Source organism: Diadema setosum, chromosome 2 (genome assembly GCF_964275005.1).
Source record: "Diadema setosum chromosome 2, eeDiaSeto1, whole genome shotgun sequence".
NCBI lineage: Eukaryota > Metazoa > Echinodermata > Echinoidea > Diadematoida > Diadematidae > Diadema > Diadema setosum.
Genome location: NC_092686.1, coordinates 11,223,565 through 11,466,976, shown reverse-complemented (window position 1 = coordinate 11,466,976; position 243,412 = coordinate 11,223,565). Strand labels below are relative to the sequence as shown.

The window sequence follows — 243,412 nt, the reverse complement described above, 5'->3', positions numbered from 1 at the left end:
ATATGGGATAGCAAGAATGATTTCTATTGAAATAAACACATCTTGATGTCTAATGCATGCAATGTTGCCAAAAGGACAATTTATACTGGACCTGTCTTGACTGGGTCTCAATTTCAGTGTTGTGTTATGATTATGCTTCCTATTATGAGTGACCTCGCTGAGTCAAGTTCACCAGCTGTTCTGTTCGTCCCATTGATCATGCACTTCACTCCGATCCCAGCCATTGATCTCTACACAAACCGGACCGTACAAGTTCAGTGGGTGCAGTGCATGCCTGCTCTAAGCGAACCACACGACATCGACTATGAAACGCCGCAATATTAGCCTCACAAACTTGCATTCTTAAAAAAAAAAAAAAAAAAAAAAAACTAAAATAAAAAAGTTCAGCCATAATGTTGAAAATATTTTATAATAAATTCATTTATTATAATATTGGCACGAGTATGCCATAATATTTTGCATGATTTTTATTCCAAATGAAAACACTCGTGTATTTTGGTATATCATACATTCATGACATCTTGTCGATTGAGATTTATTTTGCTTTCCATGTCCTAACTGCACTTCGCCGCACTACACCTACACACACCATCATACACACGGTTACGGCTTTCGATTATCTGCTTCTTACAGTGATAAAATAAGTGGAGATGAAATGCTGAACGGAGGAGCCATGATTTGATGTCTACGGACCTAGCACAAGGGTTTTAATCTTCTACAATGGCTGGAGAATGGCTTGAACTCGAAAGTGACCCAGGTAACTTAACAGGAAATGAATATCAGAGGCAGAGTTGTAGAGATAATAGTCAGTCAGGGTTGAACACAAAGAGAATTCCCAAATTCCCAAATTTATCGGTCCCACGTATTCGATGACATCTTGCAATATAATGTAGCAGATACTAATTACTAGAATCCTAACGAGTAACGTAGAGTTTTCTAGGTTGATTCGACAAATACACTTGTACGCTCTTCATTATGTCTCTTCGCTCTCTATCCAACGGTTAGACTAAAGTTATGTGTCAGTTTATGTGAAGTGTTCTGTTAAAGAAAAAAAGTGCAAATAAGAAAGGTGCTAGAACGGTTCTATTTGTAAATTTATTTTGTTTTTCTAACTTGATTTATGTAAAGGAAGAAAGATGAATAAACTTGAACTTGAACTTTTTGAGGAAAGTTTTGCTGTGGCCTGTGCATCTTGATCAAGTTGTTGCCCAACATACAAAGGGCCGCTGAGGGGGAGTGACTTCAGTCAATGCAATGCTGAAGTTGGAGATCGATTGGAGGGAGGGAGATTTCAGCTGTTCTGCCCTAGCCTATAAATAGCGCTTCCAATCATTCTGCTTGTTACGCTCATGAGAGCAGAACCGAGTAGTAGACAGAAATCACCCTCATTCGCGTCCACTTGGTACTCGCCGTAGTCAGATTCAAGTCTCACACCACAAAAATACCTGCTCATAAACCTCTCCCACGATCCCTGTCTATTATTTTTCCATCTTGAGCCTAATACTCGGCAAACAAACTACAGTACATTGTTACATGTAGGGTAACATCCCCAGTATTCAGTCACTTAAGCTTTTTTGCAATATTTTTCAAACTAAAATAATACATACGTACGTCATATCTACAGCAATGTATGTGAAATAGATCTACAATTTATATATCAAATTTCTTTAATCTCAACTTTCATTTTGTTAAATATCTCACAGAATTGCACAAAATCCTTAAATATTTCACCTTGAAAAGGCCCCAGAATACGGTCACCGCAACCAGTATTCGATCACGCGATGTGCGCGTTCAAAGTCATTGATGCGTGTTCAAGGCAGCTTAAAAAATGTGCACGCGCGCTACCTTGTTGGCGCAAAATTGCATCGGGGACCGTTGGTGACCGAATACTGGGGCCTCGGCACTTGCATTCAACCCTTGTACATTGAGACACTGTATCGGCACGTACGGAAATTTTGTTTTTCTTTTGCGTTTTTGAGGATACCATTACACTCCAAGCTTGTGATAAGCGAAAAATCCAGCGAGAGAACGGCGTATTTCTCGATTTTTAGTGCTTTTTCGGCGACCCGTACTCTTAAAACTGGGCCTTATCTGCGCGCGCTTTTGGAAAGTAGCGCCGATTCTGCACTTTTGACAGTAAAATTTGGGATTTTGGATGGATTTTTGGAGGGGGCTAAGGGAGTTTCCTGTTGTGAATGAGTGTGCAGGTATGTGAATTGATGTGATTTGCGTGTGTTGTGACAGTTGAACTTGCTGGCTGGTGACTACTGATAAGTGACCGAATACCGGTAGCTGACCGAATACTGGTGCCCTTACCCTAGTAACAAAAAGATACTCACAAAATGAATGAAAATACAAGGATATACTGTATATATGTAGATCATTCCGGGAAGTCCGCTCATGAGGGGGGGGCTCCGTCTCACACAGCACTCTCCCCCTCATGAGCACCTGTGGGGTACTCAAGAGACTCCCTCCCCGCAGTGCTCGATCATGAGGCCTCCTCTTTACTTCTCATCCATCTCACATCTGATATATAAATGGTCGCAAATTCGCACTGTGATTTTTTGTTGCACACACATGTCCGCTCTCCATGATGTGAAGAAGAAAAATTCTATCTACATGTATTTGTTTTGACAGAATTGTAGTTTTAATCAAAACAAATAGATGATTTTTTTTTCTTCTCATCATGGAGAATGGACATGTGTGCATAACAAAAAATTACAGTGCAAACTTGCGACCATTCATATATAAGACGTGAGATGGATGAGAAGTGAAGAGGAGACCTCATGAGCACTGCGGCGAGGGAACTTATTGAACCTTCATGAGCGGATTTTCCAGACTGAGATCTACAGTATGTGCCTGTATCTAGAGTGTACACTTTTTTATGCTAAGACTGTCTGCATTAGTTGGAGCCTTTCATCAGTTGTGCGAGTTTTATACTCTGTGAAGGTTCTGCACAGTATTGGAAGAAGAGAAGAAGAAGAAAAGTGTACGTATGTGTGTCAGTGTGTGACTGTGTGATACAATGAGGTACATTCAAAAAATGTGCCATACATTACTCTCGTGCAAGTGTAAATTCCATTTCAGAGAGTTCATAAGAAATGACTAACTTCAGAGACACACTGGAATGATTTTCCTGCCTGTGAAAGTGAGCAACAGTAACACCTAGATTTAATTTTGACACCATTTATGAAAAGTTGGTGTATATTCATTGCAACTGATTGACAATTGCCCTACATCGACATAAATAAGCACTGAATTGATCAGTGTTTTAGTAGTAGCCATGATAAAAAATCATGTGGGTATATTGTCCAGTTGGAATAAGTCTCTGGGTATTTTGCATTTCTTTCAAGTACAATTGTACACATAGTGACTTTACCTTGTCATGTATCTTTTTTTTTCTGAATAGGAGTCTTCACTCTACTTGTTCAAGAACTTGGTGAGTTTCTCCATGTGACAGTTTTGTCTGAAAGTAACATTGTAATATAAGGATGAAAATATGTCTCTCACAGTTGTGAAAAGTTGTAAAAAATATGCTAGTATTTGTCAATCAATTGTCCCTTAAAATCTCAAATTTGTACCTTCTTTCTTCAGAATTTATTGTTTCATAAAAGCCATTTCATAGTTAATAGACATTGATATTTTTGTATTTGTCATTCAAAAAATGAAATCTAACTGTTTGTGACAATGCATAGTATACAGTGTAAAGTACCCCTGCAAACTGTGTGCTCCTCCAGGTACTAAAGGTGTGCAAGTAGAGGAGGTTTATGACCTCCAGAAGCCCATAGAAGGCCCCGTCTATGGCTTTATATTCCTCTTCAAGTGGATTGAGGAAAGAAGGGCACGGCGCAAAGTGCAGTCTCTGGCTGACGATGCTTACGTCACCAATCCCGCAATCCTCCGCGACATGTTCTTCGCACACCAAGTGAGTTTTAGTCAATCATGTAGTAACTGTATGTGGAATTGTGACTTACAGTGAAAAGAGCAGATCAGGGTCACTACACATGTTCAATGCTCTGATGAGATCTGTGGAAGAAGTGAGAAATGTACAATCACCACTACAAGTATATACCAAAATATGTGTAGCCATGCTGTAAACTGACTACACCTTCCACAATTTTTAAAGGGATATCTTCTAGATCCAAAAACATAATCCATTTGTAAAAACGACTTTTACAGGTCCATTATAGTCTCCAAATTGTCCTGTAAAATAGGAGCCGTCATTCCATGTTTTCATAATACCAGTTTGACTGTTACATGTACTGAAGCAATATTTTCTTCATTCAGACAATATCTTCTTCTTCTTTCTTCTTTGTATGGCTCAATGTGCCTGGTTGATGCCATATGATTATTATTGGTTGTTTATGAATTGGAGTTAACTACTAGAGGGGCTGGCATCATTCACCCAATTTCTGGTGTGGGTATGTGGGTTGATGGGGGTTGGGGGACTGGGTTAGCACCCTGATCTTTGTGATCAATTTATCATACAATGTACATGTATGCACTTTAATACATTCCTTATTCAAATGATATAAAGAGGAGCATATTTAAACTGCACATGATCAGTAATTGTACTCTTAACATCTGTACTGTGTGCCAGGACCATGCAAATGCAGTGTCAAAACATTTGGGGGAACATCATTCAATAAGTTCATGAAAGATTAAAGGGAAATTCCAGACGATTTTCATAATTTCACATCATGTAGTACATAAATCGACAACTCCATGTATAGATTTGTGGAATTTATTGTGGTTCTTGAGCAGAGAAACAATACTTTGAAAAACTTTAAACAAATTACACTGAACAAGGATGATGACATAGGAGGTTCACATATTTCAGAAATGTAGCAGTGTAATTCCATTACAATACCGCTTGCTTGCGAGTTCACCTGTGTATAATCTATGCATGCCTTCTTCTTTTGTTCTGCTTCCTTGAGTCCCAACTCATGCAGTCTTATGGTGACTCTGCCATGTCATCATCCTTGTTCACTGCAATTTGTTCTAAATTTTGAAAATATTCTTATTTTTCATCCCAATCATCACAAATACTGAAACTCTGTCCTCTGTATAACTAATTTATAGTTGTTCAAATGTAAAAATCTGAAAATTATCCGGAGGTCTCCTTTAATGTCAAAGTCTTAGCTATCGCAAGATGGTGAACAAACAGGGAAACAAACATTTTGTAGGAGTGAGGCCTCTGAGCCTCTACCCTCCTTGCTCTTTTTCCATTTAGGGAGAAGGCAGAATTATGTTCCAAATACAGCAAGGCATCTCATTTTCTGTTGCTACATTCATATCATTTCCTAGATTGTTCCAAACTCCTGTGCTACTCATGCTTTGCTGAGTGTGCTCCTGAACTGTCCTGACATCTCCCTTGGCAAAACATTGTCTAACTTCAAGGATTTTACCAAGAGTTTCAGTCCCGAGGTATGAAGTTTGTAATGGAATGTTTAGTCTGCATTTGTTTAAAAATCTGTGTATTAATGATGTTCCTGTAGATAGTGCTGTTACAAGGCTGTTTTACGTGGATTAATCTCAAAGATGGAATATGAAAAATGAGTTAAAAGGCAGTTGACGAGGAGTGGCTGAAACAAATTATTTAACTAAACAACTTGTGCCCATGCTTACAATTTCAAAATTGTCTTTGGTTGATGTACATTTATGTCATTACATTATATCTGCTCCTTCATATTCAGCAATTACAATGTGTATCGTGTTGAAGTTTCCACAATGTATCAATCAACAACTTAGGGAAAACAACAACAAGGAGTTGATCTGTCAGCTAAATCTCGTACTTTGGCCAGAGGTTGTAACCTATGTGCACAATTTCTCAGTGAATTGTCTGTAAGTCTCAAGTGAAATGAGCTTCCTTACATTTCTCTTGGAAAATTCTGTATTTTGATAGTGCATCCTATCATTGAAGTGGAATTTTTGTATTCTTCATAATTACTATATATTCCAATTTCCTGTGAACACACTTGACTATATATTGATGTTATCATATAATCATTGAACAGTGAAATGAACAGTATTGAAGGTTCAGTTACAAAGAAGAAGAGTTTAGAAGTTTGCCTTCAATTTTATTCCACAGGATCGGGGTGAGGCAATAGGGAATGTCCCAGAGATAGCCCGGGCCCACAATGCCCATGCTCATCCGGAGCCTCCCCGTCTCCCGGAGAAACAGACTGGTGTCATCACAAGGGCCGGGGAGACATTCCATTTTGTCAGCTACGTGCCAATAGAGGGCAGGCTTTATGAGCTAGATGGCCTCAAACCTGGACCTCTTGATCACGGTATGCACCAGGCTATAGGTGTATCATTTCCAGCAATAATTTCAGATATTACACTTCATATAGTGAATACACTTATGTAGGCAATCATTCAGTCTTTCAGTTATGTATTACCTCATCAGTCGTGCAATTGAAATTTTGATGTGCAAGATCATTAGTGATATGTTCCATCACTGTCCAAATCATATTATGCAGAATAGTTGAAATCTGAATTTGAAAGTCAGGTCATTATAAAAGAGGTGTGAAGTGAGATCAAAATATTTGTTTTTAGGGTTGGGTTTTTTGGGTTGGTTTTTTTTTTTTCATAGTTTTTTAAGTGATTGGTGATGAGGAATCACAATTGTAATGAGACCATGGTCTTACTTTGTTGTGAAAAGAACATCACTCCATTTTCCAGGCATAATGTTCTGGATGAAAGCATTTGCTGACTTTAGCCAGTCATCTTTATAAAAATTGATATCAGATTGATATTGATATTAGACCCTGCTCTTTATGAGTATTTTGATGAGGTCTTCTATATCTAAGTTGTGACTCTTTCATCCAATCTGAGGGACAGTGTTTGCCTTTTATAATAGAGACTACATGTAGCTCAATGAAACTCCACATTGCATATCTGGTTTCATTGGGCCTTGAACCAGGGACCTGCCAATTTGAAAGCAGCAATGCTTCCAACACTTCCAGCCACTTCACTGCATGTTGCACCAGAGCTTTGAGAGCACCACAGCAAGACTTGATTCAACTAAAATAAATTTAGCACAAATCAAACATCAAAAGTTAAAAGATAATAAATTTTGGTTGTCCTTTGCTTTACTTCATTCCAGGCCCATGGGGTGAAAAAGAAGAATGGACCGCCAAATTCCAGAGGGTCATTGCTGAACGGCTTGAGAATGAAGGGTAAGTTAAGGGTTAATTGCAAGGAAATTTGCTATATTTTTTTTTCTATCTATCTCTTTCATTGCTGAGATGTGATAAAATTTCAAGCTATTGCTAGTCAGGTTAAACCCTATGTGTCAAAAAGATATGCTCACTATGACAAGGGGAAATTTGTGTTGTAATTTGTAAAGTCAAAATACACTGCAAATAATACAAAGCAGTCAAGCGAGCTGATAAGATGAATAGAGCATGCGCTGGGTTCACAAAATCTTTTCTTATACACTTTAAGGGCACCACAGTGTGGTCAGCAAAAGTCAAAATCTTGTGAGCTTAGTCATTACTTCTACAATTTTACCTACATGTACAGATGAGATTTGCAGCAAAATACACACACTACTACAATATTGTACTTTGGAAAACATAAATTTCACAAAAATACTCGCAATTCTGAGACAGAAAAAGAATAGATATTGATAGCAGAAAATCTGATCTTGCCCGGTTCCCATCTATAAGTTGATACAATGGGAACTGGTATACTTAATTTTGCGGAAGGAATGGGTTAATTTTATGTCAATATTTTTGTCTTATTTGTTGTTGTTGGTCCAGAGGGTCGTCGGACATCAGGTTCAGTCTGATGGCAGTGGTGGCAGACAAGAAGATGGCCATTGAACAGAAGCTGTTCACGCTTCGATCCAATCGACAAATCCTGCTGCAGACCTTGAACTCGGTCAGTCCTTGTGTTGCCAATTTGCCCACTTAAAGATTCCCCTCCTGCAGGGATTTCCCATTGATATACACCTCTGATGTAAAGTATGGCAAAATATGTATGCAGTGAAATGATAAAAATGTTCCAGGAATGGCAATCTCTGATGTGAAAGATGTATTAAAATCCATGTTTGTATTTGTGGTTGATTTTGTCTTTTTGATATGTTGTGGTATGACAATTTTCTCAGTTGATTTGTAATATGTGACGTGGCAGCATGAGCTCAATGCAACAAATCTGTTGTGAGTTAAAAAATAATCGAACACTTAATGGTTGGGTATTATTATTGAATTAAATTTGTTAATTATGGAGTGATGATTATGGCCCCTCCTTGTAATAATGTACACTAGAATGAATTAATACCAGAGGCAATCTGATGCTTTATAATAACAAGAACAGAATTAGGGTTGAAACTGTCAAAATGGCAAAGAATGTGTTGCGTTGACACAAACAGTTATGGTCATTGTAGACTGAAGGTTCAAATGTGAATCACTGGTCGAGAGTTAGGTACAATTGTAACTACATGTATGTGACACTTCAGCTACCAGCAAAAGGATAATAATCTGTTGTCACCCTGTTTTGAATCCTATTTTGAGTGCACAACAGAGTAGCATGCTGGCTGGTGGAATAAAAAATTAGTATTGCCTGGTACACCATAGAATTAACATTCTATGGTGTACCAGGCAATATCAATTTTTTTTTTTCATAATGTTCAGACTGCACCTCTCCCAGAATGGTGCCATGTGTGCATCAGCAAAGAGTTTGATTATGCTCTTCTCTCTATTTATCTATCTATCTGTCTATCTGTCTACATTGTATCTATCTACCAATCTATCCATCCATCCATCTCTCTCTCCATCTATTTATCTATCTATCTATCTATCTATCTATCTACCTATCTATCTATCTATCTATCTATCTATCTATCTATCTATCTATCTATCTATCTATCTATCTATCTATTTATCTATCTATCTATATTGGCTGTTCCCAACCTATATCCTAGATGTGTTTGTCTTGCCTAATCATTTCAGTTGGTTGAGTCGACTCAGAGACCATCAGGAGATGCGTCGGCAGGCGCAAGGCTTTCCAGTGCTGGCCCCGTAGCCTCCTCCGAGAAGCCAGCAGGTCAGGTGAAAGAAGAGAGACAGTCCGTCCCAGACACTGACCACCACCCAGACTCTGCTCCATTTCCTCCTCCACTGCCACCTCCACCACTGCCATCATCAGTATCAGAGGCGGGGAGGAGCTCCCTGGAGGCAGAGTCAAGCAGGGAGAAGGAAGACGGGGCTCATAGGGAACATTCCTCAGGTAAAAAGAAGAAGAAGAAAAAGAAGAAGAAAAAGAAGCAGATCTCGAGGGACAAGGGGCCGAGTCCAACACCAACGTACAAGTATGTGCCTTCTCAGCATAACCTCAATTTCTCTCAGCCCAGTCTATCTATATCTCTCAATCTGTGTTAAGATTGTCATACATTCACTTGTTTTTTAGTATTTTTTTGTTTGTTTATACCTCATTGTTCACCCATTTTAAGGCAGAAATTAAGTGTGCTTGAAGCCACTGTGCAAGTTTCCTTATAGTTTTGAGTCTTATCGCTTAATTTGTCAATTTGTTTTGAAATAGACAAAATTGTGGTGTTTAAATTCCTCAGTAGGTATTGAAGACAGGTGAAAACAAGGGAGATCTTCTATTAACCATGACAAATATTTTCTTTCATATTTCAAATCCAAGATCCAGAAAAATTCTGGAGAGTTGCCACTGTGCATATAATTAATGGGGATGCGGACTGAACTTGTAAAGCAAAAATGAATAAATGAATAAATAAATAAATACATGCAAATCAGGTATGGGTACCTTCTACTTTAATAGTAACTCTGCAACTACTAATTGAAAGTCTGTTTAAGGATATTGCGGTGACATTGCATGATCAAAGACTGATGCACAGCTGTGTCACTGAATGTCCTCTTTAATTCTTCATACTCCTCTTCCTACACAGACTACCAGCAGCCTTGGATACCCATAATTATTGCAAGTCACCTTTGTCCTGTGACGAATTGTCGGCTTCCAGCCTCAACAGTGAATCGCCAGACTCAGAGAGTGATGAGGAGAAAGGTGGTGAGAGACATCCAGAGCAGAAGAGCCTGAACAGTGTCAAGGAACACATAGATGAGGATGAGGAGCAGGGACTGCAAGCCCTCCCCTCATCAACGTCATCATCATCCACATCCTCATCGTCGGCTCCAGAAGGCGGTGATGAGATCGCTGTGAAGGAGGAGGAAGAGGTTGACGTGGTCAGCATCAATTCCAGCCCAGCAGACTCCAAGGGGGATGTGCTGCTGGTCACAGCAAATGAAGAAAAAGCCGGGATTTGTGCCGACAGTGAGGTGTGTGAGGATCCTTCGAAAGACTCTGAGGAGACGAAGGGAGTGGAGAGCACGAGTGCAGTGGAGGGCATCAAAGTGGAGCCTACCCCCTTTGCTACCAGTAGACCACTGCTTTCCTTCACCGCCAAAATCCCTCCAGACCTCTGCCAGCCCCTCACCATCCACACCGCTCCTGAACGAATGTCGCCAGGCTCCCTGTCGCCTAGCAACTACAGTACGGACACGGCCTCGGAGGCGGGCAGTGCCTTCAACTCACCGCTGGTCAAGTCGGCCAGCCAGTCACGCTCCAATAGTCCCACGGCGAGCAAGCTCGGTAAGTTCCAGCAGTGGAAAGCCGGCGCCAACGCAGATGAGCGGAACAAGCTGGAGGCTGCCATCGCGAAGATAGAGGATGAGCGAAAGCAGGCCATCATTGATGAGGGCGGTGACATCGGAGGACTGGATATCAACAGGTATCCCTTCAAAGAAATTATGAAATTGTTGTTTCATAGAGAGCACTTGCAATTACAGTGTACAAACACCTGTTTTGCCAAAACTCTTCGCTTATGAGGTGGCATGAGGGAGCTTTAGATTTGCAACGCAGACGTTTGAGACGATTGTGTTGGACGTTCTCCTCTCTCCCTGCGTCATGCTGAAAAGTAGCTTTAGATTACACGAGAATGCAACCTACAAAAAAAACCATTTTTTCACTTTAGAAATCACAGTATAAGTACAGATCAATCAGTGTGATGTTTACAGAGAGCTGCAGACAAACACATATTTGCAAAGTTTTCATGCCATCACCAAACTTCATGCATCGTCAGTCTGTATGCAATCTTGCCTCTCAGAGCATATGTCAAAACAGTATATTCAGTTTGTTTCTTGTTGTTAAGAAGTATGTTTATTGCTTCTTTTTTATATTGTTTTGTTTTTGTAAACAAGTCGATTCGAGCTATGTTGTTAAGGCCAAGAAACCTTAAATTGTGTTTAATTATTTTGTATATTTTAGTAATGTATCTATTACCATCGTGCTTGATCAAACAGGCTGAAGTCATTGAGGAAGAGACCTGGTGTTGACTTTGATGATGCAGACGTTCAGGCCAAGAGGCAGCTCTTCAACAAGGATGGATCAGGGGGGCGTGGCTCCGGTAAGCGGGAGGCAGGGGTGTGGACCAAGATCAAGAGGGCCGCCAACAAACAGGATGACACCCAGCACTTCACCCCTGGGGTAAGCCTCCTGTTCACAATGGGATGGGAAAAGGGAGCTGTGGCAAACAAGATCCTGACAATTTTTCACTCCAGTGTTTTAGTCAGGAATTAACATTAGCATTTGCACTGCACCACTAAGAATCTATTTTGGGCCACCAAATTCCCAGAATACTATCTTTTGGTAGTGTGATCAGGCACTTAAGACTGAAAATGGATTGTAATGTTTCCATTTATTTTGGGCCACGAAATTTCAGATTTAAACTTAGATTGTAATTGAGAAAAGTTGTTGTCAAGATCTGTTTTAGTGACTTCACAACTGACGGAGTTCACAGTAGACTTATCAATAACTGCTACAACGTAGCGCCCATTTCAATAGCAAAGAGTTTTCTAAAAGTTATTCAATTTTTTGATCCTGTATACAAGTTGTAGGACAGTGGGATTACAATGTATGCTTATTTCAGATCATGATTTAAGGAACAAAATTTTAGGATGCCTGATTCTTATCTTCATGTATTGTTACAGAATATTTGGTATGTGACTAATTTTGAGATTTACTTTATTATGTATTTTGTTGTAGACAAACTTTCCTCTTTTCAGACACAGCATACTTCTTAGAATGTATTTCTCTTTGCAAAGAATCATGTCAGAAGGTACAATGTATGTAACCAGTCATTATTACATTAATTGTGTAACACACTTTAAAAGAATTGGCATGTGTTCATGTGAAATTACTTTCCTATCATTCCATCAGGAACTGCTTGATGTTCTGAAGGGAGTAGAGAGTGAGATAAGTGTATATGAGCAGAAACTACAGGATGAAAAGGAAAAGAGAAACAAATACAAGGTGAGTTCATCTTTTTAAAATGCATTAACTGATATATCAAAGTAGAGCAAGACAATAATAAGCTATCAACCAGGTTAGAATGTTGATAATGCACATCTTATTCTTACTACGTCAGTTTCAGTTTTATTTTATTTTGCATTTCATCATGAGAATCAGACATAAAAAAATACAGCACAATTTATAATTTGAACAGCAGGGAAAGCATTACATTTGTGATAAATATTCATGAGCAGAATCATGTGAACAATTCAAAACCAACAGCAGATTTTATATGTAATTCTTTTGTATACAGGCAAACGATGTAATTGTTTGCTAGATCGTAAATTAGTATATGGCTCAAAAGGTTGAAAACAGTGACTGAAGAATTTGTGTGTTTATCTGTCTTGTGCTGTTTTAATTGTCAATACATATTGAGTAATGCTTTATTCACATTTAATAGTGAAAATCATATCATCAATTTTTCAAGATCTCACATTCAAACAAGTGTAGATTCCCATACATTATTCCTTTTTCTTCTCTGCTTTACTTGTTTTAATGTAAATCGACATTGTGCTGATGTTGTTATCACTCTGAGCGATTATTTTACCACACCAATTACACACTGGTGTAAAATAGAAGTTGGCACATGTGCCTGTCATTGAATTATGATAGTAAACAATCAGTTTTCTCTTTCAATGCTACCACAGGTGGACGACAACAGACGCACCCACAACTACGACCCCTTCATCTTCACCTTCCTCTCCATGCTGGCGGAGCAGGGCAAGCTTGCGCCCCTGGTGGAAAAGCACGCCCTCATCAAGCGCCGCCAGGGCATCTCGCTGGGGCGCCTCCAGAGGAACCGAAAGCCGGACCGGCGGCGCAGGAAGCAGCGATCCCGGGGTATTCGCAAGAAGTCGGGCAAATACAAGTAGAAACCCCCACAATGCTGTGAGCTTGAATTGGCTCAGACTTGTGTGTGACCTTTGACCCATATTGAATGGTGCACGTGCAACTCGCTGTAACATCAACATGTTGATAGTATCATATATTGAATGTCAAAAAAAAAGGTGTCACAATTAGAGATGCACATATGGCAAGGGTTTGCATAGCAGCATGTTACCAAGCTGGACACGTACACACACACACGCTAGTATATATACCGCACGTTATTGTATAATGATATATGCAACACCCAACTTCATTACCAAAGGCTCTGTGTGTGATCTGTGTTCTACTGTGATCTGGTTGTGTCACCATTTGTGAATGCTACAGCTTGAGGTACGGTAGTCTGAAGAAATATTTCTGAAATACGCAATTCCCTCAGTGTAAAAAAAAAAAAAAAAATGGATGCACAATTATTGTTACACCTGAGAATTTAGGTGTGCATGTGGTCTGGTGTTTGCTTTCCAAAGTATATCAGATGCATGAATTGAATAATTGTCTACAGACCCATCAATCATGGTGAGTTGCAAATTCGCTAACTGTATTGATGGTGTACCAGGTACATGTATGTTGATATTGGGTCTTTCCATTATCCTATAATGCTGAAAGTGCTTTTAAAGCTGTAGGAAAACCCAGCATAGTGTCCTGCACATCGCCATAGATGTGTTTGCGTAGTTTGTACACATGACGTCACTACAATTCTATAAAACTCTGCTCATGTACAAGAAAAATATTGAAGATTCCTATGGAATCACATATTCAGTAACCACTGTGTTGCCATGGTAATAGGATGATTGCGTAGAGTATGGGAATTGTTGATTTCACAGTACTTAAAATCATTTAAAGGACAAGTCCACCTTCATATACATAAGGAATGAGAGAATGCAGCAATATTAGTAGAACATATTAGTGAAAGTTTGAGGAAAATCAGACAATCCGTTTAAAAGTTATGAATTTTTGAAATATCTGCGCAGTCACTGCTGGATGAGAAGACTACTACAGTGTATGATGTCACATGCGTACAACGATATAAGGGAAATAAAAAGAGAAGTTCACAAAACTTAACTTTCTTAATAAAGTGCACATTTCTTTGACTTGTCACTGACGTATATTAAGGGTAATATTATTCCCCCTGCCTTCTGAAAGAGAGAAGTTGAGTATTCTTTCATTATGCGAGAAAAATGGAAATATGTTGAATTTTCTTTATTCTTTCTTTATATCATTGTACTCATGTGACATCACAAGCCATAGTAGTCTTCTTATCCAGTCGTGACTGAGCAGAAACTTCAAAAATTCATAACTTTTGAACGGATTGTCTGATTTTCCTCAAACTCTCACCGATGTGTTTTACTAATATTGCTGCATTCACTAAACCCACATGTCTATGAAGGTGAACTTGTCCTTTAATATTGCTGGTAAGCCTGTTTCAGCTTCTCTAGCTGATTGAGTGTATCTGGTTTTCTTAAAGGGGCATTCCGGACGATTTTCATAATTTCACATCATGTAGTACATAAATCAACAGCTTCATGTATAGATTTGTAGAATTTATTGTGGTTCTTGAGCAGAGAAACAGTACTTTCAAAAACCTTAAACAAATTACACTGAACAAAGATGATGACATAGGAGCCTCACATATCTCAGAAATGTAGCAGTGTCATTCCATTACAATACCGCATGCTTGCAAGCTCACCTGTGTGTAATCTATGCATGCCTTCTTCTTTTGTGCTGCTTCCTTGAGCCACATCTCATGCATTCTTATGGTGAGGCTGCCATGTCATCATCCTTGTTCATTGCAATTTGTTATAAACTTGGAAAACATTCTTATTTTTCATCCCAGTCATTATAAATCCTCAAACTCTGTACCCAGTATAACTAATTTATATATGTTCAAATGTAAAAATTTGAAAATCATCCGGAGGTCTCCTTTAATGACAGTAACAGTTTGCAAATGTAATCAAAGGTTACCAAGATGTAAACTTACCCCAGGATCTTGATCGTTGCGATTGCTGCTGTCATTTAAATTGTTGAGTGTGAGAGCACGACCCTATGTAATTAAACATTCTGCAGAAATGAAGCATAAGATGAATGCAGATACCCTGAAAGCGGCAAACCAGCAACAAATAGGCTTTGAGCAGTTCAGTGGTTGTCATGGCAACTGCCATTATTGCAATTTATGACATTGTGGAGGCTAATGTAAAACAGTCCTGTAACTGTTGTAACCAAAGTTTTGCACATGAAACTGTACCCCTGCCAGCCCCCCCATAGTGTACACCATGCGTTCTGAAACTGGTTTTTCATCATAGAATGTTTTGTGCCAACTCTTCCTACTAGTTATTTTAGATGGCTGGTGTACGACATTCAAGACATACACTGTAGATTTGTCTTAACTGTTGTCAAGTGACCACAGGTGTGTGCTGCTCATCCTTTGCCTGAAAAATCATGTAATAAGATTGTACATGTATATGCACTTGTATATCTGTGAATAAATTATGTACTATATATGCAGTCAAACTTGTATTCAGTCCTGGAATTCCCACATGCTGTGATTTAGTCATGATGTTGCTGCTGTTCTACGTACGTATCCACTATTCACACTTGAATATAATTAATGACATTATATTGTTTGCAGAAAGTTTACTTTGTGCACAAAATATAAAATTTTCTGCATCTACATAAATAATCACATACAGCATGATCCAGTGCATGCTTCTTTGTTAAAATTGGACACTTGGAGTTGTACCATAAATGTGCTGGTCATTTTGTTGGTGCATTCAAACCCAAAGTTTCAGACCAGTGGGCCGTAGGGACAGAATATTCCTGTCAAACTAGTGCAACATTTCTTAATACTGAGTAATCTGTTGAGGATGAGTCCCGAGTATACTTGGGCAGGTGTCTGTCGGAAATACGTGTTGTAGCAAAATCAGTCTGTCCTCAATAGGTCAATATCTCGGAGTATCGGGACTAACAGTAGCTGGCACAATCACTCATAAATTTGTAGCTCCAACCTGTGCATATCTCTTTTTCCTCTCTCTCTCTCTCACTACTTCCATCTTTCTTCATGTCTTCCTCTTTTTTTCCACCTTCTTTCTCTCTCTCTCCCAACAATTGTTGACTTCAAGATCAAACAAAGATAGAAATCAACCAAAGGTCATTTTCATTCAGTAGTAGCCATCTATTTTTAATTTACAAATAAAATAGGTGTTTTGTTTTTTTCAGGTTGGTAGTACCATCCCATAATCACACTGTACAAATAATTTAGAGTATTTTTTTTTTTTACCATAATCATAAATAGAAGATATACAGTATAGACACTCCATTAAAAAAATATCTGAAATAATGAGTAACATTCACGGGGACACAACATATTCCATCATAGGTGAACGACACACGAGCATATGGTCACAGAATAACAAAAGTTACACAAAAATGTCTGTGAATAAGTACAAAACAAACACACACTCAGAAACGGTTACAACTTTGCTACCACTGAACAGTAGTGAGTACTGAATGTAGAGAAAGTACAGTATGACACGATGAAGAGACACTGCAATTTGAGGAATATCTTCTGGTGTTGATCACACCCACAAATGCACTGGAGTACGCAGTAGCTTCTACTCCGCATTTGCAATCTTGTTGAATGCAAGATAATTTAGAATACACCAAAGTAACATCGTTAAGGGGAAGTTTGTATGATAGTTACAATGGCTGGCAGTGACCAGTACAAAAAGGACGGAGTCAATATAACCCTTGTACTTTTAAAGAGGATATTTGGACTTGGTTTCCTGCATAGAGAGCTACACACATCAAATGGTGTAGCGAACAACAAAAAATGGAAAAGAAAAGAACTGAGAAAACACAACAAATGAAATAAGAGTGTATTGTGCTTAGTGTCTATAAATGTATGTGTGCCTGTGTCTGTGTGTGTGTGTATGTGTGTGTGTGTGTGTGTGTGTATGAATGGGATCAATAAATACTCCTTCAACATTAAAAAAAAAAAGTATTTCACGTATATTACAGTCTTTCTCTCATGAGAAACAAAAGTGCATCAGAAACATTTTCAACAAAGCCTTACGATCATTACAATTATCACAAATATCACTGAATTTTTGGTTATTTGTATATTATCCATCCAGGTCACACATTCCATTCATGCATGTAATGGGACTCTCAAGGAAAAACAGGTTTCTCCTTACTATCATCAATAGATTTGCGAAAAAGTTAGAAATTTGTCCAATTCGTGGAAGCAGCATAAATGGTGCATAGAGTTGATAAAAGGCAGCTATATACACATTGCATGATTGAGGAAAAATAAAAGCAACCAAATATTCTGCTGATATAGTATTTACAACATACAAATTTATATGTTCATAATTTATACTATATAAAAAAAATAGTAGAAATAATTTGGGCACTGTACAGCTAAAGATGAGCATTGTGTTATCTTTCTCAATCAACAAGGTGCATGTTGAGTACATTCTATAGACAACAAGGCAAAAAGGGAATGCTAAAGAATGTACACAGACAGTCAAAATAGTAAACTTTACATCAAATTGAAAATCACACATCTCAAGTAATTAAGAAAGTCTACATTAAACAGAAAAATGGCACACAAGTTTTCAACTGGATACAAGATCTTAGGAATGTTGCAGAAATGTGGTTGATATAACCAAGAGTTTATAAACAGCACAGTAATTGCAACAAATGTAGCTCATGCTGGATACATGTATGTGTAATAAATTATACACAGTGATTAGCACATTTAGTGGTCAAAGCATAAAATGACAGATATGTAAATGCAGGTAACTTGTGGCAGAAACATATCAATATTCTTTTTCCCTACCCTGCCATGCCCCCTCCTTTTGAGAAGATGTAACCAACTACAACATATATCTGACGTATATTTGGCACTACATGGTGTCTACATCTTTAAGCCAGAGCTCTGCAAAAGTCCTATGTAGTTGGCAAGAGTGGTGATACACCTACTCACTCATTACAAGACTTTTGCAGATCTATTACCCAGTCTCTCAAAGTGGAGCTAGCATTAAAGAATAGGAAACATATTACTGCCTTAATCTAATTTGGTGTGAGATATTTTCATGTAAAGCCTATGGCCACTTTCAAAATAGTTACCAGGTATTCATAAATAATCAGAGACTGCTAAAAATCAATACAAGTTTATTTATCTGCCTTTTTCATACTGTCAATCCACATCCAAAGAATATGCAAATTCAATTTCCCCATGAAAATTGTTTGCATGTCATATGCTTTGAATTCTACAAGCAACATGAATATGAAAAATAACCCTGTTTTTCTTGGAAATCCTTTCACACAAATGCAAGTGCAAAATTACTGAAAGCTCTATCAAAATGCATGCATATTATTGTACCTCCCCTTTTTTCCAGGCCAATGGAAAAAGAATCGACAAAGATGGTTTCTTATTGATCAAGAGGCTGATGAATAAAGGGTTGCTTACTCAACACATTTATCATAAGGTAAAATTAGTCCAACAAAAATGACTTCCATATGGCATGACTGGAATGATTCCATACTACTGTAAAAGTGGAAATTTTCGCGGTGTTGAAATTTTCGCGCATTTCGCGCAACCAGAAACTAGCGCGAAAATAAAAACACGCGAATATTTTTGCTTGCCATACGTTCCTGTGCGTGATGTCTTGATTCCGCGGAATTAAAAACACGCGAAACTCTTCTGACCCGGCCTAGCGCGAAAAATTAGTCGCACGAAAATATCCACTTTTACAGTAAGCTAAACTGGTCTCGCACTTTCCAAAGAAAATGCATACACCCAATATCTGACGGAGATATTCCCTTACGCAGGTTGTAAACATACAATGTATCTATACATTCCAATGAGTATTAAAGGCATGAAAACATTCAACAAAAATTTTACCATGCAGAAAGTGCACCCACTTAACCCTGATTGCGACATTAATGAGATCATAATTGATATACAGCTGAGTATTATTATCATTCCACTTTTCTTTCTCCAAACTCACCTAACCTACTTGTATCTACAAAACTATCAAGGTTGAGTATGAGTTGCCAATTTATAGGTTTTCAAGCATGATTTTCACCAGGAAAAATGAATGCAGCAGAATCCATGAAAATAGTAGAAAAGGGAATTTAAAAAAAATCTTGGCATATTAAATTTATGAAAGTAGCATGATTTAGTTATCTGATGAGTTTGACATATACATTGGCTAACATGATTGATTACAAATGATTTCTTTTCTCTGATCCAAGCAGAATTCCACTTCACTCTGAATTGCAGACCTGTAAAATATACATGACATGATGTGATCATTATATCTCTACGACCAAAACTAATCACTACAACAAAATGCACTGTCTGTTCACATATTTATTTCGCCAAGACTATCAAGGCAAAGTTTTGGTGGCCCTGTTAGAATGCCTACTTGTTGGGTACACTGTCAAATTCATATCTGTTCATATTAATCATACCATACTCTTCAGTTAAAAGCTGAGAAAAATAATTAAGTTCAGCATTGTTCCTGACTCATAAAATTTTTATATGATTTAAAGTATAATCACACAATATTCAATGAGGCCACAGTTCACAAGGCAAAGTGAGAATTCAATCATTCGCAAATTTCCTGGCAATCTCCAAGCAAAGATGTGATAGTTTCTGAAAGACATATTTTTTCTTTTTATTCTTCTTAATTTCTTTACATTGCTTTATACATGTAAAGCTTTCATGATTGAGCAAAGGAAGGGCTTAATGCTCCACACCTTGACAAGCATTAACCCTATTCTAACTGGGCTATTTGAGACCAAGTTTTTACTGAGGGGGGGTCAATTTGACCCCCCCCTTCAGATCTCGGCCGCCGATCGCGCGATCACCGCGAAATTTTGCCTTAAGATAGAGCTGGATGTCAACTACAAGATTACATCGTCATACAATAGAAAAATATAGCCTTTCTTTTTTTAATAAATTAATTATGCAAATTTGTGCATGAAATCATATTTTCACCTATAACTCCATTAAAAAGACTGGAGGATTGCTAAATTTTTGTGTCAGAATTCCTCAATACACATCAAACAATTTTTGTGTAAAAAAAATAGCTCAATTGAAATTAATTTCTTTTGTTTTTATTGTTTTGTTAATTTCTTATGTATTTTATTGTTTTTTCAACCTTTTGTTTTCCATTGTTTTTTTGCCAAAACTTGTTGCAGGCACTTTTTCAGGCTTATCTACACTAGAATTGATTAATTTCAATGGTTAAAAGTTGAAATAATCTAATTTATATCAATTTAACCAAAAAACACAATTTGCATTGGATTTGCACACGATACCATGAATTTGAGCTGTTTTTTGGTTGACATGCATATGCAAAACATTACGTAACTTCAAAACAGTGTACCCGGACGTCGCAAATTTGGTCTCAAAATATGCGGGAGACTTCAATGAAAAAAGTCATGAAACGACGCGGCAAAAGCTTTGCGCGTTGCGAAATCGTGGCACGAAACGTCGAGGGGGGGGGTCAATTTGACCCCCCCCCCCCCAGTTAGAATAGGGTTAATTCATGAAATACAAGTTTACTGCTGATGCCTTGGCAGAACACTTTGAATAAGAACTCTAACTGATCTAAAGCTCTACTCTGAAGAAGACTAGGTCTCACATCCACAGCTACAGCATGTAGTCTGTTGACATGATTGCACACTGCCGTACATGGCATCTATAGTAGTGTCAAGGCATGGCAATTAAGGATACAATTAATACACATTACAAAGGACATTAGTAAGAATTATTCACTGAAGTCTAACTTTGGATAGCAGGATAATTTTACTATTGCCCGACCAAATAATGTGCATTATTTGTTTTATGGAATGGTGACATGATTTAAATTCTCGAGCAGCAATTTTTGCAAGATGCCCAAGGCCAGCACCGTGCAGCTGCAAGTTCACTTAATCGCACACACAAACTATTGCAATGCAGCTGAGAGCAGACAAACAGTCGTTAATACCAGTCATTAGTAAACTAATGCCCAGTGAATATTAAAATTTGGGCCTTCTGGCAAAAAGAATAGACTCGCCATGTGATAGCTCTCAGACACTCACTTGATTCAGATCCATGTCACCATTTTACGATTTAAAGAATTCTTTCCTCTTTCTTATGATAGACAGTAAAGGTGATTTGCTTTTGTGAAAGAAAAAAAGAACACAAAAAAAAAAAAATATGTTTCAATGCATTCTTCAGGAAATATGGCATTGAAACCATATTTTTTTTAAATGCAAAGAGCTAAAGACCTGGGCCCAGTTGTATGAAACAGTGGTTGCCCTGATCTGAAGTGAAAAACACCTTCACTAAATCAATGCAATCTGTTACTATTTCAAAAGCTCTACTGACCCAAAGCACACCATTGATGAACACTCCTCACCTCATATCATTAGCCTCATCAAATCCCATTGGGCTTTGGAGGACTACACAACCTGATCTTTTGACTGTAGAAGGAAAGCACAGCAACTCTTGGGGGCTATAACTTTCCTTTATGCACCCAGGACTCCACAGGGTACATTTTAGTAGGCTGCAATAATTCAGACACAATGGAGTATGAAACCTGTCATACAGATGCCTTTAGATACCAATAATGTCATGCAATACATGTATCCAATACTGGCACTGAGATGAGTGGTCTATGGGGAGATTTAACATCATCCATAGATCTGGAGTTCTTTTAGTTCTGTAGTTAATAGATGGCTTGAAATTGCAGCCCAACAAATTTGACCACAAGCCATTTTTGTCTGGAGTCACCCTTGGGTGTAGAGATTAGCCCTGGGTGCCCGTAGATGGCAGCAACATTGAAATAACCTCACACCAGTGCTGGACACAGTTCTCTTCTACCTCAGCAGCTCAGCTCAAAAAGAGAAAGAGGGTATGCTGCCCTTGTCTGTTCTCAGTTGTCTAGTTGACACAGCATGGCCACACCCCTGTTGATCCAGTGGTTTGGTTTCCGTGACGACGGCAGCTGCATCTCCAGGACAAAGTTGGTAGAGTGGCCGGTGGTGGACAAAGTGCCCCGCCTCACGCTAGTCTTGTACACTGCAAAATCCAAGAAACATAGAATGAACACTTCATGTGTGTCTCTGTTGAACAAGTCTCTCAATGAATCTTTGCCACGCATCGACATAAAATCTATGAACATGGTTACTGCTGCTTGATAGCTCTTGTATTTGCATGACAGCAAAACCTAACTATGCATCTCTTCGGCACCTGATACTGCTGTCTCTCTTGTGAAGTTGTCAAATTTGAAAGACAAAGCTACTGAAGGACTACTAAAATCCAGAAGTACTCATAATAATCATCCATTGCATGTTCAGGACTGCTGTCTTTGATGTAATCATGAGGCATATTGCATTACTGTTTTACTTATATGAAAGACACTTACCTGGACATGAATATGACTGCCTGGTCTTCAAGTTGGACTTCTCTGTTGGCTTCACCCAGATCTGATGGTCAGAGGTGATGATGGTCAAGGAAATTGACAAATCTATGTGGCATGCCACAACTGAGCTTTATAGACATCCACAGGGCAAAGCAAACTTTACTCATAACCCAGCTAAAGTATTGCCATATCTGACAAGTTTACAAATAAGCACTATGTACATGTACAATCAAAACTCAACAGTAGAGTCTAACTTGTAATTGTTTAACAGATTTGAATATGCTTCATTAATGTCTGATTCTAAACTCTGAAACTAGGAGACAAAAGCTCTTTTACGAATCATGACCATCACTTCTATCACTATCAACATCACAGTAATCTTTTCTTACATCATCATTCATTTTGGGACTACAAATGGTAATTTGTACAATGTACATGACAACTCTTCTCATTTTTGTTTGGTGCATCTGTGTCCACACGAATGATGACATATTCAGTGTCAGTTACATCACTGCTCACACTATATCTTCTACAGCAAAGTGATAAAGAAATCTTTTTTAAAAATCTCTTTCTGCCCATAATTGGCAATCATTCTAATATGGTAAATTACCATTGACTACATTCACAGACTTCAAAATGAATACTGTAAAACACAGAATGTTCGCATGCATTTTAATTTCGCAAATTTTGGAAGCGCCGACATTTGCAAAATTAAATTGCATGCGAAAGTTCTTGCCTACACAATATGCATTGGATGCCAGTGGCATTTTGCGAAAATTTCATGCCGCGAGAAAGGCCATCGGCTCCAATTCGCGAAATTTTCATGCAACGAATATATCATGATGTTTTACAGTACACCACCATCACAGAAAACCCATTTGCAATCCTCTACATGTGTCACAAATAACTACAGCCATCCACACAGAATATTTTTAAGAAAGGATACAACTGGCAACGTATCATAGAGAATCTTGGGCAGCGATTCGGCCAGGAGTTGAGTTGGCCGATCCCATCTTGCTCCTTCGATGAACAGGCCCTTCACATACACACCATCACTCTGGAACCAGCAAATATGAGACATGTGTGAAACATCATGGATGTACAAGCCAATGCATATGTGGGTGTTGGCAAATACATATGTGTCAGTATTTTAATGCACATACACAAACTTACTTATCTAAAGGTTTACATAAATTGAAATAATATCTTCATTTCTAAACCACAAAATTTGTGCATGAATAAAAAAAAATAAAATTCAATTATAATGGCACAAATCGACTGTTGAGAATGAGAAGGGCGTTAAGTTGTCTTGAACACCATGAGTTTAGTGGCAACTTTACGCCCTTATTATTCTCAACAGACGAAATGGACCCACACGCATGAATTATCAAAGTTTGCCCATAGTAAATTCCTGCTATCAGGAGGCTTTTTACTGTCCTAAACAGCTCACCAAATCAACCTTTTCCAAACAGTATGAGCCAATCATCAGAGTTACAAACATCATAAACAAACAAACAGTATGCTGTGGGAAATGAAGAGTTCTGGAATATTACTGGCGAGGTCAAGAACTGATCTCTACCAACCGGCTTGGACGCCATGTCGGTCTCCTTCTTCATGACCTCAAAGTCTAGGACCAGCTGGTCGATGGGGATCTTGTAGCGGCGGGCAAAGTTCTGCATGGTTCCCGTCAGGAAGGAGTGTGTGAAGTAGAACCCTGACAACCAGAAAACTGTTGGCACTCCGTCTCTGATCCACTCCTGAAATAAAAATACAGCATGTTTGATATTTATTAAAATCAGCATTGACCTTAACATCTGACTATAAGGGGATTTGCTATTAACCTGCTGAAGACTAGTCCCAAGTATACTCGGGCAGGAGTCTGTGGAAAATGAGTGTTTACTGTTATAGAAAACTCAGATAGTCGTCAATGGGTTAAAATGTTTTCATGAATATGTGTTTGAGGGGAAGATCAATTCAAGTGGAAAACTTTTATTCCTATGTGAGCAATGTCAGCAAAACTAAACATGCATAACATTCAGGGTCATATTGAATGAATGGATGCCTTGCAATTATAACATGACTGTGATACTGGTAAGTGGTAGCTCTCACCTTGTTGATTCATATCACATATGACAAGATAGGCTTGTCGAATAGAAGTCATCTGATATACACCCAATGTAAAAAGTCCAGACACATACGTTCTAAATGAAAAGTAGCTGATCATAACAAAACATACAATTAAAATTTCCAGCCAAAGACGATCACTGTCAATCAGAAGGCACAAAACTTCCTCTAAACATGTAATATCTCAAACAAACTGAGACCTTATCTGAAATAATCTCACCTTGAAGAACTGGAGTCTGGCCAGGAGGTCGGTGATGTAGCTACCAAGAGGTTTCAGGGATGGGTACGACTTGGCTGCCCACATTCCGGGAACCTAGAAATAAAAACCAATAATGAGTGAAAAATACCACTAGATCTACTCAGGACAGCTGCTTCTGTGAGAGCACTGTCACCAGCCCTGCCCCTGTATTGGTGCCAAAACATTCCCAGGGACCCAAATAGACACCTTGGTCAAGGGAGACCTGGTGAATTAATATACATCTTGTCTGAACATTCATGCATGTGATAGGATTTGAGCCCTGGATCTCGTGTTAACAAGCTCAGAAATCTTTAACCACTGCACCACAGTGTTCACTAAGAGTCACATACTGTGTGAATATGTACTGTTAATGTCTAAAGTGCCCACATCCAAATTGCTGTTTCTTTTATCAAACCACATAACTTAATCATCACTTCATCAAATGGTGTATACATTCTGACAGCAACTGTCAATTAACAGTTGGAGTTGACCCATCGCTATGGCTACACCTGCATCTCCTTGTCCTCACCTTGCCGACCATCATGCTGTCGAAGACGTCCTCCAGCTCGGCCGACATGACGACCAGACCCTTCATGGCCTTGCGAATGTCTTGCAGACTGACCCGGACCACCTCGATCAGTCGGTTGAATCGGATGAGCTCCTGCACCAGCACTGTGTTCATGGATTCCTCGTAGCTCACAGGGTACTTGGCCTGTGTACACGTGTGACAAGGAGAAAAATGTTCATTGGGAGAAAAATGTCACATGAGGGAGACATTTATTTTAGAAAACAAGGAAATCATATCTATGTAAAATCCAGTCGGGATGTATCCATCTTTCTACTGCAGACTGTATTCTACCGCAGTGAGAAAAATTCACTGACGTAACAACTAACCGTTACCCATTTTACTTCTCAAAGGGCATTTTTGGACTTCCTATGCAGAAAAGATAGTATCAGCACTATAGTTGGCTATTGCTGTCACCTTAAATTTGCACATCAGTCATGCTCTCAATAAAGAGGACATGAGAAACAAAAAGAAGAAAAAAAAAAAACATGTATCACATTGAGAGAGTGTATTCATTTTCACTGGCCTACAATATTTTGCAACTGAAGGTTACCTGGTAGTTACAACATGCTTGAGTTGAGACAAGAAACATGGAAACTGGAACAATTGAAGGTTTAAAGACATAATTTACCATTTGCAGATGAAACAAAAACCCAGCATTAGTGCTTTGAAATAGTTCTAAAATGTAAGTTACGGATAGAAACAACCACAGTAAAAAATTGAATCGGTAAAATTGATGTTAAGTATTGTTAAATATACAAAATGTGAACAATTGTTATAATAAAAATGCTTCCAGACTAAACCGTCTACAGTTACGGTGTAATGAGAAAAATACAGATATCTCCATATATTGTAGGCTTTATCGTGAAATTTTGTATGATAGGATGTTTTGTGGTACAACAGACCTACACATATGCATTGAATGTCATATATCTTGAAAATTTTTAAAACCACTGTTCCAAAAGATAAATAGGACCTTTAATAGTATGACACTTGAACTGTGACAAGTTTGAGTCATGACAAGAAAGATGAAAACTCAACAACCTACCTGCACCTCTTCCAGGTTGTAATTTGGTGGAATCTTGGACAGGATGTCCGAGGCAAGGTCCTCGATTACTTGCTGGGAAGATTTACCTCCTCCCGCAGCCTGAAGATACAAAGACATTTTTAGTGAAATCTGATTCCTGTACAGATTTCTGAGGGCAGTGGCATAATGTAACACTACAGTGATTTTATATTTGAGTTCATTAAAGCATAGAATACTGGGGTGTGAGATATTGAAGGATTTTTATAAGTTCAATTTGAACAATTTTTACTGGTGATTAGTGACTGCTACTGTCTTTCTTTTTGATGGGCAAAGTATGAACGACAAGAAAACATGACTGAAGTGCTGACTTACCTTTCCATATACCTGTGTAAGAATGCGTCTGTACCATTATGTATAACAGCTACATGTAGGAGAACTTTTCCTTGAAGACTATAAAAAAAAAATGGCTACCTTCCATGCAGAAGGTTAAGCTAAATCATATCCCTTTAGTGATATTCAATTTTTATTTCCTTTCTTAAAGGAAGTGGACTATGGGAAATTACCATGCCTCAAAAGCAAGAGTATGATTTTTTTTTACTTTCAAAAACATAAACTTCACTCACAGGAATAACATTTATGGACTGCCTGAAAAACTGCACAAGAGAAACTATAGATGAATCATAACAAAACAAAACAAAAAAAAAAGAATAATGTTGCACCAAAGTAGCTAGATTTATGCCTACACCTTTTAACATGTTTAAGATGACACGAAAATGTGACATACATGAACATTGTATACATACGACTATTAAGCAAACGCATAATATGTGAGCATTTATGACATTAAGGACAACATCTCACCCACATCCTGGGCATGGAATAGCATGAAACTACACAGATGATGCAATACAGTCAATCTACAATGTTAGTCACTTACAACTTACATGTAATTTACACTGTTAGCAAAATGTGATGAAATAACACCTTACTGCATACATGCTGCACATTTTGAAGCTGATGAAACTTTGTCGATGTGAACATGACTCAAAGATGGTTCCACTGTAAACCATCACATATTCAATATACAGTTGAACCTCTATTATCCAGCCTCCCTTTATCCGGATCTCTCTATTATCCGGACGCAATCTCGCCTTGATTTTTTTTTTTTTATAATTACGGGAAGAAAGGGGGATTCCCAACTTCTTGAGAACTCCTACCCAAACACACATGAATTACATATTACTTCCAATATGATTAACATACATTGCATCAAATTTCCTTCCAAACTGCTTACCTTCAGACATTTCAACATCCCGAAACATCCCCAAATGTAACAATGAAAAGGTTGCAGTATACACATTGCTACATGTAGCACTACAATGGGCTACATCAGTACATGTGTATGTATATGTACATGTATAAAGCATTGAGTCTCCCGAATCCGGCCAAATCCCTTATCCGGATGAGCCCCGGTCCCGACTTGTCCGGATATGAGAGGTTCAACTGTAACAGGATTTCCTTTGGTAGCAGACACAAATCAATGGTCTACACTTCTCACAGTGGTGAACACAATACAGTATTGTGAGGTTACTACATGTACAATGTACTAAAATCATGCACTACACACCATGTACAATGCAGATCGCATATCCGTTCATGTCTAATTTCTAAACTAATCTCATCTAATCCAATCTAATCTAATCTAATCTAAACTAATCTAATCAATTATACATACATACTAATCAGTCAACATTTCTGACACATACATTGTAGGTTGGAATAAGATATTCATGTCAACGACAAAAAAGTGAAAAAAAAAAATGTATGGCACCAGCACAGTCACTGTTTAATATTTCAACACTTTAAAAGTGATTGATTGACAGGTGCCATGGATTCAGGTCTGTGTTTCAAATGACTGTAGGCTCAGTCATTCAGTTCTTTTGATCTTCAGAGCATCAATATGCAGTTTACATGTGTGCATACATTGTATATGCAAGTATTGTCTAAAGCAATGAAATGAATCTGTTTACTGGGATGCTTTGAGGTCAGGAAAGCTCAGATATCAGTCACTATTTTCTATGTTTACATTCCACAAGCGTGCTACATCTTTGAATAAGAAGTATCAAGGGAATTTATGATGAGACTTCTGCTGGTCCTCACTTTGATTATATATTGCTGTTTAAAATCTGTGGAAGTCTCAAAATATGAACTAATCCATCATGTACACTGCAGATTAGTATGACAAAAGTTCTGTTCTAGGGAGCCAATTAAAATGTTATATGTGCTATTCATAAAACAAATATTGATATCAAATATAGTGCTATATTTAGTGTGGTTAGAAAAGGTAGAACTTTCCAAGATTAGAATGTGCTATTAAAGACAAATACATGCAGACTATGGAAAGGAAGGAATATGTGTGTGTTATGTAATATATATTTCTCAAATATACTGAATGATGCTTTGTAACTGGGTACGGCATGAGAACAACTTAGATTGTAGCTAAAATATACTGATCACATACATGTGTGATGAAGAATGAGATAAAGATGACGAACACTGGATAGATGTTCCATCGTGAAGACATGGAATTACATGTACATGGTGTAACTCACTCTTTTTTTGGATTGCTGCTTTCCAATTCGCTGAATAGGAACCTGCATTATGAGCAAGACTTCTTGCCATAACATCACTTTAATACTAGCTCATGCTGGTATATCCAGCATCATAAAGTTTACAAATCTAATGACTTTCATTGAAACATCACATTGTGTGTTAGATTGATGTAGAGTGATTTTTTTTTCTCCATGCATCAAAATTCATTATTGGTGGTTGCTTAAAAACTGCACTTTGCTCCGAAATTTTAGGCAAAAATTGTGAAAGGATTTTTCACTCAGCCCATAAGCAGAAACTTAACAACAAATTTAATTTCAAAAGGTAAGTCTATGGTCATTAGTACTCAAAGCTAGAGCATAATGGAAAAACATGTGTCACCATGCATGCATGAGATGACACAAATTATTTTTATCAATTACTATAAATACACTGAGCATCACTAGGTTTTTAGCTTATAAAACTGAAATGTCAACACAGGGCACTTCTGTTCAATTTTTCTACACTTTTACACCAGCACTTTGCATAATTCAACAACAATATTCAATCTGATCTATGTACACAAGCACATATAGGCCATGTAGTCATGCTACCTAAAGAACTACAGCAACATTTAAGTCATTTCTTTTTCTCGCTGGTTTATTGCATGATCACTTGATGAGCCATTCCTATAATGCAACCTATTTTGCCGTGCTTGAATTTACTCTTTCACTAAACTGTGTGGTTTTGCAATGAATGAATACTTTGAGGGCACATAACTGATTTTGGATGGGTTTTTTTTTTTTTCTTCTAATTTGCTGCATCATAATTTGCATGACAGACAAAAACATATTGCCATGAAATATTGTGGAAGTGAGCTGGAATTCAAAGGATCATTTATTATAATGTGTAAAGACAGGATATGTTAAAATGGTGCACATGACAACTCTATTCTTTCCAACTAAAATTGTGTATCAAGCTAATTTTCAAATGGTGTAGGATCACTTTTATTTTCTAAAGCAGAGGGTTTCATACGAAGGTGCAGAATTGCATCATCTGAAAGATAGTACAAAATTGTGCGAGGAATAAAGCACACTAGAAATAAAACCTTTTTTCTTCTGTTATGTTACAAAGCAAAATTAAATTACCAGATCACTGCAAACACATTATCATGCTAAAATGTTACAATTTTGGTAGCTTATTTGAGATTTTAAAAACTATGATTTCAAGTCTGGCATACATTTTTGACAGATGAAAACTAGTAAAAAGATGTTGAATGTAAAATATGGATCTCACATTCTTTTACATCATATAATTTAGTACATAATGTCAAATAAGCCACCATTATTATTGGAAAGGAGTTAAGAATTAAAGGGTGCAATATGCAGGCAGTGCAGTTGAAGGTTGCAGCATTCTCAGTCAGTAAAGTGAGAGAGAATCAGTAAACTGTAGAAATATACCTCTCCCGACTGAAGTCATATATAATACGAAGCAAAGCAAACAGAAAAATATTTGTTTGGAATTAACACCTCTGACAGCATTTTTCCAAGTAACAAAAATTTTCAGGTTAAAATATTTTTTAAAAAGACAACAAATGCATGTACAACTGTACCACTACATCATCAAATGCAAGATAACAGCCTATGATGCAAGCTTTTTTCCTCAAAGATAGGTCCAATTCCATTCAAGAGCATGTTCATGATATGAAGGATGCATGACAATGCCTAAGTATTTTGCTATTGTCCCTTGCTCTTTTCATGATTGTGTATTGAAAATGGCAAGAAACAGAAGATGTATTATATTTTCTTCAGAGAACACAGTATGATCATTTCAACAGTATTATTTAGAGGGTCCAAAAAGAAATCACATTTTGGGCTAAAACTGCAGCTTAAAAATCAAAACAAGGCCAAAAAACATTCCTGGATATCTCAGCTGCTTCAATCTCATGGATCTGATTTAGATATTAGCTACTCAAGTTAATATCATTTCAATTCCATGGCTTTGCCAAACAGGAAGATTTAAACAACTTTAATACAGTAGCGGAAATTTCACTTCATTCACCATACTGATTCAAATATTACTTCATTCACCATATTCAGTCCAATATTCATCATGAACATCACATTATGACACTGAAACGAACTTGGGAAATAAGGAATCAGCATTTCAATACTTGACACAAATTAAGAGAAGTGATTACATATATTAGTTAATTCAAAATTGCATAAAGACAGTCAGACGTCAGACACACGTTGGAAAAATGGAAAATGCCTCATCTTTATAATGACTGTATTCAATTCAGGTGGCAGAAATTCATCATATCAATAAGACTCAGTAAGCAATGCATTATGGGTAACACAAGAAGGTTGGAGGCATGTTAGCACACTGAGAGGATGGCTTACCTGACGTGGCAGGGTGAGTAAGATGCCGTCAAACAGCTGTTGTGTCTCCTTCTGATCCTTAGTGATGTCAGCATTCTCATGGAGACCAAACACCTGGATCAAGGAGGGGAAAATAGTTGCCTCTTATTGGTTCTCTACCTTTTCTACTACTATCATGATATCGTCGGTTGAGAATGATAAGGGCGTTAAGTTGCCTCTAAACCCATAGTGTTCGGGACAACTTAACGCCCTTCTCATTCTCAACAGACGATATATTGATCATTTACGAGGCTTTGGCAGGCATTGAAATTATGTGGGAACCAATAATCATTTTACTGAAAGAATATCATCAAACACTTCAAACATAATATTTGATTAATTCCATTCACAGTTTTGTACAGGTTCTGTTTTCAACAACACATCATATGATTGAAAAAAAAATCTTCGATTGAGTAGTAGAACTAGTAGCTATCTTGCAAAAAAGGAAACAACTTCAAAAAAAGAAACACATTTCTTTCTCTTGCCACATCAAACATCAATGTAGCCACAATATGCTCCAACCAGTGATCAAAGTGACAGAAGTATTGAAAAACTACAACACCAAAAAATGTTGCATTCTCCACAGAGGCAGTTAAACTGACCAATATTGCTTTTCCTCAGGTGCAAAATAAAGACTGATAGTTTGAGAATCTCTTTCAAAAAATGAAACATCTTTCCCCAAAACTCTGGATGACAATCCCCCAGCAACGGCTACCAAGGGCGCCATTTCATAAAAGATGTTAAGATGACAACTCTTGCTGAAATGGCAACTTCCCACAGCAATAGCAATAGCAAATCAGGAAGCTGGATTTTTGTCATTACTATGACAATTGCCATTCCAGCAAAATGTTGCTATCATATCAACTTTTTTGAAATGGGGCCCAGAACATAGACTGACATTAATATTAAAGTCACAATAAGTTGGTGATGGTTGATATTTGTGAACTATTTGGAGTGGCATAATGCTGTAGGGTGTCAAATTCAATACCTCGGGGTGGGGTATGAGTGGAAGGCTCTTGATGTACTCCGTGTAGCTCTCATGGGGGCCGGAGGGTGGACATCGGTAGTTGCCGCTCTCAGAGAAACTGTAGCCTTCCTCAGCAATGATCTCCTCGTCGTAGAAGATGGCCAGGAGGCTGTTGAGAAGGCAGCGGTCGTGGTAGTCCGTCACCCTGCCACCGTAGTTACACTCCCCCGTCAGATATGTCAGGGCCTCCAGGGGAATCACGTCGTAGTCATTCAGGAACATCTGGGGGGAAGAGGGAGGGGCAGTTCCATGGTAACACAAAGGCATCCTTTCAACAGTGGAAGATGCAAATTTAAATGTCACTAATAGTTTGTACATCCTGGTTTGTTTAGTGTTCAGCACTATTCAGGTGGCTAGCCAGAGGCCTTTGTTCACTTTACACCTTTGCCGACATTCTGCTCTGCAGACGCCAGCAAGGATGGTTACAGAATACAAATGAAGTAAAGGAGGTGTTGCCCTAGTAACCTACATACACCTCATCATGTTAACAGTCATCAATGCTCAATTCTTGTCACATTCTGCATGGTCAAGCTCACAGACACCCTCTTTCACAAGTCTCCTAACCATCATCATCATCATCATCATCATCATCAATATACAATTATTCCTAGAGCATGTCGTAAAAGGACATGATCTGACATAGTGACTGTACAATACTTATCCACTTCCCTCATAAGTGAGGTGAGATGCAAATAAAACCAGGTTTTTGGCTATGTCACCATGCTAAAGAGGCAGCTCCAATACAGTACGGTAACACAAACATACAAATAATTCATGAAATGTGACAAGCTTGTGTCCATCCATTTCTCTATAGAAGGTTATGGAATCATCTCTAAATGGGATAAAAACAACTGGTATCTTTAATACCTACATTATGGAAGTATTTGGTGTGTACTGGCAAATTAGAAATGTGGAGCAAAGACAGAGGGGGGAGGCAGTGAGAGTGAAAATGAGTGCATGTTACCTGCTGCTGCCTGACACTGATCCTGAGGTCCGATTCGTTGAACTCGTAGGGCGTGTTCCAACCCAGGGGTCCAAACTGGCGCCTCTCTTGGACCAAGGCGTGAAAGAAGCACAGACTGAAGAGCAGCTTCCTCCACAGCTACATAGAAATCAGACAAACATCCATCAATTTGACTTTTTAAAATCACACATCACCAATCTGACTTTTAACCCCTTGAGGACGAGTCCTGAGTATACTCGGGGAGGAGTCTATGGGAAATGCATGTTGTAGCAAAATCAGCCCGTCCTCAATGGGTTAAAAATCACATGCCATCAATGTGATTTTTAAAAATCACATTCTACTTTATCATGAACGTGGAAAACGCTTCATAAGTCCTCTACTCAAGTGCGGACAATGTGGAACTCAATCACACCACAAAGTGAAAGGAAAATTTTTGACTAATGACGAGAGGAATTCTCATACTGATCTATACCATCAACCAATCTTCTATCTCAACACAACTGTGACATGAAAATCAGGATCAAGGTAAAATATGAATTCTGAATTGCTTTGCATAAACTTTACTACACAAAGATTGACAGCATTCCATATTTCTATTTAAGCCCTATAGATGGATGCAATACATTATGTTTGTGAATTCAATCATCATTTCAATGGCAGCAATAGACATTGGAGGAAGAAAATCAGGGGGGCATTTCATGAAGGAACTTGTCGCATAAAATGTCCGACAAGTCAATTATATCCGACAAGATCAGAGAAATCAGCCAATCAGAGTAAAGAATTTCTCAAAACTTGTCGGATATAATTGACTTGTCAGATATTTTGTCCGACAAGTTCCTTCATGAAATGCCCCCCAGGTGTACCAAGGCACATGTACATTGTCATTAGGTGACAGAGACATATGTTCTGTTCATATGGTCAGGTCTTCTGGTGAATATTCCTGGACAATAATCCCTATAACCCATCATTTCCAAGGATCAGTACCCTCTGTGATAATCACACGCTCCCATAACTACCATGAGAATGATGTCCCTAGCAGATCCTGGAGATATTTGTCCTGGTCAGTAATTGTCCTTGTAGGCCACCTAGGAGTACCAGGTAAGTTCTGGGGTTGCAATAAGACCTGGGGGTAACTCTTAAAAACTGTACTTATTCAGGATGTACACTGTAATTGTTCTGAGGAATTTGTCTGGATGTGGTATAATCAGTTCCTGAGAACTCAATCATTTCATATGATGTATGAGAACAGAGAAAAGGGAACTTACATCAGGCTTGGTGCAGCCATTGAAGAATTCGGGATCTGAGATGGGATCGTTGAGGTAGGAGCGAAGCAGGTTGGCACGGAGGCCCTTGGGGGGCTCATTGGTCATCTTGATTCCGTTCTGGAGGATAGAGACGGGGAAGGTGGGCGTGGGGTAGCTGGTCAGCCAGAGACGGAAGGATGGGCGTGTCCGCTCGGCATCGGTGATAAGCTCCTCGCAGATCTTCTCCAGGGTGGGCAACCAAGAGAGAGCCAGGTGGCAGTTCTGTAGGACTACCCATGTCCCGTTCTCAACCGCCTACAGAGGGCAGCAACCAACAACCATGAGTCAGACTTGGAGCACTGATTGACAACATAAACACATATTCAGAAAGCCAAGACTGACATGAATAGATGGGAGATAAACAAATCTGTGTATATGCAGGGACAAGAGAAGAAAACGGCACTTCAGCAGGACTGCTGAGGCCCCATTCTGCAGAGTGACCAGTAAACAAGGTACCTGGCTATGATATAAGCATAGATTGATACGTAGATACAAATATACTGACAGTGACAAAGACAGATACAATTTGTAAACAGACAGACAGACATGAAAGACAGAGAGGAAAATATGAAAAAATTTGGCATATACTGGGAACCAGATGGCCATTATGTGTCATACCACCAGTGTCCCATTCCAAATAACAGCCTTGATCATCTTTAATGAATACATAGAGAGCTCCTATGCATTCTACAACTGAAATACTACATACAGTGTATGGTACATATAACCATGTGCATCAATGCTACATGTTCACACAAATCTGTACTCTGCAGTAGTCATTCCTGCACCACTTCATGTAACCACTTAATGAATGGAATGCATGCTGCACCTATTCTTTTTTATTCACAAAAAGAAAGTTTTTGATGAATTTCTGCAGGAAATGTGTTCATTTGTGTAGTTGAAATATAATTGAACAAATCTCACGTCATCAATCAGCTTGGATGCAATTGGTCCCTGTCCCTGTCCTAGAGACACAGTCTGTAGTCCAGGACCACCCATGCCTAGAATAGAAGAGTGTGTAGTGAAGTGTGAATGAAATATTCTTTCCCACGATGCATATATTATAGTGTGTTTACATATGATATATGAAAAAAAAAAATAAGATTTTATTAAATCAAGTTGAATAATGACATGACAGCTTATATACCATAAATACTTTTTTGCATGTACTTCCATAACTCTTTCCTTGCATGTGATATGCATTTCTTTGGTCAAGCAGCATTACTGAATAAGATCGAGTTGAACAGTGAAGGAAGAGTTATGTATAATCATATACATATATGTTGTTGCATGCCTACATTGTATGTATAATTATATCTTTGCATTGATCGATGCAAAATACTTGCTTTGCCCATGCATTTATGCGACCTGCAGTCTTAATGAATGGAATGCATGCTGCACCTATTCTTTTTTTTTTTCAGTGTTATTTTCATCATGGATATGATTGCTAAAGCACTGAATAGAACTAAAATGAAATTCACAATAACAAATACATAAAGACATATTTAATATTCCTAATTCCCTTCTCTCCCTCCCCAACAAAAACCAAACAAACAAACAAACAAAAAGAGAGGACACCAGATCATATCTCATCAGCTACAATACCAGCACAAATAAAGATTTAACCAGAATTTTGGTGGTGAATTTGTCTTCATTATTTCTTCTTCAAAACACTCTTTTTCAATGAAATCCATCTTTTAACATTTGGCAGTATAGCAAATCTCATATTTACAGCATGTCTCTAAGCTCTTGTCAATTAATAAGAGGAAATAATGTCTAGAAATATTGCAGCAGGTATTCATGTAATAACTGGTTCTGGTTTGTTCCAAATCAGATTTTGAAATAGTAGACTGCAAAGGAGGGTAAATCAATATTGAGATCTCTTTACTGCATTAAAAAACAAACAAATAAACAAACAAAAGACAATAACACATGAGAAAAAAAAAGAGAATGATATGAATGTGGTCATCAAAAATGCTAACTTTGAAACATAACCCAGGTTAGAAATTCAGTAAGCAGTTAAACCATAAGCTAAATTCAATAGATACAATTTTTTTTATTGGAAATACATGTGCATGATATAATGATTACAGGGCAATGTTTTTGTTACGAATCACCACTCCAATGAATAACATTTAAAATTGATCAATATAATTTGTTAGCACAACAGTCATTAGCACACAATCATATAGGATTAGATAACCATGTACAGGTGCATTGTGTGAAGCATGCCGTTAGTGTTAAATCTAACACATCATGCCAACAGAATATTAATTTTCAAAAAAATTCATGCAATATCATAAATTAGTGAACCGATAGCAATTATTCACAAAATCAGTCATATAAAATGTAGGTCCTAATTGTGCATGTAAAGTATGTATGAATTATTTCAATTTTTCTCCCATTTTTTTCAATCTACTTTTGAGGGAGAAAAATATTAATCACATCAAAAGATTAAAACAAAGAAGGCAAGACTCTGATATAAAAGTCGAAACAATTTTCTTTAGCAATCTTTTTTTTTAATTTATACTTGAATGTATTCCACAATCATATAAACATGACTGATTTTGTGGTTTGTTTTCGTGAATGTGCAGATCGAGTGTTATAACCAGATATTTTGCATGGTTATGCGTAACTAGAAAAAAATAAAAAGGTCTTACTAAAATGAAATATTACATTAGGAATGACTCATTGGTTAGCACATTTCCAACATGCCATGCACATGCAATCATAATATATGACCTGAAGAGGAGAATGCAAGGTGCTGGGAAAGAAATAAATGTTTTCTAGAAAAACAAAATTGAGATGTATGGGTCATTTCAAGATACAAAACACAGAACGATCGAATTAAATTGAAGACCTGCTTGAATGAATGCAGTAAACTCTCATTTTCATTATTTTGCTATTAGATATATTTATCTTTCCAAAGGATGCAGTAGAGTGTATGAACATTGCTTGACCATATAAATATGACTTTTAAATGAAGAAATATCTAAAATACAGGATGCATCTACGGCTCCCCGTTGCAGCTTTTGCAAGACAAAAAAGAAAATAATAAGTCCATGCTTTCCTTTTGTGAATGCAGAACAAGATATGCTTTCATCATGTTTGGATGCATGTGAAATGAGCTAAAAGATACAAATGAATTTGATGGAAGACCCTATCTTCTGCCATGTCATCACTTCCAAACAGGGCTTCTTCTCGATTTGTTTATTTGTTTCTTCTTCTTCTTCATTTTTTGGCATGCAGGTGTTATTGCACTGGTCCAAAATACACAAAGCCTATAAATCTAAAAGCTTAATTGTACCAATATTATATTTGTGATTGGTATAATTTAAAACATCAAAACTCAACCAACTTCTTTGCTACTCCGTTTGTCGAAACACTAAACTGGGCTTCAGAAGATACTAATCTACATACTATACTGCATGAATAATCTTCGCTGATCCTTTGTTACTCTGACAGACTGGCATAATTCACAAATGAATACAATTTCTTTAAGTAAAAATCTGTTCAATCCTGCTTTTTCATGTGTATAAACAATGTAGCTTAAACTTGATTTGGTACCAATTGTCGATCGGCACTTAGAGTGACACAAACAAAATAAAATTTAAGGAATGTAAAAATACACTAAATACTGGAATATGATTGGGAATATTGTTTTATTACAGTATGGTTCATGGCTTTAAAGCTCAAACTCAGGATTAGTTGATGATCTGCAGTCATGAGCACAATATCTGCACTTTTTTGGCATGGTTATAAACATGGCAACCCAGCTGTCTATATCTAAATGCTGCATCATGATCACATATCTCTACGAATCGACCCCTGCTTAAACCGGTTGAAAACAAAACTCCATAAGTACAATTAAAAAAAGATTGAAAGGATGAACATCAATCTTAAGTATTTGACAATTATAATCCAGCAATAAACTCTTAGAATAATAATCAGAAGTACGCTTAATATGTGATACAATTTAAAGACAAACAGAAACTAGAAATGTCGCTACGGCGACTGGTGTATGCCTCCGCCATAATGCACGGTTCTCCTAATAGGTCTATAGTACAATGTCTTGACAATGTGTGATGAAAGTTTCACACAATTGGCAAAATATTAAAATGACAGGTTTGCCACAAATGTGCTGAATGTTCACTTTCCTAGAACTAGGTTTAATTGGATGAATGATTAAAACGTCAGAGTGCAGGTATTTGGGGGAAATGATGATTTTTACTTGACTTTTGACCCTTTTATAAGTTTATGCATTGAGTAATTTTCAAGGTATTGAGAAAGAGTATAATTTCAGTATCAAATGGTAAAATAGTATTATCTAAACCTGGCCTTTGACCTTTGACTTCACAGTTCCAAAGAGAATCACTGTTAGGTAGAACATGCATAAATATGTAAGTTTCATGATAATACCTTGAGTTACTTTTGAGATATGGAGGAAGAATTGCAATTTAGCACTTTCACTTGACCTTTGACCTTTTGACCTTTGACCTTTTGGCAAGAAACTTCCCACAGAATATATATTGGGTTATACATGCATACTCAAGTTAAAAAAAAAAATCCTTCAGGCATTGCATAAATATAAGGAAAGCAGTGATATATAGAGGAGTTGACCTTGACCTTTGACCCCTTGACCTTTGACCCATGACCCCCAACTTCCCTAGATAATCACTGCCCATCGGTACATGCATATATACTAAGTTCCATGAAGATACCTTGAACCATTTGCGAGATATGGAGAAAAACATGAAATTTCAACCTTTTTTTCACAAAATAACCTGTGACCTTTGACCTTTGACCCCGAGACCCTAAAATCCAAACAAAGTATTATCCCCCCAGGATATACCCTCATACCAAGTTTGATGCAAAACCACCTCACGGTTCTTGAGATATCGACAAAAACAAAACGGGACGGACGTACGGACGTATGGACGGACGGACGACCCAAAAACATAATGCCTCCAGCCACTTCGTTGGCGGAGGCTTAAAAAAAATAGAACAGAGGGAATGAACTGCAACAGAGGGAAAAGAAGGGTATAATATCTGCAAAAGAAGATGATGATATATATGAATATATTTCAAAGAAAGAAAGAGATGAACGAAAGGAAAAAAAAGAGGCAATCAATTGAAGAGTTTTCACTCTCTCTAGGGTTTTTGCGGGACATACTGCTGAGGGATCTGGTCACAGGAGGGCGGTAGACAGTTGACCTCCGACGATGGCGACTAGCATCTCCGAGGTATTCCAGACCAGCCGCCTCAACGGGGTCAAGGGGCGTCGGTGAAGCCTCCCCGTCAGTCTGGGGGACTTGCTGAGGGGGATGGTCTGGATTCTCCTCTGTGGAGGTTTTGGGGCGTGGCTCCCCAGGACCACTCTCATTCTCACACGGAGACAGTGAAGAAGATGGAGATGGAGAGATGGGGGAGGCAGCTTTGGGCGGGGCAGCCAGAGGGTGAATGCGGCATGAGGATGCAAGCATGGGATTGGGAGCATTATATTGGGTGTCGGGAGTGGGTTCACGGTCTGTCTCGGCAGAGCTCTCTGCCTCCGGAATGACAGAAAGAGCGCGTGCAGTGGGGTAGATGTCTACTAAATCTTCAGCGACAAGCTCAAACTGGGAGTCCTCATGCATGCCTACCGGTCCGGGGGAGCTGCTGCCCGACTCCACCCGGACCCAAAGGGGGTTAGTGCTGACATTGAACGTTGGCTGGGTAGGGCTAGGCGATAGTGAGCCGCTATCACTACTGCCGGTGGGCTGCTGTGCTGTGCTAGGAAGCATGCGGGCAGAGCCAATCTCCTCCTTGTCTGCATCACCACTACTACCACGCCCATCACCACCACTACCATCACCTGCACACATCTCCTCCAGCAAGACTGTGGAGTCTCTCGTTAATAGTTTTGGCCTCCTCTCGGCCGCGCTCCTTGCGCTGCCCACCCCGGCAGTGGTCGGCGACTGGCTCAGACCAGACTTGAGGGTCAGCGTCTCTTGCTTCGGTGGCTTGAGAAAACCTGTTATCATTTTCATTTCATAGATACATGCATTTATTTGGGGAAGACAGAAATTGTACATGGTGGCAGAGGAATCACATGGCATGAATTCAAGTCATGTGACATGCTTAACCTACCTCTCTCTCTCTCTCACACATACAAACTGGCATATCACTTTCAACCTTGTGTATGAAAGCTGACAAATCTCCATTTTAGTCGGATTTATCAAGACAAACTGCCAGCATAAACATCGGCACAGACAATCCCATCTCACCGCTTTAAGATCTGTTGTGGCTTATCTTGTGTCACATGTGCTCATATAGAACATACATCATGCATGGTGACTGTGAACATGCGTACACCCCTTTCATTTTTTTTTTTACAGATAACCTCTAATTTACACACAAATGGTAGGTTTATCTAACTGCATGGTCATTTTTGGAAGAAAAAAAAATGCTTTTGTCCATGTGCAACCAGAAGTGGTGTGCATTCATCACAATAAAGCTCCCCTAATAAATCTGACCAAACACTTTTTTTTTTTTGGGGGGGGGGAACAAACATCAAGAATCCTTCACAAGACTGGAATAAGAATATGATTAGTGCACTCAGCAACAGGGTATTCATGCCAAAGATACTTGAAGGGTAATTTAGGCATGCTGGGAAGGATTCACAAGACAATTATCCCACACATGCACCAACTACATCAGTAAAGGACAAGTAAATGCACAAAAAAAAGGGGTTGCACTCATTAGAGGGGGATTCTACTTCTACAAGAACCATGCAATGTAATCCTCCAGCAACATCACCCTCATACACAATTCACATGTTATCTTCAGTAACTGGTTAACAGATTGTCTACTGTTAGTCCGTGCACCCATCTAGTTGTGTTTCCATGGTATATTATTTGTGCAAAGTGCAGTAAGGGTAATAGCACCAGCACTTTCAGCAAAAACACAATATCATGCTTAACTTGGTTAAGTGAGGTTCAAAGCATCCTACCCTATTCCTCCGATGCCATACAAGCACTTTTTTTTTCCCAAGCATACTTGGTTAAAATTGGAAAGCAATATCTGAGTCTTCCCCACAGATTCTTAAACATTATGGCCCGAATTCACGAAAGTGGTACAAATGAAACCATGGTTTAAACCATGGACAAAAACCACGGAGCACCAAGTGTCGCACAGAATATTTCGTTACAAAATTGGTCATTTCGTCGACAAAATGACTGTTTTGTTAACGAAATTATCATTTCGCGGACGAAATGTTCATTTAGTTACAAAATGTTGTCATTTTGTTACAAAATAATCATTTCATCGACGAAATGACTGATTTCATAATGAAATACTCCATGCGACTTTTGGTGCTCCATGGTTTTTGTCGTTGGTTTAAACCATGGTTTCATTTGTACTACCTTCGTGAATTCGGGCCTATGTCTTTGGTTGCAATTGCCACTGTATGGAGATACACTTCATGCAAGCTTGACATGTGGAAGATCATTATAATGCATGTTCAAACATATGTTGCAGCTATTCATAAACACCATGTTATCTTCAGATGAGAAATAAAAAGGTGTTATATTCATAGTTTTAAAAGCGTTTATGACCCTGTGCTTCTGAGCTGATAGTGAATACACACAATTAATGAATGACAGCATGTTCCTGTGACAAAACTTTCTTGAAATTCTTGCTTAAAACACAGTACTTGAAGCATGTGAACTTTGTAACATTTCGAGCTACAACACACACAGTGCATCTCACAACAAAATAATCAGTTGAAGTGACTTTACCACATAAATTTTCACGACTGCAAAGTGTGTGCGCATAATGCAACGTGGTGTGTGCTGGGCATGAAAACTTTGAAAATTAACTTCAAATTGTGACATAACAATTGCCATATGATTAATTGCATAATTTCTGGCACCAGTGCAAAAGCGATGTGCTTCAAAATATGTTTCTGTGTATAAAAAAAAAAAAAAAAAAAAAAAAACACCCTTTAAGAGCACCAATTACCAGAAACACTATGTTGCATGACCAAGGTACTGTATGAATGCCATGCCACCGGTATGAATGTAAAATTTGATATCAATCAATATTTTTTTTAAATCCCCCAAAATTCCCCCAAATCCAGTTAGTAAACTGTCTTAGGTGTTATCAGTATTCCTTTCTTTGCTATTTTACACTCAACCAAGCATATCAACCTTGAAAGCAGACATTGTATCTGTTCCATGGTCAAGGAAGACCTCACCTTTTTCCACAGCAAACTTCATGAGGACGTTCATGGGGTCGGCCCCCGGCGACAGCACGAAGATGAGGGGGGTGAAATACGAGGAGTCTCCGTAGCTCTTGGCGAGGTCAAAGGTCGGCGGCTCAATGTATGCCTGACCCATGGCCTTAATGATGAAGTTCTGGACAGCTGGAACAATCTGCATGAAATATCATCAGGTGTACCACATCACCAAAAAGGTCAATTTATATTGTTGAGCCACACCACTTTGTCTACATAAAATATCTTTACAGATATTTGGCCAAGATTGTGATAAAATTATACTTTTATTCTTGTGAGTGAGTACATAATCATAAGTTTCATCTGTCAATGTTTCTGCCAGTGAACTGGAGACAAAAAATTAAAAAAAAATCAAACATATGATGAGATGCATTGATGTTTAAAGTTCACCTTAATTGATAGGCTAAGAGTTACAGAGGTGAACAGCAGGACTATGATTATACAATGTCATCGTTAATGTCATCGAAATTATGGTAAGAAATGATTTTTGACCTCAGACTGAAACTATGAAAATATGCCACTACACAAACACTAGTAGTCTGAAAAAAAAAAAAAAAAACAGAGAGAGAGAGAACATAGTGTTCTCAGTTTGTCTAATAAACAATTAATGTCATCTACATCAGGATTTGAATTCTGGATCCCTTGTGTTTACAAGGTCCGGAACCATACTCATTACACACCATGGCACTCCAAGAACTTTACGTAAGATACACATACCTGAAATATTCCTGGATACCCAGTGGGATGAAAAAAAAAAAAAAAGAGAAAGAAGGATTATTTACCTTGTCTGGTCTGATGATCCTGAGAATGATGAGTTTCTCAATGTCACTGAGACAGAGTTCCCAAGGCTCGGGTAATTTGTCCGTGTGGGGTGTGTGTGAGTCGTAAAGCTTCTTCCAGTCTGATATCTGGGATCGATCAGAGGAAAAGATTTATCACAAATGATACATGTCCCTTTAATTCACAAAGAAAAATCCACACAGCACAAACTGCCTAGGCTTGAGTTACACGCTTCTATATTTTTTGTAAAATTGTGTAACACAAAGGCCTTCCAATGCCAGCTGTCTTATGACTGGTGTGCTTTTTAGTAAATATGAAGAAATAAAATACACTACACTAAAATTACACAAACACTCGGGATATGATATTTGGACTTACTACTCGAATTATTTCATGCTGCTCTTTGATTGAAACAAGAAATTATATTTTATTTCCTCTTTGCAATATTTGTAACACATTAAAATATTATATTGAGCTCATTCTTTGCTTTCTAGTAGACATATTGCTCAAACTACCTTAATCTAGAATATGAGAATTTGAATTTTTCGTCAATATGAAAATTGCATAAGAAAAAAAAAAACTTTCCTACTCACATGGGTTCTGAAGTTTAGCATGAAGCCATCAAAGGCATCCAGTTGAGATACCCTGACCACTTCTGCCCATGATTTGTCAGTCAGCCAGTTGGGGGCGGGGTTTGGGAAGGGGTTCTCCAGAGCCACGCCCCCTGTCAACAGGAACCTCCACTCACGATCATCAATGTCACCCCTGGGATAATCAAGATAACAAACAGGATTTTGCAAAACTTATCACAGAAGAACTGACAAGCTTCAGTGACTACTCCTATGGAAAAATTATGTACTAATTACTGAGATGCCCACAAATAACTTTCATTTCGAAGGCATACATGGAATTTGAATATTAAGTTAATAAACTCCTCTATATTAAAGCATAAAATTAGATTCTTACCTTCCCTTGGCGATCCCAATACAGAGAATAAAGGAGAAGAGGAGTTTGTCCTTCTCAAAGAGAGATCGACAGACGTTCTGGTAGATGCTGTAGGTGAAGTGATCGTTTAGGCTCTTGATGCGACGCTCAAGGTCCGTAGAGGGCTCACTCTGGGTGATGGACTGGAGAGAGGATTGTGGGAGCAAAAATCGCATAAATCAAAATCATAGCATCACTAACAGTTGGAGTAAAGCTCCTTCATTATCTATGTAGTTACTAGCTTCTTTTGCATTCTCATCACATACATATGGTGACAATACACCACTTCAGATTGTGCAGCAACAATTAGCACATGTTCATTTAGTATTCATGTATGCCCGTAATATCATACCTAAAACATTACTGCTGATAATTACAATGCTGCATGATGCTCTCACAGTAAAGATCAAATCTAATGAAAGGCTTTACAAGCAGAGGTTTTCAGAATCACATGACAGCTGCCTGTTGCAGGGATAGGAGCAAGTTGAGTCTGTAGAAACAAAGTTGTGGGTTTTAAACACTTGATGCAGTATCAATTTTTTTTTTTTAATTGAAAGGTGAATTTCAATTATGGGCTCCCTTGTAGACTTCACAGAGGAAATGAATCCAAGGTGGAAAAGACTTTATTGATGCACTGGAACTGGACTAGAAATGTCAACAATGGAAGGGGGCAGGGGATAAAAGGTTGAGGACATTTTACACCTATGATACTCCATATATGGAATGTAACGATTAATAATCAAATGTGACAGACATGGGATTGCTTGAATGGAAAGAATTCATAAGTACAAGTGCAAAGTATATCAAAGACATCAATTTGAGCAATTATAAAAAGTCACAGGGGTTGAATGGGTAAGAGATTCCTGAGATATTCCTATCAACCATGGCTTCTGTGGGGTAACCATGCAGAATTCTTTCATCATTTTTCTTCTCTCTTTTTTTGTTTTTTTGAGGGGAGGTAAGAAGCACTGTGTCATCTTGTTTGCCACTTTCACATCAGAACAATAAGTCAAAGACAATATGCATCACTCAATTCATGATACATTGCACCATTCACACAACAACACTTTTTACTGTGCATGTTGCCAGAAAAAAAAGGCATCTCTGCCTTTCTATGCCTTGTCCTTTCAAAACTGGTGTGCTTTTATCTTTTGCTGTCAGGGTTGTTGTTCCATCTATCATTTAGGGATAAGGCATGAATCATAGAGTGTGAATAGATTATTAAAAGTGCAGCAAACATAGACGAAAAACTGGAAGAGCAAAGACATCTTCACAGTTATCAATTTGCTCTGCACAACACAAAACCCAAAACATGAAAGTGCCACTTTTCACGACGCAAAGTAAGAAAAAAAAAAAGGATATGTAAGGGGCAATCCCTGCAAATAAAAGACAACTAGTTTATGCAAGTGCAAAAAGATAAAATGACTGCAGTGCAACACAGCTGAAATTATTTACTGCTGAATATGCTCAACGAAATACAATATCTCGATATCGATAAATAATATCGATTTACAATTATCTCCATAAACCCAAACCAAAAGATATTGAATGTTTCTTTTAAGAATATGTGTCTTTCTTCTTCAAACTGTTCCTTTATTCTATAAATATATATCCACCACCACAACAAACTGTTAGTAACATTTATTTGGCAATCTAATTTGTCTTACAGAAATGGAACCAAATGATTGCTTGTGTCATTTAGCAGAAATGAACAAAATATATTGTAACGGTCAATGAAACATACAAACAACCCCACATGCCCACATGATGGAAATAACACGTGATGAAGCAACCACATTGTGCTAATTTCTGAAGCCGGACATCAAATCACAGAGAGAAAGCTACACTGTATATCTGACTTTGACATATCAGCACAGATGAAATATATTTCATTACATCTGTAGTACAAGTATGTCTGTGTGGTTAATAAAATTTCCTCTCTCCGTATGAAAATCTTATAATATATCTAATGCACTATGCAGTTATCTTTAAAACTATATTACACAGAAAATACCATTTTAATGACACACCACACATTAAATGCAATAGACATAATCACTGCATCTTCCAGGACTTAGATATGATTATGGAAAATTCAAAAGTCATCTTCAGTTATTTGCCCCCATTCACAATGGTAGTTAAGTCAAATCCATGTCTAAACTTTGGTTCATGAATTGAAACAAGTGAAAAATATGCATACCCTATAGATGCGTGTGTTAGCCTCTGGTCATAATTAGTTGTCTAGTGGTGTACAAATGTGTTATGCATTTACAGTGTACGTAGTCAATATTTTCTTAATCCACAAGACTACTTTTGATTCTAAACTACCTTTGGTGGATTCAAGCCATTGTCTGCAGGGAACATGACACAATGTGTAATTTGCTGCTAAATTCCTGATTTATTTATGAATTGGCACCAAAACCAACAGAAGTTCCCAAACTTCACATTTATAACATAGGTATGTACGGTAAGTGATTATTTTCATTAAACAGAAAAACAAACACGCACATGAACACACACACACACACATATACGTTGTAGATGCAAACACACAGACAAAAGGAGAAAACCTTTAAAGAAAATTAGTAAGACCACCTTTACAACATTAACATGGCTTCATGAGTGCTCAGGTGCTGATGACATCGCTGTAAAAACTTCTGCTTGCTTTAAAAAAAAAAAATCCTTCACCAAAATGCACAGCACGAGAGAAAAAAGACTTACTGGAATCTCAGCCAACATTTCAGGGGTCATTTCCTTTGTGTCAAACACAGACTGTGAAGCGGTTCCAGGAAATCAAATAACATCAACATTTCATTCACAATGTCACTATGAGCCGTATGATGAAAAGTGCATTGAGAATCAAGACATGGTGGAAGAATGCTATAAGAACAACATTAGCACCTGGTATCGTGAAGGACGATCCGCCATTTCAGGCTAACAAATTACAACTTTCTGCATCATATACATGTAGGCTATATTTCTGTGAATTACAGTAATTACAAATACTATCATACGCACACAGTGAAGGGTGTTTCAACAAATGACTTATATCACTTAGTAAGAATGATCTAAAGCTGTTGTGGAGCTGATGTACAGTTTTTCCTAAAAATCTCTCTATGATAACAGTATAAAATATGATAAATAAATGAATATAAATTGCTTCAAAAGAAAATATGGTGTTTTGATATCACTAGATGGTATTTCTTTTCACATCTCCTCATGAAATGCAAACATTTGATTTAAACTATGATTGACCATGTCACTCTATCTCTTTATCCCACTGGTAACATAATAGCTCTGAAGCAAAAGACCAGACTGGTGAAGTGCAACTGCATAAAATTTGAAGCTGTTAATACCTTTGTTTGCGAACAAAAGTTCCTGAAGGTTATTCATATTCATATACATTTGTATGTGTTCAATTGCTACAAACTATTTTAGTTTGTTTTGTTTTGTTTTGTTTTGATTTGTTTTGTAACGGTTTTGTTTTGTTTTCTATATAAAGCAGAAACATAAAATCTGGTCTTACCTGTAGATAGAGATTTATAAACCAGGCTAGGGAGTACTGGTACATGGGCTCTATGTTTGCCAAGTCAGAGATGGTGAAGAACAGAATGGATGAGTGCTTAGCCACCTGGAAAAAAGAAAAGCCAAGAGTCCATATGAATTTCATGCAGGGAGTTCATGAGATATATTGCACTCTTGGTCAGAATTCACATCAATGCTGTATGGTCTATCAGTTCAAATATCAAGTTCAAATCCAAAAATATCCACATAGAGAGCTCTTAAACAAATCAAGACAAAACAAATATAATGTAGCTTTGATTGTCACTGACTGTACCCATATCATTAGTTTACAAATACACCATATGACACAGAATGCACATCTGGAAAGAGAATTGATATGCTCCTTATCACTCTTTGCCACAGAACTAGGCAAAAGTCCAACAGCTGATCCCAAGAGGGCTCCTTGGTACAATATATCAGTGGCAGATCCAGAGGGGGGTGCAACCGGCATATGCCCCCCCCCCTTATTTTTCGTTAAAAACAAAATAAATTTAAAAAAATGAAATGAAACCAGGAAGTGGCACCAGAAATAATAGTCGCCCACCCCCCCCCCCTTTACAGAATTCCTATGGATCCGCCCCTGTATATTCATCATACATAAAACATGCAGAGGATCTTCGCACGAATGAGCTATATACTAAAACGGAATTTTGGTAAGAACTCACAGGTTTGTATCCATCTCTCGTCTCATCAATCTCTTTCTCCGTCTTGCTGGCGACCTCCTGCTTCTCCGAGATCTCCTTGGACAGGACCTTGGATGAGGAGAGGATCTCAATGGCTGTCTCGTCCTCCAGGATGTTCCCTTGTGATGATGACAACACCTTTGTGGGATGGAAAAATGAGGGCCGCAAAATGATCAGTATTGTTTGGAGGCTTCACTTTAATAGTATATGTATGTGTTTCATTCAAAGGTTAATTGACCATGGAATACAGGGTGTATATCGTGTGGAAGGTAAATTTGAGGCCGCTACTTTTTAGGAAGGTCACACAACTGGTCTGACTTAAAGGTTGAAAAAAAAAGGAAAAAGAAATGCTTCACTAAAACTTCAAAGGGAAATGCCCCATTCCTAGATTCTCATGAATTCATTATCACGGCATACAGGACTTTCTTTACTTAGCTGGCTATTTCATTTGTAATCATTTGTAAAGCTAGATATACACTGTATCTACACCATTTTTTTCTTGACAGCACAGCATGGCAGAATATATTTTGGATTGCAGCTGCTGCGCTTTCAAAGTTTATTTTCCATTACGTGCATTAGCATTATGCACAAGGGTATGCATGCACAGGAAAACATGCTACTGCAAATGTTATCAATTTCATCAAGGATGATTACATGAAAATAAGTACGGAGAAAAAAGCTGGAAAATCTGACGAACTCTAGTCACATGAAGACAACAATCAAGTGAACAAAAGAACAAAGAGATTATTGATTGACTGTGTCAAAACTATTTGGTATACAGCTGGTAAACAATAGCAAAAATTCCACACCCAGTGGTACAAGTGCTAGCACCTGTCATGCCAATCTATTTTGGTATACTGGTAATAAAGGACAAAAACAAAATACCACCAGTATACTAGCACCTGTCATATCAATCTATATTTGGTTCAGTGGTAATAAACAACAAAAACAAAATACACAACAGTGTGCTAGCACCTGTCATACCAATCTATATTTGGCACACTGGTGGTAAACAATTAAAACAAAATACACTGCAGGTGTACTATCACCTGTCATGTCAATCCTTATTTGGTACAGCGTACACTGGTGGCAAACAACAAAAACAGAGTTCATGCCAGGCCAGCCTTTCATGAAACTTGTTAGTCACTGACAACTGTTTTAAGCTACTGAAATCCTTGCACCTGATTGGCTGAGAGCAAATCTGTCAGTAAAAGCCACTGAACAAAAACATTTTATGAAATGTTTATGACTAATAAACAAAAGACAAAATACTCACCAGGTGTACTAGCACCTGTTGTGCCAATCTATATTTGGTATACAGTTGGTAAACAATGAACAGCAAATGCACACCCTGGTGTACTAGCACCTGACATGTATACATAATCACATTTCAGGCAAGACAAGTCTGGAACCTACCTCAAGGATCTTGTCCTCAATCTCTTTGAGTTGTTTCTTGTTCTTGGCACTCTCAAGGATCAGCTGGTTCTTCTTTTCTTCCAGGTCTGGCTTCTCTTTGGCCGCTACCAAGCCCAACAGCTGGTCCTCCAAGCCCAAAGGAGTGATCATGAAGTTCAGAAGAGTGACCTGAGTAATCAAACAAAAGACAAAAAGAGAAGAAAATGTTTAAATTGAAAAAAGTTTGGTCTGCAAAGATACAACATCCAAATAACATTGTTACTTTGCTTTGTTTGCACAATGAAAAACATGTTTTACATGATTTAGTTATGCTATGGTGCAACACATGTATCAAACTTTATATGTGGACAGTGATAACTTTGGCAATGAAATAGGCCTATATTTGTACAATCACTTTGCATTGCAAAGTGATCTTAGCAAACGGTTTGATAAAATTTGATCAAACCATCACTGATATTTATATGACTTAGCAGTGACATTCTAAATGACATATCACTTCATAGCCAGTGCGTAAACTCCAACCAATTTGACACAAACAGGGTTGGTAAGTATGTCTGTAGAATTGCTAGCTTGATAAATATCAGAATTTGATGAAGAGTTTTTCATCACAGATGCAGTACTGGTGGGAAGAGAGATTGCTGCATAAAAACTAGATGAATCAGCAGCAAATACTGAACTTTCATACTTTAAGTCCATCCCTCATCAAATATGGAGGATGGCAAGAGCAGAGAACATGTAAAGTTTGTTATTTCAAACCAATCCGGTCTGTCATGAGTTGACCAACGAACCTTGACAGAGACTTCAGGCAGGTAGTGTGGGTTACGCAGCCTCGTGGTGACGTAGAACTTGAAGTCACGGCTGAACTCCACAACGTTGTCACCAAGTCGTATGTAGTCCAGTCCATTCTGAAAGAGAGAGGCAGATATGGAAAAAAAAAAGTTACATATTCATCAATATTGATGACAATCAATGTTCAAGTTTCCTGTTCTTCTTGTTGAGATTTTCCAGAATTCTCTCAAACCAAATCAATCGCATGCCATTTTACAAGCAACTTATACAAGTTATATCACCATTGTAGGAGAAGATGTATTACTTTTGCAATTGCTTTTCATTTATTACATTCTTCCACTCTATCACATAAATATCAAACTTTGGTACATTATTACCTGAACATATGATTGTATATTCTAATACACATCTGCCACATTACAAATGCCCAAATAAAACCAGTTCATATGGTACATGTATGTCAAAAATGGTTGAAATGATGTCAATTTCAGTTCGTCTCCTGATTCAACGGCCGGTCCTGGCTGGCTCAGCTTACTACTGTATAACTCTTCAAAGAGAATGCTTGCATGCTAGCCAGCCATGAAAACTTTTTGAATAAATAAGTAATCTAATTGACAGTGAATTGGCTTCACATCAGCAATCTCTGTAATAAAGATGGCTGTGATCATCGCACTATCAAACAGTGCCCTCTTGAATTAGAGGCCTGTACCTATAAAAGATGTTAACTATTCCCACCCTACCAACCCAAGAAAAAAGCAAGGACAAAAGAAATATGATGCACCGAGTATTAGCAAACATGCAGTGACATCAACTATACTACATGGCTAAAAATGTCTCATATGTTTAAGGCAATGTCTTACCTGCTTAAATGTCTGCTTCAGAAGAAGTGGTTCCAGGACAGGATCCAGTTCTTCTCCAACATTTTCAAGCAAACATGGCTGACCAAACTACACAGAGAGGCATGAAAAGGGGAATTAAATGACTTTAGTGATGTTAGAGAACAAAATATGATCACGGCATGGAATATTCTATCTCCAATCACATACAAAATTATGTATGAATGCTTAGGCAGAAGCACAGTGAAAGATGAAACTGCACAAAATTTTCAGTCACAGCACTTCTGACTCATTATGGACATTTAAAGGCAAGCGAACAGTCACACTAGAAGCATCTTAAGATCAAATACAAGGTCAGCCATAACATTATCATTAATAGCACACTATGTTAGAGAGTTTGCCTCTCTATTCCCCATGTTGAAGAAAATGAATGAACAGCAATATTTCACACCAAAGTACATTTTATTTTCTTTCAATGATTGACCAGTTTATCAACGTCTCATAAACTGATGAAGTAAATCCAACCCTCATTACGTAGAGCTACATTTTATACAAAAATAAAAGAACACTTTTACACCTATGAAAAGCCAATTTGACTGTAGGTGGAAGGCAACAACACATGTACATGTGACAGAGAGGTCTGAAAATCAAAAAAAAAAAAAAAAAAAAAAAAAAACTACTGTTTGAGGCAGCATTGAGCCTATGGTCAGCAGGAGGGGTCACTGACCTGCATACAGTTCTCCAGGGTCCTGGTATAGGTTGGGTCCGAGAGTTTGATGACCTGAAGTTTGTTCGGCTTCTCCATGTTTTTGACCCACTTGTTGGCCTGACCCTGAGGGTCAATCATCAGTGGCCAGCGATTGGCATTGGTCACTATCAAGGCATTGTCGGTTGAGAAGCTGAAGAGAAAGTAACAAAAAATGACGGAGGAAAATAGACCAATAATGAAAAATGCTTCTTGCAGTGAGCATGTTACATTAATCCAAAACGTGCAAAAAACCTCTTATTTTCTTCTTTTATGCAATGTGTGCTCTTGTTTTGTCAGGGCTCAAACATAACAAGAGAACTCACTTATCCACTGGAAGTCCAGCCAGCTGCCAGTCCCTAATCTTGACTGGGTCACCTAGGGTCGCTGAAAGGGAGAAGACACTGGAGACTGGGATGTCCCTCTCCTCACACATGTCATACCACTCCTTGAGACATTCCTGAGGGGGAAAATACAAAGAACAACTGACAGTTGATTTGAAACACTTTGATTACAAAGCTATAACTGCACAGATGTCCATGACATTTACTTGATGAGTGGCTAGATGTGAGATATACATTGTATGGTCAGATATAACACCTGCTAAACATCTGGAGAAGTTCCTTGGAATTCACTACGCTTCTCCTATGATCAAATTTTTCATAGCAGCATGCAACAGGCTCTGTCAACTTCATAGTTTTATGCCATGTACTGAATTCTCTCTCCAAATCAGTCCTCATCCTTGTAAGGGTCTACACTCTTGATGCTAAGACCAGTGTGTATGTTATCTAGACATTCATGAGAACACACCAGTCAAAAGGTCAAGTGCATATATTCGTATTGGAACCACTACTTATCTGAAGAAAGAATTCAATGCATGATAAATTGGTCAAATGCCAAATTCTAGCCCTTTCTTGCATTTCACTGAACAATCGCTATGAAAGATTGACAGACTACATGTATCATCTTATAAGATATTTTCTGCTTATACAATGAATGTTCCACTTATGTTGATTTTATTTTATTTAGTATTTACACTGGTCTCCAGGAGACACTGGACATCACTGAGATAATCAAAGACAAGTACTGCCAGCAAGTTCTTGTTTTACCTAAATTGAATTTGATTTGATTGATTGATTGATTGATTGATTGATTGATTGATTGATTGATGGATGGGTGGATGGATTGATTGATTGATTGATCGATTGATTGACTGATTGACCTTTAAAAAGTTTCCTAGCATCACATCGCAAAGCATGTCTCACCTGTCTGAAAGAGACAGTGAAGGGTCCGAGGTAGGCGACCACACCCGCCGACAGGAGCACATCTCCCACGATGTTGATGTAGGTCTCACTCAGCTCCTCCGTCAGCTGCATCCATCTCTCCTTCTCACCACCCAGACCAGCGATCAACTTCTCCGCTCTGATCAGCTTCAGCTTTGTCAGCTCAATGTTGTCTTCCAATTCCTATTCAAGAATGTCACAAAAGGATTTATGAAACCAGTTACAGTTAATCAGTTATGAATATCACTCTGTTTCGAAAACACACTCTGTCTCCCCTCGCACTGCATTGGAATTCCAGTCTGTGTACTTCTCTTGCTTCTGCAGTACCAATATGTGACTGGTAGATATATAACACATGTAGACTCTCTCTCCCTATCTCAACATCCCATAAAACAATCATTCTACACTGTTCAAAATAGTCTGTCAGAAGCAAGTATGTGAAAGCAGTTCTCAAAGGAAACAGAATAATGGATGTACATTGCAAGTGGTAAAAGTAATACCCAGTGCCTTACATTTTATGAGCACCTATCAAGGTGGTCTTGGTTTTTTAACTAGATTTTGACACTGTGTAATACCACGGAAAACTTATTGCACTGTCTAAAATTTCCTTCATGGCTTTGCAAGAGACTAGTAATGGGCATCTTCTCATTTTGAATCCCCCATAACATCGAAGGCAATTCCCTCACACAACTTCAAGACATGCCTCTCTTCTGTCTTGAGTTTAACATTGTCTTCACACTGAATTCTCCCTACGGTGTATCTACGTATTGCTCCCCTTCCCTTCTCCCATCCTTCAACTTCTCTCCCCTTGGTACCTTCTTCTCTCCTTCTTTCCTGGCCAGCTGGTCGTTGAGTGCCTGCAGCTTGCCCATGATCTCCTTCAGCACTCCCCGCTTCTCGTTCAGATGAGCCTGCTGCTCTGCCAGACGCGACTCGGCGTCCTGGAGACGGGCTCTCTTGGGGGCAACAACCTGTGACAAGGAGGAGCACATTTCATAAACATATGTCAGTACCTCAGAAATTCATCTCAACATACTATCGAGTTAATGGTGGTAATGAAGATAGACCTAGTATCTCTCTCCCATTGTTGTTTTCTTGAGCACATTCCTCTGTCATCAACAGGTCATTCTCAAAACTGTGATGACAGAATAGCCAAAACTACAAATTCTGAGAGACAGAGTTCTTCTTTTTTAGATAGATTAAGGATATTGTTCACTTCATCATGAAGATATCATTACCTACATGTACTCTCCATGGTAAGATGGGGAATAAACAAGAGACAGTCTATAAAGATGCATGACACAAAATAAACACTCAAGTTCAATTGATACAAGCATTTCAGAAACAACAACAGGAACAATTGTATTAAATTTCAAAAGGATACATATCAGCAAGACTCAATAGTATCGTAACAAATCTTGCGAAAACTCACAATAGAGACTGATGATGCAGAGCTGTTCACACCAAGAAAGAACATTCGTAATAAAGTACTAGAAAAAAAAAAAAAACATGAATGAGCACACCGATGGGGGCAGTACAGTCTACAGTACCTTGGCCACTCTGTCGTAGACCTCAACGGCTCTCACCCAGCTACACAGACCCTCACAGGCTGAAGAAACCTTCTTCACCACCTCTGGGTTGAAATCTGGGTTGTTGATGTAGCCGTCCCGGATCTTCTTGATGGTGGGTGCTGGGATGTTGTCTTTGTCGTATTCCTTGAGAGACTCGAGGAACTTCAGGTCCCCCAACATCTGAAGATTTGAATCATGGTGTGGATAATGATTACCCCGTATCGATACTCATCGTTTACACAATTACCTTTTTCTTCCGGTAAAACTTGGCTCATAATGACAACTATTGTTCACAAAAAGTTCTTATGTGGGTAGCACAGACAAGAGTCATATTCTTTAAATTGTAGTATGTAAGCAAATACACTTCTACAAATAAGCATGTTTTGACTTTTGTGATGAAGGTACATTTTGCATCGCTGAAGTTAGTTTGTTTGAAACAGCAATCTAAAATTTCCACCTGGGATGCATCCTGTTTCAAAATCAAGTAAGAAAATATATTTACTTCTTTCTGAAAACACAACACTGAAAGTAGTACTAAGGTTATTTTTGTGTGTGCTTTTGTCTTTGTTTTTATTTTTTAAACAATGGTGGAGATGATAAGTTTGCATCGCTACTAAAAACTTGAAGACAATGACACACGTTGTTCTCATTCTTATACACGGATTGAGAACCCGACACTCAAGAGACATATAGCAGGCACTGGAGTCTTAAACTAAATAACTGTCACCACAGAATACATGCTTCAATAAGAGAGACATGCACTTCTCTGGTCTGAACACGTACCCTCTTAGCAGCTGGCCAGAAGTCATCAAACGGCTTTCCCTGGTCGTTGGTCTTCCTGTCACCTTTTATTCCCTGTGCACACAGATGCAAATACAGACACAGTTTTTTTTATTTTTTGTTTTGGGTTTTGGTTTCTTTTTAGCATTCTGCCTCACAAATCACATGCATTCAGTACATTGTCGTTACAAAAAGAGAAAAGTCCAAAAAGCATTCCAACACAAACTACATAATACATTTTGTCCATTGGCATTTGCAAACTCCAGAGATTCTTCAACACAAGATCTGTATGAATTATCAAAGTTTATTTTATGACCCCACAGTTTCTTGCACATTTTCATCATAATTGCACACATATCTATTTGAGACAGTCTTCTGTATATCATCATCTTCACACAATCATAATCTTACCATCATTTTTATACCATCATCTTAACACCATCACCTATATTACATTAATTCTATGCCATCATATTAATACCATCATTTTTAAAACATCATCTTTACACAATCACCTTTATACCATCATTTCTATGCCATCACCTTAATACCATCACTTTTACACCATCATTTTTACACAATTGCCTTTATACCATCATTTCTATGCCATCATCTTCATGATGGCATCATTTTCATTCCATCAACTTTACACCATCACATTTACAATATCATTTGTATGCCATTATCTTCATACGATAGTCTTAATACAATCATATATACTGTATATACGATCATATTTATACCATCATTTTAATATCATCATCATCTTTATATCATCATCTTTATAAATCCACATCATTGAGACAGTGTTACTATCTATCTCAGTAAGCTGACCTTCATGATGCAGATGGCTTCCATCACCAGCCGGACACCTGCGGGAGGATTGGTCATTGTCTTGACAATGGTAATATCCTGCTGCTTCAGGGTGTCCAGAGCCCTGACCGCTGCATCCAGTGCTGGCATGGCAACGGCAAGGTTGGCCTCACAGTCTTCCTGCAATTTTTAAGACCAGACAGGCAATACTAATTCATATTGCAGTGAATAAGGGCTGAGACTATATTTCATACAACTTTAAAAAGTTGAAAAAATATACATTTACTCAAAGTAGGAGGCGAGGCAAAGTGCTTGACAGGAACAAAAACAAGGAGCAAAATGTGCCTAAAAAGTTTCACACTGATTCAGGACTTTGACACTTAATAGAAGAATAGGAATGGTGAATAGAGAATACGGTTAAAGGGGGAAAAGAGGAGGAAAGCCTTGGGAAGATGTAACAGTGTGAATTCATCAATAGTACTAGATAATACAGATTCACGTTGTTGATATGTTCCTTGGAATGGAAGGAGGAATCAAACATGCCATGGAGATGGAATTGACATTACACAAATGACAGATTGAGCTGCAGGTGCAGAGAGAGACTGACAGAAGAAGAGCTGAAAGAAGTTCTGTCCTTGGAGGGGTCAAACAGAAAGTGATTTGAACCACCAACCTTGATGGCCTGAGCCTCTTTGGCTGCGGCGTTTGCCTCCGCCTCATCCGCGGCCACGATCTGTCGCTTGGCGTCCACCTCCAGCGTCTCCTTCTGGACGATCTCGATGAGTTTGTCAGTCTCCTTGCTGTTCTCGATCAGCTTGGGCTGCAGGGCGGTCAGCTCTTCCTGCATCACGGAGATCTGCAAGTTGTGGAGGAAGGAGAATCAAGACGTTTCAAGTTTCAGGAAACCATTCAAGAACAGAGCTTTCTCATTCTAAGCGACTTGACAATACTGTACGAGCTGAAATTTTCGCGGTGGTTTTATTTTCGCGAATTTGGCGAATCGCCTTTGAATCGGGAAAATAACAACACGCGAAAATAACAACGCTCAAATAACTAAGTTCAGTTAGACCCTCGCAACCGCGAAATTAACAACACGCGAAAATGTCCTCGAAGTACCAATTCGCGAAAATATCTGTACGCGAAAATTTCAGCTCGTACAGTATGTTAGTGCCATTCAATGTATTACCATTTTTGTTCCTAATGAGCATTATGCACCCTCAAATTATGTACCAGTTTGTGTAACATTTAGACAATGAAGACAAAATAGCCTAAATATTAGACATGGACAGATCATCAAGTTTTCAAGTTTCAGGAGACCATTTTACAAACAGAGATTTTCTCATAAGCAACTTGTCAATTTGCTTTTTTCACTTCATGATTCACTTCAATTTTGTTTCCGATGAATATTAGGCACTCTTGATACCTCAAGTTATGAACCAGGTGCGTAACAGACAATTAAGACAATATAGCTTAGAAAATAAAATGTTTTCCATTATTTTCATCACTTTTAATTTTTTTTTTTTTTTTGGGGGGGGGGAGGGGGTTCACTGAACATATGCAAATGGTAGTATGCAACATCAGACCTAGAATGTGACTCAATATTGCAGCAATCAAAGGTACAGTTCAGAAATGTGGCAGTTACAATTTGGATTGACACACTAGCCTCTTGGTCATATTTTGTTATCATGTATTTTTTGCCTTATTCTTACACAATGTACTGCATTCTTTAAATATTTTTCTTGCACATTTCTACGCATGGGAAGGAATCAAAGGCAAATGTACTAGCACAGCAAAAAATTCTAGTAGTGGTGTATAATGGATCATGAAGTTTTGTAGGTGTTTTTTTAATGAAAGTGAGGATAATATCGTGGGTACCTGTGAAGCAGCAAAGTCCAGTTTCTCCAGTCCGACCATGTAGCGGTTCTTGAGTGTCAAGATTTCCATCCTCTTCCTGTTGAGGAGTGTCTTAAAGGTCTTAATCAGCTCTAGGTAAGATGTCGGAGTCACATAGTTGGCCCTCCGCAAGATACTGTAAAACCTGGAAGAGGTGGGAAAATGGTACAAAAATGAAATATTCTCTGCAGAACTTTAACCCTAATCCCACTGGGGGGGGGGGGGGGATGCTCTCGCCGCAACATTTTTTTTTTTTTTCTTTCAAGTCTCGCGCAACTTTTTAGACCAAATTTGTCGCTCCCGGGCATACCGTTTTGAAGCCACGCCCCTTTGAAAAAAGTTTTTTGACCCAAAAATTGCTCAAAAACATGATTTTGTGTACAAATCCAATGTAAATTATGTTTTTGCAATCAATTCATATAACAATAAATATTTATACTTTTAATGGCTGATAATGATTTATTTTAGCCTGATTATGCTTCATAAAGTTTCTGCGACAAATTTTGATGGAAAAACAACAAAAACAAATAGTAAAAAAAACAAAGAAATACATAAGAAATTCAATAAACAATAAAATACATACAAAATAATTATGAAGCCGAATTTTTGCTTCAATATTATTGTTAAGGATATTGAAAAGAATATGTTCACCAAAAATTAGAAGTCTTGGAGATTTTTTTTTTATTTATAGGCCAAAAAATGATTAGGATAAATTAGCATAATATAAAATACATAAATTAAAATTTGAAAAATCTAACTATACAGTCTTGTAGATTACATTGGCTTCTACCTTGGTGCAAATTTTCGCGAAGATCGTGCAATCCACGACCAAGATCTGAAAGGGGGGGGCCAAAAAGGCCCCCCCCCGGTGGTTTTACATAATGTAAGTCCCTCAAAAAAACCGGTGGGATTAGGGTTAAAGTGAACAGTAAATGAAAACTAGACTTGGTATTTATACAGATGCTCTGCATCTGACAGAGATATTTAGCACTAGCAACTGAGCATATATCTCAACTTCCTAGAGAGTTCCTGTGGCTAGCTAAGGATGTAACCACTGAACCAGTAAATTGATGCAAATGAACACAACTACATACAGTACGATCAATGTAACATATATAATGCACCATGCACACAAAGAGGGTGTTAGTATTTACACAATTTAGAGCACATTTCTGTCAAGTACTGATATTTGCATTGGCCATTTCTCTATCATTAGGGTACACTTCAAACACTTTCACCGAAATCAACTTACTTTTTCATTAGAAATATTCAATATTCATCAATGCATGCATATGACATTGGAAAGCAGATAAAATGATCTTTCACTTATCTGACTATTTGCTAGCCATCACTGATAATGGTCTACACAACTCCTACTGCACCATAGTTCACAGTTCACCAAAGTTTATGCCAAATGTCACCTTACCTGTCTGACATTGCTCTCACACTCTCGTGAAAGTGCTTGCACATGACCACCGTCTCCGCCCGTATTTCGTCAGACATCTCCACGTCGTCAAGGAACTTGTGAGCCACCCTTTCCAGAGCATCCTCCGGCCACGCCTGTGCATGGAGGAGATCATAGATCAAAAAGACGTGAGGATATGAGACAACAGCAGCTAAACTCGGGGTTACATCTCCATGTGACTTGCTACAAAGGGTCTGTTGTTAGACACACGTACAGCAGCGTTACTGTTTTTTCTTTAGAAAAAGGGTGATATTTTTTTCTCTCTCTATTGCCATTTACAAGTCCTACCTTGTATTTCACAAAGAGGGTTCTTGACATTCAGCACATGTTAGTGTTGTGGATTAAATACACTAAAGTCTGACATCTGTTTAATTGAATTCGTTACTATATTTCAGGAAAGTATCATTTTGCTGTTTTCTCCCATCTCCTGTAAGAATTACTTATTCAAAACATCATGAGGGGTATTTTACTTGGCACTACAATGAAATACACCATATAAAGTATGTGATGGCCCAATTACCTTGAACCAGTCTATGGTGCAGCAGTTAATGAGGGATGGGAACATCCGCAGCCGGTTGCGGAAGGCGTCCCCGATGGGGCTGAAGGTGAGCACAACGTGCAGGTTGCGGCGGATGCGCTCAATAAACTTGTTGTACATGTTGAGCGGCGTCATCTCCAGTTGGGAATTCTCTGCAACGCACACTTGCTGCATCTGGGGTCAAGGGTCACAGTGAGGGAAGATAGTGCACATTATTACGGAGAATGAGTCAAGCCTCATGGGATTGTAAATATTGTTCATGTCCCATGATCCTGTCAAAGCTACAGAGAAACACTATTTCACATTCTAGTAGACTTTCATCAATGGTGGAAAGTTGAGTTAGCATAAACAGTTGAGGATCCACTTATGGTGGAAAGTTGAGTTAGCATAAGCAGTTGAGGATCCACTTAAACATTATAAAAAGCAGGATATAATTAAGTTATGGGATTTCAAAGTTATCAATGTTTGCAAGAAGTGGTGATCTGAGTCACATTTTCTAATGTAAGTAAAGTGAGGTGACGTCATCACCTATCACCTCATGAGTATCCCATTCCCTTAACCTGTTGAAGACAACTGATTTTTCTAAAACACGCATTTCCCATTTACCCCAGCCTGAGAATACTCGGGACTAGTCTCCAATGGGTTAAACAAAATCTTCATTATTTCCTTTCTTGAAATGGATGTGGAAGAAGTAGAATCAACACATTCTGCTTCAAAGTATTCTAGAGTTGCAATAAACTGTCAGTGTTCACTATTTAACCCTTTGTGTGCTTTGAGTGCCTATTGGGGCAGAAAACTCCATAGCATTGTACACATTGTCTGAAGTCACTGGCACAGGAATGATGAAAGACAGCATCAATGAAAAGATGAAACAGATTACCAATTTGGAGGCAAATTGATATGGCTCACCCTTTCGATGATCTCCAGTCGCTCCTCATTCTCAAAAAGGTTGGGGATGTCGCCAGTGTTCAGGATCATGTTGATGTCCTCAAGAAATGATTCCTCCTACAAGGTGGATCAGGTGCAGACAGACACAAAGATTTTAAATACATGTACCTGCAACAGTCATCAACCTTTCAATTCAAATCCTCTTAACTAGCAATTCCCTCCTCTCTGTTTGGGGTGATACCTGTGATATGCGTTCATATCCCATGTATATATGTATGTATATATATATTACCGTAAGGTCACGACAATGTGACTTGATCATGAAGGAAAATACTTCATCCCTTATTCATCCCATTGCAAAATGTAAAACCTTTTTCATCTGAGCTAAACCAACCTTTTTGTGTGCTTTTTGTGATTCCTCCATTATCATTTGTATGTCTGTTGTTTGTATAGCAATGTTGTTGTTTGTTTTTTTTTTATACCTGATGTGGAAATAAATTCAATACAATTCAGATTCAATATAACGTGGTGAGAGGGTCTGGTTCTTCATTCTCTAACCCCTCCCCCTCCTCCTCCCCCATATCATCCAATCAAACATCAACACCAACCTTGATTTGGTGGTCTCCAAAGAGGAAGACGGTCGAGAGGCCCTCATCTCCAGCTTTCCGCATCAGCTGCCTGATGTCATCCCTCCAGTCAGCCTGGGTGTAGTTCTTGGTGATCTCGATGTTGAAGAGTTCGTACATTGCCATGAAGGCAGCTAGCCTAGCAGCACTGGCTCTACCGCTACCTCCGATACCTTTGGTTTCAGAGAGATGGTGCACATTTTAAGTTTATCAATAGACAAAGAGATTTTTTGAGGTATGGTCGTATTATATCCATTAACCAGAGAGATGTATTTGGAGAGAGAGGAAAAAAATGCTTGGGTTCAGTTTTTGTAACAGAATGATATGCAGCTTTGAGCCAGAAAGAGGTATCTCTGGGTTCAGTTTTGTAAAAGAATGAAATGCACCTTATGAAGTCAGAAAGAGGTACATGCATGCATCTATCAAAGGTAGCAAAATCAATCAAGAAGGGCGCGGCCTCGAAAGAGAAGACCTAACAAGGAGGAGTGTGTCACCTTGAGATGGTACATGTACCAACCATTAACAACAAAGTGAGATTAAGTCAAGATAACCTAGATGGATCTTCAAACAAAATAAAAAATTGTATGTCCTCCTTAGATGATGGAACAACATACACTGTATAGAGAGGCGTATGTCCAACCCTGATGATACCATCTACCAACAAAAATCTGTGCAACATGACAGAAAGAGGGTGGTTCACTCAACACAGTAAGATCTTTCCAGATAGACTATTGAGGGCATCAGCTAAAACTAGCACTTTCTGCAAAACACATACACAAATAAAAACAAAAACAGTCAGGAATGTCCACCCATGATGCAAAGATCTTGAGATGGTGGAAGAGCCCTTCTATTTGAATTAAAGAGCCCTTCATAAGAATGACAATTGTGCAGAAAAGGATGTACCATTTTCTAACAAGGAATGGCCATAACAGGAAGCTCAGTTTTCATAACAAAGAAGATAATTGACCAACTTTGATAGATGAGGAAACTTACCGACTAGGAGGGCGTGTCCATTGGGTTGCTTGAGCACCCTGCTGATCCTGGAGATGTGTTCAATGGCGAAGCGGAACATGACAAGGTCCATAGGGGCCTTGGTCATCGTGTTGTACTCTTCAAGATACTTCTCAACGGTCTGGAAGAAAAAGAGAAAGACAATAAACCATTCACTTTCATTAAGCAATATCCCTGGGCCACACATTAACTCTACTTGTATGTGTGCCAAGTTCTTGTGAAAGCATGAGTAATCAAGACCAAGAACACAATTTTGCTGTCTTTTTTTTTCTAGACTTATGTTCTTAATACTGGCTATTCACATAAAGAAAAAAAAATAGCCATACCTTTGTCATGACATTTACACTGAAACAAAGGAGATCATTGGTTTGAATCCAATCCGAGTATGTATGTCCATGACTTCTTATCATGGATACTCTATTAAAACTCTGAATAATCAGTGCTTCTTTATATTGCTGAAGAGCAATTTGATGATCAATTGCAATAAAAACAACTCCACACAAGAATTCATAGATTTGAATAGATATGCAGTACCCACTGCATAAGGATAAGAACCAGCACTGGTTGCCAGGCAGAAACTCAAAAGTTTATTCAATACAATGCCAGTCAGGTAATCAGATTGTTGGTTCAAATCCAACCTAAGTGTGTATGCTCATGGCTACTACTAAATCACTGAACAATCAGTGCTTATTTACGTTTATTGAAGGGCAATTTGTCAGTTGTAATAAAGTAAAATAATAGTGTATTCATAATAAGATTTTTGCTTGTTTAAATACGTAGGTACCACATGGCATATATTGATTTTGTAATAGTTCACAGTCATGAACAACACATTTTGATTCTTGTGCAGGGAAACCCAAAAGCCAATATAGACAATTCAATACTGTATATATACACATCATTTACTATAACAAATGATCTATGCACTTTCATGCACTATTCTAGCCCATACACTCAGAATGCATTATCAGCCCTCATGCAATTCTATTTCACTGCAGCCTTTGGCATAGGTGAAATAAAACTGCACTTGGTCTTATTATGCAATTGTTGTGCACATAATCTAGAATAGTGCATTAAAGATCATGTACTATTTGTATAAAAGACTGATATATCAACCATTATAAAATGGGTTCAAGAATGTAGCCAATAGGAAGCGTTGAAATGAGTCACGTGTGCACGTATTAATTTCTCACTAACATGCACGGCCTGACGTCACAATGTTTACACTAGCAGTGCGCACTCAATCAGTTGTTACAAGTGCGTCGTGCGCTACTATACGCGCTGTCAATCCTGTAAACAAGTTTGGGCTGCCGGCCGGCCTTTCTTGTGTGCATAACATGTGTGGCGTACGTATACTCTTATACGTACAGTACTTATATGTGCAGGATTTCCGAGTGCGACGTGCGTAAATGTTTGGGATGAATATCTCCGGACATCTTGACTCTTGAGCGAGTGCTACATGTAGCTGACTGGCATTGACCCACAAAGGTATGTGAAAAATGCTGTAAGTTTTTGACCCATTTTATAAAACAAATGATGCACAGGATTATTTTGTGGCGTTAGTGGAGATGCAGCTCACTCTTGGGTATTTACAATGTAGTGCAACACGCACTCGGCTTCGCCTCGTGCATGTTTCACAATTGTAAATACCCTCGAGTGCGCTACATCTCCACTAACGCACTCTATCCTGTGCATCATTTGTATACTAACCTCTCTCAGCTGCTCCATGTTGGTGATCTCATCATATATCTTCTCCTCCTCCTTCACCTGCATGTAGTCTCCGAAGAACAAGCTGCACAATCGCAGGAGTATACATACATCCAGTAAAAAATTCAGGATTCAGTCATACTTATAACACCTCTCAAAGCTATTTCCAGCAGTCAAGGGTAGGTTATTTGAGCAACGATTTGTATTCATTTGGCTTCATGTGGATATCTCGGCATTGTATGTATAAAATTTGAAACCAAACATCAAACGATATGAGAATAACTGATTTCTATTTTTGTATCTAAAAATCTCCTTTTCTTTATCATTCAAACAATGTTTATGATATCTACATCTGCCTTTCTACACTAGGCAGGGAAGAATAATTCAATTTACAACACATTATACAAGAATTGCAAATGAAAATTGAAAATGATGTTGTATGTACTTTGTCAAATTAAAACAATACTTACCTTTTCTTCATGAAAGTCTACTGTCAAAAACATTTTAATGTGGACAAAATGTAGAAAAGTCAATTTTTATAGAAGATGTTCAATTGGAAGTGGTCTGCACTTGAAGCCTTGCTGAACCACCAATAAAATTTTTTATTCATATTTGTTGGTAGATAGCAGTTGAATTCAAATAAATCATCATCCATTTGTTTTTGGGTTTTTGTTTTTTTTACAAGTTTGCAATGAAAGGCATCAAATCAGAACGATGAAACCAAATATGAATGAATTAAACTAAAATTGAAGAATAAAGGCACATTTGTCTGAATTGATTGAAAGGACAAAAATACAATGCCATTAGTCACAGACTAAATATCAGTTCAAAATCAATGTCTGCTTTCTCAATTCATTTGTCTCATTTTTTGTCAGTGAACATCAGGATTTTGTTAATTATCCTATAGTAAGCATAATTTAATTCATGGACTGTGAACCATGCAAATGCAAAGGTAAGATGAAACATTTTTCACACCGGGACCAATTCTTCATTGCTGCTTCTAATGATTATATATGGTCGTGGTGCTTTTATCCATCAGGAGTTAGTCTTCCTTTGTTTGTGCCATGGGAGGAATAGATTCAACTCACTCCATTCCAGGGACTCTTACATGAAAACAAAACTACATCTCCTCGATAGCAGGCATCTCTCTGATGACTTCAAAATATGGAGGCACATGAACAACATAATGACTGCATGCACACCTAATCTACAATGCAACGTCAGAGTCATGCATGCTGAGCATAAACTTTGTGAGCATCGATTCCTCATGCAGCATGCAAGCGAGACCAAAAAAAAACAAACAGCTGCTACATCTACGTTAGAACTGAGTACATAGTGCTATGATCTACCAGAGAGGATATGGTGCTTCTTACATGCAAGGATGCAAATATAAAGAATGAAGATATTGTAGTATGATGATTTAAAAAAAAAAAAAAGAAAGCTGTAAGAAGGCAAAGAGAAAAGAATCAAGAGAAATGTGCACACTCTCCAACAGCAATGTGAAAATCAATGTAAATGACTGGGTGTTTATTCTTTTTTTTTTCATACACCATTCAGCCTTTACGTGGTTTGAATGCCAATTAGCAGAGAAAACCCCTCAGTGTTGTACACACTGTCTAACACAGAAAGGGTAAATTTTGCATGCATCCATCTTACAATTCTTAAATATGTGTTGATATAGATTTTAATGTTCATATGAGATGAGAACGAAGAATCAAATTTACAAAATGATAATAATAATAAAGTGTGGTGCTCAAACCATGGAAATGATTATTTTTCTATGCTCACAGCAACAATCTTGCATTTCAAAAAAAAGAAGAAAAAAAAGAAAAAATGAATCTGTTTATTAGAGCCAAATACAACATAATGGACCAAAAGCAAGACTCTCAACCCACCATTACCCTTGCATTTTGTGGCATTAACAAAAACCAAGTTGAATTAAATTGCACAAAATCAAAAAGCATTTAATGACAGAGGGTGTATCAAAATATTTCCAAGGTTTTTTAAAGTGAAAATGAAGCCTCCTGGCATGACCAAAGTTAAAGTTGTGTCTAACAGATCACTCTGCATGCTGATGGTGCATTAAAAACACAACATAATCAAAAGTTGAGAACAAAAGTGCAGTATTTCAAGGATTTGGGAAAAGTGATATGAGGAAGACAGCGGAAAAACAGAGATTAAATCAAAGACAGAATGGCCAGCAAAGTGACAGGTGCGAGGGGGATAAGCGCAAGGGTTCTACCTTCGTAAATGTTCATCACGTATTTCAGGATGAGCGCTACTGCTGCATTGTGGGAATTGCACGAGAGGGAGGGAGGATGCGACATTTTTTTTGCATTACAACATGTACATAATCAACAAACACAGCTGCTGTACAAGCAGGGCTTAAGCAGGGGATAGACACTTCTATCTACCTACTACAGTATACAAGTCACTAGATTCTACTCCAAATAGACCACTTCCATCGTGTCAAAAATGGCAAGTAGGTATAATGGACTAGGTACTCAATTCTCTTGGGTATCACAGGTTGAATGACACATGCACTGCACTTCAAAAATATGTTTTTGTTTGGTTTTTATTTTATAATATGCCATTTCTTCACTTGCTCTGTAGTTTGTCTACAACTCTTTTTGTAAAGTGAGTCTGAATTATTTTACATTCTGCAGTTGCCATTAACTAAGACAATTCTTTTTATGTGTCAAACAAACAAACAAAAATCAATATAGTGTACATGTACATTAAATTCAAATGATTAGAAACAAAATCAATTAAACAAATTACCATATAGCTAGTTGTTACAAAATAATCAAGTAGCAAAAATCAATTTTTGCACTTCAAAGTTATTGTCTTCACTACTTTGATTACTTTATTTATTTCATGATGCTTACTGCTTTGTGCCAATCTTGAAGGCTCAACTTAATTGGATGTTACAAAGTTGACATCATGAAGTTAAGTATTTGTGCAATATATTATAGACATTTTGGAAGCCTTGGAGAGTGGTCTATTGTGGAAATGAGCACACTGTGTAGACACACTATTTGAATGCTTAGTAGCTGTATATGAGAATCTAAAACTATGATGGTCAAATAAGTATTATGGCATTGTTCATAAAATACATCCAGATGTCAAAATGAAATGTCCTTTTTTTAATCTGGAAGATCCATATTTCTCTGACAAATTGCTGAGCGAATTTTGGAGGAGTTTGATGAGGTTAAGGAGTCTATATGTCAAGGTAAAATTCTGAACATGTAATCTAAACAAAAAATATCTAACACACTATCTATCATTTTTAAAAAGTTATAGAGAAATCATACTGATCACTTCTCAAGCATTGACCATTGTTTATCTGATCTGATTTTGCAGTTTTGGGAAACTGCCAAGACCTGATCATCTTCACAAAATGTAGACACTGTTGTTACAATAAATGATGGTGCATGTACACTGTATGTGTGTTTACAATGAGAAGATGATGCGTATATAAACCTGAGGACAAGAAATCTAACGTGACATGGATGACTAAATACTGATGATTGTGTGCGGAATACATACAGCTCTCAATGTTCTAACCTAACAAATCAAATCCTTGATATTTCAATGCTAATTTCACAAATCATTTCAGAGATATTCCCAGCATACACATTCTCCTGTTTCACTACCTCAAAAATCACATCACAAACCCAAGCACAATGTACAGCATAAACTTCCAAATGAATTGGCACATCCAAATACAGAATTCAAATAGTTTTAAGACACATAGGTTGCATGTCTCCTGCAGATCAATTCTACAGCCAATTACTCATTGACAATACACATTTACTTTTTTTTCTACATCTTAATGCAGCACAGGTTGATGCACATCGTATATACCAAACATATAGCAGTCTACAAGATTTTGCTCAACATCAAACTACACCACACCAGGACATTTTACTACTACGCTCCTCTGGTTACCTAGCAACAGCAGAAGGGGAAAGTGTTCAATACATACCTCCTGATGTTTGTGTCAGTGACTTCCCTGCCCGTTGACAGGTGAGAGAAGACATTGTTCATTTTCTCCTTGAATTGACTCTGTACCACCGTCTGGATTCATGTAAAGAGGTTCAGAAAGGGACAGTTTGGTCGATATGAAAATCTGCATGCACATGTGTGCATCCATGTAATTTTCTATTGGATGACAGGGATTTAACCTTTAGCCTTCATCATGGAATGCTTTGCCCCAGCCACCAATTTACTTGCATATGTCATAATTCTGCAAAGCACTGACTGCATAACAGAATGTCTCTTGTATCTTTTAAGATGCAGATATTTTAATTAGTTTATCGCATGTTTATTCTTCTTCCGTCTCAGTATTTCATATTCCTCTCCTATGTAAATATATGCCAGCAATAACCAAATTTTTCCTGCTTGTATTCTATAACCAACAAAGTGCTTCACATAAATTCTCTCATATGAATCACTTATTACATATAATTTATATATTGCTTATGAAATAACAAAGATTTGAAATCATAAGCAAAGACCTCAGAGACTATATTTTTGTGATGTACATACATTTACTGGGTAATATTTCAAGACTATACCCTGGGATCTCATGAACATTTAATTTATCTTATATTATCACATTATCATCTCAATTAAAATATCTGAACTCTTCCTCTGAGTTCATATCATCTGTACACCATACATATATGCTGTTTTGTTTTGTTTTCTTTAGGGGATTCATCATTCTATTTCACTGGCACCTTTCGGAAAAATATTCTGTTGAAAAAGATTTAAGAGATTCAAGATTCAAGAACTAGATGCAGACATCCCGTCTACTGTAGATGTGAATATCCTGTCTCATTCATACTTAATAGACCCAGTAGCATGGGGAATTCATGGAGCGGGAAGGCTGGCCCAGCTTGGAAATATCCAAGAATCCCCGTAACCAAAAGCTTCATCACCGATCTCTATGTACCTACGCACACAGCTGAAGAATTTTGATTTGAGTCAATAGACACCGATAGCATACCATCGCTGGGGTGACAAGACCTTGTATCTGCAATTTTGGTGAAAATGACTTTTTTGGATTAATGGTCAAATAATGGGTTAAGTGATATCCTGTCCAAATCCCAACTGTCTTACTCCAAAAATGAAGCCACCATGGCATGTCAAAGGAAAGGCTATCCCATTCACCACAGTGCTTTGGCCGCCATGTTTTTTGGCTCTCCTGAACATTTGACATTTTGTAGATACGAGGTCTTGTCGCCCCAGCGACGATACATATATGTTTTGATGCACAAATTTGCTGATGGGTGCCATTCATGGTTTTCAAATGTACCCCAGTGGGCATCAAATAAAAATCGATTCAATAAGCCAACTCATTAATCCCACGCTACCCAGTCTTTAAATAAAGAAAAGGAGATAGAGAGAGAACTCACTTTGACCATGCTGAAGAAAGTCTGCCTGTCCTCATCGTCGACCAGGCGGTCATAGAAGACGCGGTAGACTTCATGGACCCAGAGCCGGATGAGCTTCTTGGAGCCGTCGATGCCGGCGGGGATGCAGGTGGGCTTGATGAGCAGGATGCCCTGCACCACACGGGCAAAGTCTCTGAGGTTGAAGACGTAGTGAGACTTGGATGGGGTGGGGAGGAAGCTGGAGATAGCCTGGGTGTAGACCTCAGTGGTGGAGAAAACCATGATCTGGGAGAGATATAGGGATATATGACTCATAAGAACTAAAGAGGTGCTTACTACAGTAAAGTAAACATACTCTATCTCTTTTTCTCTTGCTGACATTTTGATGTTTATTATTGATAACATAAGCTAAAATTGAATATCCTTATCCTTATGGAGAATCTATGGAGAATACCATGATCTGGGAGAGACATAGGGATATATGACTCATAAAAATTAAAGAAGTGCTTACTACTGTAAAGTAAACATAGTACTTTCTACCCTATCTTTTTTTTTCTCTTGCTGCCATTTTGATGTTTATCATTGATAACATAAGCTATATGAATATCTTTATCCTTATGGATAATCAATGTTTCAAGAATTTTGTTCTATATCATTTCATCGAAGGATGCACTCAAAAGAAGGAACCGACAAATACTTTCAACAGCCACTGCTTTTAGTTTGTTGCAACACATTTCACACTCTTAATCTGTTTGTTTGTTTGTTTGTTTGTTCATTTTTCCATCTGAGAAGATGACTGGATAGTCCATATTCAGCTACATTAAGCTGGTCTTCCATGGGGTCCAGTTGGATGTGAGGTGGGACCACTTCACCGGGTTAAACACCCTGCTCTTTGCGATGAATGAATGAAGCGGGATCTTTTACGTGCATGAGTTGTTACTCTCTCACACACGGGACCTCCCTTTTATGTCCTATCCGAGGGACAGAGTGTTTTGCCTCTTGCTAGAGGGGACGGTATGCTTACACACAACATTGCTCAGTCCAGACTCGGGTTCGAACCCGGGCCGCGTGATCGTGAGGCAGACGCGCTACCGACTGAGCCAACTCACCGTAAAGCTTTGGTTCCATCACTTACAATGTAATGCAAACCCACCCTCCGTCACTTACAAACCCTCCATCACTTACAATGTAATGCAAACCTGGTGTTTTCTACTGGTATCTGCTCATTAATCATTCCAGCTACTTTGAAATTTCATTTCTACATTTCAAACAGTTTTTGATAATATTGATATTGTTTTGTCAAGTGCTATTTACTATATCTTGTAGTGAAATATTAAAAACAAATTCAATTCAAATTCAATCAAAATATTAGAACATACAGAGCAAATACTGTATACGCCAAATATTTCGCGAAGTTTTTATTTTCGCGAATTTCGCGAGTCAGCTGCTATTTGCAAAATTAAAGGGTGTGTACAGTTCTGGTCGAGGTGAGGATTTAGCTTTTAACGTTTTGCGAGATATTCAGAAACCACTCTATGAGATGTCAAAGAGCATGCAGTTCTAAGGGGTATCAAAAGTTTATTCGATGGAAATCGGTTTTGAAATGGCTGAGATATCCAAAAACAAGGTGAAACAAAGAGATCCTAACAAAGTTGAGGCATGTCGCCTTTTATTATTAGCACTTTTTTGGATATCTCAGCCATTTGAAAACCAATTTTCATCAAATAAACGTTGAATCCTTCTTAAAATTACATGCTCTTTCATATTTCATAAGAGGCTTTTTATTATCTTACTTAGGAATGTTCAAAACATGAATCCCCCCCTCAACCAGTACTGTACAGTCCCTTTAACCCGTTGAGGACGAGTCCCGAGTATACTCGGGCAGGTGTCTATGGGAAATGCGTGTTGTTGCAAAATCAGTCCGTCCTCAACGGGTTAAAAGCACATGAAAATGTTGACTCTAATGCCAATGTGAATGCGACGTACACATATAAATTTCTCCGTTCAGTACAAGACGCCACGATTGCGAATTTAACCGCTCGCGAAATTGTTGTGAAGTCCCGATTCGCGAAAATTTAGACTCGCGAAATATACACGTGTATGGCGTTATACCATAGACTCCCTACAGTAAGAGGGCCTGTGTAAACTGGACTGAGTAAAATTTGGGATAATCACTCTTGAGAAAAAAAAAATACATATAGGTATACATGCATGTGTATCATACTGTAATGTATGATACAGCCTTATTTTTCCTAACACCGTCAAATGTAAATTGGTACAACAGATCCATGGTAATTAATAAAAGTCTATGTCATAACTGGGACAGAAGTTACACTACAATACTGATCACATGACAGACAAACAGACAGATAGACAGTCTCCCTCACCCTGGAGTAGCGTCTGTGCGCTGTCTCAAAGCCACGGTTGAAGTGCCAGTCCAGAAGCGGTGTGAAGATGTGCTTCATTGTCTCCTCCGTGAACGTGTCGATGGTGATGAGGTTGAAGTGGCGGAGGAAGCGAGGCGTGACAGTGTTACGGCCACCGCCCGGTGGGCCCATCGCCGACACCAACATGACGTCTTCCAGGTATTGCAAACTCGTGTCTTTCCTGAAGTGAAGGCACACAAAAGCATCAAATAACAGACTGAGTGGAATTACTTGTTTCTTCTGCACAAAATTCAAATTGAAACAATAAGGCTGCAAATATCAAATCAGAATATATTATAAACCATTTGTTGACACCAGGAGGTCATTAATATTTCAAGATGTCTACATAGCCAATAGAATACTCTTTTCTTTTTCTCACATGAGGAATCATTTCAACAAAAATTAGTTACTATTAAGCAAATGTCCATATGATGGAGGTGATGTATTCAACTGAAAGATGATTGTAAAAATGAATGTATAATAAAATAATGAGAGCAAGGCACACAAAGTAGATAGGGAGGAGATACAAAGTAGATTGAAATAAGTAGATAGATGGATAATACATAGAAAGAAAGATAGGACAGATAGACTGACAAACAGTCAGATAGATAGATAGATATAGACAGATAGATAGCTAGATAAAGATGGATAGATGATAGACAGATAGATAGATAGATAGATAGATAGATAGATAGATAAATAGATAGATAGATAGATAGATAAATAGATAGATAGATAGATAGATAGATAGATAGATAGATAAATAGATAGATAGATAGATAGATAGATAGACAACTAGATCGATAGATAGACAGATATATAGATAGATAGATAGATAAATAGACAAATAGATAGATAGATAACTAGATCGATAGATAGATAGATAGATAGATAGATAGATAGATGGATGGATAGATAGATAGAGTGTTTGATATTTGAATCGATACACGGATGGATAAAGAGAAAAATGGTAGGGCACAACCCACAGGATCTTCAGTGAACTCACCTGTCAAACCAGTATCCATGGTCCACCCAGTGTCTGAGTAGTTCAATGGGAGGCTGAGCACCATACTTCTCTTTAGCTGGCATGTTTAGATCATCAACAAACACCACCAGCTTCTTTCCAGGGGTGGGGCCATAGACTCCCTTTTTCCTCCTTTATATGAAAGATAAAGGTACAAATTAAATCACATCATCAAATGATCATATTCATCATTCTTTTTAAGCCTGCTGATCTCCTTCTAAATGTTGATGAAGGATGACATTGAACAAGTCTGTGCAACATATATCTCTAGTGAAGTAACATGAAAGTGACCAATACCTTTGTCATCATTAAAGCAATAAGGGTTAATTACTTTTTAACAGGCTTTATCTTCAGGGTAGTACAGAGAAAACAATACAAGTGAAGATTGCACCTAGTTTCTTATTCACTACAAGGGAATGCCACTGCAAACTCCATTATGGCACATCCTTTGTTTTTTACTCATCAAGTGGTGATATCTACACACTGACCTGAAAGATTCAGATCAAACACAGTACCAACAACAAGGCCATTTTAAGAAATTCTGCTCACATAAGAAACCACCAATATTGAATGAAAAAAGTTTTAGACAAGATAATTTGTGATATCAACAATACTGACCGGTCAAGTTTTGAGAGAATGATGTCCTGTGTCTGATTGGCCGAGGTCTGAGCCGAGAAGTTGATGTTGTTTGGGATGAAATCCCCCTTGGCCAGTTCCAGCAGGAAGGCGTTGGTGATTGCCGACTTGCCCGTTCCCGTCGGTCCGACAAACAGCACTGGCTGCTCCTGAAGCAGCAGCTTGCGCAGGAAAAAAAGCTGTCGCTCTGTGTCCACTGTCTTGATTATTAGTTCATTGACCTGGGAAGACAGAAACCATTTGTGTTATAGGGGTTAGATTTTCTGAAAATATGATCAGATGAAAAAAAAATGTTTTTTCTGCCAACTGCAAATTTTAATCTCTGTAAAAAGTGGAGAGATGTATCACATCCCAATCATCCATGGTCATGTCTGTGCACTGCATTAAAAGGGTTGTGTACAGTTTTTCCATGCCTTCATTCAGTATCCGGCATCTAGTATTCAATTTTCATATGTAGTCCATTCATTTTTTTTTCTTTTTTGCCATATGCAGTTAATAGATGATTGCAACATATGGCCCCTTCAGTACAAACCAATTTTCATGGGTCAGTAATGTTCTATACAAATGTACACGATGGAATACAAAGTGCCATGCCATGCTTCTTCATATACTGCATACAGCATAGCAACAAAATATTATCATAGACTGAGAAAGATAGAACAGGATGCTAATGCACTAGATTAAAAAGAAGACTTCATTTTTTTTTTTGGGGGGGGGGAGCAGGAAGGCTCATTCATAGAAAAAAAAAAAGACTGCACTTGATCATACCACATGGAACCCATCTATTTCTAATTATTCCAATATCTTTTCTTACTATGCATCTACAAATGAACAAAAAAAAAAAGAAGAAAGAATTGATGCCTCCAACTTATGGTAATTAAGTTTTAAAGAATATTCATCAAGCTGTCCAGAGATTAGCAGGTGTTGTGTTGGATAACACATCAGGGTACAGAGAGATTATACAATGTACATACAAATGCAAACAAAACAGACAGTATGAAATGCAAACTGTTTCTGAGTTTTTAAATCATTACAAGCAGAATCTGGCACTGCTTTAACCCTTTCTGTGCCAGAAACTTTGGACAGTGTGTACAATGCAGTGGAGGTTTCTGTGCCAATGAGCACTCAAAGCACACAAAGGGTTAATAAGTCCTCCAAGAGAATGCTATACGGATTCTGCTCTGAATTTCCACTGTCTTTCCTACATATGTTGCAATTCAGCCTACAGGTGGATATAGTCTCACCAAGGGATGGAATAAGCTCTTAAATAGTTAAACACTCTGGAAGTAATGGATGCATCAGAAAGAAACTTTGAGTATTTTTTTTTCAGTATTCTTACCATCATCTATATCAATCGACAAGATTGGTATGAAGTATGGATGAGAGATAGCGTCATGAAGCATGCAAAAATAAAAAGACAGGGAACACAGAAAGAAACTTTGAGTATTTTTTTTTCAATATTCTTACCATCATCTACATCAATCGACAAGATTGGTATGAAGTATGGATGAGAGATAGCGTCATGAAGCATGCAAAAATAAAAAGACAGGGAACACAAAAAAGGTATGAAGCAAGTCATAAAATCATTCAAGAAATTTCATGCAAATCAGTTCAGAAATGATGGTGAAGCGAAACTCAAAATGGAAAGGAGAACAAAGGTGAGACTAGATACAATGTAGGTCTGTCATGAATGTTTAACAGTTATATGTGACCCGCCACAACAAAAGGATCCGAAAGTCGCTGAAGGCTGAGCCGAGAAAATCAAGTTTTATGTCAGATCATCAAAACCGGTCCAAACCATTAAATTTCTGCTTTTGGCATAATTTTGTAGTCTAATGTTTCATCTATCATCTGCCAAAATTTTGAAGCAAAATGACCAAAGGAAAGGTAAGAAAGTTTTTCTGGGCCATGATTTTCTGACTTTCAATGGAACAGAAACGTATCCAAAGATTTGGATTTAGCGCCGCAGACAGACTCCACCCCTAGCAGAGAGGGAGCGATCTTATTGGTCAGTGCGTGGCATCCTGGTTACTGATTGGTCGCGTGTAGACCAGTGGCACTAAGCTTGAATGAACATCGCGGAGGTTGCTAGGAGCATAGCTTCTATATTGTCAAGAGGTGAAAACTGTCTTACCTCCCCTTGATCACGATTGCATCAGTAGGAAACCTTTGAAGGCGGTTTTCTCGACATGCTCATTTCTTAGACCACTCAACATAACCTCATAAAATTGTTGATATCTCCGCAACCAAGTACTTTTATGAGTCTTGATATATATGGAATTAAAGCGGAAGAGTAAGGGAATAATGTCACGTCATTTTTAGAAAATTGACCTCCCCCGACTTTCAGATCCTTTTGTGATAGCGGGTCACATATATGTGAACAGGATAAGGAAATGACAGTGGTATTTGTTGGACTGCAGGCATATGGTGTCATGTCTTTTGTATTCAGTGTAATGAAGCATCAGTTCATTTATGTATGCCATGGTGTAGCATTGATCAGTCTGTAGATTGTAATGCTGTGAAAATACGCAGCGCCTTGTTTATTTTCTTGCATCTTGTATAATCCCATGATTCCAAATCATTTCATCAGCGCTTTGCTCAAATCTACAAGGATGATTCAACTAGTGGCTTTGACAATGTACTGATTTTTATCATTCAGGAAGAAATGATATGAAATGAGCAGGATTGGTAATATGTGTTTACAGTCGATGGTCTAATATGGGCAATCAGCAATGACACACATGTTAGATATGATCACTACTACATGTACATGATCACTAGCGCTATGTGCAGAGTCCAAATCAATCAATCAGGATTTTCTTTACACAGAACTCACTGCAACATGTCTTGTGTATGAGGTTTTAGTAGACAATGCTCACAGCATTTACCAGACATGTAGTCTCCTTTTCTGCACCATCTCAAATCTCCTCCTAAGGTGATACTTTGTACGAGAACAGCTCATGTCAAATCTAGACTGATACTAAGAATTGTTTGAGCACCAGAGAATGAAAGCATTTGATATTTCTGCACTTTCTTTAACAGCTTGCTTCATCTCTAGTGTTGAATTGAGATGAGATAATAAACAGGGATGAATTTGTTATAACTTCCAGTCAAACCTGCCCTAGGGGCCACCTGTCTATAACAGCTATCTGTCATATATGGCCACTAAAAAAACTCCCTCCAAAAGAAAAACAATATTAAAGATCCTGTTTATAGCAGCCACCACTAATATAGACAGGTTTGACTGTAGTTATGATTTTTTTTTAATGTAGTTATAAGTAATGAGTATACCTCATCAGTGATCAGTTAAGATCAATAGGAAAATATTTCTGCCCAAGAAATACAACAGCATTCTGCTATGATGGCATAATTATCACTGAGAAGTCTATAAACAGAGGGTCGTTTAACCATACTGATATGAAATAAACGCAAACTCTCGCTTTACCTGTGTGCTCTCTGCAATCTCAGTAGGTGTGACTAGCGTCTCCCACCGGTTCCAGGCACCGAAGGTCTTTCTGGTGTAGACGTAGTCAAAGACCGAGCCTCTCTTTGGGATGAGGAGACTGCGGGCAAACTTGAGGTCCTTGGGGCGGGGATGTTTCCCCGAGCTGTCCATGTCACAAAGCTGCTTAAAGAACTCACTGAAACTGTGAAGAGACAAAGTGGGACGCCATGATACTCACAGAGATTTCAAATGAATGATTCTTGCTTTGAGCTCTTTTCATTGCAACTGATTGCCAACTGCCCTTTATCTTCATAAATAAACACTGATGATTTAGTGTTTGAGATAAAAACCATGGGCATACATTTAAATCAATTTGAATAAATACACAGTCCCCACTGCTATAAGGGATCAAAATCATCAATGGCTAATGGGCAAAAATCAGTAGTCTAGTGGACATGACGCCTGTCTAGATATCAGGAGGTTGTTGGTTTAAGTCCAACCTGAGCATGTATGTCAAAGATTTCTGTCATGTTTTCTACAAAACACTCTTAAGCAGTGTTTATTTACGTCAATGAAGAGCCCTTTGTAAATCCGTTACAACCTGTGATTTCTTCTCATCATCAAATTAATTCATGACAATGACAAAAACTTGAAACAGTTTTGGTGATACACTAGTCACAGTATATTTGATGAAGGACAGAAAGCAAATTTTAAGATAACATGCCATTCTATAAAACTATATCAAATTAATGTAAAGAGAGAATGAGTCTAAAACCAAAGGAATTTTCAATTTAAAAAAAAAATGTTTTCATGATTGATTTGAACTGAAATCCTTCCTCTACTTTCAAGTAACCTATCCACAATCATCATCCCAACAGTTTATTTCATAACTGCGTGCTGAAGCACTTTCGTTGAATCACTTGCAATTCAACTTTGGCTGCTTTGGTGATTGTAAACTAGCAAAGATGTCATGACATGATAGGATGGTGGCAGGCAAGAAACCTTACTTGTCCCTGGAGGCTCCGTCCACGGACACGCCCACGGACCAGACCAGAGAGAAGAGAAAGTAACACAGCATCATGTTGGTCCTCTCCTCCAGAACCTTCTGGTCTGAGAGGGTTGTGTCGTCCTTCTCATCGTCCTCATCCTCCACGTCGCTGTCTGCATCCCTCCTGCTCCGCCGAAATCAAGCCATCATATCAGTGTTGAGATAAAGTACCATCTTCCACTATGAAACTTGTTATTTTGTACCTTTTACTAGGATTAAGTGCAGTTTACTTTTAAAGCATAACTCTGATCATACATTTTAGTTCAGTTCATGGCTTCCATACAAATCACTTTTCTGATGTTGCATCCATTGGACTAAATGAAAAAGATCGCCTTAGATGTTAACCCCTGAACACCAACAGGTTAGTTTGTTTGTTCTTGTTATGCTTCTTTTTTTCTTTTTCTTTTTTGCAATGTCATTATTCTCTACTCATCAAAAGAAGCTGTAGGTTTCAAACTATTTTGCCAGACGCATGTTTAGACAAACTGACTGTGCTTTTAGAGAGATTAGCTTGCTGCGAAATATGCTGGAGGAATAATTTCAAACTGACAGAGAAGACATACACAATTTCACACACCTACACCCTACACATGAACACAGAAGAAAGGGAGCGGCCGTGGTCAATTGAGGTTCGAAAGAGTTCAGATTGTTACTGCAGTCTCAACCATAATTTTCATCAGTGGTAAAAACAGACGTCTACTTTTAGACAAATTTAATGATTGCAGCCTTTTGCTTTTCCTACTGGCACATAGTGCAGTTCAGAGAAAAGTACAACATAGCTGCTTAGCATACATATTCTACAACATAACAGCATAGGCATGGGACACCTACATCTGTGCACTGTTTAATAAATGCTGTTAGCTGATCCAAACACAAATGTCCAACATGATTTCAGATATAGTGCATGGGCAAAAGCTCGTATGTCAACTCCTTTTCATACTGAGCTGAGATAAGAAGGAAAGGGGTACAGAACTATTCATCATGATATTAAAAAACAGCTTTTATAGGATCAAAACAGCTAGACAATCAAAATGGCAATACTTGCACCATCAAAATCTTTTCATGTACTACAGGATGAGGAAGGCTGATAGATATCTGCGATAGATATTTGATTCTGCAAAGAATATATATTCAAAAGAATGCATACTAACATCCCACAGAATTTGTTATCTAGATATAATATAAAAACTTTTCATATGGTGTTCCAAGCTATTCAGAAGCTGTAGGTTTAATATACAACAATGATATTCACTGTGGGGCGGCATTCAACATGTTCTGTAAAGAGGTTACTGCTTAGTAGAAATTCAATGCATCTATGAGCTGTGGCAATGCAATTAGTGGGCATAAATGCACAAAGCTTCAATCACACCATACCTTTGCTTTATGGCCCTGGGTTAGAAGGGTTGGTTCACCAGCAACAAAGGGAGGTTAAAGGTCATTGTGCAGGAAGGGGTCAAGTGTCATGCAGCAAAATCACCATTGCAAAAGAGAAGAAACATTAGTAATATGCTCAGATCATTGCTCATTAAAAAATAATCTGGTTTGAAATTTGTTTTGAATGGAACAGAAAGTATTTAATCATCAAAAGTTAGCAAACTATGGGCAGCCAATGAAACTGCTTGTTTAAAACAGGAATCCAATCATATAATATGGCTGAATATGTGTGCCAACCTCCAGCAACAATCAGGAAACAATCAACTCCTGGTATGCCTGTAGGCCTTTCACCATGTACGAGCTGATATATACACATACATTGTATGTGAACATATCTTCACAGTACAATGTAGTTTAGTGTGTGCAAGTGCTATATTAGATTTCAACATGTACAGTCATGTTAAACACATTTAAACATTCACAACCCTATCACAATGTGTACAGTGACAATTTTGTTGGATTCACAAAATGAATTTAGTGTGCATATGCTACATTAGACTTTGACAAGTACAATCATGTTAAACATCAAAAACGCATTAAAAAATTCACACTCCTATAACAATGTGTAAATTGACACTTGTTGCATTAACATAACCAATTTAGTGTGTGCAGTTGCTACATTAAACTTCAACAAGTACAATCATGTTAAACATTAAACACATCTAAAAATTCACGCTCCTATCACAATGCGTACAGTGACACTTATTAAGTTGAATTCATTATAAGGTGCAATCACACACATATCAGAAAATCTTCACATAACTTACACAGTTTCATATGTTCCACAAAACTATTTATCAATGATTCTATAATCAGTACATTAAGAAATAGTAATTCCCAGGTATATTTGAAACAATATAATAAGAAAACCATCCGCTCAAAATAAGCTACGTATTAAAGTGTCAATAAGGCTCTGGAAATCAAGAGTCCAAAACAAATTAAGTTGAGGTAGAGAGGAGTGCTCTCCCTGTAAAATTTCTATGCACACTACACCCTTTTCCTTTTCAATCAGCAATACATGTGCTTTGAGTGACAAAGAAATTTTAAGTGAAGGTACAGTACTTTTTTGGCACTGGAATAAGATTTGCCACAGTTTAGATGAATAAACTGAAGTAGTTTGGTGATGAGAAATGAAAGCATAAATTCTATTCCTTTTTATTTACAATGTAGGCTTACGGCATCACTTCAAGTTTGTCAATTTCCATTTCCCCCGGGTTCAAGTTAAACCTTACTGTGCTTTGCTTGCTGATCTACATGCACAGTGAAGTGCTGTCTTCACAAATCAGCACAGATGTCTGGATACTAATTGTATTAAGAACAGAGATGACTGTAAAACGAGGAATGTTCACATGCATTTTAATTTCGCGAGAGCCAATATTCGTGAAATTAAAATGCATGCGAAAATGCTTGTTTACACTACACTTGTATATGCATTGAATGTTTAGAGGCAACTCACGAAAATTTCATGCGGCGAAAAAGGCTGTTGGCTCCAATTCACGAAAATTTCATGCCACGAAAACATCGTGTTTTACAGTATCTCATTCCCGTAGTCCCTATAGTGTGTCACCATTGCTATCCCATTTGACTGAGGCATACTGCTGCAACTGAGTGGGCTTGCTACCTCAATTTACAACGAGGTTAAAGTTTGCACGGAATCACTGAGTGCTGATAAAAAAAATTTGGCAAGTTAGGCAAAGTGTCTGGGCACAAAGTAAGCGTTAATATTAAAGTGGGGATAGCATGAAAAATAAGGGCCTTACCCGACATCTGCCAAGAGACATTTGTACAGCTTCAACATGGACATAGTCATGTGCATTGGTGACATGGGCACGAGCTGACGACAGACCCGGCTGGCGTGGTGCAAGCAAGGTGGCAGCAACCACTCAAACAACAACTGCAAGTCAGAATGGCACACAGGCGGCAACGAGAATTGGACACATGAGTACATGATCAAACAAACAAACAAAAATAAACCTCTGTTGAGAGTGGTGTTGTAACATCCATTCCAGCTACACAACACAGTCATAGAATATTCACAATCAATGAACTTTTACACAGTGTCCACAAATACATTTCTCGACACAAATTCCTTTTCTTCTCTTTTCTGTTCTTTTTTTTTCTTTTTTCTTTTTTCTTTTTTGCTTCAGCTGTCTCCCTTACCAACATGCATCAATGGATGAAGAGTGCAGTCCGGCACCACACCACAAAATTGCAAAAAGTGGTTGACAAGATCACCCTCAAACAGATCACACTAAATGGAACTATCAACTGATAGACAACTGACATACAGTGTATAAAACATGGAAAATAACTTGAGTAGTACTAGTCTGCTATTTCTACTTACAGGACAAAATGCTAGTGCTCCAAAATCAAAACACAAAAGTGAAATCCATCATTAATCATTCCAAGGCCATCCAAATGAATTACAATAAATCATTGAAGGCACTGTACTTGCAGGCATGGTTTATCACATTTCTGGCTTTTCTTTTGAATACATAATTATATGCGTGTTCATTTGGCAAAGTGCATTCTGAGCACATGATGTACTTCTGACACACTATCTTACTCTAATATCTGGTGTTTTTGACACATTCACTACCTTATGAAAGATACGATCGTGGGATAAAAGTATTTGCAAAAATTCTCTGAGGTGTGCAGTGAAAGAAATCTTGACAAATTTGTGATACATGAAGTGCTGTGGCTCTTTCTCTTTTTCTTCATCTTTCGATGTCACTGCAAGCTAGTGCTTTCACCTAAAATGAATTTGAATACATTCAAATTTTCCAAAACCCTACAGGTGATAATGCACAATTTATCTCAATGCATCTTTTTACTAATGCTGTGCTGGGTGAGTTTTTGATGTTCACATCATGCCTCAAATGACAAGTAACATCATTACACTTTGCCTAACATTAAAAATGACTTCAAACATGGATACAGAACAAGAAACACTGTGCCAAATTACATTCAAATGTGTATGTGTACCATTTATAATTTTTGTTGGTAGTTTTTTGTTTGTTTTGTTGCTTTTTTTTGTTTGTTTGTTTATTTGTTAGTTTGTGGTTTTGGGGTGCTTTTTTTTTTTGGGGGGGGGGGGGGAAACGCAGCAACACTCCAATTCACAGAATTCTAACATTGACTTATTACCACTAGAAATTTCCACTTGATTGTAATAGAACAACACAGATGAGAGTCAAAAACAACAAAAAAAAATCAAAAATACTGACAGACTTTTGTACTAAAACAACACATTTTCATGTGATTGTTTACTACAAACAAGAACCATATGCAAATTAAGTTACACAGAATTTGATTGACTTGTGGCTCATTAGCTTATATACTGAAATTATTTTTTATGGGTTTTGCTGCTGCTGCCGCTGCTGCTGCTGCTGCTGTTGTTGTTGTTGTTATTATTATTATTGTTATTATTATTGCTGTTTTTGTTTTGTTTTGTTTTGTTTTTCTGTTTTTTCAGGCAATGGGTCCTGGGAATGGAAGGAGGAACACCAGGTCCTGTCACATACCTGCATGGTGTCCCTCTGGGCTTTGGTGATGAAGTCTGGACACTCATGCTCCAGCCAGGATGCCACAAGTGGCTGCCAGCCCAGCTGAGAAGGCTCCATGTAGATCATCCCACACCTAGGGGAGGGGCAAGACAGGGCAGAGTAGAGCAGGGCGGGGTAGAGTAGGGCAGGGTGGAATAAGTTGAGGAAGAATGGGGCAGGGGCCGTGTCGGGCAAGGTGGGGCAGGGAGTCAAGACATGAAAAGGGAGCTTCTACACGTGTACATTGCAAACAATGTTACTTTACTTTCAGATTTAGTCTCCTATTCAGACTTGCTTCATCCAGAGTCAATCATTACTTCTATAGTTCATCATTTTTTTTTAACAACACAGTTATAACAGTAGAGCATAAGGAGAGGAGCTATTCAGATTTCTTGTGTGAAATCATTTCATCTGTAGTCTGAAAATGCTTTCTGAGTTCATCAAAGTTGTTCCAGTAACATAAGTATGGTACTGAAGTAGAATTAACTGTAGTATTATTTTGATTTCTTGAACAGTCTATTGCACTTTATATCAACCTCTTTTACTTTTCAATGTGCTGGAGTTGAATTCTCTTCCATAACTTTATTCTCTCATTAAATATCAATCAAGGAATTGCTGTGACACAAAAACTTGCAAAACTACCAACTTCTTGTGGGCTGCGAAACAGAAAGATAAATTGACATTTGCTTTCTATCATGACTACACACAGCATGACTAACTCTGCCATAAGTGATAAGGCTAGAGACAAGACTAATTTCCCTACCTGCTGACAGTCGCTGGGGAAGCCTGCTCCAAGTCTTTGGGTTCAAAGATCATGTTCTGCTTGTTGTTCATCTGTATGATTTCACCGCTCATCAGACACAGCTGTCAGGAGAAAACGTAACGAGATGAGATAAGAAACATATAAATATATGAAGCAGGCATATGCATCCTGAAGTCCCACAAGTGAGACAGTGAATCATTCAACAGATTACCTTTCTCTGTTTGCTTCAGTTTTGTTAATGCCCAACATGTTTCCTTCACAGTACTTCTTGGAGCAAGTACACTTCATACAATTTTTTGGCAACTCATTTTAATATTGTCACTTTCTTAAGGGTAGATGTTCTCTATATTCTTCTGCACACTGCATAACACTCCATACTATCATTGGTAAATTGTTACAAACAGGTGAAAATACAGAGTTCATTCAAGGGTCCAGCATCTCTTGCAAAAAACGGGAATATATACAAGACTATTTCACTATTGAAATGGTTAAACATGAGACAAAATCATACCAACTCTGAAATTATGATGGACATAATTCCTCAATCTATTCTTTTTGAAGACCATACCCAAATTTAAGCAACATGTGTGATTCAACATCCTTTGGCATGAAAGCTCTAAAAGACTTGTCAAGGAGTCTACCTTCTTGTTGTCATCCAGGACAGTGTTCATGTTTTCGATCCAGACCGCGTCCACTGGGCCATCAAATATGCACCACTTCCTGGCGTCCGACGTACTGGAGGCATGCTCCCTGAACGTGTTGGCCAGCACACCATCCGACCACTCGTGAGAGATGGGGTCAAACCGACCGTAGAGCTGACCCATGGTGATTGCCTTGGGGTTGATGATTCGATGTTCCACCTTCAGTGAAAGAAAATATTGAATAGTAAGTCTAGAAGCAATATGTTTTTAGTGTATTTATTTATTTATTTATTTATTCAGTCTTTTTTCAACAGGGTAGCCCCATCAGTAGGCAGGTACTGCTCTTACTGGGGGCCCTGCACAAACAAACATTACAGTTGACAAAACAAAGACATACATCAAATAGAACACACTGTATGTGGACAAGTACAATTCTTCCACTGAGTCCCCTGCATACAGTCACACAATAACTATACACTGACAATTACCCGCTTACTAGTCAAACAAGCAATAATAACATGGTGGGCCTATGTATCTATTATAACCAAACAATTAACCACACATTTCATCAAAAATTAAAACTGTCACTGAAAGTGATAAATACCCCCACCCAAAAACAGAAAGAAATGAGCCCAAACAGCAAACGTCTTATTATATTCTTACTAATAAAAAAAATTATTAACATAACAATATATTACTCAACATTAAACAAGGAAAAGTAGAAATTACGCGGTGCGTAAAATATGTCCCCGCCGGAAGTAGCATTCAGAAGCAAAATGTACAATATCGATAAAAAATCAAGGTCAAAGGTCAAAGAAGTCAAAGGTCAAAATTCTGTGTAGAAGTTTTTAAGCCCTCACCTAGTGCCACCACAAAAAGCAAACGGAATCGAAATCGGGTTTTGATAGAAATGGCGAAGGAGTAGCATTTTGTAGCCAATTTATAATATAGGTCAAAAATCAAGGTCAAAGGTCAAAGAAGTCAAAGGCCAAAATTCTGTGTAGAAGTTTTGAAGCCCTCACCTAGTGCCATCACATAAAGAAAACGGAATCGAAATCGGGTTAGAAATGGCAAAGGAGGAGCATTTTGTAGCCAATGTACAATATAGGTCAAAAATCGAGGTCAAAGGTCAAAGAAGTCCAGGGTCAAAATTCTGTGTAGAAGTTTTGAAGCCCTCACCTACAGACTGTAGTGCCATCACATAAAGCAAATGGAAATGAAATTGGGTTAGAAATGGCAAAGGAGTAGCATTTTGTAGCAAAATGTACAAGGTACGTGTAGGTCAAAAATCAAGGTCAAAGGTCAAAGAAGTCAAAGGTCAAAATTCTGTGTAGAAGTTTTGAAGCCCTCACCTAGTAACATCACATAAAGCACACGGAATCGAAATCGGGTTAGAAATGGCGAAGGAGTAGCATTTTGTAGCAAAATGTACAATATAGGTCAAAAATCAAGGTCAAAGGTCAAAGAAGTCAAAGGTCAAAATTCTGTGTAGAAGTTTTGAAGCCCTCACCTAGTGCCATCACATAAAGCAAACGGAATCGAAATCGGGTTAGAAATGGCGAAGGAGTAGCATTTTGTAGCCAATGTACAATATAGGTCAAAAATCAAGGTCAAAGGTCAAAGAAGTCAAAGGTCAAATTTCTGTGTAGAAGTTTTGAAGCCCTCACTTAGTGCCATCACATAAAGCAAACGGAATCGAAATCGGGTTAGAAATGGCAAAGGAGTAGCATTTTGAAGCAAAATGTACAATATAGGTCAAAGGTCAAGGTCAAAGGTCACAACTGAAATTCTGTGTAGAAGTTTCAAAGCTCCCATGTAGTGCTATCATATAAAGCAAACAGAATCAAAATTGGCTCATAAATGACAGAGAAGTAGCAAATTGAACATTTTGATCACACACGGACGCACAGACAGACAGACAGACGGACGGACGGACGGACAGACGGACACACGGACACACACACGTACGGAGCCCGTTTCATAGTCCCCTGCTCGAACTCGTTCGGCGGGGACAATAAGTATATACTGCCCACTGACATTCACATAATTATACAGCTGTATATCATATCTCTTGTCGAATGCTCAAAATCTGAGAAAAACAAATATATCATTAATTTCTGTGATTGTCAGTAAAAATGCTGTTGTCATGGTAACACAATGTATAACATGAGAAAAAAATGAATTCTACACAACTATGATATCATAGATCATATCATATCCCAAATTGTAAATCAAATTCTCAAAAGCTAAAAAAAAAAAACATATTATTCTATAATTTTCATACAAATGATGTTGTTACCATGGCAACACTCTTTTCAGCTATAATAAATTTTAAACATCTAAATCGTATAATAATCACATATGCCAAATTTCAAACCAAATACTCAAAACTCATATAATGAGTTATCGATATCCATAATTTTTATATGATTTTTCATTCAAAATATACTGTTACCATGGCAACACATTGTTCAACAGTTAACCAGAAAGCCTATCTCATCCACTGGCAATTTGAATGACCTTAAGTAACTATTCATTTTTTTTTAAAAATAGGAACTGCAAAAGTATTTTGAATGACATAATGGGGCTTGTAAATCCTATCAAGACGAAGTTTGTAAAAATCATTGTCAAAGGAATCTTGAACAGACGAGCTGTGAATTGCTACATGTAACATTTATATTACTATCCCTTTAGAGGAAAAGTCAAGATCTTGTAGATGTTAACCTGTTCCTTCCACAATTCTCTGAGAACCTTCAATACCTGCAAATGAGATTCTTTTTAGACAGGCTGATAAACTGCCTGTGTGAAAGCAGTCAAGAAGTACATGTATATATGTATCTCCTTTTCACAGTCAACTGCATGTGCCATCAAACAATGGGAAATATTGATTAGACATGAGATTTTGGATAGAGCATGAGCTGATGAGCTAACAAACTCTTTTATTATACACTGTAAGGGCACCCGAATGGGGTCAGTGAAAATCAAAACCTACTGAGCTCAGCCTTGCTTGCTATGTTCATCTTCATAGAGGTTTTATAGCAAATCAAGCCCACTTCTACACTGAAAAAGGTACATTACACAAAAATACATGCCATTTTGATACAGAAAAAGAACAGACAATGACAGAGGAAACTTAAATCTTTCAATCAAAGTCATTTTTCTGGTCAGCATACACACATACAAAAAAACAAAACAAAACAAAACAAAACAAAATTAATTCAGGCCATGAATGCAGACAGTACTGTCTACATCTAGGAAACCTGGTAAACTAGGTTTCCGTATATGAGTTAATGCCACAACTGGTATCAATACACAATGATACCACAAAAGTAAAAAAGAAAATAAGTTTCCTTTATTTTCGTTCATTGACCACTTTCTAGTCAATGAAGAAAACTTCACTATCAACAGTCTTTGAAAACTGACCCTCCTCTGAAATGGTTTTACAAGAGACAAAAATTAAATTTCTCTTGTTATATATGTAAGTACAAAGTTAGTCAGAGATATTCCTTGGGAAGCTTTCCACTCAAACTTTTCAGTCTTACCAGCAGTGACAGAAATCTAATAGAAGGCAGCTTCCTGAGTGTGAGAATGTTGTGTGAATGTGATCGAAAAACACAGACCTTCCATACCATTTCGTTATAAGCTACAATTATGTGCTTGTTTATCAGCAGTCATTCGGTTGAAAGCTATCATGAAGTATGTCACATTGTCAACTCTTCTTCTGTAGCTTTTAACAGTTTATTATGATCCACCATCTTCACAGATATTTGTAGTTTTTAACAAGTACATGTATTTACAAGCAAACAACCTGATTGGCTGACAAATAAACATCATCAATAGCATTCCTGTGTCAGGTGCAAAGTGAAATTCACATCAACCCCTTTTCTTTAGCTTTTAACAGTTTATTTTGCACCACAATCTTTGCAAATTCTTTGTAGCTTTTAACAGGTGTTTCCAAACAAAAGACCTGATTGGCTGACAAATAAACACCATCAATGATCAATAGCATTTCTGTGTCAGGTGCCCCTGAGTAAATTTCACATCAACTGAGCCAGTCAACAACAAACTTACAGAATGCTTCAAAAAGCAGGTGTTGCATGTACATTGCACAATGTCTATTGTCAAGAAATAATGAACTATTGTTTTCTCAATTCTTTTGTTTGGTTTCAATAACATGAAATGAACCATCAAGTTGGAGAACTGTTGTTTGTTGACAGCATACCTGACTCACCATATTGCACAGGTCATCAAACTTTACTATCTCAAGCATGAACTACCAGTTTGTCTACTTTTAATTTTTCAGCAAACAACTATCAAATCAAATTAAACCTTAGAACCAAATAAATTCTGTTAACCTCAAATCTTTATCATTTACCAAAGTCAATGATAAGGAATAATGATTAGCATACCTCACAAGGGTTCAAAATCAGCTGTTTCCCTTGAGGCCTAGTAACAATAATGTCAGTAATCTGATTAGGGAGCCAAAAATCAAGTTTGTGGTATGAAAATGCATATTTCTTTGATTGTTCAGCTTCAAATCTTTGGTATTCTTACATGCATTAAAAAGCCTATTTGGTAATCCCATAGCACACCATTCTCATTCTGTTACAAACAGTATAATTCACAGATAGCACTTTTTAAAGGCTACAAGTTGTTTACCTTAAAAAAAACACACACACACACACACACACTTTTGTTTTATGCTTTATTTTGGGCACATTTCTAGTACAATGAAAGAGCATCATGATTTCATGGATAAATTTGCATAATGAATTTACTAAAATAGAAAATAAATATTTTTCTATCGCATGACCATATAATCTTGTGGGTGACATCTGGCTCTTTGTTCATGCAAAATTTTGCAACAATTGTGCCATCGATGGCTAAGATCTGAAGGGGGAGGGGGTCAAATTGACCTCCCCCCAGTAAAAACTTGGTCTCAAACAGCCCAGTTAGAATAGGGTCAAGACATTGACAGGGGATTTTGCCTCTCACCCTGTTTTCATCCATCAGCTTGGCCTTGTGGAGGTCTCCCAGGGCGTCGGCTAGCACCTTAAAGGCGCTGGTCTTCCCTCCAATGGTGTCTCCTACTATCATGAGGCCGTGCCGGACCAGTATCATCTCGTAGATCTGGGAGAATAAAAAGATACCATTGAGGATAAGTCATGGCACTCTTCATAAAAAGAAAACAATTATTTTGAGAGTCAAACCTATGAATGATAAGCACAAAAGTCCAACTACATCAAACTATGCTCCTAAAAAAAAAGCATGAAATACTGTTGTGTACAATACTAGAATACCTGAATTGTTTTAAATCTTTCTTGGCCATATTTGAGGCACAAGAACTTCTTAACATCAGCTCTGTGAATACAAGTGGGAAAATTAAGACAACATTCCGTGCAATCTTTCTCACAGTTTATATTTTTTCACTGGTGCATACATGTACACTTGTATATGTTGCAACGGAATGAGCGTCCTACATTAAAAATGCCTTCTCACTTGTATAAATTCATCCCCTGAACTCCAATGGGTAAGAACAGTTGATATAATAATGTCTTTTCAGATCGGGCAGCCTATACATCTGTGAGTTTTTTGGGGGGGTTTTGCGATACATAAGGAGTTATATGGAAGATTTGGCAATGGATGGTTACTCTATTTCTCACCACTGAATATAATGACTTTGATGTGTTATTGACAACAATATGTGAATATTGAACATATCTAGAACATTAGAAATTGAGTGGGATCCTGGAAAGGGACATATCTAAGTCTCATATACCTGGATGATCTTGTCAATGAACCATGGAACGGCCTGCAGCTTGCGCCTAGCTATGTTGATCCTGAGAGCCTCTTCTAGCACGCTGTAGTCGGGGCGTGGCAGGGCCACACCCGGAAACAGGTCGGAGATGATGCCCTCAAAGAGTGGGATGTCATGGGACAAAAACTGCAGCAGGAAAGAATAATAGTTGCCAATTGGTTAGATCGTTTGCTGTATCTACATACAAGCAGAAATTACAAATTTCTTAAAGCATCTACATGTACAGTGAATACTGCCAGTGCAGAGTGTCAGTGGACTGTGTTTGACATCCATTTCAGAAAAAAAAAAAAAAAAACTCTACCAATCATAATCTGAGTTGTATACATGTACCCTTATGTTTGTAGTTAACTATCAAAGACCTTCTTTGCTTTTGAAACCTAAAATCTCCTTAAATCAGGGCACCAGCCCTTCACTATCACAAAATAGAAGTTGAGTTCGATGACTTACTTTTGAGTATTTCAAAACAGTTATGTACAAAGCTCACATGAAAATAACATAAATTCGGTTTCAAGGAATAGTGTCTTTAGGCTGTAAGTGAGTAAAACAATATCAATCCTTGCAATCAATTTAAAGAATAAGTGAGGTGGAATTTTAGCCAGACCCATGCATTCATGGTTGTGTATGCTTGCTTACCTTTGGCAGGTTGACATCCTTGATGGATCGTAGAACGAGAATATCCTCAGCCTGGTCTGGAAACTTCAGCTTCAAGTTTCCCGCAGCAGTGAGGACCGACTTGACCGCTCTCATGCCATAGTCGTAGTGATGCTGGGATGACAGCTATGGATAGATAACAGGAAGAATTACATTTACTTAGTGGAATACACTCTTCCCATACTCTGCTCTTTGTACTGAAGCTCTAAATGTTTGCTGTTTCAACCACTTTCTTTGTGATAAAAGCACTAAACAATACTGCAATGTAATGAATTCACTCACAGTGATGACATTTTTTTCAATGTACATTGTACCAAGAGAAAGAAAGATCCTGTAATTTCACATCTAAGCTAGATCCATGGGCTCACTGACAATGCACTCTAATTGGCATTTCCTAGCATAAGAAACTCTTGCCACTGACTGTCCCCATGCATGCCCAATAAAGAATTCTATGGAAATTCTAGCAAGGGTAAAAACCTTGCCAACATTTATCTAAAAAACAACAAAAAAAAAAAAGAGAACAAATGATAACATATTAATCAGACGATGATAAAACCTCATAGAAGGGATAAGCTGTACACATCCAGTTCTTTATCAGATAATCAAGTAACCGTTTGAAGATGATTTGATTTTGCTGCGACACACTTTCTCCATTGACACCATCCAACATACACTCTAGAAGTAGTCCATAACATATCAGAAAGAAATGGCTCACAATTACAGTAATAATTCAATTATGAGAAAGGATGGTCTGTACAAGCGGTGCTGACTGAAAAGTTCTGCATCATAAAGAAAAGAAAAGTTGTTTACCTGTTCTGAGCAGAGTTTGTATGTAGCTACAATCTTTGTGGAGAGGGACCGCGCGTTCACGAACCCCATGGAGTACAGACTGATTTCAGCGATGAGGGCGTAATCCGGAACCATCATGGCCACTGTGCGAAACAAGACCTGAGGAAGGGAGGGGGGATACCGAAAATTTCCCTTAACAGAATAGAAATACACCTAAGTCATCTGGAAATTGACAAACATGTACCAGTTTCTTTCTCTTAATGAAATCTAAGGAGATATATTGTTCCCACCTATGATTATCATCATTCAAATATGGATTTCTTTACGACAATATCCAACTTATTTGGTGGAAAGAGTATATCAATCATATAACCTAACACAAGCTGAGCACACAGTAAACTGGGCAGATAACATTCTTTGAGTGTAGACTACATGCTGATATATTTCTAGTTCTGTCATGTTTGTGGTAAGACTGCGCCTTCATGAACAATGTAAGCAAGTGTCTCACTAAGGCTACCAACAAAGAGCATTTTATTCACATCAAAATCTACAATGCTGGGTCTCATTCATCAAGACATCCCCCACCCAGGTACCTTGAGGTTGTCAGGGAGCTCCGCCCTGCCGGCATAACCAGGATTCATGGTGATGAACATGGTGCAGGAGGGGTCCAGCGAGATTTCCGTCCCCTCAAAGACAAACGTCTTCAGCTGCTCGGCCACGGCTCGCTGGATGCTCTGGATCTGCTGGGCCACCACAGATAGCACCTGGTTTCCATGGAAACACAAATGGACTTGAATCATCATTTGTCTGCTGTGGCCACTTACGATGCAATGAATACTTGTCAGTGAACAACCACAGGAATGACAGCTTTAAGTCCCCCCCCCCCCCCCCCCGAACAAGGCAGTGAGGATAAAGTGCGTTGCCTAGAAGTACAACTGCCAGAATACCACTAAATTAAAGGTAATCTTCATAATGATTTCCTTCACTCATATGCTGCAATGTAAACCAAATAAGTTACATCAACATTGATCTGTGCTCTGGTACCCAAGGTATATTCCTTTCCATCTGTGATTGGCTTATCTTCTGGGTAATTTTAAATCACACATCTCTGAATTCTGCCAACTTATGATATAAGGCAAAACAGGTTTACCACTTTGCACAGTTAATACAACACTGGTATGAACATACATTGTGTATCAGGTGCCTTCTTTGACTTTCCCTGAATGGGAAGGTTATAATCTAATTGAACAATGTAAATTTATGCAATATATAGAGTACAAGCAAGAACCATGATGTCTTTGTCTGCGACATTTGAATACTGATGAGATTGCCCATGAGATCAATGGCTATGGTAGTCATGATTACCTCAAGCTCAATTCTGTTGAACTCGTCGAAGCAGGCCCAGGCCCCAGACTGGGCCAGACCCTTGAAGAATTTGCCCATGGCCTTGTAGTCCAAACCATCGGAACAGTTGAAGACCACGCACTGGATATGAGAACAAACAAAGAGACAAGATGAATCCAGTGCCACCTTAATACAATGTACATGGCTATTCCGTGGCAGCCACGTGGTTCCTTTATGCACACAAGACCAAACAGGGGACACAGGAGCACATAAAATCAAATCTAAGCTGTGCTTTTGTACTACATGACTCTACTTTATGGACATAAGTGATAAATTCATACAAGACCACACACTGAGCACAGAAAGACAGATAAAACTCAGGTGTGATTATTGTTACTGGATTACATTTTACTTTTGTGCCAAAGTAGTCCTTTCAAACACGGACCTCACAAAGGATGCAGGAATACCATGGTAATCAAGTAAACTAGAAAGGACAGGGGTAAGAATCACAATTTCTCAACTCAATTACTCAAATTCAGTGTTACAGCCCTGAAGCAATGGTATATAGAGTCTCTACTAACATTGTCTTGCATAATGATAAACCACATCACATAAAATTTGTAAAATAATCAATTAAAACATTACCTGTAAATCAAGACTTATATTTCAGTTAAATTTTGTGTTACTGTCCTTTTATTAGCCTCACTATAATTGACAACTTCCTGCTCTGGTTTGCATTTATGTGCATTAATAGTGACCAATGGTCTGACTTGAAGCTTTAATCTCAAGTCCAGCTCCTGTGACCAAGTGGCATGAAGTGCCCTGTTCAGATACCCACCTGTTTTGCTACGGCCTTGGCCAGGTCCTTACAGGTCTCGGTCTTCCCTGTACCGGCGGGTCCCTCCGGGGCACCCCCAAGGTTGAGAAGCAGAGCCCCCATGAGGGTCCTGGGGAGGAGCAAATACGGCAGAGAGTGACCCACAGAGTGAGGATTGAGGAAAACACTTGAGAAGGTATACAGAGGAGTACAGTTACAATCTAGTGATATACAAATCATTACTCATACACAGTGACAGTAAAGCCACAAAGGAGAAGCTAATACAGACAGTCACAACTCATGCACGTAAAAGATCCCATTTCATTTATTCATCCCAAAGAGCAGGGTGTTTAACCAGGTGAAGTGGTCCCGCCTTACATCCAACTGGACCCCAAAGAAGACCAACTATTGCAGCTGAATATGGGCTATCCAGCCATCTTCTCAGGTGGAAATGAAACAAACAAATTCACACATTCATACAGGTAATATTCTAGGGTGAAGATGAGCTATAAAGAAGAGTGTAGAAAGGGGTAGAGGGGAGTATATAACCATAATGTCTTGAAAACATGACACAACATTTCCACATATACTACGCTCTATCATCAATCATATATCCAGAAATATGCTGTTGGATAGGAAGAACAAATACAGTGGCCCCCACTTGAATGAGAGGGGTTGGGATATGAGTTTTTCTCCCAGTTACGTGGGGCTCCAGTAGCAGATACAGGAAAACCTCATTTTAATGAGCTGCCTGGGACCACTGAAGTTTCCTCGTTATAGCTCTTGTTATATCAGGGATAAAACCAAAAGAATATAAAAGGAATGGGACCTGCAAATTTAGCTCATAATATCAGGTACATACATATATATCTCACTCTATCCAACCTCATTATAACACGGTTCCATTGCAGTAAAAAGAGCACTTTCTGGCTCCAATTAAGCATGAATATAACAATTAAAAAGCTTGATGCATTGAATTTTGTTGTGCCATTTCTATTAAAGTGGTTCCCGCTTATCCAGTGTGCACTGTACATTAGAATAACGGATCTACAATACGTTGACATACTGGCCTCATTTTCAATCCTGATCTTAATTCTCACCTGTAACACCTGTCGGTGAGGGGCGTGATGACAAGCCGCCCCGTGTTGCCGAGATACTCGTAGCCGTAGGGCACCGTGGTGGTGATCATTCTCACCATGGAGCTTCCCTCCTCAAAGTAGTATCGCAGCTGGCTGATCCACTGGAAGTTGAGGGGGTCGCTGATGTTCTCATTGAAGAGGCTCGACACCACATCTCTCGCTGAAGGGATGGAGAAGAGGTAAGAGAGAGGGAGCATGGTCAACTTACAGCAGGAATTTTTCAAAAGTCCTAAGCTCATAATGCATCTATTGTGTCTCCATACTGCACAAGGAAGTATGAAAATGGGGCATTCCTTTGCAAACTAGAGTGATCGAGTACCACTTTCATGCTATTTCCAGCGAACAAAGGTTTCTAAAGTTTTTCCATTCAAACAAAATATCAAAGCTGATGGCAAATATTGAAAATACTCTTTATATATTCACAGTTTCAGACATCAACTGCTTGATTTTGCTACAATATCATTTGCCATCTTCTTGACATCACACGTAGTAATTTACACTTGTAACACGGGAGACTTGTATAGTGACCTGCCTTGCAATATGAAATAACTCTGGTGCAGCATATTGATGCTCTAAAAATGAATACTGGATATCAAGCCACTCACCATGAACATCAACGACTGTCAAAGCCCCAAGGGTGATGCGAGCCATCTTGGTTAACTTTCCTCGGACCAGCTCTACAATCTCATCGATCTGACGGTTGCATGTCTGAAGGTACTTCTTCAGTCCGTCTTTCTCCAAAATTGCCTGAAAATATTAGAAATTTCTAGTCAGTACAATATTCTTAATCTTTCACGTACATGCCATGCACAAATAAATTTGTCATTGAATAATCATACTAATCTTTTACACTATCCCAGCTTGGGTTTCTTGACTTGTACAAAGAATACTTCAATCCATGTTCCTCTTCTTTGTCTTTGATTATCAACATGAATTCAAGTCCTGATACCAACATCTTTGGTGGCCAAAGATTGTGACTTCATAACTCTATTCTGAAACCCTGTTACCACAGTAACTTTCCATCACTATCACAAAAACTCTGCTAAAATGGAACCTCCAGACTTCTCATCATCCACATAAAGTTTGTCTCCATGGCAACAATACATCGTAACCATACAGCTCTTGTTACCTTGGTAACTTCAGCCGTCCAGTAGATGGAGCTGGCAGCGATGACTATCTGGCCTGGCCAGTTCAGCACCCAGGCCTTGCGGGGTGTCTTGGGGTAGGCCACCACTGCCTTGGCGTTCACCTGCCTCAAACTCTTCTTCATCAGGTCTTCCACCTAGACACAAAGCGATATTTTTTTTTTAAGACTATGATAAGAATATGATTCCGCAGTAAACTCCTCAATTCAGGGAGACTGCTGGATCTTACGTTACACAGACATAAATGAAACACAGCACATGGCATCACAGAAAGTTCATTATCTTACAGTAAACTAGTGGGCTAAGCTCTCTGAATATAGCTTACTTCAAAGCTATCTTGTTCCCCACTTCAACATTAAAAGACAACATAAAGAGACTGCAAAGTCATGTGCATCTAGCGATTATACATTTCCTGCAGTATTGGGGTCACTGGAGATGACTATTGAGAATAGGGTGTGGTATCTCTGCTCTACAGTTTCTTAATGATAGCATCACTATAAACCAGTTGTAGGGTATTCTGACACTGTGTCAATACATCTCAGATTCAAGATAGAGATACTCTGACACCAGAAAGGTGAGTTTGACACTGTGTTAATACATCACGATGTTGATATGTGCACTTGGAAACAAACCTGTATGAGCCACATCTCCACCAGCCCGTGGGCGTCAGCTGGAATGATGCGGGAGCAGAGGTCGACCTTCTCGTTCTCCGCAGACTCCATGGCGACAATCTCCTTCTCCGGAGTGAAGGTCAGCTGAGCGATACCCTCAAAGCACTTCTTGAGATGGGGCTGGACTCGAAGAGGGTCCTTGGTCTCTGACAGGATCTCAAGCAACTCATCATTGGACAGGAAGAAGAATCTATGCAACAACAACAAAAATACCAATATAGGTATTTTGATATTTGTACAATAAAGAGAAGTTAGACCAATGTAGAGGATTGTGACAGAGAATGAAAACCCAAGGATTTCTGCCGCTTGATGTTGGTGATGATTTGAATCCTAAAGCTCTTTCAATGCTTTTCAACAGCATCAAATCATTAATTACTATACACAGACTCATCCACTCTGCCCATCTGAGTTTTCTCAACAGAACAGCCCAATTGTTTTGCTTGCACTATTTTCTGACCTTCGGTGTCAAGTAGAATACAGCAAAAAGTGATCATCTGATCACCAGAAATCATTTTAAGAACTTGTGACAGTGACAGACATTTAAAAAAAAAATTATACAGCACAATCTGTTCTAACTTCAAGAAGATAAAAACAAGCTCACACACTTGATTCCATGCAAACAGATACACACACATTAATTCCATCTTAACTAATTAAGGACGGTCTGATTTTGCTACAACACACATTTCCCACAGACACTTGTCTGAGTATACTCGGTACTCGTCCTCAATGGAGTAATAATACTCTGCTAAAATTAACATAATTTTTAAAGGATATTGTTGTATTTGGATCAAAGTTTCACTATCATGCTTGACTTTCCTCGTATAATAAGAGTCCATTTACATGTAGATTTGACTTTCCCCTTTAAAGAACAACCAGACAGACATGAAAGATTGGTGGATTGAGACAGACCTTGGGAAGAAGAGTCTCTTCTTCTCCAGGTAGTCATTGAGACCCTTCTGGATGGTGTCCAGGAGGCCTTCAGAATGCTGTAGGTTCTCTAACATGTCCTTCTGTGATGTCACCACCAGAGCCTTGGTGTTCTTCACTGATGTCGCCATGATCTTTTTCCTGTTGGGGTGGAAAAAACAGTACGAAAAATTTATCACTTATAGAATACCATGAAAGGGCAGATCAAGAACACAAGCAATTTGTAAAAAAAAGTCAGATGAAAACTCAGGAAGATATAAACATTTCATTGTCACTAAATCACCAATTACGGCATCTTTTTTATCCACTGCGGCCACACAACCATGCAGTATGCAGACATATGATTTTTTGTTCAAATTATTCTAAGGCATTGACTTCCTGTTGTAACTTGGAAAATGCACAAAAACTTACTTTCTGTGGTTCATTTGGGGGAAAAGTTTCTTTCAAGATTCTGTGAAAATTGTGATATTTGATGTGGATTAAAGCATAAATGTTTAGATAGACTGGTATATATTTGTTGGAGTAGATGGATTGACTGGATGGAATGACCCTTGGAGGTGTTAGGAACAATTACATCCAAAGTCCCTTTATCTCTCTATACTTCATCAGTGGTCACATTATCATTCATGATTAACTTTACGGACGATGTATTAACTTACCAGTGCCCATCGACAGTTGTGAACATAGCGCCCTCTACGGGAATCTGCCGCCTGATGTCCTCCGAGCCAAAGATGGGTTCAAGGTACAGCCATGCTGCCTGAACTTTCAGCCAGGAGTCCAGGATGTTCTTAATCCGATGCTGGGATTCAAGGAAAGCAGGCACAAAATGATGGCATTAGTCATCGTGAGTAGAGCTAATCTGTGTAATCAGTGTCCCACTAATGTGATTACTGGCACAAGGCACATACTCTGCATCTATGTTTAATCATATAAAGAAGGACAGTGAAAAAAAAAAGGAAAAAGAGCTGTGCTAGAACGACCTACCATCAAGTGGTTGGTAACAGCAACAGCTGGTACACCTAAAGCTGTGATACACCATTATTCAATTCAGCCCATTGTGATAAAAAGCTGCAACCTTTGATAGTCAGCTGGCATGAACACATTTACTGGTACTTAAATCTAGTCTAATAATCAAGCACAAAACCTATGCATAAAATCAACAGAAAAGAAATGGCATAAGCATGATCATGACATGTAGGAAAGAATTTACAGATACAAGACGCAAATAAACACAAGAACATTTCCATCCATGAGTGTTGCTCACTGTAGGAAGAGACTAAAAACTATTAAGACCCCTGACCGATGTTTCACCCCTTCAGCCCTTTCACAAATTCCTGTAATGGCTGCACTCACCAGTCTCGTCTCCCATTCTTTGAGCTCGGCTTCAAAGGGGGCGATGAATGGAGAGCCCCTCATCGTCGCTGTCTTCACCACGTGGTCTTCCAAGAGGACCTGGACATCGTCCGGTGAGGCCAAAATGGCCAGACCAGTGTCCTTGTACCCGGTGAAGGTGAAGTGAACAGACTGCCAGTCACTCTTCATCTTGGTCAGTGCCTGCAAAAGTGACCATAGAGGGCAGCAGCTGTTAGACCATTGATGACTTATCCAACTCCTATCTCCTCCTACCTAACTCCTATCTTTTCTATCTTTCCTCTCTTTTCATTTCTTCTCTATAGTGATAACAAGTATCAACAACAACAATGACTTAAGTAAACACAATATCAATAATGATTGTAAGAAGGTGAACAAAAGGAAAAAGAATAACATAATTATCATATGGATTGTTGTTGTTGTTGGTGGTGGTGGTGTTTTGTTTTTGTTGTCTTGTTTGTATGTTTGTTTTTTGTTCAACTAAAAATATCCCTCTCGACCAAGAAGTTAAGGGGAAATCCCATACCCTCCACTTCATGTTTAAGTTGACTGCAATGCAAAAGACATGTTTAGTGTGCTAGAAGATTTCACTGAAATTAATAAAAGATTAGAATTTTATGGAATGAATAAATGAACAAAATATGCATCTCATTGTGTGTAAAACCAGCTGCACAAATCTCACCTTCTCCATGGCATACTCTTTGCTGGCCTGGGAGCTGATCTCACTGAGGTCCTCTAGGTACTTCTCTAGCCCCATCTGTAGCATCTCCACCAGGGGCGTGTCCTCCTGGGGGGTCATGTTGAACCCCACCTGATGGCAATAGCAGAGCAAATGAAAGCATGTTTACGGTGGGTTATTCAAAGTCTGTCTGCCAATTGGTCTTGTAAGCATGCTGAACTACACACTCTCTGTTACTGTTGTGAAAGATTTTTAGTAGGATTCTTTCCCAGCTTTGTAGTACAAGCCTTCTATTAAAAACATGTTCGTACAATGTTTGATCCTTGCTTGACAGTGGCATTATCCCAGAATAATTCCATGTGATAATATTTAGCAAAAGCAATATCCGGCACAGCAAAAAACAAAAACAAAAACAAACAAACAAAAACAAAGACACCAACTAAAACTAAATGAGACATAATAATAATAATACATTTATATAGCGCATTTTCCATAAACATACATGTTCAAATGCTTCCCACCAATCAAATTGCTAAGATTCTAAATCCAATCTGACACCAGAGTGGTCGTCAATGGCACACTTTCTGAGAGATTCTTGCATGTTTCATCCTTACCTTCTCACTCATCATATCCCAGTGTCGCCGCTTGATACCAGGGTTACAGAGGGCATTGATCAGGGGCATGTTGATCTTAAACTTCTCCAGTTTGGCCTTGATGGTGGTTGCTGCCCTCATGGGGCCCATCATGTCTGGGTGAGCAAACGTCTTCGTCAGCTTGTAGCTAGTCCGCCACAGGTTCTGAACCTATAGACAACGTAAATGAACATGAACGAACGTAATAAGTTTGTGCACAGTTAAAAGAAGAGGTATATGAAAGAAGAAAATCCTCATAGTTGTATATTTATTATTTTGTAAAATAATGCTTCAAGTATGTAAACACAAAAATAATGTTCTTCACGACAAATTTCGAGTGTTGTGAATGTCTACCAATCCTTCCCATGAGAGGATTTGGAAGTCACTGTGATGCAATGTATTATTACTCACCTCTTCTTCCACCACCTCGGCGTTGACTTCCAGCAGTGGTCCGTTCATCCACCTGTCGTACATGTCGTGAAACTTGACGGCGGCGCTCCAGAGCTTGTCGTAGGGCTCCTTCTTCTCCTTGATGACCTCCAGCTCTGGGTAGGGGCTGATGTGACCTACATCCAGCAGCTTCTGCTCACGGTTCACTTCGGCTTTCTAAGGGTGCAGGAGTTGAGAAAATAAGACTTGAAACAAGACTACACATGAGTTAGGGTACAGAAGGAGATGAGAAGGTAGGACTTGAAACAAGGCTGCATATGAATGAAAAAACTCATGTACACTCATGAAAATGCCTAAATATTCATAACTGAATGATATGCACTTTAACAACATAACAACTTCCTAGGTCATGTGACCATCTAATTTCTTAGAAGAGCTGAGGTGAGATTACAAGTCTTCCAACATCAAACAGTATATCCCTTTTGTTGCTCTCAAACATTTTAGGCTACAGCAAGAGGATATCCTTGTAACATATCATGACCTACATTTCAAGAACAGTTTACTCCCCAATCCTCGATATTCAATGCTATTTTGCTCAAATTCCACAGGAATCCTTGGTCTACCAAATGATATGCCATGAAAACAAGTAATTTTACAACACATGTGATAATCCAACAGACATAGATATTAGAAGAGTTAAACAGGGAGATACCATTTTTGTGTAACTTTTTAGATTATTATTAGTTTATCACTTCCAGACATCACAGATGTCACTGGGAGTGAAATAATGAAACATCATCACTTCTAGATGAGGCTGTTCATTGCTAAGATTTTGCATGGAACTTAATTCCTTCTGGCTTTCAACTGTTGATATCTTGACATCACTCGGTTCGCTTTGTGAGGACTCACTTCAGCATAGAAGTCGTCCAGCTTGAGTTGGATGTCGATGAGCTTGTTGAGGTAGTCCTGGGCCTCCGACATGCGGTCCTTGGTGCGGAATGTCTTGACCTGGTCCATGACCTCCTTGATGCGGGCGGCAAACTTCTTCTGCCAGTCCCTCAGCTTGGACACGGCCATGTCATGTTCCTTCTGCAGCTTCATCTCACTGCAGGGTGGGGCAAAATTGAAGACAGGGAGACATATCAACCCAATGAGAGAGCAAAAGAAGGAGATATGACATTCAAAGGGAGAGCAGATTGATCAAAGCACAAAACCTAGATTGATCAGAACTATGGCTACATGACAGTACAACAACATGAAAAGTACAATTATGAGAGCAGAATTAGATGGTGTGGAAAATCATCATTGAAAAAAAAAAAAAAAAAAAAATTGAAGTTCACCGACAGATTTGGAACACAACCATCAACACTAATTGAACAACAACTTGGACTGATTTACAAAAAGCAGCAATGCAAGACGACAACAGACTAAATCTTCTGGCTAAAATACCATCTCAAGAAATTATTTTAATGTTCCATGAAATCAGTGAAAAGAAGAAGAAAAGATATCTAAACAATTTACATCAATATCCAACATACCATAGGCCATTGACTCGTCTGATTTTGATCAAGTATATATATATATATATATTTTTTTTTTTTTTTTTTTTTATAAACTGCATAACTTCGAATGTTTTGATTAAGCAAAAAAAAATAATCTTGTTGTTGGGCTACATTGTCCTTCCACTGTGCCCCAATAGACACGTCACAAATCAGTTCCACAGCATTTGCTCCTGCGACTACTGCTCCTATGAAATATCTGCACACTAAACCAAACATAAATTCTATCCACAAAATTAACCCTAACCCTTATCCTAATCCTCATGTCAAACTAAACCTAAAACCCTATCACAACCCTAATGCTAAGTCCTTGGAGAAAATAAGACTGAGCAACTGCCACAGGAGTAAATGTTGTGTCATCCCCTGAATCATCCCCTAGTGACCACACCTATTCCTGATGATTGGCATGATTCTGTCCGGCCAGGTGAACGTCTGGTCATTAAGCATGATGTCATCCTTGACGAGGTAGGCATAGTCCATCAGGAACATCAAGTTACCCGCCGCCACCTCCAGCTTTTTCTGCATGGACAGACCAACAATGAAAGTGACTATCAGCTCGGCAATGACAATCTCTCAAAAATCTACTAATGAAGATTGTGTCTTATAGGTGTATTGTGACATCACAATGACTAACATGAATATAATAGATGTTGTATACGACTTAATCATTGTACACATGGACCATACGACATCTCGTGATGGCATGAACATGGAATCAGACATAAGTAATTACTCCTGTCCGGAGTGTCATTATTTATCTCTTTTTCACACAAGCCCACGCATTACAAAATATAACAGAAATGCTGTACAATTCCATTTGAGAAGAGGAGGGACATTAAATCTATACTTTGTAAATGCATCATTGGGAAATGCAGTGTGTAATGGGATTATGTCCCTTTCTCTTCATTGGTCTGCTAGGTAGTACCATTATTTCAAACCATGGTTTAGTCCACAAATATGATCAATATTATTTATTCAGCATTTCAGGCAACGTTTTGTCATAGAAAGTCACAAGTCAATTTCAATCCAGCATAACAAAGAAACAAAATGAAATATAAAAACGGTATTATTACAGGTAAACATCATTTCACAGTTCGGATCAGGACAATATTCAATCACATTGCATTACATTTGTATTGTGCTCACCTTGAGTTGCAACAGTTCCCCTGTTGTCAGCCTATCCACATATTCCTGCAACTTGACCAGCTGGTGGGTGGTCTCCGAGTGGGTTGTGATCTTGCGGACGATGCCGTCGTACTGACCACAGATTGCACGGTTGAAGACACGACTCGTGTTGGTGATCTTTGTGATCATGATGTCGGCTAAATCTCTTGACCTCAGAATCAGCCACTGAAGGGGATAAAAAAAAACAGAGAGAATGTAGGTTATGCAAGTACCATGGAAACAAAAGTATACAAGGACATAACGTCAGCTGAGAACAAGAAGGGCACTATCGTATTCTTAGATTTGAGTGTAAATAAACACAAAACCATCACCTTTCATGAAATAAAGAGTTTATCTAATCAAAAATGGGCATATTTATTAGCATTATTCCGAATAAAGATTACAAAAAGTGTCCTTGTGGTTTTAATTTGTAACATTTTTTTTTTTTTACTGAAAATGAAAATAATTTCAAATTGACACAATAATGTAGAGGAGATTGAGCTCTAAAACATGAAAGCAATAACTCAATACTCCCCCCCCCCCCCAAAAAAAAAAAAAAAAAAATGTGATTAAGCCTTTCTGATTCTCGGCCAATGATATATGAATCACCAAGATGGAACAAAGCATGACTTGAGTATCATAATCAATGTCTGATAAAGTACTATGCAATACACATTGCACAACAAGACAATAAACTGGTTGAGAAAGAGAGGTCTGCAGTAACACCGTGTGTGTATGTAGTCCTTGAAAGGACTGCTGTTTGGCAAAAGAAGACCCTCAAAAGATGGAGGAATGCAACATAGGGAAAGTGTAAGGAAGGCAAAAAGTGACATTCTCCTTTTTCACAGGTCTTCTTTTGCCAAACAACAGTCCTTTCAAGGACTACATTGTATATACACACAATGATACCACAAAACCTCTCTTCCTCATTTACATCACCACGCAAACTTTAAAACAACACACAAACTGGTTTTCAAAAAGTTCAGAAAGTAGTCCATTTACTGAATTACTTGAATAATGCAACGACAAAAGGATTTACTAATAATCCATACAATTTGTCAAGGTTAAAGCTAGGGTATATCATTTTTTCCAATATCATTACAGGTTGAACACCAGGAAAATCTGACAAAGAAATTAAGAGCCTTAAAGGGTGTGTACAGTTCTGGTCGAGGTGAGGATTTAGCTTTTAACGCTTTGCGAGATATTCAGAAACCACTCTATGAGATGTCACGGAGCATGCAGTTCTAAGAGGTATCAAAAGTTTATTCGATGAAAATCGGTTTTGAAATGGCTGAGATATCCAAAAACAAGGTGAAACAAAGAGATCCTAATAAAGTTGTGGCATGTCGCCTTTTATTATTAGCACTTTTTGGGATATCTCAGCCATTTGAAAACCAATTTTCATCAAATAAACGTTGAATCCTTCTTAAAATTACATGCTCTTTCATATTTCATAAGAGGCTTTTTCATTATCTCACTTAGGAATGTTCAAAACATCAATCCCCACCTCAACCAGTACTGTACAGTCCCTTTAATCAATGCATGGTATGCGTGCACAGTAATATTCTCACAAAAAAAACAAGCATTTTCCTATTCTACCCAAGTTTCACCTCTTCTAGATCCTTAAAGCCTTTTTAGTGTCCTGACTTCTGTGACCGCCAAAATTTTGTGATCTCAAACTTAGCAGTACAGTGCAACGTCTGAACAGGAATCTATTCAGGGAAGTGTTTGATCACATAACAGGCTAAGCATAATTTTAAACCATTTTAAAGTATATGTATCTATATGTACTATTATTGGATAGGGAAAAATATAACCTTTCCCATCATACCTTACTTGTTGCATAATAAGGAATATTTTTGACTCTGTGATATCCCCTATTTTCCTGCTATTTTCTCTCTTTTTCTAGGAGGTTTAATTGCAAATATCTCAAACTGCCAAGAATGGAGTTAAGTCGTTTTGCAATGAAACTCTTTGTATATCCCCCAACCCATGACCTGTGCTGCGTCAAGGGATCCCGCACTCACGCTGTTGATGTCATTGCAGTCCAGCTGGAACAGGTGCATGGGAACGGTGAGGGGGAGGAGCGCCACCTCAGCTGCCATCGTCTTCAGCTTCTCAATCTCCCTGATGTAGTCCCTCAAGTGCTGCTCCTTGTTGACAAACTTCTCCACCTGTGCGTCCGAGGAGGCCTTGAGGAGGTAGGCGTAGGGGGCATACACCGTCTTGTACCTAGGATGGAGGAGCGAACAGAATAAGATGTGAATATATGCTACACACAGTACACACAGTGTTGGAGTCAAATGGATTTTACATTACCCTTCTCATAAGCTGGTTTAGGGTTCAAGCCCAGCATGTGTCCGAGAGCGAAACGCTCACATCAATAATGCTTATCTGTACCCAACTGCATGAATGGGTGTCCGGAGGGGCACTGAATATTAATGCAATTAGATTTAGCAGGAGTGGGCTGGAAAAGTGACAGCTCGGTTGAAAAGTCACCAAAGATGTGAATGGAGGACATTATTAGAGCAGGTGCGATTTAAATGACAATAGTAATAAGAAGCTGTACAGGATTTTGAACACTGCGACTATGGTGGAAATGCACTATAAAAGAGCACTACCTTTGAATACTCAATGAGATACCACCCTATGGCATTTTTGATAACATGTTTTCTCATTTTCCCTAACTAATAACGATTATTTTCACCAATTCTTCTAAACTCTATTAATTCTTGATCAACCATGATTTACTAGCATTTGTTTGGTTTCTTTTCCCAATGTCCACCCATGAGGATCACATAAACTTCAACCACATGTGAGGTGTCACTCATAGCATTTTTCTGCCAACATCACAACAGTTAAATATTGTGTTCTCTTTCATAACCATGTCCAAACGTATAACATAAAGCAATAGCACACTAAAAAACCCACATCTCCCTTAACCCTCTGCAAGCTACAGTAATTTCTTGTCCATAGGTATTTGTGTGAAATTTGATCACATTTGACTCATTGACACAGAAAGGGTTAAAGACACCAGTACCTGACAGGGCCATGATAGTTGCAGTAGATGATGTCCCTCAGCTTCACCTTTGCCATCTCCACCACCTCCTCCTCCTCCCTCACCGTGGCGATGTGGGTCACGCCCAGGGCCTCCACCCGGTGGAAGAGCTGGTTCTCCACCCGCACCAACTCCTTGGCCCCGTCGACCATCACTTGAACGCACTGGAAGATGATGTCCACCACCCCGTCCACATCGGGGGTGAACTTGCAGGACACTCTCTCCATGTTGGGGCCCTGGAAAAGTGATCAACACAATGCACCTTGCATATTAACATGGATGTACAAACAATGCCCATTAAATAAGGCATTAGTAAGATTTATCCCCCAGATTGTAACTTTGAAATGGTCTGAAACACACTCAGCCTCACCTCACATGTTTGGGACTATTCGAAAGTTACCGAGGGTGGAATATTTTACTAAATGCCCAACAAAAAATGTGCATTGTTAATTTCATAAAAAGATGTACTGATTCAAAATCCATGGCAACCCTTTTCCCAAGATTCCCAGGCCAGAACCAGCTCCAAACTAACTGAATCCTCTGTCTGCAAGAGACAAGATGAACACATGGAAAATCTAGAGGGAGAGCAAAAGATATTAGAGATCGCATCAAGCTATATTACAGTGGAGGCAAGAGACCAAGGAATTGAGTTGTGATCTGTCAGCAAGAACAGCAGCAAGATAAAGTGATTGAGGTGACCAGGAAGTCAGACAGGATCATCGGCATGAAACTGGTGACTCCCCAGCAGACATAAAACATCATGTCCGCTTACGCACTCCAGCAGGGCTGGAGTGCGGAAGAAAAGGACAGGTTCTAGGCCCAGCTATACAGTATCAGATGGCATACCTGCTTCAGAAATGCTCACAGTTCAAATACCTTGGTACGACCATTCACCAAGATGGAGGCTGTCGCAAGGAGGTTGAACTCAGGAACTCTAAAGGCATGGTACAAATGACACAAGCTGAGTAGAGTGCTCTATGATATGAATATGCCAACCAATCTCTAGGTACTCCATTACAAAACAGCAATAAAGACCAGCACTGCCATGCTGTAATGAGACTCGGCCTGCCACAAGAGCATTAACCGACAAGATGAGTGCCTCTAAGATGTGTATGCTAAGATATTGCATGGAAACAAGTCTAAAAGAACACAGGGGGAATGTAGGCGCAACAAATGAAGCGAAAGTCATGCCCATCAAAGATCTCATGAGAAAGAGTCGGCTAGAATGGTATGGTCATGTATACCGCCAAGGGAGGGAGAAGACATTAGAAGAGTATTTGAAATGAAAGTAAAAGGAAGCAAGGAATGTGGAAAGACCAAAAAAGAGGTGGTCTGACACTACGAACTCTCGACTTACTCTGGCTTTACAAGGGAGCTGTAAATGATAGAAGCAGATGGCACAGTCTGATTTCAACTGACTGTAAACATGGCAAGTGGTATCCAGGAATGTTGGGGTTTTTTTGTGCGAGTGTGTGGGTTTTTTTTTTTTCTTTAAGACTCACATCCAGAATGAAACAGTGTATTATATTCTTAATTAATCTTCACTTGAGATGTAATTTGTACAGTCTCAAAGTGTTTGCAATTACATTTTACTGTCAATGATGGCATAAGCCTAACACTCGATCCTCTAATAAATTATGCATGTGCTAATCTGTCTGTCATAACACTTGTGTCAGTGTGTGTGATTCTGTGTGAAACCTAAAAGGGAATGTGTGTTGGTAATCTTCATGCGATACATTACATTCGTGTTGAAAAATATGATAGTCACATACGATGTAGACAACAAAAATCAAAATCATCTTGGTCCTGGTTACCATGGAGATGGTGATGGGCTGGGGCATGACCGGCAGGCTGAGTTCGGTCTCGCCGTAGTCGCAGTCGTAGTAGTTACCAGCCTCGTACATCTCAAACCAGCTGACCAGGTCGTGGATGGACTTCTCCACACAGCTGCGGAGGCAGAGGGACATCAGCGTTGCCACGGAGTTGAAGAAGTGCTCCATCTGAGTCATCCTTCCATCCTGTCGGAGCAGAGAGTCAACAAAAGAGGGCGACATTTCAATACAGACATCATGACTGGCACTCAATGGACATACATGAGTACATAGTGGACGAAAGGCAACCAGCACATTGAAAATATGATTTGCAAAATATTGAGGGACATGTATACAAGAAATAAGGAACATGTCTTTTGTGACCCAAGCATTTACATTCATCATAAAGATTAACTCCATCCATCAATATTCAAATTATGTAAATCATTAATAGAACAACCTCATACAAAGAAAAAGTAAACATGGTAAACACATATCAATGTGTCTAAAATGATACACTTGTCCAACTTCACCTTCAAAAAGAATATCTAGTTAGGATTTGCTTATAGGAAACTAAACTTCAGAGGTCATGACATTGTTGCTTTGTCTACCTTTACACATGTACATCAGTGATTATGTTTTGAGAAAACAAGAGAAGATTTAAAATTTAAAACTGTCTTACCATTTATCAACTGTTCCAAAAGAAATTTTTTTTAATTGTTTGTTCGCTTTGATTCTTTTTACCCTAATCAGCTTCAACATAAAACTGGGTTTCTCTTAGAAATTCCCCACTTTGCCTACATTTCTAGTTCAGATGTCATACTTGAGAAAGCGTTATGTTGGTCTTGAATGTCTGTCATCTTAATCCTCTCACACCCACCTGATTATGTGGCATCCACACTTCAATGTGATCCCTCTCGTTGTCAATGAGGGCGACACACTCCTCCAACCACTCATTGACCAACACTGCCCTGGTCTGCGACGTCACCCGCTTGACCTCATCAAGGAATGCTTGGGGAGTCAGAGGGACGACGTCCACCATGTGTGCTCGGTCAAGCATCCTCAGGTGGGAGTACCTTGGAGTAACAAGAAATATCAAGTTGTAAAGTAATGTCCGGCAAGAACTAAAAAGTTTCGGGAGATGTAGCCCTCCCTTGTTTGCACCAATCTACATCAATTCAATTTCATCTTTACTTAATATTCAGCACATGACTCAGGCTGCATTACACTAAATAGTCAAAGTCCATGATACTAGTATATCTGCTTATTCAATTACCAGCATTCTTCAATTCCAGTTGCCAACAAAACAGAGGTAAATTTTCTATATGCTAATGCTACATTGTTTGTATGAATAGAATCTGACATGAAAACCTCCATGGAAACTTGGTAATGAAACAATTTTTAGTGAAACACTGTTCAATTTATGTAATAAACTGTTCTTTAAGTTATTTCACTAGAGAACTAAAATCAGGATATCAAACGTTTTATGTGACAGTAAGAATGATGTGATTTTCTTGTGCTGTACATGATGAGCAAGTAGACCAAATCACAACAAATGATATTCAATGACGTCCAATACATTCTGGATTTCAGTCAATGAGCAAAAATTCAACAAAATTACAAAACCAGATGAGGCCTATCATAATCATTAAAAGCTGCTAGTATGGAGACTGGAATATGTGACTTATCATTACAATACCTACAAACATTCACCTATGAAGAGTGACAGCAGTGTTACATATATCATCAACTTTGTGCCTAACATCATGTTCCCATCTGAAATATCAATGGCACATGTAATATTCACTCTGTGTTGTAACTGTGTGTAATGGTGCCATTTGTTGTTGTTGTTGTTGTGTTTTATTTATCTATTTATTCATGTACAGCGTCATTATGAAATAAAAGGCAACACTCTGCATTATTAGCTTTCCTTTTGTGGTTAACCAAGACTGTAGCAGGACTTTAGAACATCGAGAGATTCTTTGCAATGATCTCCTTAGCATCCCATTGTGGAATGAGTTAGGATACAGATAGGGCCCAAAACGATCTAAGTCTAAAAATAGCTCTGCACATGCACACATGACACAAATGCAGAATACAAGTTTTCTCATTCCTCAATGTAAAACATAAGCGCAGGCGCATTTGCAAAGCAGTTGATACTACACCAAGGATATTCTTAAGACTCTCCATCTTGGGGAAAGGTCATAGAGGATTATTTTGGAGAGCCAGGTAAGTACCTGTGCTAGGCAACACACTCATGGCAACAATGGCACTTAATGATTTCTCTATATATTGTTCACATATTAAACACCCTTCCCCATCCCTTTTTTTTGGGGGGGGGGGGGGAGGGGGGTCACATTTCTATTCAATTTTTTTTTTCATATTCTGGCAAAACTCCACTCAAAAGAATTAGCATTATTTTGACAGTTGGTAAACACTACAAATATTGTAGTTCACGCATGTGGATCATCTGCACATTTCATCCAGTGGCAGCCTTTCATGCATGAATACAATGTTGTCATGTCTCATGCCAGGAGAGAAGAGACATTGTACGCAAGGGAGAAAATCATCAAATACTCAATTAACTTAATAATTTTTTCACCATTTAAAGGGATGGTATAGTATTGGTTGAGGCGAGGATTCAGCTTTTAACTTTTTGCGAGATACTTAGAAACCACTTTATTGAAATGTTAAAAGAGCATGTAGCAATCTAAGAGTTATTCAAAGTTTATTTGATGAAAACTGGTTTTGAAATGGCTGAGCTATCCAAAAACAAAGTAAAACAAAACAATTCTAATAAAAGGGGGGTCCCACCTTTTATTGGGATGGCTTTGTTTTGGATAGTTCAGCCATTTTAAAACCATTTTTCAACAAATAAACTTTTAATTCCTCTTAGAATTAAATGCTCTTTCATATTCCATAAGAGATTTTTCATTATCTACAAAATCATCAGCAAAAAAACGTTAAAAACCTGAAGCCCCATCTCAACCAAAACTGTACCATCCCTGTCAATATTGACTGACTTTTGACATCGGAGAAGTATTGAAATCATGAATGCTAAAAACATGACAGCATGTCATCCATATCATCCCTTTATATATAATGTGTGTATATGTAGGAGGGAGAAATAATGACTTGTGGTAGTAGAGATAAATATGGTTTCCAAGAGACAGAGGATTAAGGCTTGAAACAGTGCAAATAGCAGGGAGCATTCTCAAGAATTAGCCCATTACTGATGTTTGTGGAGACTCTTGTTACACAGCAGCTACCATTAAGGAAAATACTCCATATGAGCAGATGAGGAGGGGACACATGTGTGGTGTCTGGATGTCAAAGTCTATCTATTGACTCAATTGCACCCTGTCATACACTCAGATACTGTGAAACCAGAAATATTTGCGGCATGAAACTTTCATAAATTGGATGGAGCCAACAGATCTTTTTGTCGGCATGAAATTCAAACAACTTGCCACCGGCATTCAATGCAATATGTAGAAAAAACCTTTTCTGTGCATTTTCCTTTTGGGAATCTAGGCTCCTCGTGAAATTAGCAAAAGTTTCATGCATGCAAAAATTTCCGATTTTACAGTATGACTATACAAACATACTTATATTTTATGCATACCCATGTAGCAGCAACTAATAAATGCAAGCAGGATCCCCAGTATGGAAATGTAATTCATATGAGCAGGTAAAATTGCCTAGCTTGTTACTAGGTCCTCCTATGAATAAATACAGATAACTCTGAGTGCATGAGTACACCTGCCTACTAAAACAGACAAGAATAGTTGCCATCATCACCATATAGTTGCATCTCATTAAAGGGATGGTACAGTATTGGTGGAGATGAGAACTGGGCTTTTAACTTTTTGCGAGATACCAGGAAAACACTTATGATATAGTACAGAGCATACCATTTTAAGAGGAATTCAAAGTTTATTTGATGAAAATCGGGTTTGGAATGACTGAAACATCCAAAAACAAAGTGAAACAAAGCGATCGTAATAAAGTGTGGGTCCCACACTTTATCAGAATCGCTCTTTTTTGGATATCTCAGCCATTTCAAAACCAATTTTCATCAAATAAACATTGAATTCCTCGTAGAATTACATGCTCTTTCATATTTCATAAGAGGTTTCTCATTATCTCACAAAAAAATGTTAGAAACCTGAAATTAGGTCTCAACCAAAACTGTACAATCCCTCTAAAGGGTATCCTCACCTCGTCTCCCACCGGTATAGGATGTTGGTCATGATGGAGTGAGTGACAAAGAGCTCGTTCTCCATGAACTCTCGGCTGGCATCCACGGTCTCGCTCCACGGATACCACTCGCGACCGGCGGGGTTGGACAGCTTGACCGGCATGGGGATGCCCAGCCGCTCCTGCTCCACCGCATCCTTGAGGATGTAGTCCATGATGCCCTTCTTGACGCTCTGCATGTATGCACTCCTCGCCTCCTGGAGTGCGGATAATGGAATGGATCAGAGAATATGTGACCGTGCATCACAAAACGAACAAATAGTCGCGCCGCTTGATTTTATGTGAGGACTCAAAAAAGGTGAAATTAGTCAACTGAGTCAATCTTGACTATTTCATATTTTCTGAAAGAGCCATCCTACATTATTCTTTAATTTGGGATCATAACATGAATGCGAAAGTGTATTTTCAGCAGTTTTTCTACAACCTTTTTGGGGGAGAATAGAATGAACATGTATGTCTTAGAGTCCCCTTTTCATTCCTTGAAATCCTTCACACACTCCTCACTTTCAAGTCTAATAACTTTTGAAAGGATAATGCTACTGCTTTGCAAGTTGGCGTTAATCATGGACAGAATGTGTTAATAGAACATGCTTTATTTCAACTTAATCTGATAATCCCTTCATTGTTATTGCTCAGGTGGTTTACATCCTGTGTTTTGTCCCTTTCATTGCACAGCTAGCACGGCATGGTAAAGATTAAATGCTTGAATAGACCCTGTACTTCAGAGCCTCTTTACTCAGTTCACACTTTTCCACAGTGTGTGCTTTCTTTCCAATATTTAGAAAGGTTTGGGGAGTCCATTTGAATTGAGTTATACATCATCTTAAAGCTTAGAGTCTGCTCTTTCAGAATTTGCCCTTAACTAAAAATCCTTGTCTGGCGATTTTTTTTTTGTTTTTGTTTTTGTTTTTTTTTTTTTTGTGGTGCAGGGTCACATATGAGGAGGAAGCTAGGGACAATTTTGTTTTCTTGTTTGCTTGTTTGTTAGTTGGCTAGTAAGTTATCATCTGTGTTTATTTGTTTGTCTCTCTCAAGATTTGTTTGTTTGGATAGTATAAACTTCAGACAAAATTGAAGACTGTAAAATTCATTGTGACAGTAAGTCAAATCAGGTTTTGCATTGTTAATGTTTGGCATCAGTTCCAGTATCTCGTTCTGCGTGCTTACAAGAACTCATGTATTTCATATCTTGGAAAAACACTAACCGTGTAAGCAATATCACATTTCTTGCAGTAATATAGGGTACTTTGCATTATGTTCAAAATGTGCATTATCTATCAAATGATGTTACACAAAAGTATCAATGTGTTATCCATGTCCTAACAAAGTCTATGTGTAGAACTTTGTCATTACTGATTGTGTCATGAATACAATTGATAGCCATAATAAATGGCCAGTCAGGTTTTACTTCTTATTTCTCAAAAAAAATGCAAGATCTTGTGACTGATTACTCTAAATGGGTCAAAGCAAACCAGCAAAGCAAGAGAGATAAACCTACAAACACACAACCTTACAAAATCTGTCAATTACAATGTAACTGCTCCACCCACACTCTCATTTGTCACTGACAAACCAAAAGAAGACATGAAATAAATAGGGGTCTACCCCATACTGATCCATGATCTGATTGCCATGTGTGGGTAGAGATAACAGATACAGATATATCAGACCTGGTGAGCATCTCTCACAACTGAAGTGATAATTCAAAAAACAAAAAGAAGCAACAAAGAACCAACAGAAAAAGTAAAAGCACAATCCTAGATTGTGAGACAGAGTTGGGAGATATTCAGGTGTATTCATAGCTCTGTGATCTTGTGGGTTTTCTTCCTTTTTTGTCCCCACATAGAAGGGAACCCTCCTGAAGCCATACATATGCCCTAATCTCTCAGTTAAAAGGGGAGCACAACTATAAAGGAATTTGAGCCATCACTCCCGGGGATTCCAGATTCTCCCCTGCCATTTCTGGACTGAATGGGGACAGTAATTGACTGAAAGAGTTTGTAACTAAATTTGTTTGAATCCAATCTAAACGGTCTACATACAACCTCTATTGGTAAAGAAGTGTGGGTATGTGTGAGCCATTTTTTGGCAGACTAATTCAAAGTAAACAAACTTAAAGAAAGTGGGAATCATGGTACAACAACTCTTTTGGAATCAAGAAAATAAGTTGAAAATCAATTTGATGTCCTAGAAAAGCTATCTGTGGCTACAATGAATTTTCTCTTTTATGACCAAATCACAGTGAACACAACTGTGGAGCACACGGCACTGTGAATGGATAAATGAGTCATCATAGGCGGTTGCTTTGCATCCTATACTACTATGCCAGTGAAGCTGTCTCTAAGTAAGCAGCAGAAAATGGCACAAACAAGCTCTGGAGCATTTAATTGCTGCATTGTTCATGACAAGGCCATAACATGGACCGTAAGAGGCATCTTGCACTTGTATAAACACATTGAAGCTGTCACTTGCTCTAATTTCTTTCCATTGATTGACCTTTGGGGTCAGCACAAGGAAGTCCCAATACAAAAATGCTTTCATTTGATTTTACACTTACCGACCCTCCCCCCCCCCCCCCCCCCGCCAAAAAATGAATAAATGAATAAATAAATAAATGAATAAAATGAATAAAATGAATGAATACAAATTTGTAAGAGCATTATCACTGGTCCAAATTGGAACACAGAGTACTCACACTGTGAGCAGACTGTGTTATGTCTCATGTTTGACAGATGATAATATCATGGTGATAAAATGACAGAAATGATTAGACTCAAGTAAAAATACTGACTTAAGAAGTAGGAAGACATGACAGTAGATGGAGCGACAGAAGAAGGGTACCAAGATTGGAGTGTGAGCAAGAGCACACATCTCTATACAGCAGCATCAACACTCATGGATGGGGCAGGCTTAGAGAAAAAGGAGGAAAAAGGAGAAGATACAGAAGATGAGAAAAGAGGAAGAAGGAGAAAAAGAAGGAGGAGGAGATCAAGAATGAGCTGAAGAAGCAGATAATAGAGAAGAAAAAGGAGAAAGGAGAAGACTTAGAAGGAGAAAGGGGAAGAAAACAGAAGAGAAATAGAAGAAAACTAAGGAAGCAGTCTGAGAGCACAGAGCCCATTTCCACCCGCACTGATCTTGTTCTTCCACAGAGATCAGTGATTTCCACCCATACGTACTGCATTGTGTGCTGAGAGTCGCCCGATTTCCCAATATAGAAGCCTTTGTTACGTCATAAACCCTCAGCTGCACGGCGCGCCTCGCCCTAGCAGAAACTAGAGCACGCACTTTTAATAGTGTACGCGCATGCAAACCTCAAATACGCGCAGCCTGAACTCCCAAGTTCACTGACCCTACCTGCCAAAATATCAAAAATCCTTCATAAATTCCCCAAAAGTTCTCGGATCACTACCAAAATTTAATCATCTGTTACTTGCGTCATTCTAAACCTTTTCTGCAAGTTTCATCCAAATCAGTTAACTAATTTTTGAGTTATTTTGCACATGGACAAAGTAACTAAATTAACTAACAAACAAACAAACAAACTTTAACGAAAATATAACCTCCTCCCTTGGCAGAGGTAATGAGGAAGAGAGAAAGGGAGGATTGAAAGCCTACGATCACATCCAAATGCATACTTTTTTCAAAAGTTTCAGATTACTTTGAAGTGACATCAAAATGGTGTTTATTTGCTTACTTCGACGACAATTTTTGTTAAGAAAGATGGCAAACTTGCATTTGAATAAGCTGCTTGCAGACAGACCTTCCGACACTAGAGCTGCATGATATAACAATGTCAAATGAAAAGGACAGATGGAAGAATAGCAAGATGTTAAGGGACCATCATACAAACAGGGGCATGAAATGGCACGAGAAGAGGTGACCAGTGTTTGACCATTGAATGAGATGGTCAGCCTACCTCAGTGACCTCCATGATGCACTTTTTGAGATGGTCAGCTTTCAGTCTGCTCGGGATGAAGTTGTAGACTTCTTTCAGCCACTCCTTGCTCAGGGGCGCCACGGCCGCATCTGGTATCGAATGCTCTATAAGGCCGTAGAACCTGCCACCAAAATCAAGACAGAATAGCCATTTTACTTCCCAGTCTGAATTGTTTACAGTACATGGAAAATCAATGCCCAACTTGGAATTTGTCCTTTTCTATTACCATAAAATATTTTTGATTCAGTGAATATCCACAAAAATAAGCAATCAATTCTGTAGATTTTGCATATCTATTCTGTACACATTTATGCCAAAAGCTTGGGTATACTCATTCATTCTGTATTATCAATCATCCCGTAATCGTAAAGAATACCTTAAAATAGCTATTTAAAAATCGGAGAAGTAGATTCGTACAAATTTGTGGAAAAAAGCTGAGACAAACAAAAAAAATGTTATAAAGGTGTTTTAAAAGTTTAGAGAGTGAGAAAAATGGGCAACTCTGTATGGTGTAGGCATTGAGCACCTCTCCATTCAGTTGGTAAAACAGATGAAAAAAGAACAATTTCTTGAGAAAAATACAAATCTTCAGATCTGTTCTTGTATATCTTGAGAGTGATATGTGTTTGTGTGTCCTTAGAATATGTTCTGTCGGTGCTCAAATATCTAAGAAATATGAATAGAATATGTTCTGTCGGTGCTCAAATATCTAAGAAATACGAAACTTAGTGACATTTTGTGTACAGAATAAATAGAGAGCTACTCAACATCTACATTACACACAGTTGCCAATTTGAATTCAATACTCTGTATATTTTTAAAAGTTCAAAACTTTTTTTGTGTGTGTCTGATATCATTTCTAATTTTTTTCACTGATCCACTTCTCTGATTTCTCAGACAAACAAATATATCAGGATGGAATATCATCTATTAAGGTTTGGTCTGTCATTTGGTCAATTACACGGTACTATACCGTATGTCAAAAAAAAATTACAGCGGGACCCTCTGCAATGATAACTTTAAAAATAGACAATCAATCCAAATGCAATTTCAGGATACAAAACTATAACTCATTGCATACATCTTGCAGAAAACCCCATTCGATTTGCTTCAGTGGTCAAAGAGAAGTGAGGAATTTTGTAGAGCATGTCAGGAATCTCTTTCCTCCAAGTTTTGTCTATTGTGTTCACACACAATAACATCCAACTGCTAAACTTGAAAGAATCAGACTCATGACATGCTTTACAACAATCCACATTTCTCTGTGACTGCTAAAACCAAATTGAATGGGGTTTTCTGCAAAATAGAGCTAAGATGTTACATAATTATTAAAACCCTGAAGAAGCATTTAGACAGTTTAATCATATTGGGTGTTATCAATGCGAAAATCTGATTGTAATTTTTGGGGGGACATACTGTACATGTGAATGCACCTTGTTTTATCCTGTTCCTCTGGTGTGGGAGGCCTTGACAGGCCATGTGTGGAGAAAGTGTACGATGGAAACTCAACACTGAGAACCGCCTCCGTCTCCAAGTCGTGCATTCGCATGCACGGTGGCAGATCAACATCATCTGTTGTGGGGTACACACATTTTAAGAAACTCAGTCACTTTTTCTGGCAAGTTTGACCCAGAAAATAGCGTTGGCATGATCCAAGAACTGATGATTAATAGTATGGCTGCCAAATATGGTAATTTCTGAAATATGATTATGCGAAGTGCTGAGGAAGCATTTTTGGAAATATAATATTTATGCAGAGACTCTGAGAACAATGAAATAAAATATCCAAATTAATCTTCTTTGAATAATTCTTTTAATGTGTCATCTGAACGTTATTACTGTCGATATCACCTTTTCACTCATGTGTGATAACAGCAAGTTCTTGATGCAAAACTTAGAGAATTCTCATTAAAACAGACTGATTTTTTAGAGACAAATCCATGTGCCAAAATTTTACACACTTTACATTAAAAGACAATACCTGTACATCCTTTAGCTAACTCTTGGCTCATGTTTGCATTCCACAACCATTATTATATTATGTTACATCTTTGGTAGCTATAGCAAATTTCATCAAAGTTTGCATCATATCATTTTCCTTTTGTACAAATCAAACAGGCTATTGCTGGTTTTCACATTTTGTAAACATTGCTGTATGTGTGGCAATCATGACAGAAAAGTTCTTTGTACATTGGAGGTGTTGATAATCAGAAAAAAAAAAAAAAATTCTTTCAGCATCACTCTCCCAGACTGTGGATTGATTAAAAACAGATAGTGTTTCTCCTTGAATCCATTAAGCAGTGCTCACCGAAACTGTTCTCTGAACTTGTGGTTGTTGCCGATCTCAGATCAAGTTTCGGCACCCCATTAACTAGAATCGGTGACGACTGAACCGCGTTCAACGACCCATGGCCGCTGTCAGCCATGACGCCGTCACTGCCTGCACTGCCATTCAAAGTCGCTCCCGTCCCGTGCCGCCCATCCCTGGAGGTGAGTGGTCTGGTCCGTTCGTGCCCATTGACTGCCTGTTCTGCGTGGGCCCTGGGGCTCTCTGGAGGGGTCTTGATAGGGGGGAGTGGGTTGTTTCTACTGGAGGCACTGTTTGAGTGGGACTGCTGGGAAACTGGGGGTACCATGGAGGGACTATTGCTGTGACTAGACATCTGACTAGGGCTTCTTCTCAGGTCACTGTGGCTAGGAGGTACTGTTCTTGATCTTGGGCTACAAGGTGAGAAAACACATATCCAAAGAAAAGAAGCACATTACAACAACTTCATCAATTTGTCTTATAGACTCATTCAGTTCAAACTTGTGTATTCTACCCATAACTTCATCAGTCCAACATGATAAAAGCAGCACATTCTCGCTTTGGGGAACAAAATTCACTTTGAGAAAAACTAGATGAGTACATTTATTGTCACTTTAAAAAAGTACTAGATTATGTAAAGTCATATGCTTCTACATCCTTACTTGTGTAAACTGGCCAAAGTCATTAAAAAAACTCCTTAAATCCAGGTATACTGCAAAAAACTATCGGGGGAAGACTAGTGTGAAATTTGATCTGAGTAAACAGGTATTAGTAATTCAGTTAACAATAAAGGTTTTTTTTAATGATTTTCTTTCTAACTTCATGTACATGTAGTTAAGTTTTAAAGGGGAGACTTAATCCCAATACATATGTGGATTCAATGAATGCAGAGATATCAGCAGAACACATGAGCAAAGTTTGAGATAAATCACACAACCATTTAGAAGATACACATTTTTGATTCAGTTAAATAAATGTACTATCATCGCTGGCCAAGAAGACTATAACAATCTGTGATGTCACAGTAGTAGAATGCTATCTGGAAGAAAATATAGAATCTCACATATTTTCATATTTCTGGCTATATATGCATAATAAAAGAGCATTTGATTGCCCCCTTCAGAAGGCAGTTGGAATAATATCACCCTTGACTGTCAGTAACAAATGGAGAAAATGTATACTTTTCAGAGAAGATAATGATTTGAATTTACACACACAGTGAATGTTTGGGGTAAATTGAACTTAAATGACTTTCTCTTTCTAATAATGAATACACATAAATCGTAGCGGAAGATTTTAACCCTTTCAGTACTAGGGACTTTGTACAGTGTGTACAATGCTATGGGGTTTTCTGTACCAATCAGCACTCAAATGATTAATCACTGAGACAATGAACATATCACTTCAAATCACAACCTGCCACCTTCAAAGGCAAATAAGAAAGTCGTACTTAAAGGGCATCATATCTTCAGGGTATGATCTAGGGAGGGGATCGTTGAAAGGTTCCACCTAATTGCATTCTATGATGCCGCATCATTACCATGACTTCCTCAAGGTGCTTTAAACTCATAACATGTCTGGAGATTCCTAATTGAAAATCTTTTGAGGTTTCGGTTCCATTCAAACATATAGAAACCCTTAACACTGAGTACACTATACTCCAAAATTTATGCTTACATCCTTGATGTTCTGTGCTCTCTCAATGTGCTCTCTCACTGAGGATGTTCCCTAGATGATTTTCTTTGATCAATACAGCAAATATATATTAAATTAATGCAACATAATGGTCAAATGTGAAATTTCCACACAAGTTCGTGAACCATGAAAATGACAAAGTTACCTTAATGATAATAATGATAATAATGACCATCATCAGAACCTGGATTTTTAAATCAGTAGCTGCCACTTCCCTCTGTTTCTCTCATCAATCATTTGGAGGACAACACCACCACTAATAACAGATACTTTGCTAGCATTAATGTAACAAAGACAAAGGAAGTCTCCCTTGCAATATATGTACGAGTGATTAATGATGGCGTTATCTTAAACTGGGTCACTCTTTTTTCACTTCTGCCAAGGGCACTGTCTGAGCTAAAAGTAGTATGCAAATAAGACCTCGTCTTGGGAGGGCATCTTGAGTGGGAGCACCTTAACAGGTTTTGGCACCCCCTTAGGTTGGAACGGAGGCCAGAACTGAATAGCTAGCAAACAGAGACAACGCTTGAGACATCTTAGCCCAACACCCTAGTCCATCCTCTTGTACATCGCTCATTATTAGGGAGCTTTAGATTTTGATGCGCGGACTTTCAGAAGGGAAAAAAACATGTTCTGAGCATGTGCAGAAGCGCCTGTCAAGTCGATCTATCTTTAGCTTGCGTCGCCTGAGTTTTTCACTACATGTACTGGGCTATTTTTACGTCTGCACAGTTTGCAACGTAGAGAGCTACTTCCTGCACCGATCATATGGGGGCACGATTTTATTTTTTATACGTTGCGTCCCAGCGTAATCTAAAGCTACTTCTCAGCACGACACAGGGGAGAGGAGAACGTTCAACGCAAGCTTTGTCTCAAATGTCCGCGCGTCAAAATCTAAAGCTCCCTACTATAGGATAACAGCAGCACCCTCCATTTGACCCTCCATGTCCTCCCCCCCCCCCCAACCCATGTTAGAGTGGTATATGATAGAGTCACTCTTAAAGGCCCAGTTTACCTTTGGGAGCAGTGATTTAAAAAAAAAAAAAAATTGTTCAAGATATCACATTTGATGCATATGTGTAGGTCTGCTGTGTCACAAAACATCCTACCATATAACATTTTTGCAATAAAGCCTAAAATATAAGGAGATATCAGTGTTTTTCTCAATAAACCATAACTGAAGATGGTTAAGTCTGGAAACATTCTTATCATAACTACTGTTCACATTTTGTGTATTTTAGCAACACGTAACATTGATTATATGGATTCAGGTTTTTACAGCGGTTGTTTCTATCAATGACTCACATTCTAGAACTATTTTAAAGCACTGAAGCTGAGTTTTTGTTTCATCTGCAAATGGTAAATTATGCCTTTAACTTTCTCATTATCATTGGCATCTTTGCATACAATGTGACTGATGTTTTGGAGCTTTGAACATGAGAGGGGTATAAAGAGTACATTGTACCTACGCAGAAAAAAAAAAAAAAAAAACTTTGCTCTTGGTATGTATGTCAGGGTCCGTGACATTTGCTCCTGTGACAATTGCTCCCATGAAATATCTGCACGCCAAGCCAAACATGAATTCTATCCACAAACACAAATAACCCGAGCCCTAATGCTTGTCCTCACATCAAACTAAACCTATAACCTTATCACAACCCTAACCCTAACTCTAAGACCATGAAGAAAAAACAAGACCTGAGCACTTATTGCAGGAGCAAATGCCATGTTACTATGTCAGATTATATACCATTTATTTATTTAAAAAAAAAAACATATTATTACACCCATTTTTTCTCTACAAAAATTCCTACCAACTCCATAAAATGGACAACATCTGTGCAATCTTTCACCAGAGTGATGCTTTGTAATAATACATCGCTCAGTGCAATGGATGTATAGAGCAATCTATAGCATCTCCATCTATGTCTTATCATATAGCCATTCTATACCAACTGTATGCTCATGTGTGCAGCCACTGCTTTACAATTATCTCATAGTGCATTCGATAGTTTAGAAGCAATAAGCACTCAACATACATAATATATCAGTAAAATGAAAAAATGGCTAAATTTAGCTGAAACATGAAGCATGCCTCTTAAGCAAAATCAAATTTCACATCATTTACATGCAGTTCCATCAGAACTTATATTCTTTGTTTCAAATGTAAAGCTGATATGATACAATATACCTCTCAGTTACAATCAACAAAAATAAATATTCTGGTCTAAAACACATTCATTGAATCTCTATGGTACCTTCTCATTGCCTTGTGGGAGAAGAAAAAATAAATTATGGTGATAGAAATTGATCTTTAATTAAACATCTCAGCTTTAAACTGATCATATGGCTGTCTTGGGCAATAAACTGGTAAACTTGTGGACAACATACTTTGCAGCTTGGTGCTGCTACTTGTACTCACTGGTTTGTTAATCAATGGTATGTTTGCCTGTTGTGTTGTTAGATCATGAACCCTAATCAAATGGACAAGATCTATGTTTTACAACAGCCATTACATGCCATTCCAGCAAGGGCACTGGGTTTGTACAGGCCATCTTATCGTGCTGATTTGCCCATCAGTAGCTGTTGATGGTTCATGTTTGATGGTGGTCGTCATGAGGAATGTAAACATGAAGGCAAATACCTCTTTGTCAAACTATGACCTTACATCGTAAAATGTATTTACCAAGTAGACTGATGGGTACATTATGTCCCTTCGCTGTGACCAAATTCTATCATTCGAGTTTTCTCCCTTCATAGAAATGGATCATGCAGTGACGTATGAAGTCTATAGTTTGCAACTCAGTGACAAGGCCACAATGCAAAATGCCATTTTCCATCAACCACTGATGTGCAAACACAGTTTTCATTCATTACATATCCACAGTAGTTGAGATAAAATGTGAGATGTCTAAAGTCCGCATAAAATTCCTGGTAAATTAAACCTTCAAGACGCACAGACTGTGCAATTCTTTTGGATTCACCTACATGTATCTTCGCTTCTACACATACATTTTTCTGCTAAAAATTTAGCAATTTGAATGATTCAATGGCTTGATATTCACAAAGCACATTCTAGCACATAATCCTTAGTCCTTTCAGAATACTAAAATCCTGCAATAAGATTAAAATCACCTATTTTGTTGTCTTGGGTAACTTGTAACAGAATAGATTTTTGACTGCGACAAAAATTATCAGTGCACAAAAGGTACCAAAAGTATACAGCTGAATGATTATTCTGAAGTATGTCTTTTGGATTTATACATCTCACAACCTCATCTTGTGGTTTATCTTATCTTTTTCTATCTCCTCAGTTGCACTGTCTTTCCCCTGTCACTTTTTGTCATGTGAGTGCTGTGTTTTCATGATTAGCAAACAAACCTGGTTAACTCTGTGAGTACCACTGGCAGCTTGTTTGCACACAAACCCCATTGGCATTTTGACATCATGGTGATGAAAAGGTTAAGGCCTAGCTCATAGTCTGGAGATACTTCTTGACTTCAAAATGCTGTGCTCGTCTTACTTCAAGCACTGGCCAATTCTGTGAGTTACAAATTGCACACATTTCCTTCCAAGAGAAAAAAAAAATTCAAACTTTCACTTAAATTTTTCGTTAACAAACTTAAAATTTTAAGGATCAATACATACTGGAAAGAGAATAACATTGAGAGCATGATGGATGATATGGGATTTTCAGTTGCTCTGTGTCTGAATTATCAAGACTACAGCAGCTCAATCTATGACGAACACTCCTGGATCCCATCAGGTTGTTTAGCCCATAACAACAATGGGGAAAGACTTGCGAGGATGAAGAAGGGTTAACTCTGGCTGGCCGTCAAATGTCTAAGAACCCATTTAGGATAAGGAAGAGGGCAAATAGCACAAGTTTTTTTTTATTTCTATTTTTGGAGACGGAGAGCTCGAGGGGAAGATTTTCTCTCAATGGGCGTCGGTGGGGTTGAGCAAATATTGGACCCCACTCAGACTCTACCTAACAATCCTCCACTGACCTCCACGGGAATGGCTCTAAACTGTGAGCAAAGTGAGGCCTGTAAGATGCTCAAAACATCCTTATCTGAAGTCAGTATCCAAATGATGGCAAATTGAAAACATCTTGACCCTCTGCAGATACATGAATATATTCAACATGATGCTGGACCAGAGAGTGATGCCTTGCTCTGCAACCTCTCCACTTTTACCAGAGGGAATTAGTGGGACAACAATAGATGTAGGTTCCTGGATAATGGGTCACCACCAGCACGAAGCACAACAAATCATCAATGCATACAGTTGTGCCACAACTTCAATGGGGACTTTCTCTACAAGATATTCATATCAATAGGGCTTGGGCATAAGATGATTCACAAAATCTAGAAATGAGCTGGAAAGTATTTACCTTTCTATCAAAGTGGTGTTTTTACAAATCTAGAGGAAGACTTAACATTCTTCCAGTTACAAGTATAACATATTAATGTTTAATGTGTCCATTAGTTTTCTTACAATTCTACTGTTTCTTACTTTTGGTGTTTTCACTATCAACTCAACAGAGGTTTGGCCATGTTTTTGTATTACAAGTAAAGTTATTAATGGATAAACCTCAGCTAGTGTTTGTGTGCAATTTTTTGATCATTTGAATATCACCTGGTATTGCTCTTTTACTTGATAGTTGTGTTGCATTGTATGATATTCTTAAAGTTCTCAAGTTATAAAAATAATTTGAAATTGATAAAAAAAATAGAAAACTATTATATTTGTAAGTCAGAAAGATGAATCATATTCATCCTAAACAAGATTCATCATTGACAGCAGCCAATACTGTTTCTATCACAAAACACTCCTAACGTCTTGCTTCATTTTCTCTGCTCATTATACAAAGCCAACTAGAAACTAATTTGTTTTCATGATAACAAGGCTTGAGAGCCTTTAATTACACTATTCCAGGACCAGAAGGCATTTGATTACATGTTCATTATCCCAGCACAGGCGGACAAGTTCATATTTCAAAGACAAGACAGTGTTCAGGGTCTCCTCAGAAATTTACAAGTAATTGGTCAGAAATTATCACAACCTTCTAAACGAACCAGGCAGTTGCAGCCTTGCCATCACAATATACCCATGGCATTGCCACCATCATCAATATTCGCAGTACGGTACTTTTTTGCCAGCACTGGTGATGATGCTGTTTGCTCAAGTCATTATTGGACCACGGCTATCATCCTGTCCCGAACATGAATGGAACTGAATATTAATCATTAATCAACACAGCTGGAAGATAGGGAGGGATGAAGGATAAAATCCTGCATACTCCTCAGGAAAACCATTCAATATGCCAATACTTAAAGACTCGTCGGGAATCTCATTTTGACATGCAAATGAGCCATCAAGACTGCCGAGAAGTCCACTTTGCCGTGACCACTCCATACTCTACAGCCCACTTAATTCCTCGTTAATTGATATCAAGACACAAGTGGCTGTGTATTCTTGACTCTTGGTCAGTGTTGGTTTATGGGCAGCCTCAGAAGCGCAAAATACACACAAGGAGTGCTGTACAATGTGTGTCAAAAAAACAAACTCAATAGATTAGATCCTGCAGTAGAGGAAACAACTCACTCTGTAAATCTGAACCATTTTTATATATTTCACTGTAGGTAATTTGCTATCACTTTGGATATCTATGACAAATTATTTACAATTTAAAATGATTTTTTTTTTCATTGGAGTACTGGAAAGTTCCTTTTCTGAAAAGATGACAATGCAGCTACAACACGCACAATTTGTCTGCTCTTCTTTTGATAACATGATGTATTTTTCATATTGCAGAGTGCAATATACTCCACACATGAATGATGTTTTTAGAGTTCGGTATTACCGTATTAGAGAATAAATTCATCAGCAATGAAGCTACACATATTTCATTTCCATGTTTCTATCTAAATCTAAATTAAAGTTGTTCACTCTTGTATACCTGGTTGATCCCTGATTTTCCTTCATTCACCATGCAACCCTTGTTATGTTAAAAAAAAAAAAAGGTGAAAATCATTTTTATCTTCACCCAATCACTTTACTTCACCTATAGTTACCTCCACCGCAGTATTCAGTCACATTTGTCATGTCAAATTGATTCTGTTTTCTGTTGTTTGTTTGATATTTGTTCCTTCCATACTTCTGGCTGTCTGCACACTGACGACACTATGAACTCTAGTTCAAGATGTAAATAATAGTTTAAAGTAGCCAAAAGAAAGCACCACAATGATATCAAAAGTTAATCAATACATAACAAGACAACAGACATTATTCTCTTCTAGGTCTCAACAAAACAAGAATTCATCTATAATACAAGACACAACTTCAGAGCTCTCCTGTTACAGAATTGATGAAAATTGCTGATTAACCCTCTACTATCAGTTGCTGTTTTTGTACACTTTTTTATCTGAAAGGATCACTGCAAATCTAATGACACAAAATCTGTACACTGATCTCTTGTTCTATAGTAATAGAAATAAGCAAAACTTTTTGTTATCATAAAACAATCACAGAATTTGGCAGCTCTGAACTATCTATAGTGTATCATCACAGATAACAAGCTAACATGCAACCTCTTGACAATACCCCACTCCCAACCCCATCCCCCCCCCCAAAAAAAAAAAAAAAAAAAAAAAAAAATCTGAATGACTTCTTATCATGAAACAATCATAAAATTTTGCAGCTCAGAGTTATCTACAAACAAAGATGTGTCGTCAACATGTGACCTGAGTCACAATATCTAAAGGCTGGCTCACAGAGAAAGGATTGATTTATGGTATCACAGAAATCACAACGGACAGATACAATCTGTTTCTTCCCGCACAGAGTACACAAATCAATTGGGAAACATTAGAAAGAGAGAGAGGGGAAAAAAGCAAACCTTACATCGTCAGTGCAGCTAAGATGAAGCTTACATTGTGAAGATTGCACTCTAATGAATTACATCCTACTACTACATTCTGCACTTTTAAGGTCTATGAGGTATAAATTACATCAGAAAACATTGTGGTTGTATGCTACACTGACTGTACACCTGACGAGACCCTATTTTCACGCTTCCAAGATAATGCAGCTGCAGTGTGCTGTATTCTGAAGGTTTCGGCGGACCCCAGCGTCCATCACAATGGGCCCACACAGCACAATATTTGCCGTAACTATTTAGCAACCAGGCAAGAAGGCAGCCAAAGATTCCAAGCCCCATAAAAGACATGGAGCAAGCATCAATGATTGTGCTCAATACAATAGCGATCACTTGCTTCAAATTGAGAAAAGCTACTACAAGAACCCGGACGTGAGGATGGGGGGTAGACGGAGGGGGTTGAAGGTCTGTGAGGGTAACAATTATATTTGTAGCTAGCAAATGCAGCATGTTGACTTAGATATCGCACTCAATAATCATACTGAATTGGGTTGATTACCTCCTCTATATATCTTATAACTGCTGGTACTTGGAATCAAGGGGGCAGTATTGGCTTGAAGTGATGATTTACTAAACATTGTTTCATCAGTCAAATGCCACTCAAGCAATGTCATTCTCAAATTTAGTATCCCCTGTAGAGTGAAGCCTTTCCACAACAACATGTGACAATGTTCAGCAAACATGTATATACTATACTTTGTCAGGAGCCAACTGACTTCAAAAAAAAAAAAAAAAGGACCACAAATTCATTAGGCAGTTGACTTCAAAGAAATTCTTCATACTGCTTATCTTTCAATGAGAGTTTGTCAGCACCATTATGAGGACCACTCTCATCTGGAAAATATCTCAACACTAAAGACAGCAATACTTTTCCTTTCCAATCACACTCCTTCAAAAACTTGTTAGGTTATGGAAATAAAGTTCAAGTACAAGTTGTATCAAAGTTTTTGCCACAATAATGTGCATGCACACTAAGCTTGGCAGTCTGCTGTAGCAATGCAAATGACATAGTAACATTATCTTGGCTGGGTCACTGCACATTTTGTGTCACCACAAGGCAGAATCCAAACATCAAGTTGAAGTCATGTGACAAATAATTTGATTTTTCAGTGGTGAGCATGCTCAGTGCAAGTAAATCCAGCAAACTTCAAGCTGAGTTGGGAAAATTGCACGCAGGGCTGCAATCATTTTTTTTTTTTTTTTTTTTTTTTTGGCAATGCCTCGGGTGGCCTTCATAACAGTCACCTGGTAATATTCTCCGAAATGTTACATCATGGAAATGTTATGTCATTTCTACTGCATTTTTGTTTTTACTGCCAATGTCAATGGCCCTATACAAGATTCATCTCACACATCTCTAGGGTAATTCAGATGTGAAAGTTGAGCATCACTGACCTTTTCCTCGGGGACGGCGTGGTGCGACTGGTGTACTTGTCGGGCGACATGCGTTCAGTAGTGACATGGTGTGATAAGTGTGCTTTGCTGGGGGTAGCGGATGAAATCCTGTGGTTCGGTGATGGGGATCTCCTTCCATTTCTTATGTGTGGTCGATCTGATATAAAAACATTGGGCAAATTACAAACAGTGTTTAGTACCTTTCATCAAAGCAGACATCATTCACAGTGTTATTATGAAGATCATAAAACTGCTTAACCATGACCAACAGAAAAACTTAAATCGTATCCCATAATAAAAGTCCCTTCTCTAATCAAATGGCAACAAATCATTGTGCATTCAAAAATATGTTTTGGTTGCACAATCATTTAGATTTTTTCTGCACATCATTATCCATATTTAAACTAAATAAGCACTCTGAGAGTGCAGACCTCCGCCAAGCAGCTACGTACTTTCCAATGATGATCTTGCTCTTCCATAGAGATCAGTGATTTCCACCCATACATATGCGTGCTGAAAAATCGTCCAATTTCCCAATATAGAAGCCTTTGTTTCGTCATAAACCCTCAGCTGCGCGGCGCGCCTCACCCTAGCAGAAACCAAAGACGCTTACAGAAACTAGAGCACGCACGAAAATGCAAACCTCTTATATGCGCAGCCTGAACTCCCAAGTTCATTGACCCTACCTGCGAAAATATCAAAAATCCTTCATAAATTCCCCAAAAATTCTCGGATCACTACCAAAATTTAATCATCTGTTACTTGTATTATTTTCAACCTTTCCTGCAAGTTTCATCTAAATCCATTAACTACTTTTTGAGTTATTTTGCACACGGTCAAACTAACTAACTAACAAGCAAACAAACGGTAACGAAAACATAACCTCCTCCCTTGGCGGAAGTAATAAGAAATATATAATCATTTCACATTTCTTTGAGCTTAGAAAAAAAAATGTGCATTGTACAAATATAACTTTCCCACTTGCTTACTTACCCTGTACACAGCAAGGGGAAAAATTGCCTTTCACAAAATGGATACAGGATTTTTAAAAATGTATGTAATCATAGTAAAATGGCACTGACTTAGTAATGGTGCTGCTGATAGAACAAATGCTCACTACAATTCATCAAGTATTAAAGGACAAGTTCACCTTCATATACATGTGGATTGAGATGATGCAGCAATATGAGTAGAACACAACAGTGAAAGTTTGAGGAAAATCAGACAATCCATTCAAAAGCTATGAATTTTTTAAGTTTCTGTGCAGTCACTGCTGGATAGGAAGACTACTGCAGTTGATGATGTCACATGCATAGGTAAGCATAAGGAAAATATAAAGAGAATTCCACAATTTTTTTTTTTTTTTTTTTTTTGGGGGGGGGGGAAGTACACATTCCCTCAACTTGTAAGTGACATATAAAAGGGTGATATTAATCCCCCTGCCTTCTAAAAGAGGCAAGTCATGTGCTCTTTTATTATGAGAGAAAAGTGAAAATATGTTGAATTTTATATACATTTTCTTTATGTTGTTTTACACATATGACATCACAAGCTGTGGTATTCTTCACATCCAGTGATCCATAAGTTTTGAACGGACTGTTGATTTTCCTCAAAACTTTACTAATGTGATCTACAGTACTTGACTAATATTGCTGCATTCTCTCAATTCCCATGTTAATGAAATATATGATCATAATGATATATGGGATATTATATGTAAACAAAGTATAATGTATTAGATATTCCCAAGTGCAAAATAATCCCGCTTTTATATCAAGCCATCCCACATGCTCACATTCATACTAGTGCTTTTAAAAGTACATGAGGTTTTTATTTTCCATCTGTGTTGTTAACTGGTTTTCTAAAATTGATTTTGAGGATTTGCATCATGCATTAAATCATACAGAATAATGTTTGCAAAGCTTTTCTTCAAAGACAATGCCATTATCAAAACTACGCTCTGGCTTCAACACAATCATATATTCAAAGTGTTGCTGCTGAAATGAAAAAGTTGGGGCTTTCACTACCTTGTAGGAGTCTCCAACTGTCTTTAATAAGACACAGCCCTGAGCATTCAAAGACAGGTGTCGTCTATTCAATCAACACCCACAAACACCACCTGTTGCACCAAACTCCATCTCCTTTTAATTAAGACGCACACAGGCATGCATTAACGAGAGTGCAAATGCCTCATTAATCATTTACCGTGTCTCCGTGCAATCTCGTAGATGTATGACGTAGTCAGGTTGCGCGCTGATGGGGTGTAGTTGTTGGCGATGGCGTCGCTCACCCGCCGGCTGTGTTTCACCTCTTTGGTAGGAGCGGCTTTGGTGAAGGCTCCAGGTTGCACAATCTTTGGTTTCTCGCTGAATGCCGGCTACATTCAGATTCAAAACACAATACATTGTCAATATCACTTTTTTGTAGCATTTCACTCTTTCCACCTTTTTGAAAGTGAATTTACACCATACCCAAAAAGCACATGTATCATCAACATTATTTGAATTTGACCATATATTCACTCCTTCATTCTCTTCATACCATACATTTGTTTAACAACTCTCACTTTTTGAGCCCTCCCCTCTCAAGTCACTGCCTTACATTTGGGAGGATTCAGTGACTCCAAGCAACACATCCTCAATTTAAAGGGGTTGCATAGTTTTGGTTAAGACCTAACTTCAGGTTTCTAACATTTTTTGTGAGATAATAAGAAACCTCTTATGAAATATGAAGGAGTATGTCATTCCAAGAGGAAATTAAGGATTATTTGTAGAAAATTATTTTAAAATGGCTGAGATATTCAAAACAGAGCAATCCTAATAAAAGGTGGGGTCTGCTTTCTAGTAAGATTGCTTTGTTTTACTTTGTTATTGGATGTCTCTGCCATACCAAAACAAATTTTCATCTAATAAACTTTGAATTCCTCTTAACATGGTATGGTAAGTGGTTTCTTGGTATCTCGCAAAAAGGTAAAAGCCCAATCATCATCTCCACCAATACTATATATACAATGTACCATCCCTTTAACTAATTCCCACCAGCAAAGGAGTCACCTCAAATGACCCACTGAACATTTCAGAAGGTACAGTACAGACAGAACATTTAGCAAGCTCAAAATACCTTGGAGCTCATGGCACAAGTCATTTAAAAGAATGAAAGGAAGAGATTTAAAACACACACACACACACACACACACACACACATAGAGAACAGCAGACAAAGTAAGACAGAGGGCATGAGAAGAAAAGATAAAATTCAACAAAAATGAAACGGAAAGTAGCTTTTACATTTTTCCAGGAATTCTGTTTGTATTCCATTCCATTCAATTTCTATAAACATATACAAAATACTTATTGAAAGGAGCATGTAATTTCTATCATATACGGATAGTTTCATTCAGCTCCAGTATGGTTATTCAACATTTATTCTTTTTTTTTTTTCAAGTTTCCAGAATCTATGGAGCATGTCTGGGAGCCACTGAGTCATAAAATTTTGATAAGGCTGGGTAATTCATTGGTTGCTATGGGAACAGAGTAAACCACCAACAGAAAGACAGCCTGAGGCACGACCATGGCATGAGAGTAACCTTTGAATCTATGCAGACTCACATTCTGTAACAAATGTATGTTGAGACATGCAGTTGGTGATTCTGTTGAAGTTGAAAGGTGTGCAGCTAGTCTGATATGATATGATTTTAAAGGTTACTTCTTCCCTCAGAGTGACTTACTTGACCTACATAATACTTGGTATTTGATTCATACACATATCATTCAAATTTACTGTCACAGGTAGTTAAAAAGAACAAATTTTACCACCTATTATGTTATTTTTCGCCTGCAAAATAAAAATAGCTTGTACATGTAATTATGATGAATTCTGTGCATTGTCATCAAATGTCAGATGATACAGTACAATAAAATCTATTTCTTGGCCGTTTTCCTCAATGAAACAATTTAGTCTTCAAATCTATTAATAACAATAATGATTATCATCATTACTGGTACATCAATTGATGTACACTGTAACATTATATCTAACCTGCCTCAAATTTCATTTACATTGTAATGTCACATATTATGCTGCAAGTATCATTCTATTTAATTAGCATTATCTTCACTTCAGTCAAAATACAATCTTCTCGAGCAAGTTGCTACAGAAATTCATATTCACAACTTGCATCTGCTTCAAATATAACAATGCCTGTACAGGCAACAAAACATTCTCATTCCAACATGTTGTATGATTCCAGGATTGTTTTTCAGACTTTTTTTATTTTGCAAGATATATTAATTGGCTCAACTTTAGAAAGAAATGACCGTGAACAAAGAGATGTCTGTTATAAGATAATTTCAACAACAGACCCTCTTTTGGGCCCATGTAAAGAACCAATCTCCAGTCAAAACTTGATATTATGCATGCGCGATGTAATTAATTGAGACAGTGCTCTTGAAAATAATCTTGAGAATTCATGGTTCAGGTGATAGTCACAGAATTAATAGCATATATCCCAAGTTTATATAAACTAGCCAAACTTTGGACTCTGAAATCCCAGTGTCACGCGTGAGTTTGCAGTGTAAATGTTGGTGAGATGATAATGCTTTAATCTATGGTGTGTACACACATTACAGCATGTCTGGCACACAGGGTACACGTATGGAAGTACATTGTAATTATCAAAAACAAATTACCAGTACCTAGTGACATCTGTGCAAATTATGTGATGTGTGTATGTGTATGAGTCCATGTTTTTTTCACATTACTATTACATGTATGCTCAAACTAGTGCACACATTTTACACAAGTTTATCGAACAACAGTAAACATCTGAAGCAGTTTCTTGGTACAACTCAAGAATATGGTACTTTGCTTTGGGAGTGGGATAATAATAATAGCTACAACAACATTAATAATAGCTATATATATAGTAATAATACTATCATTATTATCATCATTATCATTATCATTATTATTATTATTATTATTATCATCATCATCATCATCATTATCATTATTATCATCATCATTATTATTATTATTATTATTATTATTATTATTATTATTATTATTATTATTATCATCATCATCATTATCATCATTAATACTATCATTAATCATGATAATAGGGTCCTACTGAAGTAACTTGATATAATTCATATAGCTCCTTTTCCACTGGAAAGAAAGACCTTTAAAATGTCGTCCTTGGGTCACAACTGGGAGTCAAAATAAGCTACTTCAATGAGGGTATGTTTTTTAGACTGAATAGGATGCCTTCAAACTGTATTTGAATTATCTAACTGTAAGTGAAGAGTTCAAACAAGAAGGGAATCTGTTCCACAGTTTTGGAGCAGTAGAAAAGAAAGCTGCATCACAAGCAACTGTATGCATGGTATAGTTGGACATTTTATTTTCTGCAAATTTTGCAAGTCCACTGATATTTGCGAAATAAACCCCTTATAATTTTCACCATCCCTTAACAAAAGCAGCATATACCTGCAAGAGTGAAATCATTCACTTTTCTCTTGAAGATGGCAAATATCGAAATGCCTAATTCCATCACTTAAGTTCTCCAGTATGAATGTACCGGTATACTAATAGTGACTTGCAAAATTGTCTATGCACATCCCAATTCACAAAATATTACAGAGTATACTTAAAAAATAAAAAAATAAAATATGTTGCATTTATATAGTAGTTTGTTGTTCAATGGTTGCACAAAAGTCATTGTCAATATTTCTTTTCCATGGGACTGTCAAGGATTTAGTGAGTCCTGGACATTTCCAAGTTTGTTTTAAAGAATCATTTATAGGTACACCGTGTGCAACATAACACATGTATAATTTGTGCTTACACCAAAGAGAGACAACCAATTACAAACAATATGAAAATCAATAACATATTTCTCTTTAAAAAAAATGTATTCATCAGTTCATAAAACATTGACATGCTTGCATTTCCACAATCCATGCTTCAAGCTATAGAAGTATAGGGTAAAGAGCACATTCTCATGGCTTGTCTTGGCTAATATAATTAACATAGATTAACATAGATAATTAACATTCCTATAGAACTATAAAAAGTAATTTATGAAAAATACTGTGCATGTAAGATGTACTTTCAAGTAGCTCATCTATAAACTACCTTGGTTATCAACCTATTCAAACTCTTTCGTTAAATGGCAGGTGTTTTCAGAGATATACCACGCCAACTTTCAGGACACACTACTCAGCAGAATAAATTGTTACCATCGAAAGAGAAAATGTATATCACCAGCATTGACCTAATGAATCCAAACACTTTTCAGTTGATCACATGAACATTGAAATGTCAGAAATTGACCTTTGAATGCTTACTATCAGTAGTTTTTAAACTAAAACTCATCTGTGAATTATCTGTAACTGTGTAACTAGCAACATATGCAATGACTTCATGTGTACATCATGCCAGTAGTTGAATAGAATTGTCTAAAATTATTTTGGGGTGATTGCGAACTTGAAGAATGTGATCTTGACCTCATGGCTTGATCTTATTTCTTCTCAAAAGTACAGGAGGACAGTTCCCCCTGTGCCACTACACGCAGTACATGTGCATTGTTGGAATAACTACATTGTATTTCTGAAGTCACTGTGAAAACAGTAAAATTTTACATTGATCCTTGATGCTAAGCTTACAGCAGATTTTGAGCACTCTCAGGGCACTGCAAGTCATATTCCATACTTAAACTTTGGATGAAACCCATGAAACACTAAATTTAAACATGAGAAAGAAAAAAAAAAGGTACTTCAATTATCAGAAAAGGAGTGACATCATGAAATATGATCAGTAAAACTCTGAGAACCATTCTACTGATTTTTCCCAAACCTCTGATAATTCAAAGGCCCCATCATCCTTCATCTGTATAACAAATTTGATGTAATTTTTGTGCACTATTTTTTTTTTTTTTGGTCAGCCTTTACATTGAAGATGACAAATTACAATAATTGTAAAGTGATGCAGACAAGCTGATATTTTGAATGCCCTTGGCACAATTGGCTCGGAAGCATACATTATTTTTTTTAAATCGAATCTGCAGTTGACATTACGAAGTCACTTCAAGGTTCATTGGGCGAGTTCAGTGGTACAACAAGTTCCCACAAAACCATATCAATGGACTTTCACAATGGTTCCATTATCACTGCTCCATGTGCATGCTTGAGTGGTTGAAAGCATACGAAAATCATTCAATTGCATCAGTCCTAACACTTTGACAAACATCAGAGAAAAAAAGAATTGATATAAATCACCACCTGTTATCTTCCGGGACTGGAAGACACTAAAGATATTTATCTCTGTAATTTGCATAAATGTGCCTATTTATTCCCTTAAAATTCATATTACAGATAATGTAAAAATAAATTCGGTTTAATATGTTTATAAATGCTCAGATATAAAGATTACTCCTCAGGCACTTTATTTACTGAAGGTCTTAATAAAACAGAATGTTGACAACTTAGGGTTACAGCAGAAACATGAAGGAAAAACAAATTCGTTGGGTGCCCGCACAAAGGCCGCTATCGCGCAACACGGATAACAAGTTAGTATATAGACCGATTCTGTGACGCGCTATGTGTATTTTTGGCATCAGCGCCATTACTGCGGTGTCTCAGCCGACCCCCCCTCCTCTCTCCCCACCCTTCTCACGCGCACGGAATGAAAAACTGATGCATGGTTGTTTTAGCCAATGGGCGTCTCGTACTGAGTGCGCGCATGCTTGCTTAGTGTGCAAACCTTTGTTTCAAGTGCGCGGTAAACATGTCGCCCGTGGGGTGGGGGAGAGGGGGGGGGGTAGGCTGGGACACCGCAAAATGAGCTAATGGCTGCGCCCAGTGCCACAAATTGTCTGCTGCCCTCAATGAACCCGAATCGGTCTATATGCCACATTTGCCAATAGCGACCTTTGTGCGGGCACCCGACGAATTAATGCTGTCTTATAAAATATGAGATGGAAAGGTATGACATGATCAAAGGAGACTTCAGAACTTCTAGTCTAATTGTAGCAGTATGACCAGAATCACTGCACAGGACTGTGTTGTTGACTTATGGTACATGACTCAAGTGCCATAAATGTGCACTTATCAAATTTACATTATTTTATACTCCATTTCGATGAATCTGTTGACGTCACAAACATACAAACATGCATTAACCCACATAACTACTCACACACACGCAGAGAACAAGAGAGAGTCATTGTGGACCCTTGTGATTCATGTACAGAAATAGACTGCAATCCACTGCACAACAGAATCATGACTTCATACCTCAATTAAGTCTTATAACCCCAATTGATTTCTCTATGAAACAATAATTTCCCACATGATTTTAAAGTCTCTCACCACCAGAGTTAATCTACTGTATCTACCGTAAAAACAAACATTTTTGTGTGCAAGAAACTTTGACTGTCAGTGGCAATTTGCAAAAGTTTTATGCAGTAAAAAAATTAAAAAAATAAATAAAAAATATGCTGTTGGCTCCAACTTGCAAAAGTTTTGTGCTGCAAATGTTTCTGGTTTTACATTATGTCTGTTATCATTGAAATTTTGGGATGGTGGCCCTGACGAAGTTAAGAATATCATCAGTTGATAAAGTTACAAAATACATTTAGCAAGGTGCTACATAAGTGGTTGCCTGATTGCCCATGTCAAGTGAAAATCAAAGTCGGGCAAGTGTTTTAGAACAATCAGAAAAAAAAATTTTTGCCCAAGTTGGGCAGGCAAAAAGTATTAAAGCCACCTGTTTTTTGTTGTTTTTTTTTACTTTTTCCCCCCTACAAACTTACAAAGTCAACCATACAAAAGCCCACAGATGATGACTGTTTAGTGATGCAAAGCACTTTAATTTCAGCAACAGAAGTGTGTGAATCAACAACATAATGCACGCTATTTATTCAGTTGTGTTTTACTAAGCCCTTGACCTCAAAGAGATCTTTATTACCATTTTCTTATATTTTTTGACTTTTTTTTTTTGGGGGGGGCAAGTAAAATTCATGTTTGAGTGAGTGTTCTGGACCACTTTGAAAATCTGCTTGCCTGACTGGGCAAGTGGTAAAAAAAAAAACAAAGTTTTGTAGCACCCTGTATCTAGTGATACTCACTTGATGGGCACTGAGGGGAGGAAGATGTGACATCACACTGGGCCGGTATTGAACCTCAAACTCATTGGGCTGAGCCGGGAGGTGCCTCACAGACATCTATTATAAGCAGAAATAGAGAGAAAAAAAAATGCAATATGACATATTCAACAATCCATTACAATGGAACAAACAATGATTTAATAGGGAAAAATCATAACAGCCAATTATGCAGATTTACATATGTGCAGATTAGAAAGATAAAATCCAGTATCAAATCTTTGAAATAATAGTGGTGTACTAAGCAATTGCTAAACACCATTTGCACTGAAATTATTAGATCAGTAGAGTTGTTGACCAGTCTATATGACTAGCACAGTAGCACCATCATTTTAGCTTGTTTTTGTTGTTGTTTTTTTTTGTGAGGTGCATGTTCTATGGGAAAATTGGAAAGAAAATGAAGGATGGGGAAATCTGGTTGAAAAATGGTAAGAAATGTTTATGTTGTAGATATACTCTTTTATAGCTGTATGTATTTATGCGCAGCATATAAGCTATATATCTGTACACAAGTGTATAGATTTTTTAATCATAATTTGGTGGGTTGTTTTTTATCATTTGGCAATACGGAAATGAGTTTACATTCGAAATTCTATTCTCCACATCACAGTGATTCAATCGTTTGTATGATTCTCAATCAGGCCAGCCTCTGCGGGCAATCTTGCCGGCACAGATACACTTGTTGTGGTATTCTCCCTATTCATAGCGCAGCATCCAAGGTTGCTCCCCTCCTCCAGACGTCGATAAAAGCCTTGTACGCTGACGTCTGTGACATACATCTCAACAAAAAAAAAAAACCATGGCCGGCTTTCATCTCCCGGTCTTCTCCCCTTTCCTTTTTGGGAAGGCTGCGAATCAATACGCGATTATATGCCTATAAAACAGGCGCCCCCGTACGAATCAACGTGCGGTTGGTGCGCAGACCAATCGAAGTCTCATTGGCCTGGTGCATTCAGCCATGCCGACATTTGCCACAGGTATTGATCCCAAGCCCCTCAGGCCTAGGAAGAAGAGACACTGCAGTCACTATAAGAGCACTTATGAATGTCATATCCTGGTGCTCTAAGTATCATGTGCCTTTTTGTTTCTTCATGCATAAGAGCAATTCCTGTTACAGTAATTCGTTGAATGGCTTACCAATGGTTGACATTGATCCACAAATCTATAGCCTTGGCATGTTTTGCACGACACACAGTGTGAAGATGAACCAAAGATTAAAAACCAAGACAAAAGACAGCACAGTGTGCAGAACAATGCCCATTTCATCTTGATTCCATGTTTCCCTTTAAAAGACTAGGGGACATGTAGTTTACCCTTTAAAAGAGCAGTAGTCCTCTATACCCCTATAAACATTGCCCAGGGTCAAACAACATTGTTGGGCTGTTGATGCAGATTCCCTGCATGCTTTGTAGCTTGAAAGGATGGCAATGTGGTAGTTTTTACATCAATCAATCAATGGTTGATGAATGACGTCAGACGACAGATGATGAATTTAACATACTGTATAAACATTCCATTCAGAAGGTGATTAAAAGATGCATGGGAAGACATTATTTTTTTTCATTTTTTTTTCAAATTCAAAAATTATTGATTCTCCTAGTGCTGAATGAGTACAAGCATTCAGATTTTAGTTAAAATGGAGAACAGTTTTTTATGCATTCCAAATGCCCTTAAAATGGTTTTGTTCCAAATTGCATAACATTTCTCCATATCATCAAGCAGGTCAGTGAGATATGAAGGCACAGTGGTTTAGTGGGACAAGGCTTGGGATTTGTAAACAGAATGTACAATTTGTATAGGGTTCAAATCTTGTCTTGTGCATTCATCCTTGAACAAGATATTTTGCCCGAATGTCCCTCTTTGGGTGTAGCACTGGCTACCTGGCAACGCTGGAATAATGATAGAACCCTCTGGGAGAACATTAACTCTGAGGAGGCTGCCCTTGTATTATGAAGGACCTTCAAGAAGCTCCTTGGTATTCTCATCCTGACACTGTCCCAACAACAAAACTGGTGTTACTGGTGGTACAGCATTCCAAAGAGCTGGATCACATTACAGCAACATCTGAGGATAACTTCCTGAGCTCAAGTGGTGGTTCAGATGCTGAAGACCTTTGCTGCTTGTGACGGACTTTTTGCACAAATTCAAATGTGCTCTTGCTTCCAACTCTCCTCATACCAGGAGCCATTTTCCTACATTTGTGACATCAATCACATTGACCTCTGATGTACTTGTTGTATACATGTACATTGCATAAAGTTGATAACACCCTATGATGACAGCACTATCTGGAGTTCCCATTTTGCTCCTCAGTCACAAAGGAGTATCAAACACCACCTGTAACTTGTACATTGTGCACATACACGTAAAATGTAGCATTAGTACCACAAATGAGCGCCTGACTTGGCGGATACCGGCGCTATACAAGACTTCATCATCATCATCATCATCATCATCATCTTTCTTGTTTAGGTAAAGGATGGATTTGAAGCCTACAGAATTACAGCAAATCTGCATACAGGTCCATGTGTACAAGTCTTTTCCAGAGCAATTTTATCAGCATGATATCTCCATTTTATTCACAGCATCCTCACCTCTCTCATTTCTCTCATTAAAAGGGGGATGGGGAGATTTTGAGGGAAACTTAAGTCCTCCATTTCTGTTCTGACCCCAAGAACAGTGCAGTTTATAGCACCAAATCTGATCAGATGAGCATCACCATTGACAATACTTGTAGTACAGACTGTTGTACTCTCCAGCCACTGTCAGTATACATGAAAGAATGCCACATTTCGGTGATTTTCTTGACACTGAAATTTAAGGCAGACTGACCCTCCTGATCTGAGCGCAAACAAGATTCAAGAGGAGACCGAGGTCTGCATCATCTCTTGGGAGTGCTGAGAACAAAATCTTGGCAAAGTGGGACAGGTCACCTCCTGTAGAGTGGGTCGGATTTCACAAGCATAAAGAAAGATATGTCAGGAACAGTTAGCTAAATAACACTGTCCTGCAGAGTGGCTGAATTCCATTCTTGGTTTTTGTTGTGCAACAGTGATATTGGCATACCTTTTCCAAAGACAAATATTTCACCATGGAGCTCCATGGTTTCACACATCTAAAGATTATTACAGATGGTACTGGTACCAAACTCATGCAGGTCATCCATTTCGGTGAAATTGAGTAAATACAGAGTTTTTGTGACCATATTTCCTTCTAAAGGCATAACAACTAACACTGGCTGACTATAGATGGATGTACAATCATAGATGGTAACAAGTATGGTACAAGGTGTGTGTAAGCTGCTATTTTTGAGAGGGTTGAATTTATGTGAATTTCCCCAGAGTCACAGATGGATCGCGAATTCAACAACACACAAAAACATTGCCATACGCTTGGGTAACTAGTGCATTTACAATATATTAGCCTCGGTGTCAATTCGCAATTTTAAACAACATATCAAGAAAACGTCTGTGACCTCCCAATTCGCGAAAACATCTGTAAGCAAAAATATGAACAAATTCCATCAATCATATTAACCTTCCATTATAATTTGTAAGTACTTTGCATCAAATGCAAAATCATGGACGGTTGCTAGGCAATAGTGAGCATTCTTTTGCAGTGGCGCTCCTCTTTAAATACAGTTGAACCTCTCGTATCCGGACAAGTCGGGACCGGGGCTCATCCAGATAAGGGATTTGGCCGGATATGGGAGACTCAATGTTTTATACATGTACATATACATACACATGTACTGATGTAGCCCATTGTAGTACCACATGTAGCAATGTGTATACTGCAACCTTTTCATTGTTACATTTAGGGATGTTTCGGGATGTTGAAATGTCTGCAGGTAAGCAATTTGGAAGGAAATTTGATGCAATGTATGTTAATCATATTGGAAGTATATGTAATTCATGTGTGTTTGGGTAGGAGTTCTCAAGGAGTTCGGAATCCCCCTTTCTTCCCGTAATTATTTTAAAAAAATCACGGCGAGATTGCGTCCGGATAATAGAGAGATCCGGATAAAGGGAGGCCGGATAATAGAGGTTCAACTGTAGTCTACTACTTCCAAACTATGTAGATATCCAAAGATTTACTCAGATACCAATGCAACATGGACAGGTTCCTCACTTGGCCATGGGTATACCCCTCTCTGAACCACCATTTCAAATGCCATTGGCATTGTAAACCAGCAGCTCACCAACAGGAATGAGCAAACTACAAAGGCTCTCCTTCTTACTTAGTGCTTGAGAATACAGTGTAGATAAGCTTCATTGTGTTGCTCTAATAAGAGCCCCCACTGTTTGTTATGATTTTGTTATTTGGTATTCATGCACAGACAATGGGTGAGTTTGATCAACCCAGTCTACAGGGGGTACTTAACAGTGAATGGACTATTCACTTGAACATGAATGACCTGTAGAGATTAGTGACAGAGTTAAGCAACTAATACACAGAATAGTACTTCTAGGGACAGGCCCTCTTAAAGAGACAGTTAGTACGTAATATTCAATTGCTGTTATGTGTGAAGCAGATCCAAAGATTGCCATAGCTCACAAAGTAAGACTTGTGCCCTATGCAGAAGCATTTGTTTCAATTTCAATTTTCAAGCTACAGTATACTGTACGAGCTGAAATTTTCGCGTACAGATATTTTCGCGAATTGCTACTTGGAGGAAATTTGCGCGTGTTGTTAATTTCGCGGTTGCGACGGTCTAACTGAACGTAACTATTTGCGCGTTGTTATTTTCGCGTGTTGTTATTTTCGCGGTTCAAAGGCGATTCGCGAATTTCGCGAAAATAAAACCACCGCGAAAATTTCAGCTCGTACAGTAGTATACTGTGATGTTACAGACTGCTTGAGATCTTTGTTGTTGGTTTTTCCAGGAAGGGGGTGTTTTGTTTTGTACTTGTGGGAGATGGTTTTTAAACAACAAAAAAGTAGGAAGTACATGTAGGTTGTCAATGAGATGTGATGATCTTGTTCTATTTTGTTTTTGTTGTCTGATGGAAGGCTTTCAAATAACAATGTAGGAGGTACATGTACACATGTATTAGTATGATGATATGGTGCTTGTAAACAAGCACTTTTGCTGTTTTCTCCAAACCCTACAAATATCTGCATTTGGAAATTTTAATATTGCTGTATCTGGTTGCCTACGAAACGATAGATACATCATGGACTATTTCTAGTTTGCATACATATATTTTGAGGCTTGTTACTCCAGAGTAATATATATCACAACATAAAGCTGGCTGTGTTAGTACATCGTGTAGCTTTCTATAAACTGAAGGATTGAAGTTTCATCATATTAAGACCTAACATGAAAGTAATGAAATTTATGTGTCCATTCAATATCAATACTGTGATATCACAGTGCGATAATCTTCAAAACTTGAAGCTGCAATCTACCTGGAAGAAGAAGAAGAAGAATACTGGTTGCAACCTTGTAGAGCACATTAGAAGAGATGCTGATGTCGTCGAATCCCAACTCTCCTCATGTTTCATTGTATACATTTTATATCAAACATAAAAATCATGTTTTTCGTGAACAATGACAAATCACAACTCCTTTCCCCCTTTAAAGGAAAATCATCATGTAATTGGTAGGGTATTGCGGCACTCAATGCAGTTTCAAACTCCCTAAATATCATCTCATATATAGTCCCGCACACACATACTCCAGGGCAGAGTCCAAGAATTACAGTCTGTAGGGTTATGGTTTGTTGTGGCACCGAGTATTAGAGTGTCAATGGAGTATGAATATGATACGTTGTATTCTTATTGGCATCATGCCAAATATGGTGGTCTATAAAAGGTTTAGGCACAGGTCAGTGGGGACTTGTGAGATGATTACAACTCACCTCCTCCAAATAGCATACAAATAATACTTGCTACTCAGTTCAGTAGTTTTCCCTCTAAAATACCCCTGATGGAGTTTTGACTGGAGTTAGTATAGCAACTAAACTCTCTGTTGTACAAACATGTAGGCACTAAAACTTCAATAATTCATTTTTTTTTTTTAATGTACGAAGGTTCGACATCCCATGCCAAATTCGACCACATGCAAAAGTATAGGTTTTATTTACATACATTGTACATGAAGTAACTTAGTCAGCGGTCAAATTTTGGACGGCACTATGGTCGACTTATGGCAATGGGCTGCTTACTTTTACTTGTGCCATATAAAGTTTTATATTAAATCAAACCTGTTACCATTCTGACTTTCCTCTATTATTCACTCTTTTAATCAAACCCAAACTGAACACAGCACAGGTTTGTGCTTGAAGCACAAGGTTCATTTGCATCACTTTATTTAAACTCTCAGAAATCGTTTTACCTCTTTCATCTTGCTTCCCATCATGATTTGCTAGTTTTCCACTTGTCCTAGAATTGGCATCACTCCTGGTTTTTTTTGAAGGACCAAGGTTTCAACTTGCTGTTAAAATGTTCCCCTTTTCCTGTGTGGATACCTTTTGCAGGATTGTTGTAGAGCTCCGTGTACGTTACGCTTCAAAAACCAAGATCTTCAAGAATGTCCTCATTTTCACACATCATTGTGACATGGATGTCCCGTTAGTGCAGTCATGCCAATTTCACTAAAAGCAAATGTTCCTCTCGTTTTCATATTTCATCTCGTTTCACGCTTTTCACGTCATTTTGGCACCAGATTGTAATTCCAATTCAGCATATCACCACATCAAATCCGTAATAAACCCAAAGTTACCGCAATTAATAGCTATAGGCCTAAACTTCTTGGGTACGATCAATCCGGAAGCTCAGCGGCTGACAAGTGGCTACGCAGCAATGCCTGGTGCTTGGCCCGAACCGGCGGCTGAGAAGTGGGGAGCGTCACGTTGCTGGGCGACAGCGAGTCCTTGTTGACTTACGGCGTAAAATGACACAGTCATAGCTACTTTGATCCACTTTGCTGAAATTCATAGGAAATTGTTGTGAGTCTTAGACGATGTGTACATTTTGTACATGTCGACGACTTCAACGAAAGTTGATCAGCAGATTGTCAACCTCATTCTCGAAGAAAGTAAAACGTATCATAAAATGGCCCTGCTCTGCTGCTCTGTCCTCCACTTGGAAAATCTTCACCGCACACTTTACACACATCGCATTGTATTGAATGCAACGGATTATCTGACGCCAGCATGTAGCGGGTACACACACAACTAAACTTTGCTGAGGTCCATTCAGTGAAAATTGATCAACCATCGACCCGCTGCATGCGGAGTGCGGCAGGTACTCTGATATGGCCCAAAAATTACTGCTCGGGACCACTGTCATGCGTGGTCGAGCATGTGCGGGATAAACGGTTCCCGCACTGATCGTTACTGGTACCGTTATCAGAGAAAGAACTACAGCTGTATATTTTGTCACATTACAATTGGATTTACATATTTTGCCATTTGCACTTTCTGTGGCTGTTATTACTGATATCTATGTCCCCTATTGGCCTCATGTAATGCAAGATCAGCAGTACTTAAGTACTATTATTATTTTATTATTATTATTATCATTGTTATTATTATTAGTAGTAGTATAGTTAGTATTAGTATTATTTAGTTACAGTTTGTAATTTCTGTACCTTATCTCTTTCTGCATTTACTGAACTTCATGTTTTTTAATGTTGTGAAATATCAATTACTGTATTTTTTTTTACTGAAAGCACAGGAGTAAAGTTCTTCCTGAAATAAAGAAGCAAATCGAATCAATCAGATAAAAAGAATCATATACATTATATAGCCAACTTTAGCTGTTTGAATAAGCTGCGTCTATATCTAAAAATAGGTAATACAAAACTTTGGTTAATTCCATGTGTCGCCCTATCTAGACGAGAACGCAACAACGGCGATATCATCATGTAACATGAAAATAATAAATAATACAACTTTATTAAAAACCAAACGTCGGCGGGCAGCATTTTGAATTTTTACCAAAAGAAAGTGCGGTTATTTTCCATATATCACTTCAGGTTTTGATCTCTCTTCTTTCTGGAGGAGCTAGGTGAAGTTTTTGTTTTTTGGGATGAAAGAATAAAATTGTGTCCAAAGGAAGAACAAAAAAAAAACAAAAAAAAACATATCGAACTCCAAGTTTATAGAGCAACTAAACCTTATTATTTCCTATCTTATTTCTATTTTACAATCGCAGTTAGAGAAATAATTCCGAGAATCAAGACATCAGACGAGGGAATATAATGGTAACCATCTAATTCCAACCAACAGAGAAGGTATACGCCGATGCGAGCAGAATATACCTACTGTTGTTTGGTGTGGATGGTTCCAAACAATCGTTTGAGGGTTCACTCTGGCCTGAATGATCTGTTCCGAAGTTTTTCATTGATTTACCAAGCTGTTGACTTCCCGTCCTCTGTGCAGCTGCTAATTACAGTTCTTGTCTTCGAGGTTCAAGTCAGCATTGCAAGACGGTCATTTCTGTCACATTATCTTTTTCTTTAAGATTATTGATTTTTCTCTTCTGCTTCTTCTTCTACCTCACCTGCGATACTTCTTCTTCCTCATTCTCCTTCTTGTGAAAGTATCTAAATATCATTAAAAATGTGGGAATAGGTAAAATTTCATATGCGTTCATGACTGTGCGCATGTGCACATTTTTGTATCTCCCATGTGTGTGTTTTTTATTGTTTTATTTATGTTATTATGTAAAATAAATCTTATTTTGTGTAATCGTTTCGCTTTATTTTTTTCAACATAATCCAAGGGTGATTGTGTACGTTTCATTTGCATTAAGATGGAATCAGAAATAAAAAGAAAACAAATTACACAAAAGAAGGCGAGTGTGTATGTGTGTGTGTGCACGGTGTGTGTGTGTGTGCGTGCTTGTTTGTGTTCGGGAGTTGTTTAGAACCGTTCTTCATGTATTTTTTGTTTTTGACCACCTTGGTGGACAAAATATTAACCCTATATAGGCTGGGCTATATAACTATAGAGCGGGGAGGGGGGAGGGGGGGGGGGAGAGACTCCCAGGTCACCCCCCCCCCCCCACACACACACACACACACACCCATCTCTGCTGTCGACCTCGCGATCGCTATGAAAATGGGCGCACACATCGCCTGTGACGGAATCTACAAAACTGTGATAATTGATTTAACAAATATGATTATAGTTTACAGCGGTGGATCCAGGGGGAGCGCACCAGCCCTCCCCTTTATTTTCTCTGTTATTAGAACAAAAGAAAGAAAAGGAAACTGGCGGGGGGGGGGTACGCCTCCCCCTTTTACGGAATTCCTAAATCCACTCATGCTTTATGCTCATAGTTTATGTAATGCATGTGTGAAATCAGACTATACTTTGCTATTACTCACTGAATAGATCTCCGAAAAGGTGTATTTTTGGTGTATATAATTCCTATGGTTTCTAGAATCCTTAGCAAACGTTAGTGAAAAGAATATAGTGCCATCAAAAAAAAAAGTCTGATATGTTTTTTTCAATTTCTAAGTAATATACTCTCTTAAAAAATCGAGTGAAAATATTCACTCTTAAAGGAGTGAAAAAAAGAGTGAAATTCGAGTGAATTTTGAGTGAAAATGTTCATTTTCACTCGTTTTAGAGTGACCTCAGGGATCACTCCAAAATCTTCGAGTGATCCTTGAGGTCACTCCAAAATGAGTGAAAAATGAACATTTTCACTCAAAATTCACTCCAATTTCACTCTAAATTCACTCTTTTTTGTATTCACTCCTTTAAGAGTGAATATTTTCACTCGATTTTTTAAAGAGTAGTATTTCTTTGATTTGACACTGTTCAGAGCATGAAAATGTGTTAAAATTGATTTTAATCAATAAAAGCAAATTAGTGATAATGATAATGATAATGATAATCATGCTTTTATGAAATTCGACTGAAGGCACATGTGCATTTAAATTTTTGGGCCAACACGCATGTAATAATGCATAACTTCGAAACTGCGTGCTCGGGCGTCGCAAATTTGGTGTCAAAAGATGCGGGAAACTGGAAAGAAAAATGTCGTGAAACAACGTCATAATTTGGGACGGCGATATTTTACAAGGAGGGGGGGGGGGGACTTCCCAGCGCCCCCCGCCCAGTTGGATTGTATAATGCATGATTATAATGGATGTAGTAATTTTATGCATGCAGGATCGGGTATTTGGATTATGATCTGTCTCCCCTTCCTTGTTACTCACCAAATAAGAGTGCAGTATTTCTGGCGACATTCATGCAAAATCATTTCTTTCGTATAGTAATGAAGAGATCTTCATAACTTTCTCTCGTGATATTGTTTAAAGAGATGGACCTGTAGTACAGGCCTTGAATGATCTTGGTCTGTGACAAGCCAATTAGTTTGTATGTTTGTTATCGTTCTCTTGCGATTTAGCTGAAACTACACTCCACTTTCAAATCAAATTTAAAGAGAAAATTAATTCAAAAAGATAAGGAAGGGTAAAAGTTTCTTTTTAGGCCCACAATTAATGACAAGATCGGAAATGAAGAAATGTGTAATACCATATTATATTTCATGAAAAAACATATTTTCGGGCCACCAGCAGTCAAAAGTTAGTCTGATAAGGTCAAAGTAAAACTCTATAAACAGGGAAAATTTAGTCAGAATTGGATAAAAGGAATTTATGACATTGTGAAGTTTCGCTATTTATTTTTTTAAACAAAAGTCTGACTGAACATATCCAAATGAGTGAGTCGATGATGTCATTGCTCCACAACTTGCACATGGTTTATACACACAAATTGGAAATGTCCATTTTTTTTTTCTGTTCAAACGCAAATTGCCCCAGTCTCAAATCGTAGTACCATCTGACTGATCATTTAAATTTTGAAGTTATTCACCAAGGAATAATATTATGTTTCACTTATAGAGCACGAAACATTCTGTCATAGATTGTTTGTACTCAAAAATATTTTGAGATGATGACATCATCTGCGCACTAATTTGCATTGTAATATTAACATTTACTATTCGAGAACTAATTTGCAAAAATTAGCGAAACTTCACAATTTCACTACTTCCCTAATTTTTATTCGATTTTGATCAAACGCTGATGTACTCCATAATTTCCATTCTTTTTTCCATTTTGAAGACTACACTGTTAACTCTGTGTAATCGTGTCTTCTCAATATCCAGCGATGGCTGTTAACTTTGAAAATGCATATTTATACCTCCTGAACGGATTGTCTGACTATAATTTGTCAAACTTTCACTGATATGTATTTTATACCAATATTGCTGCACTCACTCAATGCACATGAAATCACTGGTATACAGTAAACTGTGAATCGGCCGAATTCTAAAATCTTTGACAAAAGTATTAGGAAATGCCAAAGAGTTTATAAGGAGGAGGAGAAAAATCTCTTTGAAAAATGCACACTGGAAAACCACAGAACTCTACATAGAGTATAGAGTTTTGTGTGGAAAACACATTGCGCATGAACAGTGGCCCGTTGCATAAAACTTACCGTTGAATTTCAATGGTAACTATACCGTCAAAATTAGGCGTCACAGCCAATCAGCATCAAGGATTATAAGCTTTACCGCTAATTTGAAGACTTACCGCTAGAAAGGAGCGGTAGTCCAGCGGTAAGATTTTTATGCAACAGGGGCACAGATCTAAAACAGTGATAGATGGCGCTAGACGGAGACAGATTTCATGCGTTACCGTGCCAAAGACGTGATTTCAACCTGTCCGTATAATAGTAGGCCCACGACAATTTAGTCCACGAGCTCGAGTCCAAAGCTACAGATTGACACCTTTTGTTGTGTGTGGAAGCTTTGATGATAATGATTATTAAAATGCTCTTTCATATGCGATTTAAGACCAAAAAATGGCTATAATAATAGGAGAATCAGAGCAACAATTCGCCAACCGATGTCAGATTCAGCATTTTAATGGTGGAAGTATTTTATTCATTCATTCATTCATTCATTCATTCATTCATTCATTCATTCATTCATTCATTCATTCATCCATCCATTCATTCATTCATTCATTTATTCATTCATTCATTCATTCATTCATACATTCGTTCGTTTGTTCATTCATTCATTCATTCATTCATTCGTTTATCTATTTACAACAGCTATTTTTTTTTTTACAGAAATAAATCGCAATACAATGCACAATAAACGACATTGATAACTTTGAAAAAACTATGCCAATAGGCTGGAAATGGGAGGAATGCTAAAATACAATGCTTGTGCAGTCATCCTCATCGCACATAATACAATAAAATTATCTGATGCTTTGCTGTTATACATAGAGAGGGAATTACAAAACAAAGCTAAGACATGGATACCTATAGCTAACCCTGAACAAAACACTCTGGACAAACCCCTACACTAAGTCGCTGTCATGCAGTAGAAAAGGAGGAGGAGGGGGAGAGAGAGACCAATTACGTTGTATGAGGATAAAAAGGTCGGGGACTGTATTGATATGACATTTTAAAAATTCAAACTCAAATCAAATTTCATTTCTAATATCACATTATTATTTTCAATCCAATCTCAATTCGGAAAACAAACGAACAATGATATTATAGCAATACATTGTTGTAAACATGAATGAAATTGTTTGTTCAAAATAATTGTACTATACCTGTGGAAAAGAGAGGCCCGCATAAAAGACAAGATTGTAGAGATGTGGGCCACTCAGTAAATTTAAGATGAAATACTGAGTATACAATACGAAAACAAAAAGTATAAAGGAACGGAAGCATAATACACATGCAGGCACAGAGACGCTCCGGGAAAACAAAGACGTAGACATGCAGGATAAATTACAAGAGACAATGGAAAGGGGCAGTTTTAGAGAGAAGGAAGGAAGGAAGTGAGGGAAGAAGGAAGGAAAGAATGGATGATGGACTGAGCCACTGAGCAATTGCTTGATTTTAATTTGATGAGTATAACTGCTATTGATTAAAGTAATGTGGTAATATCGTTTTGTTTTGTTTTGTTTTAACCATTCGATGTGATATGCAACGTGTATACGTTCCCGTTTAGAGCACATAATCATCATACAATAAAAACTGATTTTCTGGAGAGGCGATCGCGTGTGCAACATCATGCCGTTGCGGTATTCTGTGTTCTTTCTTTTCTTTAGTTTCTCGTATTTGGACAGACACACATGTTCATATACAAATTCCACGATGCTGATTGCCTTATGTTTGCTGTAATACCCCTTGAAATTACTTGAATACAGTGCATGCAACAGAAAAATGGTTGATTGACATATACGCAATTGCTAGATGTGTTGAAATCGTTTGTGGGTTTTTTTTTTCAATTTTTGTAATTTTTATTCCAAAGTTGTTTTTTTTTAATAATAACTGCAACAGAGAAAAGGATTTCACATAATGTATGATAAGAAAGAGCATTGTTTTGAAATGGGAATGTCTGTTTCATTTTCTTTTTTCCAGCAGCTCTTTCCGAATGTAAAACAATATCGCCAATCTGCTGCTTTGGACACAATCTTAAAATAATTATCAGGAAAGTTAGAACGTCAGCCCGGAATGTTAGAAAGTTAGTCACGGTGTACAGCATGAAGAGTCGGAAATTTGTCGCCTTGATAACGTTTCTTTGATATTGCTTGCAAAAGAAAAAAAAAAGAATTAATATATAAAAAAGGACAATTTGAAACTGACGACAAGAAATGGATGATTGCAATGCAGACACCTCTGTATACGTAAATAAATGAATAAATGAATAAGATCATAATTATGTTTTCTACTTTTTTAAAGGAACCTTTAACGACTGTAACTAAAGAGGGAGACAATCCTATTTGCCCGCCAGAATGATTGTAGATGCAATAATACCAAAGAGTATAAAGCTAGCGTGAGTGAGCTTCTATATTCTTCGCAATATACTTCGCAATATAGATTTGCCATTCAGGTATAGTATGATGATATTTATAAATACGCGATATAGAAATTACATGTATGTTTATCATTACTTAAAAAAAAAAAATCATAGCACTGTGCCCTTAACGCATTTTAAGACTTTCAAGTTCATGTTGTTCTCACGTTTCACTTTACCGCAATGAATCTTGTCTCGTTCCTGGTGGGTTCTTTTGGGTGGGTAACTTACATTTCGGTCAGCAAACACCGTCATGTTATAGATTTCTACATTATCTCCTGCAGTTAACGCTAAGTATCCCCCCCCCCCCTCTCTCTCTCTCTCTCTCTCTCTCTCTTCTCCGAAGGATTTCACCCCTTGAATTTCTAGCTTACTGGTCCCTCTTTCCACCTTATTTATTATGGTGATACACTTTACGTTTGGGTTATAGTGTCGTCATCATGAATTTGAATAATTTTCCATTGATCTATGATATCTTACGTAAAATACATACCAGTAAACTGAAATGACTTGAACCAAATCAAAAGTCAAATCCTTCTTAAATCTATCATACGCGACAAGAATAATCACTGTGTGAATCATGTCAGGCTAATTCTGATCAGTATCATTCTAATTTTGCTGTGTCTGTTTCATGTCATAAAAAACTTTGTATTCCAAAATAAAAGCCTGTGGAATTTTAAGAAAGCAACAACTTCCACCTCCCCCCCCCCCCACACACACACACGCACACAAACATTTACAGTAAACCGCCCATATTCCTGAAACAAAAGTCTCGTGTTGCAATTGCCAGTGAAAGAAGTGAACTTTAAAAATAATCTTTCTTCGCTTATTGAGGTGTTTAGGTAGATGACGTCATGTGGATGTCGTAAAATAATGATACAGTGTACATTCGATCGACGGCGGGCTCAACGGAGATACTAGATAGTTACAGTATTCCTCGAGTGCGTAATGCATCTCTCAATAAGAGGCAAATTCTGAGTTCATTGCCAATGCTGCTTGACGCTTCCCCCTTCGTTGGGTCCTTGGACGAAAGTCTTGCAGTGCGCGCTGGCGTGACTGCAGAAAATTTCCTCAGTGTACACCTGTTTGTCTTGGATGATCGAAAAGCTGACTATACGACATTCGTCATGTGGTTGAACTGCTAGGTGGACATGCGCCCTATAAATACGATAAGCTCTTATTGTTTCACGATCTCCTAAGTCAGTTCGACGCATGCAAGAACAGAAAGTGCATAGAACCAGTCATTTCATCAAGACATTCGCGTGATTGCTTTGTCATGGATGTGCACTCAAGGGTTAGCTCCATCCGCAACTGATCGCATCTTTTTGCATCCATGTGTGAGTAGATGTGAGGAGCAGTGTTTGCTTCTCAGCTCAATACGTGCGTGCGCAGAAAGTGAGCGAGTCTCGAAGGCAGAGCGTCGCGGCCTTCGTTGTCGCTGTATCTCGCATGAGCATACCCGCTGGCGGGACGGTCGGTGCATTTACGGTAGGACGATCCAAGAGCAGCGTGTGTGTGGAACCGTGTACGATACGTGTACCTCCACAAAAGACTTGACTCCCATCAGGCTCGCATCGGGAACTAACTGAACAGATTGCTGCTTGGAGAGAAAAGGCCGGCTAAAAACTTATAGAACAGAATTGTCAGCATTAGATCATGGAGTATACTTGGATCACAGCTCTGCTTTTGGTGGCTGCTTGCTCAGTTCGTGTCGGTGAGTGAAAGCATCCATGAGAAACCTCTTAAAAATATTTTAGTAGGAAACTATGTTTATCTGCAGACGATGTGGCGTGGATGTTGCTGAACAGCATTTCGCGAGAGATTGGTAACTTTCTGATCTGCAACTTTTATAGGCCTACATTTCTTTCGGTCAGATTAAACTTATGTCGAGCGAAATCCTTATCATGCACATGTAGGAGTATACAATAGTTTTCATACTTGGGTAAACTCTCATGGCTCTAATTCGATGTAAGACTCTTAGTCTTAAAAAGAGAATGAATGGCTTCATGTTGTGAAGCTGAAAATGGGAACTAACTGTAAACTGTTAGTACATGTATTGTAGTCGGGTGGAGATATTCCAGTGGCCCGTTGCATAAAAGTTACTATTATGATAACTTTGCCATCCAATGGTAACTTCCATGGAATTCTTGATTTTGATTGGCTGTTCAGTATTGTTGCCATGGTAGTTACCATTAGATTGCAAAGTTACCATAATTGTAACTTTTATGCAACGGGCCTCAGGTCCAGAAAAATCTATCTCAAAACCAGACTAAGACTAATAATAAGAGTCAAACAGCTCAAATTAGAAACATAATGCATAGGACCTGGAGGTTCCCATCCTTCCTTGAGTTTGCTGTTTAGGTGAACATCACCTTGTTCTGATTGCCATTATACAGTTGATAAAACTTTCATTTAATAGTTAGGCTCCTATGTTTCTATAAATCTGAATATTTGTATTTTTGAATAGAGACCATCCACAGTCTAGTTGAAAATGTTTCAACTGACACAGAACAGCAGGGGTGTATCCAGGATTTTTTCTGGGGGGGTCGTAATCAAAATTTTTGGACCTTTACCTTTGCGAGGGAGCGGAGCGACCGAGCGGGGGGGGGGGGTGTGGGAGGGGGGTGTCCATGGGTGTATGCAAGGGGGGGTCGGGAGGGTCGTACGACCCCCCCAAATTTTCAAAAGGTCCACTTTTTGTAAAAGACATTTTTGTTTTTTGAGGGCTTTTTACTTAAGTATAGGCCTACAACAGGGGAAAAAAAGTGACCGGTGTTCCAGCAATTTGTCAAAAACCTCGTAAGTTTCGTAACTTAGTTTTAATATGCCATAATTTACCTTATTTCTAAGCCGCACTGCCATGCCGAAAAAGTCACTTTTGTATGCACCAAATGGCCCCATTTTAAGATATAAAATTCAAAAACTCCCTACCGTGGGAGGGGGGACACCCCCCCCCCCCCCACACCCTCCCCCCGCTCGGTCGCTCCGCTCCCTCGCAAAGGTAAAGGTCCAAAAATTTTGATTACGACCCCCCCAGAAAAAATCCTGGATACACCCCTGGTGTCCCCCCTCCCACGGTAGGGAGTTTTTGAATTTTATATTTTGAAATGGGGCCATTTGGTGCATACAAAAGTGACTTTTTCGGCATGGCAGTGCGGCTTAGAAATAAGGTATGGCATATTAAAACTAAGTTACAAAATTTTCGAGGTTTTTGACAATTTGCTGGAACACCACCTGGTCACTTTTTTTCCTGTTGTATATAGGGTAAAAACAAAAATGTCTTTTACAAAAAGTGGACCTTTTGAAAATTTGGGGGGGGGGTCGTACGACCCTCCAGACCCCCCCCCCCCCTTGCATACACCCATGAACAGAGCTAGTGTCCATTGTTAGCAAGTGGCTGTTCCCATCCTACTATGATTGGGTTTGAAGTAGCTGTTGAACGTTGCTGTTTCAATCAGAACAGAGTAACTAAACAGTGCTAAAAGGAATGAATTACCAGTACTACCCCAGTACTAAAGATGTCCTGCTTCTTTATTCACTAACTCAGGGTCTGTTATTTCCTTCTTCTTCCAAATCTCTGAAGTTTTAAAATCTAAATACCGAGACCGGTTAGACCTACCGCAAGTTAGAAAAAGAAAGAACTTATAGCCTATATGTCCATATGAGACATGATTTCTCTCTGTTGGAATGAGAGGCCATCAAACATCAAGAGTTCCTATGAAAGATTCAGATGCTTTTCACTCCAGTCAGGGCACAAGGAAAGCAATCACTTTGTATCACCTAAAACAAATTGTATTTTTTTTTTTTTCATTTTCTTTGAGGGGGAGCTAACTTAAAAGGTCTGAATCCTCTCCCTTTTTGGATCACTGAGATTTCAGCACTGAGACAGTTTTGGACTAGGAGTGGGCCTATCAATGATAAAGGATAACACTGAAAGAAATGATCCAACAATTCAAAGGTGTCTGAGCAAGGTTTACAAGTCTGTGTCTTGTGGGAAACAAGACACCAAAGCAAAACACAAACTAATTTGAAAAAGAGAGAATGAAAGAACTGGGGAATACAGTATCCAGTGTTCCATTTCATTTTATTTAATTTCCAACACATATAATTACAACATTTGAATTCCCATAATGATACAGCAATGCAATGAAAAAAACAAACAAACTATGAACTGTACATTTTGTAAGTTTTGTAACCAGAGATACAGTATTTTATGAGGGGACCGCAGACTACAAGCTCTGCTTTTAGCAGTCCCCTCCATTTCCAATCATTTCTTTTTCTGTACAGTGGGTATCCATTTTCAAACTAAATGTCAAAACACAAGCACACTCTTCATGAATTTGTAAAGCAAATCTTAGTGAAGATTCTAATAGTATAGTATTGGAACCTAACACAAGTGATTGCTTGAAATCCATGATTACAGTAAGTGTTGTAGGAATGCCTTGCCCCCTTAGACCCATCTCAGGTAAATTGTTTCCATCTAGTGAAATACATGTACCACTACAGAATGCAGGGTGGTCCACAACTTGAAATTTTAGCATGTTGCAAGCTCAGAATCTGAGAATATTGCAGAAATTGAATATAAATGCGCGGAGCGCACACGATGAGTACATAGTACGCAATATTTTGCTGCTTATCTCTCTTTGTGCTGCTTACATTCAATGTTCTCTCTCATGTTTTGCACACAAATATCTAAAGTACCTGGTAGTTTGATGTTTCTTATGTTATGCACATGTTTCGCACATTTTTGAATACTTTTACTTTGAGCTTGTTGCAAATTCTTGAGGATGTTGCATAGCATGTTGCTGGCTTTTTAGGATGTTGCACAAGAATTTTAGCATGTTGCAGCGACATGCTAAAACCCCTCGTGGACCACCCTGAGTGAATGTACTAGTACATCTTAATAATGTGCTTCTAAATCAAACACAACAGTGATATCTAGACTGTGCCATTATTGATGGGTACATTAAATGTAAGATGTCTGAAAGATTTGTGCAGTGTCTGAATCTCTTTTTAGCACATTTCTTGTTCATGACATTGAAGGCACAGGTAGTACTGAATATAGTGGGAATGCCAGCAATAGATTTTGAGCCAAGATAGGCACTGTGTAAGCATGGGAAGGATTTTTTTGTTTCCTCCCCCCCCCCCCCCCCCACCCTCTCCTCCACCTTTCTCTTTTCTAGGAACCAGAAGTGATGCATGGGAGCTAGCCAGAAGGGATGTTTACTTTCCATGTTTCCACAATGGGGGGATTTATTTACCTACTCACACTGTGCATATTGTGTTTCTCTATTCAGCTTGTGTAATGAAGGAAGTTATTTATTTGCCCAGGTAAATAGTGATAAGAATCTGTGATTGGCTTATTGAGATCTCTATGACCATGGACCATTTTGTGTCAAATGGGCTGAGAAAGGGTTGTGTTTGAGTTGTGGAGATTTGTAGTAAATTTGGCTAGTCAGCATATTGTAGGACAGTAAATATTGACCTCTTGTACTGAACTTGAACTGTCATAGATATCTGTGAATCTCGCGGTCAGAACTTAATTTGTTTGGGTTAGTTTGTGGTTCAATTGTAACTGCAACATTCTGTTTGTCAAAGGTACATGTATACAGAGGTCAGGTACTCCATTGTTCAAGATTTGGAGCAAGTTTCTTTAACTAGTAACAGCTTTTTAACTATAAATAACAACACTTGTTGTTGTTGGGTTTTTTTTTCTCAGGTAGCAATTTATACTTATGGTTGATTGGTAGTTACTTGCTGCTGCCAATCACATTTATTTTTTAAACAATACGATTGTGACATAATACTTCATGAAATAGAGTTTTGCTTTAAACTCATTGATGAAGATATGGAAGTGCTGAAGAGGAGATTTTGAAGCATCCCTAGAAAAAGGTTGTATTCAACACAATTGCATTTGAAGATATTATGAATACCTGAGATGTGAATGCAAGCACTTTAACTTCCTAATGAATTAAATTTTTAGATGACATAAAATGTGAGCATTACTTTGAGCCCTCAATACCCATCAATTGAATTTCCAGACAGGAATTCAAACATTTCAAAAATATTCCTGTTATTTGAAAAAGATAAACAATTTATAAGAATGTTACACTTTGATGATAGGGTTGCAAAATCTGGAATAGTGGAAATCTTATTATGTAACCCTATGAATTCAATGTTTATATTTGAAGTATAATGAATTCAATATTTAGATGACATAAAATGTGAGCATTACTTTGAGCCCTCAATACCCATCAATTGAATTTCCAGACAGGAATTCAAACATTTCAAAAATATTCCTGTTATTTGAAAAAGATAAACAATTTATAAGAATGTTACACTTTGATGATAGGGTTGCAAAATCTGGAAATCTTATTATGTAACCGTATGAATTCATTGTTTATATTTGAAGTAGGAAGGGGGAATCTCAGTACCGGTATGTACATATAACTGTGAAATAAACGTTTATATTTGAAGTAGGAAGTATTGTGCATTGTTACAGGCAATGAAAATTGTTGACATTGAAGTGAATTATTTGAATTATGTCATTTTCATAATGGTAAGTATTGTAGACTTTACCAGCCACAATCAATTTGATGTTTTTGTCCATGATTTAAAATCCTACCATTCTTGGAAAGCTACGTAGCTCAGTCATATTGAGTAGGTCTATATGTTCCGCCAGTGAAGAAAGCCCTACCCCCCCCCCCTCTTGATTTGTTTGGTTTATTTATGCATTTAAACATGAATTAAAACTCCAGTTCCAGAAATACAAACAATGACAAATGCAATTGTCATAATACTCATCAAAAGTATTACACAAGTAGAAAAATATAGGCAACAGCAATGATATTAGTAAAAACATTTGAAACATATAAATGAAAAGTTGTTCACATTGTTGTACTTGTAGATTTTTTTAGCTCACCTGAGCCAAAGGCTCAAGTGAGCTATTGCGATCGCCCTTCGTCCGGCGTCCGGCGTCCGTCGTCCGTCGTGCGTAAACTCTTTACATTTTCATCTTCTTCTTGAAAACTCCAGGACCGATTTTCATCAAACTTGGCAGGTAGCATCCCTAGGGGGTTAGGAACTCAATTTGTTAAAATGGGCACCATGCCCCACCCAGGGGGCCCCCAGGGGGGCCCAAAATTAAGGAATCTGTAAAAATCTTCTTCTCTAGAACCAGAAGTGATAGAGCTAAGTTGATACTATGAGTTAGTACATTGATGACTGTAGTTTCAAGTTTGTTCATGGCAGAATCAGGGGTGCCCCCCTTGGGATCCAGGGGGGGGGGGGGAGGGGTCCTAATGGGGCCTAAATTATACATTTTCATCTTCTTTTTGAGAACCCCATGACCAATTTTCACCAAACTTGGCAGGTAGCATCCCTAGGGGGTTAGGATCTCAATTTGTTAAAATGGGCACCATGCCCCACCCAGGGGCCCCAGGGGGGGGGGGGGGGGGGGCAAACCCCCCAAAATGAAGGAATCTTTAAAAATCTTCTCTAGAATCAGAAGTTATAGAGCTAAGATAATACTATGAGTGAGTACATTAATGACTGTAGTTTCAAGTTTGTTTATAGCAAATCCAGGGGTGCCCCTCTTGGGGGCGGGGGGGGGGGGGGGGGTTGGAAGGTCCAAATGGGGGCCTGAATTGTACATTTTCATCTTCTTCCTGAAAACCTCATGATGGATTTTCGTCAAACTTGGCAGGTAGCATCCCTAGGGGGTCAGGATCTCAATTTATCAAAATGGGCACCATGCCCCACCCAGAGGGCCCCAGGGGGCCCCAATCCCCCCAAATTAAGGAATCTTAAAAAATTTGGGCCCTTATTGTACATTTTCATCTTCTACTTGAGAATGCCTGGTCAAATTTTAGTAGAGCTGTGAATAATTTAGATTAGTGACTGCGTGAAAGGTGAACTTGCGATACTCAGGTGAGCGCTAGACCCGCGGGTCTCTTGTTTTTTCAATAAATGAGATAGAGAGAGAGAGAGAGATAATTGAACACAGGAGACAACCATTTTTAGCTGATAGGCTGGAAATGGATGGGGCATCAAAAAATATCTCTCAATAGATTTCATTTTCTTTTCTTTTTTTTTTTTTGGGGGGGGGGGCATTCAGGAAGAACGACAAGGAAGGGCTTGGATAATGAATGTGTTAATTTATGGAAAAATGAAGTAAAGCATATTCATACAGTCAAGATCTCTTTGAACTCCAAAGTGTGTAGGAGTGATGTTATAGAGGTCATTTTGATTAAGCTGTCCTGGCCTGCTCAGTTCCATAATTTTCCTACTTTTTATTGGCATAATGAAGGAGTTTACATTCCAGGAATTCCAAACTAGGCACATTGTAGCTGCTGAAATGCTGTGCCCTTGTTCTTGTGACCCTTTTAGGCCCCTTTAGAAAATTTTATTGGCTCCTTCATGTGTGTGTGTTTGTGTGTGTGTGTGTGTGATATTTGTTGTATTTATCGTGTGTATTGTCCACCGAGCCTGCAAAACACTTTACTTCATGTTAGTAGTATGACTGTTTCAGTAATGATTTTTTTTTTTAAAGAAATCAAATAATTAAAAGTGGCTGTTCAGCAATGTCATACAGCAAAACAGTTCCTTCAGAATTAACTCTACACCGTGTCTATAGGCCCTAAGTATTTATCAAAAAAGAGATTTCTTCTTCACCAAAAGTGAGTATGCAAGAAAGTGTATGATGTAGGTATGTAGTCAAAGCCAAGTGTTTTTTGTTTTTTTGCAAATGTTTGCAATGCTTGCTGAAATTGAACATATTGGATTATTAGGCTAATACAGTATAATCATAACAAAATTTAATAGGGCACAAGATGCATCACATATTAACTGGTAATTTCTTTCATCTTGTGTTGCACTTTTATGAGATGATTATAAAATAAGTTGGTGTTGCATATCTTGGATCAATCGTAATGTAGGATGTTTGTTTCTTATTACAGCAAGAAAATCCTCCCTATAACCATGGACCAACATTCATTGTAGGTCCATGCTATAACCTATAAGGTCATTATTTCTGACCCCTTTGTTTGTATGCCCCGCCCTGCAACTTGACACAGCTCTCTGCCCTAATCTAATGACCTTTGTGACCTTGTCAGGTGGTGAGGAAAGGTTCACATGATCATGAGTGTGGTGCCTCCAGGTGCAGTCCCCCTGTAATCTGTGTAAAGGGCTTTTTACACTTGTAAATTTTTGCTTAGCCCCGGACTATCGGTGGGGCTAAGGGGGGGCCTTAGCCCCACCGATAGTACGGGACTATCCTTAGCCCACTTTCTGTTTACACTCGTTTTTGCCAAAGTGGGCTAGCCCCACCGATAGTACGGTACTATCTGGCCCTGCAAAATAGCAGGGGTTAGCACCGCAATTGCGGTGCTAGCACCGCAATTGCGGTGCCAAGCAAGTGAGTGTAAACAGAACGAAAAAATAATCCTGGGCTAAGCGACGGAGACGAAGTGCGACCCTCACTGACCAATCAGAAACGAGGTAATCAAGTGCTGCCGGTGCGTGCGTGTACGTGTACAGTACACAGCGTAATTATGAATATTCATGTGGTTTGGAAAGTCCGGGGCTAAGAAAGACGAGTGTAAAAAGGTCAGTTTTCTCCTTAGCCCCGGACAAGAGATAGTACGGGACTAATTGGCGAGTGTAAAAAGCTGAAAAAATTGGTACGGGACTAACGATAGTCCTGGGTCAGAGAAAGTCCGGGGTTAAGAAACACAAGTGTAAAAAGCCCTTAAGAGGTGATGTTGTCTAAAACCATGCAGCTTCCATGGCAATGAATGGCTATGACATCAACTTCGGTAGTCTTTTGCCTCCGATGAGAACAGTTTTCTTTGTTTATGTGTTTGTTTGTTTGTTTGTGTGTGTGTTTATTTTGGGGGCGGGGGTTGCTCATTTCTTTTTTCTTTCTTGCAGAACTACAATGTACTTCTAGTAGATAGGAGAAATGGCTAAAGGATTCAGATTCGATTTGGGATGATTTACATCATCCTGTCATATTAATGGTCATATTAATACTCTCAAGAGCGTTGTCATACTTTAAAAAAAAAAAATATTGGCAAGAGGGAGATAACACTGCAATTTTAGTAGGCCAGAAGAATGAAATGATACAAGAGAATAACTACTGTAAAACATGATATATTCGCGGCATGAATTTTTCACGAAGTGGAGCCGACGGCCTCTTTTGCGGCATGAAATTTTCACGAACTGCCACTGTCATTCAGTGCACATAGTGTAGACACGAACTTTCGCGTGCATTTAAATTTTGCGAATCTTGCCACTCACGAAATTTGCGAAATTAAAATGCACACGAACATTCCTCGCTTTACAGTATAGGCCTACTTGTGTGTATTAATTAACTTCTTTTAAGGGAAACATTTTTAAAGTTGCAGAAGGGTAATTCCATGAAGTTGGGGCACAAAGTGTTACATTCTAGCATAACTCAATACTAATTATGCTATACATATATTGTTTATAGCCTTTACATTTGTATTGAGACCATACATTTTCCTGGAAATTTTGTGCCATTCAGACTCAATTTTGATGAAGTTATTTTTTAAAAATGTAACGGTGTCCTGTAGCATCGTGACGTGTCCATGTAGCATCGTGATAGTTAAAATCTGGTCCTAAAAGACAAATTAATGCAATTAGCTTGACCAAAATTTGATATAATATGCATAATTACTCAATTAGTCAGATAGCTAAATATCTTTACTCTCCATTCAACAGTCTTACTTTTACAAGAAAATTACAAAAAATGTCACTATGCTACGCGGTGTCCACCAAATGTAACAAACAAGGACACCGCGTAGCATCGTGATACATTTTGTAATTTTCTTTTAAAATGAAAACTCTGTACAGGAAATTTGAGATATTTAGCTACCTGACTAATCTAGTAAATATGCATATTACATCAAATTTTGGTCAAGCTGATTGCCATAATTTGTCTCTTAAGACCAAATTTTAAAATATCACGATGCTACATGGACACGTCACGATGCTACAGGACACCGTTACATATTGTTTAATAACTTCATCAAAATTGAGTCTGAATGGCACAAAGTTTCCAAGAAAATGTGTGGCCTCAATGCAAATGTAAAGCCTACTAACAATAAATGTATAGTATAATTAATATTGAGTTATGCTGAAATGTATTTTTCAAATATCACGATGCTACATGGACACTGCCCCAACTTCATGGAATTACCCAGATACATTGAATGAGGTAGGGCCTATATTGAGTCCAGAAAATGATATTAGTATCCAAACAATGAATTTAATATTCATATATGTGAATGAAATGAAACCAACTGAAAAAGAGAAAAAAAGAAATGTAGAAATAGTGCTAGAAGAAAAGGAAGAAGAAGAAGAGGAAATATTAAAGGCCTATGTAGAACTTGTTGTATTGGTGTCCTTGTGTGTGTGTGTGTGTGTGTGTGTGTGTTAACAAAACATGTCATGGAACTACATACTGTAAAACGAGAAATGTTCGCGTGCATTTTAATTTCGCGAATTTCGCGAGCGCCAAGATTCGCGAAATTAAAATGCACGCGAAATTTCTTATCTACACTATATGCATTGAACGCAAGAGGCAATTCGCGAAAATCTCTTGCCGCGAAAATCTCTTGCCACGAAAAAGGACGTCGGCTCCAATTCGCGAAAATTTCGTGCCGCGAATATATTATGTTTTACAGTAAATGATTTATATCTGGATCATTCCATGTCACAAGTATTCTGTCTCATGGTAGAAATCCTACTAGTGGGGCAGACCAAGCAATGTGATAAGACAATGCTTCTAAATGTTCACACACTGTTCCAAGAGGTGACACAGGGTGGGATCCAAACAAGTGTTCTTGGTCTCTTCTATCTTTTTATGTATGCTTGTTGATACAGGATCGTGCCATATAAGTTTAAGACTGTACATAGGCGTACATGTAGTACAGGAGGCATATGTACACACTTGCCATGCTCAGGGATGCCAAGTTCAAAAATTTCTTGTGAGTGAGATTTTCGTGACTCGGCATCTCGGCGAGCGAATGTGCGCGCAAGCGAGGGTGTGGGAGGGGTCCCCTCCCCCGAGGCCTCCCATGGAAGGGAGCTTTTTCAATTTTTAGCTCTTAACGGTTCGATCAGGTGCTTACTTATTTTGAAAGACAAAAGGAAAATATACCTTCAATTGTAACTATCACTTTTATCCTTTGAGCTATGCCCCTTATTATGGGCCCAAATTGCAGACTTTGCCCGATGCGTGAGAAAAATGGGTGTCATGCGTGAGATCGTGAGACAACCCCTAAATGCTTGAGTCTCACTCAGAATGCATGAGACTTGGTAGCTCTGCATGCTCCATGTGGTTTTATAAAGTACGTGTGTATATCTCACTGAAAGGTACATATGAATATTTTTATTGTGGAAGATAATATTTTTTCCTTCACATTTCTGCTTTTTTTTTCTCAAATAGCCTCCTGCCCTTGCACAAGATGCAACAGGGAGACGAATTATGCACATAGTTTGCAAACGTTGCAGTGGTAGGCAAAGACACCCCATCCTTATGTTCACAATCACATAGGCAGACCGAATAACAAAAAATAGAGGGTTTGGCAGTGAAACATGCAAATTTGGTGGTGTCACTAGTAAAAGGATGGGTATCCCTTTCTTGTGTATTTAGAGTGCACCTGTTCGAAATACCCATACTCTTGAAGTTCACTCCTTGTAGACATGGTAGTTAGGTAAAAGACTGTGGATGCAGTTTTTGGTACCTCTCTCAGTTTTTCTTCACCCCCGCCAAACAGAAGCCAGTGATGCCAGTAGTGCCACAAATGAGATATTGTTCCAAATTTGTTCAAGTATTGTATTTGCCTGAGTACTATCAAGACAATTTCATGTGGATCATGGATGTACCTACTGTTTTAAACTTTTATGGGCATAGGCCTAATGATTGCTTCTACTGCATAGTGTGTTTAGAAGTTTCTGTAGCAACGGATGGTGATCTTGAGCAGTTCTTCCTTACACATTACATTACTGCTAGCGGCAGGAAATGGGTTTGTTAGCTGTCAGACTAACACCATAACACTAATGACAATGTGGTAATATGCAATACCAGTATGCCTTCTACAACTGTACTACTCCTAGTGAGAGAATTTCATTCTGCTGTAAATATCACAGAGCTTTGGTTGCAGAGTGAATGAATTTACTGCCGTGGCAGCCGATATTCATGTGTCAAGATGCTTTAACAAGACATGTATTATCAGGCCTCAAATTAACCGACGGCCACCGACGGCCATGGCCGTCGGTGCCCCTCTCGTTGGCCGCAATGCCTTTTGTTTTTTGATCGAAGTTATGGCCAAAAAAAATGTGCCCTTTTTCTTAGGGCCGTGGTGCCCTTCAAGAATTTAAGTTATTATTTATGACGTATGATATGCCCTTTCTCAAAGTCTCTTTAATAAGCTTGAACAACTTTCCTGATCTCAAATATCATACCTTCAGTTCACTCGCGTCCCAATATATCTGATTCAAACTCAAAGTATCTTTCCAAGATACGAGACGACGTGTACGTACATGTACGCCCGACCGGCTTTTACCGTCCCGACTGCCTCCGCAGCGCAGCGGCCGTGAGTATGTACTAGCTAGGCAGCGCATATTCAGATAGAGTAGTAAAGAGTGAACTCCAAGTTCACCAAGAAAAAAGAAAAATCCCACAATGCCAAGGTGTGCCAGACTGGGGAATGGGGAGGGGTGGAGAGAGAGAGAGACCAACCAACAGAAGAAACCGCGCGTACTGGCGCATTCTTGGAGGTCATGAACTGTCTGTCACAGACTAATCATATAGCAATCTACACGCGCAAATTCCTTTGCCTTGTGGTTTTGCCAGCCAGCTGTCGGAATGTGCTTTGAAGTTTCATGGCAGCCTGGCCTGGCTGGCCTGAAAGGGTGTCGAGTTTCAATCAATACCTGCTGTTGTTTTATTCCTGTTTTAAAAAATGTTGTTTCACCTGATAGAAACTCAGAGATCGGGAATGTGTTACAGCTGTAGGGAAGAGGTTTTTGTTGTGTGTTGCACTTTTTGTGTGTGTGTCCTCGCGTTCACATTGTCTCCCGCGCCGCGGGGACATTCTCAAGAGATCTTATCTTTTTTACGACTGACCGTTCACATTGGTATCTCATCTGTCCCCGAGCTGTGGGGGCAATTGGGGCTTGGGGCGAGCTCTGCCGGGCATAGCGCATGCGCACATTTAATGACCACAGCTGGACGCTATCAATTTCACCCCAAGGTCACTCTCCCTTCCAAATCTTGTCCCCGTACCCGACTTGATTCGCGGGGACGAGGGGACAAGTCCCAGCGAGCGTTCACATTATGGTTTTGGAGGAGAAAGTCCCACAGCTCGGGACTTTCCCCGCAGCGCGGTGGACAATGTGAACGCAGGGTGTGTGTGTGTGTGTGTGTGTGTGTTTGTTTGTTTTTCTCGGTTTGTTTTTCTTCTTTCTTTTTTCATTAACACCAAACATGCCCTTTCCAATGTGGCCTTGGTGCCCCTCTGACTGACTTAAGTGCCCTGGCCTCTTGGAATAGTCCAGGCGCAGCGACCCAGAAAAAATGACTTCGTTCAACCCACCCCGCAGAAAAGGTTTGACTGCATGTGGTGGTCGGTTGGACCCTCTGGAACACCCCTAGGTAGTATGTGATATCAAATTGTGGTACAGTGTATCAATGAAATTTTACAGGCCATTTTAGTTGCGACATGACCATATTTTTCGAGGAAGCGTCTGCGCACACTAAGACTACTACACGTACCACTAGCACTGCTACAGGCGCCAATGCCAGTGGTGCGTGTTATAGTCTTAGCGTACAAAGACTTTTTCCGCGACAAACGTCGGTTTTGCCTGTAAACTCACTTTTCACGCTAACCTGGGATCGGTGTAGTGAAGTTTCCAGACGTTTTTATTTCGTCTTTATTTCTCCGAGTTGAAGCAAGCCAAGTGAGAGTGCATACCCAGCGATTGTGACGCCCGAACCGTTTTTTGTGGCAATCATTGAGCATGCACCCTCACTCCGCTTAGTGCAATACAGCGGGCTTCTGCACAATACACAAGCTGTAACTCAGAGAAATAAAGGCGAAATAAAAACAGCTAGAAATTAAGACTAGGGTCGGTAACGCTTGTCGTTATTGGGGCACTGAAAATGACAAAATTATCACAGTTTTTGCATTTATTTCACGAAGGATTCATCGAAACGCCTTAAAACTATATATGTGCATGTTGCTAGAGATGTCAGCAATACAATGGGATACATTGTAAGGTATAATATTGTGCATGGTTACCATGGTTACTGGATGCCTACAGGTGATTGGTAACTCCCAAAAATATCTGGAATTTAGACAGGTTTGTTTCTTTTGCCTTTCGTGCACATCACTCATTGTAGATGAGCTGTACACTGTAAAATTAGTTTGGATAAAAAGGGAAAAGACGCCCAAGATTTTTCCCTCATTCTCTCCTCAGCATTAATTCATTACTGCACGTTTTGAATAAAATTTACGTATGATATTTCATTTTATTCTATATATATATATCGTCGGTGGGGTGACAAAACCTCGTATCTCAATTTTTTTGAGATTTTGAGTTTTTTGCATAATTTTGTACCTAATGGCCTACCGCACCATCTGATAAACCTATGGAACGCCATTCTGCCTTTGTTTTTTCAAAAACGCCTTGAAACTAAACCTCGTAATTTTAACCCACGTCGAAGTTGCACTGACAAAACCTCGTAACTTAAGATACGCAATTCCTTCTCCCTATGTCTCCAAAATCTGTTCTAACAAAACCTCGTATCTCCACACCAACTTCGACCCATATTGGGTTACAAGGTTTATGCAAATAGGAACTGCAAAATATGCGCTGATAATACCTCGTATCTCAATTGCAAATTTCGTTCATCGAGTTACGCGATACTATTACCTGCCGTGATTCCAAATGAACATTGACAAAACGCGTATCTCGTACATTTCGCGCGAAATATTTTTGCGCGCGCTTTCTTATTTATCATTTTATGGAATTGGAAGTCGATGTCATATCGATTTCTGTGCTCTCCCATTGAACAGTTTATAGGAAGGAAGACGCAACAGCCATCACGAACCAAGGTACCAAAAAAACTACCAAATCTTAAATTACTTTTCTTATACTGTGTTTCATAATTAATTATGTAAGGGAGTTTAGCTGAACTTTAATAGTGCCGAGCTAGTTACACTGTGTCATTGTAAAATATCATTATAACATTATGAAATTAGATTTAACTTTTTAATATTATTCATAAAGGTAGGCAAAGTCAGTCCTGCCTGTGTAGGCTGTGAGAGTAAATTAACTGTGATCGGTGTGTCGCTCTGTGCGTGTGTCTGTTTGTGTGTGTGTGTGTGTGTGTGTGCGTGTACGTGTGTGTGTTTTGTGTGTGTGTGTGTGAGTGTTTTGAGTCATGAGTGTTCCTGATTTGGGTTTTATGTTCGGGGAACAGTTGAACTCGAACTTTATGTCAGACTGGTCAAAACCTTGTTAGAAATTAGAGAGTGCAGATGTAATGACTCATAACTTAATTTGGTTTTAGTAGGTCTAGTCTAACTTACAGTAAATTAGGTAATTTGATGCTTTCTTAGGACATTTAGAGACCTAACAGTTAGATCTAACTAGATCTAAATGTAAATCTAACTTGAATTATTCTAAAACTAGTATAAGGTCAAACTTAGTCTATGTAAGTTAGTAGATCTACCAATCTTTGGCATACAGGTACGTGCCAGGACAAAGAGTTTCAATTATGGCCTGTACGTCTACCCTGTTAGGGCTAGCTATCTTTTAGCATATTTTCGTACATGAAGCTCTTGTTATTATTAAATATCGGGTTAGCTAAGCCTAAGTTAGTAAGTAAGGCGTAGAACTTGAGTAGCATGTAAATCTAGACCTTTCTAAGCCGATCGTTTCAAGTTTGTCGGTCCTAGCTGCATGTGTAATAAAGCTAGACTATCATACATTGATTTTATCGTCCCAGCATAGAGTTCATCTTTGACTTTGTATTTTCTATGACTATGTAATCTTTGTAATTATTCTAATGTCAATTTATATTACTTTTATTAGTCTAGATCTATATGTGCATGGCTGTGATCATGGGTACCCTTCATCCTGCAATGTTTTTAACATCCATAGAATTTTGCTGACCGGACCAAGGTGCTATTTTCTGATAAAGATTTAACAAAATAAAGCCAAGGAAGCTGTAAGACTAGTTTCGTATTATTAAGAATAATATTTTTGTATTTACAGCCATTTTTAGATTAAAAATGCATTTTTTTGGCTTTTTCTACGTAACATTAAAAACAGCACAATTTCATGCCCATCATCAAAAGGAAGGATTGTGCTTTTGTTGGACATTGGATGAATGAAATAAGTAGTATAGTGCAAAAATTTCTATATTGAGAGCATGTCATGTGCTCTTTAAATAAAAATATATGGATATATTAATATTTAGGGTTTTTTTCATAACGTTTGGTGTCCACCAAACATATGTGACCCGCTACAACAAAAAGGTCCTAAAGTCGCGCACGGTCGAAGCCGTGAAAATCGAGTTTGAAGTCAGAGCACCATAATTGGTCAAAACTTACGATTTTCTGATTTTGACATATTATTTGAGTCTGACATGTCTTCTATCATCTGTCGAAATTTTGAAGCAAAATGATGAAAGGAAAGACCAAAAAATAGCGTTTTTCTGGGCCATGTTTTTTGGCGTTTCAATGAAGCAGAAACTGGTTCGAAAATTTGGATTGAGCGCCACAGATAAACTCCGCCCCTAACAACGACCGGAGTGATCTCATTGGTCAGTTTGCTGCTTGCCGCTAACCGAAGCGTGAAGCTCGCACACTGCCAAGTCGACTGGAGCGTGCGGGCGGGGTGCGCTATGCCTAGCCGCTTCTCCTGGCATCCTGGTCACTGATTGGTCGGTGAGGAGACGGCCGACGCTGTGCTTGAATGAGCATTTCGGGGGTTGCTAGGGTTTACCTTCTATTGTCCGTAGGTGAAAACTAACTTGCGTGTCCCTTGATCGCGATTGCGTCGCAAGGAAAACTTTCAGGGCGCTTTTTTCGAAACAGTGATTTCCCAGACGTCTCGACATGCTCTCTTTTAAACATCGATATCTCCGCAGCTGATTATTTTCGTAACATGAGTTATATATCAATTTAAAGCAGAAAGATTAGGGAATTTTGTCATGCAATTTTCAAATAATCGACCTCGCCCGACTTTAGGATCATTTTGTTGCAGCGGGTCACATATATAAATAAATCACACAATTGCAGTTGATATTGCAATAGCTGTTTTGTAATATAGCATTCAAAAGAGATCAGAGTAACAGTCCAACAATAAACAAAAAAGGTATTTATTCCCCATTACTCTGATATTAAAAATACACTATCACCTGCAACATCACTTGAATTTTAAGTGTCCACAGTTATGAACATAATACAGCCTTATTCTGAAGTAATGGAAAATCATTTTCTGAACTTTTGTATCACCAGGGATTGCTTTCATAAAAATATATGAAAATATTACTTCATATAAGCATTTACATCTTTTTTTTTTCATCAATTACGAAGGTGGACATGGTTATGAACAAAAGAGTTATGAACGTAAGATTCGGTTTTTATTCAATATCAATGTCAGAGTTATGTAGCTATTTCCTAACAATTCTAAACTATTCTGTCTTTTTCAGTATAAAAACACAAACTACTAATGATTTTATGTGTTGTATACTACATATTGTACTTCCTTTCATCTCTTCCTTATGTTCATAACCTGGACACCACGTCCAACAGTTATGAACATGACAACTTCATAAAATTAAAACATTTATCGTAAAATTAATCTTGTAAAATTAATTTGATTTTAAGTCATTCTTTAGTCTTAACTAGTTTCTTGTAAGTTTTGATGCATAAGAGTAATCTGTTTCTTTGAAATAACCATCAGTAGTGTCCTACAGTTATGAACATACTTTTTTTTGACAACAGCAAATTCTTATAGTGAAAACGAATAAGAATGATTACAACTTAAGTTATGTTATATGTTGGTCCACTCCATTGCCTTTGTTATTGAAATGTTGTTAATGGGATATGACATCAATTCAGGGATGTTTGCTAAATTTCTTCGGCACAGGTCACAAAATCTTTTGTTCATAACTATTATCCATAATGGATTCAATCACTATGCTTTGGTGAAGATGCAAATCCCTGAATTTCTGGTATGATGATAGCCATAGCAATTATCAACTAATATATCACTTAATTTTTTGCTGAAACTGCTTCCATAAATGAACCAAAATAAAAAAAAATAGGAAATGGACATGGAGTTATGAACAAAGACACTTGATGTTTTGATGTTTGATTACATGTGCACTGCCCATGAAACAGCTCTTAAAATTGGGTGTGAGTAATACAGGGTGTAAGGAAGATTGTATGGAGAGAATCAGTTTCATTCCAAGAACTTAATTCTTGAACCCAATATGTTACACTTTGGGTACCCATGATTGGAGCCATGCTCTGACATTTATAAATTCATTCCACTATCACTTTGGGTATACAATATTTCAATTTAGTGATAGACTCTAGGTCTAAATAACTTTTTTGCATAAAATGATTAAGTTAGATTCAGAAATTGAGCACATCTTACTGATAATGGTTGTACTAGACCGCATTTTGATCTACCCACTGTGACAAGCACCTGACCATATTTCAGTCTAAAGTTAGACGATGACGGGTTAAACGTAACATTCAAGAAGGTCTATATTCATAACTTTTACGTGCACGGGACCGCTTCTATTATTATCATTAAAGGGAACGTAAACCCCAAAAACAATGTGGATTGAGTGAAAGCAGTAACATTAGTAGAACACATCAGTGAAAGTTTGAGGAAAATCGGGCAATCGATGCAAAAGTTATGAACTTTTAAAGTTTTGGAGTTGGAACTGCTGGGTAAGGAGACTACTAGAGGGTATGACGTATGAGTGGACTACAATGTAAAGAAAATATAAAGGGAAATCAGTAAAAATTCATTTTTCATGAAAATTACACATTCCATCAACTTGATACTGACATATGTGAGGGGTAGCACTTATTCCCCCTGCTTTCTGAAAGTGGTTAGTCAAGAGCTCTTTCATTTTGGTCGAAAAAGGAATTTTTGTGAAATTCCTTTTATATTTTCTTTATATTGTTGTCCACTAATACGTCATAACCTCTAGTAGTCTCCTCATCCAGCGGTCTCAACACCAAAACGTTAAAAATTCATAACTTTTGCATCGATAGTCCGATTTTTCTCAAATTTTCACTGATGTGTTCTACTATTGATAATGCTTTTACTCAATCCACATTGCTCTTTGGGTTTGCCTTCCCTTTAATACTAGTTAGATCTGTAATGCTTTATTTGTTTTGGTGGGGGGGAGTGCACGCATTACTTTTGGATCCGTTAATCACAGTTCTGTCCAAACTCCATCTGCCCTGAATACCTCGCGGAAGTAGGGGGGGGGGGGATAATGGTTGACTATATAGTTGCCGAAATTGGTTCTACATTTTAGTAATGCTTTAACGTTATTTGTGTTTTTAGTACGTAGACAAAAATAATTGACGGCCAAATCCCCATACACATAAAAAAAAAAAAAGAGAAAATATTTTAATAGGAAATGAGAAAATAAGATCGGTAAGATCTGACAAAATTGTGGTCGGTTTTCTTTCCGAGTTTATACATTTACCGAACACTTGGAAATTTGCCCTAATTCTTCCATCAACATTTATGTATTTGCTTATTTCTATTTTTTTTTGGGGGGGGGGAGGGTGGGGGGAGAGCAAAGGTGCCGGGTAGGGGGAATGGGATGCCCTTCCCTTGTTTTCTACGCTTAGGATATTCATTTTGACAACCTATCCCATTTACTCACTTGCAGGAAAAATGCATAGACTCACGCGAGGGTGGCAAATTCTTGAGCTTAGTAAGAAACAAACAAAAAGACAAGAAAATGAACAAGCTAAAGTCAAAAGAACCCAGGAACCAATCATTCCAATGGACACAGATGAATCACTACAGGACTCCTGGGAGGACTCCGATGATGACGCCCGTGATTTGAAGGGTGCTGTTCGTTATTCCGAAGGTTCGCTATTCCGAAGATTCGTTGTTCCGAAGGGTCGTTAATCCGAAACACGCAAATTCCCTATACCTAGAGGTTCGTTAATCCGAAAATGAAAAGGGGTTCGTTAATCCAAAAATTTGTGGCGTTATTCCGAAGGTTCGTTATTTCGAAGATCGGTTAATCCGAAAATGAAATTCGGAACAATGAACCTTCGGAATAACGAATCTTAGGAATAAAGAGCCTTCAGAATAACGAACCTTCGGAATAACGAGCTGTAACCGATTTGAAGGCCCAAGAGGTGTTCCTTGACATTATTCAAGGGAGGTCAACATTTGGTGAGAATTGGAACAATGGAAAGTAGAAAAAAAATAATGGGAATTGATGATTCTGTCTTTGTTTTTTTCCTTTTTAAAGGTAAGCAGGAATACTGGCAGTAGGTCAATTCACTTTGAAACTGTGTTATCGCAATGAAGATGAAATACGGGTACACAACAAAGCTGTTGAGAATAGGGGAACATGAATTTGAAAATAGATCACTATTTTGGCAAAGTACCAACACAAATAAACAGCCACGGGTGTGTAATGAATAATATTTGCTGAATGGCAAACACAAATTGGTAATGATTTAACTTCAAACTCTGCAAAATTTCAGCAATTCAATGTGAAACGTTTTAATGTATACATTATCAAGATGCTTTCACATGGCAAACAACCAGATCGAAACTGCATCAAAATACTCTTCGTTCAATACTCCACATTAAGTTTACTTTCCTAGCAGTAGCAGGCTGGGGGAAAATTCATTTTTCTCTTCAAAAGACTTTTTTCCACTCAATGGAAACTTACGCGAGCCGCATTTTCATCTTCCACAGCTGTTTTCCCCGGGTACTGTTTCTCTAGAAATTTATTTAATTTGTCTATTTAATACTTAGCACTACTGTCTTACATATTATTTAGAAATATCAATAAATCATATTTCCCCTTTTAGTCCTTTGTGTGTACTGTCTCTTTTATCTAAGAGAAGTTCCATTATGTGTAAAACTAAAATTGAGAGGATGTGTAATGTCTTTATAATAGATACATGTACAGACATTGAAGTCAAGTCATATTCTACAACCTCCCTACCCCTCCTACTTAGTTTCACTATTTCATACTGAGATATTTGAAGTTTTTAAAAGATATTGCATGTGTGATTGTTTTGACTTAAACTTTAAATAGATAATTTTAATTTCCCTCTGGTTAACTTTTATTAGAGGAGGGCATTTTTGTTATACATGTTGTTTTTATTTATGAATGCTTTCCATCCACATTCCCACATTCGCCTGCAATGAACAGGTCTTCTAAAATTAAAGAAAAAAATATAACTATAAACAATGCCCCTGTGTGTCTAACAAAATAATATTCACGATGACTAATGAAAAACAAAAAACAAAACAAAAAACTTAAACCACAATAATATGCGACTGTTTGGGTCCGTGTCAGTGTTCAACATTCAGAGGCATGGCATTTTTAACCTTATCACTCGAGTCCAACTCTATCAAAGAAGCATTTGTAGATATTTTTACGGGTATTCATCTTTATACTCGATTCCTTCCCCATTGCATTTTAAAACACATGACATAAAATTTTTACCAAGAATAGCTGTTGAGAGGGAACATTCAGATTTGTGTCACATAATTATCCATTTAAATAAAATTTTTACCAAGAATAGCTGTTGAGAGGGAACATTCAGATTTGTGTCACATAATTATCCATTTAAATAAAATAAGTGTCTCTCTCTCACGTATATTTCGTCATTCATAGCGCCTTTTATTATAGCGAGCATGTATTCCAGAACAATTATCAGTAAATACAAATATTTTTCAAGTGGATTCACCCCCCAGGCACTTGCTGATGTGTTCCTATTTCAGCCTTGATCAACAGTTGCTTGGCAACTCAATTTGTATAAAAGAAATCCAATGTCAAACGACATTGACATACATGCATTTAAACTTGGGCACTACCGCTGGCCTTGCCTAGACGACTTAAAAACATAACACAAACTAGTTAGCTTTGAATAACAAAATACCCTGTCCCGCTGCTGTAGCATGTGAATCGCCGCCCCTCCCCCCCCCCAAAAAAAAAAAAAAAAATACACGGGTAAACCTTTAGGTGAATGGTATATCTATTTCGGTTTCAGAAGACACAAGTTTAGAAGCAGCAGATCTCGACAACTCTGACGAAGATTACGCACCAGACGTAAAAGATGTCAGTGATGGGGATAGTTCCTCTTCTGATAATAATGCCGGACAACCGTCTCAAACTCAATGACATAGAACAGGCGTGATGTATAAATAGAGCATAGACAATGATACTGCATTTCATTCATAAAGTGATGTACAGTTTGCCGATACATTAGGCAAACTCTGTTGTTGCGATCACAGTCGGTTTGATTCTGTTAGCAAATTTGTGACTCCAAAAATGATCATGTTTTTGCTGATCACTTTGATACCTTCTTGGAAGAACAGGAATATATCTGTGGGTGTTTCATCAAAGTTTGTCGGTGCTGACACGTTGTCATCACTGACAATTTTAGTGAAATCCTTCATTTTGATTGGCTGAAAATACTGGTCACTAACAGTTACTGTGGTAACCATCAGCGAAAGACAACTTGATAAAACTTGATGAACCACCCCTCTGAACAATAAAATGCATTGAATTTAAATTAATTCGATTAATAATTTCAGATTCTATTTAACATTGAATCGATGTTCTAAGACTGAATTTTCAAGGATTCTAAACAAATCCATTTTGATATGTTGGGAATGCGTTGCTTGGATTTTGGATTGAATTGAATGAAATAAAATTTATCTGGCGATTTAAATGATAAATTGTGAATATCTCATTTGTTTTGTCTTAACAATAATCATTAATGCAATCATTAATTTCATCTATAATGTTTGTTTTTTTTTCCACTATGGATATGTGCCGTCAATGTCTCTGTTTTGGGAGATGGGCGTGTGAACGATGGTTCTGTTTTGAAGTTACAGATGAACCGTGTAAAGGAGAAAATTGATATTAGAATGTTGACAAGATTGCAATAATCTTCATAATCACCATGACCATCGATTATCATAACAACGACTCAGCAAAATCCTCGTAACTCATTCAGAGTTGAAACTAAGAGCTCGTATCTCAATTTGAATAAAAGGTAAAAAACTCGTATCTCAATTTCGATAAAAGTCAAAACCTCGTAACTCAATTTCAAGAATCAAAATAACCATTTTATGATATTTCAATAATGATATTTGAAAATTAAGAAATATTCCACTTTTAAAAAGAAAGAACGTTATCACAGCACGTAATTTGTTGTAACAGGAATGTTTTTTCCCTCTCCTGAAAATTCGTGATTTTTGAGATACGAGGTTTTGTCACCCCACCGACGATATATATATATATATATATATTTTTTTTTTTTTTTTGTACAATAGTTAAAGGTAGGGAATCCCATTTGCATGCCTTAAATGAAGAGTTGTATAAATACAGTGGTATGTTGAAGAGAGTATCATTTTAGAAACTCCCATGAAGTATTGAAAGTGGAAGGTAACATTCAGTACATTTTTATTGACCGTTAGATTTTGAATTGAATTTTTTTCGGGGCTCACCGTAAATTCCAGTACATTACTAGGCTACCTTTGCAGACCCATGCACTGCATGTGTGTCCATCATGTATATTTTGTGAAGAAAGTTCATCAAAACTTACAAACATTTCTATATACATTCTTGCCACACACTCTATATGTTATTACATCAGCTCTTATACTTTTAGATTTGTGTTTATAGATAAAAATACAGAAGACTGCGACAAAAAGGCTTAAGTGTGGCTGACACACAGAACTACTGAGGAGTTGAGTTTTGTGCATTATTAAAATAGTAGATAACTGTTGACTTCCAAATTTCTCAGCAGTGGCCTAAACAAGTCCCCTGAGGTTCATATTTAATGTTTTGCTGCATTTTGGGAGGTCTGTAAAAGGTATCCCCTACCTTTAACGAACACAAAAGTACGCTTAATTCTTTGATGGATAATCCAGCGCACGTGTATATTCCTTCTTTAGAAAGGAATTTATCGGTATTCTTGAATAAACTTCCTTTAAGAACATAAACAATCAATTGCTTTCCTCTGCTCTTTTCCAGGATTGTTTTGAATAACCATCGCTCTGTAAATACTCAAAAGAGCTACTATAGAATATTGGCTTTGCTTTCTGCATTCATCTTATTTTTAAGGGAAATTTGTGTCCATACATTATTAAAAACTATATATACATTTGCCTATGCTTTGAAGTCAAATCTGTGTTGAAAGTACGACGGATGCAACTTTTTCATGCATTTTACTATTCGAAAATGATATCTTTCTTTCAATGGCCGTTTATTATGTCTTTGCTTACAAATTTTGCTGTAACTTGAGAATGCTTCAAAATATTCTTCACATATACCTGATGTCGTACACTTTATGCAGAAGGAAGGACATGCTTATTGAGCTTTTTGAAATTATGGGCTTTAGTTTTCGAGTTATTGACAACTAAATTCTGATTGGATAATACTGGTTGCCATGGCAACAGGGGGAAACCTTTTTAACGAAAATCAATAAAAAATTGTGTTTTTTTTATTGCACCTATGAGATTAAAAAAAACCCCAATGTTTTGCAGCAGCAGGAGGCATTTTGGGGGTTACCAGTCACCTTTAGGCATCCGGTTACCATGGTAACCATGCACAATATTATAACTTACAATGAATCCCACTGTATGGATGACATCTCTAGCAACATATATACATATATAGTTTTATGCAGTTTTGATGAATTCTTCATGAAATAAATGCAAAAACTGTGTGAGTTTGTCGTTTTCAGTGCCCCATATAGCGACAAGCATTTACCGACCCTAGTCTTAATTTCTAGCCGTTTTTTTTTTGTCTTTATTTCTCTGAGTTGCAGCTTGTGTATTATGCAGAAGCCCGCTGTATATATTGCGCTAAGTGGAGTGAGAGCACACACCCAGTGATTGCGATTCGGTCGTCACAATCACCGGGTATGCGCTCTCACTCGGCTTGCTTGAACTCTTGAAATAAAGACGAAATAAAAACTGCTAGAAACTACACTACACCAAACCCAGCTTGGCATGAAAAGTTAGTTTGCAGGCAAAACCCTTGTTTATGGAAGAAAAAGTATATGAGCGCTAAGACTACTACACGCAGCACTGGCAATGGCGCCTGTAGCAGTGCTAGTGATGCGTGTAATAGTCTTGGCGTGGGCAGACTCTTTTACGTTTGTTCCAACAAATCATGATGAAAAGTGGCCAGTAAAATTCTACTGACACCACAATTTGGAACCACATACTACCTGGGGATGTTCATAGAGGTCCCATCTACCACCTTGTCTGGTCAAACCTTTTCTGCGGGGTGGGTTGAACGAACTCCTTAACACTTGATGTGCCCCGTTCGCACGTCCGACTCAGTCGACGGCGTGCCAACTTCGCATATTCTGCTCAACAAACAAAGCCGCCAAAACCGATCGATAAATCGCTAATCCCACGATAATCCTCCTCGCGCCTTTGTTCCTCTCACATACAGCTTGCATTCTATGTGGTGATTGACTATCAAGAGCGGTGTTCCCAATTAGATTTCGTGTACATTCTAAGTTTCTGTCACTATTATGTGTAAAAGTCATGCCTTTACAGTAATGTAGCAACTGGTAATTCAAAAGAAAAATTGACAATATGATTGTCATACATGGTATATGGAAGCAAAGTTTGGGCATTCCTCTTTAACCATGCTCACTATTATGTTAGAAATTTGTAGAAGTTATACAAATTGGAAAAAAAAACCAGAATTCTTTCTCAAAACATGACTACCTTCGTGTCTCAGAATAACGTGGCACACAGGGGGTTTCCACCATGGCACATAAAGAGTTAATTAAGCCTCTTACAGGAATTAGCGCCTTGACTAGAAAAAGTGCCCTTTTCTAAATGGCCTTGCCCCTCCAAAATCCTATTTCGAGGCCTGTATTATGCATTCCTTCATTGACATTGACAATGCAATCATGCAAAAGCTTCTAGAAACCCTATGTACAGTATGTCCATCATCAATTGCAGTATGCCAGATGTATTAGTTACACAATTCACTATCCATTCTGGCAATGAGAGCAATTATCGTTTGCATGATCTTGCTTTTTAGCTCACCTGAGCCAAAGGCTCAAGTGAGCTATTGCGATCGTTCTTCGTCCGGCGTGCGTCGTGCGTCGTGCGTAAGCTTTTTACATTTTCATCTTCTTCTTGAAAACCCCAAGACCGATTTTCACCAAACTTGGCAGGTAGCATCCCCAGGGGGTTAGGAACTCAATTTGTTAAAATGGGCACCATGCCCCACCCAGGGGGCCCCCTGGGGCCCAACCTCCCCCCCCCCCCAAAAAAAAAGAAAAAAAATTAACGAATCTTTAAAAATATTCTTCTCTAGAACCAGAAGTGATAGAGCTAAGTTAATACTATGAGTAAGTACATTGATGACTGTAGTTTCAAGTTTGTTCATGGCAGAATCAGGGGTGCCCCCTTGGGACCCAGGGGAGGGGGTTGGGGAGGGGTCCTAATGGCGCCTAAATTGTACATGTTCATCTTCTTCTAGAGAACCCCATGACCCATGGCAGGTAGCATCCCTAGAGGGTTAGGAACTCAATTTGTTAAAATGGGCACCATGCTCCACCCAGGGGGCCCCCAGGGGGGCCCAAACCCCCCAAAATTAATGAATCTTTAAAAATCTTCTTCTCTAGAACCAGAAGTGATAGAGCTAAGTTAATACTATGAGTTAGTACATTAATGACAGTAGTTTCAAGTTTGTTCATGGCGAATCAGGGTGCCCCCCCCCCCCCTTGGGACCCAGGGGAAGGGGTGGGGAGGGGTCCTAATGGGGCCTAAATTGTACATTTTCATCTTCTTCCTGAAAACCTCATGATGGATTTTCATCAAACTTGGCAGGTAGCATCCCTAGGGGGTTAGAATCTCAATTTATCAAAATGGGCACCATGCCCCACCCAGAGGGCCCCAGGAGGCCCCAATCCCCCCAAATTACTGGGAATCTTAAAAAAAATTGGGCCCTTATTGTACATTTTCATCTTCTACCTGAGAATGCCTTGTCAAATTTTGGTAGAGCTGTGAATAATTTAGATTCGTGACTGCGTGAAAGTTGAACTTGCGATACTCAGGTGAGCGCTAGACCCGCGGGTCTCTTGTTCAATTTTCTCCTTGGTAATTCCTCATGGCCACACAACATGTTCACATTTACAGAAAATGTACAGATATCATAATACGCGACGATATACTGATGTACACAAACAGGAAAAAAAAAATGATGTTACAATATTATGAAAATTGTGATTTGTTTTTAATTTTCAGTAACTGGTGCTAGAGGAGATGGAACACTAACGCGATCAACGACCAATGGTAAGAGCACAATACTTCTTCACATGCCCACCTTATCTGTCATAATCTGTCTGTCTGTCTGCCAGTCTCTCTTTCTATTTTCATTGTCTGTTTTTCTTTTACTAGCCTTAGGTAAACATTCAAAATGACAGGCTAACATACATGAGTCATGGATTGCTTTAATTAGGTGATACGCTATCAGCGTATCACCTATTGTGATTGTCAAAATCTCTCTTTATTTTTTTTTATTCTTCTTTCTTTCTGGACAATTTTGTGTCGTCAATATCTCAACAATGACATTACGAAATAACATGACATTTTCAGTCAACATGTCTCATGACAAAATCTAGCCACAGTAAGGTTTTCATGACAGTAACATATCTATGACGTCATCCAGGCGCCATTTTGTGATTTTCGGACCTTGTCACGTGATCGATCATAACTTCATAACTAGATGTCATTTCTGTATCATTTTCGGTGGACATGAAGTTCAGGTCACGCTCTATCTTACTTTTTAATGCTAGTTACCAAGGTCATCATTACGCGCGCTTATGCGCGCGTCAAAATCTTAAAAGACTCAAAACGACTTCCCAATGGGAAATCTCGAAGTTTCAGACAATTTTAAGCGTTTCAAACATTTTCTCGCGTGCGCGTCCGTCCGCGCAATTTCGCGCGCAGAGCCCGTAAGCAACACGAAAATGCATTTTTTTTGACTGATTTTGATTCCTGATACTTTGAGTAACAATATCCATTGATTTCCGATCGATTTCGACCTATAACAAAGGAATGCACTGGCGTCAAAGTTGAAATTCCGCGTGCGCGTCTTTCTGCAAATATAGTGAAAAAACATGTCTTGTTTATTTTGCCATAGCTCTTTAAATCGTCCGTTGACTCTATATTTCTATTGCATGTATATTACAAAAGTATATGAATTGTAAATAACATTCCAAGTATCAATATTACCAGGAAAACGCGATGACGTCATCATATCGTCATTTTGAATAAAAAAAAGTGGAATTGATTTTTTTAAGGTACTGTTTCTGACGTTCATTTGCTCGTATCTCTGTTGTTTAAGCTCAATATTATCCCAAATTCGGATATGTTGTACTTTGAACATTTGCCTCTCAAGTCCATGTGATGGTTTTGAAATATGATGACGTCATCATACTAGAAATTGTGATTAAAGGTAAAGACTCAAAATCAGACAAGTTTACGTGTTATGTCTATGGGAGGTGATTTTTTTTAAAGCCATGCATTGACTTGACAACGTTTAAACACCTTTACCTCATCTGATTTTGCTCCATTTTCTCTGAAACATACGTATGTTGTAGCTGAGACAATAAGCTTTAGTAATCATGCATTTTATGTTTTCAAATCTCCTCATCAGGTTGATAATTTTGTCGTTTAAAACTGAAAATGAGAATGCAATCTGTACAGAACGATTCCCAATTTTTCTTTGCAACTGTATATTGATCGAATCCACGCTGCCACTTGTGAGAAGTTGAATAGCGCCATCACAAGTCAACACATTCACGACAGTATTTAGATTTACGTTTCGCACTCAATATTCAGGACAGCCGTGTGGCATAATCGCTTAGCGTGCTGGGCGTTCATAACGCCTTACCGGAAGGTGAGAAGTTCGACTCCCGCAGGACTTTTTTCCGTTCTTTCTTTTTCTCTCTTTTTTTTTTGGCAGTTCAGCTTTACTCCGATGTCATTTTTCGTATTATTTCATCAAGTGTACGTAACTCGTGAACACGGCTGCTCTATTTCCCTTGTTTTATACTGGAGTTTGGAGTTTGGGTTTGCTTCATTAATTTTGTCACACTTAATGTTGTAAATTGCCCCTTGTTACAGTGTCCCGCTTGCCACATTTGGTTTGCTCTTTCCTTTTCTCTTCATTGGTTAGTGTTATACTGTAACAGGATAGGTAGGAACATGTACATTTAAATAACTTGCAGGAATGGGCGCTGAATTGAATAACTCTAGTCCAGGTGTATGGCGTCTCGCTCATCTCTTTGAAATTCCAGGTTGTTAATGTTTGAGCCAATAACGAAGTTGTAGACAGATTTTATGTTGCTATAGAGGTATCTTGTGCCACATGAGTGGAAGGCATCACTGTTTAGTAGTAGTAATGAACTATTTCATGTTGTAAATGGTATAAAGATATAAATTTCACATCCAATCTTCGGGACAGCCGTGTGGCTTTATAGTCGCTTAGCGCGCTGCATGGTCATTATGCACTACCTTAGGACGAGATGTTCGTGACCTGCAGGACGCTATCATTTTTTTTCTCTCTCTTTCTTTGTTTTTCTTTTGGCAGTTCAGCTTTATTCTGATCGGCGATGTCATTTATCGTATTATCTTATCAAGTATACTACCCCACGACACACAGTCACTCAAGTTCCCCCCTTTTTTTTTGTCGGAGGCTGTCGCTCATCTCTTTGAAATTTCAGGTTGTTATTGCTCGTCTATCGGAGTTGTTGACTGGCTATCTGTTGCTATAGAGGCATCTCGTGCCACATGAGTGGAAGGTATACACTGTTTAGTATTAGTTAAGAGCTCTTTCATGACACACACAGCCAAGTACAGTGTGTTTGAAGGGGTTGTGTGTCATTCTGCCTATAAAAAAGCAAATCTTTATTTTCACCATGGCTGCTTCTCTATTCGTAGCCATGGGTGATGGGTGTTGTTGGCATCTTGGCAGTAAAGAATCGAGTATAATGCTATAATCCCCCTGGTTAGGTTCTAGGCGTTCAATTTGATATATCTTTCTTCTTTACTACAGGTTGTATGTTAATCACTGCTGATGGTATTACAGAATTATGTTACGACACGTTTTACTCATAGCTTACAAAGCAAAGTTTATGCACTATACAAGTAATGGTGCATGAGACCTATACCTTTGATTTTAGATGCGAAATTATGGTATGCCTGTATGTAGGGGTGTCATTGATCAGGAATTAATGAGACGATTAAGCACTCCTTCCACTTCTAATTGTCCCCTTTGAATGTGTGTCTATAACGTGGGATCGTCAAATAAATTATCATTAATGTATTAGCTTACGTTCACTACTCTTGGTTGGAGGAGACCTACAGTTACATGGTTAAAGACGCCGTCTCTTTCGCAGGAGCCGTACGTTTTGGCACGTGAAATTTTAGAATAACCTTATAGGATGATAAGCAAGAATAGTTGAAGAGTTTGTTTGCAAAAACCGATAAGACCATATTTGCCAAATGGAGATATTTGCGATTAAAGGTAAAGAAAAATAAGGAGGATAATAAAGTTTTTACTTCTTCTGACCATTACTTCAAAAATGTACCTTTACTATGTAGTGACCAATATATCATTTAAAAGGTATTATTTTGTACTCTATGACAGAGACCGTACTTCAAAGTCGTCAAAAATGGACTTATCGTTTTTTTTTTGAACAAAGTCTTCAGTTTTTCTTTTGCCCTTTTTTCCTCAATTGAGGTAATGCCATTTAATATTCGTCCAGGTATAAATCACATTCTCATGTAAACAGACACACTTGCTCTATATGCCTTTGTTTTGTATGGGAGGCTTCATTGCTTGTACTGCTGGTAAATCTCACAGGCTTGTAGCTGTAAGAGCTCTCTGAACTGACCAATTATGGTAACAAGATTAGAGGGAATCATATTGGTTATGTGAATAAGTGTCAAAGGTGATGTTTTAAAAGGCCAATGTTAATACCAAGATGATTATTAAAACACTCGTCATGTTTAATTTGTTCGTGTCGAGGATCACTGGGTGAATACACTGTAGCCCTATGTACTCAAAAGCCTGTAAATCGACTTAGTCGCACACGCACAGAATTTCCACTAAGTTTGTGTGACAGAAAAAAAATGATCTGAATAATGTAGGTCCACAAAAAGTTCAACTAAATATCTCAATATAACTTCAAGGTGCTATATCACATTCTTTTCTTTGTCGATCACAGATGACCGACATCTGATGACCCCAGCGTATCACCTAACTCGTCCTCACAGTGACGAGTTTCATATCTCGTTTTTATTTGTTACTTCAATTTTTGTAATTTTCCATTGATTTTAATGTGTGTAAAATGTGTTTCGCTGACCAAATATGGATTTCAAATGCCCTTTTCCTTCATGGACCCACCCCAACCCACCCCCTCCTATTCCTGCATGGAGAGTTGAATTCAACCAGAAGAGGAAAACAAAGAGAAAGATACTTAAACTCCAAAAACCAACCAGAAATTACTTTGTTCAACTATGCTACTGGTGAACTGGTTGATTTTCATGAAACTCTTGAATACTACAAAATTGAATACCTAATGAAATCTAGTCAGAGCCAGAGTATAAATTTTGACTTACAGTTGTATTGACTTTAGCTGTGCAATTAAAAATTATGAAAGACTATGCATGAAAATGAAACACGAAGTGCTGTTCAGTTTTGGGTATTTTGGATTCATTCACACATGGCTGTAAAGTACCAGTGTTTACATTTTTGGACATTTTTGATGGTGTCAAGATTAAATTTGATTATTATCCATAAATGAAAAGTCATGTTTTGTACTGGGTTTTTTTTAAGGATATCATGCTTGTTTTCTTGTATAGATAAATGAATGAATTTGGGAAGTGATAATTTATTTTTAAGCTGGAGTAACGAAAAAAAAAATATGTAGAAAGATATTTCAGATACAATGCTTTGAAGGGGAATGATACGTAAATACAGCTGTATGTAGATGAAGTAAGTGCAGCAATATATAATGTAAGCAGAACAATCAGTGAAGTTAGAGGAAAATCAAACAATTAATTCAAAAGTTATGAAATTGTGAAGTGTTGGTGTCACCATCGCTGGATGAAAAGAGTTTAAGTTTAAAGATGAATAGAAAATTCAACTGTTCATTTCTCTAGTATAGTGATAGAGTGCCTGACTTTCCTCTTTCAGAAAGCAGGAGGAATGACATGGTCCTTAACTTGTCATCATCAAGTAGAGGGAATGAGCACTTTTCATAAGATTGAATTCTGTGGATTTCTCTTTATATCCCATTTTCATGTCATCATGCAATGATGTCACAGCACTGAAACTTAAAAATTTCATTAACTTTTGAACAGATTGTCTGATTTTCCTCAAACTTCACTGATCAGTCTTCTACTAATACAACATTCACACAATCCTTGTTTGTATTTCTGAGGGTATCATTCCCCTTAAAGGCATATGTTTGTAATGATGTACTATTGTTGTTTTGTTTTGCTTTTTATCAGAGCCTACAACTGACAGCACATCACCTCAGTCATCCACATCAGATGCATCATCCCACAGTAATGCAACATCTGCCATTTCAACGTCTTTGTCAACCCAATTAGTAAATTCAACCTCTGAAACACCAATAGATTCATTGAATACTGCAGTAACTTATATAAATGCAAGTGAGACAACTCACCCAGGGACTACACCACAAGTTGCAGCAACTTATATTGTCACAGATGTGATTTCAGATTCACCTCCTCTTGAAAGCAATGCTCCAGCCTCTACTTCAGCTGCTGAGACAAGACATCTAGGGACGACAACACATGTTGCAGCAACTTCTGTTATCACAGCTGTGGTTCCAGACACAACTATTCCTGGGAGCAAAGATTCAGCATCCACTCCCGAGTCTAGGACTACACACCAAGGGATGACAACTCAAGTTGCAGCAACTTCTGTTATCACAGCTGTGGTTCCAGATACAACTATTCCTGGGAGCATAGACTTAGCATCCACTCCAGAGTCTAGGACTATACACCAAGGGATGACAACCCAAGTTGCAGAATCTACTGTTGTCACAACCGCAACTTCTAGCACAGCCCACTCCAGAGCAGAAGCTCAGCCTTCCCCTTCAGAGCTGGAGACAACTAACATGGTGATGACGACTCAAATTGCAGGAACTTCCATTGTCACGGCTGTGGTTCCAGATACAACCTTTCCTGAAAACAAAGGTTTAACATCCACCACAGAGTCTGGGATTATAGACCGGGGAATGACAACCGAGGTTGTAGCAACTGCCATTGTCACAACACCAACTCCCAGCACAGCCCATGCCACAACAGAAACTCAAACAGTCCCTTCTGAGCTTGAGACATCTCAAGCAGGAACTACATCACAAGTTGAGGCAACTTCTATCATCACAGCTGTAGTTTCAGATACAGCTTCTCCTGAAAGCAAAGCTCTTGTTTCCACATCAGAGCCTGGGCCAACAACACAAGTTCTAGCAACTAGCAATGTCACAACTCCTATTCCTAGCTCAGCCACTTCTGGAAGTGAAACTGCATTATCCACTTTAAAGCCTGAGACAACACTCCTACTAACTACAGAAGTTGCAGCAACTAGTTATATCACAACTGCAATTCCAAGCTCACCCACTTCAGAAAGCAACACTGCATTTTCCACTTTAGAACCTGAGACAACACACCTGTTAGAAACAACACAAGTTGGAACAATTACTGATATTGCAACCACAATTCTCACCTCAGCCAGTTTTGAGACAACCAATGTACTGACCACAACACAAGTTGCAGCAACAAGTGATGCCACAAGTACAATTCCTAGCACAGTCCCTCATGATACAAGTATTCCACCTTCCACTTCTGAGTCAACACGTAACATCACAGTAACACCAAAATATCGATCAGGAGGCCGAGGTGACTCTTCAGTAATACTGCGTTCAAGTCCATCTCAGGTGCCAACAAGAGGCAAAACAACAACTCTGCCTGAAACTACAACGGAATCTTCAGCCACATCTACAGTAACCTCAGAAGTGAGTACAACTTGTCTAAAAAGTAGAGATGCTGCCTGCTTGAAACAGGAGATTTGATTAATTGTGAAAAACACTTTTTATGCCTCAATCCCGAAGAGGCATTGTGTGAACAACATACAGCAAAGTGTACATACAAATGTACGGGAATACAGCATTTATGTATGTGTTTGTGTGTTTGTGTTTCATATTGTCTGCGTAATCAGGTATGTGGAGCTTTAACCATAAATTGCGGTGTTGAATGAAATCCTGTATGTCCCAAAGGTTTTCAAATTTTGTTTTTTCAGTTTTATGTTTCAATATCTCCCAAGAGACTGTTAAAACAATGATAGACAAGGCAATATTTAAATTCATGAATTTCTTCCGTCGAGATGTTTTCATTGCAACTTATTGACAAATTGCCCTACATCGACGTAAATCAGTCAGTCAGTTGCAATGAAAACGTCTCGACGGAAGAAATTCATGAATTTGAATAACAAAGCAGTACCCGCTGCACGCTATAAGGATTAGAACCAACACTTGCTTTCGGGCGAAAGCTCGGTGGTCTAGTGGAGATGACGCCTGTCCGGTGATCAGGAGGTCGTAGGTTCGACTCCTGCTCGAGTATACATGTACGCCCATGATTTTTTATCATGGCTACTACTAAAACACTGATCAATTCAGTGCTTATTTACGTCGATGTAGGGCAATTTGTCAATCAGTTGCAAGGCAATATTTGTTGTGTTATGTGTTTAGAATATGTATAAATGTGTAGAAAATAGTGAATTCATGATATAGCATGCTCAAAAGGAATTATAATACAAACAGGGTGTCATATGATGGAGGCACTTCTTATACATTTTATTTGAACACCAGAGCAGGTGCCTTACCAATATTTGAGTAGATCATACCTTTCTTAATTCTGGTTTGGATAGGTCACACATTGCTTGATGCCATGTTGATCTCAGTACATTCATCCCCCCATCTACAGCCCCCCCCCCCCCCCCAAAAAAAAAAAAAAAATGTCATTGAATGTGATTTTTCTTTAATGCTCAAAATGGCTCCCTCAGCACCCTGTTCATTCCTTGCAGACAGGACTCAGACAAGTCAATATGAGTGATCTGACAGAAGATGAGAAGGACAAAATCTTGACACTAACCTTTTCTGGTGTCAGCGTAAGTATTTTCTGTTCATCTTTTCCCTTTCTTGTTCCTATACATTTGTTTGTTAGGAGTATTATGTTGTCCCTGATTGCTTATGTAGAAAATCTTTTCCTGGCAGTCTCATCAAAGCTGGAAGGCCATTTTCACTTGTAAAGTAAAACTGAGGCTTTTTACACTTGTAAATTTTTACTTAGTCCGTACCAACGGTGGGGCTAAGGGGGGGGGGGGTGGGGGCCTTAGCCCCACCGTGGTATGGGACTATCCTTAGCCCACTTTCTGTTTACACTCGTTTTTGCCAAAGTGGGCTAGCCCCACCGATAGTATGGTACTATCTGGCCCTGCAAAATAGCAGGGTTAGCACCGCAATTGCGGTGCCAAGCAAGTGAGTGTAAACAGAACGAAAAAATAATCTGGGGCTAAGCGACGGAGACGAAGTCCGATCCTCACTGACCAATCAGAAACGAGGTAATCAAGTGCTGCCGATGCGTGCGTGTACGTGTACAGTGCACAGCGTAATCATGAATATTCATGTGGTTTGGAAAGTCCGGGGCTAAGAAATACGAGTGTAAAAAGGTCAGTTTTCTCCTTGGCCCCGGACAAGAGATGGTACGGGACCAATTGGCCAGTGTAAAAAGCTGAAAAAATTGGTACGGGACTAACGATAGTCCTGGGTCAGAGAAAGTCCGGGGTTAAGAAACACAAGTGTAAAAAGGGCTATAGACAGCTATTAGGGAAGATTCTCTTTCATGCCCATCTTCTTTCCAACCCTAACCCCCCCCCCCCCCCAATTCTTTGCCCAAACTGCAATGTTCTCACTTTGCTGTTATCTCCCTTGGTTTTGTACCTACTTGTCATGCTGACATTTCACTGATGAATGTAGCAAATAGAATGTGACCTATGTATGATACATAAATAATGACAAATGATTGACTCTTCCTGCAGCTGTAGAAGTTTGATGTACAAGTAGGCCCTATCTGTAATTGTGCAGGACTTTGCCTTTCTGCCTTTCTGTTATAAACTTTTTGCTTTTTATAGGCCCTATACATGTATGTATACTGTATTATTTGTTTTGTGATAAGTCATGAAGTACTATTATCTTTCTTTTAAAAGCAGTGTATAAAAAATGATAGTGTTCAGTATAAATTGAAATTTATTATGAACATATGTTACGTATTCACTTTTTGTGAAAGACAGCAGGTCAGGTCTGAAACTCATTGTAAAATACAGTGCCATGGTAATTTTTCTAAAACAACACTACAAAATCCTTGACTAGCATATTTACGCCTCCAAAGGACTGGACAGTTCATGTGACGCTGCATTGCCCAATTAATTTTCTCACTTACATACTTTATGCCGGATGCAGGAAAGAGACTGGTATTCCAACATGGCTGCCAGAGTCCAGTCACTGTTGAGCACATTTCTGAATTCTGAGATCATCATCAAGTACATCTGGCCGACTCCTCTGCAGCAGGATACATCGCTTTATATCTCCTTCATTGCCGAGAGGAATGTTGCAAGAAAGCGCAGGTCAGCTGAGTCATCTCAGTCATGTGAGTTTTGCTTTCCTTGCTTTTAACAGAGATTATTTTTCGTAATCTCCGTTGTTCGTTAATATGAGATCCCACTCGTACGCATGCGCAGTCAATTCATTCGTAGCGTGTGTTTTTTAGCGGTCAAGTCGCCATTTTGAGCTCTAAATTTCGCCAATTTTCTTTCATTTTGCGATCTGTCACATTCAAGTTTTCGGGGTTTCAATGGTTATTTTACCTCCCCGATCGTTTGGTAGTGTTTTTGGAGAGCAATGGAAGCGAATTTGGGTTCTTCCACGAAGCCGAATTTCCCGCAAGAGAAGCTGGTTCGCGAGGCGGGTTCCACCAGCATTGCCAGCGGACCGCAAGCGGGTCCCTCCTCCCGGCAGCGATCGGGGGGGGGGGGAAGGGTAAGACGGCAGCGGTAAGCTCGACTAGCCGCGGTGGAAACAGGCTGGGATTGAGACTGCTGTCTAACCGTTAGGGTTTTTGCGTGCAGCAGTCACGTAAGCAATGCGTGCCGATCGTGAATTTCATGCAAGGAAAAGACCATAATTGCATGAAAGAAACGCAACTAAATGTTAGAGAAAGTGAGCAGTTAACAGAAAAACATTTATGACAAGACCCCAGCCAAACTAGGAAAGTGTGGCGGTCATCTTTCTTCTGTAAATTGCCTCAGAATTGAGTCTACCTAGACTGTCTCTACTTAGAGTTAATATTTTATCAACTATAAAGTTATCATGGATATGGAGCGGTTGAGAAAACTTATATGTTGATTTGGGAGGAAGTTGGAGTTAATTTCAACTCTGGGTGTCTTGATAAAACAGACTTCAAGTGGATTTGGAAGTTAATCATAGATTAAGTGGAATTAGAGGTAATATGAGAAGTTAATCATAGATTATCTTGACTTAACGTTAAATTTATCTTTTGATAAAACGGGACCCAGAGCTATTGTGATCACCCACCATCCAGTGTGCTTCATGCATTAAGTGTCATTAAGGGGGGGGGGGGGGGGGGGGGGGGTAGGGAAGGGGGCCCCCAAACCTCCCAAATTAAGAAGTATTTGAAAATCTTCTTCTCTAGAACCAGAAGTGATAGAGTTGAGTGGTATCTAGCTATGTACAAGCTACAGGGTATGTAGTTGCAGTGGCCTTTTTTTTTTCTTCCAGATGCTGCGCCTATAATTCAGTTTTATCAGTGTGATTGATGGTGAATAGCACATATTCAGGCCAAATTTAAGACCTCAGAGGAAGGGGTGTGTGTTTGTGTGTGTGTGCTTATGTGTTTCCCATACCGAAGTGATGACAGGAACAGTCCAGGTCATTGTGAATGTCAAATGCATTAGGCATTAGTCACCTTTGCTTCTAGTAGCAGAGGTTAGAATCCTCCCCCTTCCAGCTAGCCACCACCATCCCACCACCTGCAGAGTGTCTGCCAAGAGTAGAACAACATCGGCGTAGGTTTGCTGAGGGCACTGCGGAGTCTGCCCGTTGCTTTGTGACTGGATTATCTGCAAGAACAAGGCTACTTTCTGATAGAGGAGAATTCCACGAATTCATGGATGTGCATGCCGTTCCTCCCCTTTCTCTTCTTAAAGGAAACCAAAACTCAGAGAGAAATGTGGATGTAGTGAAAGCGGCAACATTAATAGAACACATCAGTGAAAGTTTGAGGAAAATCGGACAATCAATGCAATGTTTGAATTTTTAAAGAGAAATGTGGATTGAGTGAAAGCAGCAACATTTAGTAGCGTTACATTAGTATAACTTTTGCAACGATTGTCCCATTTTCCTCTAACTTTCACTGATGTGTTCTGCTATTGGTGCAGCTTTCACTCACTCCACATTTCTCTGTGGATTTTGGTTTCCTTTAAATTACCTACAGTATTTAGTGTACATACATACTGTTTCTTATGGTGGCTTTAATTTTTGCAAATTCAGAAGTAACTCCTTTGACTTTAATATGATGGTTATTTACAGTAATGGAAACATCACAAACATGTTTACAAGCCCTCTTGAATATCCTTACCCTGTCCAAAATTGCTTTATCTGTACGGTTTATATACATGCAGGGCCTATGTCTATACATAATAGCCGATAACCGACAAGGCTTTTTAGATAGTTTTGGGGTACTATTCAAAATTAACAGTTTTCCCCTCCCTTTTAACATAAGGCTACGACAAGATCATCTAGATGCCATCAGTGTCTCATCATCGATACCTGTAGTGTCAAAAAAAAAACAAAAAAAAAAGAGAGAAGAGTGTGAGTGTCTAAATGTGAGTGATCAATGAACCTCACTATTTAAAAAGATACCGACAGTATGCTACTCTAAATGTCCAGGCATATACAAAGGGATATTGGAGGGTTTATGGTGTTCAGTGTTATATCAGACCTCTGCCTTACCATTGCTGTTCTATTACAATAAAAGAGGATAAGAAAATTTGTTAACCAAGAATATTTATAAGGAAGACGATGAAGTGAGATGGTCACTACATATTTGATCGTTCAGAACAATTTGAAGAAAGATTTGTCAACATACATTTTTCTCTGCAGGTAGGCGTATAATTTCAGACAGATGAGATTTCTGAACATCACATCTTTCCATGTGAACAAAGGCTATACAAATATGATTTGTTCACACATTTTCCCTTCTCTTACACAGTGAAAATCAGTGGTATATCTTCATATTTTCGTGCTCAGAAATGTTTGTTCGCCTCTCGTCATCTTCTGTCCCATGAATATTCTCTTTGTCTCAATTTTGAAGCAATCAGAGTAAAAAGCGTGCAGAGTACGGAACGGTCATTCACCACAGAAATCAATCCGGCCATCTTCACTGGCTGATTCACCAAATTACTTTGTGTGTTTGTGTGTGTCTGTGTGTGTGTGTGTGTGTACAGTGTAGTTTTTAGTGCACTTCTTGACAAGAGATTTTCAGGGAGAAAATGCAAGACACAAAATGGCAAGACAGAGAGAAAATCATGGCCAAGACTTCCATTCTTGGGTTTTCTCCCAGTTGAGGTTGTAACATGATAGCAATGCTTTGTTCCAAATCCTTCGTGTGGTTTATGCACAACCAGGTGTCAGACATCGTCTACACACACACACCAAAATTCCCTAGCAGTGTGCAGAGACCTTACTCCAAGTACAAGTTATTTTCTTCCATCTATAGGCAATGAAAGGAAGAGCCAGATTCAGCAACCTTCAGTGAAGTTATAGACCTATAACTTTCAGTGTCATTTGATCACCTGACAATTTCTTCTGCAGTCACATGACGTGGTGCTGTATGAAATTAAATTTCCAGTATTCTCAATTGATTATTTCAAAGAACAATAGTTACTATATTCTGCTGATCTTGAACAGTCTCAAGAGGTAAGATTTCATGAAATTTCTGAAACTGCTTTCCCGAGAAAAGTATGACAAATTAAGGGGCTAATTTTGTTAAGTTTTAGGGGCCTGAATTAGCTGGAGTCTAATATTTCCTGTAATATCTATAAAAGTGTTATTTTTTGTGTGAATAATTGACAAAATATTGATGTTAGTAATGTTAATAGCAGTCAGTAGACTTGTGCTGTATCAAAATAAATGTGCAGAGTCTAGTTTTTACATTCAAAGGAAACATGAAACATTCAGTGTTTAATGATTTGTGGGTTTATTTTGTGCAGAGGCCTAAGTAAAATTTTGACTAAAAGTTCTGAGAGGATAGATTCTGCATACATTGTAGCTAGTTATTTCCTGTGGAATGTAAAATGTACACTGTGATCATACAGTCGGCAGAATTGTGCCAAACAGATGCATGATTGAGGAATATTTCCTGTAATTTCCAGGAAAATACACTGACATATTTTGCAGCATGAAGCATGATCAAAGAAATTTCTGTGAAAAATCTGTAAGTATACAAAAGTATGAGTATTGTTGGTCCCTTTAAGGAAAACACAGCTAAATACTGTTGTAGCCCCACCTACTTCATCTTAACTACACCAGTTCATACCCAGGTAACACAGGCAGCAGCTCATTTGTACAAAGTATCAAATGATTTTCTTAAAGTAGACATTCAAAGAGATCATTAAATTCTGCAATTTAGGCATCAGTAGAAAGCTCAGAAGACATAGAAGGCAATGGAATTTTGTTACCTCGCTTTCGCGTTGCTAGAAAGAAGTAAACGCTCACGAAAAACTGCGGTTTTCTGGAGCCTGATAAGGGCCAATTCGTCAGGAAAGATGCCCGTTTCGCCTGACGTCACGCACTGGATTTGCGGACTCTGCCCGGTGAATGTGTGTACAATGTTAACGGAGGTACAACCTAATTCTTTTGCATTTTATTTCCTTATGTAAAAGTCGAATTGAACGAAATATGACTTTTCATGGTTTAATAGTAATGAAGAAACATTTCTCTCTCAATTTTTTTGTAATTCTTACAGATATTTTTGTCAATATTCAGGAATTCAAGCTACTTAGGTAATCTTATTTTTCTTACGTTTGTAATGTTAGCACGTTCAAGTTTCGCTGGTCACATGAAGCGTTTAATTGGAAATCATGAGGATGCCCATGACAGGATTGATAATCTAAGACATGGTGATGTTGACAATAACAAGCAGACTTAAGAAAAATGGCGAAATATCAAAATAGGAGAGATTTTAAAACGAGGATCGAGATAACAATTCTTGTGCAGCCCAGTCTCGTAGCTCGCGATTGCTCGCATGCAGTATCTACTTGTATTAATCCGCGGTGAAGTGGCTCTACTGCTCCGAGCCGCATTGGTAGCCGCTCGCCGCACCACCATCCTCACTGCCTGCGTGCCTGGCCTGTTACGTGATTAACCAAGTCATGGAAGTACTTTCATTGGCGTAGGAACAATTGCATAACCACGTGTGTTTGTTTACGTTCGCGCCCGATACGATGTACTGTAATACTGTACGACTATACGAGATTCTAACCAGGGAGGTGGGAAGAGAAGGAGTGGAATCTTCGACATCGACAAGGTTCGGTGTTTTCGCAAGTACATTGTAATTACATCACTGCTTCACCAGTGTGCACACGCTCGTAAAACTTCGGTAAATGACATCTGCTATGATAGCTATCACGCCATTGCGCCTGACTAGTTGCTGACCTCAAACCGGTCAGACCAAGGAGGTACAATACTAGGCTAGCAAGGTCTAATAGCAGGGCGGACATAAGCACTTCCCGATTGCTCGGGCAAGTGAAAATCAAAGTCGTACAAGTGTTCTGAACAAGGAAAAAAATGCTTGCCCGAATCGGGCAGGCAAATAATTTTGAAGCCACCTTCTTTCTCCACATTTTCCCTTCAACAAACCCATGAAATCATGCACACGCAAGCCCAAAACTAACAACTGTCATAGCGATGTCACGATTTCAACAACTGTCGAACACTGACTTACTTGAAGAAGCCCGGGTATTGCATTGCGATGCCACATCAACGCTCATCGATATCGAACAAAGTGTTTATTCCAATACGATGTATTAGCCTATTTTGGCAGTAGAAAATAGCGGTAGCAGAAAAAAAAACTGCCATTTTCTGCTCGCCGTTAGCTGCCTACAGGTGAGTCGGGTAGTCACTGGTTGTGCGTGCTCCATGTGGATACCGAGCACAGTGCACGCGCAGTCAAAAGTGAACACCAAGTTTACCAAGAAACAATAAAAATTCCACGACGGCAAGGTGCCTGACTTGGGGATGGGGGGGGGGGGGTAGAGGAGAGAGACCATTTGACAAAAAAGAAACCGCGCGTACTGGCGCATTCTTGGCGGTCATGAACAGTCTGGGGCCTGGAGGAATGAACAGGGAAAATGTTTGACGAGTCGAAGACCCAGCCAGGATTACAAACGTAATGATTCTTTATTTCTCTCATTTAATTTGCCTAAAATAGGGCTATCTCTCTCTCTCTCTCTCTCTTTCTCTTTCTCTCTATTTCCTTTTCTATTTCTTGTAAGAATTGTTTGTACTTACCGATAAAGAAAAATGAAATAAATAAACAGTGTTAAACTTGAAATGCCTTATTTTCCTGCTTTAAAATACTTCTCCATTTTGTACATTATTTCTATTCTGAGTTATGAAAAAAAGAGAAAACATGTTGCTGATTGTTACTCTAAAAGTTGTTTATTCCAAAGGTTTGCTAATCTAAAACTTAAGAAATAAGAAATTTAATCTGGGAACAAATTCAATTCGTTTATTATTAGATTAACAAGTCTTTTCCCCATTTTCACATTAACCAAACTTCAGAATAATGCTACAAATGTTTGGATTAACAAACCCTCATATTTTTGGAAGAAAAACATTGGCACAGGGATTTTACGTGTTTCAGATTTGGAATAACGAATTATAGAATACGCACAAATGTATCTCATGTCTTCTTTTTTTTTCATTATTTTAAGAATAATGATTACCGGAAAAACAAAAAATTAAAGATGTCAAACTACGACATAAACTTATGAGAGAGAGAGAGAGGGGGGGGGGGGGGGGGGAAGAAAGGTTACTGGTCGTTACTTTAAAAGATCATCACTCCCGAGGATTCAATTATCCAAAAACTGAAACAAAGGGTTCTTAAATCGAAAAGAGAAAAAGATGAAAATTAAGTTTCGTTATTTCGAAGTCCTGTTCACTCAAAAACATTCCATATTCTGAATGTTCGTTTATCCAAAAACGAAATAAGTACAAATTTCTTGCCGCGTAATTCAATTTCAGATAAACGAACCTTTCGAGCCACAAATCAAATTAAACAAACCATAATTAAATTTGTCGGATTAACAAACATCCGCACATGCAATATGCGTGTTTCGAAATAACTACCATCGGGATAGTGAATCTTATTCTTTTTTCGGAATAACGAGCACCACGCAAAGAGACGCGATGCCAAACTAAAATTCAAACCTATTTTTTCTCCTTTTTTTACCACCCGTCTATACACGTCTTCTGAACATTTCCTTATGCCCGACTAAAAAAAAATAATATTTGCACGTTACTGTGAAAGTTTGTTTATCCGAAAATGAAACAAGCTAGCTCGAGAGTTGATACTCTGAAGGTTTGCTAATTCGACAATGAAAAAAGAAAAAAAAATGTTAATCTGAACGTAAGATTAGCTTTGATTTTCTGATGGTTCGTCAATAATAATAATGATAATAATAAAGAGGTTTTGTAATTCCTTTTTTAGATTCATGTCCGGATAAACGCAGCTCTGGAATCACAAACATTCTTGCATGTTTTTTTGTTTTGTTTTGTTTTGTTTTGTTTTGTTTTGTTTTGTTTTGTTTTGTTTTTTTTTGGGGGGGGACGAATCATATTTCATTGTTACACTTGCGATCATCTACATTCATTAGACAGGGCTCGACACTAACTGTGGCCCGGTGGCCCAGGGCCACCAACAAACGCACGTCAGGCCGACAATATCTCAGAAATGAAGATTTTGGTGGCCCGATCGGGCCACCAAAAAAGTTGGATGTTTGCTTTTACTGTTGTAAATGAACAGCGGTAACAATCGGCTCCGTAAGATGCTAAAATAATTGGAAATAAATATCGGTAAGATTCAGCTCCTTACGATGCAAAAATTAATGTCAGATATTTGATTTTGGGTTCGGAAATGAATAAGGATAACATTCGGCTCAGGAAGATGCTAAAAGTAAATGCCGAATGATCCCTTGTAACGTTCGGAAATGAATAACAATGATATTCAACTCCGTACGATGATTAGATAAATGTCGGATGTTTGTGTTTACTTTCGAAAGCAAATAGCAATAACATTCGGCTCCGGAAGATGCTAAAATAAATGTCAGATGATTGCTTTTACGTTCGGAAGTGAATAGCAGTAATATTCTGCTCCATACCATGCTAAAATAACTGTCGGGTGTTTTTAAGATTTCGAAATGAATAACAGTAATGTTTAGCTGCGTTCGATGGTAAAATAGTTATTAATGTTTGATGTTTGCTTTGACGTTTGGAAATGAATAACCATAGTATTCAACTCCGTACGATGATAAAATAAATGCCGGATGATTGCTTTTACATTCGAAAGTAAGTGGCAATAATATCAGCTCCGGAAGATGCTAAAATAAATGTCGAGTGATCCCTTTGACGTTCGAAAATGAACAACAATAATTTTCAACTCCATACGATGATTAAATAAATGTCGGATGTTTGCTTTAACTTTCGAAAGTAAATAGGAATAACATTCGGCTCCAGAAGATGCCAAAATAAATGTCAGATGATTGCTTTTACGTTTGGAAGTGAATAGCAGCAACATTCTGCTCCATATGATGCTAAAATAAATGTCAGATATTTGCTATAACATTTCGAAATGAATAACAGTAACATTCAGCTGCGTTTGATGGTAAAGTAAATGTCTGATGTCTGCCTTGACGTTAAAAAAGATGAAAAACAGTATAACATACGGCTCAGTACGATTTAGAGTCTCGACGATCAGAATGTACGATGAATGACGGCGGCGGTTTAGACAAAAATGTGGAAAAAGACGTACTTCCTCACGGCTCATTCTTCCACCTCTGTAAGTAGCAATTCGCTTCGTAGAACAGTATACGAAATACACAGATTACGTGTGGCGAACATTACTCGTACAGTATTGAGTTTATGTTCATCCATTATTATTACAAACAAAAACATGCATAGAGAGCGAGTGATCAGCTGCAGGAGTCTCGCGTCGAACGTCGAGGGGGCATGGAGCTGGCGCACATGTTCGAAGTACGTACAATAGTAAATGTTCTCATACACACACGTGTTTACGCACAGCTCTCGCTAGACCGAGGAAGAAATCAGAGCACGAACACTAATATATTCACACACACGCAAACACACACAACGCGGTGCGAACCACACACCAGCACAGACTAGTGCATGAACAGCCGATGCAGACCAGCTGAGAGCGAGACGTACCATCCAGCTTGCTATGACCGGACCTACTTTTTGAAGGCACGGAACCGAAATGCGGACAAAAACGTCTGAAAGAAATCTCTGTTATGCGCCGCTAGCATTCACAAATTTCATACTTTATGAGGATGAAATGTAAGGAAAAACTGTGGGCTACAAGGACACATGCAAGAAAACTGCTAATAAACTAAATAATTGGACTTGCTAGGCTCCTAAACACAACACTGAAAACAATTCACGGTAGTAGTCTATGGAGCGAACATGTACTTTCAGAGTAAGAATCCAGTGCGTGACGTCATCGGGAAGGGGTATCGGCAGACCGTTCATCGGGGCATTTCGGGTTCACTTTTTCGTCCGATTTCAATAATTAATAAAAAATAGTTGGGATTGTTCTTTTCTCTCGATATTTTGTGTACACCTAGGACAGATGTTCAAATTCAATATTTTCTTATCAAATTTGTGTTTCGTGCTCTTTGAATTTCTACTTTAATGCTACTGCTGTAGAAGTACACCCACAATAGAGCCTATGTTGAACATTAATTGGCTTAATAGCCTTGGCATTTGCAATTTCTATTTCAAGAATTTGGTAATGATGCATATAGTTCTCTGCAGTCCCTTCCTCATTGGCCTGCAGTGCCTTAATTTAATGACCCACTGGGATTCTGCCATGCAGAGCAATAATTGCTTATTTAACTGCTTGACAAGCAGTAATCGTAATCGGAAAATATGCAAGTGCACTGGGTTTTTGTGTATGCGCATGGGCTTTTATACATATAGCAATGTATGTATGTTGATGTGTACTTACGTATAGATGTAAGCAGTATGGGTGTGTATTCATGTCATGTATGTATGTATTTATGTACATACTTTTTATGTATGTATGTATGGGTGTGTATGTATATTTTTATGTGACAAAGCAGTGGGCTTTTAGGCCTAAATGTGAGACCTACACTGTAAGCCTACATTGTAATCTACTATTAAAGTAGACGAACCAGACTCAATGCCATCATAGTAAATGCTTTCTTCCTTGTGTTCATTTAGGAGATGTCAGCATTCTGCAGATAGAGAGATGTCATTATGAGTTTTAATCTCTGTAGCTTGATTGCCATAAGGCGTAGTTACTATTGATAATATGATTGCAACCCCTTTGATGCTTGGCTTTGTAAGATACCAGAACACACCCACTACCCCTGTGAATTATTACCTAGAAGCATGTGCAACCACCACCTAGAGGAAAAGTTTAGCAAGTTGCTTGTGGCTCAAATGATCACTTCTAAAATTTCTAGATTACAACGTAAGAATGATAAACTGGTGCTAAAAGGTGGTGTAAGTGGAGTACACATTGTCATATCAGTGCTTGCATAACATGGTATAGCCCGTGACTCTTCTCTCTTGATATGCGCGATATAAATCTTGTAGACATACTCGAGCATCACTTACCCTAGACATCGCAGAATTGGAGGTAACCACGTAGTCTCCTAGCAACCAGGGCAGCCGAGGCCAATTCATGTGCCAAAGGTGGTTTGGGATGATTGATTGATGAAAGTGGATTCCCAGCTGGGGCGGATCTGCCTGCTCCCTAAGAGCTTGGTAACGTTTGCAGCTCCAACAACTTGGAGAGGGAAATGAGAGGTAGATTGGCATCATTGATTACTATGGCATTTCGTTTTCATCAGGTTTTCATCCAGCCAGGCACAGACCAAAACAAAGGTTGGCGTTTCATTTTTATCAGGTTTACATCCAGCCATGCACAGACCAAAACAAAAGTTTTCAGAGGAATGCAGACTTCTGTACATGAAGTTTTCTTTTATTGTGCATGAATGGAGCAATCTTACAGATCTCGTAGTCAGGTTAAAGAATTAACTCATATGTGACAGTGCATCACAAAACGAACAAAAAGTCGCACACACTGATTTTGCGTGAGGATCAACCTCGCCGATCTTGACTTTTTCATATTTTCTAAAAGAGCAAGTCTTCTTTTACATTATGCTAAATTTTGGGATCATAAAACGGGTGGGAAAGTGTGTTTTTTTAGCAGTTTATCTTGAACATTCTTGGTAGAATAGTGTGATTAGGTGTGTAATAGAGTCCCTTTTTCATTTCTGGAAAACCTTGTACGCACTCTTCACTTTCAACTCTAATAACTTTTGAAAAGGATAGCGCTACTGCTTTGAAAGTTGGCATTAATTATGGACAGAATGTATTAATGAGGCATGCTTAATTTCAGTTTAATTTGATAGTCCCTTCATTGTTGTTACTCAGGTGGTTAACTTCCTGCTTTTTGTCCCTTTCATCGCACAGCCACATGGTTTGGTAAAGATTAAGCGCTTGAGTAGACACTAATTCAGAGCCTCTTTTCTCAGTTCACACTTTTCCTGAGTTTGTGCTTTCTTTCCAATATTTAGATAGGTTAGGAGAGTCCATTTGATTTGAGTTATACATCATTTTAAAGCTTAAAGTGTGCTCTTTCAGAATATGGTCGTAACTAAGAATTCATGTCTGGCGACGTTTTGTTTGTTTTGTGGTGCAGGGTCACATATATGGAATATATAAATGGAATATGTAGGGCCTATACGCAAACAGACAATGATTTTTGAGATCCATATATTTTCATTGTACTTAACGATCCATGTGCATCTGATAGGCTATAATGAGGCAGTGGACATTTGGTACGAAGATTTATACGCCAGTCAATAGGAGTCTAGTGATCTGACGACATTTAATCACTTCACATTACTCACATGAATCATGACCAATGCAGGCATTTGAAATTCTGTATACGCCATATACACAGCAAGTCTAATTTTTTCGCAAATTGGGTCTGCCCAACAATTTCACAAGTGATGGAATTCACGATCATGGAATGTAGTAATGAACAGAGAAATGTATGCATGCATGTCACATTCATGTCGGGGTCAGAGTTAATACTTTTGCATGTATACTGCAAAATTCACGAATAGCACCTGACTCATGAAATTTTGAGAAATAAAAACTTCGCAAAATTCATGCCATATGGAGTATTACAAGATTATCTCATGCAATTTCATTGAATGAAATTAATACCATTTTATTTGAGTGTTTGGCTCTACGAAATTAGAATCAGTTGTGATACGGGGGAAAGTTTCATTTTGATAAGGAAGTGTTAAAGGAAACCAAAACACATGAATCATGACCAATGCAGGCATTTGAAATTCTGTATACGCCATATACACAGCAAGTCTAATTTTTTCGCAAATTGGGTCTGCCCAACAATTTCACAAGTGATGGAATTCACGATCATGGAATGTAGTAATGAACAGAGAAATGTATGCATGCATGTCACATCCATGTCGGGGTCAGAGTTAATACTTTTGCATGTATACTGCAAAATTCACGAATAGCACCTGACTCATGAAATTTTGAGAAATAAAAACTTCGCAAAATTCATGCCATATGGAGTATTACAAGATTATCTCATGCAATTTCATTGAATGAAATTAATACCATTTTATTTGAGTGTTTGGCTCTACGAAATTAGAATCAGTTGTGATACGGGGGAAAGTTTCATTTTGATAAGGAAGTGTTAAAGGAAACCAAAACACATGAATCATGACCAATGCAGGCATTTGAAATTCTGTATACGCCATATACACAGCAAGTCTAATTTTTTCGCAAATTGGGTCTGCCCAACAATTTCACAAGTGATGGAATTCACGATCATGGAATGTAGTAATGAACAGAGAAATGTATGCATGCATGTCACATTCATGTCGGGGTCAGAGTTAATACTTTTGCATGTATACTGCAAAATTCACGAATAGCACCTGACTCAAAAAATTTTGAGAAATAAAAACTTCGCAAAATTCATGCCATATGGAGTATTACAAGATTATCTCATGCAATTTCATTGAATGAAATTAATACCATTTTATTTGAGTGTTTGGCTCTACGAAATTAGAATCAGTTGTGATACGGGGGAAAGTTTCATTTTGATAAGGAAGTGTTAAAGGAAACCAAAACCCAAAGAGAAATGTGAATTGAGTGAAAGCAGCAACATTAGTAGATCACATCAGTGAAAGTTTGAGGAAAATCGGACAATCGATGCAAAAGTTATGAATTTTTAAAGTTTTGGTATTGGAACCGCTGGATGAGGAGACTTCTAGAGATTGTGACGTATGTTTGGACAAAAATATAAAGAAAATATAAAGGGAATTCCACAAAAATTCACTTTTCTAGCATAATGAAAGAGGACTTGACTTGCCACTTTCAGAAAACAGGGGGAATAATTGCTAACCTTGACATATGTCAGTATCAAATTGATGGACTGTGTAATTTTCATGAAAAATGACTTTTTGTGGAATTCCCTTTATATTTTCTTTATATTGTTGTCCACACATACATCATAATCTCTAGTAGTCTCCTCATCCAGCGGTTGTAACACCAAAACTTTAAAAATTCATATCTTTCACATCGATTGTCCGATTTTCCTCAAACTGTCACTGATGTGTTCTCCTAATGTTGCTGCTTTCACGCAATCCACATTTCTCTTTGGGTTTTGGTTTCCTTTAAGGCCAGTGTCTATTTTTCAGTTTACATGGGGGGAGGGGGGAGTGTTGAAATACACGTAAGGTCTTGAGGCAATTGGACAATGTATGCTAGCTAGTTTTGTTTGTTCACAATTAAACTTTGTTAGTAACAGTTTTTTAGTCACCAGTGTAGGTTGTGTGAAGAAAACAGGTATTGAGCAATACAGGATAAATGTACTTACTAAAGCTTTCTAATACCTCCTTCCCCCCCCCCCCCCAAAAAAAAAAAAAAATCATGGAAAAACTCCAGAATAAACATTGCAGTCACATACTGGATACAGTCAATAATTAACTGAACTTCATACTCCCTATTCATGTTATAAATATGCCCCTAATCGGGTTATGCTTTCTGCGGTATTAGGTTATCTTATGTTACAATTTTGTTTTCAAGAGTTATTTACACGAACATGTCTTGTCTGAGACACACATTGAAGGCTGCCTTTTATGTCCAGGAACATCGTTGGAATGCATTTGATAAAGCTTTGACAAAGAAAGCGAGTCATTAGGGTCATCTAGTGCCGTGGAGAAGATTATTTTACCCATACCAGCAGGTTGAATGCTTGCCATTTTATCTTCTAACGTTCACCTGCCAGACGACAGGTGAGAAAGGGGAGCTGATAGTTGCAAACAATTTGTGAATTTATCATCAGTGTCCTGTGTGTGTGGCAATCTCTCTCTGACAAAGAATGAGTGTTTTGGAAATGGATGTCATGGGTCTGAGGAGGGAGATATGGTTGTGCATGAGACCTCTGGTGAAATTAGATGTCAAGATATGTTTGTTTTCATTTTTGTATATAACTGACTGTACTTCACTTTTGTCAGGAAGTACTGGAGATGTAATGGCTCCAAAAAAAAAGAAGAAAAAAAGAAATAAGATGTCCTCGTTTCTAGTTGGAGATATGTAGGTCCATGAGATAAAGTTCAATATGTTATTCATCAAAAAGTCATTTGAGAGAGAATGAAGAAAGTGATATGACTGAGAGAGCCTCGGGAAGAAAGAGAGAGATGGTGAGAGAAAGAGGATGAGATAGATAGATAGATAGATAGATAGATAGATAGATAGATAGATAGATAGATAGAGGGGGAATAGCAGGGAAATGGGGTAAAATTGTAAGTACCATATGGTGAGAGAAGCAGTAGGAGCCTCAGACATAAACTTGAGGAAAACACATAACAGGCTCTCAGGTAGAAAGTCGGGAGATTGCTTGGCACCATGCCAAGAGATGAAGAATATCTGAAAGGTCATCTGGTGCTCATAAACGCAGTGCATCAGATTGCGAATTGATATTGGAGAGATGTGCTTATGCCAGGCCAAGAAAGGAAGAAAAAAAAAATGATTGCTGGAGATGGTACGTTGGGGTTATGTTGCCATGCAGGAGTGCAGCACAGTTCCCACTTTACTGTTTCGGTTTGGGGCAATGTACATTTCTAGTTTCTGCACTCGCGCAAAGATTATTCAAAACCGGCCACTGGGGAACACACATCGTGATAATAAATGTCTTACATGTACATTGGAACAAAATCACTTGCACTTCATTTACGATTCTTAAAAAACAAAATTCGCAATGCATTGAAATGTTGAATCTGTTGCATATTGCCATAGCCCTACTAAAGTTTGCATTCAGACTAGTATAGGCAGGAAAAGTGGAAGGTATAGATTTGCCAGGATACACTTCACTTTCTAGAAAGAAACTAAAGTAGGATAAGTGATTGAATGCAAAAGATTGATCCTCTGTAATGATATGATGTCAACTGGGTCTACTAGGCAGTACCTCATTAACCCAAATAGGCTGATTTGGTTTCAGGATTATTTGTCAGGAGGTATTTGCCTAATTTTTACTTTTTATGGGGGGGGGGGAAATAAATTACTGTCAGAAAATGTAATTGTATGTAAGGAGTTGCTGTTACAGTTGTTGTTTGTGAAATGGAATGTGGAATTCATAATCCAGCGATATTTAACGAGCCACGTTTAAGCTGCATTGTCTGTCATTCTTATGTCATGAGGCTATTGATGGTTGTTTGCAGATTATGTCATGTTGGAATGTTTTATGTGAGTTTGTGTGGTTGTGTGTGTATGCATATTATGATGATGATTAATAAATGGAATGAAGTAGATGTAGAAGCAATCCATTTTTTGAGAGTGGAAATAACGCTCTGGAATATTTCTTTCTGCATTGCATCACAGAAAAATATGTTTATTTGTTTGGGGGTTTTTTTTGCCATGCACAGGTGACATCGCTATACCAGCAGAGTTTTGATGGTGGTATAAGTGCATGTGTGCCAGATGTTGAGCAAAATTAAATATGAGAACAGATGAATGTGTCAGAGTTGTTTTGTTTTTTTTTTTTCCAAACTGTTAGCTCCAACTGGTTGATAACCATGTGAACTTGGTCAATCATGCATTCACATTTTATCATTTTTTTTAATGCATGCACATGTCATTGCACTATTTATGCATTTGCGATTTTGCTTGTACTTTTGCTCTAAAATAAAGGATTGTGGCCGGGAACGAGGAAACCAACCTAGAGATTTTGTAGTATCACTTTTACTTGGTGACACACAAGAGATAAACTGCATTTTTTTCAAAGCTTGGCAGATTGACTGTCAGAGCATTACTGTAACTTGTCTTAAAAGGAGTTTTAACCAATCCCCCATCATTTCTGTCACTTATATCTACTCATTTGATTGCATTATAGCTATACTAGTATTGGGGAAACTCAATATAATGAACACTGGAAATATATTGAGCAGTGGGTGTAATTAAATTTTTTTTTTCCATGCAAGTGAATGCGTTTTGCTATTCTTCGAATTATTTCAATTTGACAGAACGACTACAATAATTAGCTGAATCTAGTAACTTCCAAACAAAGAAAAACATAGTTCATAGAACCTTTATGGGCGAGAGCAATTTTCTTATTAGTGTTGTCTCTGTAATGGTGAAGATGTCCAAGAGCCCACCTGCTCAACACATTATCTCCTGGCTCACATTCCTGTTTGTTCCAAGTGTACAATGCAATGGCATGCTATGTATGACTCCTTGAACTCTCATGTCAAGATCTATGTCATGACCAGATACAAAGTTAGACCAGGGAGGTGTTACAGAGATGGAGTGGCAACTCTTCGTAATTCATGCAAACACATGTTTGGGTTCAAGTCGTTACAATGGGATGTCTAGCATTCCACTACGCTTTTAAGTCATGGTGGTACTGCTCTGGTTGCAAGACGAAGTTCGGAGAAGAAGAACGCATTTCACCTTTCGTTGAATTACAAGCTTTATTTCACCATAAAATTTTAAATGAAATACTCGAATTGATTTAGAATAGTTAAGGAAAGAATTCAATATTATAAACATGTATTTCTAGTTTCTTCGTAATTCGCAAATCGAAATGAAATAAAAATTAGGCCCTCTTAAAAACCTGATATTTTTCTATAATGCGCATGTTTCCGCATGTTAGTTTTCTATCTTTTAAAGTACTCCACTAAAGCATGTTCCAGCGTGCTTTTTAACTATTTGCTGTTAAAATTGTCAGTTTTACACTGCATTTGGATTCACTGCTCCAATTCAAGGTACACAAATTAATTTTTGCCATCACATTGAGAGAGAGAGAGCGAATTGCAGTAGGGGCAAGTATTTCTAGATGTGAGAGCGCTAGTCCCTATTATTGATGCTCTCTTTTGTCAAAGCACCTGTACCGGCCGCACAGAAACGCTGTTAGTGGGAGGTTTGTTAGCGCTATCAAGTCACTAACAAATCAGCCACTATAACAGCACGGGCAACGTGACCGCACAGAAAGCGCTGTTAGAGCGCTGTTAGACACGTGCACTGTTACGGCGCTGTTAGTGGATTTAGCCTTAGAGTTAGGCAAAATCTATGCGATTTGTGCGTAAAGGGATGCAGTTTGATGCAGCGATACACAACGCATTGTTGTCTTTGTGAATGGCGTGAGTGTATAAGGGGAGTTCACGGTTGTGATTTGCGCGTGTGCAAAACAAAGGACAAATGAGAATTTCTGTGTATTTGTCACTGACTGAATCCTCGGGCAACTATGAGAATCTGAATTATGTCAGTACAATGTATGATTTTCAGACTATGAACAGGTGTAGGTCATTCATCGACAATGCTAAGCAACATTTCTCGATGCATCTTGTCTACATTGATTGAATACAAGATGCCATGCTTCAACAAGGAATTGTTGTCCACAACACAATGGTGTTCAAGTTATTTGACAGTCTGTGGTTTAGGCGTCAAATGAGACATGCGTTAACCACAAACTCCCAATTCACATTTCAACACAGTTCGAGCACTGCTTTCGAGAACCGATATATCCTGAAAAATTCATTTTCCCTTATCTTGGTCTCATGCCGTTACCATCCGCAAAATCAACGTCTCCCGCATCCCGCCACATTCTCAATTAGTTTTCGGGTCAATTTCGAAGAAGGTTTACTTGGGAGACAACTAGAGCGCATACATTCAGCGCGCACGCAAAAAGAAACACTAACATTGCCACTATCGGTGCCCCTGGCACTGTTAAAGAGTTGATAAAACAGCACCACTGTTGTTAGCTTCTGTGCGGCCTCGCGATGTTAGGCTAACAGCGCTGTTAGTGAATTTGACTAACAGCACGCTTCTAGTGCGGCCAAATCGTCGCTATCAGCGCTGTTAGTGCGCTGTTAGCGCTAACAACGTTTCTGCGCGGCCGCCCCTGGTTTCCACCTGTAGTTAAGCGCATAACTTCTCGGCGGTGCCGCGCATGACTTCAAAGGAGAGCAGTAGTTGTCTCTCCTTCTCTAGCACCTCCCTGGTTAGACCATGGACCACTTCAGGCATTGATTATTGCCGTGCAATGCATGCCACAGAATTAACTGTGATTCTGTGGTGCCTGTGCACAAAGTTGCAGCAATACTGTGATAATGCTGAATGCTCACTGTGCACACCATTGTGCATTTCTTTGCACAGTTCATACCCAACTGAGGGAACAATGATATGGTCATCTCTCTGAGAAACATTGCATATTAAGTTCTATACTGTAAAAGTGGACATTTTCGTGGTGTTGAAATTTTTGCGCTTTTTGTGCAGCCAGAAACTAGCATGAAAATAAAAGCATGCGAATGTTTTTGCTTGTCATATGTTCCAGTAGTTGATGTCTTGATTACACGGAATTACAAACATGTGGAACTCATCTCATTCCGCCGAGCACTAAAAATTACTCGTGTGAAAATATCCACTTTAAGAGTATTCAAGACAAACGACGTAGACATGGGAAAAAACTTTCCGTATTGAAAAAATCCAACATTTTATCTGTTTAATAAAGGTTATTTTCACTCTGAAACACTGTAATTTCAGCACTGTCATCATAATAGATATAGTCATGAATATATTGGCATATGTTTGTGCAGTGCATTTTGTACTTCCTGATATTACCGGGGAAAATGGCTGATGACTGATAGCGCTTTTTAACACATCTTGATGTTTAAGTGTAATCATAAATTTGCATATTTCCACATTGCCAGGGACAACCAAGATACTTTGAGAAAAAAAAAAGAAAAGTTATCTGATCCCATTGTTCTAGAAATTAAAAGATTGATCGTGGGGATGGATGGTGTTGAATATCCCTTGGTAGCTGGTGTGTCAACTGGATCATTAACAATCAGCTGCTGAACAAGCTAAAAATTGTCAGCAAAATAAGACAGAGAGTTTGTGTCATGGTCACCTGGCCCCTCTCATTTACCCCATATCTGTAGTAATCTACAATTGCAGAAGGATGTTTTGATACTTTTAAAAAATGCTGTATTATATTCCTTTTCACATGAACTTGTGAAAGCCTCACTGCAAAAGAGGACTTCCTTCCCCCCACCCTAGAAATATACATGATAATAGTAATTTATATATCCTGGCATTTGTAAACAATTGTAATCATTATTTGATGGTTGCAGATGGGAATGGAGCTCATTCCCATATTGCTAATGGCTCTGTTGATGACACAAATGATGCGTGTGAAGGCTGATGTGAAGTGTGTTTGGAAGATAACATTCTCCCAGTGGCATTGATCTTAGCAGTGCATTCCACATTGCTGTAGAGCAGTTGTACAGTTTGTACCTCATGAATTGATAGGACAGTCCTTTGAAAATGACACTGATGAACCAGGACCCATTCACATTTAATAGTGAGGTACGCAAGGTTTGTAGCAGGATCACAAATGATGAAGCGTCTTCAGCATACATGAGTTTGCAATGGCTCTTCGCTTTCAGACCCATAAAGTGTGAGAAATGCCCTTACGCACTGAAGCAGGTTCAGAACTACATGTAGAAAATACTTCAAATGACATACAACAAATCAAGGTTCTTTATGCTATAGTGGTCTACACACACATTTCAAAGAGGAACGTTCATGTCGAAACGACATTATAATGTGAAATGGGTCTTGAATTGCGCAGGCAGTGTTCTTTTCTGTGATGGGTGAGGCAGCAATGTTACCACAAGAAAAGCAATTGCTGTCTAGCCTGATATCAAGAATGTATAATTATTAATCAAGAGCAGTGCACTATTGTTGCATGTGCATGCTTAACTCTTTGTAATGTCAACCTGTCAATCAAAATTATGAAATGTTTCAACATGCTTGAAGATAATTGACTTCTTTAATGAGATAAAAAGCCTATGGGAGATCTTCTGTCATGCTACGATAGCTCCATAATAACATTTAAACAATAGGACTTCTCTTTTGTCTATAGATATTAGATAATGCATTAATAGGAATCATAATTTTTTTTCATCACTTGAGAGTTTGCACAATTTCATTTTTTACAACATTACAGAATACAACAGGAAGAATTTTTTGTGCTGTAAAGATTCTGACCAGTGCGAGAAGAGTTTTAATGCCACCACACTGAAGGGTGCAAGAGGCATTATGCTTTTGAGTTGTCTATCTATCTGTTTACATCTTGTTATTGTGATTGATAATAAACTGAAAGTGGATTTTCTTAGTGCCTGATTCGGTTGCGCTTTAGCTGTATATGAGGTACAGATGTGCTGACACTTAAGATTTTTGGCAAATTCTTTGAAGTCAAAGGTCACTGAATTTTGGCCAGAAATGACTTTTCTCAGTTTCATTTACAAATATTTAATGGTAATATCCTTAAAGTAGTATTGGTACAAAGAAACAGGCAATTTGGTATTTGTGGTGATAACTGGTGACGGTCAAAGTCGCAATCAGCGGTCAATGGTCATTGTACTTTTGCCCCTCAAAAAAAAAAAAAAAAAAAAAAAAAAAAGAATATCCTTGCCAGTCTTCATCCATTGGTACTTTGGCAGGAAGAGTAGAAATGATAAGACAGTATCTTGCATGAAGATAACAGTGGTAATAGGTTTATGATCATGATCAGAGGTCAGGTCACTGCAGTGTGGTTTTTAAGAACATTTTCTGGTCATATCCTTTACTATGAATGTTTAATTGTAATATTGTCTGGTAAAACAGATAGAAGTCAGTTAACAAGTAGTTGAGTGAAATGATCAATGAATTTTATCAGCGTATAATGGGAGAGTCATGCAGATGTAGTGATCACATGAGAACATGAAGTGATCCCAGTCTCTATGAAGTAATCTACTTTGTTGTACTTAATCTTAGTTCCATTGTATGAATACTAGCATGCTATTCCTTTTCTCGCTGGCGACTTCTCCCAAAGTTTTATGTCACCAAAAATGCCATCTACAGTGTACATGTGAATATCGAAATACATAAACCAAGAACACTTGTAGGACAAGTTGGAGTAAATCATCAAATCTGATTGTGGTGTAAATGGAGACATTATTCAGCAAGTACACTCCTCTTCCTTTGTAGAGAATATGGCCTGATGAAAGCTTCTGTTTATATCTAATTGTCTTTTGCAGCAAACTCATCCTTGGTGGCAGTAGCTGACTTAAAGAGTGCCATAGAGGATAACCTTGGCAATTTCACAGCATTGGTAAGATAATCTGATGTGTGTTGGTCATATTTGAATAATTGCGGATGAACTGGTCATGAAAGACTCGTCTCTCAGCTCAAACATTGCTTTTGCACTTAATTCTGAACTAAACCCTCTTGTTAATCATTCCTGCAGACTGTGAAAATTTGACGTACGTTTGATTCAACAAGAAAATCCAAGTTCTGTGTGTGCCTCTTCACAGATTCCTTGGGTCTGCAAGGGCCTCACATCTACCATAGATTCTTTCAAATAAGAGAGGACATATTTTAGTTCTGAGACTTTGTAACTTATTAAATGATTTTAACCCTGAGGGTAAAAAAATCCATGTTTGTCTGTAGAGACTGTTATATGGAGGTGCCACCCATGTTCAACCCTTGCCAAGGTTTGAAATTGGACAAGCCTGTAATGGAACCCTTCTTTGTAGGAATACACTTGGCTTCAGAATGAGGCATGCTTTAAACTCTGGCAGATCAAACTGGCAGGAATTCATTCATTGCAAGTCTTCCTGGCTAGGTAACCTTGCTTGGTAGCATCGTCTCCCTCCCCTTCACTTCACCCTCCACTTTTTCTTTTTTTTGTTTTTGTTTTTTTGTTGGGGGGGGGGGGGCAGATTTTTCATGTGCACCGTTGTCATGTTATGATTAAGCAAGTTGGTTCTAGAAATAAACCTCGTGTCTCTTTCCCTCCTCTATCTTACAGTCAAATGGGACATCGATAACTATCACTGAAGGGTTTCCCAGTGCCATTGCACAACTGATACCAGGGCTGGAGCAATCAACCACTGAGAATATCACCAATGTAGCGAGCATAGATATTACAACCACAGAAATGGCTGCCACCAATGTGGTAGCCACCAATGTGGCAACTACTGATGTGGCAACAACCGATGCAGCAACAACCGATGCAGCAACAACCAAAGCAGCAACAACCGATGCAGCAACAACCAAAGCAGCAACAACCGATGCAGCAACAACCAAAGCAGCAACAACCAAAGCAGCAACAACCGATGCAGCAACAACCGATGCAGCAACAACCAATTTGGTTACCACCAAGAGGGCAACCACTGACAGGGCAACTACCAACTCAGCAACTACCAACTCAGCAACTACCAATGTGGCAACCACTGTGGCAGCCACCGGGACAGCCACAGGCATGGCCGCCCCCAAAATGACCACCAGTGTTGTGGCGACCACCAATACTGAAACCGCCGTAATTTTAACCACCCGCAAGTCGGACGTCTTTAACTTCTTCAGCAACCCTGGCCTCTTTATATCTCTGGTTGTCATTGCCACCATCAGCATCATCATCATCATTGTCGGCCTCATCTACCTCCTATGTGATAGGAGGCGAGGCCGCAGTGGGGAGTACATCACCAACCACAGCCCCCGAAACAGTGACCTGGAGTTGGGCTTCGACAACCCTGTCATGGCAGAGAACGATAAAGCAGTTCCCAATGGCAACGGGGCGCATCTACTCAGCGTCAAAGCAGACTTGGATTCGGACATGATTGTACCCTACGACAACTTTACCCAAGAGGAACTGATGAACTATGAGGTTGAAGATACGCATTTGTAGATGGAATTGCTCCTTTTTTTTCTGTTTCTTTCATCAAATGTGTTGCTTGGTATTCACTTGGATTGGAAGGAAGTTGAGGTAATGACGTATAGAGTATATTGATTGTAAGTATTACAATTCAAACCTTGCGATTGTGCTTGTTATCATATCAACAACCAGCATAGCATGATGACTTGCCCAAACATCTGAAATTGTTACCAAACAAGACATTGATGATGCCTGTGATGGACAAATGTTCATTTGAATTTGATGCAATTTGTAGTATCCAAGAGGGCAAACTGGTACTCCAGTACTTAACAGTTGTATTCTTTTGAAAAGTTGTGCTAGATCTTCCATTGCTTGCTTCCCATGTGTATTCACTTTCCACAAACTCGATGTTGATTTGGATGTTTGTGTAGAGCACAAATGCTTACAAGTGGGCTGTTTTCCAGTTATTTATACAGCTCAAACCTGCACCTTGTAATATATGGGGTTGCAGTTGATTGAGATTAGTATTAATCACCTTTTTAATGCCTAATGCTTTTTTGAAAAAGTTGCAATTAATTTCACTTGAATGTATAATAAGGGACCAGTGTGGTCCAAGCTTTCTTCGCTGGAGCATGCTGAGTAAGCATGTAGTGAGTTGCTGTTGTATATAACACACAACTGTATGTAGTATGAATTAGGACCACTTGTATAAAGTTGGTTGTTTTAAAAAGTAGTTGCACATTTTGGTCATATATCAAAGAATCATACTTACTCTTTAAAAAAAAAAGTTATCTTTCAGAACTCAGCGAAGTCCTCTTGGATTTGTTTGGGCTAGTGGCAGATAGCTTTTTGTTATTATTGTCATTACCATTGAATAAGCTAACTAAATGTTCTTGGCAATATTGTCACTTTAAAAAAAAAAAAGAAGCATAACTAGCCTTTTCATCAGATGTAGATATTTGAATTTTCTGTAGTTTATCTAGCTGTAGTTCATCAATCAATTATTCCATTACCATGTTATGACACTGTAGCATTCCTTTAAAGATCCTTTGATGAGCATTGCACTTTGTTTGTATTTATTCATGTGTAGGATCAAATCATCTATTTCATCCTGTTATGACATGTTCTCCTGTATTCTTTGATGTTTATTCATTTTTCAATGTGGCAGATGAAGTCAAAAATATTATGCAGAGAAGGTGAGTGGTAATGACACTTTAATAGTTTGTAGAGTTTCTGTAATATGATAATGATGAGGCTGATTTTTAGCAGGAAGTCACCTTTGTCTGAGACATAATAATTCAACCCAAATATTTTTTTTTTGTACAATGTTTTATATGAATCAAATATTGCCAAATACGAGGGGAAAAAACAGTGACTGATAGACATTATCCAATGTTCACTATTTTGGATATCTTCTCAAACATTCAAGTGTGGTTTTATTTGGAAGGTTTGTTGCTGTTTCCTGGAGGAATGGCAAGGGATTCTATAGGTTGATATCAGAGCCATCTGTAGAAGTAATAGTATTCATTTTGCAATTAAAGGTATTTCTTGCTGGGTCTTAAGATATCTTTATATGCAAGCTAATCACTTTCCTCGCACAATTGATGAAAAAAAAAAACAACAACAATTCCAAACATGCATAATGATTCTGTATTGGTACAGGTGTGTTGATTACTCTGACCCTTAAAAGGATGGTGCATCAAATAGGAATATCATTCTGTTGTTTACCTGTTATGCCACCATAACAACATTGTAGTTCAATAAACAGGAGATCTTTTATCTCTGTTTCACATGGACCCAGTTTGCATATGGGATAGCTGCCTTGAGCAACAGAGCTTTGCGCTATCAAGATCTAACTGTTACACATCACTTTAGCCAGGTCTATGGTGCTATACTAGTGCAAGTATGAGCCCTACATACTCTTCCCTTTTGTGATGTTCGAGCACGGAGCTATAAAGACCAGTGGACAAAATGTGTGTGGTTGTCGATTTGTGGGTGTTTGCTGCCTCTTGTCTTGGACCTTCAGACCTTAAGAGGGTCTGGACTGACCACCCACAAGTGGAGTGAGCTTGGGCATCAAACAGGAGACCTTCATGTGACAAGCTGAGGAAGAGTGATAGTGTAAACACACCCCAAACATTCCTCCCGTTTGGAAGAAGCCACGGAGAAGCGAGGTGGCGTGATAGTGTAAACATACCCCAAACATTCCTCCCGTTTGGAAGAAGCGAGGTGAGTGGCTTGTACGAAATCGCAGCGAAGCCATTGAATGGGGCGTGTCCACCACCCTTGCACTCCCGGGAATGTTTGATGATAACCTCCCCTACTCTGATCGACCAAGTTATTCTGCCAGTTTTAGAGACATTTGCTGTAAAAGCTGGCATGATATGACCATACATTTTGAATTAGCAGAGCTACCAAGTCTCAGTGATTCCGCAGGAGACTTCCTGAAAACTTCAATATCTCGTCATGTCTAGCTGAGTGAATAGAAAAATTGATTGCTTTTCAGACTCTCCTTGATTTTGATGGTTGAATGTTGACGGCCTTGAATTAGTGTTCAACAAAAAGATAGGGGGGGGGGGGAATCAGATTTTGATAATGAATGAAGTGAAAGTGATGTACTAGTAACAAGGATTATATTTTATTTAATCAAGTATTTGATTGACATTTAGTGTCCTATCATTTATATCATTGTGGCCTTTATGCCAGTTTTTTTTTTTTCTGACTTAAACCAAATTTACAAGAGAGATTATCATCTATTTTATCTGGTATGCATTTGTACTTTTCATTCAAACTAGAACATAAGAATGGGATAGTTCTCTTGACATCTGGCATGTCTCAAAATATACAAATTCTTGCCATTTCTCCTCCCCTGGGGAGCTTATGTGGACATTTCAGTGAGTGCAGTGCAAAAAGGTATTAAGTACAAGAGTGTAAACATGAGTTGTACTTGTAGAACAAGTTTTATCTAGCATGATAATATCTATTTGCTTTAAATTACTTCCAACTTTGAACGAACATAATGAATAGAATTGATCCTATCCTTTTTCCTAACAAAAAACCAAGAAGTGCCTGATCTTGTCAGTATTTTATTTGTTTTTTAATCATATATCTCCACCTTATATCTCCTGTCATGATAAAATTTGCAAATATCTTTTCACAAATAGAATACTTTGGGCTGATTTGCTGAAGTGTGTAGGGTATTGTGATTTTCCTTTTCCACTGAGTGATTGTCTTATTTATGTGCACAACCTGTGCAAACATGTCCAGAAGTTTACAGCATAATGAATGCGTATGTTGATTTCATATGAATGAAAGGTATTGCTTGATGTAAACTGTTGATAGTTATGCAAATGTTTTTGCCAGTTTTTGACATTACAGCAAATGTGCTGTCACATTTCAAATTTTTTACGAAGAGACTTTAATGTGAAAACAAAATGCTGAAGGTACAAGTGCCAAGTGGAAAGAGTACTTACAATCTTTTCATATACAGAGAAACCCCCGAAAAACAAGCTCGCTTATAATGAGGGTACCACTTTTAACGAGGTGAATTCCACAGTCCCACTTTTCCATGACTGTATTTAGCTGGTCTCTTTTTTAGTATTTTTATATCGAGGTACCCTGTATAATGAGGTGAAAGCAGCATTCCCGGCAATCTCATTATAACGGGTTTCCCGGTACTCTCTGTGAATGTGTGAGTTATTAAGGGGGGAAAAAAATCTACCACTCCGCTTCTTTTATTATACAGCTATGAAGGAAAATGGAATTATTGCGTATATCGTGTGCTTCACGCAGAATTGCTGTTTTTGAGTAGTTTTCCCTGTCTTAGCCAAAAAAACAAAACAAAAAACAAAACAAAAACAAACATAATTAAGAAGTACAGAATGTATTGTATTGTGATGTGGTTAGATAGAGTGCAAACCTTGAAATTTCACACCTTGCTGTAAGACCTCATACTTAATCCTTGTGTAGCCATCTTTAGATTATCAGTATAGAATACCACCAGTACTAGCTTGACTTCAGTACAAAATGCAGAGCCATGGTTTTTAGTCCACCTCTTCACAATGGATTGTTGTCCATAACTAAAAATTAGTTATGGAGCTTTGGACAAATCATTTGTTCCTTGCCTGCACATTTGCCTTTACCTGTACAGGTATTCAGAAAGGAGGTAGGATACCTTTGATCTCTGATGTATTTATTTTTGTATTTGTAAAACATTCTCTCTTGATGCTTGTATAATTGCCAGCTGCTTGGAGATGTGCAAACATTTTTTTTTTGGTCTTTTTTTCTTTTTAAATAGAAATATACCACACTAGAATGATAAGTTTCTGAGTCAACTTATGGAAATGTGATGAAATGATGTGCTGTGAGTAAAATTTAAATAAAATGATGTAGGCCTAATTTTCTTAATGGTAGCTGTGTGCCATCCATAATTGACTCTTCCTTAATAACATTTTTTTGGCTGGATATGATCTAGCCATCTAAAATAGACATTGAATTAGAAGTCAAGGTGATGAAGGAAAGTATAAATCTCTGCCATGTATGTTTTTAATCCTTTGCAATGATTTTGGCTTTAAAGGTAGGGGATACCTTTTACAGACCTCCCAAAATGCAGCAAAACGTTAAATATGAACCTCAGGGGAATTGTTTAGGCCACTGCTGAGAAATTTGGAAGTCAACAGTTATCTACAATTTGAATAATGCACAAAACTCAACTACTCAGTAGTTCTGTGTGTCAGCCACACTTAAGCCTTTTTGTTGCAGTCTTCTGTATTACATATCTATATAAACTCAAATCTAAAAGTATAAGAGCTGATGTAATAACATATAGAATGTGTGGCAAGAATGTATATGGAAATGTTTGTAAGTTTTGATGAACTTTCTTCACAAAATATACATGATGGACACACATGCAGTGCATGGGTCTGCAAAGGTAGCCTAGTAATGTACTGGAATTTACGGTGAGCCCCCCCGAAAGAAATTCAATTCAAAATCTAATGGTCAATAAAAATGTACGAAATGTTACCTTCCACTTTCAATACTTTATGGGAGTTTCTAAAATGATACTCTCTTCAACATACCACTGTATTTATACAACTCTTCATTTAAAGGGTATTTATACAACTCTTCATTTAAAGGTAGGGGATACCTTTTACAGACCTCCCAAAATGCAGCAAAACATTAAATATGAACCTCAGGGGACTTGTTTAGGCCACTGCTGAGAAATTTGGAAGTCAACAGTTATCTACAATTTGAATAATGCACAAAACTCAACTACTCAGTAGTTCTGTGTGTCAGCCACACTTAAGCCTTTTTGTTGCAGTCTTCTGTATTTTTTTTATCTATGAACACAAATCTAAAAGTATAGGAGCTGATGTAATAACATATAGAGTGTGTGGCAAGAATGTATATAGAAATGTTTGTAAGTTTTGATGAACTTTCTTCACAAAATATACATGATGGACACACATGCAGTGCATGGGTCTGCAAAGGTAGCCTAGTAATGTACTGGAATTTACGGTGAGCTCCGAAAAAAATTCAATTTAAAATCTAACGGTCAATAAAAATGTACTAAATTTTACCTTCCACTTTCAATACTTTATGGGAGTTTCTAAAATGGTACTCTCTTCAACATACCACTGTATTTATACAACTCTTGATTTAAGGCATGCAAATGGGATTCCCTACCTTTAAAGGGAAAGTAAACCCAAAGAGCAATGTGGATTGAGTGAAAGCAGTAATATTAGTAGAACACATCAGTGAAAGTTTGAGGAAAATCGGGCAATCGATGCAAAAGTTATGAATTTTTAAAGTTTTGGTGTTGCAACTGCTGGGTAAGGAGACTACTAGAGGTTATGACGTATGAGTGGACTACAATATAAAGAAAATAAAAAGGGAATTCAATAAAAATTCATTTTTCATGAAAATTACACATTCCGTCAGCTTGATACTGACATATGTTAAGGGTAAACTGGCACCTCGTCTACAACCACCCTGTCCACTGTCCACCTAGTCTAATGCCATCTCGTCTAAACTCACTTTGTCTACTACCAACTCGTCGACCAACCATTTTGTCTATATGCCAATTAGTCTAATTGTCATTTCGTCTACTTGCCATTTTATCTAATGTCCAATTTGTCTAAGTCACATTTCGTCTAACACCCATTATGTCTATTGACCATTTCGTCTATTAATCATTAGGTCTATGAATAAAATAGTCTACAACTCATTTTGTCTAATAGCCAATTGGTCTACAACCACCTTGTCTAATAGTCAATTAGTCTAATAACCAGTTAGTCTACTCCCAACTGGTCTACTGCCAACTGGTCTACTCCCAACTGGTCTACACCCAATTGGTCTACTCCCAACTCGTCTACTCCCAATTGGTCTACTCCCAACTCGTCTACACCCAAGTGGTCTAATCCCAACTCGTCTACTCCCAACTAGTCTACACCCAACTGGTCTACACCCAACTCGTCTACTGCCAACTCATCTACTGCCAACTCGTCTACTGCCAACTAGACTACTCCCAACTGGTCTACTACTAGTTATATATATATATATATATATATATATATATATATATATATATATATATTTTTTTTTTTTTTTTTTTTTTTATTTTTTTTTTTTTTTAGGTTGAGCACTCTTGGTGCCCCATTTGGTTTAAATTTTTATGTTCTAATTATGACAATTTTTTAGGAAAAAAAGATAATGTCACAGTGTGAAAAACTTGCTGTGTTATTTTTGTGGTGGATGTGTAATTTATATCAGAAGCAATCATGCAGCATCTATATGTCCAAACTTCAACACTCCATCCATTCAACTTTGATAAACAATCATAAGTATTGTAAAAATGAAAAGGAACACATTAGAAGTACATTATCAGTATTCTTTATTCTGTCTGCCACGTACTGATGTATGTAAACGGTTAAATGCACACAAAAAAAGGTTGAATTATATACACAAAATATGACTCATGCACAATATATAGCTACTACTAAGATGAATAATTTACTTGCCTGCAATGTACTCAATACACGTTTCGCGAGGAACCCTAAATAAGCATTTATATGTCCAAACTTCAACACTCCATCCATTCAACTTTGATACACAATCATAAGTATGGTAAAAATGAAAAGGAACACTTTAGAAGTACATTATCAGTATTCTTTATTCTGTCTGCCACGTAGTGACATATGTAAACGGTTAAATGCACACACACACAAAAAAAAAAGGTTATTAGCATGACCAGATGCAAATGATCAGTTTGGGTAAATTGTTGAGAGTAAAACTATATCAGTTGGGAGTACGCCAATTGGATATAGACGAATATAGACCAATTGGGAGTAGACAAGTTGGGAGTAGACCAATTGGGAGTAGACCAGTTGGGAGTAGACCAGTTGGGAGTAGACCAATTGGGAGTAGACCAGTTCGGAGTAGACCAGTTGGGAGTAGACCAATTGGGAGTAGACGAGTTGGGAGTAGACCAGATGGGTATAGACCATATTGGGTATGGACAAACTAAGGGTTGGACGATATGATAACTAGACAAAGTGAATGTAGACTAAATGACTTGTAGACGAGGTATGAGTAGACTAACTAGTAGTAGACAAAATAGATATTAGACGACATGGCAAATAGACATTGTGAGTGTAGACGATTTGGCTATTAGATCAATTGTTTTGTATACGAAATGCTCCTTAGACGAGTTGGGTATTAGACAGTACGGGTAGTGGGCAAAGTGACTATTGGACAGTATGGGTACTGGACAAAACGAGTTGTAGACCAAATGGGTATTAGACGAATCGGTAATAGACGATATGCCAGCAGACCAATTGGAAAATAGACATAGTGGCTGTAGACGAGGTCACTATATACCAGGGGTAGCACTTATTCCCCCTGCTTTCTGAAAGCGGTTAGTCAAGAACTCTTTCATTTTGCTAGAAAAGTGAATTTTTGTGGAATTCCTTTTATATTTTCTTTATATTGTGGTCCTCTCATACGTCATAACCTCTAGTAGTCTCCTCATCCAGCGGTTCCAACACCAAAACTTTAAAAATTCATAACTTTTGCATCGATTGTCCGATTTTCCTCAAACTTTCACTGATGTGTTCTACTAATGTTACTGCTTTTACTCAATCCACATTGCTCTTTGGGTTTGTGTTCCCTTTAAGGCATGCAAATGGGATTCCCTACCTTTAAATGAGCTTTGCTTTCATATTGCATAACTACTGTCATCCATGGCAAAAAAAAAAAAAAAAAAAAAAAAAAATGTGTAAAGTTGGAGTGCAGATTTTGTCATCTTTGCCACTGAAGACATGAACTTTTTTGTGTAGACTGATGTTTCGCATAGCAATAGCTTACCTGTATTGTTTGAACCATACATTGGACTGATATGACCCACCAGATTATACAAACAGATTTGCATACCAATTTCCTGCACTAGTATAGATGTATACATCTTATCTTTTTCAGTGGTGCTATCTTCGATGTAGTAATGAATATATCATGAGCAATGATGTTTATGCCCACAATTTGGTGACATCCCAGCTCCAACCCCCTCCCCCCCCCCCAAAAAAAAAAAAAGAAGAAGAAGAAAAAAGTGAAGAAGAAGAAGAAGAAGAAGAAGAAGAAGAAGAAGAAGAAGAAGAAGAAGAAGAAGAAGAAGGAGACTAAATGCCGATGGGGGAAATACACATATTCAGTGTTCTACCACCCCCTGCTTACTGTACATGCTCTTCTTGCTGTGAGGTTGAGTTCTGTGTCTTTACACACAATGAGCCAAATTCTTGTAAATATCATATAACATGTTTAACACAGACTCTTCATTATTATGTACATGACTTGAGATTGACTACACAAGTAACCTACAATGTACGTTGTATGATATTTTGTATCACAGCCACCAGGCACCAGAAAATTGGGAATTTTGAATATTTTTTCAAGCAGTGCTTTGTGGTCACGGAGTAGAAAACAAAATACAAGCTTTGTAGGCAACTTTGTGTGTGTGTTTGGCATAGAGTACAACAGGTAATTGTGAATAACTGAATAATTTTTGCTGTAGATCAGTGTTATGTGCACATTTTAGATTATTTCAGTGAATATGAAAAGAATATCTGAGCTTCCAGCAAGTAGGTCTGTGTAGATTAATGCTCATTGCCAGCACAAGATATTTGGTGACAGTTCGGGATGATCAATATGGTGATATTGATATACAGGGGAACAGAAGAAAAGATATATTTTTGTGACATTTTTCATTGGTTTTTGGACAGAGTAATATCTGACAGACGTATCTCCAATGCTTCCTTGCCAAATAGAATGGACTGTGTTTGTATGATATGTGAGATTGGTACAGTATTTAGGTTCAAGACCAATGGGTTTCGCATTGTAATAGCACAATTGTTACCAAGAGCTCAGTTCACCCTTTTGTGCTTTGAGTGCCAATTAGCAAAGAAAACCCTGTAGTGTTTTACTCGCTGTCAAGTGTTCTTGGCACAGGAGGGGTTACGAGTAATACCTAGGGATTTCTCACAATGTCAAACTCTGCTCACTAAAAGAAGCAGTAAAAATCACACAAGTTTCCATGGATTTGGTCTAAGTGATTGCATACTACATGTATTTGATTTGCAGAGGTGATACACATGTACAGGGATAGTATGAACTGGCATAATTTTACACACAGTATTACACACACACACACACACACACACACACACACACACAAGTAAAGGTGGTTGCAATGCATGCAATTTGATGATTTTCAAGTAGGGCAATTGCATTTCCTGGATCAGGATCTGATGGTTTAGATTTGGTAAAATACCTTTAGATTAGGAAAGGAACCCTTCAGATGCCTGGAATTAGTGAGGAAAGTGACTTACTAGTATTGTAAAGCAAGATATTGCAGCATGAAATTTTTGCGAATTGGAGCTGACAGCCTTTTTCGCAGCATGCAATTTTTGCAAACTACCACTGGCATTCAATACATATACTAGTAGTGTAGACAAATACTTTTGCATGCATTTTAATTTTGTGAATCTTGGCTCTGGCGAAATTCAGAAAATTAAAAAAAAAAAGTTTCCCCAGGCCACGGTTGAAGATGTACATGTCTTGCCTTTCCTTGCACATAATGCCCTTTTAAGCTATTTCTGGAAAAGGACTTTATTTGTTGTTGTAGGAAAAGGATATTGGTATGGTTCCAGAAATTTCATTGTAACAAATATGGTTGTATCTTGAAGGCAAAATGGTGTTGATGTGTAAACTGGTTAACAACTTTTGGGTGCACATCATGTTTTATACTGTTTTTTCTTAATTTGCTGAAATCGCAGGTTGCCAAAGTTACATCTTAGCACATTCATTCTTTGACTTGTTCCAGATTGTGTGTCGCATATCTCAAACTTTGTACTAGTGAAGCTGAAGTACTTGCCAATTTTTATTACATGTACAATTTTTTTTTGTATTACAGTCGTTAATTAAATGAAAATTAGCATAATTGTGAGAAGAATTTGTCATATGATGTCTCTGTGATCTTGTTTGATCTTCTTTTTTTTTTTTTTGTCATGTGTTTGAAGGAAACCAGAGGAGAAGAAAGATGATATACTGTAAAACCAGAAACATTTGCGGTATGAAACTTTCTTGAATCGCATCCGAAGGCCTTTTTCGTGGCATGAAACTTTCGCGTGCATTTTGCTTTCACAACCTTGGTTCCTCGCAAAATTCTTGAAAGTCTCATTGAACGCAAAAATTTCTGGTTTTACAGTAGATAGACTGAGAGAAATATACAGATAGATAGATAGAGAGAAAAAAGTAGATAGACTCAGAGAAATGTATAAATGGAAGGATAAAGAGAGAGGGAGAGACAGACAGACAGACAGACAGACAGACAGACAGATGGACAGACTGACAGAGGAGAGTTTAAAGGAAACCAGAGCAGAAGAAGGATAATGTTGATAGAATAAGAGAAATATAATTATACAATGTAGATAGATATATGGATATATGGATAAATAGGATATAGACAGAGAGAGAGGGGGGATGTGTTTAAGGGAAACCGGAGGAGTAGAAAGATCATGTTCATAGAATAAGAAAAATATATGGATAGAAAGGAAGAGAGGAGTAACGGGTCACTCATGTACACTATTTCATTTTGCAAAGATGGAAGGTGATACCTGCACATCATGTACCCATAATTATAATTAATACATGTTTTTTTGGGGAAAACTTTCTTGCAGTGAAATTCATGATGTTTAAATGGCAAGAATATAATATTAGAGTCAGTTGTGATATGTGTTTACTTCAATATTGCACAAATGTGATGATATTATAGCTGGTGAAAAATACATTGTGTAACCTTAAAATAGATCAAATACCGAATACAATATTTGAAGGTAGAATGTGACTGACCTCCTAATCGTTCCACAAGATGTGCTGAGCTTGAGAAATGGCCCTTTATGACATTAATATAGCACAACACTCTTTGCGCATGAGATGTAATATAAAGCTGTATTTCTAGACCATTACCGAGTGTCTTGCTCTTTCACGTTTGGCCAGTGTTATTACTTCTCACAACCCTCGTCATATCACACAAATCTTTCATCCCAACGTCAAGACAACTTGTCATGTGAGAATGATTGTCTTCTTTATATCTTCCGTGCCGATCGATGTCATAAATCGGTTTTATTCCATCTAAATGTCACAGGCGTCATATACAAATCTGCAACACTTGAGATTCCTAAACGAGCCTATCATTAATAAAAAAAAAAAAAGGGGGAAGAGTTTATTTATATACACCATACATACAGATAGATAGATAAGATAGATAGATAGATAGATAGATAGATAGATAGATAGATAGATAGATAGATAGATAGATAGATGAATGGATGGATAGATAGATAGGTACGTAGATAGAGAGAGATAAATAGATGAAAATTTGTATTTACATCTTTTCAAATAATATCTCAACATGTAAACAACACTTAGACTTTCTCTGATTATGTTTTTCTCCGAGTAGATTTCATGATTAAAGAATGGTTATATGACAGATTTTCTCAAAGCTGTGTGTTGCTGGTACAATTGCACCTCTAATACATTGTATACTGAATGCACAAAATGAAGTTCAGTAACATCACCCCCAACAATTTTGTGTCTGTTAGAAGGCAAGGACAGATTGCCCAAGTGAATCAAAGTTTATTTATAATTTCAGCATATTAGTCTAGTTTCGGTCGTGGCTGTAACTACATACTCCATCAGCATTCCAAATAACCCCACAAACTGTTATTTCAGAATAAAGAAAAGAACCAAGCGATTTAGAACAGTAAACACACACAGAGAGACAGACAGACACACACACACACACACACACACAAAGAAAAATGAAATATTAACGCAAAATAGAAGAATAGAAGTACATGTATGTTATGGATTGGTGCAAAATTTTCCCCGAGTTTTGTTTTGTTGTTGTGTTTTATGCTTAGAATATTAAAAAGATAAGGCATATTGGGCCTACGCACACTGCGTGGGATTGGTGTATTTGCGAAACCATAGCAACAGTTGGACAGTCTTGATTGACAGGGGATTTGGATAATCAATAGGGGACAAGTGGGTGTCCTAAATCAGCTGAGGGAACATGGTGTAACCCCAAGGGCTGTAACCAAAGGTCAAATTTTAAAGACAGCGGCCCTCGGAGTGAATGGGATTGCGATACTTTGCTAAGATCTCGGGTCACTTCGAACTTTCTTCTCTTCAAAAACGTTATTGACTCATAACATTGACTAAAACGGCAAATTGTTGGAATAATAATCATGCCTTGGAAATTTGTAACTCAACAAAATCCTTTTTAGAATTCCTTCTTATATTGAATCTGTTTGTGATTAGCAACGAGTGATAATTGTACTCATTGTACTCATTGAAATAAGCATGATTGAAAATTCAGATAAGAATACTGTAGTTACATCAATGATGATCATAATAATGATATATAATGATCACGGAAATGTTAGATAAAAATAACGAGAAGTAGAAGCAAGAGAATGATATAACTGAAAGCAACAAGGATTCATGAACAACTAAAATAAACAATGCAGTACACTAAGGAAGGGAGTGGCAAGGAGATTGCAGATGAAAAACTTTTGAGAGGACACCAAGGCTATAAACACCAGTAAGATAGGCACAACTAAAGAGGCATGATATACACATGAAAACTTTTCCACGAAAGACGCTGGATTTGACTTTGCTGCAAACACTCCGAAGTTCGGGTTACAATTTGAAGTTAAATATTGAAAATATCCTCTTCCAATCAGCCTCGTTACTTCTTCCTCCCTGGTCCAACTTCTAAAACTCCAGATGTAATGTGCAGCAGATGCAGCCAAGAATTAGTCGAAATTTGCGGCAGACGTTCCCATCAAGAAGTTACTGTATAAATTGCTGTCGGGTTGACCTGACCTTCCGCGACCTTTCATTGGGCGAAGACGATTTGTAATCGGGAGATCCAGGACGGTGGCATTTTTTATGAGGCGGCGAACGAGGTCATGACCTCCAAGGTTCAAGGGATCGGAAGGGTGTGTCGTCCAGGATGCGCACCGTTTTACCAGGATGCTGAAAGTATGTCGTCTCCAGGATTCGTAAGAGGTGGGTGCAGCGAAGTTTGGAACTTGTCGACTGACGGAAGGATGCTGCTCGGGAGAAGAAAAAAAAAATCCGTCTACTCATCTACAAGGAACACAATTGGAGCTGAAGCAACTTTGTTTATACTGTTCACTTCACGCTTCCGGGACGGGTACAAAATAATAATGGTCGCAAATTTCGATATCCCGTTGATCTGGTCGCTCAATTTCTTAACCTTTCAATTTGCATTCATTCACGACATTAGAACAGAGCACTTATACAAACGAGAACCTATTCTAAATACTTGCAGTTTATGTCAACTATAGTGGGTAAACGAAAAGTGTTTATCGTAAATCACTCGTTTATATTGTAATTGCTCCGAGTATAATGAGCCCTCATACAAGCACGGTCAAGTTGTTCTTCGATAACAAATGGAGTCATGTGGTTTTGGGTCGATGTTAATCTGCCGCCTTGCAGCTTATAACCCAGCTCTATGTTTGCTCCGAAAATTACATTTGCTAAAGTTTGAATACTAACGCTAAAAAGGCGCGAAATTTTTCCCTTTCGGCATTTTGTTTTGTTTTGATTTGGTTTGTTTTAGTTTGGTTTGGTTTTGTGTTGCTTGAAGTTTTTATCATCAGGACTGCAACCAGTCACGATCGAGATGACTTGCACTCAGGAAATGTCAGGCATCTGAAACTAGGGTCTCTGCTTTGACCCAGGGGCTATTTACGAGCTATTGCATGACATTACCTTGACACCTTACCAGAGTGCTCGGTGTGTAACGCGACGTCGTTCACGTCATAATTACGCCTTCTTTTTTTTTTTTTTTTTTTTTTGGGGGGGGGGGGTTGAAGGAACCTATTTCTCGTACAAGTTTTCTCTTCATTTTTTTTTTCTCCCTCTCTTCTGTTCTTTGTCTTTGTGGCGAGTATCTATCTATCCTATCAGCCTTCAATTATTCTCCAATGCTCGCAACAGATGTTGGCTGTTCATTTTCCCAACTCGAAACCGAAATGATCATCAAACTAGTCCATCTTTCAGTGAGAGCTTGGGAGATTGGAGTCAAAATAGAGATAAAAACGTCCACGTTGATGTAGGAATTAAGTAGTATAGTACTATTTCCTCCTTCCTTCTTTTCCTTTCTTTCTTTCTCAATTTCATACTTTCTTTCTTCTTCCACACTTCATTGAGAGAGGTGGGAATGACCCATCTCCATGTTTAAATAAAGGTAAGCTAAAAGAATGGTAAAAGAATATAATATACATTCCATTATACATAGTATCCTATCTATCCTATATTTTATCCTACTAATAAGTATATTCATCTTGATTTTACCCTTTATTAGACCCCCCCCCCCCTTTAAGGCAAGAAAAGAAAGACATGTGGCCTTCAAGGTAACCAAGGCTCTATTCAGAGCCCTCAGCTGGTACTCATGTTAAAGGAATGGTATTGGTGGGGATGAGGATTAAGCTTTTAACTTTTTGAAAGATACTGAGAAACCACTTATGAAATATTACAGAGCATAGCGGAATTGAAAGTTTATTTGACGGAGATCGGTTCTGCAGTGACTGAGATATCCAAAAACAAAGTAAAACAAAGAGACCCTAGTAAAAAGTGGGTCCCAACATGTGATTGTACTGCTTGTTTATCTCAACCGTTTCAAAACCAATTTTCATCAAATAAATATCGAACTCCTCTTGAAATTACATGCTCTTTCATATTTCATAAGAGGTTTCTCATTATCTCACCAAAGAAATTAGAAACCTGAAGCCCGGGTCTCAACCATATTGAACTGTACAATCCATTAAATATGTCCTCGTTTCTGTTTTCGGGTAGTGCTTCTAGATCTCACTTCGCCAAAAGAAATCAAATGCTGTTAAAATCACCCATTTCCGATTTCTCAGTGACATTATAGATTGGACCTAGAGCATGTTCTTTAATATGACGCCAAGTTGTGAACAGAAACAATCATCCTCTTTGATACAAATCCAAGACGTTGAACATATAAGACGTTAATGTCAATGACGGAATAACCCACTTTGGCCGTTATGGAATATAGCATTATTGTTTGTAAATAAACAAAGGAACATTAAAGGGAAGATAAACCCCAGAGCAATGTGGATTGAGTGAAAGCAGCAACATTAGTAGAACACATCAGTGAAAGTTTGAGGAAAATCGGACAATCGATGCAAAAGTTATGAATTTTTAAAGTTTTGGTGTTGGAACCGCTGGATGAGGAGACTACTAGAGGATATGACGTATGAGTGGACAACAATACAAAGAAAATATAAAGGAAATTCAACAAAAATTCACTTTTCTAGAATCATGAAAGAGCAATGGACCAACCTCTTTCAGAAAGCAGGGGGAATAATTGCTACCCTTAACATATGTCAATATCAAGTTGATGGAATTTGTAATTTTCATGAAAAATGGATTTTTGTAGAATTTTCTTTATATTTTCTTGGTATTGTTGTCCACTCATACGTCATAACCTCTAGTAGTCTCCTCATCCAGCGGTTCCAACACCAAAACTTTAAAAATTCATAACTTTTGCATCGATTGTCCGATTTTCTTCAAACTTTCACTGATGTGTTCTACTAATGTTGCTGCTTTCACTCAATCCACATTGCTCTTGGGGTTTATCTTCCCTTTCTATCGTAAGGTAGGAGAGTCAGCCAAGTCAGTCATTTTTTTTTCAACCTGGAGCCGTCTCGTTTCCTCCATGTTTTCATGTACTGTATCTCACACAGCACGACCAAGAAGCAGGACATGCTACCTGAAGTGTTAACCAGCGGTAACCTGTGTCCCCTTACACACATTCTTACTGGAAGACCAATCATTCATGTGCCACATACAGCCAAGCACCACATTAGAAACAAGAGACTCGTGTCTGTGTCTGTTTCTGTTTCTACCAGCGCGCGTAGACACTGCGGTTACCATGACAACCGAGCCGTGTTGACCTCAGTCGTAAAATGGGGTGAACTCGATGCATTCCAGAGCTAAGACGCTGAGAGCGAGGGAAGGAAATTGGTGGAATAGTTGAAGAAGGATGGAAAAATACGACCAGGCTCTACATAGCAGACATGTCTTGTCACACCACGGGAGTTACAGACAGTGTGCTCCTTCAACCCCACTCCCTTGATAGATTATAATCATTAACATCATATAGCAGGAGTATACAACTACCTGTTGTTATAGGGTAATAATGTAATGTAGAGGCACCGGTTATGTGAATCATTATTGCGCATGTGGATGATATACAAGTAGCACATTGGTATTAACAGGGAGAATGAGTATCGATCTATATAATTCATCATGAAGGACAAATACGAACCTTCTTACTGTCTCGTCAGAGAGAATCTGAAATTTCATGAAAAACCCGTTGAGGAACCAGACGATAAACTAATGATAAAGATTAGTCGAAGTGACGTCACTTAGCCAAATGGGCTTCCTCTTTGGTGCCTGTACCTATTCATGGGATAGTTTGTTTGCCTCTCTTGGTATATGCGTATGCATGTTTGTGCGTTTTGTTACTTGACTCATTTTACAAACTGTCACATTTTCTCTCACCATTTTCATCACACCATTGTGCGACCTGACCTTCGAAACATAATGTTCCATGAACACGGCTTCATCTTGAATGTACCACACCCTATTTTATGGCCCAACCACTTGAGGAGGAAAAAACGACGACAACAAATTGGGTCACTGGTGGCATCTTTTTATGGGGGTCAGTGCAACCGGTGTGGTAGGAAGTAATGTCCGTCCGGAAAAAGACTCCGGGGGACCTTATTTCCGGGTTCGAATTTAGGAAATAGTATCCTAGGACCAAATATCCGTTTCGCAAGGACCTAATCGCCGCCGAGGGGGATCGAATCGCCGGGTTTGTACGAAGAAGCCTATTCGGGGGACCAAATCGCCGCTGAGGGGGTCGAATGGGCGGATTTATACGCAAATTCGGGGGGACCAAATCGCCGCCGAGAAAGGACTTGATCGGTGGGTTTAGAAGAACAAGCCTACTATACTGTAGTATTCGCTAACGTCAAAGTGCAAGGGACTTAAATCAGCAGGTCAGAAGGATGATTTGCCGCTGAGGTGTTGTTATTTGATTTGTTTAGTGGATTCAAGAAATAATAATATAACTGTTCCATAATAGTCCCTTCATGGTGGGGTTATTGACAAATGTGATGCCTAGCAGTAGGCTACTTTAGATTTAAAGTTGGGAATTGGGCTCTTTTGGCATAGGGTTATAGGTACGCTTAATAACAACCCCCCCCCCCCCCACAAACTAGTATGATTCTCAGTGCAAGACCAATTATTGGCATAAAAAAGGGAAATCATCACCTTTTCTCCATACATGCAATCTATCAGCTGTTTCTCGACAGAAATGACAAATCCAATAACACTAATAACATCCTGCACTAACAAGAAGGTAATACCAGGGGCCGCAGAAAAGAAGTTGATGCTATTCAATCCTTTGTCGAAATTATCTCACAATATAGGCCTGTTATCATATTGTCTTATATTCTATATACAATGTTATATTTACCTCATTCTCTGTTGCCTGAGAAATTGAAATGTACATACTATGTTTTCGTCGAAAGACGAAATGAACTTTGAATGACATACAAATTATGGGCAAAATATGCAAAGAAGGAGCTGCCATGTAGGGACCTACTTCTAAGGGCAGTATAAATATCATATTGTCCATGAATGTTTTCACTATTTTTATTATTTTTTTTTGCACTTCATCGTATAGGGAACAGACTGATTATCAGGTGTAGAAGTCAACGAAGTAGGAAATTTGTAAAGTATTTGCAAATAGGTTTCCCTTCTCTGCATGCTCCTGATCATATATACGGTATGATCTTTTACCGCATAATCTGGACGAATCAGATCATGAACAAAGGATTATTCAATTCAATTTGATTCAATTCATTTATTTTCATTCTTCTTTTTCCAACAAACATAAAACAGAATAAATCAGGAATTACATCATGAACATAAACATTCGCCTCTGCAAGAGATAAAATGATACAGTTTAACATAAAAATGCATACTGGCAAAAATGCAAAGTTATGTTTTAGTTAAGAAAACAAATTGAGAGGTCCACTAACAAGCTTGTATACTGTTAACCACTCAAAGAATCTTATGAATTACTTATTTACAAATACTTATCACAAATATAATTTACGACAGGACGGAACAAAACAGGAGAAACACAAGACGTCTTGACAGAATAGATGGAAAGAACGGAAGGAAAAAAAGAAAAAAGAGAATGCCTATACACGCTGAACAAGGGAAATGGAACAGGGAATTGGGGTGCTTCAGAGCTCACAGCTCACAGCTGTGGAAGTATCATTATAGCTAAATCATTGCGAAATAATGAATTTAGTGACTGACTGATTGATGGTGTATTGAACCCTGAGGTTGATGAGACCTAGCTAATAAAGAGAAAAGATATCAGAGAGGATTTAACAGAAAGAATTTCAACTTGCACTTAAAATAATACAAAGATGAATATATATATTTTTTTTTTTTTTGCTTCACAGCTTAATGAATTCCAAAATCTGGGGCCGGTGTAAATAAAATGTATTCTGAGCCAATAAAGTTCTCAGGAGGGGTAAATGAAACTCATCGATTGTCTAGTGGGATATTTATGAAAAAACTGGTTCCGTGGGAACATTGAATTGAAAATATTGGGAAGTGCATTTGTGTTGTAATTAAACACAAAACTTGCCAAGATGAAAAAATAAAGGTACAAATCTTTGATTTTCAAAATCTTATATTTAGTGAATAATGGATCTGAATAAGAACGTGGCGGGATGCCACAAATAATACGAAGTGCTCGTTTTTGTTTTTCTTTTCTTTTGTAACAGTAGTATATCTAGTATAGTTTGATGGGCACTACCCCATGCTAGGAGTCCGTAATCAAGATAAGGTAAAATTAGAGAAAATACAACCGCAACAAACAGGGTAATTTGATATGAAACTTGAGTCTATCAATGATATCAATATTAGTCGAAATTATGCGGCCTCCACGAAAGTTTATCGTCCATCGTGATACGTGCAGAGTCATCAGAAATAACCTATGCGCAAAGCTTCTGGAATTGCTAAAAAGCATATTACTCGGTTTTCTGGAGATTAAGTGATAATTCAGTAGCTCTTATCCACTGAAACACTTTTTCTTCAATTCGGAATTAACGATTCGAACGAGAGTATCTGGATTTTGGCGAGAAAAGAAAATATTTGAGTCATCAGCAAAGAGTATAAATGAGAGTATGTCACATTATCTGCAAAAGCCATTCATGTAAATAAGAAAAAGTAAAGGTCCTCTAACAAGCTACCCTGTGGGACGCCACAATGAAGATAGACTTGAGTTGTTCTCGTTCAGAGTTATGTATTGTTTTCGATTTTGTAGGTAATTCCTGAATCACTCCAAGGCCTTCCCCCGTATTCATAATAAGACAATATTTTGTGAAGTAAAATGTCATGATTAATTGTATCGAAGGCCTTGGAGAAGTTCAGGAAGATACCAATAAGATGAGAATGATTATAAATAGTATGCGCGGTGTGTGGTCAATAAACTTCAAATGGACATGAACGGTGCTGTGTTTCTGACGAAACCCAAATTGAGAATTGGTTAAGAAAATTCATTGTTCTTGTAAATATTATGAACCTAAGACCCTAAGAATATGAACTTAACCAGGGAGGTGTCTCACCTCCCTGACCTAACTATTATAGTGTTGATGAAGAATTCAATAAGTGAATACATGTATTTACAACATGCATCTTTTTCACTTCTGCCCTTGATGATAATGATAATAATAATAATAATAATAATAATAAAAAGCTCTTATATAGCGCATTTCAGACTTGAAAAGAATTTCAATGCGCTTTACAAACAAATAAACAAATTATACCATAATACAAAATGTAGCAACAAAAATTACAATTTACCAAGCACAATATATTACCCTACAATCTCTATTTCTTAAATATACGTGAAGGTCAAAGCTGCCAGTACTACTGAAAAATGACTTCAAGTTTAACAATCATAGGCTATTTCGTAAAGATAGGTTTTGAGTTTTTGTTTGAAATTGTCTATTGGCATCTGACTTCTAAGTGGGTCTGGCAGAGAATTCCATAGAGTAGATGCAGCAAAAGAAAAAACCCTGTCCCCATAAGACTTCGTTCGAATGGTAGGTACAACAAGCAAGTTTCGAGCAGAGGATCGGAGACATCTAGTAGGCTTATATGGGGTTATGAGTTCTGTAATGTAGTGCGGGGCTGTTCCGTGTAGTGCCTTGAAAGTAATGAGGAGGATCTTGTATTGAATACGATATCTTATAGGAAGCCAGTGCAGATCTTGAAGGATTATGTGTTCACGTTTGGCAAGTGTAACAAGGCGGGCAGCGGAAGGTTGATAAATATTAGCACATGAGAAACGGCTCAAGGTTTATTCACCCCAACGCTTTATGGTACCATACCCAAGAAATAGCTCGAGCAAATCTTCGCTGACAAATAAAACGAAATTTAAGGTCCATAAAACGGGAATTTCACAAGCAGATATTGTACTCAAAAGCAATATGTAAATGCCTTCATTAAGTCTTCATCAAATTACCATTCAAAAGCATTACGGATTTTCTGAAAGACACAAAGAAACTGTATAAAGCTGTTATTGCTTTAACTTTTACCAAAATACCTCACTCATGGTGATCAGACTGAGCTTGAAAATTGTTTTAATCAGAATTTTGTTGGTAGAATCCTGGCAATTCAACAGTCTTTCCAAACTTCCATCGTACAGTCAGATGACATTGTCTGTGAGGCCAAGTAAGAATTGAGTGAGTTACAGTATGTCACTATTAGATGGTATAGAACATTAACTTATTAATCAAGAACTCACCAAACAAATCACGTGAACTAAATACAATCCCAACAGACAGTGGCGTATCGGTGTGGGGGGCAAGGGGGGCACTTGCCCCGGGCGCCACTTCTTCGGGGCGCCAAAAAACGAAAAAAACAAAACAAAACAAAACAAACAAAACAAAAACGAAGAAGAAGAAGAAGAAGAAGAAGAAGAAGAAGAAGAAGAAGAAGAAGAAGAAGAAGAAAAAAAAAAAACCCTCGACCCGACCGGGGGGGGGGGGGCAGTCAAATCAAATAAGATAAAAACAAAACATGATGATGACGCGGACAAAATGACAATGTATATTGTGTTCACACATGTCATTTTATATTTAACAGGCAAAATGTTTCACGTAGCAGCGGCTGCAATTTCTTTTATTCTGAAGAGATCGCCGATTGGATCAAAGGAGGGCGCCAACTGTTTCGAACACGGGGGGGGGGGGGAGGGGCAAAAAAACAAAACAAAATAAGAACAAAACGTAATGATGACGCAGAAATATACAAATTTCGGCTCACTCGCTCGTACTAATTCAGAGGATTTTTTCAAGTCCTCTATTTGTTGGTATAAATCGTTATCTATAACGCCGTCACTATTATTATTTTGACTAGAATTGTAAGATTTAATAAGCAAAAATGACAAGAATTCCATGTTTTGTAAGCTGGAAAACAAATATTTTCGGCTCGCTCGCCTAATATCTGTCATAAAAAAAATATAAGAACAAAACGTGATGATGACGCGGAAATAGGGTCTATGCAAATTTCAGCTCACTCGCGCGTACTAAGTTCAAGTTCAAGTTCAATCATAGTTTATTTCCAATCAAAGAAAATCAAAACGTAATGCAAAGTATACATATCATAAAATGATATTGTCTACACTTTTACAAAAGGTTCATGTAATATACGAAATAAATTATATACATCAACATATGTACAATAATCAGAAGGAACAATGCGTATACATGTATACTTCGCGAGCTTTCAGAAAATAACTTCAATTTTGGAAAATAGCGATCCACAAAAAAGCTAAGCTTGTAGGACGTGGATCCCTAGATAATTGATGAGTAAGCAATATATTATTCAAGTTTGTTTTATTATTTTCTTACAGCATTTATATTAAATATAGATTACTTAAAGGGACTGTACAGTTCTGGTCGAGGTGAGGATTTAGCTTTTAACGTTTTGCGAGATATTCAGAAACCACTCTATGAGATGTCAAAGAGCATGCAGTTCTAAGGGGTATCAAAAGTTTATTCAATGAAAATCGGTTTTGAAATGGCCGAGATATCCAAAAACAAGGTGAAACAAAGAGATCCTAATAAAGTTGTGGCATGTCGCCTTTTATTATTAGCACTTTTTTGGATATCTCAGCCATATGAAAACCAATTTTCATCAAATAAACGTTGAATCCTTCTTAAAATTACATGCTCTGTCATATTTCATAAGAGGCTTTTCATTATCTCACTTAGGAATGTTCAAAACATGAATCCCCACCTCAACCAGTACTGTACAGTCCCTTTAAGTCGTTTGTAAAAATATAGCTATACGCTGGCTTCGACAATAATAGGAAATAATTATCAATGCTAATGCCCAGACGGTGTTCATTGAACTGGTGTACCGGGAAAATATAAGAAGGACGACACACTCGTATCCACAGACATTCAGTTACCCACACACATATACGACGCGAGACAGTACCGAGAAGAGAGAAGACGGTGACAATACAAGTCTACGAGGAACAAAGACAGGAAGGAAGAGGAAAGAAGAATAAAGAGAGAAGAGAGGTCTGCATACAGAACACGCCAAGTGCTGCGACATCAGGACAGGTGAAACCTCAAGCATAAATTAAAACAATTAATTCAGATTATCTAGAATTATAAGTAGATAACAAATGTTTTCTGAATTTGTATTTAAATGTGAGGAATGAGGGTGAGTCTTTTAAGCTATTATCTAGATTATTCCAAAGTCTGGGTCCGGTATACAGAAATGTATTTTGGGCATGTACGGTTCTCATGAATGGAAGATGGAATTCGTTGGATCGTCGCGTAGGATAGTTATGTACATGACTGTTTCGATGAAAAGAGTCGTGAAATATTTTTGGTAAAAAGTTGCTGTTATAATTAAACATGAACTGACCAAGTTGAAACACATACAAATCTTTTATTGTTAGTATTTTATGGTAAAAAACAAAGGATCTGTATGTTCTCGTGTAGTTAGGTTAAAAACAGTTCTGAGTGCTTTCTTTTGCAATAAAAAAAAGTTTATCAAGTAATATCTGATATGTATTACCCCAAGCAAGAATCCCGTAGTTTAGATACGGTAGTATCAAACTAGAGTAAAGAGTTAATAATGCACATGAAGGAAGATAATATTTTAATCTGTTCATTACGCCAATGTTTCGTGAAATAGTTTTACATATGCTATCAACATGATTCCTCCATGAAAGCTTGTTATCAACGCAAACACCAAGAAATTTAAAAGTAGAAACTTCTTCTAGGGGAGTAGTATCAAATGATATATTGCCCGGGAGGCTATCTAAAGAGTTACTAAAAAGCATAAATTTTGTTTTTTGAATATTAAGTGACAATTTATTTGCGTATATCCATTGTATAACCTTTTTCAGTTCTTCGTTTACTGTTCTTGCTAAGATATTTGGGTCGGGATGGGAAAAGAAAAGGTTAGAGTCATCCGCGAATAATATGAATGATAGTTTCTCCGAGGATCTATGAAAATCATTGATATAAATAATGAATAACAACGGGCCTAGTAAGCTCCCTTGTGGGACACCACATGTTATCGTTTTATTTTGAGAATCAAAACCATTGACACGTACAAATTGGGATCTATTTGATAGGTAACTCGTGAACCACTCCAAGGCCTTTCCACGTATGCCATAATGGGATAATTTTGCGAGAAGTATTCCATGGTTAATCGTGTCAAAGGCCTTGGAGAAGTCCAAGAAGATACCTATCGTGTGTGAAAATGTGTCAAGTGCGTGTGTGACTTTGTCGATGAGGGCGAGTAATGCGTGTGTTGTGCTGTGGTTTTCCCTGAATCCAAATTGAACATTTGAAAATATGTCACAGGTTTTAAGAAAACGTACTGTCCGGATGTAAACTATTTTTTCAAGAATCTTGGAGATAGAAGATAATAAAGATATAGGTCTATAATTGTTGACATCATCCTTCTCCCCTTTCTTGAAAATAGGAATTACTTTCGCAATTTTCATGCTATTTGGCACATGGCCAGTTGTAAGCGATGAATTGATAATATGTACTAAGGGATCCACTATTTGAGGAATTATGTTTTTTATCAGGTGGTTATCAATTCCGTCGTGGCCAGGACTTTTTCCTTCTTTCAAATTGGCAACAATCCTTACTATTTCTTCTTTATATGTAGGGTCAAAAAATATAGTTTTGGAGTTAGGTGTATTTAAAAAATCAGTAAAAGTTTTACTAGAAAGAGGAATATTTTGAGAAAGATTTTGTCCAATTGAAGAGAAGAAGTCATTAAAAATTTCAGCCATGCCAGCGGGAGTGTTGCTGGAGGCATCGCCCCATCGAACTTCAGTAATATTGGATGAATTGTTAGGTGTATTCATAGCATCTTTTAATATTTTCCATGTGTTTTTAATATCATTTTTATATTTATTTATCTGATTTACATAAAAGTTTTTCTTCCGCGTACGTAATAATGTGGTGGGTGTGTTTTTATATGAAACATATTTTTTCTTATTTTTTTTCAGTAGGATTGCATCTGTATTTATAAAATAAATTATTTTTCTATTTATAGATCTTAATATGGACTGGGTTATCCACGGGAGTTTTGGAATTTGCTTATATCTATCTTTTATGTTACACTGCGGAATATGGTTATCGATTTCAGAGGTAATAGTAGATATGAAGTAGTCATAAGACAAATTGACATCGGTGGTGTTGTATACAAAGGACCAGTCGATTTCTTTGAGGCTGTTTTGGAGACTTGTAAGCTTATCTGCAGTAATCTTACGTCGCTTGTGATAGTTATTTTGTTTAGTCAGTTTAATTGGAACCTGGGCAAATATAGGATAATGGTCAGTGGTGTCTGAGAGGACGATACCAGACTCAGGAAGTGGAAGAACGTTAGAAAAAATGTTGTCTATGAGGGTAGCCGATTGACTGGCGACTCGGGTAGGCTTGGAAATTAATGGTAAAAACGAAGCAGACATTAATGTTTCTATAAATTCTTGTGGATTGTTTTGGGAATTACATTTCATGAGATCAATATTAAAATCGCCCATTAAGAATGTATCTTTGTTAAGTATAATGGGATTTTGTACTAAATCCTGCATATATGTCAGAAAATCATTCAAATTCGACCGAGGGGGTCTGTAAATTACGCCAATCACAATGTTTTTTCCATGTGGATTTATCAATTCAATAAAAAGGGATTCGAGTTTATCGTTCATAACACTGATCTCCTCATGTATTATATATTTAATTTTTTTCGAGATGTACAAACCAACTCCACCACCGACTTTGTTGTTTCTATTTCTAAATACAAATTCGAATCCGGGTAAAGAAAACAAATGACTTATATTGGAGTTCAACCATGTTTCTGTTAGCCCTATGATGGAGCAAGATTTTTGATCTGGGTTTTCTAGGAGTAAACGCAACTTGTCAAAGTTTTTGTTGATACTGCGTATGTTAAAATGAGTTAACAACAATGTTTCATTGACTGTATTCATAATACGATTCTTATATTGATTTTCAGTCAAATAAACACATGATGGACTCTGAACTGGATCATTTGAGTCGAAATTATATTCAAATTCTTGTGCTGAGGTATTGTATTTATTGGATATATAATCTTCATACAAACTGGAAGTAATATTTGCATGGTCAGATTCAGAATGCCTTACTGTGTCATAAAATTCATCACTATTCAAGGAATTGAAAACAAAATTTGTTATGTTAGCCATGGTTATAATAAAACATTCGGGAGTTAATAACTGGCTTCTCGCCTGGACCTGACTCAGCAGCTACGTGGGGGTATGCAGACCTAGAAGAAGAAAGGAAAATGGAATGTGTACAGAGAAACATGAAACACACACAGAACAAGGAAACGAACATGAACACACATAAAACAAAATCAACATCGTTACGGATGGTACTCAAGGCCATGGTCAACGTCTGGGTATGTACATGAGCTGAAAAAAAACTAAAATGGAGTATTTTTTCAAGTCCTAACTAAGATGGAGTATTTTTTCAAGTCCTCAGTTTATTGGTATAAATCGTTATCTATAAGGCCGTCACTATATCTTGATTAGAATAAGCCAGTTCGTAATTACCTCATTTACACATTGGTACAAATGACCTTTCTTTTTTCTCTGCTGGTTAGGCACTTCACTCGTTTTCAAATGGGGCATAATGCATAAGCGTGCCCGACGTAACAATTTATGGAATTCATGTTTTGTATTTGAATGCAATAACAGCCTATTTCCTTATAGCGATGATTGCGAAATAACAGTCTTGTTGTCAGGTGGATGTGCTGGCAAGCCTCATTTATATAAGGATCACATGAATAATTATTGCATCACGGATGCTTATCTCAATGAATTTACAAACCAAAATTCCTGTTGGTAAAAATGACCTTTTTCTGCTCATGCGCAGAGTGTAATCACGAATTGGTCTATTGTAAGATTAAATAAGCTGAAATGACAAGAATTCCATGTTTTATAAGCTGAAATACAAACATTTTCGGCTCGCTCGTTGCGTTCAATCGCCAAAATTTATTACATTTAAATCACCCTCAAAAGACCTCAAAAGCATATGATATGAAAAAGCATAAAGTCTCTATCGGGATGGGGTTTAGGTTGAACACTTTTTCAGAAATTAGGGGCGCAGATTTTCGCGCTTGCCCAGGGCGCCGTTTTCCCTAGATACGCCACTGACAACTGATTTGGTTAAGAATTGTAGCACAGTTTTGGTATTATACCCGTTATTATAAGAATCACAAACATGCCAGCCTGAGATAAGGTGTATTCCCACAGGATTGTAAAAGAGTTGCTATTTATCAAAATTTAAGAAATAACAATAGGTTCGGAGTTTCTCTGAGACTACCGTCTAATCTCACTTTTATTCTTTTTGAGTAAACTGCTTGAAAGTTGTTGTTTTCTCAGAATTGACAACTATCTGCAAGATTGGTTTTCTTTTATCCATTTAGATCTGCAATTTAGCCTGGTCGAATGATGTGGAAACACTGTTAGTCAATTTAACATACATTATTGTTCTCAGAGAATTGGATTATGGGAATATCACTGTTGTTATGATGCTTGATATGAGCTCCGCTAGTGGCACAGTAAATCACGCTATGCAGACTCAAACGTTGAAATATTTGGGTATCGAGGAAACCGTCCTTGATTAGTCCCATTTCTCTGAACAATCCCAGTGGTACGTCAGAATCACATTTGTTATTTTACCCCTGGTCATAAAGCTACTGCACAAGTTTGGCAATGTTTGATGTACCAAAGCCAGGAAAGGGTATTGTTGGAAGCCCGCTATCTTTTTTTACTTGTGCACAATAAATCAGTGAAGTGTATTTCGCTAACATTGTAGTAGTTATCATTGTTATGCAGATGATATAAAACTCTTTGTGTCTTAAAACCTATACTACGTTTACCGTGTCATCCGCCAATGCAAAACTGTCTTGAAGAATGTTTCCCAGACCTGAAAATCTAGTTTGCATCCAGTGACCTTAAGCTGACTAATGGTAAAGCTTAATTGTTCTTATTTACTATTAGATTCAAATGACATGCTAAGTAAGTATGTTCACATTGCTAGCAATTTTACATCATTCCATCAAAAACAGTCCGTTATAGGTGTTATAGGGGTCCAGGAAATGTCTTTTCCAAATCATATTATTCAAGTTCAGCGGAGTATTAGATATCATGCAGTTGCATAATTTAAGTTTCATAAAAAAGATATTCTCTAAATCTGCAAAATGAATGCTTTTTCTTTTTTTTTCCTTTTTATATTTTCTCGTTTGTATTTTTTTTTTCGAATTTGCTGCTATGTAATCTCCACAGGGAGATGTTATAAAACTTCAACAATACCAAAATTATTCCTCCCGCCTGTCACAAAAAAAGTTTGATAACATATCACCAATCTTCCGTTCTTTACGTTGAAAAAAAAAATCATTTTCAATATTCTGTTATTAGTACATCATTCAGTTCACTCTCTTTCCCCGCATACTTGCAAGTCTCTGTACGATTCCCAAATACACATTGAAGCGGAGACGAAGCCTATACGTTCTTCATGTGAGATGCACTGTCCATTCTAATACCAAGAAATTAACATGGATGGGGGTCGCTCTCTCTCTCTCTCTCTCTCTCTCGGTCATAGGATCATGCAAACTGTAACATATTCCACTGCGCCAACTTCCATCT

At 38.1% G+C, this 243,412-nt stretch overlaps 4 protein-coding genes and 1 long non-coding RNA gene across 5 annotated transcripts; 3 read left to right on the top strand and 2 right to left on the bottom strand.

Moving 5' to 3' along the window:
• The first annotated feature begins 636 nt into the window (after positions 1–636).
• LOC140239774 (ubiquitin carboxyl-terminal hydrolase BAP1-like) lies at positions 637–13,403 on the top strand. Its single transcript, XM_072319597.1, has 12 exons — positions 637–757; positions 3,410–3,439; positions 3,738–3,925; positions 5,308–5,427; positions 6,092–6,293; positions 7,112–7,184; positions 7,770–7,890; positions 8,961–9,319; positions 9,923–10,762; positions 11,334–11,517; positions 12,250–12,342; positions 13,029–13,403. The coding sequence occupies exons 1-12, from the start codon at positions 721–723 to the stop codon at positions 13,251–13,253; spliced, it is 2,472 nt and encodes an 823-aa protein (XP_072175698.1). The 5' UTR covers positions 637–720; the 3' UTR covers positions 13,254–13,403.
• Positions 13,404–22,141: 8,738 nt separating this feature from the next.
• Positions 22,142–146,276, bottom strand: LOC140246163 (dynein axonemal heavy chain 3-like). The gene is made up of 84 exons (XM_072325603.1): positions 145,967–146,276; positions 139,591–139,686; positions 132,666–132,837; positions 130,461–130,617; positions 120,428–120,840; positions 119,553–119,691; positions 118,099–118,240; positions 114,141–114,376; positions 110,800–110,995; positions 109,923–110,126; positions 108,091–108,344; positions 107,078–107,282; positions 105,033–105,236; positions 104,275–104,405; positions 103,237–103,432; positions 102,349–102,543; positions 101,920–102,108; positions 101,309–101,437; positions 100,609–100,809; positions 99,915–100,054; positions 99,238–99,396; positions 98,287–98,515; positions 97,639–97,791; positions 97,115–97,256; positions 96,471–96,669; positions 95,392–95,500; positions 94,575–94,694; positions 93,803–93,973; positions 93,231–93,368; positions 92,403–92,546; positions 91,731–91,895; positions 90,947–91,081; positions 85,952–86,170; positions 85,311–85,411; positions 84,527–84,641; positions 82,763–82,896; positions 80,943–80,957; positions 79,528–79,692; positions 78,521–78,722; positions 76,543–76,548; positions 75,058–75,296; positions 74,422–74,571; positions 73,377–73,596; positions 71,011–71,274; positions 69,579–69,670; positions 67,833–67,874; positions 65,594–65,675; positions 63,866–64,004; positions 62,855–63,045; positions 62,268–62,363; positions 61,341–61,532; positions 60,782–60,915; positions 59,338–59,500; positions 58,136–58,318; positions 57,484–57,642; positions 56,653–56,724; positions 55,849–56,049; positions 55,114–55,269; positions 54,281–54,481; positions 53,342–53,475; positions 52,998–53,169; positions 52,295–52,381; positions 51,434–51,550; positions 50,646–50,813; positions 49,212–49,367; positions 48,509–48,613; positions 47,704–47,754; positions 44,965–45,125; positions 44,592–44,763; positions 44,001–44,126; positions 43,180–43,357; positions 40,117–40,956; positions 35,868–35,944; positions 34,905–35,198; positions 33,640–33,777; positions 32,637–32,897; positions 31,631–31,723; positions 26,661–26,759; positions 25,577–25,759; positions 25,030–25,122; positions 24,269–24,442; positions 23,632–23,742; positions 22,689–22,749; positions 22,142–22,342 (listed from the first exon to the last, which is right to left on the bottom strand). Exons 1-84 carry the CDS (start codon positions 145,988–145,990, stop codon positions 22,197–22,199), a joined length of 13,617 nt encoding a protein of 4,538 aa, XP_072181704.1. The 5' UTR covers positions 145,991–146,276; the 3' UTR covers positions 22,142–22,196.
• Positions 146,277–187,706: 41,430 nt separating this feature from the next.
• On the top strand, positions 187,707–190,942 carry LOC140238301 (uncharacterized). Its single transcript, XM_072318240.1, has 3 exons — positions 187,707–188,855; positions 189,923–190,006; positions 190,937–190,942. The coding sequence occupies exons 1-3, from the start codon at positions 187,737–187,739 to the stop codon at positions 190,940–190,942; spliced, it is 1,209 nt and encodes a 402-aa protein (XP_072174341.1). The 5' UTR covers positions 187,707–187,736.
• Positions 190,943–191,363: 421 nt separating this feature from the next.
• Positions 191,364–216,630, top strand: LOC140246161 (uncharacterized). The gene is made up of 3 exons (XM_072325602.1): positions 191,364–191,544; positions 212,861–212,934; positions 213,634–216,630. Exons 1-3 carry the CDS (start codon positions 191,379–191,381, stop codon positions 214,507–214,509), a joined length of 1,116 nt encoding a protein of 371 aa, XP_072181703.1. The 5' UTR covers positions 191,364–191,378; the 3' UTR covers positions 214,510–216,630.
• Positions 216,631–218,773: 2,143 nt separating this feature from the next.
• LOC140246162 (uncharacterized) lies at positions 218,774–222,739 on the bottom strand. The gene is made up of 2 exons (XR_011902439.1): positions 222,673–222,739; positions 218,774–219,044 (listed from the first exon to the last, which is right to left on the bottom strand). It is a non-coding gene; the product is annotated as an uncharacterized lncRNA (long non-coding RNA).
• Between the last annotated feature and the right edge of the window lie 20,673 nt (positions 222,740–243,412).

What these genes read in the sequence shown, in the direction of transcription:
- LOC140246161 (XM_072325602.1), top strand. Translation starts at nt 191,379, where the DNA reads ATGGCTGCCAGAGTCCAGTCACTGTTGAGCACATTTCTGAATTCTGAG. An exon ending in AGCTGAGTCATCTCAGTCAT is followed by an intron (nt 191,545 to 212,860) that starts GTGAGTTTTGCT and finishes TGTCTTTTGCAG; the next exon opens with CAAACTCATCCTTGGTGGCA. An exon ending in TTGGCAATTTCACAGCATTG is followed by an intron (nt 212,935 to 213,633) that starts GTAAGATAATCT and finishes TCTATCTTACAG; the next exon opens with TCAAATGGGACATCGATAAC.
- LOC140239774 (XM_072319597.1), top strand. Translation starts at nt 721, where the DNA reads ATGGCTGGAGAATGGCTTGAACTCGAAAGTGACCCAG. An exon ending in CCAAGAGTTTCAGTCCCGAG is followed by an intron (nt 5,428 to 6,091) that starts GTATGAAGTTTG and finishes TTTATTCCACAG; the next exon opens with GATCGGGGTGAGGCAATAGG. An exon ending in CCCAGCACTTCACCCCTGGG is followed by an intron (nt 11,518 to 12,249) that starts GTAAGCCTCCTG and finishes TCATTCCATCAG; the next exon opens with GAACTGCTTGATGTTCTGAA.
- LOC140246163 (XM_072325603.1), bottom strand. Translation starts at nt 145,990, where the DNA reads ATGATGGGAAGCAAGATGAAAGAG. An exon ending in AACTATCATGGCCCTGTCAG is followed by an intron (nt 107,283 to 108,090) that starts GTACTGGTGTCT and finishes CCTCCATCCTAG; the next exon opens with GTACAAGACGGTGTATGCCC. An exon ending in TCTGGCCAGCTGCTAAGAGG is followed by an intron (nt 56,050 to 56,652) that starts GTACGTGTTCAG and finishes TCAAATCTTCAG; the next exon opens with ATGTTGGGGGACCTGAAGTT.
- LOC140238301 (XM_072318240.1), top strand. Translation starts at nt 187,737, where the DNA reads ATGACAACTCAAGTTGCAGCAACTTCTGTTATCACAGCTGTGGTTCCA. An exon ending in CATCTACAGTAACCTCAGAA is followed by an intron (nt 188,856 to 189,922) that starts GTGAGTACAACT and finishes CATTCCTTGCAG; the next exon opens with ACAGGACTCAGACAAGTCAA.